The sequence below is a fragment of the Phyllopteryx taeniolatus genome, chromosome 14 (genome assembly GCF_024500385.1).
Source record: "Phyllopteryx taeniolatus isolate TA_2022b chromosome 14, UOR_Ptae_1.2, whole genome shotgun sequence".
In the NCBI taxonomy this organism is placed as follows: Eukaryota; Metazoa; Chordata; class Actinopteri; order Syngnathiformes; family Syngnathidae; genus Phyllopteryx; species Phyllopteryx taeniolatus.
In genome coordinates, this window is record NC_084515.1 from 20800115 (window position 1) to 21088472 (window position 288358).

General features: G+C 41.8%; 11 protein-coding genes across 32 annotated transcripts in view; 5 read left to right on the forward strand and 6 right to left on the reverse strand.

Moving 5' to 3' along the window:
• Positions 1-11809: 11809 nt before the first annotated feature.
• Positions 11810-24022, reverse strand: LOC133489402 (SUN domain-containing ossification factor-like). Of its 2 annotated transcripts, XM_061798430.1 has the most exons (24): positions 23765-24022; positions 20749-20863; positions 19768-19887; positions 19347-19570; positions 19120-19221; positions 18872-19004; positions 18681-18798; positions 18473-18597; positions 18317-18384; positions 18091-18198; positions 17820-17925; positions 17592-17612; positions 17201-17256; positions 16686-16768; positions 16431-16496; positions 16241-16306; positions 15704-15791; positions 14145-15434; positions 13977-14064; positions 13761-13865; positions 13526-13683; positions 13086-13171; positions 12930-12973; positions 11810-12560 (listed from the first exon to the last, which is right to left on the reverse strand). In XM_061798430.1, the coding sequence occupies exons 1-24, from the start codon at positions 23821-23823 to the stop codon at positions 12108-12110; spliced, it is 3882 nt and encodes a 1293-aa protein (XP_061654414.1). In that variant the 5' UTR covers positions 23824-24022; the 3' UTR covers positions 11810-12107. The 2 variants fall into 2 exon arrangements, with proteins under 2 accessions (XP_061654414.1, XP_061654415.1); XM_061798431.1 differs by lacking the exon at positions 17592-17612.
• Positions 24023-25585: 1563 nt separating this feature from the next.
• On the reverse strand, positions 25586-50150 carry LOC133489403 (dynamin-3-like). 4 transcript variants are annotated; one of them, XM_061798434.1, is made up of 22 exons: positions 50070-50150; positions 44686-44761; positions 42212-42615; positions 41046-41119; positions 40720-40869; positions 39997-40200; positions 38823-38921; positions 38523-38683; positions 38069-38211; positions 37820-37955; positions 37452-37519; positions 36870-37008; positions 36538-36624; positions 36060-36130; positions 35821-35875; positions 33202-33315; positions 29496-29605; positions 28997-29111; positions 28609-28776; positions 28283-28518; positions 28034-28207; positions 25586-27175 (listed from the first exon to the last, which is right to left on the reverse strand). In XM_061798434.1, the coding sequence occupies exons 2-22, from the start codon at positions 44740-44742 to the stop codon at positions 27133-27135; spliced, it is 2808 nt and encodes a 935-aa protein (XP_061654418.1). In that variant the 5' UTR covers positions 44743-44761; positions 50070-50150; the 3' UTR covers positions 25586-27132. The 4 variants fall into 4 exon arrangements, with proteins under 4 accessions (XP_061654418.1, XP_061654416.1, XP_061654417.1 ...); XM_061798432.1 differs by lacking the exons at positions 44686-44761; positions 50070-50150 and adding an exon at positions 42962-43165; XM_061798433.1 differs by lacking the exons at positions 44686-44761; positions 50070-50150 and having other exon boundaries at positions 42212-43165.
• Positions 48163-57476, reverse strand: fggy (FGGY carbohydrate kinase domain containing). 4 transcript variants are annotated; one of them, XM_061798439.1, is made up of 16 exons: positions 57367-57476; positions 57013-57229; positions 56839-56950; positions 56213-56364; positions 56019-56107; positions 55205-55320; positions 54993-55121; positions 54351-54454; positions 53444-53551; positions 52682-52743; positions 51718-51883; positions 50775-50849; positions 50553-50673; positions 50070-50164; positions 48695-48756; positions 48163-48470 (listed from the first exon to the last, which is right to left on the reverse strand). In XM_061798439.1, the coding sequence occupies exons 2-16, from the start codon at positions 57193-57195 to the stop codon at positions 48368-48370; spliced, it is 1677 nt and encodes a 558-aa protein (XP_061654423.1). In that variant the 5' UTR covers positions 57196-57229; positions 57367-57476; the 3' UTR covers positions 48163-48367. The 4 variants fall into 4 exon arrangements, with proteins under 4 accessions (XP_061654423.1, XP_061654422.1, XP_061654420.1 ...); XM_061798438.1 differs by having other exon boundaries at positions 57013-57233; positions 57367-57458; XM_061798436.1 differs by having other exon boundaries at positions 57013-57457.
• A 3186-nt stretch (positions 57477-60662) lies between these two features.
• On the forward strand, positions 60663-66003 carry LOC133489238 (cytochrome c oxidase assembly factor 1 homolog). 2 transcript variants are annotated; one of them, XM_061798116.1, is made up of 6 exons: positions 60663-61010; positions 61102-61195; positions 61326-61477; positions 62720-62796; positions 63602-63742; positions 64261-66003. In XM_061798116.1, exons 1-5 carry the CDS (start codon positions 61008-61010, stop codon positions 63714-63716), a joined length of 441 nt encoding a protein of 146 aa, XP_061654100.1. In that variant the 5' UTR covers positions 60663-61007; the 3' UTR covers positions 63717-63742; positions 64261-66003. The 2 variants fall into 2 exon arrangements, with proteins under 2 accessions (XP_061654100.1, XP_061654099.1); XM_061798115.1 differs by having other exon boundaries at positions 60664-61010; positions 61099-61195.
• LOC133489237 (C-C chemokine receptor type 3-like) lies at positions 65858-70281 on the forward strand. The gene is made up of 2 exons (XM_061798114.1): positions 65858-66104; positions 68658-70281. Exons 1-2 carry the CDS (start codon positions 65858-65860, stop codon positions 69749-69751), a joined length of 1341 nt encoding a protein of 446 aa, XP_061654098.1. The 3' UTR covers positions 69752-70281.
• An 8364-nt stretch (positions 70282-78645) lies between these two features.
• LOC133488453 (C-C chemokine receptor type 3-like) lies at positions 78646-81784 on the forward strand. The gene is made up of 2 exons (XM_061796298.1): positions 78646-78753; positions 80071-81784. Exon 2 carries the CDS (start codon positions 80085-80087, stop codon positions 81216-81218), a length of 1134 nt encoding a protein of 377 aa, XP_061652282.1. The 5' UTR covers positions 78646-78753; positions 80071-80084; the 3' UTR covers positions 81219-81784.
• Positions 81785-83142: 1358 nt separating this feature from the next.
• cntnap2b (contactin associated protein 2b) lies at positions 83143-112476 on the forward strand. 2 transcript variants are annotated; one of them, XM_061796297.1, is made up of 25 exons: positions 83143-83611; positions 88349-88459; positions 88734-88927; positions 89445-89592; positions 91740-91943; positions 92035-92219; positions 92446-92589; positions 95473-95731; positions 95820-95969; positions 96302-96464; positions 96565-96671; positions 96755-96874; positions 99017-99132; positions 99334-99418; positions 99730-99886; positions 99980-100107; positions 100219-100389; positions 100528-100746; positions 102953-103189; positions 103285-103518; positions 104711-104844; positions 106959-107052; positions 110146-110373; positions 110455-110529; positions 110948-112476. In XM_061796297.1, exons 1-25 carry the CDS (start codon positions 83521-83523, stop codon positions 111145-111147), a joined length of 3954 nt encoding a protein of 1317 aa, XP_061652281.1. In that variant the 5' UTR covers positions 83143-83520; the 3' UTR covers positions 111148-112476. The 2 variants fall into 2 exon arrangements, with proteins under 2 accessions (XP_061652281.1, XP_061652280.1); XM_061796296.1 differs by having other exon boundaries at positions 110146-110529.
• Positions 112477-114655: 2179 nt separating this feature from the next.
• Positions 114656-154740, reverse strand: xrn1 (5'-3' exoribonuclease 1). Of its 2 annotated transcripts, XM_061796294.1 has the most exons (40): positions 154511-154739; positions 150322-150554; positions 149245-149342; positions 148819-148928; positions 148609-148719; positions 148433-148518; positions 144990-145077; positions 144736-144904; positions 142418-142485; positions 141761-141898; positions 141491-141657; positions 140427-140516; positions 140083-140239; positions 137297-137416; positions 137031-137200; positions 135097-135214; positions 134859-134954; positions 134335-134438; positions 134057-134191; positions 133791-133953; positions 133206-133319; positions 133014-133112; positions 132820-132935; positions 132559-132705; positions 132377-132466; positions 130961-131096; positions 130795-130851; positions 128435-128567; positions 128252-128321; positions 127876-128071; positions 127688-127777; positions 127498-127581; positions 126443-126523; positions 126160-126303; positions 125826-125946; positions 123047-123210; positions 121275-121388; positions 120039-120144; positions 118725-118906; positions 114656-118317 (listed from the first exon to the last, which is right to left on the reverse strand). In XM_061796294.1, the coding sequence occupies exons 1-40, from the start codon at positions 154583-154585 to the stop codon at positions 118012-118014; spliced, it is 5046 nt and encodes a 1681-aa protein (XP_061652278.1). In that variant the 5' UTR covers positions 154586-154739; the 3' UTR covers positions 114656-118011. The 2 variants fall into 2 exon arrangements, with proteins under 2 accessions (XP_061652278.1, XP_061652279.1); XM_061796295.1 differs by lacking the exon at positions 121275-121388 and having other exon boundaries at positions 154511-154740.
• Positions 154741-157008: 2268 nt separating this feature from the next.
• cop1 (COP1 E3 ubiquitin ligase) lies at positions 157009-204386 on the reverse strand. Its single transcript, XM_061797144.1, has 20 exons — positions 203681-204386; positions 202401-202460; positions 189138-189235; positions 188304-188368; positions 188097-188216; positions 181848-181916; positions 177064-177123; positions 176319-176395; positions 174578-174641; positions 174365-174479; positions 171342-171477; positions 164457-164600; positions 164252-164360; positions 164072-164153; positions 163784-163900; positions 163103-163220; positions 162223-162347; positions 161921-162081; positions 161729-161773; positions 157009-157985 (listed from the first exon to the last, which is right to left on the reverse strand). The coding sequence occupies exons 1-20, from the start codon at positions 204043-204045 to the stop codon at positions 157968-157970; spliced, it is 2148 nt and encodes a 715-aa protein (XP_061653128.1). The 5' UTR covers positions 204046-204386; the 3' UTR covers positions 157009-157967.
• Positions 204387-208934: 4548 nt separating this feature from the next.
• Positions 208935-273765, forward strand: pappa2 (pappalysin 2). Of its 4 annotated transcripts, none has more exons than XM_061797827.1 (27): positions 208944-210081; positions 214627-214859; positions 215450-215671; positions 216013-216611; positions 220158-220306; positions 222607-222746; positions 222946-223099; positions 223238-223430; positions 225724-225857; positions 227459-227641; positions 228234-228537; positions 232032-232160; positions 232240-232325; positions 232777-232973; positions 234769-234882; positions 236606-236741; positions 236873-237047; positions 237222-237287; positions 237351-237447; positions 238789-238966; positions 248175-248388; positions 249778-249946; positions 252268-252400; positions 258072-258193; positions 261143-261214; positions 264736-264834; positions 272821-273765. In XM_061797827.1, the coding sequence occupies exons 1-27, from the start codon at positions 209454-209456 to the stop codon at positions 272932-272934; spliced, it is 5040 nt and encodes a 1679-aa protein (XP_061653811.1). In that variant the 5' UTR covers positions 208944-209453; the 3' UTR covers positions 272935-273765. The 4 variants fall into 4 exon arrangements, with proteins under 4 accessions (XP_061653814.1, XP_061653811.1, XP_061653813.1 ...); XM_061797829.1 differs by lacking the exon at positions 208944-210081 and adding an exon at positions 210119-211883; XM_061797828.1 differs by lacking the exon at positions 208944-210081 and adding an exon at positions 213766-213995 and having other exon boundaries at positions 214583-214859.
• Positions 273766-274476: 711 nt separating this feature from the next.
• Positions 274477-288358, reverse strand: part of astn1 (astrotactin 1) — a 271109-nt gene continuing 257227 nt past the window's right edge. For 7 of the 9 annotated variants that reach the window (XM_061796834.1, XM_061796828.1, XM_061796831.1 and 4 more), the window contains exons 23-24: positions 287937-288120; positions 274477-276145 (exon numbers count right to left, since the gene is read on the reverse strand). In XM_061796834.1, the coding sequence (XP_061652818.1) occupies positions 275908-276145; positions 287937-288120 (422 nt within the window). In that variant the 3' untranslated portion in view covers positions 274477-275907. Of the gene's footprint in view, positions 276146-281920; positions 282065-287936; positions 288121-288358 lie in introns of those variants that run through there. The other 2 variants (XM_061796832.1, XM_061796833.1) reach the window with 2 other exon arrangements.

Consider the following 288358-nt stretch of genomic DNA (forward strand, 5'->3'; position numbering starts at 1 on the left):
TCTATGGTTTTAATTTTTTAGAGGAAACATCCAAGGGTGCTTTTGATGCATTCATTCAAAATTAAGAAAAGTAAACATCATGCAAGCTAATGAAATTAGTTATATTCCTTTGAGAAAGTCATTGAAATAGTTACACTACATTTACAATACAGTGGAAGTACAAATACCTTGTAATTGTAACTAACTACATTTCCAGTCATTTTCCCAACACTGACTACAAAAAGGACTCAGCACCCCATCCCCCGAGAAGAAAAAAGCTCAATGCAAGCCACAGATTTATATACCGTTTCAGAGCTGTAGTCGAGCAGGGTTTTGACTTTATGAATACTAATAAGTAGCTAAAGGGGAGATTTAGTCAAAGTGCATTCACCTCGCTGCCTCTTCTGTGGGTGACATCGCTTTCCCCTCTCCTGCTTTTGCTCTCCTCTCCTCCACTGGGACAAGCGCTCATTGAACATTGGAGGGTTGTCCCCTCTGACTGGAAGTGTTACATGGTCGAGATGAGGAAACACAACGGTGAGGAGCGGAAAATTTGATGTTTGAATGCGAATAATTCCCCAGAGACGGAGGGACAGAGAGATAGAGCTGGAGAGATACAGTAGGCAAGAGAACCAAAGTACACGAATAGTCTAAGAGAAACGTGGACCAAGAGGAAAAGAGCACAACAGTGCTGAACCCCCCCCCCAAAAAAAGGAATGAATGAATGAAAGGGATCATTTCATTTTTTGTTGAAAAAAAACAAAGTTGCCCTGGTGGAGCAGGGGAGTTGGAAAACAGAGAACAGCCATTCCCAAATGTTGACAGGTGTCGTGTGGAGCTGCACAATGCGGGATGTCAGCTTTCTGACAGTGTATACACAGCCGTTAGTCAAAGAGAAAAAAGATTCTCCACAGTTGGGTTTCACTGGAGGATTCTGCGTTTGGATGGTAGGCAGCAGTGTAGTTGTCAAGGTGATATCAAGATAATAAAGATAAACAATATTTTTTTTTTTTTTCCAAGTAGGATGTACATCTTGCTCATATACTCATGTCACATGTACATTCTTCTCAGTTTGTATTCCTCTAAAAATGGAGGCACATGCCCTGTTACATTAAAAGAGAGGTTATCATTGCATCTTTGCTCTTCCCGATGACAGCATAACATCTGCAAACGTACGTAAATGTTGGATCGGTGAATGTTTGACAACACCGCACACAAGACGATTAACGATGTACGTACTGAGAGGATGCAAGCTATCCCCGCCTTCAGAAGAACATGATTAGCATGCGCACATGTGAATGATGGACAAAGCTTCATTAGCGATCTATTACGTCGTCAAGGGCTGTGTTACGTAACGTGTCGCTCTTTCAAAGTGCTAACTGCCCGTGTGACCAACAACAACACACAGATTGTCTCTCGCCTGCTCCTACTCATTTGATTTTTTCCCTTCCATCGCTTCAGTAACCCCGTTTGGACCACTGGGCTAATTAAAGGCCCCACAAACTCTAGTAAAAGGGAATCATATGCGCTCGCCAACAGAAAGTGCAAAGTCACACAACCTGGATTCATTGCATGTTCTGTCTTCGTTAGAGCAGAACTAAAATTTACTGACGCCTTCTGCTCACTTTTTTTTTTTTTTCAAATCATAAACCCCTTCATTACTGAATATTCTTCCACTAAATCAATTTCATGAAGTCACAATATAGTTTTATGAAGCATTGGGATAAGTGTGATAAGCGTTGCCCATAAAACAACTGCATTAGCAAATGTCACAATCTAAACATTGGGAAACTTGAGCATGTACAGTAGAAAAAACCAAAACAAATGTCAACTAACGCAATAAGACTAAACTATTATTGGAAACAAACGGCTCTATCGTCATGACCGGCGTAAAGACCGCTTTCCCGTAATTTCGCAGACACATGCCAGCCGGCGTATTTAAAATAGGGGCGGTCTGCGCCGCTGGTGGAGTGAACACAGCCAACTCGACTCGCCGCAAATCAAAGTGGCTCCTCTCATTCCCTTTAAATGTTGCGCAATGACAGTCTTGCATGGAGACGTCTCTGTGCGGAAGAGGACCGTGCGTCATCGCAGCGATTCGCGGGTGACTGGAGCATGTCACTGCTCCTGGGCGATGTGGCAACAGACAATATGAGCGGGTGCCCTTATTAAATATACAACAGGTTGCTGATAACCACTAGCAACTTAAATATGTCCACAGACGTCACGCATCTATACCCCACAATCATTCGCGTATACTCCCACATACAGTAGCTGCATGCCGGCCAGTGGGATTATTTAAAGAATATAATAATGATGATAATAATAAGAATGCATTCAATGAACTGATTTCTGAACTGAATACGTCTGACATCCACCAAACCCGTCCGCAGACCTCATAATCTGCCTGACTGTGCCCCGATCAAAGTAACCAAAATTGCTTTAGACAAGCCGTCTACCTACTGCGCCGGACTCGGACGTGGTCTCAGCAGGCTTAAGTTTAGACCGACATTCTGACACCAAATTAGCACATACGCCGGCACATGTCCAAGGACACACCCTCATTGCGCCGAAACGCCCAAATTGGCAAACACTTTTTCATTTTTTGGACTCTGTTGTCTACAAAAATAAATCCCAAACAGAGAATAAACAAATGGTTAAAAAAAAAGTCTGACTGACATTTTGAGGTCTTCAGGCTAAAAAGCCTACAGGGACGCTGCAGGAAAGGATACCGGCCATCTGAATCTCAAAGATGAGAAATTACATTTTATCAGATCATCGTAGGAAACGAACTGCCTCAAGAGCGAAGCAAAGATTGCACAAAGGTCTTTTTTCATCTTTGCAGTTTGTCATTTATTAAGATCTTGCTAGTCAGACACTAATAGTATCAATTATTTTTGCTAAGGTTTGTTTCTGTAGCAGGATGACTAGAAATTTCCTTAAAGCTTTCGCGAAGACTTCGCCGATCAAACAGCAAGTCCAACTTTATATCTCGGAAAGAAGCTCAGCTGATGTTAACCCATCAAGTCTTGCGCCACGATTTTGCCGCGGGGGTTTAATCCCGTTATAGCACTGCGAACTGCATGGTAATTATTCAACCTCAGTTGGTAATCGCACATAACCTCCAAACCTGCATACAAGCTATTTAAAACCCTGTCAGGATGGCGCATGACCCTGTCAGCTCAGCTAAGGTAGTCATTGTACAGTGCACTTCAGGCGAAAACAGAAAACAAGGACATGGACAAATAAAGAGGATATTCTCTCGTACGGAAGATTCATGTAATGAGGGTTGAAGTGGCCTCGGCAATTCAGCCGTACAGGCAGGACAAATAATTTCATTCTTTTCGGAGGGCTAGAATCGTTTTGTTTGAGAGGCACATTTCAAACTCCACAAATACTGGATCAAAAGATACACGATGTTCATATTTGGTGCAGTTCCCTTAGCATCCATACTAGCATTTTTTTTTTTTTTTTTATCATTAGGTCACAGATCGCACCAGAGTTTATTTTAAACTAACAAATGACACTCATCTTTTTAAACAGGGATGTCACACTTGTTTTCTGTCCGGGCCGCTTTGTAACATTATGGTTGCCCGCAGGAGGCCGGCTATAATGGTGAAACCACCAAAATCTTTAATTGTGAGCGTGTAATGGTATATAGAACCTATAGTGTCCATATGGCCTATATTTCACTAACAAGTCCTCGTTATGTATTTTTTGCTCAAGAAAATGAAACCGGCAGTCATTTCCAATAATATCAATACATTTTCGATCAACTGGTAAATAAGTAATTGCCTTTGGAACGTCGCTTACCTCATGCGCTGCATCCATCTGCAATTAAGCATTGCAACGTTGGAGCTTAACAAAACAAGCCTACTCAAATGCATCCAAACTCACTATTTTCACTCATTATTGTCTAAAAAAACAAAAACATCCAGACTTTCAATACAGGCAACAAATTATGTGCAGAAAACTTTCTACTTCAATGAGAAAATGTGCTTGTTTTCTGTTGCTAACGTTAGCAGGCTCACGCGGGTTTTCGACCTCAATGTAGATGGACCAAAATTTTGAGTCTATTTGGGTGGGATTTTTTTCTGCAGACATTCTTTGTAAATCCATCATTATTCTTCAACAGAGTCAGGTGGTCACGTTTGTACAAAGCAAGAGAGAGGCACGATAGCATCCTTACATGAAGCATCGATGACATGAACTATACAGCAGAATGTTTCAATAAGAGGTCAAATAATATTTGTACATTCAATATAGCCACTACAGTACCTTGAAAATATATGGTTTTGTCAAACTATTTTGTGCATAAGCTAAAACCAATTTAGAGCTTTAGATTGACCACACGTTGATCATCGCCGCCATTTTTGTCCGAAAATTTGAATAGCAGGCATCAATAGTCGTGCGTCGTCTAACGGGGCGCTTCGTGTGTTCCGCTAACACGTGTGTGTGTGTTCACTGTGATGGGTAAAATGCAGAGAACAAATTTTGTCTGCATGCATGCATGCATGCATGCATGTTCATGACAATAAAGGTGATTCTTCTTCTTCTTCTTCAAATATGACACCTTCTTTTCATGGAAAACAAAACATGTTCTCTTAATCTCGTTTTAAGAGCAATAGCCGTGTTGAGTGTACTTGTTGGCAGGTTAACATTTAATACCATTCACCCTTCCCCTGTGAATGCGGCAAATGATTCTTTTCTTTGTAGCCGACGTGTGTGATTTTATTTCCAGGCACAATCGTGTCATGATGGGATTATGCATTGTGTGTACAGCTGCAGTCACAGGATTAGGGATGACGCGAGTAAACACCGTTGTAACCAACTGCGCAACTCCAGGCCTTCACATCACAAACAGAGGCTCGGAGTGTAGTTCGGCAATTCAATGAGGAGTCGTATCCATGTAGACATGCAAATCTATCAAAGGGTATAAAATAGTCGCGGACCGAGAAACGTCAACAGCGTGGCTGTGATTAAGAACTATCGCAAATCCTTGAATAGCTTGTGCTTCATGCATTGTGTGGAAACAAAACAGCTCATCGCAACCTGTCAGCTTGCCTTCTCTTGCTCATATCGTCATTTGATTTTGGTGACCGCAGGTACGTGTAGGCGGGCAGGCAACAAGCAACGAGCGCCAGAAGTGGCACGTGCCGACACACCATTATCGCGACTTTCACACCTCAGGCGACGTGTCCAGAACAGCAAAAAGGAAAAAGCAAAACGCACACACGCAGAAAGAATCATTTGATGCTGGCTAAAATGTGGACGAGTGACGCCTTACATGATGGACTGGCGTCACACAGATTAAGCCAGTGGTGTCAAAGTCAAAGTGAACCCTTGGATTTAATGACTGGTTGGCAGCAATAACGTTTCCTGTAGTTGCAGATCAGACGTGCACAACCGTCAGGATGAATTTTCGATCGGTCCTCTTTACAAAACTGCTGCAGTTCAGCGAGAACTGCAGGAGGTCCAAGAGGTAAGGGAGTGTGGGAGTATTGTGAGTTGAAGCGAACAATCAAAATAAAATCGCATGAGGTCAACTCCCCACTGCATGCTGGATGACCTCATTCCCAGACAGATGAGAGAAAATAGCTGCCCTGAATGCAGAGCATGAGTGAAAACAACCTTGCTCAGGGGAACAAACGCACAGTGGCCCACCCGTCCCGTCGCGTGCATTTCTCACCTGGTAAGCGTCGCCCCGGGCGAGGTGACAGAGGTCGTGAGCGCCAGCTGACGGAGCCACGGGGAAAACGAGGACAACACACAACACCGTCGTCATCTTCATCTGCAGGTCCCCCATTTTGTGAAACGGCGCAGACGATTACGGGGCGGTCACTTGTCCGAAGGCTTTGCGCAGGGGTCTTCAAACTGCTGCAACAACAACAACAATTTCAAATGTGACACTTGTTGGTGCAGCAATCATTTAGCAGAGAATTGTTTTGCAGAGCCCACGTGATCGCAACAGCTTGCTAAGACGCTAAAATAGTAGCAAGGAGGAAGAGTGAATGTTGCATGCTTAAAGTCATTTATTGATGCTCCAGTTGAAAGTCACTCAAAAAAAATAAACACACAAAAGAATTACACCGAGGAATGTTCAAATACATCACAAAATTCGCGTTTTTGTTCAGAAAAATCGCTAGCTCAACGCTAACACACAATGAATGAAAGACACCGTTGACGAGCTCACGAAAATTAGCTGGTTGGTGATAACGGATGGGACGGGCCAAAATCGGTTCTGCCATATCGGTATCGGATCGGACGTGAAACAGCTGCAACGGGACATCCCAAAATACAAAATTGCATTAGAGTCACGCGGCAGAGATCTGGACGGGAAGAGACAGAAACGTCAATATGGATTGAGTACGTAAAACAAATTGTTTAAAAGAGGCAAAGAAGCAGAGATAATGATCATCAAAGTCTGAGTGCAATACATGCATAATGGAATATAAAAGCAAATCAACGTTCAATCAAGATTATTGGCTTCCGTGCAGTTTATTGATCGCCAATTTAAATACGATCCGACACTGAGAAGGGATGAGCAGCTTTTAGTATAATTGGAAACTTACGTTACCCCACATTAAATTCAAAACTTGACCCTGTACACAAAGAATTATATGATACCCGTGTTGGGAGGGGGGAACTAATTACATGTAAAGAGATTATGTAATTTCATTACAAAATTGTAATCCATTACACTACTGGGAGAAAATGGATTATTAAGATACAGTCGCCTTGGGAAATGTCCGTAATTACAATTTTAGTTACATTTGAAAAATAGCCGCAGACATAATGTACTTATTTATAATATCACTTCCTCCACCTAAAGTGGTTGCTTGTGATTGGCTCTCTCGGGTCATGTGCCATTCTGCTGTAGTCTCAAACATGACATATTTCCAAATATGAAGCGGCCGGCACGGTGGACGACCGGTTAGCACATCTGCCTCACAGTTCTGAGGACCGGGATTCAAATCCCGGCCCCGCCTGTGTGGAGTTGGCATGTTCTCCCTCGTGCCTGGGTGGCTTTTCTCCAGACACTCCGCTTTCCTCCCACATCCCAAAAACATGCGTGGTAGGTTGATTGAGGACTCTAAATTGCCCGTAGGTGTGAATGTGAGTGCGAACGGTTGTTTGTTTCTATGTGCCCTGCGATTGGCTGGCAACCAGTTTAGGGCGTACCCCACCTCCCACCCCGAAGAGAGCTGGGATCGGCTCCGGCACGCCCGCGACCCGCGTGAGGATAAGTGGTACAGAAAATGGATGGATGGATGGATGGATGGACGTGGACGCGCCACCTTGTGGTGCAATCTATTTGCTTATCTGAGATTTTGAAAAGGTTAGATTCATAGTTAGACTTTTGAACACAAAGAACATGACTTTTCAACACACATTCACGTATCTAGGTTGTCATATGAAGCAGTATTGTCACATTTGTCATTAGGTCAACATGGTATGGTATGGTCATTTTCCACATGCTGTACACATATATTATATTTCATAATGTTTTGTTGTCAATGTATTATTTGTGTAAATAATAAATATTTTGTTAATTCCTATATAAAGAGCTATGGGTTTTAATCCAGTTTTTTAGAGGAACCATCCAAGGGTCATGTAGATGCATTCATTCAAAATTAAGAAAATTCATCCAAATGTATTCTTGTAACAAACTAAATTTCCAAAGTCCTCTTCCCAACACTGAATATCAGAAACTAGTTTTTGCTTGCAATTTAAAATGAATGGCGAAGGTCGGAGTGGGGTCAGGCGCAGAGTGTGGCGGGTTTCCGTTGGCATTAGGGTGGTGAGTCACGAATTGGCAGAGGAAAGGTTAGGCTCCACGCTTGTGTGACAGCGTACATCACGCATGATCACTGACCACTGGGGGGCGAACGGTGCGCATCCTATTCAGTATTTCGTCAACATGCCACATCTCATCTGCATGTGTGCGTCACTCACGTGGGCCTCGCGTGAGAACGTGACTTCCACCCAGTAAATGTGGTCTCAATATTGCATGCCTGTGTGTGCACAAATGCAGTAAACATGAGCTGGAACGTGTGAGTGGATCCAGTTATATTTCACTCACACACACCTCATTTTATTTCTCTGTGTCACATCAGACAGCAGCAAATGACACGCAGGCACAACGGAATTAAGTCCATGAAACATTAAGGGGTAGCTTCCCTGGAGGAGGTTTTTATTCATATACATACATCTACTACCAAAAGATGATCAAATGCGGCACGTCTGCGGCAGATTTTTCAAATGGCTACTTCAGTTGCGCGCCCCGGGGCCTAATCGCAGACGCATGACAATAGGTGAGCAAAAGCATAGCCGATTTGATTTCAAGTGCTCACCAAAATACTTGAAGAATGCCTCAACAAATATTTGACCGTTTTTATGATGTCGTCTGATCTGACGCCGGAACAGCAGGATGTGGATTTAGTATAAGTGCTTCAAGTTTCACCAAAAAGAAGGAAATGAGCAAAGATTCTCATTAGGCAGGGCAAGGGACGAAGTCATCTTTCATGCTCCAGTCTCGCTCGAACGGTATTCGCGGAAACATCAAAGACCCCCTCCCAACTCGTCGAGGCACCAAAATCGAAGAAAGCAAAGCACTCAAAGGATTATTCTCCTCCAGTTGCATGTGGTCACACTCTCCCGTCGATGACACAAGGCTGCACGTGTGTGTGTGTGTGTGTGTGCGTTCGTTTACACTCAAATCCAGGGACAGTGCAGGAGGAAGGACAAGTCGAAGAGCAAAATATTATTATATATAAAATATAAAGATTTGATTTTTCAAAAATATATTTAAAAAGTAGCAATACGAGGAAACTGCTGGACTGTGAATGAATCCAGGTGGTGAATACTTGACAAGAAAAAAAAAAAAAAAAAAAATCCTTTTGTAAATATAGAAGTACTGATGCTACTCCAGTCACTGATGGTGCAGTGGTACAAAAGCACAAAAGTCCAAATTCTATACATAAAATGTTTGCCTCTTATTGACCTACATGACGCTCCTGCCTAGAAGGAAAACAAAACCAAACCTGGACATAGGTTAGCTGCAAGCTATGTTTCAATCGGGACTGAACTGACAAGTCCTGCATGAGCGAAACAAAACAGCGTAACAACAAAATCATCATCATTAGGCAGAGAACTGTAGAATGCTAGAAACTGGTGGTTTTTAGACTGGCATTAATTATTAATTATTGGAGCTGACAACATGAAACAATCCTCTTAAATAAGGCTGGATAGGGAATTCAATACAATACAATGGAAAGGCACTCTGGGACCGGGCCCGACCGCGAATAGCAAAGATCTGCGGACAACTGACGCCCATTATCATGGCATTGGAAATGTTTTGGGGGTTTTTAAACCCAAAAATTCTGGAAATACGTTTTCAGGGTTTGTTCTTTTGAAATAAAGCTCGAAAGCACCTTAAAATATATATATCTATGTATAGAATCAAAATTTAAAAAACAACAACAAAGACACAGACATAGTCATCCCTCAATATGTTGGTAAAATTCCAACCATATGCTCTCAGTGACATTTCACTACTTTGGGCACGCCGATTTCAGCATTTTGGGTAAATATGTATCGTCAAACAGTCACGTGGGCAACCCAAGAAGGTCGCGTTTACTCCTTTGCACGAAACTAAATTAGGCAACAACAAAAATGCAAGGCTCCATCAGGCAAAGAAGCTACATGTGTAAATAGCACTAAATAACATTTTAAAATATGCAAGATTATATATACATATATATGTTTTATATACAGAGAGAGAGAGACTGCATAATTCTACATGAAAGCTAATGTGTTTTACATAAAATATGTGCCTAATCAGAGGTTTGCAGTGCATTTTGGCCTTCAGTGCGGGTTTAAGTGTCCAAATCCACACCTTAATAGCAACACTATCACGTCAGAAAATAATGCACAAAAACGCAATGTAAATTATGCACGGTATTACAAAGAGAGACAGAAGCATTTAAGTGTATTTGTAGCATTGTTAGCAAAGCAAGAAACAATTAAAACCGAAGGATCGAAGGTCACGGGCATTCGATGTCGGTTTTCGGCCTCGCCGCTTGCATGCAGTGATTTCTCCAGATTCTCTGACCCTTTTGATGATATTATGGACCGTTGATGATGAAATCCCTAAATTCCTTACAATTGTACATTGAGGAAGATTGTCCTTAAACTGTTGGACTATTTTGTCACGCACTTGTTCACCAAGAGGTGAACCTCGCCCCATCTTAGCTTGTGAATGACTGAGCAATTCAGGGAAGCAATCATGGCACCCACCTGTTCCCAATGAGCCTGTTCACCTGTGGGATGTTCCAAACACGTGTTTGATGAGCATTCCTCAACTTTCTCCGTCTTTTTTGCCACCTGTCCCAGCTTTTTTGGGAACATGTTGCAGCCATAAAATTCAAAGTCCATGATTATTTGCGAAAAACAATCAAGTTGACGATGACACATCTTGTCTTTGTAGTGTATTCAATTAAATATAGGTTGAACACGATTTGCAAATCATTGTATTCTGTTTTTATTTATGTTTAACACAACGTCCCAACTTCATGGGAATTGGCGTTGTATGTTGCACCTTTCAGGAAACCCAAGGGGTCTTTTCAGATCAGACAGGACGAACTTTGTCGATTGAACTAGACCTCGAAAGAACCGTAAACAATAGCACACACCCGTCCACCTTCAATAAATAAATAAACCAAAATCATACACACACAGAAAATATTTATTTCATAACCTCGGATAAATCCAGGGTGCTGGGGGAAAGAGGATTTCAGTCCTTCATTTACAGATAATCTTTGGATGAGGCCGGCCAAGAGAAACCTAGGAATTCTGCTCACAAAATGAAGAGAGAAAAGAGCATCAGCCGTGTTTATCTCACACACACCCTGCAAGCAAACCCAGTCAGATGAAGAAACAGGTTTTAACCTCATTTTGCCTCAGACTTTGTGGATTGTGTGCGCGTGCATATACATACATACATATACATATATATATATATAGAGAGAGAGAGAGAGAGAGAGAGAGAGAGAGATTTTGTTTTACATAAAAAGCACAATTATTTCTCAACATGTTATAGTTAATTACAATATATTTAATAATAAACCTCACCTTGAGTAATATTCGCTAACGATTAATAAAAGAATGTCTCGAAGTGAATGAGAATCATGGGAGCCCCCGCCCCCCAAGTACTTTTAATGACTCATCATCACACTGCAAATTGTGGTTGGACTGAGCTGTGGGTGAATGTTCTATTTTACCCGACACTGCTCCCTAGCGGGAACATTTAAATGTATCCTTGGATTCTGCTGTTTGATATAATCACTTGCACTTAATAATCACTTATCAAAACGGACATCCTATGAATAACGAAACAGTACAAAATCTGATTTGCTTCTCAACGTCCAAATTCGCAGAGAAGGCTTTATTCAGCTGTGGAAAGAAAGTGAAATGCAAGAAAGATGTCGTTGTTATTAGTCGTCTGTCATTTACTGTATTTTTGATCATTTATGTACCTGTAATTTTTTTAGGTTACTATTTTAATACTGCCAAATTGTTTTTGATGTTTAATTGTGAACTGTACAGTACTTTGTAATGTTTTGAAAAGGGCTTTAGAAGTTATGTATTTTTTTTTATTTTTTTAAATGTGCAAATGAGATGGATACATTTCAAATCTACCACTTTTTTTGCTTTTGTTTTTAATCCACGAAGCTGCAGCATTAAAGAAATATAAATGAGATGTTTCTCGAAATGTCATCAGTAACAATATTAATTCATGAGTACGGTTGCGTATTTTCACACGTGGAAGTATGAATCATCACTGTATTATTTATTTTTACCCAAAAGATAGCATTCAATGTCCCACATTGCATGTTCTTCATGTTCGTCACTTTTTATCCAAAACAATTTGGAAAAGTTTGACTTGGAAGCTGGAAAGACAACAGATAAAAATGTCCTAACAATGACAACAACATCAAAAAAAACAAAAAACAGTAGAAGTGATGGCATTGTCACCTCTTGTTCCAACAGGAACTAACATCACCAGTCATGCTCTTTTACAAGTTTAGCCATGTGTACAAACTTGCAGTCTTTGTCCATGTTCCATGTCAGACCGGTCCCGAGAGAGGGATTTTTAGTCCAAAAGTCCCAGAGCTTGGCTTTGACTTCATGTTCATGATGTCTTGTGTAGCAGAGATGGACAACGTATTGCTTTTGTCTGTATGTGGGACCTGAAGGAAGTCCACTACGGCACAAGTGGGCTTGGGACGCCTGCATCTTAACGCCCTTTTCTCTGCTCGGGTCTTGGGCAGAGACAGATCGTCACATATCCGAGAGCAGGCGGTGGTGATTCCACAGAAGGACGGATCGTCCGAATGGGAAGATGTCTCCGAGCTTCCCTCTGATGGAGAGTCTCTAAAGTTGGGCAGGAGCAGCGTCTTCGTCAGGGAGGCGGGATTTGTGGTGACGGGCGCGCCGTTCCATACGGCGGCTCCGTTGCAGGCCAGTGGAGCGGCGTGAAAGGACGTCAGCGTCTCCACTTTCACCTTGTGGCGTCTTTTCTGAATGGGGACGGGTTGGGTTGAGATGACAAGAGGCAGAGGTTAGGTCCCGTTCACAAGTTGACTTCCTTCGTAGGACATCACAATGTGTTGCACTGACCGTTTAAAATGTGTCATTGTTAGTATTGGGCCATTTTAAGAATGAATTTCATTGGGCTCTCGATTGGCTATAAGGCTGTTGCTTTGGCCTGTACTTGTGATTCGCGTTGTTTTGTATGAAGCAATTTATAGTCTTTTGCATTCCATCGACAAACCGCATAGATGTCAAACTTAAAGGTCACAGACTCCTTTTGACATACGCATAAAACAGTGGAAAAATCTGGATTTTGATGAAAGGTGACCTTGAAGTTAACCATGTTGTCTATGCACCTTTCGGTTAGCTTGACTCTCCTCCGGATGAAGACTTTCGGGACCTGTGAGCCAAACAATGATGTTAATTTCTCCTGAAGAAAAAGGCTACAGATATACATTTTGTCATCAGACAATCAGAAATGAGAAATATATCCAATTCAAGCTCATCTGTACCTTTGCTGGGCACTAACTGGAATGAGCTGATTAGTGGGAAGGATGCACTCCTCCTCAAACTGCAGTCATCACCGGAGGTGAAATTTCTTAAGAAAATCGCCACAGATGAAAGAGCATATTTATTGTGACATGATTCACTGGAGATGGATTTTGCTGAGTATTATCATCAATAAATAGCAGGGCAACATGAATTGTTCTCCTAAAGGGGAAGCAAACCCTATTTATTTTTTTTATTTTTTTTTTTGCAAGACCACATTGTATGTTCCACCACTAGTTCTTTCGTTCTTATTCCACAAGCACAATATTAATCAGAATACCATATGTAGACTAGTGGTGGAACATTCATTGTATTTTCACCCAAAATATATTTCTTAAGCATTTTATATCTTTTTTTTTTTTTTTTTTTTTAAATAAATGACAAGATGCAGTTGTGCTCGTACCTCTCGGGACAGCAGTAGGTGTAGCTGTTCGCCGTGGGTGGCTGTGGCTCTGCGTTCGGAGGCGTGATGGAGATCCGGCAGCGGTTGGCAAACAGCGCCAGCCCGAAACACAGACTCAGCAGCAGGCACAGCAGCAGGTAGTTGTGCCGGTCGGACACCTGGGGAGACAACCACTCACCGTGATGGAAACGCTGCCTGAGCGTGGGTAGGTGTAGCTAACGCTGTTAATTGCTACCTCGTTCTGCAGCAGGCTGACTTGAACCGACAGGTTGAGCACCATTTGAGTCACATTCTCCAGCTGGCCTTGCAGCAACTGAATGGACTCCGTCTGACGCTGGTCCTGCGTGAGAAAGGTTGAATTTTTACAGAGAATGAAGCATCTGACCACGTGACGTAGCACGATCCAATCTCCAAAGTTCCCTGAGAACAATCAGTGAGAAATGTCGCTCACTTGCTCCTCTGCAATTCTGGAGGTATTCTGGAGTTTAATAATGGTTTTGTTGAAAGCCTTCTGCATCTCCTCCATCTGCTTACGATATCTTGCAATAAAAAAGGAAAAACAGGGTTTCACCTTACACGACACCAAAGCTAGCAACTGTGCGTTATTTCCTCCCCTCACCTCTGGCTGAGCTGCTCCAGATAGCGCCCACTGAGCGACATATTCATCTCAAGGGCCTTAATGCGGTTGTTGAGTCGCATGAACACCGACTCCTTCTGGCCGGAGCCGTGCATCAGGTTGCCATTCTGTTCTGTGCCGTTCGGAGGGTCTGCGTAGATGTCCGAGAGGGACGGTGAGGGGGATGTAGAAGGCAAAGGAGGGAGAGCAGGGGTAGAGACATCTTCTGTCAGGTCCTCTGTTTTGCCATCTTTGATGACTGCGGCGTTACTAGAGAGCTCAAGTTCGATGGGGGTGTGTGGAGCAGGCTGGGATGGCTCAGGGGGAAGAGCGAGACTGTCGAGTGCAGCTGCTGGGTCGGGGGACCGGTCTACCTGAGGAGAAGCAGTCCGGGACTCACCTGTCATATCAGGATTTGGGACGGAGTCATTGAACACTATGTTGGCCTTTACTTCTATCGGCGCCACTTTGCCGTCATCCGCTGCGGTTCCAATGATTGCGCTGCTGAGAGGCAGTAAAGCCTCCGTATGCTTCTCCACAGCCGGCATGTCTTGGCTCGCTTCTGAGCTTAGTGGCTTTGCTGGAGCCTCAGAAGAAAGCTGTGGCGTCTCAAACACAGTCGGGTTGGCAGAGGATGAATCAGTGGTGGCGGCTTTGGGGAGGCTCGATGTTTGACTGGGCTCCAGAAGAGGAGGTTCGGACATACAGTCATAATGAGATTCTACTGCAGTGTCCTCTGGAGGCTGAGGTGCTTCTGACAGGCGGGCTCCACTTTCTGGCTCCCCTCCAGGAGCTTGTTGTTTTTCATGGGGCTGATGTGGCTCACTGTGATCCTGCTTGGCTTCAGGACCGGCGGAGGAGGGTGAGGGTGGGAGCCATGTGGGAGTGCGGATAGACGGAGCCATTTGCTTTTTGTCCACGGATTGGCATTTCCGTCTTTTGAACAGCAGCAGCAAACATTGCTGCTGCAGATACTCCTGAAGGGAGGTTGCACACGAACAAGAGGAAAAGACAGGAAGACGTGTGCAGAAGTGGACGTTTTGTGGTTCATTGCGATCCATTTTCTCCCTCTCCCCTTCTAACTCATCCTCTTCATCCAAAAGTGTGATTGTCGAGCGGATCGATTCTTCTTCGTCTGGCTCTAAAGGAATGACAATTTGCTGTTTCAGTGGGGGGGGCTGCCGTTCACTACGCTCGACTGGAAGCAGGTCGGGGACAGCAGTTGTTGAAGATGGGGCACCAGTTTCAGTGATGTCTGTGTCTGGAGAGAATCTTGCCTCTTCCAACTCTGAACTAAAAGGAGCAAAAACAACGACCACGGACGAAACAGATAGAGTGTATGTAGTACACATCATATATTTTCATACCAAAAAAGTTGTAAATGTGTTTCAGGCCATGACAGTTACATTGGAATTATCTTTATCTCACATTTGAAAGTGAAAGGATGACAATTTGCTTATCTCAGTTGGTTGACTCCTGAACAATTTGACCTCTGACCAATTTGACTTCTGAAACGATGGCTAGTTACGACTGACGCAATGAGGCTTCTGACAGGTACTCACACGGGGGATGGGGCTGTGACGGGGCTTTGAGTCATCGTTTCATTAACAGCAGGCCCCTTCACGCTCACATCCTGGGATGAAAGGTTTCCTACAAAACACACATGGGAAATATTAACTTCAATCATTAGCACAAATAATGCCAACGTAAATTATAGCCTTTCAGTGTCCTATTAACTGGACAATGAACAGGCCACAACATAGTCAGACCCACACAATCTAATGTTATCCAATAGAACGACCGACACGGGGGAAGGTATTAACTTAACACGGTTCATAATGGTGTCGTTTTGTTTCTCTGATTGCGCATGTTTACTGTTGAGCACTTTTAGTTTTTCGAACACCTCAAACATTAGATCTCGTTCTCACACGCTGTGTAGGTGTACCTAATGTAGTGTCTGATAAGTAAAAATCGCAATGGCTGCCTCATTTCATGTCTAAAAGGATTCAATCTCCATAACGACAGAGGCTGAGGGTAGAATACGAAAGTATTGCTGCTATTAAGATTCTCAAAATGTATGGTTGATGACTGGGACATACCTTGCATTTCAGAGTTGCCACCAAGAACATTTACAGCGATATTATTGACCATGTTCAAAATGACATCTGAGGAGAAATTACAACACACCACAAGAATTAAAAGAAGAGTGTGAATGTATAGGCACTCTTTTTCAGCCATCTTTATGCATTAAAAAAAAACTCAAAAAAACAATGGCTGTTGTTTTCTAACCCTTAGCCGAGCCAATCAGATTCTTGGAATACTTGACTTCACCAGGTCCATAACCGGATGCATGATCTGAAGGAGGAAAACATTCCTGCTGACACAATATTTACAGCGCACAAAATCACATGAATAAAAACATTAGAGGAAATTATTCCTTCTGTCAGTTTCATTTACCTCAAATCGTAAACCTATCAATATATAGTTTGAATGCACAAAATGAACAGAACTCTACCTGCATAAAATACATATAAACGTATATACCCAAGTCATCATCCTGATCTTCGGGTCTTTCAGAAGGCTCAGCTATTTCTTCATACTCTTCCACCATGCTCGTCCCAAATATTCTGCAAAAAGAAAGCAATTCTCCTCGATGCATGCCTATAAAAGTTGTTTTTTTTTTGTTTTTTTTAGGTGTATATAATTGGGTCAACAACAGCCTTCATTTACAAATAAGTCAGAAGAATCCGAGTGGAAATTGCCCAGAGTCAACTCCACATGATGGTCAGATCATTTAAAACCAAAAACCATGGGAGAATTACAATCAATAACTATTACAACTACTGTTTTTTTTTTTTTTTTTTTTTTTTTTTTTTTTTTTTTTTACTTTAACAGATTAAGACTGTTTAACTGTCAGAAACTCTTCTTGACATGTGCAGCAAAACAATGGATTTACACGTTTAACCAATCACATAAGTGGACACTGAACACCCTTTCTCAAGCAAATCGAAATTGGAAGTGTATTGATCCGTGTGTCAAGTGGCCTGAATATTACGTACCTAATGAGACTGAGGGGGCAGAAATGTTCAGAGCCAAAGTGAGAGAGCAGCTCAACCTTTAAAAACAGAGGACAAATAATTCACATATTCTAACAATTAGACGTGATGATGATATTCATCAAAGGCATTTATCTTATCCGTGTTGTTATTTATGAACCGAGACTAGTGGCAGTGATTTAAGAATGAGTTTCGTAGTGGGATCATTTCACGTAACATAATTATTTGATTGACATCATGTGAGTTTCACAATGTAGGAAAATTGATTGTCATTTTGTTAGCAGCATGTTAGATTTGAAGCTGATCAGCAAAAATGTTAACAAAATATGTTCCCTTCCATGAGTCCTATTGAATTCAGTCAATTCTCAGACAGCTACACAAAACACAAGCTAACCTTTATGTACTTGGTGAACATCTGAAGCAAGAGAAAGAGGGGGGGAAGAGAGGAAAACATTATAAGCTTTATGGATGCACTGAAAACAGGTTCAAGGAGAGAATATCTCACATGCTGCTGCCATTGAAATTAGGTAATTAAATTGAATAATTATATTGTTTCATTATATACATTTTGAGCACCTTAATAACAAAGAAAAACAAATGGCGGGGAAAAAAATGGGAATACCTTCACATATTTAGCATAAAGCTGCTCGTCCAATGGGAAGCTCTGGACCGTGCGTTCGTCTCGGGCATGAAAGGTTCCCAACTTGAGCCATTTGTTGGTCGGGTATCTACACGAGTACATTCACAAACACCGCAAGAAAGTGGGCCTGTTGTTTGATAGCTCATTATTAAAAATAATAGCAACAATAATATTTGTTTTTAAAGTTGTATGAATAAAATGAGTGTCAAGTTTCGTAACGCGTGTTTGCTTCACAAAGTATGTTGGGGTCTACCTGTCACTGATAGAGACAAGAAAGTCTTTGGGTGTAGAAGAAAAAAGCTCAAAATTGGCAATATCCAACTGCTTCACCTGAACGGGCTCACAGAGCTCAATGATGAACCTTGAAGGTAATAACACAAACGCTGACATTCATTAACAGCTCACACGTTCACATTCCTCAACAACTATCCAGGTTGATTTCGTAAAGACAACTGGTGCTTGGTGCCAAAAACACATACCAGATTTTATTACTGCAGGGGTTTAGCATGTACAAGTCCATATTCTCCTTCAGTATGGCTGAAGTGCTCTGGAAGGAACAAAAAAATATAAAACGTATATAAATAGCGCCAGCTTGATTGGTCAATATGCGGCCGTGGTAATGTCGCAAAACGTACCTTAGCTTCTGGATTACCCCCAAGAATCTTTGCTCCACACTCCACGGAAGCATAATTGTTGAAGTTTTTTTGGACTTTCTTCACCACACTGGAACCCCCATTAGCAGAAGTATGTGTGGACAAAGCTAAAGACAAAGATTACATCATGACATTTCTTGTTTGAGCCAAGACTATTCTAGACAAGGAAAATCGAGATGTACAATCTTACTTTTTTCATTCTCCACCTCCATCATTTTGCGTTTCCACTCATCAAATGTTGGGATGTCCTCTGGGTCTTTGCTGTTCACACTGGGCTCTGTCTCCATGGTGACCGCAGCACTCACATCCTATGAGGGAGAAAACAAAAGTTGCTGGGATGCCGCCACGGGTGGTTGAGGGGGCGGTGGCCATGTTACTTACTTGCTCGCTGAGGGAGTGTGACATGTTCCCATCCAGATGCCGGCCCTCTTGGGCACTTGGAGGAGGGTCACTGTGAGTTTTGGTACCAGTGGTGTGAGCATTAGACATGTTTTCCAAAACGGCTGGAGGACGCCTGCAGGAGCGCAAAAATCATAGTTAACATACATTAGAGTTCAGAGCCCAACACCAAAAACAACAATTGATTCATTTTATCCGGAAATAAAAAGCTAGTAAATTTAGCTCACGACCTGTCGTGATCGTAGGGATTTGTCTCTTCTTCACATTCAGCAGGTGGCAAGTCAGAGTCAAGGGCCTCAGGATGAGTTTCATCCTCTGCATCGTCTGAAGCACTAAGATGACATGAGCAACTTAAGAGTTTTGCAGTCTATCAATTCAACAGAAAAAGACGGCACTTGATGGAATATCTTTATTTGGAAAAAATCTGAACTGAGATGTGATTAATGAAAAGACTTGCCTGACTGCAACGGTGTCTTGAAATTTAACAATACCAGGGCTGTGATTGTCCTCAACAGCGGATTCATAGACCGTATCGGAAGACATAATGAGGACAACTGATTCTTGGTCTTGAGCAGTGGGTGCATCGAGCTTTTCCGTTTCTAAGCGTCGCTCATCATCCGGCTCTGGCTGTGAAATGCCATTGTTGACCTCTAACGCTGTGGGCTTGTCCAATTCTGGGGCCTGAAAGAAAAATGCCAAACAAAACTCCTGAAATGTTTGACCCGTTGAGTCAAACCATGCATGCGTATTCTACCATTTGTCCTGGTCACTGCTAACTGAAGCCTATACCCGGTGACTTTGGGTGAGAGACGGGTTACACCCTGCCCTTCATTGGTGAGACTGAGAATAATAACTACTGTACTTGACATTGAATTCACCTTTGAATGCGTCTCTTTTTTGTCCATGGCCTGTGTAGACTGCTCCTCTTTTCGATACTCCTCTTGTGACTGCTCATTGTTGGACAAGGACTGGGGGAGCAAAGCCGAGCTCTCGTCATCCTGAAGACATCATGCACATTTTGACACATGGCCAAATGGTAATTAATATAAGACAATCCTAAACATCAATATTTAATACTTAGTTATACAGAGACCCAATTGCAATAAACTGAGGGCCAAAAAAATGGAGAATATTTTTAAAAAAACATCCCTTATATATATATATTTTTTGTTATTATTCTAACAGCATTCACAAACTTTCCACTTCTGTAGGAATATTACTAGGCGTGTTCCGAAAATTAACACAAGCTGTCTTAAAATGAAAACGCAAACTATTATTTATGTCCACTGGCCCTGCAGCCGAAACATGCGACTACGAGGACATTTGGGAAAGTTACAGTCAGTTGAGCAATAATGTTGATATCTTCAACAATTGATGAAAAAAAATGATACTTGGCGAATTGAAGATGAAGACAGAGAGGAAAAGCAACAGTTAAATAACTGTCTGACACTGTCAATCAAAACACAGTTAACGGAATAATATTTGTAAAGGCAGATTTTTTTGTTTACCTTTTGCATTGGACCTTGTAAGAGAGAGTTCAAATGGAAAAGCCTTCAAGCGCCATTTAAACAAAAAATAAAGCCACGCCTGCCGAACAGGGCGACGTTTGATGGTGCCTTTCCAAATTGTGGACTTGAATGTTTTTAAACGAAATTGTTTTCTTGCCGTTGTCTGATTTTGCGATGAACTGATATCAAAGACCTACTTAAAACAACTTTTTCAAAAATGCATTTGAACTCTTCAAGTGTATCTGCAGTTTCTGATGGAGAGTGCCTATATTACAAATACTACTTTATGAGGTTACATTATGTTTGCCTTTCAAGCTTGAGGAATTTTACTGTGACGCTAACTGTTGCGACCTCGTGCTGACGATGAGCGTCTCCTGACTCTTCCTCCAAAATGATGTCCTGCGAAGGCTGCGACCTTTGGGCCTCCTGGTCTGGCTCTGTGCAATCAACATGGCAGCTAGGAAACCTGCCGGATGAAGAAGCAACGTTCACTGACTGACTACAGTACACGTTGCTTAGAATAGAGTGCAACCGCCAAGGTTAAACGTGTCAAAAGACGCACATCACAAATGCGCATAAGGCAACTATCAGTAAATAGTGTGGGACACTTTGAGCCTCCTACCAATTCATTCACTTTACCTTATGTCCTATATAGGAAAAACGTTGGTAAGGGAGAACAACTTGGAAATCAACTAGTATCACCGAAAATACCGTGTTTACTGCATGTTTAATTCACTCATTCACTGCCATGGACAGCTGAATTCAAATATACACATTAACATGGAGGGCTGGCAGTGAATGTTAATCTAGTTATTTAAGAACAAAATTTATTAAGGTAGGAAGAGACAGATCATCATGGCTAAGCCAGGAACACTAAACATGTTGTGTGTGTGACAGACTGAGAAAGTCCAGGTGGCTTGTAACGCCATGTGGCTAAGTTATCTTATCTGTTTGGAAAGTCAGGGAGGGCAGGCTAATCCAAGAAAATATTCTGAGAGGAAAAATATTGGAACAGTTAGGCCAATTCTTTTATTTTTGCTGTAGATTTATGGGAGATCATCGAGCAGCAACACAACGACCCAAAACGCACCGCCAAAACAACAACAAAAACAAAAAAAAGATAAATATCCAGACTTAAACCCTATAGAGCATGCTTGCCTCAACTAAAGAGGAGACTACAATTAATAATCCCCCAAAACAAACAACCACTGAAAGAGGAGGCAGAAACCTGTACAGGTGTCAAAGTAATTAAGTGCTGTGCAATAATTGCAGAAAAATGGAATGTTCTTCTTTGAAATTTGTCCCATAGCCCTTCCTCTACTAGTTGAGTAGTTGAACTTTACAAGCAAACCAGGACATTATCTCGATTTGATTCAGGATTCTGGGTCAAATACTAAATTTGGCTACTGGGTTGCTATGCGTGAGCTATTGTAATAGATTACACTTGCTACAAAACAGTTTTCTATTAAAAATTACCAATTACAAGTGCCATTAAGGTTTGGGATTCTAAATATAATAAATAATTAATGGGGTACAGGAGAATGATTTAAAGCAGCACATGAATGATTGCGGATGCTACATCTTAACTAGTGCGTGATTAACAATTGTTTTTTTGTTTTTTTTAAACAAATAATCTTGTGTAGATGTGTAATAAATCTAAATAAGGTCTATAATGCTTATGCATACATTGTCTTTCAAATTATGATGCATGTCAACTTTAATGGGTCACATGTTAAAGATGACTAAGTGGGCAAGCTGATACGAAACCAGTGACAGATAGAGAAATATCCTCCCACAGGTGCAAAGATCAATATAACGTGTCCATTCGCATCGAACTTGACTTCAGATAATCAACACGAGTCAAATTAAGACAAAAGATTACTAAAAAAAAAAACCTGTTATTACACCGTGACCACTTTACATCTCAGCCTTTGACAAGTTAATGATTTTTACTTCAGCAAAGATTTCTTGCCTTTTTTCAATTCATGTAAAAATGAAAACGAACAGGTGCATATAACAAGCATGACAAGAGCTCAACGTTTCAGTTGGCTACTGTGCTAAAATTAAATGGAGTGATAATTTAAGATGCGAGCAGCGATGAATGGGGTCGCGCACCCCCCGTAACTTGTCGATCTGAGTTACTGGAGTTTTTCAGCAGCAAAACCTGCTGCCATCTTCAGACCACAAAGTATGACAAACACTATTTACAATTCATTAGACAGACAGATAAAACGGCTGGTCTGACATTGCATTTTACAGCCTGAGTTCTTGAGACTTTTTTTTTTTTTGTCATGCAAGATCTGTTGACCAAATTTCATGTTGTGAAGTAAAACAATCTTCCGGGACCGAAGTTCCAGGAGATGCTACCAAGCCAATTTTTCTAAACATTCTTCTCAGATGTCAATTTTCACCAGGATGAACACAGCTGAGTTTTTTAGTACAAGAAAGTGTTGGTTATTTGTCCTTACATAGTTTTGTTTTCAATATTTCAACAGGACAAATCTAAATAATCACGCTTTTGCTTTAAAACACTTTTATTGTTAAAAAAAAAAAAAACCTTGTCCTCAGTAGAGACTGTCAAATGAATAACGTAGGCCAGGTCAATATGACCAATACTTTCAATACTTTTTTTTTTTTTTTTTAAAATCAAAAATAATTGTAAAAGTATTAGGACGCTTCACACTTGGCTTTTTCAACAACTCAAAATGTGTTTCTCCATTAACTTTCTACAATATTTTGGAGTGGGTTTTTTTTGTTGTTTGTTTTACATTTCTTCATGAAAACCTGACTCACACTATCAAACAAAGGGCAAGACGGTCACTTTTGTTTATCGTGTTGCAACATCACGAGCAGGGCACATAATCACCGATGCACTGCAATCTCTGTGTGTTTGTGTGTGTGTGTGTGTGTGTGCGCGTGCGTGTGTGTGTGTGTGTGGTGTGTGTGTGTGTGTGCTCTGCTCCCTCACATTTGACAGCAGATGCATCCGGTTTCCAGTGCCACTGACGTCATGGGGTTTTAATCCCCACGAACCAAATCTGCGCTGCGTTGACGTCTGAAATCGTCAAATCGGGCGTTTGTCCGTGGGTAATGTAAGGATGATTTCGGCATTCAAAGAGAGACAATGTCGCGGCCGGTTTTATTCAAACAAGCTGCCGACAAGCTAGCGGGGCCAATGAAGAAGTAGCCAGGTGCCACATCACAACATAGCTGGCTAACTAGCACAAGCTAAACGCCGAGTACGTAGTTTAGCCGTAGCCGACTTCACGTCAACAACTAGCTCTCGGTTTGTCTGTTTGTTTGTTTGTGAGCGTTTTTCTCTGACTGCGAAATAGTAACCACCGGCAAGAAAAATGCTGTTACTTACCAAAATATTAGCGAAACATAAAGCCACAGTGTCACCACTCGCCATATTATCATCTTCATCCCAGTCCTGTCGGGAAAGACATTCTCGGCGTGCTTGTAGAATGCGTCAAATTGGTCCACGTGTGCGTCCCCTCTGCTGTCCGGCTGGCGAAAGTCAACTTAGCCAATTTCGCTGGGCGAGTTGCGGTCGCTCGCAGTTACAGCTGCTTGACAGCCAAACAAACCAACAACCTGCTGCCGCCCACTGCCATTACGTCATGGCTCGATCTGCCAATGGCAACGCAGCCAAACGACTGCGCACTCCGTACTGGGTAGATATTGGGAGCACTCGTTTTGTAGCTTCGCCTCGTCCGACGGGCGGAGCTCTTTACAAAGTGGACGGAGCACATGAATCGTGGCTGTCAGCTGAACAAAATGTAACGCACTTGACACCTACGCGGCCTAAGTCAATCGTAAATACAATCAACATACGCGAACAATTCAAATTCATTTAGGGTTGATAATTATTTTTTAAAAAACAATTATTATGATCAATAATAATAATTCTAATAATAGTAATTATAATAAATAATATCGTGTGTATTTAGACAACCAGCCATTATTGCAATCATTTATATTAATGTCAGGATGTCTTGACGAAGTTTCATTCATCGGCGTTCGCGTTTGTGATCAGACGGTTTTTAACGTGCGCTTAATCAATATTGCCACTAGATGGCGTAAGCAAGCGGAAGGGGCAGACTCAAGGTGACGTCACCCCAGTCAAGCGCCAGATGGATGGAGCTCAGGAACTGCCTTGTAGAAAAAGGACACAACTCAGTGCTTTTTCATATCTAACTCTGCATATGACAACTGAAAGTATTTTACCTCCACTCCTCGTTTTTAATTGACTTCATGATGATTTTTTTTCTTTGATGGAATTATTTTCTTTGCTTTCTTAATTTTATGGAGCTGTAAAGAACGTTGAATTGTCTTGTGTACGAATTGTACTCTACAATTAAATTTGTCTTGACAAATTTTAAACTGAAATGCTAACCTTAGTTTTCAGTTTGGGTTAGGAAACCTGAAACTGTTGTGAACTGATTTTGACTTTGGTAGTCCAAAAAACATTTTAATAATAGTTAATCACAAAAATAGTAAAGGCGACATTTTAATCGCTCGGCTGTGATTCCACAAGACGGAATCCATCATGCATTCAGGTTGGAGACATCCTTGGTTAAATTAAACGTATTAATTGATAAGTAATTGTTGATATGGAGCGTAAATTATGACCATTCTACAAACAACAACAGTAAAACGTTTACAAATATTGTCAAACTTATTATATGTACACTTATTGTATAACGCTGCTCTCGTGAGGCTTCGCTCTCTGCAAGTTCAGCTCGACTTTTCTTGCTTTGGGATGGCCGCTTTTCCGCGTCGAAATAGTTCTGAGGAACTGCGAAGGTTTTGCCACGATGAACGGCGAAAAGTGGAAAGTGACTGCTCCGAAGTATAGCTTTAGGCCACAATAAGGAGATTTATTGGTTGATTTCTTTTTCCCAAGGGGATACGAAGGGCAGCAAGAAAACAGACCGCTGCCGCCAAGTGGAGACTGTGGTGTGTAAAAGTGCAGTGTCCAAAGCAAGGGCACAGCAACAGGGTACTCTACTGTTAGAATGTGTGTGCATGTGTTTTTGTCATTTCTAATCTGACCCTGTATCTTCAAACGGTACCAGATGAGGAAATTACAAATCGGCTCGACCAAGCTTTAAGAACAACTATTTCAGTTTTCATGTCTCAGCAACAAACCTGCTGGAACTTTCAGCAAAACCAATAAACACGGTTGAGAAGTAAGACTTTTTATTCGTATTATTATTATTATTATTGAGGAACAATACAGAGACACAGAAAATAACAATAGATGCAATTTCCCATTTTGTTCTTTGACAAACATCTTACTACAAATGGAATCATTCGATTGTTGTTCTTCAGTTTTCTTGTCATACTCTGCAATTCTCTCGATATATTTCGCTTTGGCAATACAGAATTGTAATTCATGCCGGTAAGGCAGTCTAAATTAGATGTTGAGTGAGTAGACAGAGAACCATTAAAGCGCTAAGATGCATCGTGAGGTCTTAATAGTCCACAGGTACAGTATTTCCTTATTTGATACCTATATACAGGAGAACCAGAACACAGTTTAGGACCATAAACACACGAACAAAGTGACAGAGAAGCACTCGAACACTGACAATAGCTGCTTAAGATCCAACACAGATGCTGACTGACTGAAATGATGAGCGTGCGATGAAAAGAAAAACTACGCGAGTCGAATAAATAAAGTCTTTCATGTGCATTAAGTTGGTTGCGTGTTTTTAAACCTGAGATCAGGGCTAAAAGGAAAGATGTGAAATGGCCACAGGACCACATCGAAGAGTGTTCCGGCCGCAACAGCCGTCAGTCAGCATCTGAATCTGAGCTTAAGGCGTCAGGGGTCACAACTTTGACCATTGACACGGCACAGGTGGACCGATACGACGAGGTTAAATGTAGTATTGAGGCCGTTTCCAATAGAGAATACTGATGGTGCTCCTCGGCCTTGCTATGTGTGTATGGCTGCTACTACGACACATAAAACATCTCACCGAAGTCCAGTAGTAAATCCCCCCTCCCCCCGAGGGTTTAGGACTCGTCATTAACAGCTTTCGACGTGAAAACAAATACAACTGAAACGGCAGCAAACGTGCAGACAGACTGCGTATGCATACTGGACGTCTTCTCACACACTCGTACACGCCTACACGGTTTTACTTGCACACAAACGCATGTTTACACACTCACACACACTAAGATACAACTTGTGTTCCTATCAAGAACAATAGGCTGATAATGAACACTTACGAGAGGGTTGTACAACAAATGAATCCTAAAGGAATTGGAGTGTACGTATAGGCAAATGAGTCCCTCCCCCATTCACGCAAAACATCTTCGCACACATACACTCCCATGCATTAAAAGCAGCTTATCCGTCACGCTGCATTTTGGAATGAATACGGCAGCCCATCGGCTGGGCATATTTTCACGTCGAAGTAGCAAGTTCTGGCGGTGGCTGACTTGGCGAAGGGTTGAGGGAAAAACGGGATCGGTGACTGATACTAGGACGTGGTTCTGCCGAAGCTTATCTGGACCAAAGGCGAGCAACAAGCGCACGTACGCGTACACCACAAGACAAGTACAATACTGTACATAGATATATGGACATGGGCAACTGGCAGGAGATTGCGGGTCAAGGGGACACGATTTGCACTAAGGAGAGAAGAGGGCAGCGGAGCCATGGCTAAAGAGAGAAAGAAGAAGAAGAAGAAGAAGACGAGTGGCCCCTTTGGATGATTATGGCGGCACTTGTCTTGTCGGAGATGGTGGTGGTCGTCGGCTTGAATGCGCATCGGACGATGGCGTGAAAAAAAGGAGACAGGACAACACAGATGGGAGAGACAAGCAGAAAAAAGACATTCATCGCAGTGTTTGTACAAGTTAACAAAGAAGGCTACAAATAATCCACTCTCGATGTTTGGACATCCCAAAGGTCATACAGTTTGGGAAAAGAATGACTACACTTACATGAATGTAACACAATCAATCTGGAGGAGGACGGACCGTGGCCACGCATGCGATCAGAAATATGAGGACGAGCGTAGAAAATGCAAATTATTGGGACACTTTGAAATGTACAGCACAATGTGTCCTCGTCATTGAAACGGTTGTGGGGAAATGGCTCATTCTGATATAGACAATACCTGAAATGAATCTTGGAAGGCAAAGTATCTTGCATAGTTTATTATCTTTGAAAAGAGGTCAGGCAACCAAAGGTTAGTTTCACGCACCTATCTGTTCAGTATAACACCTAAACTGTCGCCAGTGGCAAGTCAACAATAAGTTGACAATAACAATAGAAGAAGAAGAACAGAATGCACACTTCAAAGTGAAGTGCAGGAGGTCCTTGAGCGAGATGTCCGCAAAGCATGTTATCATACCTGGACACATTTGAATTGTGGCAAATTTGATAGAATAATATCACTGTGTATTAGAAGGTACTCTGTTTTAGGTTTAATGCATATTAGACACATAAAAGCTTTATCGAGTCCAATCTTTCAAATCGCCATGTTTAATTCTCATCATGGAATCATTAGCATCGCCTTACTTCACCTGGCTCGACTGTGTGCCGAAGGACTGGACCGGTAAAGCGCTAAGCTAGGCATAAAGCAAACATCAGATGGATTCTCGTCCTCACCTGGGGATGCTCGGAGGGGCCCGGTTCGGGCGGCTCGGGGCCTGGGGACTCTCGGCGCTGTTATTGAAGGGCCCCAGGGGACCCGGACGGTTCGGTGGTGGCGGGGCTCCTCGAGGGGCTGGGCGCTGGCCTGCAGACATCCTCCTTGGGGCGGTGGGACTTGGAGGAGGAGACCTACAGGAACGCGGGCTTAGAATGTTTGGAAAAGAGCAAGAGAATGAAATGTTTCGCAAATACGCGGGAACGTACCTGCGACCGCCGCTTGATCCCCCGACCCAGGAGTTGTCGACGGGCGGTGGCAAAGGGACAGTGATGGTGGTGGTTGAGATATCCCCAATGATAGCCAAGGCCTCTTTTAGGGCCTGGTGGGTCCTCAGCACCTCGTCCCTCCTCTGAGCCTGCTCCTGGGACTCATCCATCAGGGCGTTCTGGTCGCCTGCCGAGTACAACTGGGCCAGCAGCTCTGCGTTGATAAACTCCTTGACCTAGTGGTAGCGAGAGGAAGTGCAGACTGAGCACCGACGAGCACAATTCACTTTCAATAGAGCCGAGTAGGAAGTGAGTCACTCGTTTACGTTATTGATCATGAGATGCATGATGGCCTTGGGCATGAGATCCCGGATGCACTTGTTGACGATAGCCATGTAGGAGTCGACCAGGTTACGGATAGTTTCCACTTTACGCTCCAGCTGGGGGTCCATGGAAAAGTTATCCGAGGTGGTGGTGGAGGACTCGCTCTCAACCTTTGAGGATTTCAGAAGAAAAGAACACTTTCAAGTTTAAAAGGACTAATGTTACCCGTAAACACGACAGAGGCTCGATGTGGAAATGACAAAAACACTTTCATTTGATGACCGTTGTCAGAAGTTAGCGAGAAGTACGGCAAAGAGCAACGCTGGGTGTAACATTTTTGGATCAGACAGAACATTTTCCATACATATCACAAAACAGACGCGCGCTAACCGTGGTGGTCTTCTCAGGGTAGACCCCGGCACGGAGCAGAGAAGACTTCCAGCTGTCCACATCATCCTGTGAGTCGCAAGCCAATTCCAGAGTGCGATTGTCCTTATACACATTCCTGGATCCCACAGCAGAACACGCACGAAAAGAAGTCAGTTGTGCAAAACGCACTGAATGAATGACTCATACCCAAAAACTACACCGATTTCTATCATAATCCCAAAATTGCAATCAAAGATTCAACTTGGAAGATTACTAACAGCTTTTGCTGTTGCGCAGAAAGTATCAAAAGAGATATGTTCTAACAGCTTCAAGTAGTGACGGTGAATTGAACGGACTTGTTTCCATGTGCGTGAGTTTATTGTTGGCTGAACTCATGCACACTACTTTAACCCAAAACATATTTCAACTGCTGCAAGCTAGGCCAACAACGCTTGATAAGCGCCACATGGTCAATATAACTGCAAATATCAATTCATTTTCTAGAGCACTGGTCGCTGACCTTGACTCTGTATTAAAAATGCAGAATATGTGCTTGCTGGACATGAAACTCTTCTCGACGTCGCGGACTTTCAGGTTGTCCAGAGGGAGCATGTACTTTTTCTCTTTCTCCTGTGAATGAGAGCAACACCATTTGTCATCGTCTCAATTGTCAATTGCGCAATGACATTTGTGCGGCAAGTGGGAGGTGAAATTTGGTTTTAGGGGAAGGCGAGAGAGGGGGGTGAGTAGAAAGAGAAGGGGCGAGAGGAGGGAGGAGGAATGGGGGAGAGCGGGAGGTAAAAGTGGGAGTGAGAGGGGGAAGAGAGAAACGGAGAGAAAAAGGCAGCACATGTGGAAGTCATTACAGAGCCGGGTCAGGACGCAGTCGTCGCTCACTCACGGTGAGTTATACAAAGGCGAGGTGGTAGCGAAGGGCCGCGGAGAGCGCCGGCCGAGCGAGAGCAACGGCAGATGCGTGAAAGCACCGGAGCTCAAATACAACGTTGATCTTTGAACGTGCACGGCTCGAAGAGACAAAAAGTCACCCAAGTTATGACACATCATTTTACACCTCTTGTCTTTGATTTGTTTGTTGGTCTTTTTGAACTTTCACCCCCCCCCCCCCCCCCCTTACTTCCCCACACTCTGTAGATTTTTTTTTTTTCTTTCCATTCCAGAGGGGCCCACTTCCTGCCTGATTTTTTTGGGGGGGGAAGAAGGCGGGAGAGAGAGTGAGATTAAATGACGGCCTGGCGTTAAAACTCAACATCTGGTAGCGCTTAGCGGCGCTCGGAGAACCAGAGGAGGAGGAGGAGTGTGTTTGAAGCTTCAGCGACGGCGAAGGCGAAGGAGATGGAGAACAAACTCCAGTTGGAGGTTTGCTGATGGTCGAAGACGTAAAGGTAAAATGTCGCATGTTTGAATTCAAGTGAAAGAAGAACGCGGGAGGATAAGCAAAGTCGGCAGAGCCATTCTGCGTTGTATTCCCAAAGGGGGTCACGACACTCCATATATGGTCACACAGGTCCCCTCCCTCTTGCTCTGGCTTCCTCTCCCTTTCGCACTCATTCACGCCCCCGTCTCCCTCGTTCCCTCTTTTTTGAAATATCCCCTCCCTGAACGTGCAGCCAGTCTGTCCCGGTCGTCTGGGCGAATGTGCCACGTCAGGACTGGATACTCTTCATGGCCGGCGTGACCAAAACGGACCGCGAGGGGACCCGAGGTGCAAAGCTCGACTGAAAAAGCAAGAGATGCGCACCTAAGCGCCGGGGAAGCGACAACGCTGACGGGCGAATTGCGCTTTTGAGAGCTTTCGTCAAATGGGATCCTCGGTGCCGACACGGAGTGGTTCCAAAGGGAGGGCGCAAACGACACAGAAGCGCCGGCATCTGGAATGGCAGAAAACAGCAAAAGGCCTGACAATTCATTCCGGCTCCGTCCACCCAGTGTTCAGACTACCTGTTCATTGTCATACTGGTGTACAGTAGTCTGCACATTGGTTAGACTGGGCATGGACCTTCTTCTGTCAGTCTGTCTTTCTCTGTGTGTCTCGGTCTGCAAGCTAGCCAACTTATTTGTTTGGGCGAATCTCTTTTCCTTCAATCTGCATTAATGTATACGTTGATCTGATTGATTTATCACTCTCACAGCTCCTTTTTTCATTTCGTTTGGGGAATAAACATTAATCAGTTGAACCTTTGATGAAATTAAAAAGGGTAGAGGTCAGAATATGTCAAATTTTGACATTTCTAACATTTTTAGCGGAGATGAATGAGTAAGTGTGCAGCGCTACTAGCCTAGCAGTGTGAGGACGATGTGCTTCACGGGAGAGGGAGGAGCCTAAGTGCCTGCAAAGCATCAAACACGAGCCAAAGGAGAGTGGGACGGTCAATCAAGTGGAGTTTGAAAATACAGCCAAATGATTTCAGTGGGTGGCCAAAACGGGCTTGGACTGTTGCGCAAAAAAGACGCATGGATTTCTCTGGTGTCAACTGCCATAGAAGCCAACCGAAGAGAATGTTGCACGAATGTACTCAGAATATAGAAGCACACTGACAGTTCAATGAGTTTTGGGGAGAAGTTTGTAGAAGGCTCAAAAGGTTTGCATAACTTCATATGATTACTTTTGTTCACGCACGCCTGGTTTTACTGAAGATTCATATTTATTTCAATCGGGGTGTTTCTCTCTACAGAACTGTTCCAGGCTGATGTCTGGAATAAATACTCGACATTTCCCGAGCAAGAATGCGAGCAGTTCCAAAGGGAACGGCAACCGCACCAAGAGGAGAGCGCGCAGTGAAAGCACATGCATGCGTACGCGACTGCAGAAAGTTCACAGAGTGTAAAACAGAAATATACAAAGCCAAGCTCGTGAAGTCTATAATTTCCTGCATCGCCACACTGAGGTATCAAATGACAACATGAACCCCCAACGCCGCGCAGCTTGTGTGCAGTCTGAGCGTGAGTGCTGGTCGTATATTTTGGGTGTCTGTGAGCCAACATGTGGTCGAGATTGGGAAGGATCCAAATCTGCGAAGATGAAACAAATGCCTGAATTGCCACGAGAAAGAATTGTACAGAGAAGAAAGACAGTAAAAGACAAATTCCTCCATTTGTCAATGATTTCAAATCATTGATACTTTCAGAAAGACGGTGGTGAATGGAATGTAGTGCCGATAAATGCTCCCAATGCAAAGAAACTCATGGGCGAATCTTAGGCTTTGCGGCAAACAAGCTGAAGAGGTTGCAGTGTGTCCGCCTATCTACACTTGCTGTGCAGAATGTCCTCAACCTGTACAGCAGGCACAGACAGGCAGATAGGCAACAGCCAGCCAAGCACCAAAGCGACCGACCGCATCTGCACAAGCATCTGGCTTCGCTCGGTGCAGCTATTTCTGTTAGAACCTCACATGGCAATAATTAAATGCATTTTTTTGGGGGGGTACCTCATATGTGAGTCGTTTTCATTCAAGCCTGATGCCATATTTTTCCCAATCAGCCTGCTCTACACTGTAGAATTTTTTTGCAAAGGGGAGGTCATTAATTTATGGAATGTTCGCGTTCAAATTCGGCGCTGTCGTGGCAGCATCATTGCGTCATTGTTGTGCGTCCACCTCGGAGTGTTCACAACAACATTTTGCTCTTATTTAGCCAAATAAATGTTGAAATGTTTTGAAATGTGTTTGTCCTCCATCTCCTTTGCGTTCGGCTCTGATGATAGCGACATCATTTCGTGGTGTATTTCTATTGGTTGGTTCACCGAAAGAAAATGTGGCATCAGCGGCGCAAGGAAGGCGCGTTTAGAAAGCATCCATTTTCTATACTGCATTTTTGAGCGCAACCACAGGGCACATAGACATTCACACCTATGCGCAATTTAGAGCCTTCAATTAACATTTTTAAGAATGCGGGTGAAGCCCATGCAGCTGAGATTCGAACTGCGGACCTCAGAACTGTGAGACAGAAGCACTTGTAACCACTAGTGCGCCGCACTACCGCACACCGAGATCGTCGAGCGGAATTTCAGAAACGTCTTTGGTCACAATGTTCCATTTTTCATCTTTGTTCCTTTCCAACTATGAAGCGTGCCACCATCTATTTTTAGCATCATACGACAGCTGATTTTTTTTTCTCGAGATAACTTATCGACGGCCAAAATCATTTGAATATGATTTTTTTTTTTTTTTTTTTTACTTTTGATAAAATATGTCCAAGGTAGAACTCACCTCATCATCCTTGAACCAGGAAAGGCTCTCAGCAGTGAGGACAAACCAGTACTCCTTGGCTCCTCCCTTCATGATGCTGATGTTGTTTATGGTCAGCCAGCCTTTGCGGATGACCTTGGGGGGTCGAGAAGGTGAGAAGGTCAAACGTTGTACAAATATATCGTGTAAACATTGAAAATGAAAAGCTGGAGCATAAGAAAAGGGATGAAGGACACAAGCTCTTCACTTAATTTGCTTCCAGTTGCAATGAAATGTGTGCAAGGGTTAGCCGTGTCGTGGTGCGTTCGTGACTGTACGTCAGTGCGCTGTCATTCCGAGAGGTGTGTCCACCACAAGAAAAAGCAGTGGTAGCTTATTATGAGTGGTAGTAGTATTATTATGAAGTGACTGTTGCGTTATGTGCTTCAGACAGACAAGAAGACAAGAAGTGTGTGTGTGTGTGTGTGTGTTAGTTGTAGTAACCCCACAAGATCTGCATAAACACGCCTCCAGGCATGGCGCCAAGTGGTTATCAGGTTAGATTAGTCTTCCGTCTTGCACCGCCTCACTAAGACACACTAAGGGGGTTACCCAAATCATTTCAAAGCCTTGCCGTCATCGGCACAAATGAAATGAAAGAGCTGCAGCAACAGAAGTCTTGAGACACCCTTGGAAATCAATTCAATAATCCCTCCCTTACTTCCCCTCGAGTCTTACAACTTCAGCTTACCCAGACGGAAAGGTTTTGACCCAGTGCACAAAAGAAAGGCCCCTACTGCAGATGACAGGTGTCAAACTCTTTTTTTTTTTTACAATAGTTGTATACTTAAATATTCAACGACCACAATATTCCATGACTTATGAGTTCAAATTTCATTTGTTGTCAATGATATTTATGGCCGCACGGGGGACGACTGGTTAGCACGTCTGCCCCACGGTTCTGAGGACCGGGATTTGAACTGCGTGGGTTTTCTCCGGGCACTCCGGTTTCCTCCCACATCCCAAAAACATGCATGCTAGGTGAATTGCAAACTCAAAATTGTCCGTCGGTGTGAATGGGAGTGCGAATGGTTGTTTGATTCTATGTGCCCTGCGATTGGCGGGCGACCAGTTCAGGGCGTACCCCGCCTCTCAGCCCCGAGATAGCTGGGATAGGCGCCAGTACAGCCGCGTTATAGAAAATGGATGGATGGATGGATGATATGTAAAACGCAAGGGCAATTGTGTGTGTAATATGACGAGCAATGTTCACCGTCATGACGGTCCCCTGAGGGAAACCAAGACTCTGTTGTGGGTCCATGACGGAAATGAGTTTAACGCTCATGCTGGAGACGCTTGTCTGGGTGAGTTTGGTGTAGAAGAATACGATTCGAACGACATAGCGTCTACACTTTTTGGAATAAGTAGACTCGAAGCAGGTCTTGTTATTGCTGCAAAATGATGATTGGATTTTCTTGCATTTTGAGTTCTTGCAGGTGTCCCAATACTTTTGTCCTTGTATGTGGCGTATGTGCGTGACAGAGTACTAAGACAAATTTCTAACACTATCAATATTGGATAAGATATTTTATTCAGCCAAATCTTTGGATACAGTATTTGTATTCGATTATTAGGCACCGCCTCGTAGTCTGCGGGCCTCGGTGGGTGAGGGTGTTAGACGGAAAACGGTCATTTGGCAATGTCTTACAATCAAGCCTGATGCAGGTGGAGAGGAGGCCTGCAACAAGGAGGAATGCGGGGCTTTTAGAATAGAATAGAATAGAATAGAAAAGGAAAGGAAAGAATAGAATGGGCCTTTATTAGTCCGCAAATGGGGAAATTCAACTCATCACAAACTCGAGTTACCTTACGGGGAGATTTAATCTGTCAGTATAGAAAAAAACATTTTGTGACAAAAGTGGCTCAAAAGGGGTCAGGCCAGGATCCTGTGAAGGCAACAGGGGGATTATTGCAGGCACAAGCGATATTGCAAAGCAGAACCCACGTGGAGCAATACTCACCGATAGACGCCCGTAAGAGGGCAGCTGACATTGTCACTAAGGGATGGGGATGAAATGCAAAGTGGCACCTTGATGACACAGGAGGAGTTCAAGCAAAGGGAAATGTCTCAATAATAACACTGACGATGATGATGGTGGTGGTGGCAAAAAAACAAAAAAAGTCAATCCAGTCTGATTGTTTTGAACTCCAATTATCAGGCCGAATGAAGCATCCGCAGCTGCTGCCCAGTTACAAACATAATGCAGTATCGTGCAAAAGGACAAACGCATCGAGAAAATATAATGTAAACGCACGGGTGTTGTGTGAAGTGCAAAGATGAACTGAAATGGGACAATAAATCAGCGGACAACCGCATTTTTATTTTCTCTTTTTTCTCTTTCATATTTTGGGGGGGAGGGGGGGGCCGGAACCAATCCCGATAACGCTGATTGGCGGTTTATCCCCGCCTATTCCAGAATTATGGTGGTTTTAACAACAATCTCTCTCTATTTTTGTCAATAGAGTTATAATGGGCATGAATTATCTGCGGATTTTGGCTACTCGCCGTCCCCATCCCCCGCGAATAGCGCGGCTCCACTGTTTCTGGGATGATATCTCTTCCATGTTTTGCTATCAATGCCGTGGCCATCTTGCACTCACCTGATTGGTTGCTGAGCTCTGACTCTTGTTCGTCTGACTGCTCCTCTGCTGGGCGCTGGGCGGCAGGAGGGGATGAAGGTGAGAAGAGAAAGCGAGGCTAAACTCAGATCTAAACTTCTTCTTTTCACTGTCTAACTCATAAATAATAAGAAGAAATGATTATTACTACTACTGCTAATAATAATAATTCAATAATTCTGTCTACTAGTGATATAAAGCTATGCGATGCGAATCTTTACTTTGCAAAGCCAATGAAGTCCTCGTGGTTAGTGTTGATGTAAGAGAGTTGAATGTCTATCACCAGCAGAACCTGAAACCAAAAAAAAACATCAATTAAAAAAGATAAGTTATACTCATTCTATGGTGATCGTTGGATGTACATACATTTTGGACAATCTGTGTTCTTATTGCGCTTAGTTAGGTTAGCAAGCTAAAGGCTAACAAATACCTTTTTATTTCAACTTTAGTGTGCATTTGAGAAAGATGAGGTTTTGGAACAAAACTAGCAGAAAGTGACTTGTTCTATGCTTGACTAAACCAAGTGTTGGGCTCACTTTTAATTCTCAAACATTTCCCAACATGCAAAAATGTTACTTCAAACATAGACGTATCCAAATGTATACATTACGCATTTATGCACACGCCATAGAAATAATATTGCACTAACTAATACGCTACTGTGAGTACGTTAGCATGGCACGCGAGTTCTTGCGTCACCTGTTCCTTCGCGCGACTCTCTCTGTCTCGGATGTGAGAAGTCACGATTCTCTCTGTTTCTTCACGGAGCGTTGGGAAACATTCCAGCTGCAAACACACCACACACGGCATATCGGTCCTTCCGCACTGCTGATAGAGAACTGGAAAGTCCACATCGGGAACCGTAACGAAAACTGAAAAGCACAGTTGTAATCTTATCGCTCCTCCCCCCGAAAACCTTTCAGGCCTGTTTGGGTTCAAATTTAAACTTCAGCCTTTTTCTTGCGGTTGAATTGTTCTCGATGCATTATTGCATGACATGCCTTCACAGCGCCTAAAAAGGTATAACTCACCTTGTTGGAACACTGGCGTACAGTGTTGATCAGTTCCTGGATGACCATGTCCACACACTTGACACAGGGCTCCTTTAACTTGATGATCTGTTTCTTCACAATGGCTTCAAACGCCATGTCCGGAGTGAACAGCCCTGTCCTGCCGCCCCAAAAAAGAAACTTCTTCTACTACTCAATGTTATTGCCTTTTACAAAATGGAGAGCGCTAACCCTGCATTGAGTGCACGTTTTACTACGTACATGCACACTGTCTGAAATAGTGGTAACTGTACATAAAAGCTTCGAGGCGCGATCGACAATAAAGTACCGCTTGGTGAATAATGAAACATCACGCTAACTACCAACAACCGTGTCGAAGAGAAGGAGAAAAAAAGGCTAATTATAAAGGCTCAAAATACACATTTGTAGCTATCTGGCTCGCCGTATCAAGTAGCTTTTTGAAAAATTCGCCCTTTGGGATGGATTTTAGTGTGAAGTTGACTGTTGCAGCTAGAGCAATTACCATAAAATATTGGACTTCCTGTATGAAATCCCATATTGTACTCGATTCGTGCAATATGCGATAAAAGGCAAACCTCCCACCTGATTCCGTGGATGTTCTTAATGGCATAACTGATCTCACGACGCATCTCCTTCTCATCGCACTCCATCTGCGAAGAGAGAAAATGAGGACATTTAGGGAAGCAGCGCTTGCAGTGTGTGACTGCCATTGGAGCGATTGAGCTGAGACGAAGGAGAAAGTGCAACTTTGTCTCCTATTCGGCCCGACGTTCGGCGGAGTCATCTTGCCGAGGAATTACACAAGCAACCTTGTGGGAGTTCCATTACATCATCGTTTTCAAAAAAGGACAAATCTTGTTATAATCCGTTAAAAACGCTCTCAATGCAAGGTGGCAGAAATAGGAACATGTGATATAATAGTGTGATATTAGATTAGGATTCGAGGTTACCTTGACCAGTTCAAATGGGAAACGCTCATGGAAGATGCGATTGATTTTGGCTCCACCTGACAGCTCCACCGTGTCCACCTGGTCTCCCGAACCCTCGATCCTCTTCTCAAAGTCCACAGAGAACTGCTGCACCATCCTGAAAAACACATATATGGAGGATAACCAGTAGCAGTGGTGCCAAATGTTTATGATGCATAAATATGATAGACGTTATTTTACTGGTGAAACTGGGGACTATATTATACTGACTGCAGCAGCTGCTTGGTTTTGCGGGACGGGTCATCCGGTCGGTATCCCCGGTATTCCTCGGCCTCCTTGTCCAGAGCCAACAGCTGGGACTGCAGCTTACTGCGGAAGGCTGGCAGAGTGTCTCGGATGTGGTTGGTCAGTTGCTATGGGAACACAATCAAACAAGACTCTTTTTCAAAGCACTTTGAACCGTCATTATTCTCATTTGTAAATGCAAGGTATTCAAAGCGATAGCGATCTTTCTAAAATTTGGGTTGCCCCGTTAAGATACAAGAGAGGAGCAACGTATTTGAAACAAATGCAGTGCAGTTCTACATGACAATCACAATACTGCACATCTTGAATGATTCCGTCATGCCCTGCAATGATGTGTCATTTAATGCAAGTAGGAAAAAAATCTAGGCCAGTATCTTATTAATTAGGCAAAGTGCACTGCGAGTAAATCTCTGGTCACCTGGTTGAGCGCTTTCTGCAGGTGCGGAGTGCCCATTTTGTCCCCCAGGTGCCTGTATGCCGGATGGGAGAAGAAGAACTTTCTCTCTGCCTCCAGAGCTGCCTTGATATCTTTCTTCCCATCGATGTCCTTCTGACTGCGGTTCACCACTCCGATGTAGCCTGAAAACAAAAAAGGCACGGACACAAATTGAGCCAAATAATGACTGATCCTGGGCCAGTGAGAGTGGTTTTAAAAAAAAGAAAGCAGCAACAAGCTTGAGTTGCGTGAAGGACGCTGCCGGCCGGTCCGCGAGCTCACCTCGTCTGAGCGGCAGGAGCTTGTTCTCCAGCACGTCACGAGCATCGGTGCCCTCATCCATCAAATCCAGTTTGGTGATCACTCCTATAGTCCTCAGACCTACACCGCACAGGGAACCACACGACCATCACATTGTCTCATTTGCGTGCGGGAAAAAACAATGTGCTCCGTGTCATCGACGACTATTTGTTGTTTATTATGTGCATTCGAGCCAAAGCATCTTCGGCCTCCACTAGCGTCACTGCTGTTATAACGATCATTTTGGCGTAGTAAAAACAAGGGCAAGACCTGGGACACTTGTGGCCACTAAAAATATAGAAACCCTTATTTATATGGTTTGATAATGGCAGTTTCCAGATTTGAACATATTGAACATTTGTGCTTGACCTTTTAGGTTTCACTAAAGTGCATGCACAGGATTGTTTGACAATAAATCTCATGACTGTACTGTAGTGGACCGCTTATTCTCGCAATTGTCAAAAGTGCAAGAATTTCTTTGTCTTTCTTTTTTCCTTCTGCACCCGCATTGAAATGTATTGCTGCCAGGGGCTAACGTGCTAAAACTATCGTGTGGTAGCAGAGTGCTTCAAGTCCCGCATGTGTACAACGGCGACATACAATAATATCGAATATACGATCTATTAGCACAGTCGGAGAAATTCCACTTTAGTGGTTTTCCATATCATATGTCGATGGCAGGACATTGTCAATTCAGAGCAAACTACTTTGCAGGCTGTGAGGGGGGGGCCCGTCGAGTTAGCATCTCGGCCTTGTCGCTCTTGTCCTCTCTCACCGCAATGATTCATTCGTCCCTCCCTCTCTCCCTCCCTCATGGCGTCATCCGTGTCCTCCTCCTCCTCTTCCTCTTTCCCTTCTAGTTCATTCTCCCGTCCGCTCGTCCCCTCCCGCGTCCCCCTCTGCAGTCTGGAGGTCAAATGACCTCCGTCATCCCATCTGCAGTCTTGCCTTTCCCTGCAAAACGTCTTCTGTCCTTTTATCTTCTCATCTGGCCTCCTTGCCCTCGAACGGTGAATTGAAACTGATAAATGTTGATCAAACGCAAATGGCTTTTTCCGACACCATCTTGCTTAGGATCGCCACACGCTTTGCTTGATTTCCTCTGATCTCTTTTTTGACATCCTTCCTGCGGTGCGAGGAGTCACCCTCGCCTCACCTTGGGGATCGACTTCCTTCGCCAGCTTAAGGGCGTCCGAGTTGGCGAGGTCGGTGTTGGCCGGCGTGACGGCCAGGATCAGGCAGCTCTCCCTGGTGATGAACTGCATGATCATGTCCCGGATTTGCTGCTCGATGTCAACGGGCTGGTCTCCGACCGGCACCTTGGTGATCCCCGGCAAGTCGATGAGCGTCAAGTTCAGCACTGTTCGGGAGCAACAACGCGTTAGGAGAACACGACAGGACGTTTGAAACACTTTTTTTTTCTTCGTTTTTTTTTTTTTGACAGACTTGAGCTATATAAAGAAATGTCGTCATTGGAACACACTTCTTCAGGAGTTCCGCAAAAGCAACCCGTGCATCCGTTGTCGAAACCATTTATCCCCATTCGGGTCGCAGGTGCGCTGCGGCCTATCAAGATACGTCTTTTTTTTCAAACAATGAGGTACACTCAGTGTACAATCGGTGAGATTCTGAATGGGCTGTGACCTCTACGCAGATTTGCAGCAGCAGCACGAGCTCATCTGCTTAAGCGCGCTTCACTGAAGACACCTTGATGCATTCTTTCTTTTCTCACCGTCCTTCCATTCTTGACTACAAATGGCCAATCAATATGGCAGCACGACAACCCGCTGCGTTGCTCGAGTTTCGTCAAGGTATCTTTAAGAAGAGCAAGAGGAGGGGTTCATTAAGTTTTCAAAAGGAAAGAGTTGGGGTTTCGCACCATTTGGGGAATACACGCGTAAGTTGATGGGGACAGGAGATATGCCTTTGTTGGCGCCGGTGACGCGGTCCGTCTCGGCTTCGATCTCCTGGCGAACCTCATCGAAATCTATGAACTTCTTCCCTTTGCAGTGGAGAAATTCGGCCCATTCTGCGGAGATGAAGAACACGCGAGAGAGTTTGCTGGCGATGTGTGAGACGGACAGAATGCCGGAGTGACAGCGTGGAATGAAAACAGCGCCATTTCAAATGAAGTGCGTGCATTTTTGCCATTTGTGAGTGCGCCAGCGGCTCGTGTGGGCGTGCGAACGACGTGTGCGAGCCCACCTGCGGTGGCGCTGATAAGCTGCAGAACCAGGGGCCTGCGAGTGACGATTCCAGACCCGCGGGGCAGAAAGTCCCTGTGGACAAACAACTCAGCACAGTTCAGCACTCAAGAAAACGTCAACACGAAACATCTTTCGACTCAACTCTTGCATTTCTCGCTATTTATCATTTCAGTTGATCAAACGCTGAATATGATGGCGGCCATTTTGTTAAGCCAGCATTTCCCGTAACAACTGAAATGAACAGGACAAACCAGACCTGAGAAACAAAGCATTGGCACTCACTTTCGAAAGAGACCCCACCGTTTCCTGGGCCGCGGGCATAATCATTGCACAAATATGAACGCTGTGAGGACTGTCGTTCTTTGAAAAATGTCTGCACCGGAAAATCTTATTTTTTTTGCCTTATTGCATAATCGCCTCAGTCATTTTTGTCCCGTTCAGTCATCCGGTCGCAGCGTACCAGAGGAAAGCTGGACTATCAGTTGCAAACAAAGCGGCTGACAAAAATCATCATTTGCACAATCCAATGAGATTGAACTATTCCTGTCGTATTTTTCTGCCAATCAAGAAACTAGCTGATTTGCATTTTTTTTTTTTTTTTAGGTAATGAAAATGAGTGAATGTGTGTGTGGATCACGTGCTCATGCACGCTGAATATAATGCCACAAAATTTTTGTCAACTTGAACGAGCGCAGATGCAGATTGGGCCGGCTCCGAACGTGATCGGCTGACTTCAAGCTGACCAGGCGCGTGCGCACAGAGACCGCCAGTGGTGCTTAAGCACCTGCCCTTGTTGCCCCGGATGAAAAAGTGCCCTCTTCGCTGAAGCTTATTTTTTCCCTTCATTCGTATATCTAAATAATAATAATAAGAATAATTGTTTTGATGTTTGAGGGGCATTTATTTGAGTGCTTGGAAGAATTGTACATGTGCTCCCATCTTAATTTGAATGTATTTTTTGGGTGGGTCGGTATGTGCTGGCCATCATTAGTTAAATAAAGAATTTTTTCTTAATAGTACGAGTATTTTTGGCGATGAGTGCCTTTTTTTCCCACTTGAGCACCTGCCGCCAAAAATGCCTATGCACGTGCCTGACGCTTCGAATCGTGGGTGTGCTCGATCTCGCTTGTTATGTGGCAAGGTTAAGGGATGATCCTATTTTACCTGCCCACAAAGTTCTCCAGCACGGAGCTTTTCCCTGCGCTCTGGCCGCCCACCACCGCGATTTGCGGCAGGTCCAGGTTGCAGGCCTGGCCGATGGAGCTGAACGCATCCTGCAGCTTGTTGACCAGCGGGATCAGCTCCTCCATGCCGCGGTTTCCCATGGTGCCTTTGGACGGAGGGCTCGGCGATTGGAGGGAGGAAGAGAGCGAGAGAGAGGCAGGGAGGGGGAGACAGAAAGACAGAAAGAAAGAAAGAGAGAGAGAAAGCGAGAGGAGGGGATGTGACGCTGCTATATTAGTCCAAGATGCCGCGGTGCTTGTTGATGTAGCCGAGTCATCTAGCCACGCATTGCCCCGAGACAAGAGACGGGACGACGGGCGACGAGAAGAAGAAGGGAGGGAGGACTGCAAGAGAGAGAGAGAGAGAGAGAGAGAGAGAGAGAGAGATGGGGGGGGTGTGAAAAGAAAGAAAGATATGAACAGACAGGGACAGACAATTGCGCAGTTGCTTACCACCAACACACACACGCGCGCGCGCGAGAGAGAGAGAGAGAGAGAGCGAGAGAGAAAGAGAGAGAGAGAGAGAGAGAGAGAGGCCTGTCTATTCAAGGGCATTTGCCGGATGAAGCTCTTCCATCTTTGCATGAATCAAACACGCCTGCATTCCGCCTCCGAAAGGCCGCACGAAGGAAGCGCCCTCGTCTGCGTCAAGCATCGGCGCGGTTGTCGGTGCGAAACGTCAGCAGCCCACCTGCCGATCGCTGTCCGGTGCTGAAAGGACGCGCGGCTCGGCCCGGATGGGCGCTCCCCGCGCATGAACGCCGCTCTGCGCGCTCCTTCGCGCTCGGGGCGGGGGGGGGGGGGGGGGGGGGGCGGCGGATGTCAGTCGGCCGAGCACAAAGTCACCGTCGACAGCGTTAATCGTCTTCTCCGTCCCTCGCCCTCGCGTCGCCTCGATGCGGAATAGCGACGCGGCGCCGAGCCAATGACGATCGTCGACGAGGGAGGGGAGGCGCGCGACGGCGGCCCCCGATTGGCTGCGCAGGGGCAGGTTAGGCCCACCTGAGCCCGCCCCCCGTTTACCAAAGCCAAAACTCGCGTTACGTTGTGTCACATTGATTCGTCCTGCATGAAGAAAATATAGATCTACATAACTAGACTCGGTAGAGTCAGCGCGGCGCCCTGCTTTGCAATGGCAACAAAAGCTGATCGATTCTTCCACCGCGGTCATCAAAAATAAAAAACAGGCACGTGCAGTGTGCCCGAAGAACACTAGGGGGCAGCGGCGACCTACATTTGCCGTCACGTGGTTTAGGGCGCAGGTCCAATTAGCAACCGGTTCGCTGGTGGGGTGTTGAGCAGAAGTGCGAGAATTCTCTGCAGTGCTTAAATAGGAATAAATTTAAAAAGTAAAAAGATTCAAGTCCTTTACTTAAGGGAACGTTTTGGCTTTTTTAGTACAGACTTTGAAATATATTTAAGTACCAAAACATTTTTGGGGGAAATACCCTCCATTACATCCATTTTAATCAGTTGAGGCAACTTGTTTTCCTCTGTTTTTAACTTTACTGCAAGCCAAATGTTGACACAAATCATTCTTGCGGCCGACGTCATTAAAACAATCGACTTATACAATTGACAACTTAAACGTTGGTTGAAGGCCCGAAAGGAAAACGTTCGCCACCGAGGGGGAGGGAGAAACAAAGAAGACTTGTGGATTGTGAATGAAAAGCTGTCAGCTTTGCTCGGAGGGAGGATTTCTGTCCTGTCACTCAATTGGAGGAGAAGCATTTTGATATGTTAGAGGCAGTCAATAAGCGTCACAGCAGTTCCAAAAAAAAAAAAAAAGAAAATCAGGAGAGGAAGACAAATGGAAAGCATGAGCCTCAATAATATTTGGAAAATGGAAATATGCGTAATTACAACCATATTTTTTCGTTCAGTATTCGAAGACAAAAGTGAAGGCCCAAAAAAAACTGCAGGCCTCGCAAAGCATCTTTGTAAAGACCAAATGATGTCGGTGCCCAAATACTTGTGGCGCCAACTCCTCGGGTGGCGTTTAATGCTCTTTGGCGGGTTTTCCACGGGCCACGTCTGCTACCGTCTCACGTCGTTTGAGCGAGGGATCTCACACTCCATGTATCGGATGGAGAAGACCAAATCGAAATGAGACAGTGAAGTACTTGCTAAATAGCGCTGCTGCTTTCTTGACTATTATAGACAACACAAAGGCTAGTCTAATCACATTTTGGTGGCAAACCGGTAAGCTCGAGCGCTCTTGAACTGTCAACAATGAGGGAATCCTGCGGCCCCGTTTTGGAACTCAACAGCTCTCGTGACACACAACACAGCAACATTTGCAGAAGGGGGAATTACAGTCTGTGCTGGAGAAAACCAAGAGCCCAGAGGCGCTGTAGCATGCGGAATCCCGTAAACGCGTACTGTGCTCTGTAAGAAAAAAAGAAAATGGCATACCTGGATTGCGGAGAATTCCGAGGACGCCTTGCAGGAATTCAAGCAGCTGGACGACATATTTTACATCCAATGGAGCCTGCAGATGGAAGATGCATCTTTTAAAATCATTTTTTGCCCTTCGAAATGAATGGACAAGCCATTTATCCCTCCAAAAAAGTAAAATAGCATTTTTATAAAAAGGTATAATAATAATATCATGACATAGAATAAATAGAATTGAACAGTGTGCGCCGTATGATACATTTGTTATGACTTTGGGGCTCCTGGTGTGCGCGCCTTGGCCACCGGGGGCAGTATAATACAGACCCATAGATATACATGGAGACGGTCACAACGCCCCAATGAGCTGCAGTAATATGAATCGGATACAAATGTTGGCGGCGCAGTGGTAGATGCTGCTGCTTTTCACTCAGACGGCGCGGGTCCGATTCCGATTCTGATTCCCGGTCGGTGCGCCAATACGCAGCCGGTTCATTGAAGACTCTAAATTGCCCGTAGGTGTGAATGTGTGCGCGAATGGTTGTTTGTGTCTATGTGCCCTGCGATTGGCTGGCGACCGGTTCAGGGTGTACCCCGCCTCTCCACCCAAGATAGGTGGGATAGGCTCCGGCACGCCCGCGGCCTGCCTGAGGAGAAGCGGAACGGAGGATGAATGAATGAATGAATGAATTTGTGTCCCTGGAAGTGGAAGACCATTCAATGTCAAATATTAACGAATAACTTTTAACACGGTCTTCAAGGAAGTAAAACTCCCTCCTACTGTTTTGAGTTTCATTTGTTTTTCTCGATTGAAATACGTGCATGCCTGTGCCATTATGAAAATCAATTCCACGGAATTGACAATTATTTGCTCCCAAGACTGAACAAGCCCCGATAGTTCCAAAACACGGTAATCCGGCATCACGTAGCCACAACGTGCCCGGACAGCTCCGCCGGCTTCACCGGGGGTCGTATGCCGCTCCAGGGTGACCCCTCGCAGGCGTCCCGAGCGACACACACACACACACACACACACACAGTTGACACTGGATCAGGCAGTGACAGATTTTGTGTAATTATATCTCAACTTCTTTAAACACGCACATTGACCCAGTGATGCCGCAGTTACCTTGAAAAAGTAACTGAGTTACTTTACTGATTACTTGATTTCAAAAGTAACTAAGTTAGCTGACAAGTAACCTTTTCAGCTGCTTTCAGCAGCTGCCAAGTGGCAGGAATCTCACTTAACCACAGCACAAAAAGAGCATTTGCTTTCAGTGTAATCTAAGTACCTTGCCGGGTACAGTAATGCGTTACATTCATCATCACTCAAAAAGGTTGCTGTTATATAACTGCTATATTGCGATTCATTTATTGCAAATTCGCAAATTTTAATTTTTATTTTTAAAAGGTCAACGGAGTGCAATCACTCGCCTGCACTTCTCTGATTCAGTTCACGTTATAGGTTAATTGATTTAAACATGGCAGCGTTGACTCAAAGGAGATCAATTGGGCTAATGTTCTTAACGGAATAAAGAAACCTTACTGAGTACTTTATCCATTTAAAACATAAGCCACGGTCATTTAAAAAAAAGAATAATAATTTGCAAAAACCAACCTTCGCCTGAGGCAGCGCTTATGCAGCGCAAACTCATTACAATATCGAGAGGAACAAATGCAATTAAGGCGCAAAATGGAGCCTGATTTTCTCCAACTACAGCACTGTCGTTAAAAACGTCACCGCGACGAATTCCGGGTACCCAAAATGCATTTTGCTGACTCCACTGGCAGACTGTCAGTGTGAGGAGTGGCGCAAATGTTGAGCCGAGGAAATGGCCCGCGTCCCAGCATTGGGCCGCTGCTGATGACGTCATTCAAGCAGGGCATGCCCGTTAAGCGCCCGTTGACAAATAAAATGAGGGCTCGATGCTAACTCGCACATTCTGGCTGACAACAGTGAGGAGCACGCTCGCTGCTTCCCGTCCTTTCCTGTCAGAGCAAATCGAAAACCAGAGCTGGCAGTGGCCCCGAGCAAGATGGCACTGATGAGCTGGCAAAGATGCCCCTCGCCCACTGTGACTGCGTGCGGCTGCTCTTCTTGCATAGCGTGCAACGGTGGGAAGTAACAAAACAGTACAAATACTTACTGTACTTAAATAGATTTTTCAGGTCTCTGTAATTCGAGTTGTTCACAAGCAAGGACGGGGCGAGGTTCACCGCTTTGTCAACAACTGCGTGAGGAAATAGTCCAGCACTTTAAGAATGTAAAATTGCATTTAGGGATATCATTATCTGCGGTCCATAATCTCATCAAAAGATTCTGAGAATCTGGAGAAATCTCTTCACGTAAGCGGCAAGGCCGAAAAGCAACATCGAACCCCCGTGACCTTCGATCCCTCGGGCCGCACGGCATTCAAAAGCGGCATCATTGTGTAAAGGATATTGCCTGCACGTGGGCTCGGGAGGACTTTAGAAAAACATTGTCACTTGACACAGTCGGTTGCTACAGCTACAAATGCATGTTAAAACTCTACCATGCAATGCAGAAACCATATATGAACAACATCCAGAAAGGCCGCCGGCCAGCTTTTCTGGGCTCGAACTCATCTGAGATGGATTGACACAAAGTGGAAAAGTTTTCTGATGAGTCCACATTTCGAATTGTTTTTGGAAATCACGGACATTCTCCGGCCCAAAGAGGAAAAGGGCCATCCGGATTGTTATCAGCGCAAACTTGAAAAGCAAACATTTGTGATGGTATGTGGGTGTGTTAGTGCCCATGGCAGGGGTAACTTGCACATCTGTGAAGGCAACATTCATGCTGAAAGGTACATCCAGGTTTTGGAGCAACATATGCTGCCATCCAAGCAAGGTCTTTTTCAGGGACGTCCCTGCCTGTTTCAGCAAGACAGTGCCAAGCCACATTATGCACATTTTACAATAGCGCAGTTTGGGAGGAAAATAGTCCGCGTTCTAGACTGGCCCGCCAGCAGTCCAGACCTGTCTCCCATTGAAAATGTCTTCAGGCGAGTTATGAAGCGCAAAATACCACAACGGAGACCCTGGACTGTTGAGCAACTCAAGTTGTACATCAAACGAGAATGGGACAGAATTCCACCTGCAAAGCTTCTACAATTACAGTGTCCTCACTTTCCAAATGCTTCTTGAGTGTTGTTAAAAGGAAAGTCCATATAACACAGTGGTAAACACGCCCCTCGGGGTCACACATTTTTTGGGGAATGTGCTGCAGGAATCAAATTCACAATGAGTCAATATTTGCAACAACACCAACAAACAGCTTTGTCAGTTTTAACATTAAATATCTCGTCTTCGTAGTGGATTCAATTGAATATACGGTAGGTTGAAAAGGATTCGCAAATCATTGTATTCTGTTTCATGTACATTTTACACAACGTCCCGACCTCATTGGAACTGGGGTTTGTACTAAATGGTTTAATGCCATGTGATGAGATGAGAAAGAGAATCCTGCCTCTCAAAGTTGTTTAACTGACCTTTATTGGCAAATCATAACAGTATGAAAAGCAGAGTATGAAAAGCATTGTCTCCAATGTGCAATATGACATCAGCAGTAGTCGGGGGGAGAGGAGGACCATTGGAAGGGACCCTAGAAAAGACTTGCAGAACTGCCATGGAGGAGCCCAATGTGGTCTTTGTTTGAGTAGATCCCTGGTGGTGTTCGTCGTTATAGTGAGTGACACTCTGTCCCAAAAGTGTTCATGAGGTCCTGGTACTCCCTCTGGTGGTCAACGAGGCGCCGGAACACTTTGTACTTCCTTTGGTAAAAGCTGCAAAAGAGGTTCTATTTATTCCATTTATCTTTGATCAATTCGGTTACATTACATTGCTGTTGAATCACTTATGGCACTTTGTACATATCATAGCAGTAATCATTTTAGTTTTGGAATGCATGCCTCATGAGGAGAACAACGATATGGTTTCCCATATGAATACATAATTGGGACTATCAATAAGAGGTGATAACGACGACGGCGTGAATGTTTCCGCTCACCTGTGCAGGCTGCAATCAGGCTCAATGACTTTTCCCACTTTAGCCATTTTCGCCATCGCCTCCTAATGGAAATGCAAAATAACCCTTACTAAATCATGTTGTGCACTTCCAGGCCGACCGTGACCCAGTTGGAGAAAGAATTGGGCTCCGGCGGTTTGGATGCGGCTCAGCTCATGACTTATGCAGTGCACGGCCTCTGCGCGCTTTAAAGCAATCCCACAATGCAGCGGCTCAGACACAACTACTGTCTTTGCGAGGCGGGCGTGACAGGTGCAGCCTCGTCCCAACAATAATGTCTTATTTTTAGTGTATCTGGCTTAAAGGCTCACCATTCTCTGCTCTTATGAGATCCGATGCTGAGAGATGATAACTTGACCGGGCAAAAGATTATTCAGCACACATACTGAATATTAAACGCACACACTGTGCACAAATAAGGCTCTATTCAGTGAAAATCAGTGAAATACTGGAGTGCGCCGGTAATAAAATCATGTTTTTTTTTGTTGTTGTTGTTTTTTTTTAAAGGCTCAACCAATAGATGGAAGTGGTGAGTCAATGACACTAACACACTAAATCATGAGGAACTGGACACACAAGCCAATGATACCCAGGAGCCATATTTATATTTTTAAAAAAAAAGCTTTTTAAAAGATGTCAAAAGTACATAATGATTGAAAGATAAGTGAATGATACAAAATGATGACTTATTGACTGTCACAGAGGTATTCATTCAAGAATATTAATTTTTATCACTGTTGGCCCGTCGATGATGAAATCCCTAAATTCCTTTGCAATTGTCCGTTGAGGAACATTGTCCTCAGACTGTTGGACTATTTTGTCACGCACTTGTTCACAAAGAGGTGAACCTCGGCCCATCTTTGCTCGTGAATGACTGAGCAATTCAGGGAAGCAATCATGGCACCCACCTGTTCCCAATGAGCCTGTTCACCTGTGGGATGTTCCAAATACGTGTTTGATGAGCATTCCTCAACTTTCTCCGTCTTTTTTTGCCACCTGTCCCAGCTTTTTTGGAACGCGTTGCAGCCATAAAATTCTCAGTTCATGATTATTCGCGAAAAACAATAACGTTTAGCAGGTTGAACATTAAATATCATGTCTTTGTAGTGTATTCAATTAAACATAGGTTGAACATGATTTGCAAATCATTGCATTCTGTTTTTATTTATGTTTAACACAATGTCCCAACTTCATTGGAATTGGGATTGTATATGGTTTTTATCATCACTTTTTAGTGCAATATGCATTCCACCAACTACTAAGTGTTCCTTGCAATAGAAAGCTGAACAAATACAATGAAATTTAGAAAAGTGTAAGGCAGTGTGTGCGCGCGAGTGTGTGTGTGTGCGTTTTCCACCTGTATAGTGCCATGGTCCTGGGACGCACACGCTCCAAGAACTGCTGCTCCCACTAAGACAGCCTCGGTCTGTTGTGGCAACACTACAGGCAAGCCTTAAAGATTTGTATTTTTTGTTTTAAAGGATATGAAAGAGAGAGAAAGGTTTGAGAATTTACGTGACAGGTACACTCCCCTCTGAAAGTATTGGATCATTGAGGCCAAGTCCTTCATATTTGCTAGAGACTGAAAACATTTCCTCAATCTGATACACAACGTAGAAAAGCAAATTGTGTTTTGCTGGCCTGTGTTTTACTCAAACAATGACTAGCACAGCTCGGGGTTCAGATTTGGGTTTTGCCTGTGAAGACTACAGCGAACTAAAAATCATTGGCATCACTGCTGCAATATTTCGGAGCGCTGTGTATGTTTATTTAGTGATACAAATACCGTAGTTTTCCCAAACACGAAACCATGCCATGGTCCCTCGTTTGGACCTTGTACCTGTTGCATTGGCGTGAGTCTGCACAAACAAGCTGTTCTTGCTCAATCCGCCACATAAGAAGATGGTTTTAATGTCATGCCCAGCTTCTTTCATGGCCTCCAGTATATGAAGTGTACCGAGCTGAAATCAGAGAAGGATACAGTCATGGACACGGAGAGGCAAATACAATCCTTCCTTCCTCACAGGAAGTCATTTCAAAGAAAAAAAAGCAGTGGACTGACCGCCAGGGCTTGCATGGTGGCCAAGTAGAGCAAAGCCAAGTCATCCAGAGTTTGAGAAAGTGACAGTCCCACCACCTGTAAAATTGTCATTGCATGTTTGCATATTAAAAAAAAAAAAAAAACATCAGAACCTCGAAGGTCAAACACAACCTGTTCCGGGTTACTCCATGATTTATGCGGTGTTTTTTTTTTTTCCATAGGAAATAGAAATAACCAATTCCAGGGTCAAAGGATCGGAATTGTAAAACGAATGCGTATGTTGGTGCTGGAAGTCAAACTGCTTTGATTGAAGTTTGTGGTGTACGGTTTATTTTTCTATTCCTTTCACACATTCTTCTTCTCTTCTCCGACATACTGTATGTAAAACTGACTTTTAATTACTCGAGTGCCCGCCCACCCATTAAGAGCAAATAAACACCTAAGACAATATTTTGGAAGCTGTCTATTCACAGGGAGCATTTATGAATTTTGCTGAACTATTATGTCACAATTCAGCATACATTCGGAATGTAACTCCGCCCATCACCTGGCAGCTAAGCTGAGTGAAGATCCACCACTTTCGAGCCACGACTTGACGGCGCTGTCGATGGCAAAGTCAAAACGTAAGCAGAGTTGCACGGAGTTCTGTTGGATCCGCGGATTAGCGTTAGCTAACAGCGCACACAGTTGTCCAAAGGGTGACTCTGCGCTGTATTTGTGTTCAGCGATGTGTCAGCTCGCTGCATGCGCCACACACACGGATCGGCACGCTACTTGACAAGTGTAATGGACGACGAGCTGCCTCCACGAGGGGAAAATACAATCCATGCTGTCTTTGTAACGTGCATTTCACAGTTTGCAGTCTCACCGTCAGGGGAGGTTTTAAGGTGTGACCTCACAATATTTGCAGCAACGCAGCGCTCTAATGTATGACCGCGGACATAAAAGCTCGGCTTGAACTCACCATGCCCTTCAAGGCGGGGTCAGCCAGCGGGGACCTGTTCCCGTGAAAGTCTGGCCACACGTGAAGACTGGAGGCCAGCAAGTCAACGGCTGAACACGACGAAGACATTCCGCTTAGGTGGTCGTTCAGGTAGCCGTAGATGCCGTCGTCTCCTGTGGCGGGACATCTGGGTGGGGGGGGAAAGAAGAGCGCATCCAAAAGAAGTCTTTTGCCACATGATGGTTGGTCGCAATTTGTGTACGAGACGCCTTCATTGTTTTTCAGACATTTGCCATGGGGTTTAAAGAAGGAACTCAAACAGTACTAGGTGACTCAAACATTTCACGGAGTGAGTCAACAGGGGAATATTGCGTCTTGTAACCACAAAGAACCGACATAAACTAGTTTAAGCAGGATAAAAGGCACCGTCAACGAATGAATACATTATTGTTTTTATTTATTTAACAATGACTTATTTAACAAAGGCAACTGAGAACAGATTCTCAATTCGCAATGCCGACCTGGCTGCAGACAGACGAGTCGAACAAAAGCAACTGCGAACGAAAATGTTCACAATCCCTTGTTCACAATCTACGTGTTGTGATGCAAGCAGTACGGTGGAGTCGTGGTTAGCACTCGTGCCTCACGGTTTCCAGGTTCTGATATTGAATCGCCCCATGCTTCCTTGGGTTTTCTGCAGGTACCCTTGGCTTCCTCCCCCATCCGAAAACTTGCTTCTATATTTAACTGAAGACAAGAAATTGACTGTTCATACAGAAAATGGATGGATGAATGCTGCCCTATTTGCGAACATCTCGTCAGTAACTGTGACTTCATGTCCACGCGTACGAGAAGCCTGTGAGTCAAACGCAACCAAAAAAATCTTAATCTTACTCAAGATGAACGTTCTTATGTGTCAGCTAGCAGAGGATGACAGCTGCGTTTGATGTTTTTGGACAGCCAAACCCTGAATGCATCAGCTAACCTCTGCCGCGCCTTTTCCTGGAGCTGCGCGAAAGCGGCATGGCCCTTCACCATGTGGTCAATCTGCAGGAGGAGACGCACTGTTACACGCAAAGGTCACGGAGAACGTCGCGTGCAAACGCCATTTTGGATTCGTCGTATAGCTCAGCATCGTTATCGGGCAACGACTTTTCAGTACACCTGCACAGTGCAAGCAAATTATACATTGGACTACAGTATTTTTTGGGACTACAGTATTGCACTACAGTTTTCATATATCTTTTCTACACTGACTGCCTGGAAATGTTTTTGAGGCTGGGTCATCACCTGACAATCTGGTCTCACGAGGTGACCTTTATTGAAAACAATAATACGTTACACTGATTAAAGGATACCCTTATTCTCCACACAAGCATGAAATTAAATGCTACCAAAAAAAAGCGATACCCCCCCCCCCCCCCCCCCCCTCAGATGTTTTCCATGGAAAATGGCATCAGTAGGGCCAACTTTTGAAAATCCCAAAACATTTGAAGTGATCTTCCTTAAAATGAGGAACCAAAATGAAGAACATTAGCAACATGAGCAGGTCCTTTGCGTCAAAGTACATTGTTACATTTGCGTCAATGAAGGCATCACTACCTTTTTTCATTTTTTGCATAAAAACACTCATCGTGTTGCTGAGCGAATGTCCACTTATGAGTGCTAGGCCTTCGATCTCATATGTTGCGTTCTCATACTAACGACAAAGATCCGGTCTTGTCTTCGGATCGTCGAATACACTGACCAGGCGTCCCGTGGCACTCTGGCCCCCCTCGTTAAGCCACACGTCCGGGACCATGGCAGACAGGCAGGGACCCCACACGCCTGGCACAAACAGCGGCTGCCCACTGATCTGGTCAAAGTTGAAGAAAACATTTGCGTTCACATATCACCGCTGACCGTGAACGGTGTCGATGCAAAGAAAAAAACAATGGCAGGAATGAAGCTTTTCGAGTGGAAGTATGCCCCGAAAAAAACTGAACGAATCAGCTGATGTGCAAAAGTATATATGCATCATTTTCATATCATTTGATCAATAATGGTAAAGACATGGCCCACTGAATTTCCTCTTGAAAATCAATTAATTATTGATATATTTGAATTATTGACAGTTGTTATCCATCGAAAGGTCATAATTGTTTTGAAGAAAGCAAATATTCTAAAGTCATGTTTTTCAAACTTTTAATGCCAAAATGTCTTTAATGTTAGGCGTCCGACATGAAGTTTCATGATTTGCAACTTTTTCTGAAGATACTAAGTCCATTTCTGAATTTCTGTTACTGCTGAGATAAGAATAAATATTTGGGAATTTGTGAAAGTGTCACAAATACTAAATGTCTTTACAGTTATGACGATTCAAATACCTGTTGCTTAAAGAGTCGTAACACTGCGACATTGATGCTATTTGTTAGCCCGTTGTGTGTGAGTGTCTGGGCGTGAGCTGTGGCCAGCAGCAGCTCCTGCGTGTGAGGGTGTCCGTGTGTTTTACTCTTCCGCCTGCATTCAATAAACGGCTGAAAACTGCATCTGTGACTGTGGCTCTCCTTTCTCACATGCGAGGGCATTACAGTAAATGTACAAAAAATAACTAAATAAAATCATTGCTTTAAAAAAAAATGCGCTACAGCGGGGGAACGCTGAAACGGACTCACGGCCATGTGACAGGATGATGTCCCACAGATCATGGCCATGCGTGATGTGATTGGCTGGCCCTCACACGGCAGCCGAAAGCCTTTTACATCGGCTCCTATCACAGCTGGACAAACAAAGCAAGAAAGAAGAAACAACTATTTGCATCATTTGATAGAAAATGGATCTGTTTTACATGCCGACTTGGGGACAAATAGCAATGATTGTGCATGCTTTGAAATCATTTGAACATTGGAATTCCCCAGTTCCACAAACTTCTTATTAAACCGCTTTGAAATAACGTGCACGTGCGTGTGCGCGTTTGTGCGCAAGGGCAAGCCGGGCGTATTTGACTGTGACATGTCCAGCGTTGTGTTCTTTCAAGTATTTTAACCTCTGACCGATACAACAATTTGAGATTAGCAAAGGTCGTAAGCGCAGGTCAGATGGAGAGTTCAGGAGAAGTTTAAAAGAGCAGACCAAATCCAGATGCTCAGGATGGCCCGACTGCCGAAGCAGAGAAGAAGCGGGAATTTCTCCCCTCTTCATTTTCTTAATCAATATTTCCAGGAGTGTCACAACGTTGCTCATGTTCTCGTCTACCGAAGGCGCAGATGTTGCGGAAAAATACCCAAAACAAACAAATGGGTTTTTGCTTGTGATACCAAGGCCTCCGGCGTGAGCGTCGATGAGCGAGGCCCCAACTGCAGTTCCGAAATCTAAACCCAACTCCGCTGCGGCCTCCTGAGTCAGGCCATCCCCAAGAGGACTCCCCGGAGAACATGTCACGTTGCCTGCAAGGCAAACCATCCGTAATTCAACATGTATTCCAACGACATCATTGTGTTGAATGGATTCACAACTTTTTAGAATGTACCTATTTTGGTAAAGTTGTTTTCAGTGAGATCATCCAGTCCTATTGCGGTCCAAAAAGTCACGTCCCATCCCACCGGGGGACAGTACGTCCATTTACAAACCAGAGTGCAAAGGGATCTGCGAAACGGGAAAGAAAAGGAGCCTCGGCGTGTTTTCAGGAACGTCATGAAACTTTCCTGCTGTGAAGGACACGACACAGAAATGACGGCCCCCTCTCTTTCAAATATAAAACATCGAGACATCGACAGCTTGTACACAACCACGTGCAAGTTCTTTCTTCATTGGAAGTCGTCCCTCCACGGCCGATAGTTAATATTGTTGGTTTCATTCACAACTCCACAGTGCTGCATTATTTAGTTTTTGTTCACATTCACGTCTGCGTGTATCAGTATGCATTGCACCGAATAGTATTTTCAATGTATGTATCATAAATAGTTAGTAGTGCTCGTGTTTTCAGAAATATATTTGATTCTCAATATTTACTGATACACGTCTAGCTGTTAGCTACATACAACACGGCTAAACATTTACATAGTATATATTTATTTGTGTATGTGCTATTCACATCTGTATGTGAAGTATTTATTAACAATGTACAGTCTCTAAATATGATGTTGTAAATATAGGTTCGTGGATATTTGGGGATTTTGGATTCTGTGACATTATTCCTGTGCGCGGCTACGGTCGACTTTGCTGCCATAAAAGCAGAATTTCCCCAGCGCGAGTCGAATAAAGGCTTATTTCTATTCTTCCATTTTTTTACCCTGACATCTATCTCTGTCGAGGACGCGAATCATTGCTGTGGCACGGCAAACCTGGTCAGCGAGCCGGTGGCCTTCCATGAGAGGAAGTCTGGAAGGTCAAAGAAGTGAGCAGCTTTGTTCCAGCAGCTTTCCCTGAGATTCTGCAGAAGCGCCAAGAGACCCACGGGAAGGAAGGGAGAGACACCACCAAGGAATGCTCAGATGTGCGACAAGCACGACATCAAACGCCAAGCCCGTCGTTGCACCTCTTTGAGCCAGAGGAGCTTGGGCGGTTGCATCTCCGGCGACATGACTCCTCCGACCCGACTCAGGACGCCGTGGCCTGTGCCCGTGATGCGAGCGGCCTGCTCCGCGGCGCGATGGTCCATCCACATCACCACGTTCCTCTGCTCGTTTCCTGGGGAGCGAACGTCACGTCAGGACGCCAGCGCAGCACGATCGGAAACGCCGGCCTACGTTCGGTGACAACTTCAATTCGCCAAATGGTATCGATTGATTCCCAACAGTCTATTGTCTTGACTTCACTGTGCTGTGTTTTACTGTAGATGTTGGATTGCCAATCTTATCCGCCGTAATGCCGCCCGATGTAACTTCGACTATATTAACAATGGGACTAGTTGGAGACTCTTTCACCAACTAGATTTCCAATTCACCTCACATTAACGTCAGCATCTTTCTATCCTCTGATCGGTTGGTCCGAGGCAAAACAAGACCGTTTCAAAACACGTCTGGAGCCACCCGCACACGAACTTAACACATTTCATAAGCTGCAGTTATACATGATGAAATTATATATGAATAATCACGCTGCTTTAAACTTCTTTTAACGCATTAATAACCGTCCAATTGCGTGACGTGCCAATGACTTTACCATCCTGATTGACTGCCAAAGGCTGGAAGCGTTGGTCCAAAACCACCAGGGAACAGGTAGCGTCAAAACCGATCCCTCGCACCTGGCTCTTGTTCACTCCCCTTGTCACTTCCTGACAAAAAAAAACACATTTCCCGTGGACAAAAGGCCCTTTCGTTCTATTCTGCATCCTACCTTGACAACGGCGCAGCATTTCTCCCAGATCTCGCGAGAGGACTGCACGTAATGGTCAGGGTGAGGCTCCCAGATGCTGACGGGCTCCTGAGCGGCCCTCTTCAAGTGACCCTCTCGGGTCACCAGGGCGGCCCTCACGCTGGCGGTGCCCACGTCCACGCCCACGTAGTAGACTGCGGCCATGAGGACGCCGCCGCAGCTCGGTCGCTCTGCGAGTCTGCCTTCAAAACACACATTCGCTCCAAATGTCCGCATACAAGAAAACATTCGGTGCGCCGGCGACAGAAAAAAAAAAAGGCTGCACGTAATAGTTAGCAACTTTAAGTTATATTTTAGCAGCATTTCTGGACTCACCCGGTGAATCAAGTGAAGGTTTTTCACTGCGGTCAAGCCAGCCTCCACTCGTAAAGTAGCAGTCAAGCCAGCCGCCCCTACTTTTGTTCATACTAGGCATTACGGTAATAGGTCGCCAACTCGCGGCGAAAGCCACCTTCAAAATAAAAGCTTCCCAATAATACGGACGTAAGTGCTCTTCGGTGAAGGAATGCAACCAGCAAAGTTAATTTGAATCTTGAGATACATTACATACATTAAAAAAATTACTTTATTTGATATCTTAGGAAAAATAAATGGTAATGTCCTCCACTTATATAGCGCTTTATCTACATCATCACAGTGCCCAAAGCGCTTTACAAAGCCTCACATTCACACACACATTCATAAACCAATGGGCGACTGCTGCCATGCGAGGCGCTGCCAGGCCCACTGGGAGCAAATTAGGGTTCAGTGTCTTGCCCAAGGAAACTTGGACATGGGGACAGTCGTAGCATGGATTCGAACCTGTTCTACCTACTGAGCCAAAGCCACCCCAACATAATCCCATTGGTATCGCAAGACAAGTCCAGATCTGTGTGACAGACCACCAAGGACTCCGCGAAAAGAGGTTTGATGAAGATCTGATATTGTATTTCAAAATACAAATCTCTGAAAACTGCATATGTTGCTTTCATTACCCCTGACTGAAAAAAATCTGTTAATTCTTTTTAATGAGATATCGCAACACCGGTCCAGTTCTGGGGGACACTACACCACCCCAGGTCTGCAACAAAAGAGATGCCATCAAAATCTGATGTGGCATTTCAAAATAAAAGACTGTTGAAATTGGTATATTTCACTGTCATGATCACGGATTTCAAAAATTCATAAAATAAATCATCCTAGTTATCACAACACCAGACCAGTTCTGAGGGACACTACAGCACCCCAGGTCTGCAACAATTTGCATATAGTGGCCACTCATGCCAGAGTAGCATCTGCTCCATTTGCACACTGATTGAGGAGTATCTGTAACATTTGCACAACCATTGTCCCAGATTATTGGGCTACTCGTCACTTTAAACCGCATGCACTCCTTGAAGTCTCAGCGCCCTTTGCAGAATGGTCATTGCACCGGACTATTGCAATATTAGTCATTCGAACTGCTCTAAGTGCTAGAGGACTCTGCATCTTTTGGCACAAATGTTTTTTGTCAATGTCTTTATGTCTCCAAAGTGTTCTGTAAATTGACTGTCTGTTGTACTAGAGCGGCTCCAACTACCGGAGACCATTTCCTTGTGTGTTTTGGGCATACTTGGCAAATAAAGATGATTCTGATTCTGATTCTGATTCTGATGGGAGTTTGCCCAAGCAGTCTACATGTGTTTTGTGGACTTGGAAAAGGCGTTCATCCGTGTACCTCGGGCAGTCCTTTGGGGGGGTGCTTCGGGAGTATGGGGTACCGAACGCCCTGATACGGGCTGTTCGGTCCTTGTACGACCGGTGTCAGAGTTTGTTCCGCATTGGCGGCAGTAAGTCAGACTCGTTTCCAGTGAGGGTTGGACTCCACTAAGGCTGCTCTTTGTCACCGATTCTGTTCATAACTTTCATGGACAATATTTCTAGGCGCAGCCGAGACGTAGAGGGGTCTGTTTTGGTGGCCTCAGTATTGCAGCTCTTCTTTTTGCAGAGCATGTGGTTCTGTTGGCTTCATCAAGCCGTGATCTCCAACTCTCACTGGAGCAGTTCGCAACCGAGTGTGAAGCTGTTGGGATGAGAATCAGCACCTCCAAATCTGAGAACATGGTCCTCAGTCGGAAAAAGGTGGCGTGCCCTCTCCAGGTCGGGGATGAGATCCTGCCCCAAGGGGAGGAGTTCAAGTACCTTGGGGTCTTGTTCAAGAGTGAGGGAAGAATGGAACGGGAAATCAACAGGCGGATCGGTGCAGCGTCTGCAGTGATGCGCACTTTGTATCGGTCCGTTGTGGTAAAGAAGGATCTAAGCCGAAAGGCGAAGCTCTCGATTTACCGGTCGATCTACGTTCCTACCCTCAACTATGGTCACGAGCTGTGGGTCGTGACCGAAAGAATGAGATCCTGGATGCAAGCGGCCGAAATGAGTTTCCTCCACAGGGTATTCTGGCTCTCCCTTAGAGATAGTGTGAGAAGCTCGGTCATCCGGGAAGAGCTCAAAGTAGAGCTGATGCTCCTCCGCATTGAGAGGAGCCAGATGAGGTGGCTGGGGCATCTGATTCGGATGGCTCCCGGCCGTCTCCCTGGTGAGGTGTTCCGGGAACGTCCCACCGGAAGGAGACCCCGGGGACGTCCCAGGACACGGTGGAGAGACTACGTCTCTCGGCTGGCCTGGGAACGCATCGGGATCCCCCCGGAAGAGCTGGATGAAGTTGCTGGGGAGAGGGAAGTCTGGGCGTCCCTGCTAAAGCTACTGCCCCCGCGACCCGACCTCGGATAAGCGGTAGAAAATGGATGGATGGATGGGCATCCGATTTGGGTGGGACCACTTTTGTTGGATACCTGGGGTGGTGTCGTGTCCCCCAGAACTGGACTGGGGTTGTGATAACTAAGAGATTTTTTTTAAAGAATTTTTGAAATCCGTGATCATGACAGTGAAATATACCAATTTCAAAAGTCTTTTATTTTGAAATGCCACATCAGATTTTGATGGAGACCTGGGGTGGTGTTGTGTCCCCCAGAACTGGACCGGCGTTGCGATATCTCATTAAAAAGAATTAACAAATGTTTTCAGTCAGGGGTAATGAAAGCAACATATGCAGTTTTCAGAGATTTGTATTTTGAAATACAATATCAGATCTTCATCAAACCTCTTTTCGCGGAGTCCTTGGTGGTCTGTCACACAGATCTGGACTTGTCTTGCGATACCAATGGGATTATGTTGGGGTGGCTTTGGTTTAGTAGGTTGAACAGGTTCGAATCCCTGCTACGACTGTCCGCATGTCGAAGTGTCCTTGGGCAAGACACTGAACCCTAATTTGCTCCCAGTGGGCCTGGCACCGCCTCGCATGGCAGCAGTCGCCCATTGGTTTATGAATGTGTGTGTGAATGTGAGGCTTTGTAAAGCGCTTTGGGCACTGTGATGATGTAGATAAAGCGCTATATAAGTGGAGGACATTACCATTTATTTTTCCTAAGATATCAAATAAAGTAATTTTTTAATGTATGTATGTAATGTATTTCAAGATTCAAATTAACTTTGCTGGTTGCATTCCTAAACCGAAGAGCACTGACGTCCGTATTATTAGGAAGCTTTTATTTTGAAGGTAGCTTCGCCGCGAGTTGGCGACCTATTACCGTAATGCCTAGTATGAACAAAATTAATGGCGGCTAGCTTGACTGCTACTTTTCGAGTGGAGGCTGGCTTGACCGCAGTGTTTCGAAGGGCAGTTGGACAGTTGCCGCATGTTGTATTTACGTGCGGGGTGGAATAAAGCAGCCTGCTTGGGTGCTTGGCCTGTTTTGCAGCCTCTCGGTGATTACACCTGATCGTGTAATTGCCCGATCTACACGAACTTATCGAATCGGATTGTGTGGAGCCGCTTGATTACCACAATTGCAAAAATCGACTTCTGCTTGCTCTTACTGGACACTACAACAATTCCTCGTAGTTGAATGGAAAGAGGACCCTTTATTTGAGAAAACCATATGGTAGACAGTGACTCAATACAACATTGTGCAAATGTTCACACAAGATTCCTGTGCATTTTCTTTCTTTCTTTCTTTCTGCATGCCACAGAAGATGAGGGTTTCCACCATCAAACTGCAGCAGCTCACCATATTCACCACCCTGCTGACTGGAGGGGGGATTGGCACCATGTACTACCTGATGCAGAGTGAGTCCAAAATTGGAGAAGTGGGTGTGGGGGTTAGGGCATTTACATATGGACTTCTGCAGACACGCACACGAAATGTTAACTGGTTTAACATAACAAACCTCCTCATTTCTGTTTCGTATCACACCAGAGAAATTTGCAGAGTCAGACTACCACCAAGTGGCCCTCCAGAAGTTGGAAGCATGTGCGGTCGCCATGGAGAGTTTGGGAGCTCCACCTTTAAAAATTCACAACATCCATCTGACTGACAGAGACAATCGAATAGATCAGCAAACAGCACAGGTACTGTGTTTAAAAAGCCGAATGGTGATATTTTTGCTTTCAGATTACAGCTTTTTATACTGCATGCTCAACATAAAGGAGTGCACCCTCACTGAGAAGTAGCCTTTTAACCGTTTTTCAGTGAACACAATAACAATTTTCAGCAATTTGTTGGTTGGACTCACCCATGATTGAATTATTGTGCATTAATGTATTCTAAAATGTAGCTTTGCTAGACTGTCATTGGTGTGTACTTCATTTTCCAACATTCAATAATTTTTTTGGGAGATAGAAATAGATATATGTAGACGGTGGGCCACATTTGAGATCAGAGTTGCTGCTGGACATGACCTATTTTCACTTATTTCGGCCAAAAAGTATTACTTTGTAATTACCAATCTATCTTTGTTCATCTATCTCTGGCAATGATGTGCAGAGTTGACAGGCAGAGCAATTGAACGTGCTTCCTTTAGATGGTAGGAAGTACATTGCCATTCATATAACAGTAGTCGTCGTAAAGTCAGTCATGGCTTCCTCCTCGTATAGCAGCTTGCCTTTGTGTTCAATTAACTGGGCCCAGATTTCACACTGACTTAAGTCAATTTGCAATTTGAGACGAGATCATCATTATTTCAGCGTTCATACTTTTTTTTGTTTGGCGTGTCACCAAACATTTCTGACTCTGTAAAAGTTGGGAAACACGACAGTAGAAAGAAAATGTCGACTGAACGGAAAGTGCAACAAAACAATTTGAGGGTTATTCATTTATGTGATGTTGGAAACTGAGAGGAACAAAAAAAAAAAAACAAGAACAAATCTAAAACAAAGATGTGTCTCCATAAGAGGAGTTAATTTTTGGAATGATAATGATAATGAATGGAAACCGTAGCTCCCTAACGCTGTTTAAAAAGATGTTTCCAACAACAGTGATAAATAAATATACAAATCAGGTATAAGGGGACAAAAGGATGTGCACATGCATGTGTGTGTTTGTATATACTGTATACATAGATATACATACTATGTTTGTGTTTCGGGCCAAATTACGTTCAAATAAACAAATAAATACTTGAAATTGTTTAAATTGTGGGCCCTGAATCTATAATCTATGAAAGTTTAACTTTTTGAATGGCATTGTGGGGGGAAAAAAACCTTTTCCATGATATTAAATTTTTTTTGGAACAGGCTCTGCGTGTGTGTTTGCGTGTGTCTGTGTATATATATATATATATATATATATATAGCATTTTAATGGTTTTGCAGATAAAGATTCCTGTGACTGGCTCAAGAACTGGTGGCTATTTGTATGCATCTTCCATCAGAGACCCAGACACCAACAGGTATTTACATTCCCTTCCCCTCAGAGTATTGTAAAATTAGATTTGTATGTCAATTATTATTATTATTTTTTTAAATGAGCCCTGTCATGTCTGTCTCCATTTTCGGTCTAAGGTTTTGTAGTTGAGTTATTGTCACTGGGCACTTCCTGGGTCGTAAGTCCTTCCGTTTTTATTTTGGTGGGTCACGTTCAGTTTGTATTAGTTCTAGTTTTGCTTCCTTTGCCACGTGTCACTTCCGGTATTTCTAATAGGGGTTGATTAGTAATGATATTTAAGCCCTGGGTTTCCACTCTTTTACAGTAGTTGCCAGAACGTTGCACCTCGTAAGTCTTCGTCTCCAGCATTTCCAGCATTCCTATCCGTGTTTTGACCTTGTGTATGACCGTTTTTTTTTGTTGTTGTATGATTGCGAATCATCTCCAAGTCCTTTCCGGCTACAAAAACGGACCGACCCACTGAATAGTTAGAAGTTGGAAAATTGCGTTAGGTATTTGGAGAGTTTTTATGACTTCGCCCCATACACAATAACACAATGGATTGAAAATAAAACAAAGATGTTTTAAGAGGTGTAACAAATGATTCAGGAATGACCTGAGAATGGATTCACGGGAGGATGCTTCCATTCAAGTGAAGCAGATGTAAGTCATGTCAATTGGCTTCGGTGTTAGACGAGCACCAATATACCAATTTTGAATTGATGTTATGGTTTGTTGTCTTTCACTTGTTGTGGCATAGGCAAAATCCTCAAAACCCAAAACTCTTCACAGGCACCACATCAGTCACAGAGTTGTGTTACTCCCTGTAGGTGGAGTGTGAAGCTGGCAGTTTTGAGGCTCAAAGACGGGCAGACCTTCAACTTAATGAACCCTCCATCAATTGCGACAGAATACACTGAATGCAGTGTGCAGGATACGGACTGACTGCATCTACTCAGCATAACTTCAAGGTAGAATTTACCCTGCATCAATTGGTGGAGAGTGTTTTGTGCTGGGCATTTTAGGAAACTCAACAAGGCCAACATTTTACGTGATGGGCAACAAGCTCTGGATGATTCTTTTGCTGATGTTTATATCTTTTCAAATCAATTTCCTTTCACAAGTCAATATTTTGACATCAAGACATTTAAATACTAATTTAAGAATTGACTTGAGGCACACAAAAATGTTCAAGTGGCTCATTTACCACAACTTCCTGCTTTTTCAATCATACACAGTGTGTATAGCAACCACATCTGTTACTTAAGGTTTGAACCCATGCCTTTAAAAATCTGTATTTTCCTATTTCATGATCTTTTTTTCACATGTATTTATTATAAGCATTCTCTCTTTTTGCTGCGACGGAGAAAATGATTGATTTAATCTGAATTTGTGTGTAAAATTGTGTATGAATGCAATTTGAAGTAAATGTGGAGTCAAATAAATGTTGCACAATATAAACATTTGATGTTTTCTACGTTGCTTTAAGGGGGCCCGGTGGACGACTGGTTAGCAGATCTGCCTCACAGTTCTGAGGAGCCGGGTTCAAATCCGGCCTCGCCTGTGTGGAGTTGTGTTGGAAAAAAAAAAAGAAGATACAGACGTGTGATGTCATCTGGAGAGGACCGTTCGGGCTGTCCGTTCTTCAAGGAAAGCTTGAGCTAATGTTCACATACTTTAAATACTGCTAGCAAGCAGACAACATGACATTTTGGAGCGAGCTAAATAGTTACCCAGTGCGAGCACTGACGTTTGTACGTAACCATTATGACGGTGTTCTGTTCTCATAAAGTTTTGATAAAGATATGCCTGAATAAATGCCGAATGAAGGAGACTAAAATATAAGTGGATCGAGGTTTCTCTTGCCCGGACGCAGGTCACCGGGGCCCCCCCCTCTGGAGCCAGGCTTGGAGGTGGGGCTCGAAGGCAAGCGCCTGGATGCCCGAAAGGTAATGTGGGTCCCGCTTCCCATGGAGCCACCACCAGTCCACTCTTACGTTTGAATCAATCCAAAATGTTTTGCTTATGCGAATGTATCAAATTATTAGCAGAAGTCATAATACACCAATGATGGGTGATTCTCAACCAGCGTGCACAATAGGGTGTCGTCGGCGCTCTTCAGGTGTGTCGTGGGAAATTCCAAAAATATATAAATATTATACATTATTACATAGATATGGCTCAAAACATATATTTCCAAGAAATAATGTATGTTTGTTCATCTTTGTGCCAGTGAAGCACAGCGACAGACAGAACAAATAAATGCTCCTCTATTAGATGGCAAGCAGTAATTAATATATCCACTTTTTGTGACATTTTTGTTTGTTGGTGTGCCGTGAGATTTTTCATTTTTTAAAATGTGTGCCTTGGGTCCATAAAGGTTGGAAATGACTGGTGTATATAAACGCAGACATCAATTTTGGCCAGTAAACAACTGAAAATGTTACCAAATGTACCTTTAAAGACGGAGCTACGTACAGTATGCAACATGCGTATTCTAACATTGCCGAGTGTTAAATCTTCAACTTCAAAAAGGTGTTCAGAACAAACACAAATGTATAGATTGGGAATCTGGCCAGAGTGAAATGAGCTCAGCTAATTTGTGAAAGACACAATGTTCGCTCTCCTCCCCTTGACAATGATGGTCGAGATCAAATGTAGCTTATTACCAAGAATCCTGTTACATAACGTCAAAAAAATCTACTCCATCTGTCAGAGAAGCTCACTGTTTGGAAAATGTAGCCTCCTACACAATCTTATCGCTGCTAAGCCAATGTGAAAGGTTCAAGGTTGTATACTTGTATGAGATATTTCACATGCATACTTTATGAAGTGAGAAGACGGATTTCCTGTAACTGTTGCACTTTTCTGAAATCTTTCATCTGACTGAACAGATCATTTGTACCCGTTTTCTTTCTAGCCTTTACATTTAAACCCTTAATCCAGGTTTCTGTTGCCTTGCATTCATTATTCATTTAGCTGATCAATTTTGAAATACAAACAGTAGTGGAGTGCGCTAAGGACCTCGGTGCATGTTATTTGAACAGATTTGACTGCTGCACTAACACTTTTTATATGTACAAAGCATGTATATATATACTGTAATTGTCTGTTGGGTGCAAATGTCATCAAGTTTGCATTTGTTTCCAATAAATGATGACTGTTCGGCATCATCCCGTGACGTTCTCATGCGCATAGCGGGCCCAAATAAACTTGCTCATTATCTCCTGTGGGTGCAGGACTTCCTACTTTCAAAGTCCCAGTCTGCAGTCATAGACTCAAGTGCTTTTTTGTGGTCTCCGTCCTGTAACCCTTCCATGGAAAGCAGCATTGGTAAGTAAATGAGAGAGTATGATTTTTTAAAAAATTATTATTATTATTTTTTTTTTAAGTAATCAGTTTTAAAATGGAATGGCATAAAATTTACTGCTGTCTTTATACCATACAGAATAATGATCATGAACCAAATGTTAGTAGCCTACTTAATACTTAAGGGCACATAATACAGTTTTAAGTTAAAACATTTTTTGTTGTTGTCTGTCTCTATAAATATTATCATAGGCCATAATTTTCTTCATACTGTGATGCGCATATAGAATAAGTAATACTGACATTGAGCAACACCATTAGAGGGAAATAGCAAAACAGCACTGTTTACAACTAAAAATGTTTCTTATTGGCTCATTGATATTTTCTGATGATACAGATCATCAGAGGAACATCATTTATGGAACACTTCCATTGGGAATGTAATAGTTACTATGTGTGACTACTAAAACATTTAATCGGAAGGAAAATAAATGCAATGGAAAGTTGAGCAAGGAAAGATGTTTTTTTTATGATCGTCTGACTCTTGTCACTAATTCAGTATGCCGTTGTCTATTCAGGAAAGACCATCCAAATGTATTGAGACGACATGAAATGAGCATGTACGCATATGATAATGATAGAATCTTCTACAAACATTGGACTCACTGATCACAAGAAGCTTATTTTCGAACATATTTCATATATTTAAAAAAAAAAAAGATTTAGCAGCAATGTCATGCGAAAATGTGTGTTCATGACTAATTATGACATCTCGATTACTATATATATATATTTATATAACAAAGTAATGAAAGATATTTAAAAATAAATTTTGTGAGTTTGTGCATGTGTGTGTGAACAGATTCTTAGGTACTCTATTGATTGGTTAAAGGTGAAATTTAAGGTGGGTGTGACAATAGCCCTGGTTTGCTGTAAATAAATTAAATGTAGTAATCCCTCCAGACAATTGATCATTAACATTGCTTTACTCCATTTGTTCAAACTTTGTCATTTTTGGGAACAGCTGTATTCCACACCAGATGGGAGAGTCAGAACATTTTACTGCAAATGTCAGCAGTTTCTGTTCTCTTTTTTGAGTAGTGTAATAGTATACACGTAACAGACTCTTCTCATAACATGCTGCATCGTTTCCAAATCACGACCAACACTGAAATATTCAGAATGATTCATACTTTAAGAAGTATATACTAGTAGTAGATAGTTTGTATCCTTGGTTTCAGTTAAAAATGTTCACGAGTAATTTGAAAAAGGGGTTGCCAGTGGTCTAATCCAGCGGTCGCCAACCTTTTTCCCGTCACAGACTGGTTCATGCAAGACAGGGGCGTGCAAAGACGGGGGCAGCCACCCGGAGGGGGGCATCAAACGTCTGTCCCCTTTAGGGAACATCAAAATCGGCTGGGCTTCGATCACACCTCCCTCATTTGGTTTCGGGGGCATATACTATAACACTGCGCCGTGGGCAGCAACCCAGCTTTGCACGCCAATGATGCAAGTACACTGGAACCTCGATAGAACGGACTAATAGCGGCAGGGGGTAGTCCGATATAGCCGATTGTCCGTTACATTGAAGCGCTTTTTGTTTAGGCCATATGGACCCATATTACTGTACGATGCAAAATTCTTGTTTTGTAGGTTTTTTTCCATGGCCTAAAACACCCAGTACATTACAAAGTTGTTATAAATATACAAAAAAAAAAAAAAGCTTGAAAATCTTTGAAAGTTTCAAATTTTATTCAAACTTACCACACCAGTGTGCTTGGTCATGGTGACATTGTCGACGTACAGTACTCGCTTTTATGAGCCGCGAGGAATTAGTGTGCCTCCTAGTTCCAAATCCGTTGGCAAAGGCGAACGGCTTGACAAAACAATGTTACAGGACCAAAAATAGTATGTTCCAGACTCCAGAGACTTGTGTTTTGTATTCCTCAGAGTTAACACTGCCACCATGCTGCTCTCTCTCTCCGCTGTGCTCTACGGCAAAATAGACAATAGGTACAACCATCATGATATGGCCGACACGTCATTGCCCCACATTCAAGATGGCTGCCACGTAGGCACATCTTTTGGAATTGGGTCTAGTCATATTGTATATCTGCGACCCGGAAATACGTCGGTCCCGTTCTCTGCCTGCATGGCACCAGTAAACAACATTGGCCAATTCTGGAACTAACAGACTTTGTCAATGGCAGTTTTAAGTGACAAATGAAAACTATTTTTGGAGACGTTGTTTAGTCCCGACAGTCCGTTTCATCCAAAATCCGTGATATTGGGGTCCATTTTATTGAGGTTCCAACGACGGAGGGTCCTGATCAGAAGCTAATCATCCACATTATGGGGTGGCAAAACATTTACCATTGTTTTAAAAAACATTTTCAAGCTATCTGTGCGGCCCAGTGGTTGGGGACCACTGGTCTAGCCATTTGATTTATGGCTTAGCATGTAATGTTGCTACAGTTCTACCAAGTAAATGGGTAAAGATATATTTTGTTAAGTGAAGAATTTCTTCAACAAGTGGACAATAAACTAATATCCTTTGCAAATATCTCTGTCCCTTAGGAGTCTCGGCAACCATGGAGACAGATGAAGACCAATATTCGCTCCTCTTAGAACTTCTCAATAAGAACGAGACATATGACCCAAGCTATGTGGTTAGTGAAAGTGTCAAACTCTGCAGGAAATCATCCGTCAACGATTTTGGCTCAAAATTCAACCCAGCTTTCTGCTATGTCAACTTCCTCCTGAGTTACCTTGGTAACGGGCTCGTCCTGTACATCATTTATAAGTATGAGAAGCTGAACACGGTGACAAACATTTTCCTGCTCAATCTGGTCCTCTCCAACATCCTTTTTGCCACCAGTCTCCCGTTCTGGGCAACATATCATCTGTCTGAGTGGATTTTTGGTAATGTTTTGTGTAAGTTGGTCAGCAGCGCCTATTTCATTGGTTTCTACAGCTCCATCCTTTTCCTCACACTCATGACATTCGATCGATACCTTGCAGTAGTGCACGCGGTGGCGGCTGCCAAGAGCCGAAAAAGGAGCTATGCCATCATTTCCTCCGCAGCGGTTTGGTGCATAAGTATTCTAGCCAGTGTGAAAGAGCTGGTTTTCCAGAATGTTTGGAAGAGTCTTTTCAACGGGCTGGTGTGCGAGGAATCGGGATACCACGACAGCACCATGGCATTTTGGCGTCTGGTCACTTACTATCAACAATTTCTGGTTTTCTTCCTCCTCCCACTGCTCATGGTGACGTACTGCTACATCAGAATCACCGTCCGCATCCTGTCCACCCGAATGAAGGAGAAATGTCGTGCCCTCAAGCTCATATTTGTCATCATCTTGACCTTCTTCGTCTGTTGGACCCCCTACAACGTCGTCATCCTCCTCCTAGCCATACAGAGTTCCAGTCCAGATGTCGAGTGCGCCGACTCGGACAAGCTGGACTATGCCTTGTTTGTGACCCGGAATATAGCCTACCTCTATTGTTGCATTAGTCCGATGTTTTACACATTTGTTGGTAAAAAGTTCCAGAGTCATTTTAAAAGGCTGCTTGCTAAGAAAATCCCATGTCTGAGGAGACACATAAGTCTCAGCAGCCACAGCACAAGAACCACATCCCAGAAGACGCCGCATTCTGATCACGAGTACTAGATAACCCCACAAATGGTGGACATGTCAATAGAAATTGGACCGGAACAAGGATAAGCAATGAACATTTTCGAAAAATAAAAAAAATAAAGTCAAATCTGCTGTTGTAGTTTCTCATGTAGTGTGCTTTAACTGATTTTTATTTTTTTTTAAATTGATTTGAAATGGTTTCTGTATGTCTTTTGTAACTTGTTAATCATTTTATTATATTGTACTGCAGTAAGCAATGACTGGAAGTAAAAGCACTGGAGTCATCGTTGTGCTTTCATTTGAAAGGATGCTGGCTTGAATATTAAAGCCCTCACCTGGACAATCATGTACACAAGGCATCATTGAAAGAAAATGAAGCATTTTTATTGTTTTTATTTTGTGTGTGTTTCTCGTATAAAGTTTTGAATACAGTACTCACTATCTTGGCCTCTGATGAAAAACAGTATACATGCATATTGCGCTGAAAAATGTATAACTTCTACATGTATAACAAAAATCTGCGTAAATTTCTTTTTTTTCATTAAAATTCTTGAGAAATCCGAGTTTGTTTCATGTGATTTAACTGTGTTTTCTTTCCTATAATATAAATTGACAGCATGACTGTCACTCTTCTCGCCGCCTCGCTCCAGTCAACAACTAATATGGGGGCCCTCCGTGATGAAGGCGCACACAGTCGGGTGCTAGCTGGTGCCGCAGCTCTCAGATAAACTGGGAAGACAAATGCAATGATAAATAATGACAGTTGGTAAATAATAACAGGTGCTCCTCGCAAGATTTCTGACTGAGGAGTGCAAAGAATAATCAGAAGAGTTGTCCAAGAGCCAAGGACCACCTGTGGAAGAGCTTCAAAAAGACCTGGAATTAGCAGGTACTGTTGCCACAAGGAAAACAGTGCGTAACGTACTCCGCCGCCATGGCCTGTATGCACGCTCACCACGCAAGATCCCAATGTTGGGGAAAAAAAAGCATGTCAAAGCTCGTTTAACGTTTGCTGAACAACATTTGAACAAGCCAGTTAAATATTGGGAGAATATAGTCTGGTCTAACGAGAGCAAAATTGAACTGTTTGGATGCCAAAATGCACACCACGTTTGGAGGAGAAATGGCACTGCTTCTCACCCTAAAAACACCGTACCAACAGTGACGTTCGGAGGTGGGAACATGATGGTGTGGGGCTGCTTTTCAGCAAATGGTACTGGTAAACTTGACATTGTTGAAGGAAGGATGAATGGGCAAATGTACAGAGACATTCTTGAAAAGAAAACGAAACAAGGGTGGACATTTCAGCAGGATAATGATCCAAAACATACTGCCAAGGAAGCTCTCAATTGGTTTCAAAGAAAAAAAATAAAAGCTGCTTGAAGAGCCCAGCCAATCACGAATCAAGATTTAAGATTTGAAGACTGCTTGTGTGGAGGAATGGGCCAAAAATCACAGAGCAATGCATGCAACTAGTTTCTCCATACTCTTGAAGCTGTCATTGCAAACAAAGGCTTTTGTACAAAGTATTAAATAAATACCAGTTGGTGTGTTCAATACTTTTTTTCCTCTGTTATTTCACATTATTGCACACAATTTAATTTCTGATCGTATTTGTTCTACTTTCTTTGTATGTATGGATTACATACATCTGGACAACATCTGGTGAAATTTTCATGTCAATAGCACCTTTGGAAATATATTCAGTGAGAAAAATGGTGATGTGTTAAATACTTATTTCGGCCGCTGAATAAACAAACAACCAGTCACACTCACGCCTATGGACCATTTAGAGTTGTCAATCAAGCTCCCATGCATGCTTTTGAAAAGCCACGCAGGCACGGGGAGAACATGCAAACTCCACACAGGCGGGGCCGGAAATTGAACCCGGGTGCTCAGAACTGAGAGGCTGACGCTCTAACCAGTCGCCCACCGTACCGCCAATATGTAACATGCGTTATCTAATTTTTAAAGTGTTAAAGCTTACCTTCAAGGAAGTTCAGAACAAACATGTCGGACTGGGTATCCGGCTGGAGTGAGATCAGCCGTGCTGATTTCCGAAAGCCGGAAATCTCTGTCTTTTCCTCCACAACTGTTCAGTCATTGAGACTTTGTATTGCTCCAGCCAAACACGACACATGAATTCACAATATTTTGATACGTAATATATCCAGTTTATGCTTCCACCCACCAACTAGCTGGCGATGGCAGCTGTTCCTTTTATTTTGATTACGTTGTTAACTCCTTGAAGGGAAATTATTCTTTGTCATTTTTTGTTCATTGAAAATGAAGGGCTTGGCTGAATGTTTGACAGCGCAGTCACCTTTTGTTGCCGACAGTTTTGCAGTAACGTTAACAACGTGTTGGTACGGTCGACGGCCGGTTGTCACATCCGCCTCACAGTTCTGAGGATCCGGGTTCGAATCCAAACTCGCCTGTGTGGTGAGACGTTCGCCTGCGTGGGTTTTCTCCGGGTACTCTGGTTTCCTCCCACATCCCAAAAACATGCATGATGGTACGTTAAGTGGAGAGTCTAAATTGTCCGTGAATGTGAGTGCGAATGCTTGTTTGTTTATATGTGCCCTGCGATTGGTTGGTGACCAGTCCAGGGTGTACCCCACCTCTGGCCCAGTCAGCTGGGATAGGCTCCAGCATTTATTTATTTATTTTATTGGGTCATTAATGCTATAAACATACTTCCTGTGTTTCTGTCCTCCAGTATTTATATATAAAAAAAAAAAAAAACAGACTGAAATAACACTACAAATGTAACGGTGACTTTGAACTTTACCCCAGTATTGTATTGTTTTCAAATCTGTCCAAAAACATAAAAAAGCCATTTCTCTCTATAAAACCTCATGACACCCCTGAAGCTATTCAAACATGCAAAAAGCAGCAGAACAAACCATCCATCCATCCATCCATCTTCTGAGCCGCTTCTCCTCACTAGGGTCGCGGGCGTGCTGGAGCCTATCCCAGCTGTCATCGGGCAGGAGGCGGGGTACACCCTGAACTGGTTACCAGCCAATCCCAGGGCACATAGGAACAAACAACCATTCGCACTCACAGTCATGCCTACGGGCAATTTAGAGTCTCCAATTCATGCATGTTTTGGGGATGTGCGAGGAAACCGGAGTGCCCGGAGAAAACCCACGCAGGCACGGGGAGAACATACAAACTCCACACAGGCGGGGGCCGGGGATTGAACCCGGGTCCTCAGAACTGTGAGGCTGACGCTCTAACCAGTCCTCCACCGTGCCGCCCAGAACAAACCAATGTGTTGAATATTGTGCTCTCCGCCAGGCCTGTGCGAAAGCTTGTGTGAGCTATTTCACATGTGTAGCCCTCATAGGCAGTACTCACAAAACCGTTGAACCCTCAGTTCACTGGGGGAAAAAAACCCAAACCGATTGTCGTAGGAACGAGCCCTCAAAACGCTTCAGTAGGCACAGCGACTCGATCCCGTAGCGTCGAAGCGGCAGCCCGGTGGCGTTGAGCAGGCGGGACCCGTGGCGTTCAGCAGACAGGACCCGTGGCTTTGAAATAGTAAATCCGTTCGCGTCCAAAAACAGTCCAAGCATCCGTTCGTCCATAAAACAGTCCAATCATCCGTTCGTGTCCAAAAACCAGGTGCCGACCCCCGCCCAAAAAAAACTCTCTCCCTCTGGTCCCGCATCTCCCGCTCTTCCTCTCCACGACTCACCTCCTTCCCCCAATCCCATTGGACCACCACCCCTTCAATCAATCATTAAAACAAAAAAAAACCTGAAATGTTCACAGACCCCTCGGGACGCAGGACACCCCAGTATCCATCCACACAAAGAACCAAACAAACTTTTAACTAGTTTTCACAACAGCAATTCAAACAAATACAGTTTAACACATTTTAGTCAGTACACTACACTCTCCCCCCACAAAAAAAAATTTGTCATGCCCTCATGACATGTATAACAACATAAACTTTTATGAACAGGATAAACACTCCCCTCTCAAACCAATCCACTTATAAAAAATGCTCTTGTACCTCAAAGGTGGTGGAGATAAGCCATATGTCTTATCATCAACCTTAGCTAGAGAGACAGTATGAGTACTAACTGCCACAGAGCTTGGACTCCCTAACAAGTCATAGGTTAGTCGGGTAGGAACCCTTTTCAGTCTTTGAGGCCGTCGTGCCTCGTCTGAACTCTCTGTAACACTGTCTTGTCTCGCAGTCGTTACATCGAATGTCTGTGCTTCAGTGTCCCTTCCAGTATCAACAGTACTTTCAAAAGTCTCATCTTGCACTACGGATCCATCGTCATCTGTTGCCGCAGATGCCTCAACTGTAACCTCATCCATCTCTTGGTTAATTGGAGGGACAACTTGATCCAAATCCATGCTGACAGGTTCTGATTGAACAGTTTCCTGAGCTTCCGGTTGTCTTGACTCACATATGGAGTGATAATCATACCACACACCCATTTCATCCTCTTCTGAGTCAGATGCAGACTCAATCTTTTCAACATGATCAAGCGCTGGTACACCAGAAAGATTACAGTTTTCAGCCCTCTTTGCTTTGAGTCTTTTGCTGGCTCTCCGTTTGCGTTGAAGTGTATCTTCGTTCTTTTCCACATTCAATTTCACTTCCTGTCCAATGGGCAGAATGTGATTTCGGTGCAATACTTTGTTAGAGCCTTGTCCGTTCTCTGGCTTCAACTTGAACACAGGCAAACCAGGGAGTTGACTCTCCACAACGTATGGTGTAGCTTTCCAACGATCAGCTAGCTTGTGTTTTCCTTGCAGTCCAAGATTTCTGATTAACACCCTGTCACCAGAGACTAATGGACAGAAACGAACTCTCTGATCGTAGCGTTGTTTGTTCCCTTCATTTTTTTTTCTAGCCATGCTCTCGGCGAGCTGGTAGGCAGTCTGTAATTCTCGTTTCATGTTTTTGACGTATTTCAGATAGGACTTGGTGGATGTACCATCACTTGAGACTCCAAATGCCACATCTACTGGCAGTCTAGCCTCTCGACCGAACATGAGAAGATATGGCGAGTGGCCTGTTGACTCATTTAGCGTGCAGTTGTATGCATGCACCAGCTGACTGATGTATTTACTCCATTTACTTTTGTCCTGCGCATCAAGAGTACCGAGCATGTTGAGAAGAGTTCTATTGAAACGCTCAGGTTGCGGGTCACCCTGCGGGTGGTAGGGTGTGGTTCTAGACTTCTTTATACCAAGCATACTCAACAGTTCATGAATGAGGCGGCTCTCGAAATCTCTGCCTTGATCCGAGTGTACTCGCTTCGGTAGACCATAGTGGACAAAATATTGTTCCCACAGGACCTTAGCAACTGTTGACGCCTTTTGATCCTTAGTCGCAAAAGCTTGAGCATAACGTGTGTAGTGATCTGTAATTACAAGAAATGAACGGAGAGCAGTGATGTTCTCTGGGCGTGGCCACGACTTCACAGCTTCGATCTTTGAAGGATCAGTAGCAATGCCATTGCTAGAAACGACATGCCCAAGATAGGTTACAGAGGGACAGCAGAACTGACATTTATCCAAAGATAATTTAAGTCCCTCTTCCTTTAATCTGTCAAGCACTTTAAGAAGGCGCTGCTCATGTTCCTCCATTGTTCTCCCGAAAACAATGACATCATCAAGGTACACTAACACTTCCAGCAGATTCATATCACCAACCGTCCTTTCCATGATACGCTGAAACGTGGCTGGTGCTCCGCAGATGCCTTGTGGCATTCTCTCAAATTGATAAAATCCTGCCGGACAGGTAAATGCCGTTTTTTCTTTGTCAGCATCACATAAAGGGATCTGATAGTAGCCACTTCGGAGATCAAGCACGCTGAACCATTTGCTACCACTCAGGCATGTCAGGGCATCCTCCACACGTGGGACTGTATACTGGTCAGGAATTGTTCTCCTGTTTAATGTCCTGTAATCCACGCACATACGTATGGTCCCATTTTTCTTTCGGACCACAACGATAGGTGACGCATAGGGGCTTCTAGACTCTGAAATTATTCCAGCTTCTTTCAAATCATTTAAATGTTTTCTCACATCCTCCAAATCCTTTGGAGGTAAGCGTCTAGAGCGTTCTCTGAATGGTTTGTCCTCCGTCACTCGAATGCTGTGTTGTGTGCTCTTTGCACAACCAACGTCAAACTCACTACAGGAGAAAACCTCTTTCCTTTCCATCATTCTTTGACACAGCCTCTCCTTCCACTCAGGAGGCACAGGAGAATCTGCGAAGTTGAAAGACGAGGGGGATAGTTGAGATGTGGACGGCTTAGAGGACTTCTTTTCAGGGACTGCATTTATTACATCCACCCTGTGCAAATGAGCAATTTGCATACCACGTTTCAATGTCACAGAATGATTTGATACATTTCTCAAAGTTACTGTGATACGACGACAATGAACAGCACTTGCTTTATCAACAACGGGCATCACTAACAGTTCTTCAGGGAAGTAACCCTCCTCTGGACGTTCTACAAGAACAGCCTGACCAGAAAACCCCCCCACAAATTTTGGCACGCCAACCACTTTTGCAACGCCCCCAGGAGACAGCACTAAGGGCTTCTCTCGAGTGAACCAGACTGTTCCTCTTTTTAGGTCAGCTGTGTCATCTGGGGTGCTCCGAAACTTCTCATAAGCCTCTTTTATTGAGGGGTGAACAGACATGTTATGTAAGAAATTATCTCCGTTTTGTGTCTTGCAGGAATGAAATAGGCTCCGAACTATGGAAGTGTTTGTGCCAACCACAATAGAAATCTCACCTTTCATGACTGGGTCTGGACACACAAGCACAAGTGTTTCTATGGTCTTAGCTACACCCACTACATCTCCAGCAAACTCAAGTTTCAAACACATATAACCATCATATGGATATCGGTCTACACTGAGGCCCCAAATCTCCAAGCACTCAATAGGGGTCAAGGGCAGGTGTTTCAGATACTTGTCATAAAAGGAGCGGTACAGCAGGGTAACTTGGGACCCACTATCAAGCAAAGCTTTGGCGTAAATGCCCTCAACTTGTACAGGAACAACAGAACTAGGTCCAATTAAACCCTCTGGCAAATCAGCCTTGCTTTCTTTTAGCGTATCACACTTTGTGGAACGTGTTCTCTCCAGAGCATCAGGCCGTTCCTTTACTGAGCTCCTGGGAAGTTTCCCATCAGCTGTTTTGCTTTCAGGAGACGCTTATTTACTTTTCGGAGATTCTCTGGGTTTTCACACTCCCGCTGAAAATGACCATCTTCACCACATTTGTAGCAAAAAACATCTGCACCATATTGAAATCTGGGAGTTCTCTCTTTCCCACTTGCATATTTTACAGCAGCTTTTTGAGTGTGGTTCTGGATTGCATGCTGTGGTGGACTTTCTGATGTAGCGACAGAGACAGATAGCAGACGTGCAATATCACTTTTAAGCCCCTGAATTTCCTTCTTCAGACTCTCTATGGCATGGTCGGTCTCCACTCCAACAGCTACTGATGGTGCAGACTCTGGTTGTTTTGACACCACTGACGCCGTAGCACAACCTGCACACTTAACCGCAGATGAAGAAACAACATTCTTCACTCTTTCTCTTTCAAGAACCATCCCCTCTTCTTCTCTTACCTCACGAAGGAGCTCTGTGAAGCTTGGAGCGGGCTTTAGCTTGTAAGTCATCCTTATACGAAGTGCAGCAAAATCATGAGTGAGTGCACCTCTAGCAATTTGCTCGATGCGTGTCCTGTTCATGTCAGTGACGTCGATCCCACCTTTCCGATGAACAGCGTGCAGCAGTTTGTCTAACCTGAGTAAGTATCCTGACAACTTCTCTGTTTCTTGCTGGAGTGTGTTACGGAACTTTACCATGAGATCAGCTGCACTATCTGTGGTCCCAAAAGCTGTTTCTAGGGCCTTAAGATACTCATAGGCAGTACTCACAAAACCGTTGAACCCTCAGTTCACTGGGGGAAAAAAACCCAAACCGATTGTCGTAGGAACGAGCCCTCAAAACGCTTCAGTAGGCACAGCGACTCGATCCCGTAGCGTCGAAGCGGCAGCCCGGTGGCGTTGAGCAGGCGGGACCCGTGGCGTTCAGCAGACAGGACCCGTGGCTTTGAAATAGTAAATCCGTTCGCGTCCAAAAACAGTCCAAGCATCCGTTCGTCCATAAAACAGTCCAATCATCCGTTCGTGTCCAAAAACCAGGTGCCGACCCCCGCCCAAAAAAAACTCTCTCCCTCTGGTCCCGCATCTCCCGCTCTTCCTCTCCACGACTCACCTCCTTCCCCCAATCCCATTGGACCACCACCCCTTCAATCAATCATTAAAACAAAAAAAAACCTGAAATGTTCACAGACCCCTCGGGACGCAGGACACCCCAGTATCCATCCACACAAAGAACCAAACAAACTTTTAACTAGTTTTCACAACAGCAATTCAAACAAATACAGTTTAACACATTTTAGTCAGTACACTACACATGCATACTTTATCAAGTGACAACACGGATTTCCTGTAACTGTCGCGTTTTTCTTCAATCTTTCCAATGACTGAGCAGGTCTTTGATTTCTCTCCATTCTTAACACACTTTATACACCGCCATCCAGGTTTCTGTCGACTCGCATGAATGATTCAGTTTAATCTCCAACCTCAAATACAAATAGTCGTCATAATAATTTCAAGTTGTGAATATGTGAGCTAAGAAGCTGCATTTATGTTATTGGCACACATTTGAAATGTTACACTCGCACTATTTGGTGGTACAGTATTTGTACAAAGCACGTATACTGTATGCTGTGTGTTGGGTGCAAATTCCAGAAAGTTTGCATTTGTTTCAAATAAGTACCGACCGGTCAGCATTACTACGTGACGTTCACACGCGCACGCCAGACACCAAAATCCACGCACATGACGTCTGTGCGCACGTCTCCTGTGGTTGCGGGGCTTCCTACTTTCAAAGTCTTGATCTGCAGTCGTAGACTCGAGAGCGTCTTAGCCGTCCGTCTCTGTCCTGTACGCCTTCCGTGGAAAGCAGCACTGGTAGGTCAACGAGTGTGGCTTTTCTGACTTCATGAATCGGTTTTCTTATTCAAATGGAAGTTGCTCTCTTAATATAGTATGCAATAATGATCATGAAACAATTGTTCGTGGTGTATTTAATACGTAGGGGGTTAGGAATTAATACTATTTTTTTTTTTTAAAGATAACAAATATTTATGTTGGCCGTCCATCCATCCATTTTCTGTACCGCTGGAGCCCATCCTAGCCATCTTCAGGCGAGAGGCGGGGTACACCCTGGACTGGTCGCCAGCCAATCGCAGATAAAAAAAAATATGATAGGCTATCATTTCCTTGATGCTTGTTTTGTGTATATCTCGATATCATAAGAAGTCATTCTGACTGAGCGACGCTATTCGAGACATTCTTACAGATTAAATGATTTTGTATTGACTGTGTGATATTTCCTCATAACACAGTTCATTTAAAAAAAAAAATAAAAATCCTACTTGCAGCTGTTTCATTTCTGGAACACAACAGTTACTCGATGGGACGTGAAACAGAAACGACCCTGTCACTCATTTAGTATGATGTTGTTTATGTAGGAAAGGCCGTCCAAATGCAAAAAGCAAATAAGCATATACACGTGATATAATTGACTACAAAAAACGTCAGCCTCACCCATCACAAGAACCGACCCGGCTCGTGTTCCAACACATTGATTGAATGTATAAAATCAAAGAATTTAGCAGCGATATAACGTGACAATGTGCACGAATGACTGATGATGACATTTAGATGACTCTCTCTCTCTCTTGAGAGAGATTTAAGGTTGATATGATAATAGCCCCGGTTTGCTGTAAATCAACGTAATAAAGTAATTCCTCCTGACAATTGATCGTGAACATTGCTTTTTACGACTGTTGTTAAACTGCTGAGGATGATTCATTTTGGGGAACAATTGTGTTGCACGCCAGATGGGAGCGTTCGAACATTTGACTGCAAACGTCAGCAGTTTCTCTTCTCTCTTTTGGGAAAGAGATGTGTGATAGTATACGGCTAACACACTCTTTTCATAACATGCGGCATCATTTCCAAATCATGACCGACACTGACATTTTGAGAATGATTCATAAATGTAAGCAGTATATGCGAGCAGTAGATAGTTTTTATATTTTTGGTTTCAGTTGCAAATTTGCATGAATACTTTTGAAATTGGGCTTGGCTGCGGTCTCACCGTTTGATGCAGTTTACGGCTTAGCGTGTAATGTTGCAAAGGGATGAAGATGCATTTTATGAAGTGAATGATTTCTTGTTGACAATAAACTAATATCCTTTGCAAATATCTGTGCCCCTCAGGACAATTGGCAACCATGGAGACAGTTGAAGACCAATATCTGGACCTCTCAGATGTTCTCAAAATGAATCTGACATACCACCCGAGCGATGTGGTTAATGAAAGTGTCAAACTCTGCATGAAATCATCCGTCAACGATTTTGGCTCAAAATTCAACCCAGCTTTCTGCTATGTCAACTTCCTCCTGAGTTACCTCGGTAACGGGCTCGTCCTGTACATCATTTATAAGTATGAGAAGCTGAACACGGTGACAAACATTTTCCTGCTCAATCTGGTCCTCTCCAACATCTTTTTTGCCACCAGTCTCCCGTTCTGGGCAACATATCATGAGTCTGAGTGGATTTTTGGTAATGTTTTATGTAAATTGGTCAGCAGCGCCTATTTCATTGGTTTCTACAGCTCCATCCTTTTCCTCACACTCATGACATTCGATCGATACCTTGCAGTAGTGCACGCGGTGCCGGCTGCCAAGAGCCGAAAAAGGAGCTATGCCATCATTTCCTCCGCAGCGGTGTGGTGCATAAGTATTCTAGCCAGTGTGAAAGAGCTGGTTTTCCAGAATGTTTGGAAGAGTCCTTTCAACGGGCTGGTGTGCGAGGAATCGGGATACCACGACAGCACCATGGCATTTTGGCGTCTGGTCACTTACTATCAACAATTTCTGGTTTTCTTCCTCCTCCCACTGCTCATGGTGACCTACTGCTACATCAGCATCACCGTCCGCATCCTGTCCACCCGAATGAAGGAGAAATGTCATGCCCTCAAGCTCATATTTGTCATCGTCTTGACCTTCTTCGTCTGTTGGACCCCCTACAACGTCGTCATCCTCCTCCTAGCCATACAGAGTTCCAGTCCAGATGTCGAGTGCGCCGACTCGGACAAGCCGGACTATGCCTTGTTTGTGACCCGGAATATAGCCTACCTCTATTGTTGCATTAGTCCGATGTTTTACACATTTGTTGGTAAAAAGTTCCAGAGTCATTTTAAAAGGCTGCTTGCTAAGAAAATCCCATGTCTGAGGAGACACATAAGTCTCAGCAGCCACAGCACAAGAACCACATCCCAGAAGATGCCGCATTCTGATCACGAGTACAAGATAACCCCACAAATGATGGACATGTCAATAGAAATTGGACCGGAACAAGGATAAGCAATGAACATTGAAGCAAAGTGATCATTGCGTATGTACTTTCTCAAGTAGGGTAACTTTAACTTTTTGAAATTGTTTCTGTATGCCCTTTGTGCATTGGTAGTTATTTTATTATATTGTAGTGTTTTAATTTGAATTCACCGGGACAATCACATCTAAGTATGTATGCACGTCATTATTTGAAGAAAATTACACTGATTGTTTTTGCGTGTGTGTGTGTCTTGTATAGAGGTTTTAATACTCCCTTGGCCTATGATGAAATATACAGTAAATGCATACTCTGCTACTTAATAATAATGCTTTAGATACTTTAGGCATCTATCACATGTTATCAGAACATTCAGTTACCCTATTGTGATAATGGATGCAGCCCTGAAAAGTCACAATTGAATTGCTTTTGTTTTTTTCCTGTTTCCCATCGACATACATCGGAAAGATTCGATGTACTGTACACGTAGCGGTGGTTGAAAAGCAGGATCGAGTTGTGTACAAGGGCCCTTCGACGTCATCGGCAAACCACATTAACAGTGCAATACAATTATTAAAGTGTTTCGATGAAAATGTTACATCCATTGGCAATGCTTTTGTCAGTCTTCATAATGATGTAGTCTAGTTTCTGGGCAGAGTAAAACTTTTGAGAAAGATTTTCAAGCTTTTTAACTTCTTTCTCAACAATTTTTGAGCAGTTTCCCGTCAGCTAAGCACAATCTTTTGGTGAATCAGCTAAGTGATGTGGACAAATAATATGAACTTGGAGTCGGAACGTCACGGTGATATGCTGAAACAGCGTAAGGAGTCATTGCAATTACCAAATGTGTCTTGATGGAAATTTGAAAAAGAAAAAAAGAAGAAAACAGTTCATGTCTGAAAATCAATCGTTGACCGGGTGTTGATCGTAAATTTTCAGGGGCACTTTTGCCGCTCTGAGGGCACTTTTTGCCACACGCATAGGGACATTTAGGGTAAAAGGTGTGTGTGTATGGGGGGGCCTGATCCCACCACATCTGAGTGGCGGGCTATGCATTCGGTACCTGGGCTTTCAGTTGTCCTCTTTATATCACTACGCAATTATATACTCTATAAAAATGCAATATAACAACACGCAACTGCGCCACGTACATCATGTGGAGCAGTTCAGAATCAATATTTATCTAATAGCATAATATATTTTGAATGATGCCGATTATGAACTGTATTACTTTGCGCAGATTGCTGCAGACGTTTTGCTGGTCCAATTTCGCTTGCTCTAACCGACCAATAAGAGGACGGAAAAATGCCGACGTTATTGTCAAACGGAACAACCTATATGAATATAGAGTAAACTAAGCGGGACGGGCATAACGTCCAATTAGACTACATTGGGGGGAGCCAACTTTTTATTACACGGAAAAGGATGACACGCTGCGGCCAGTGCAGCCAAGAGAAACACTATGAAAGAAAGAAGAGATGTAAAAATGATGTGTCTCAAACAAACAACAACAACAACAACCCGGGGTCTGGTAACAAAAATGTTTTTGTAATATCTCAGTGTTAATATTTTATTACATATGCCAATTTGAAATGTTGGTCCAGATTTGAAGAAGAATCACGGAAGTTGATACACGATTGGCTTTCGCGGGCCACGTAAAGTGATGCGGCGAGCCGGATGTGGCCCTCGGGCCTTGAATTTGACACCATCCCAGAATGAATACAATTTGATTCGAAACGCCTGCATCAGAATTTAGGTCGTAAATGTAGATCAGCGCTTCTGATGGTTTCGTCCAGCAGAGAAGACTTTGGCAGCTGCTGGTAAAGGGCGAGTCAAAACAAACCAAAACATGAAAGCAGAGCACATGTTGCATATTGCAGTGCTACTTTTCTGAATGCATGCGTGCTGTTCCCTCGGGGCCTGCGGTGGAGCCTTCTGTTGACCCCTCACCTCCTCCTTTGGATATTTTGGGGCGCTCTGAATTGCGCAGCTGTCTGGACCGTACCAAGTGTCTCGATGAGAGGGGGTACTTTGACGGCCGCATCGGTCGGGCGGGCTCTTTTCTGCGTGACCATGCACCTGCCGTTCGATGCCCCTGGACATCGTTTTTTTCCGAGGGCCTCGCTCGCGCCCCGCATAATCGGTCAATAACGACGCTGAAGCTACGTAGGTGGCTCACTTGTCTTGGTTCAGTGCGGAGCCATTCAGCGACGTCTTAGGCCGTCAACAGAGAGCGTCAAGAGGAGAGGAGAGGAGAGGAGGGGAAAGGAGGGACGCCGGCGGACGCACTCTATTGTCTCGGGTTGATTGGGATTTTCGGGTCCCCTCACGAAGATGTCTCAGGCGACCACGTCGTCGTTGCTGGCAGCACTGTGTAGCAGCGTCCTCCTCGTCGTCAGCGGCAGAGCGTCGTCCTCACTTCACCGTAAGTGGGCTCAAACACGCACGCGCGCGCGCGCGGACTATGCTAGCAACGCTAGCTCATTTGCTGCTTCCTTATGACTCGTCGGCGAAGTGATGCGAAATTGGGGAATTTCCATCGTGGCGAAAACCGCCTGAAAACGGGGAGCTGTTCGAAAAGGACGACCTGCTGCTTCCTTCTGTATGACGACATACATTCTTTGTTTTGTTTTGTTTTGTTTTTTTCAAAGGGCGCTACCATATCCCCCGTCCCCAGGTGTGTTCAATATTCGAAGATGCCATAGAAGACACGCGTCTAAATGCTGGATTTATAAAAAGAAATGTTTTTGAAATGGACATTTCTAGCGACTTTAACATAACAATACAATTAGATATTTTATTTTTATATTCCAGGTACGCAGAGGAAGGGGGCAGAGGAAGGGGGGCGCGCAGACACACACATTCACCCCCCTGCGCCCCTCTGTGAACGATGTAGCCCCCATTTGCTTCATCAATCATGCGCGAGCTGTCAAATCTGCTGTCCCAGCCCTTCCCCGTGCGACCGAGTGTCCCGGCCACAATGGCCTTTTTCAGGAGATGCGCAGTTTCATTTGCTCCGCTGCGGGATGTGTTTCTGCAGCTTTCACGCCATTAGGAAAATGGCAGCGTGGAAAGACAAACGTAGTAAAATGCGTCGTTGTCGTTATGTACAATGTAAGTAACGTCATTAGTGTGGGCGTTGTTTATTTGAGAAACAATTTTGCGTCTTGTGGTAAGTCGTGAACGGTTTCACGTCGTTTGACGATCACTACAGCTCGCACGGATGCAAGATGAGACCCTCTTCGGTGTTATGTAATCACAAAATCGGACTTGAAGTCGAACGGCTTCATCTTCATGTTAAGCGATGCTATTCATATGAGCTTAATTAGTTATTGTCACCTTAACTAGTGAACTATAGAATGGAACTGGACCGATTGCTTAGTGTCGGTTAAAAGTGACACCTGGGTGTTCAAAATAAACGAATGACCAATAAATGAAGGTATTACAATTCCAGATAAAAGAAACAATCTTTGGACTTCACCCTACGTTGGGGTCGCCGCAGCGACTATTCCTCTTCCATCCCTCCACGGCATCTTCTGCTGTTTAAGTCTTGTACCCGGCGGCTCCATTTGCGGCAACCTTCTACCTTTACATCCAAACATGTTCATAGCGCTTCACTATGTCCCCCCAAACCTTCCAGTCTGTACTTATTACTTACACTGTCCATTCTTGTCACTCCCAAAGAGAATCTTAGCATCTCTCATCCACAGTCCCCCGCAGTCAGTTAATCCCAAGTACGTACTTGAACTCCTGCACCAAATAAAGGAAACATTACAGGCATGAAATAAGTTATTGTCTGTGTTTGGTGAAATGCACTACTGGTGATAATGAAGTCGTGTGTGTATTGTTCCAAAGGATTTGGGAAACGCTAACAGATGGTATGTTTTCCAGCCTTGGCCGCATGCAGCTTTCTCACCCACCTTGAAACCTTCCACTGTTTCTTTTTGTCCCTTTCAAATACATAATACTGCAGGCGCATCCCCAAGAAATGTTAAAAATCATTCATGTGACAATGCTGATAATTCTGTGGACTTAAAGTTTGAACCCTCATGCAATGTGTAGTTTAGCTCTGTCAATAAGCTTCAGACAGTAAAGGAACACAACGTCGTGCAGAGATAACGGCCTGCTTACGAATCTTTGCCGTTATGGGACAGGAGAATCTTCCTCTGAAGGTTCCAAAGTTATAATGTTTTTTTTCCCCCCTACATCACGCCGACATATCATTTGACTTATGATGGTACTACCTCACGGCTATTCGTCTTGAGCAGTAGCGGAGATATTGCATTAGGGTCGCACGTAACCGGAGCCTATCCCAGCTGATTTAGGCCGAGAAGTCAGCTGCGATACCGATATCTTAGTCACAAGTACACTCCAGACTGGTCGCCGGTCAATCAGAGGGGACATATAGACACGCAAACAGTCAAATCAATGGGCAATGTAGAGTCTTACCGAAGAATCCTATTTTTTCGAGCGGAGACCAGAGTACAACCTTGCACGGGTAAAGCATGCAACTCCGCACAGAAACGTTCCAACAGTGCTGCAACGGACCCACTACATCCACATGTAGCCAAACTTCCATTAAAGAAAGGAAAAAAGCCACAGCGGTTACTGAAATAAAAGACTCAAATTGCCTAAGAATGTGTAATGTATTAACGGCGCCATAATCTTTGTTCAGACCAGTTTCATAATTTTCTATATATATATATATATATATATATATATATATATATATATAGATCATTGATATGAATATTCCTAAATACTGTTGATATATTAATACTGAACTAAAGATAAAGGGGTAGGATTAGATGAGTTTAGACCTCCTCCTACTCCTTTTCGAACATGGAAATGGTTAGTTATGTGAAAGCAGGCAACTTATTACTTACGTATGTTTGTGTTGATTATTTCATTTTTTTAAACTACATAAATTTGTTATTTTATTTGCCGATATGCTCCATTGTTGTTTTTTTACTGTACTGTATTATGCTTTGGAAGTATTGTACTTTTATACATGTTCGAAAAAAAAAGTAATAATAAAAAAATACTCAGCTTGCCCGGTATGGGGAAAAAAAACAAAATAACTAAATTTACAAAGGAATTTTCCAGGCTTTGTATATGGTTTGTAACATTTTAAAGGTCAAAATGGCTTATATTGTCCTTTTAAAAACTGACTTCACCATTTTATGAGCTCTTACGATAAACCCTCTTTGATTGTCATTTTTTCAGTTTATATTCTTGAATCAAATGTAACATCTTGAAATCAGCTCATAGCCTGTGATTAAGTTCTGGACATTGGTACCTACATTGCCAGAACATTTTGTACTATTGTAAGTTCAGTGTATTTTTTTCTTAGTATTGTACAACATACAACATAGTAATAATGAATTTAAGAGTTGGTAAGAGGGGTCCTGCGTAATCAATACTTTTGGCTGTTTATGTTGAGTACTGTACTATCCTCATCCCCTCCTTGCATGACTTGTGATGCTTGTTTTACATCCCAAAGTTTACTGAGATTATTTCAATTTCTTTCTATTTTTGTCCCGGCTGCATTTTCGCAGATAGCTTTTCTTTCAAGAAACTCAGCATTTCTTACTTGGAGACCAGCTGGTCAGTGCAGCCATACATTATTCTGATGAAGTATGCATTTTGCGGTTGACGTGTAGGGAAATTGTCACATTCAGACTACAACTATTAAGTTAAAATGTTCAATGTGTTCTCCTTTCTTAGAAACCCTGTAGTCACCACTATTAAAATGCAAATGAGCTTTAACATTAAAAAGAGGAACAGTTGTAACCCCCCCCCCCCCCCCCCCCCCCCCCCCCCGCATTAGAAATTTGGTTCCTCTTTTGGGATCCAGATGGCATCCTGACAAACATTTGGAAATTGAACAATTCCACAAGCAGATGGCATTACTTTTGATTACAACATTTTAAATCTTAAAGTGTCACTGTCACATTTCTACTTGTGTGACAAAATATAATGGCATGAAGAATAAAGATTCATAAAGAGTGGCCTGAAATAAGCAAACTGGCCTGCTGTGATCGTATTATTTGTAGCTGTGCTCACTTGCAACTAAGGCTCTTGAGGTTTTTCGGGATACCAGTTTGATACACATTTCTCAAATAACACATTTGCTCAAATTACCTTTAATTACGTAGAACAATGAGGAACTGAAGCGCTGCTGGTGTCCCTGTGTATCCCCTGGTGCTCTTGGAGGGGTTAAGTGGTCATTAACAAATTCGTTGGGAAAAAATTACATATCCAGGCACTCAGTAGGATAACAAATATAAAAAGCCGTTATCTTCCCCCCCCCCCCCCCCCCCCTATATTCATATTCATCTATGTGAACAAAAATGATCAACAATGATTTAACAAGGTAGGAGACAGATAAATCACATGTACAAGTAGGAAGTCACAATGTTGGATCACTGGTGAGCAATATCCCAGTATTTTTAGAAGCGGCCCGTGGGCTACTCATGTGGTCCTTGAGGACGACCTACCTCATGCATGTCGGTCAACCCTGGCCTTTAACAACTTTCTTTAAGATAACCATTGACATCATTGTTTCAAATGTTCTGGTGTGGTACACAATCAAGTGCTTTGTGGGGGTTTGATGACTTCAAATTCAAATACAGTTCAAATATAATGCTTCTCAATAAGAGGTCAAAATACATATAATATGAGTTGAGTGTTGAAGTGATTGTCCTATTTTAAATCAAGCAGGTACAGTAATATTTATGGTCCCCTTTAAAAGTGCTTAATACATGCCCAGCTTGGGTTTTTGTCATGCATATAGAGAAGCTCATTACAATGCAACACACACACAATCGTAAACCATATCATAATGTGTAAGTAATTCATTGAGAGAGAAAAAATAAACCCATACACCCAACGAATGCACAGACACGAAGAAAAAAACATTGACTAAAGAAGATGCTGATTTTCATTATTCGGTGGATCCATAACTCCCATTTTTCCAAATTCCTCTCGTAGTTTTGATTACAGACAGACTGACGAACTCCCGACTCAAGTGGAAGCGCAAATGTCTCTGTTGAATAAAAAGATGTAGACGCTTGATACACAAAGCCTGGATGCTTTCTAAATCATAGATTGCCATCCATTTGCACAAACTGGCATTCAAAATCTTTTTGTGTCCTTTTAGGAAGGTGTGAGGACAGTTTGGCCACGCCTCTTCCTTATAGCTCCTTCACCAGCTCATCAGTTTACGCTCGAGATTATGGGGCTGGCTATGCCAAGCTTAACCGGAAACAAGGTATGCAAATTGAGTAACAAGTGCTGTTTTGTGTCAACCTTAACCAACAATATTAAAATCTGCACTGGTTTAGTTCAGTATAATTCAATTGCCTATGACAGTTTGCTAGCATCCATTTATTATTGAATTTGTTCTTAAACTAAAAATTCTTCAGTGATGTTTCACTATTTGATATCATAACGAGAGATTAATTGCTGTTTCCTGCAATTAATTTCCCCTTATTGCTTGTGTTCCATCACCCACTTTGCCCATCCTTGCAACACTTACAAACCAGGCGCTGGAGGCTGGTCGCCTTCCGATTCAGACCGCTACCAGTGGTTACAGGTCGACTTGGGTGCCAGCAAGCAGCTCGTTGGCATAGCGACTCAGGGTCGCTACAGTAGCTCCGACTGGACCGGCAAATATCAGCTTCTTTATAGTGACACACAGACAAACTGGAGGCCTTATCGACAGGATGGAAGCATCTGGGTAGGGAACATTCTGTACAATTAAATATTTTTTCCGTACTTTTATGTCTCCAACTGTTATTGTTCAGCATGTTATTTGTCTGGCCATATACAGTCAATTTGCAGCGGGAGGCGAGCAGAAAGTCTTTCAAATTCAGTCCATTTCAGATGGCTGTTCGATCTTCAATGTGATTTCAAATGTACAGTATTTTTCCCAAATAATTAATATAGATGAATCCAATGAATCTGTTCTTTGGCTCTTTCTTTTTGAAGTTCCTTTTTAGTTCTTTCGTCATCATGAGAGTTTTATCGCGTTAATGTTATTTTTGATACCATTCTGACGGACGACACACACACACACACACACACACACACGCACACCTTGTTTGGTTTCTGTTCCTTTTGTACCCTCTTTACTTTTGAGTTGTAGTTTAAAATGCAAACTGTTTGACCACCAAATCCTTGAAGTTCCTAGGGTCCTCTGTACTACTAAACCCAAATCACTCTAACTACCTGTTTCTCTTTCTGTCTATAACCAGACATTTGACGGGAATGTGAACAGCGATGGTGTGGTTCGTTATGAGCTGCAGCACGCCTTCTTGGCCCGTTATATCCGCTTTGTTCCATTGGAAAAGAGCAAGGCGGGACGTGTCGGAATACGTCTGGAACTATATGGCTGCTCATACTGTGAGTGGTATTCATGCGGTTCAAGCGTGTTTTCTTTAAATGGGTTATTTGGCCTTGATTGCTGAGAAACCTCATCGAGATTCTGTACTACAGTATTTATTTTGCATATTTTTATCACACTAAATCGGATCATCAAGCACATTTTCATATCTCACTATGTAACTTTTCCATGATATTCAATTTTTTTGTAAAGGGTCAAAAGAGTGACGAATTACCCTCAGCGTTTGCATTGTTGCCATTAAACACACCGAATAGAATATGTAGGTTCATAAGGAAGGCCTTTTCAAACTTTGCAAGGAAACTGAGGAATGTACAAGAACTGCTACATCTTCGGCATTTGTCATTGGCAGTAGAAATGGAAGTCAGCTAAGATCAAATGAAAACGTAAACATTTCAAATTAACAAATTAACCAGATTTTTCATGCAATTTACAATATCTTGCATTCTTTTTGCTCAACTATAAAATGCTTACATGAAGACACAGATAAAATTGTTGGAACCCCTCCTTTATTGAAAGACAAATCCACTGGGGTCACAGAAATAACTTAAATCTGACAAAAGTAATGATAAATAAAAATGTAATGTAATGTTATGAAATGAAATGAAACATTGCTTTTGAATTATGGTTCAACAGAAGTATTTTAAAGAACAGGCTTATGAAACAGGCCTCGATAAAAATGATCATTGGCGTCTTCAAACCTGTAATTAGTCAGTCGGCCTATTTAACGGGTGGGAAGTAATCACTGTGCTGTTTGGTGACATGGTGTGTACCACACTAAACGTGGACCAAAGGAAGCGGAGAGTGTTGTCTCAGGAGATTTGAAAGAAAATTATAGACAAGCACATTAAATCTAAAGGCTATAAGACCATCTTCAAGCAGCATGATGATTCTGTGACTACAGTTGCACATATTATTCAGAAATTTAAGATGCATGGAACTGTAGCCAACGTCCCTGGACGTAGCCGCAGGAGGAAGACTGATGCAAAATCGAAGAGACGAATAATACGAAAGAGCCCAGAAAAGCATCCAAAGAAATTAAAGGTGAACTCCAAGGTGAAGGTACATCAGTGTCAGATCGCACCATCTGTCGTTGTTTGAGCCAAAGTGGATTTCATGGGAGCCGACCAAAGATGTCACCGCTTTTATTAAAAAAAAAAAAAAAAAAAAATCATAAATCAGCAAGACTGGAATCTGGCTCAAGACTGGCTCTGTTATGTTCTGGGGCTGCTTTATTGCAACTGGCGCAAGGTGTCTTGAATCTGTGCAGGGTACAATGAAATCTCAAGACGATCAAGTTATTTAAGAGAGAAATGTGCTCCCCACTGCCCAGTGTCAGAAAGTTGGGTCTCAGTCGCAGGGTCTAAAAACACCCACGAATGGCAAAGAGCAAATTATTGGACTATTCTGAAGTGCCCTTCTATGAGTTCTGCTCTATATCCTATTGAACATCTGTGGAAGGAGCTGAACTGCCATCTGCCAGCTGGAGAAAGCACCCTTCAAACCTGAGACAACCGGAGGAGTTTGCTCCAGTTTTCTCCAGAGTGGGCCAAAATACCTCCTGAAAGGTGCACAAGTCTCACTGAAAGTTACAAAAATTCATTGATTGCAGTGATTGCCTCAAAAGGTTGTGCAACAACACATTTTTGTCAAGGCCAGTTTCATGAGTTTGTTTTTTTAAAATGATTCTGTTGAACCACAATTCAAAATCAATGGCTCATTTTCATTTAATTTTCATTACATTTGTATTTATTATTACTTTTGTCAGACATAAGTTATTTGCGTTACCACTGTGGGTACCAACAATTTTATCCATGTGTGTACATATAATCTCTTCAGAGATTACAGAAGAGAATAGCTAAACAGGATGAATTTAAAATGATCGATGTCAAAAATGTTCTGTCTAATAGGAGAGGTTTGGTGTCTTGCTCATGGAAACCATAACAGTCCTCAGGAATAACTCCAACTATATATCCTTATTTCGTTGACCATTGTATCCAAAGTCAAGACCTAGCAGACTAAGCTACTGCCGCACTATTAATGAGCCCAAATTAGGTGTATTATTACACAGTACAACTAAATTCACTTGGGCTAGAAATCCAATACAACCGTAATATTTGTTTGTCAGTAATATGAATTGGTCTTCTAGGGGCTGATGTGATCGGTTTTGATGGCCATGGAATCCTCTCCTACCGCTTCAGGAGTAAAAAAATGAAGATTGTGAAGGATGTCATTGCTCTTAAGTTTAGAACCACAGCTGGGGATGGGGTGTTGCTTCACGGGGAGGGACAGCAAGGAGACTATGTTTCTCTGGAGCTCCGAAGGGCGAGACTTCAGCTAAGCATGAACCTTGGTAGGTTTCAGTAACAGCGCTGCCTGTGTCAAGCTATTCGCTTTGAGCTTCCAAAGATAGTACTTTTACCCAAATATTCTTGTGCTCTCAGGCAGCAACCAATATGGCTCCATCCAGGGTCACACCTCTGTGACCAGTGGGAGCTTACTTGATGATGACCATTGGCACTCCGTTGTCATAGAGCGTTACCGAAGGAATGTCAACTTTACCCTGGATCACCATGTTCATCACTTCAGGACCAATGGAGAGTTTGCGCACCTCGATCTTGACTATGAGGTAAAGCGCCACAGTCCTGACTCCACCCTCCATTTTCATGCTGAGAGAATCCCAAAGTAGCAGGAGACACTTTTCAATGACATCTTTGTGGAATACATGTCATAAATAGAAATGCATAGTTTGTCAAGTATAGCATTGTACTTTTTTTTTTTTTTTTTACACTTTCACAAGACGGCAAAGTCAATGTTTGTGCATCAGTGATTTCCGCTATGCTGTTTGCCTTCAGATTAGCTTTGGGGGCCTACCTCTATCAGCAAAATCAAGCTCGGGAGGTCGAGAGAACTTTGTGGGCTGTATGGAGGGGATCACCTACAATGGCGACAACATCACGCACTTGGTCCGCAGGGGGAAAGTGGATATCTCCAGCTTTGTAAGATAATTCTCTCTTCTTAGCTGTGTTTATCCCGGTACTAGAAAGCTGCCTTCTATGATAGTGTGTCCATTAAAATATTGGTTTTCTGTGTATACTACTACTAGTATCCTTACCTGCATGTGTTCTTTTTCTCTGTTTGGTGTGCAACAAAAATGCAACCTGACTCGCACATATTTACTGAACAGGTCATTATGTCCTAACAGTATATTTCCTTAATTTATCTCAAGATTTTTCATTCAATGGTTAAGAACTTGGAACAATATCAGTACAATAGAATATTTAAAGGGATCATGTTAATTCAACCTCTCTCATCTTTTCAAATTTGACCCGGCTGGTTAAAAATAGACTACTTAGGGTGTCACTGATATGGAGCTTCAGCAGCAAATCTAAATCAGTAAAGAGTACTTTTATTCCAACTGTTTAATGAACTTCAGTCAAATATTAAGTCTTGTGGGTGGTTCTGAACAAATGAACCGCTTCGCACCCCACACCCTGTACTGCTGGGCCAGTGTCAATTCCAGATTTTGTTACCATAACGACCGAAGGCGGAGTTAAGGCACCGCGACCACGTTACAGCTACTCCTACTAATCCAGAGTGTGGAAAAAAAAAAAAAAGCGAGTGCCTATTAGGTTTGGGCATTGACAATCGAGAACCAATTGGAACCGGGACTAACATTCTGGTTTTCTCGGAATCGTTCAAATTAAAAAATGTCGGTTCCCAGTTTCAATGCCTACATTCCGCCGACCCCTAAGAAGAAAGTGGCAAAAAAAACAACGAAGAACGCGCACAAAGACGTGATGTGCCCAAAGGCGGCATCGAACAAAAAAGTGTCTTAACTTTGGTCAAATAAATGGCCAGTCCCCTTCGTGCATAGGTGTCAAACTCAAGGCCGGGGCCCAGATGCGGCCCGACATATCATTTTATGTGGCCTGCGAAAGCAAATCATGCTCGTCAACTTCCGTGATTTTTTTGTCATAATAATAAACAATAATGTTGAGATATTGCATTTTTCTGTTACCAAACCCTTCTTCTACAGTAACTTAAACAATACTTGAACAATCTATTATCCTTGTCTTCTGATTTCAAAACTAGTTATCCCTCAGTTTGTTGTGTAATGGTAATATGATTTGGTGATTAATCATTTATCTGGTTTCACTGTTCTAATTGCCCTCTGAGCGAAGTCAACTACAATGCGGCCCGAGACAAAAATGAGTTTGACACAAATGCCTTAGTTGCAACACTTGGAATAAGATTATACTGTGTAAGGAGGCTTTCACGATGTGTAAAAGTCTGACGTGCTCCCTCCCACTCCGAGCCTCAGCCTACACCGCGCGGAACTTCAGTGAAGTCAAATTGCGTGAGTGAAACGGTTAAACGGTGGATTGCACATTTTCACTGATTTTTAGCGTTTATTTTTAGTCTTCAAACCAACGTAAGAGCTGATGACAGAAAAAAAAAAAAGCTTAATATTGAGCTAAAACTTCAAAGGTCAAAGGTCAGTGGGTAGGTAAAGGAATCAACCTTTATAGTCTTTGGTTGCATTTATTACTCTTTTTCTTGCCGTGTAGGTTTACTTTTGTTTTCAAAACTCACCGGTGTCGTGTGAAGTTACTTTTCGGGCCAAAATGCTGAGTTCCGGTGCGTACCCTTCAAAATAAAAGGCTACAAGCTTAAAACAGAAAGTCAAGTAAAAAGTTGCACATGCGAACCATTTGATGTGATAAAACAGTCGCAAATACCTATTTTAACAATGCTATATTTAACTTTTAGCGGAGTCATTAATTAATGAATATTAAGTAAATTGGTTTAGTTCCACACACATTGCCTTTTAGTTCATAGGTTTGATATTGATACTGGTTATAAAGAACCTGGAGTCAAATGTTCATTTTAGTCTATGCTGTGGGCTGCTTAGAAAATGGTTGTTCATAATTTGGACACCAATTATTTAAACCATGCAAACATTTTTGACCCAGCTCCCTGAAGGAATCGTAATCGAGAATCGTTTAGAGCCGGAATTGAAATGAGGAACCGGAATTGGGGCCGGAATCGCTCAAATTCAAACGATGCTCAACCCTAATGCCTATAAACGTGCAATTGTATTTTCAATCATGGAAGCGACATTTCATCACCAAGCCGCCGAATTACACTTCTCAATTAGTGGATTCATGATAATGTTCTTAACTACCTCCTTGATGTTTGTTTTGGATGCATGACAGAGGTCAGGGTTTGTTTTATTCAATTATTCATTTGAATTTGTCAAAATGGAAATTACATTTTATTTCTGTTTGGATTATTCTTGTTTTGAATAAAAAAAAAATACAATTTATTTTGAATATTACAGTATTGTAGCATCATGTGACCTGACCGACCTCGATAAATAAATGGAGCTTTAACTCATTGTAAAAGTGATTTGTGGGCCTTTTATGAATTGCAGTTGAGTACCCCTGTCTTACAGTCTTTGAGTTGTAGGTTGCACCTTCATGTAATACAATTGCCTTGGAGGCAACAAGGCTCCATCAGTAACAACTTGGCTCTGAGGACCAGTCTTTGGAACTGGAGGCTCGTAGCCTGAAGCCCATTTGGACCAAAGAAATGGAAATTAGACTGGCTGCAAGAGACATTACTTAAGGAGGGCCTGCCACGGTGCCGATACCAAATAACCAAAACTGTGCCAAAACAGATTTTCACACAGCATTTTCCAAACAGAATGTAAATTACAATACCGCCAACCACGCATACCTGCGCGCACATGACCCTGTTGATTTGCAGTGAGCCATTTCCATACATTAATACAAATCACTGATTGTTAAAGCTTTCAAAAGTACCCTTTTAATTCTTGTCTCTGTCTCCCACTTGTCCCTTTCTCTCTTCCACTGTAGCGCAACTTAACATTCTCATGTGCTGAGTCCAACACCTTCCCTGTCTTCTTCAACTCCACATCCTTCCTGCGCCTGCCTGGTCAGACTGACAGTGACACCCTGTCTGTCAGTCTGTCTTTCAGAACATGGAACCCAAATGGACTGCTAATGTTCACAGTGCTGGCTGATGGCTGGGTGGAGGTGGGACTGACAGATGGCAAGATAACTGTATATATGAACGTGACGCAAAAGAAGAACACACACATTGACATTTCATCAGGTGAGCTCCACTCACTCATCATTTAAGCACCTTGCTGCGAGTCGCTACAAATGAGTTAAAAAAACCGACGCATGTTTGTCGCGCTCAGGCTCCGGCCTGAATGATGGCCAGTGGCACAGTGTCCATCTGAATGCTTTGGAGAACTATGCGATGCTAACAGTGGATGGAGACGAGGCATCCACAGTCAGAACAGCCATCCCAGTTCAGATCATGACTGGAGGAACATACTACTTTGGAGGTGATGAGACAAAATGGCTTTGAATGTTGAAGTTGACACTTAAATGTAGTGGGAGAGACCAGCGTGGAAACTCTCAAAAGATACAATATCTGTATGGGATGGAATAACTGCTAACTAAAACTTCTGATTTTGTAGACTAAAGTAGGTATTTTTTCTTCCCCATAACTGGAAAAAGGCCAGAAATTAATATAATTACGTTTTTCTTGAGTACTTCAGCTATGTTATGAATGCGTTTGCTTCTTCAACACTTCACCTTGGCGAGAGCATGGCACCGTGCACCTGGAAATTGAAAGAAGTGAACTTTGACCCTCTTCTTTATTGTTTTACTTTAGGTTACTTTCCACATACAGCCACTCACACTCTTCAGCGCCCCTTCCAGGGCTGCATGCAGTTGATCCACATAGATGATCATCTAGCTGACCTCAAGGCTGTGGAACAAGGTCTCATTGGAACATTTGAAAATGTCAGCCTGGATATGTGCGCTATCATTGACAGGTAAACAACTGTCGACTCATAGAATCATTAAGAAGGAGACAACAAAGGCTAACAGCTGTTTGAATTGGTTGGGTGCTGCTGTGTACATATTTCTTTACAGGTGCGTTCCCAACCACTGTGAGCATGGTTCCCGTTGTTCTCAGACATGGGATGCATTCACCTGCAACTGTAGTGGCACCGGATACGCTGGAGCTACCTGCCATACCTGTAAGAACACGCCCACAATGTACCACATCAGATCAGGATTTTGACTGGCCAGTTGGGTGCTGTGCGTTGTGTCTCTCCTGCAGCCATGTTTCAGCAGTCCTGTGAGGACTATAAGCACCAGGGTAGAAGCTCTGGGAGTTACTGGATTGACCCAGATGGCAGTGGGAGTTTAGAACCTTTCAGAGTTATGTGTGACATGACAGGTGAGGAAAGTCAAAGTGGTTCGGTTCTGTATAAGACACCTCCAGTGCAGTGAAAATTTCTTTGTCCCCCACTGCTCAGATCTGATCATAAAACCAATGTTAATACTGTAGTTCACAAATGTAAATTTAATATGCACTTTCTACATGATGATTTTTTATTATTATTATTTTTTTTAAATGAGGTGAAAAATACAAACTTCTGAAAAACTAATTTCCCCCTGAACCTAATAAGTCGTTGTGCCATACTTGGCAAGAACAACTGAAATGAAGTGTTGCTCATAACTGGTGATGGTCTTTTGCAATGTTTTGGGTCTTTGTCCTGCTGCATAACCCAAGAGTACTTGAGCTTCAGGGCAGGTACTGGTGGCAGGACACTTTCTTCCGACCATGAACTACCCGTTTATACTACAACATCTTAATGGGATTTTAAGTCTGGACTTTGAGTTGGCCTTGGCAAAACCTTGATTATTATTTTTGGAGCCATTCAGACTTGCTGGTATGTTTTTGGTGTTTGTTCTGCTGCATAACTGTCGAGTTATTGACCATTATAGCACAAACTGATGGCCAAGCATTCATCTGCATGATTTTTCTGGTTGGCAGCAGAATTAATTGTTCCATTAATAGGGTTAGGCAAGTCGTCCAGGTCCTGAATGAAAGCAGCCATAGATCATGGCATGTCACTTTCACCCCCATGTTTGAATGCTGGCATGATGTTCTTTTGATCAAAATCTGTTTTATTTTTATGCAAGATGTAATGGGGCGCACACTTTCCCAAAAAAATAAACTTTTGTTTCGTCCTTTCAGAGAATATTTCCCCAAACGTCTTAAGGATCATGAGGCTGTTTCTTGGCAAATGTGTGATGAGCCTTTGTATTCTTTTGAGTGAGCAGTAGTGGATTGACCTTCAATCTCTCCCATGGAAACCATTTTTGTCCCGTGTCTTTCTGATCGTTGTGTCATGAACACTGACCTTAACAAAGGCCTCGCTGGCCTACATTTCTTTGGGTGTCATTCTAGGTTCTTTTGTGACTTCTTTTGCGTTATCCTTGTAATTTTGGTTGACTGACCACTCCTGGGAAGGTTCTCCGCTGTTCCTAGTTGTCTCCATGTTTGGCTAATAGCTCTGACTATGGGGTGCCGTTTGTAAAGAGAGATTTGCAAATAGGCGGCACGGTGGACGACTGGTTCTGAGGACCGGGGTTGAAATCCCGGCCCCGCCTGTGTGGAGTTTGCATGTTCTCCCCGTGCCTGCGTGGCTTTCATAATGCCAATAGAACGTCATGCCAATAATCAAACTCGGCGGTGGCAGTATGATAGTCTGGGGATGCTTTACTACTTTAGGGCATACTGTAGATGGCCTGCTATGATTAATAGAACAAGTAATTCTGCTGTCTCCCCGACAATTGCGCAAGCGAGTGTCAGGCCATCAGTCTTTTGCCCTTAAGCTCAAGTGATCTTGGCTTGTGCAGCAAGTATACAGCAGCAGCATACAAGCAAGTATTTTATAATGGCTCAAAAAAAAAAATATCTATTTTTTTGGGAGTGGCTCAGTCAAAGTCCAGACATAAGATCAGTTGAGTTGCTGTGGTATGACCTTAAATGGGCGGTTCATGCTAAAATAACCGTCTAGTCTCGTAAGACTGAGTTAAAACAATTATGCAAAGAAGAGTTATTCAAAAGGCGAAAGACTCCTTATCAGTTATCGCAAACACTTGATTTCACTTATTGCTGCCGAGGGTGGCGCAACCAGATATTCGGGCAATTATGTTTTCACGTGTGGCCAAATAGGTCTGGCCTTTTCCCCCGAATACATAAAAATCATCCTTTTGAAACTGCATTTAATATTTACTTTGGTAGTCTTTGTGAGATATTTAGAATTTGTTTAGATATCTGAAACATTTAAGTGTAATAAATATGCACTGTAGCGTAGTGTATCTCACAGGTTTTCCCAAAATTTTCAGAATGCTCCAGAATTTTGCCACCCTTCTGTTTCGAAACTGTAATGACTGCACCCTGACATCAGACTACAATCGTCTTTGTTCTTATGGCACATTTTTTTTACTAAAATTGGAACATGAAAAATTCTTTTTGTCTGCAATTGTATTCACTGAATAATGTGTGAACTTGTTGCGTTTTCTTTAGAAGACAAAGTTTGGACTACATTGAAAAACAACCTCGCACCTCAGACATCAGTCATGACTGCTGATCCAGATGAGAAGGCAGTGCTGCAGATCACTTACAATGTAACAGATGAGCAGGTACACGATAGTGACTGGCAGCGTTTGTTGTGGTCAGACTGGAGATCGTTGTGTCTAGTGAATAGGTGGGTCTGGAACCTAACTCCCACGATGAATGGGAACAAATCGTGAAAAGCATTCAAGATTGATATGAAAACAAACGCAAATGCATTGCTTTGCAGTTAATGAATAGTTTACTGAACTCGTTTGTGTGTCTTTCAGCTGTTTTCGGTCACCAGCAGTGCTGAAAAGTGTGAACAATATCTAGCCTACGCTTGCCGAATGTCTCGTCTGCTCAACACTCCAGGTAAAGTATCTTAATAAAAATCCATCCGTATAATCACTGCTTATTAAAAAATACACAGGTTTATCATGAAAGTGGTGTGTTGATTTGAAGGCCATTTACCAACGTATAATCATTTTAAAACTGTTGTTGCTTTTGCACAGAATACAGAAAAATCTATTTATTCCTACAGACCTCTGATCGCTTTTCAGCTGATTACAATCCAAACGATTTCATGTGTTGCCATAGAATCAAGTGAATTAAGTGAAAGCCTAGTCGGACATCACCAATGAATCTACTATTAAAAGTGCCATGGTTGTTGTTTTAACGCCCAGGCAGTGAACCGTTTACCTGGTGGCTAGGCCGAGCCAATGAGAGACATTTCTATTGGGGAGGTTCAGGCCCAGGGATACAGAAGTGTGCATGTGGAATAGAACACAACTGTACTAACCCCAAACACTATTGCAACTGTGATGCTGATCAGCGCTCCTGGTGAGTGGACTGTCTGACTTTGTGTCCTCATCAAATTAATAATTTGCTAGGTGCATGTGTATTATTTGTATATACATGTTTACATGTATGCAGGAGAGAGGATGCAGGCCTGTTGGTGTACAAGGACCATTTGCCAGTCCGGCAGGTTGCGGTCGGCGATACAGGCAGAGCTGGATCTGAAGCCAAGCTGACAGTGGGGCCGCTTAGATGTCAGGGGGACCGTGAGTCTCAAACTCAACAGAACACTCTCTTTAGAGATGATGAGAATTCTTTTGAAAGAATCAGGGAAAATATACCTATATATCTGTCTCCTGTTGTTGCTGCCTTTAAAGGAAAATTCTGGAATGCGGCGTCCTTCACCAGTCCAGCTTCCTCCCTCCACTTCTCTTCCTTCAGAGGAGAAACCAGCACTGACATCTCCTTCTACTTTAAGACCTCCTCCGGTCATGGAGTCTTTCTGGAGAACTTGGGAACATCTGACTTCCTTCACATTGAACTAAGAGGTGTGTCTTTGTACTGTATGTGCAGACTCTGTTGAATATATTAGTTGTAGTTGAGCTATTGGCACACACTGCGTGTAACTAAACGTTTCATCCCAAAGTTAAGAATTTGACTGCTTGACTGTCGTCCTGGTGTTTCAGGAGGCTCCCTGGTGACGTTCTCCTTTGACGTGGGCAGTGAGCGAATGGAGCTTGTTGTGCGATCTGCCGTGCCCCTAAATGATGACCAGTGGCATCGTGTGGAGGCTGAGAAGAACGTCAAAGAGGCGGTGCTGCAGCTTAACGGGCAGCACCGAGCGGTCAGACGCATACCTCCACAGGGGCACACAAAACTGGAGTTCTACAGTGACCTGTACCTTGGTAAGAAAGCCGAGGCGCGATCAGTCAATGGAATGTGTTCTATGCCACATTTTTCCATTTATTTATCTACAGTATCTATAGCTGCATAAACAATATACTGCAATAAAAGTAGAGGAGAAAGCGCACTGTAAGCGCTATGAGAGATTAAGAATATGTAACAAATAATTAATGACAACAAATAATGTAGATGGAGCAAAGGTATCATGAGAAAACTCGCGTATGCAAATAGCAACAAAGCCTGAGCCAGATGGAACTAAAGGCAAGTTTTATATCTGGAATTGTAGAACCACTGGGGCATTACCAGTGTTTTTCGAAAAGAACTCGTTCAAACTTCAGTTCACACATTTTAAAAGGAATGAGTTCAGTTCATAGTTTAAAATTCAAAATTTGAGCTAAGTTTACTGTTCCAAAAATGAGCAAGTTCATTTTTTTACCCTCAATATGTTGCTGATGGGCTATTGGCCTCAAAATACTGGCATTTAGCCTTTTTTGCCACTCAGTCAGTCCACACTCGTCTCAGAAACATGAGGAAGAACCGTTGCTTGAATCGTCTTTGTTTTACATGTGGAATTCAAACAAAAACAAGACTGTACTCCTTAATGTACAAACACAATCTGAGCGAGGAACCAGGCATCACTGCCACTATGTCCATCTAACTCAAAGTAATATATAAACATTCCAAGATAATGCAAAGTTTGCGTTATTTCACAATGCTTATTTCATCCATCCATCCGTCGATTTTCTGTACCGTTTATCCTCACTAGGGTCGCGGATGTGCTGGAGCCTCTCCCAGCTATATTTGGACAAGAGGCGGGGTACGCCCTGAACTGGTCGCCAGCCAATCGCAGGGCACATAGAAACAAACAACCTATATCTAGTCGTAATTTCTCGACCTCACACACCAGGTGGGGCTCCTTCGCTGCCGGACAGGTGACATTCCACGTCCCGAGAGCCGGCTTCTGTAGCCGGGGATCAGATCGCCAAGGTCCCCGCCTTGGTCCACCGCCCGGCTCACATTGCACCCCTATGGCCCCTCCCACAGGTGGTGAGTCCACAGGAAGGGGGAGCCACGTTACCCTTTCGGGCTGTGGCCCATGGGTGCAGGCCCGGCCGCCAGGCGCTCGCCTTCGAGCCCCACCTCCAGAGGGGGGGCCCCGATGACCCGCGTCCGGACAAGGGAAACCTCGATCCACTTATATTTTTCATCACAGGGGTCTTTTAGCCGTGCTTTGTCTGGTCCCTCACCTAGGACCTGTTTGTCATGGGTGACCATTGCCGTGGGCGTGAAGCCCCAGACAACTTAGCTCCTCGGATCATTGGGACACACCAAGCCCTCCGCCACGATAAGGTGACGGCTTCCGGGAGGGGAACATTTTCTCTGAAGATGCTCATCACATTTTGGATATATAGGATTTTTCTCCAATTGCTTCATGTCTTTCTGAAGAAAACTAACACAAATGCATTTCAGTGTATTCAGTTCCTTTAATTGTTTCTTTTGCAAACAGTCCTCTATCACTCAAGATGTTTTTACCTTTCATCCCACCGGAAAGAGAGCCTCATTATATGTTTGCAATACACCAGCAATACTTCTGTGAGCTGAAGTGCCAGCAGGAGGAAGCCATTTTGGATTCACACAATAGCACACAGCAAAATAAATGGTGTTATTTCTGAGATCTGAATGAATATGTATGAATTTGTGAAAGTTTCAGAATTATTGCATGTCTTTACCAGTGCTACGATTGTATAAAGATGAGTGTAATGAATATGAATAATATTGAATAAATGAATAGGATCTTTTATACACTTGTATCTACAGAGCTTGAAAGGCAACACATAAATTGTGCAACTCGCACAATTTTTATGAAGCTGATGTCTTTATCATTATGCGCTTTTGTCTTTACCGTTTTAAAAAGAAAATGTATTTCTATGAGTCATCATTTGCTCTGTCAGTTATGATTGCCTTGTCTGTGAAAGCCTAAAATTTTTAATTATCAATTACTTTTTGAAACCAGGACTTCAAGGTTGGCTGTTTCAGCATGGCAGACATTTACCCATGTCAAACCAAGGCAGCATAAAAAAATGGATTGATTGATTGTTTTTTGTTGTTGTTGTTTTTTTTTGTCTGTACCATTATTCATGAATTTATATGAAAATGAGCCTTCATTGTACTGTCAGAGTAATTCTGTGCTTGCTGTCTATTTCCCAGGTGCCTCAGGTGGTCAGAGGGGTTTTCTGGGCTGCATGCGAGCTCTGAAGATAAATGGACTTACCTTTGACCTGGAGGAGAAGGCTAAAGTGACTCCAGGGGTAAGTCCTGGCTGCCAGGGCCACTGCAGCAGCTATGGGATGCACTGCAAGAATGGAGGCAAATGTGTGGAGCAGTACAACAGATACTCCTGTGACTGCTCACCCACTGCGTTCGATGGCCCCTTCTGCACTGAGGGTATACCCGACACAACTGGAGTCCTTCAGGTGACATCACATGAAGCGGTAAAGCCTGACCCCTCTCTTTCTTCTGCTTTTGTGCATCTGCGGTAGATGTGGGTGCCTACTTTGAAACGGGGACTCTGGTGCGCTATGACTTTTCGCCGGAGGTAGCCCCCTCTGTGGTCCAGGAGGGGAAAAGCTTTTCAGCTATTGCCGTTCCCATTGAGGCCAACCTGACTCACGAGGAGCTGATTTTCAGCTTCAGCACTTCCAGCGCTCCAAGCATCCTGGTGTACATCAGCTCCAGGACTCAGGACTACCTGGCTGTGGTGCTCAGGCATAATGGTGAGGTCAATCTTCATTTACACAAGTCGGAATGCGCTGTTGTCTGTCACTAATTTACGCTAACACAGAAGTAAAATCATAGTTTCAGTATGTATATGTACAGAAAACACTTCTTGGCAACAATCAAGTAAAGAATAGGTGCGGCCCTGATGAGGTGCACAAAGAAAACTGAAGCACTTTTGGCTTGCAGAAGAAGAAGCTTCAATGAGTAAAAGCAACTAACATAGTTGCTAAGCCAACAGGTAACTTGACAATACAGCGAACGTGACCGGGAGGTCACTGTAGGACACACGACCCACAGTCAGGGTTTCATGAAAACAAAAGTGAAACATAATGTAACCCGACAGTTAAATAAGACACTCATTCAGCGAACTATTGGTAACATAAACAAACATGAACGATAAGGATTAACATCCTTATTATGGCAACAGTTGAATATTGCATGGCACAATGCATACTGGGAACTCTGCTGCTTCACAACAGTAACTGTAACCAGCGGTGGCTCGTGGAGCCAAATATTGTACTCAAGCAAGAGTGCTGTTTAAAAGAATATGACTTCATTAAAAAGTTGTGCTCCAAATAATTACCAGTACTTCAGTAAGAGTAAGAAAGTACTCAGTTAAAAAAAATACTCAAGTACTGAGTAACTGGTTACTTCGGATTTATTTTTTTAATTTAGAGCATGAACATCAAATAAAATAAAAATGGCTAAATAAAATGTGCAAATTCTGATATTGCCGAACAATGTCACTTAATCTGAAATATAATAAAATCATTTTGAAACAAATTATGAATAAAATCTTCATAAAATCCCAATTTAAGGCAAATTCAGCTCCAAGAAATGGTCTACTATTTTGTTTGCATTTGTTCAACAGCACAATAGGCTCACAAAGAACAAGGCTACAGTGGCTGTCGAGGCGACACGTACAGTAAAGATTGGACAAATAAATCATAATTATTGATCAATAAAAGTAGCGAGCAGCATGTAGCGCTTTCCTACCCACCTCCAAGTGTAACTATAAGTAACTGAGCGTGCCTTCTTTTGCCAAGTGACAATTTAAGCTGCTGCGCAAAATAGTTAATTGTGTGCATTGATTGTCGCAAACGTTGTATGTCGGGAGCGTTTTTAAACACTGCTGTTAGAATGTTATCATCGTTTGTTAAAATAAACTGTATGGTTGTGTATTTCTAGGAACGCTCCAGATCCGCTACAGATTGGGAGGGCTAACGGAACCTTTCACGATAGATATTGACCATCGCAACATGGCCAACGGGCAGCCTCACGCTGTCAACTTAACCCGACACTTTCGGGACATACGATTGCAGGTTAGCGTACCGCCCTATTTTACCTCCTACAATGTTTGTCTTGACTGTACAAAAACAAAACCTGGACTTAAAAGAGTGTGTCTTGACACTGCTATTGTACAGTAAATAAGGAGAATGTTTATTAACTCAAAAACTAACAAGAAGCTTAGTGACCAATCAGGACAAGGAAGTAACTAAACAATGGCCTTCCACCTGTGTGTCTGGTAAATTATTTTCATTATTATTAGAGGACTTTTGCAGTTTCAGGACATCTTTCAGCTCACCTCAGACTAACGCATGGGGCTCTATTTCCCTGACTAGCGCAAATCCGGCGCAGCGTGTCGCGTATCCCTGCGAGGTGGCGGGTTAGACTGGTTTGGGTCTCACAAATGCACTCGGCCAGTGTATTTAACAAAAGGGGCTGTCTGCCCCAGTGCGTGTAAACACAGGCGACTTTAATCGCCGCCAATCAAAGCATCTTCAATTCATGAATTCCCTTTACTTGAGGCGCAATGACAGTCTCGCATACATGGAGAGAGCGATCCGTGCATGGCTGCATGGAGCGTTGTCACTTGGCTGGTTTGGCAACATGGAATGTGATTAAAGTACGAGCATAACCGCAGATGACCTAAATATGTCCGTGGACTTCACGAATCTATCGCCACCCAATCACGAATGTTCGACGTCCGCTGTTCAAATATTGAATGAAATAGACGACGTCTGATCCAGCCCACGTCCGCGGAGCTCGTGTATCGTATGCTGTTAACCTGGCTATACAGAGACCGCTGGTTGTGCAGGTGTGGTGACTTCTGGCCAGAGTGAGACAGTAAGAGAAAGTTGATTTTTACTTTTCTTATTTCATTTATTTACCTGTATAGTTACATTGTTACAGTTCATGGCAAGGACAGCAAGTTTGGTTCCTAAACGTAATCTCCGCAGTGTAGTTTAGTTCTGAGTATATTTTTTTAAACAGTAGCTATTTTTTGTTTTTCCAGTGCATATTTTTGTATTTAATTTCAGGTTCACAGCACAGACCTCTGTAACCACCACATTTAATTTTTTTTACAATTATGTATAATTAAGTGTACTAAATAACTAGTTTTTTTGCTATCAACTTCTTCGAATCATGTATCGAACCGTGGGTCCGAAATTGTGACGTGTATCAAATCCTGACCTTGGTGTATCGTCCTTTGGCTCCGGGCGGACGTTTCACCTGTAAAACTGCTTTTTCTGTTAAGTAAACATGAAGACCAGAGAGAAAAGCAAACCATTTTGAAGCTGAGAGAAGAGGGAAAATCAATCAGAGCTTTTGCACAAACATTGGGCATAGCCAATACAACAATTTGGAATGTCCTGAAAAAGAAAGAAACGACTGGTGTACTGAGCAACAGACATCGAACAGGTCGGCCAAGGGCATCAACAGCAGTTGATGACAGAAACGGTGTGAGAGCTGTGAAGAAACACCCAAAGCCAACAGTCACTGCCAACCTCTACAGGGCAGGGTCGAAGGTATCACAATCCACCGTTCGGAGAAGACTTCGACAGAAGAACTATACAGGCCAGTTGCAAACCACTAATAAGCAAAAAGAATTGGATTTTGCAAAGAAGTACAGAGAGGAGCCACAAAAGTTTTGGAACAAAGTTTTATGGACTGATGAGACCAAGATTAACGTCTACCAAAGTGCGGAGAAAGAAAGGATCTGCTTATGATCCAAAACACACAATCTCGTCTGTGAAGCATGGTGGAGGTCATGTCATGGCTTGGGCTTGCATGGCTGCTTCTGGAACGGGCTCACTAGTCTTTATTGATGATGTAACTCATGATGGTAGCAGCTGAATCAATTCTGAAGTCTACAAAACCATTTTGTCTGGCAATGTACAGAAAAATTCATCCAAACGAATCGGGAGAAGCCAAAACAGACTGCCAACACAACAAAGGACTTCATAAGGGGGAAAAATTGGGAAAAATAAAATCATTTTTTTGGAAGGGAGCAAATACTTTTTCACGGCACTATCTATAATTTCTGACAGACATTTTGTTTAGTTTTTTGTTGGCCAACCACACATAATACCATTACATTACAATACGACCACATCTTCCCTGCTTTCAATGTTGACTTTTCCATATTTTCCAGCTGGACCACTACCCAGTGTCAACTTACACACTCCCCGAGGACTCCGACACAGAATTCAACTTGATCAAAAGTCTGTTTCTCGGAAAGGTTTTTGGTAAGTGCTTACATGAATCTGATTGGTGTGCTGATCCGGCGACATGAGATCGCCTGGTGATTTTTAATCTTAACCATGTAATCCTTCAAATTTAATAGGCGGAATGTATCACGGAAGTATTCCTAGCTCTTCGCTTTTCCACATTTTATGCCCCAAATTGATCAAATGAAGGTAGGGACACAGTACCCCAATCATTACAAACTAAACATTATAACATTATTTTATTTTTGCTGATTGTTTTATTTTATTAAAAACTAAAATGTCGAACCAGTCTTTTGACAGGATCATCACTGGCCTGACTCTAAAGCATGATGTGCAACTCTATTATTTATTTATTTATTTAATTTTTGTCCAATCAGTCGTTAGAGCCCATCCTTGTCGCCGAGTTTGTATTGGACTTTCTGAATTGGAGAAATAATTACTAAAGTCCGAGGGTATGGCTCACTTAACTGGAGTCAGTAATGTCTTTAGTTTTCTTTATTTTAGGAGCAAAGAGAAAAGCAAATCCAGCGACTTCTCGCCAACGTGTGAGCCAGTTCTGGTTCCCGGGCCACAATTTGTACAGTTTACACCCGTTATCTATGCAGCTTCGGCTATTTCAAAGCCATGTGCGACATTGAATCTACACGTTCATATTCAAGTTACGGGTACACATTATGTGAAGCACATTAAGGTTATGTGAGCCATAATTAAAGCTATATGTGCCCAAACTCGCGCATTGATTAAGTCATAACAATTGCGCTCAAGAGTACGTGTTGATATAACCGACGAGACACCTGGGGCCTCATGTACAAAGACTTGCGTGGATTTCCTACTGACACATGGCGTACGCTCAAATCCAGCAAATGTCACATGCGCAAAAATATCCAGATGGATGAATCCAAGCACGTTTCCTTCGTACGTCCTAATCAACGTAGAATTGAGCGCACATGCTGGAGTAGCCCACCCCACGCCCACATTGAAATATGCAAATCATATTTCAAGGAACCCTGCACCTGAGATCCCGATCTCTGCACGATCAGGAAAAAAAGGACAATGAGCAAGGTAATGAAGAAAAATCATTTTTCGGAATGTGAAGTTGCTCAATGAAGTGGAGGTGCACAAGAAAATCCTTTTTAGCACGTTAGCACGCTGTCCTCTGGCGTTAGCAAGACGCGAAAGAGGAGCGAATGGAACAGTGTGTGTGTGTGTGTGTGTGTGTGGCTGTCAATGCTGTGGAGTCACAACAGCGCGCACACGCTCAACTCGAAAAGAAGTGGTCAGACATGAAGGTGGATGTGAAGCGGAGGACAGCTGCCCGCCGCCGAAGTGGGGCCAAAACGGCCCCCAATTGCTCATCAGTGCTAATTGCTCATGTGTCTGATGTCCCGATTTATGAGAACAGTTTCCCACCATCACCTCCAAGTGTCGCCAAAGCGCCAACAGCTGAAGAAACGCGCGTACGCCAGCCACCAAGTTGGCGCGAGGCACCGCGCATCTGAACTTTGCCGTGGAAATGAACGTACGCCACGTTTTTGTGCGTACGCACCTTTTGCACGTGAGGCCCCTGAACACGTGGTCTTGTGAACCACAAGGTTGGAACAATACTAATATTACAATGAAATAAGTCACAATTCTACCCTCGGACGAGGAGTTAACACAAGACGACAGCGAAACCAGCGCTAAGCTATTGTTAAATGTCGCAAAGCGTACAACTGTATGACCATTTTCTTACACATTCAATACAAATACATGCATGCATGCATACATAGTAGACATTTACAACAATAGACATACTGTACATGTACTCACCTTAATGAGCGCATAGGTGATCACTTACGTGTGTAAACATGTACTGTATTTATTTATACACGCACACACTTTAGCCCCACATGATCACAACCATCATGTACATGAATAGATATTTTAAAGAAATAATATTATATCTTATTTTACTGACCGTTGTAACAAATACCAGCGACTCCAAAAAGACAGAAGTCCAAAGTCCCCTTGAAAGGACAAATGAGCGCCCGAAGCGGTAACTCAACCATCCGGACCCCCACTGGGTACAGCGGGGGGGGAAAAACAAGGTCTGGACTTACTTCATTAGTCGCATCTGCAAAGCCACAAACTGGTGGACCAAAGAGAATTGGTGCTTTTGGAAGGGTTTCGACAACAACAAACCCCTGTGGAGACCAAGACGGCTCCTCAGCGTTACTGAACGGTGGCGCAATAGCACCCCCATGAGGGCAATCTCGGGCCTGACACGCTGTTGATGTTTTTGATTGCAGATTTTATTATTCATGTCTGTTAAGCTGTGCTAATATACGGACGGATATTGGCAAAATTACACAATAAGTCTCATTAGATTCAAATGAACTACAATTCAGGACAAAGTTATTTTCCGTACCTCAAGACGAGGTCAAACAATTATGGGCCAATCGTGAACTACGAGGGAAAGTTTAGTCACCCCCAATCTTTTTTTTTTTTTTAAGAAAATTAACACACAAACAAACTTTTTGTTAAAGGACCACACCGAACATCTTGTAATATGTCATTCTGTAAATAAAATTGTCACTACATTATTGTATGGTTAGCAATTTAGTGCCAAAGCACAGTTTTGAGTAAATCAAAACTGGAATTAAAAGTTAAAAAAAGTAAGTTATAAGCAATATTTGTAACTCAAAACGAATCAAGGAAAGAAAATTTAAAAAAATGAAGAAAATATTGGGATTGTTCCGGGTTTTCCTGGTGGCGTGTGTTTGTTTTGACTGAGACACAAATGTTCCTGACAAACTGTCCCGAATGCTCCTGGGAGGTGACGTTTCTCAATCAAAGGCTTGATTTGAACATTTATATCGTGATTTACAGGAGAAATCAGAATATGAAGATGCATATCGTATACCGCGATATTGATTTTGGGCCATATCATGCAGCCCTAGGTACAAGGCTGGTATATTGTGAAAAAAGGTGAAGGGATATGAATACTTTCCGGACACAATGTTTTACATTGTTAACGTAACAGCTGGAACCCTTGTGGGGAAATGGAGGCTTTGATTTCTGGAAGATTACACATTGAAGTTTTGATGGGTCTGATTTGTGCTGCGCTTGCAGAAACAGGACAGATTGACCCCATCTTGATCGAGCGCTACAACACACCGGGCTTCGTGGGCTGCCTCTCGAGAGTTCAGCTGAACAGTGTGGCACCACTCAAAGCCGCCCTGCGCTCTGGCCAGGCGGCGCCCGTCGGCACCCACGGGATTCTGGTCCCGTCCAATTGTGGAGCCTCTCCTTTGACTCTCTCTTCCCTGGCAGCGAATGACCCCTGGCACGTAGAAACCGGTAGGGACGCAGGCCCGTACACGAAACACTCCCAAGGTACACGATCGACTTCCGACTTTTCCGTGTTCACTTCGCCCGCAGTTGGAGCCGCTTCTCCTTTCAGCGAGGAATCGTCCGGCAGCAATGCCGTCGATCGAAACTCTGCTGTCATTGGAGGTAAATCTTCAATCTTCCGAGCACACAAATCAAGTTCTGAAACGAGGAACAGAACTTTCGAAACAAGACAATCGTTAGCATAAAGATAGAGATACAATTCGACATAAAAAACAGGAATGACAAAGGAGTGTATTGGGGGACCAAAATAAAACCGGAAGTTCGGAACAACCCAGGAAGTGACAATAAGTTAACTACAAGAGCAGTGACCACCGTAGACCAAAAACGAAATTGACTCGTACATATTTGGGTGAGACCCAACTGCTGTCTGAATTTTTACTTTGCGCCACTCATGTACTGAGCCCGAATCACAGTATTTTTGTCTTCGTCATCGGGGGATACGGACGACCGACAATACGAGTTAGCGGTCCGTGAGCCGACTCTGCTTCGTCAACTTTCTTTCATTTGTTCTGCTTTCCAGGCATCATTGCCATGGTCGTCGTCACGGTGTCGTGCATCATGGTGTTTGTCGTCCGCCACACGTTCCGACACAAAGGCTCCTACCACACCAACGAGGCCAAGGGAGCCGAGTCGGCCGACTGCGCCGACGCAGCTATCATCGTCAACGACCCCGCCTTCACCGAAACCATTGACGAAAGCAAGAAGGAGTGGTTCATCTGAGCCGTCTTTCTCAACAACAACATGGACGCAAGACTGTAGGATGTATGTAGTTAGTAAATAGTGGAACCTGGAGAACTTGTTTAGGGGCGTTTGTATGGAAACTTTATGGACATCAGCGCATCCGTGTTGAGCACATGAGGCAAAGCCTGGGAGGCAGTTTATTTGAACCATTTTAAAACCAACTGCGGGGCAAAGAAAACGCCATGGACGGACGGACGGACGTGTGAATGCTACGGTCAATAGCTTCATTTATTTATTAATATTTATGTTCTATTTCGTAATATATTTTCTTTATTTGCATCCTTGCAATAAATACGGTGAGGGAAAGACAACAATCCTGTAAACTGCTACTTTGTGCCAACTAATAATACTGCACATTCATAACGATGTTATAATCATGCTTTGTTTTATGTGTAGCAGTGAAATCTTACCGTGCATGTCAAAGGAAATTCAATGCTTTTGATTTATTTTGGGCGGCACGGTGGCCGACTGGTTAGAGCGTCAGCCTCACGGTTCTGAGGACCCGGGTTCAATCCCCGGCCCCGCCTGTGTGGAGTTTGCATGTTCTCCCCGTGCCTGCGTGGGTTTTCTCCGGGCACTCCGGTTTCCTCCCACATCCCAAAAACATGCATGAATTGGAGACTCTAAATTGCCCGTTGGTATGACTGTGAGTGCGAATGGTTGTTTGTTCCTATGTGCCCTGCAATTGGCTGGCAACCAGTTCAGGGTGTACCCCGCCTCCTGCCCGATGACAGCTGGGATAGGCTCCAGCACGCCCGCGACCCTAGTGAGGAGAAGCGGCTCAGAAAATGGATGGATGGATGGATGGATGGATGATTTATTTTGTGCCTAAGTGTCTCTGAAATGACAAAACTGCACCGATTTTATTCTTCACTCTTGCTGCCAAAATCCGTTTCAGACACCACTGGAATCCCATCAGTCCGAAAGACTCCACTGGTTTTGCTCCGCCAGTATTCATTTAATGTGATTTAAAAAAAAAAATTGTAATTAAATTGTAGCACTCCAGCGCAGTGTTTAGTAAGTAAGATAGCTCGGCGATTCCACCTGCAATTACTATATCAACTGGATGACTGGGCTGCTTTTTTTTTTTGTTTGTTTTGTTTTTTTTAAAGGTACATTATCTTAAAACAACCTGTTTACGTTTCATGAAGGATGCCGTTCCTAGTTAAGAATGTTGCTTCCGTACAAACTATAGCTTACTCACATTGTGACATTTGATTGTATCCCATTTCTTTGCAGTGCGATGTAATGGCATGACATTTTCTTCATTGTTTTATGTAAAATGCTTTGTCTGATTCTTTTATAGCATATTGCTTTCTGTCTTTCTTTCAAAATGCATCAAGCCTGAGCTTATACAACCCTAAATATGCTACACATTTTAAGTAAATGGCATTTGGGGTGTAAAATGCTTTAGAGGACGTGTCCCGTAAGCATCCTCAAAGTTTGATGACATTTGGACTACTAGTCAATGAATTATGATCAATTGCTGAGCCCCCGCAAAGACATTTTACACCCATCCATCCATTTTCTGTACCGTTTATCCTCACGCAGATCGCGGCCGTGCTGTAGCCTATCCCAGCTATCTTGGGGCGAGAGGCGGAGTACACCCTGAACTGGTCATCAGCCAATTGCAGGACACATATGAACAAACAACCATTTGCACCTATGGGCAATTTAGAGTCTTCAATCAACCTACCACGCTTGTATTTGGGATGTGGGAGGAAACCGGAGTGCTCGGAGAAAACCCACGCAGGCACGGGGAGAACATGCAAACGCCACACAGACTAGGCCGGGATTTGAACCCCGGTCCTCAGCACTGTGAGGCGGATGTGCTAACCAGTCGTTCACCGCGTCGCCGAGAGAATAGCAAAAAAACAAAACAAAACTCAGTTTGACTCAGTTTGATCTTGCCATTTGAATACAGGTACATGATTTGAGAATCGTATTCAGTTTTTATTTACATGACATTTTTATTTACATTTGCCCCAACTTCACTGGAATTGTGCTTCGTACAATCAAACTTGACAATGAAGCTTGTAACTATGCAACAGTTTATTTAAACTTTTTTTCATGTACAGAACATTTTTCACTTTTGAAGTACAGTACATTTTTAAAGTACAATTCAGTTGAATTAACAAGTACAGTAAATGTTTTTTCAGACAAAAAACCTTAGCCTTTTTTTTTTTTTTTTTTGTTTAACTATTTTAATGTTGGCCGTGATGAGACTTGGAGAGCTACAGTAAATATTTTTGAGGTGGTAATTGGCTCAAAACGTTTTAGAACGACTACACTAAAGAAAGATATGCATTTATTTCTCTCACATGAAATTGGACTAAACTTCCTGTTTTTTTTGGTCAATTAGGATGAGCAATACATTTTCTATTTGCTAAATACCAGGATAATGAGAGGATGTTTTTAAGGCCATTTTTCATGACTTTCAGAAGCTTACATACATTTATTATTACAGTATTTAGTACCATGGCCTTAAAACTGTATGACTTGAGTCAAGAATTTTAGATATCCTTCCACAAGCTTCTGACAATACTTTTGGCCCATTCCTCCTGACATAATCGGTGTCACTGAGGCAAATTGTAGACCACCTTGCTCACACATGCCTTTTCCGGTCTGGGTATACATTTTCAAAAGGATAGATATCAAGGCTTTGCCATGGCCACTCCAGAACATTGAGTTCATCATCCTTAAGGCACATCCTTAAGAGTTCATCATCCTTAAGGCAGTATGCTTCGCGTCGTTGTCCATTTGGAAGACCCATTTGTGCCCAAGCTTTAACTTCCTGGCTGAGGTCGAGATGTTGCTTCAGTATTTCCACATAATGTTCTCTCTCATGATGTCATTTTGTGGCGTGCAGCAGTCCCTCCTGAAGAAAAACAACCCCACAGCATGATTCTCCCACCCCTGCATTTCTAATTTGCAAGCTTCCCTCCATACGCAACGATGCACATTATGTACAAAACATCCATTTTCCGTACCGCTTAGTGTATAATTGTTTGAACAGACGAACCTTCAGGCATCTGGAAATTGCACCCAAGGATGAACCAGACTCGTGCAAGTCCAAACTTCCTGATATCTTGGCTCATTTCTTTTGTTTTCTAATGACATTGTGTTTCAGGTGTGCCTAGTTCAAATACATCCACTGGTGTGTCTCATTAACTCGGAAGCTTCCAAAGAAAACACACCATAATCTGGGTTTTCCCAAATTATTTAAAGGCACAGTAATCTTACTGTATGCAAATTTCTAACTTTAAAGAAAGTAATGAAAGTTTTCCTAAAAAACTCATTATTCTGGAATTTGGTAAATGGAAATAATTTTAGTAAGCCCAAGTGATCTAAAACAGACAAGGTTTAGCAATTTCATGACAAATGGGGAAACATCTGGTTTCAACTGTATATATCGCAATATTTTATAAAATGTTGCAGTTTCTAAATAGAATACATTTTTGTTGATTACAGCTTGGGGATAACTGTATTGATTAAAGCAAAGCAAATTTATTTATATAGCACATCATACACAAGGTAACTCCATGCGCTTTACATGATTAAAAGCATTAAAAACAGAGAAACAAAACATCATAAACATTTAACACAAAGAAGGGGGGGACAAACAAAAGTACAATTAAAACAGCATACAGTGCAAGAAATATTTAAAAGTGCTCTAAAAAGCATGAGGGGGGAGGGAGGGGGAAAAAAAAGAAATGTTTTAACCTGGATTTAAAAACATGCACACTTGGGGCTGACATCACTTCTGTTGGCAATTTATTCCATTTGTGTGCAGCATAATAGCTAAATGCTGCTTCACCAGGTTTGCTTTGGACTCTGTGCTCCACTATTTGACCTGAGTCTGTGGAGCTCAGAGCCCAACTGGGTTTATATTCCACTAGCATTTCTTTCATGTATTCAGGACCTAAACCATTTAGTGATTTATAGACCAATAGCAGAACTTTTAACTTCTATTCTAAAGCTGACTGGAAACCAGTGTAAAGACTTTAGAATGGGAGTAATATGCTCTGACCTCTTTGTTCGGGTCAGAACCCGAGCTGCAGCACTCTGAATGAGCTGCAGCTGTTTAATGCTCCTTTCGGGGAGTCCAGTCAGAAGACCATTACAATAGTCAAGTCTACTTGTGATAAAAACATGGATGAGCTTCTCCTGGTCTGCTTGACACATGCAAGCCTTCACTCTGGATATGTTCTTCAGATGGTAGAAGGCAGTTTTAGTAATTGATTTGATATTACTGTTGAAAGTCAGGTCGGAATCTATCAGAACACCAAGGTTTTGGACTTGGTCTTTGGTTTTTAAAGAGAGTCACTCCAGGTATTTACTAACAGCAATCCTCTTTGCTTTATTGCCCAAAACAATTATGTCAGTTTTGTTGTGGTTTAATTGAAGAACATTTTGGGTCATCCAGATATTTATCCGTTTTAGACAGTGCCACACCTCAATTGAACTGTAGTCATCTGGAGACTGCTACATATAACTGTGTGTCATCTGCATAGCTATGATACTCAAAATTAAAGTTCTGAAGAATTTGACCCAAGGGTAGCATATACAGGAGGGGTCCAAGAACTGACCCTTGAGGGACCCCATAGGTCATTGCCATTCGATGAGATTGAACTCTTCCAATGGTTACAAAATAACTCCTTTCCTCCTGGTAGGACCTGAACCATTTAAGCACTGTTCCATTTAGTTTCCAACCTGCTCAGTAGTATATTATGATCTACTGTATCAAAAGGCGCACTGAGGTCCAACAAGACCAGAATTGACACCTTTCCTGCGTCAGTATTCAACCTTATATCATTTAGCGCTTTGATAAGCGCAGATTCCGGACTGTGATGAGTTCGGAAACCTGATTGAAATTTGTCAAAAAGTCCATTTAAGTTCAAGAAATTGCTGAGTTGATTAAAAATAACTCTCTCAACAATCTTGGCTATGAAAGGGAGATTTGAGACACGTCTATAGCTTGCTAACATGGAAGCGTCCAGCGTTCTATTTTGTAGAAGAGGCTTAATGGCAGCTACTTTAAGAGCTTTAGGAAACTCGCTTGACTGAAGTGAGCAATCGATTACTCCTCTACTGTGTTCTAGGTCACCTCAAGATTGTCTTAGTCTTAATAGGAGCCACAGCATTCATGACATTTGAGATTTTCCAGGTGAAACTATCCAAAAGTTCATCAACTGTCTCAGCATTCACAGTTTGTGGCACAGCTATGGTCTCCATAAACCCAGTGGCGGTACTCTCATTTATGTACCTTTTCTTAATAGACATAGATTAATGCAAAACTACCTAAATGTAGTATTTCTACACAACAAAAACTATTACATCAGCTGTTTTGACAACAAGGTGGCATTTTTAAGACCTTTGAACATTGGACTTTGGGATCAAGTTTAATTTCAAAGAAAATAATGCTTTTTAGTTTGGAAGGTAGACTCCCATATCACATCTCTACTTTTTAATTATCAGTGTCTTAATTTCATACCCTCTGAAGTACAAGAAATGGTAGTACAAGTATCGTCCCTGTGCCAAAAAGCAGCCGGTGTTGCAACACAAATGTCCTACAACACAGCAGTGTTAAATTTAAACTGCAAATGAACATTTTTGTAACCCTTCCAAACACGAGGTAGAAAAATGTAACATCACTGCAGCCTCAACACAAACAGCTTGTAACTGTTTGTTAAAGTTACATATATATATATATATATATATATATATTATTTTTTTTTTACTTTTTATAAAAGGCCATGCATAAAACCGAAAAAGGAAATTGATTAATTCAATTGTTAAATTTTCCCACACATTTCTATTATCAAACACAAAACCTTTACAAAGACTCAGACGAGGAGAATGTTTCTAAAAGCATCTTTCTGCAATGTGAATGTAACGTAAACACTTGGCTATACTATTTCTCTTTAATTGCAGGGGAAATAATCAACACATTAGCGATATTCAGGCTGGCTGCCAAAAGGAACCGCTTTCACCAGCATAGTACACAAATGCATTAGATTACATAAAGAAATCCATTAGTAGTCTTACATTTTCACTTCAATTATAGAACTTTATAAAAATCAAGACACCTAAAAAAATGTACTTATGAGGACGGGAGGGTTGAAAAATGTTTTGTTGCGTCTGTATTACATTAGCCCCATTGTGCTGAAAGTAAATCTCTGAAGATGGTTTGCTCGAAACACTTGGCCTCTTAAAAAAGTGTCCAATTGTAAAAAAGAGAAAAAAAAACAAAAAAAAAACATCACTTAACCATCGTAAGTGAGGTTGGAATCTTGTGGTGGTAAATATAATTACAATTATGCCAAACATGTTTAGTTTTAGGGTGGCAGCCAAATCAATAAAATTATTTAAAAAAAAAGCAGCCACGAAAGCAAATAGACTGAATAGGAAATTATCACCAAGCTGGAGTGGAGTTACGTTTCTTAATGCAGTGTGCTACGTATTCAAATCAGTCTTTAAATACTAAAACGCTAATTGTGAGCGGAAAATCTGATGAGGGCGGCCAAACAACCAAAGAGACAAGCTGCCATTGCTCCTCATGGGACAACGCAGGACAAACGTCTCCAGCCACTGCTCAGTTTTCTCGCTGTTGCTATTAATGCACATAGCGTGTACTCTATCTTCGTTGGACAGGCGCTGGTGCAAAGCGCATAGAGCTTCTTGTCCAAGGTCATCACACCCTCTCCATAAAGATTTGTCGGGAAAAATCCAAAGGAACTGTTTTGTTGCTAAAATCGGAGTCTTGATTTCACAAGGGTGCGATTGGTAGATCAATCGGTGAACAGAGGAACTGCAATATGCAGCAGAGGTCGGCGCACTCGCTCATTTGTCTGAGGGTTGAGCTGCTTCGAAGTTAACAGCCAACTTCCTGTGCTTCCTTTTCGAGGCGGAGCCAGGGGTGTGGCCCGTGGCCGGCCTATTTTGTCGAGGGGGCGTCGTCGTCAAGGGAACCGCGTCGGCCGCAGCTGCTGGATAGGGCTCTTTTCTGACGGTTTGACTCTGAGTTTGTGATTGGCAAGGTCTGTCCTGGGCTCTCTGGGCTTGATTCCTGGCCACAGTTCGGGTGGTGGAGTAAAATTCTTTGGTATTTTGGTGGTGCTTGTTGGCTGACACTCGCTTCTTAGTCACCTGTTGATGTTTAAGAGCAAAACATAATTTTCAGGAACAAAATCAAGATGAGAAAGGAGGAAAACAACTCCACACAGGAGCTACTTTTTGGACTTTGATCAGTGATACGACCACAGAAAGCAAGAGAGGGCTAAGAGCCAAAATATGATTTCGAACGCCGTTTTTTAAGTAAGCTGCGTCCCTCGTTTATTGTGGGGGTTATGTTTCAGTTTTACTGTAAATCAGTGAAGTAGGAATCAAGTATTTATGGAGTTTTAACCTTGGGGTGGCTAGTCTTATAATACAATGGTTAAGTTATTTGTACACTTAAATAATGTCAAAATGTTATTCTTTGAATTGCTATTATTTCCAATGAGAAAAAAGTATTTGACCAAACAGAATGAATTGTGTTGACTTGTATTGCTGACCTGTAATGGGATGAACTGGTTATGCGAGCCCATCGGCAAAGTTGTGACCGGTTGCGGCCGCGCAGCACCGGGGAACGTTCCTGCTGCGCCATAGAATGGCGGGTTCTGGTGGTAGTGGGGAGGCAGAGGCATTCCCCAGATAGGGGCAGGAGCACAACCCCGTGGAGGAATCAGCAAGCCGCCTACACAGAACAATGCAAAGTGTAAGGAGCAAAATAGATTGATAATGACAGTAATTCAAGAAGAATAGAATGGACAGCAAAGTGAGCAGTGGTTACAGCAGCGAACAGTGTTGCCACACTTACCTTGAAAAATGTACTGATGACTGAGTTACTTTACTGATTACTTGATTTCAAAAGTACTTAAGTTAGAAAATAGTAACTTTTTACATATCCACAGTACAAAAAAAGCATTAGCTTAACCATACCCATAACTTGATAATGTACGCCACACACGTTGCAGAATGATGTCATCAACATGAAAAAAAGAACTTAAATATGAGTGTAGTTGAAGCCACATTAAATGAGCAACTTAGTGCAGACCTGACATGCCAACATAGGACAGTAAGTATCTAAACGTAAAAAAAATTGGTACTTAGTGAGAAACACTGATGCAAAAGTAACTATTTTTGGTTTGAAGAAGTAACTCTAGTCTAATTTATTCAGTACACCAGTCGTTTCTTTTTCAGAACATTCCAAATGGTTCTATTGGCCATGCCCAATGTTAGTGCAATAGCTCTGATCGATTTTCCCTCAGCTTCAAAACGGTTTGCTTTTCTCCCATAGACAGCTCTCTGGTCTTCATGTTTGCGAAAGAGCAAATGCAGTTTTCACAGGTGAAACCCAAAGCTGTTATTGGCTTAAAAAAAACTAAAGGGGCTTAACTAATACAGTACAAAGACGCTAATAATGAAATAATCACTAAAACGTAATGTTTTTAACGTATATATAATGTTAATGTACGGGGCCAGTGCAGGTTCTTACAGGGCCACCACAGCTTGGCTCATATTGGGCAGCCACCTAAAATGGCTTAATATCGGAAACTGTAAATGTAGCATTAAACTGCATGATTGCGAAAGGATTCCCCAACCCCTCTCCAGACTTCTGCTAACGCTGCAGAATAGGGCAATCATTTATATTGATATTTCCATTATTTTTTCCCCAGTGTATAATATATAAAAATGCATGCCTCAAATATAAAATCCAGGCAACTGAAGAAGTGGGTTCTCATGAAGGTGTACAATTTTGCGGCTGTAGAACTTTGCAGTAACAACACAGTTGCCTATCTAGAATTAGATAGAAGTCAATTGATTACCTGACTGGTTGAAGACTGGAGGCATGGGTTTGATGGCCGGAGGCTGCATAGGTCCCATTCCATGGAACAGAGAGGGTTGAAGAGGGAAGCCTGACCCCAGTGAATTCTAAAGTGATAAAAGGTTTTACTGTAATACTTCTGATCTATTTACAAAATAATGCGTAAAGTTAAATAATACAAAACAAATAATTGTAATATGAGGTAGTGTTGTGTGGTATGATCTATAGCAGAGGTCACAAGTAGCTGTGGGCCTGTTCTGAAAATAGCTCACCAATGATGGGACATTGCGATTTCCTAGGAATATTGTAGAAGTGTAAAATGGAAACACTAGCAGAAATTTATAAAGTGCTGCATATTCACATCAAGCCATGATCTCCAACTCTCACTCGAGCGGTTCGCAGCCGAGTGTGAAGCGATTGTGATGAGAATGAGCACCTCCAAATCTGAGACCATGGTCCTCAGTCGGAAAAGGGTGGAGAGCCCTCTATGGGTCGGGGATGAGATCTTGCCCCAAGTGGAGGAGTTCAAGTATCTTGGAGTCTTGAGAATGGAACGGGAGATCGACAGGCGGATCGGTGCGGCGTCTGCAGTGATGCGGACTTTGTATCGGTCCGTTGTGGTAAAGAAGGAGCTAAACCGAAAGGTGAAGCTCTCCATTTACCGGTCGATCTACGTTCCTACCCTCATCTATGGTCACGAGCTGTGGGTTGTGACCGAAAGAACAAGATCCCGGATACAAGCGGTCAAAATGAGTTTCCTCTGCTGGGTGTCTCCTTTAGAGACAGGGTGAGAAGCTCGGTCATCCGGAGGGGCTCGGAGAAGAGCTGCTGCTCCTCCACATTTGAGAGGAGCCAGATGAGGTGGCTCAGGCATCTGATTCGGATGCCTCCTGGGCGCCTCAGGATCCCCCCCCGTGAGGGCTGGATGGGGTGGGTTGGGAGAGGGAAGTCTGGGCTTCCCTGCTGGAGCTACTGCCCCCGCGACCCGACCTCAGATAAGTGGAAGGAAATTGATGGATGGATGTATATTCACATTTCCTTCCTTGTTAAATCATTGTTGATTGTGAGATTATTGTCTTCACATCGATGACTCTAATTATCAATCGCATCAAAGTAATTTGAGTCAATTTGTTACTTCCGACGTGTGTATCAAACAGGTAGCCGTTCACATTATTTAACACCCAATAACCAGCTCTCAGTTTCTGATCAACCACACAACAACAATAGTTTGCCGTACCAGTCTTTGTAAGGCAAAGAAGGCAGCTTTCTCCTTTGCGTCGTTTTCTGACTGACACTGAGGCCCATGAACAGTCAAACCATTGGACAGCTTAACCTGACATAACGCAACACCCTGTGGACACGAACAATGATATGCAATACGTTTAAAGAGGAGCTCTACCCCAGTTGACCACAACAAATGTCCGGCTGTACAAAACAGCAATGCACCCAGCTGCTGAATATCCTCCAATGGTTTCAATTAGTGATGCACCGAAATGAAACTTGACCAAAATACAAAATTGAGGAAACCAATGCCAAAAACCGAAAGACGAAAAACAAAGAAATTATTAATCAATCAATCAAACTTTCTTTGTAAGCGATTTCAGGAAAAAAAAAAAAAAACACGAAGCGCTTTACATGAATGAAAATATAAAAATATCAAACCCGCCAATTATTAATTATGAAACTATGCCAATTATTACTAAAATTGCATTTATGGCTAGGACTGCAGAGCTGCGAACCTACAGCAATTCACTTCCAGAACAATTAGTCTGAATGTCCATATTTTCAAAACTATGTCAAGAACATTACCGTGGGGCAATTATTACAGTATATTATCGAATATATTCTAGAATCGTTAATAAATGATGGCTTCAATTTTGGTTATTTTAATGTATGTACTGCATCAACCTTGTCATGCCAGGCGCATGTGCAGCCAAATGTCTTCTCTTGCATGCTCTTTTTCTATTTCCTGTATCTACTACTGCTGCTGAAATGATGCAAATTTCCCCATTAAGGGACTAATAAAGGTTATAAATAATCATAATATTAAATGTACTTTTAAATTTCTAGGCCCATTTTTGCATTTGACGTAGCAGCAGTGCCATGAATTCATTTCCGGTTTCCGGTCCCTGTGTGGCTCTCCATTCTCGTGTATTCCAGCGCTAATCTGCCTGCTATTTTGCTCTTCAAAGGTCGCTACAATGCGGTTTCCAGCCAGACCTATGTGACAAGTGTACTGTAATCACCTATTTTGGTGTTTAGTGACTTCATGGGATAGCTTAGCAAATACTAGCGTCCCTGTGTGTCCATGTCTTGTTTCTCAGCCCATCCTTTGTGATGACTTGTCTAAAAGTGTAGTTTATTCACTGTCATTGAGACGATGATTAGCGACTTAACAGACACAAGGCGAATCGCCTCCACGGCTTGGCATCGAATTTAGCCGTAGTTCGGCTCCAGTTTGGGCTAGTAGCTGCTAGCATGATGACAGAAAAGCCACACATTTCCCATAATTCATTGCGACAAGAAAATTTGAATTATTACAGTAAAAAAAGACCATCTTTGTTGTTAATGTAAGCTTATGTTACCAGTAGTTGTAAATGTATCAACATTTATGCTTAGTTCACAGTTATGGTTGATTAACGTCACAATTATGTCATTATCAAACCGTGACTGTAGGTCGTGTCTCATATTGTGACCTCCTAGTCAATTCAACTGCATACTCAGCAAAGCTCTCTGGGGCATAGCTTGTTAACAGTAAATGATTCTTTATTCTGAGGTGTACACGCAAGCACACAGCGGCTGTCAACGTTTAATGTGACAGGGTATGCAAGTGACGTTATTTCGGTGATAACTTTTTCTGCCTGAAACCATTCGGTGGCCGAAATGTCGCTGGATCACTAGTTTCAATGATTTTATATGAAGAGCAGGTACAACCACAGACCACTTGAGACTTTAGTGCCTTTGAAGTTTCAGATACAGGACATTGGATGCGAGACAATGTAGTTTTACCTGTCTGTTGTGAATACAGCTGAACTCTGGTGGTGCCATGCCTAAAGTGACACATACGCATGCCAGCTCTGACACTTTACTGGCCATTAAAGTGTTGGACTGGTGAACAGGCACAGGAGATGATGATTCTACTGCATCTCCATGGGGAACATTCATGAGTGCCGCTGGTTGGAGGAGGAAAAAACAAAACAAAACAGGTAATTAAAAAAAAACATTGTTCAACAGTAAGAAGTACAATTGACTGTTGTGTGCAACTGTTCTTTTGACACTTCTTTTGCACCGACAGGCCCTTTTACACTGCCTGCAAAAGATACAAATGTTTGGCCCTTTTTTGTGGGTTGCTTTCATGCATAAAGGGCACTGACAGAATGGGGAGCAGGCGTTGTCCTGTAAATAGTGCACCAGTTTGGCACCTGTGTGTAAGGCGAATGCTGTGATTGGTGCATGAAGTTTCATACTTCTGCTGTTCTGTTGTGTTTCAAGCAGTTATTTATTTCCATGTCACATGAGCTGAATTGAAAAGCTTTGTCACAATAATCATGGACTCAACATCAACAATTAAAGAACAGGATGCACTTTCACATACAGTGGGTACGGAAACTATTCAGACCCCCTTACATTTTTCACCAGTTATATTGCAGCCATTTCCTAAAATGGTTACCGTGGTTACTGTATTGTCACGACCATAAGGCACACTTAAAAGTCTTACATTTTCTCCAAAATGCACGGGGCGCCGTATAATGCGGCGCGCCTTGTGTGTGACTTTGATGAGCTCTCCGCTGGACTGACTGGGAACATGTCCTGCCAACGCGCTGCTTATATAGAGGAAAGGTGGACGTGACTGAGGACAGCATGCGGATGTAAAGGGGGAACGGTGCGCGTGAAAGAGGACGCTAAAGGCACGCTCCCCAGTAGGTATATAGCACCGGTATGTGCATTGTGCAAAACAACATCGATTTGGCTAAGGACCCCCGAAAATGGCACCTACGAAGAGACACGCTTACGAAGCACAGTTTAAACTGCAAGCTGTCAGTTACGCGGAGGAACATGGGAATCGAGCAGCCGCGAGAGAATTCAAGATCAACGAATCCACGGTTTGCAAGTGGAGGAAGCAGGAAAACGAGCTTCGCCAAGTCAAGAAGACGAAACCGAGTTTCCGCGGAAACAAGGCGAGGTGGCCCGTGTTGGAAGACCAACTCGAGCAATGGATTAATGAGCAAAGAACAGCCGGGAGAAGCGTCTCTACAGTCACCATTCTACTGAGGGCAATAACGCTTGCAGAAGAAATGAAAATCGAACATTTTCAAGGAGGTCCGTCTTGGTGCTTTCGTTTTATGAAACGGCGCCATTTATCCATCCGGGCAACCGTGGCGCAGCAACATCCGGCGGATTACAAGGAAAAGCTGGCCATCTCCCGCTCCTACTGCAGTAAAAAGATTGCCGACAAACACATCCAGGCCAACCACATCACCAACATGGACGAGGTGCCGCTCACTGACTTTCGACATCCCGGTGAACCACACTGTAGAGAAGAAGGGGACCACCACGGTAGCGATACGCACAACGGGGCACGAGTAATCGGCGTTTACTGTTGTGCTAATGGACAGAAACTGCCACCTATGGTGATTTTTAAGAGGAAGACGCTGCCTAAAGAGGGGTTTCCAGCCGAAGTCATCGTTAAGACCAATCAAAAGGGCTGCATGGACGAGGAGAAAATGAGAGAGTGGTTGAGTGAGGTGTATGTAAAGAGACCGGATGGTTTTTTTCCATGAGTCACTGTTGATCTGTGACTTCATGCGCGCCCATCTCACAGCCGCTGTGAAAAACAAGTGCAACTAAGACTGGGAGTCAACGCCAGGCGAGTTACGCCACCATATGTGAGTGGATTGTGGATGCTTGGGCTCAGGTATCTGTTTTGACTGTTGTCCGAGCTTTTGCGAAAGCCGGCATCATTGCTGAACCGGCAATGAGACTGACTCTGACAATGACGAGAGGGATTGTTTGTTGGAGAACTTGCCCAGCTGTTCATTTCGGATACAGAAGATGAGGACTTTGATGGATTTGTGGATGAGGATTGATAAAAAAATAACATGGGTACATTGTTAAATACTTCAATAAAGTACAACCGAACTCAGTTTTGCTCCCGCTGCCTTTTTTAAAACATTGTTTTAGCGTGGATGCATGCTACCGTATGTTTTAAGCTAGCGTACGTCTTACCATGCCTGCGCCCAATAATATGGCGCACCTTATGTATGTGTTAAATACAGAAATAGACCCCATAACTGAGACTGCACCTTTTAATACGGTGCGCCCTATGGTCGTGAAAATACGGTAATTTTTTCCCCTCAATGTACACACAGCCCCCCATATTTTAATTGTTGCTGCTGAGGGTGACCCAACCCAGTTATTAGGTTTAGGGGGCAATTAGTTTTTCCACATAGGTCCAGCTAGCTTTGAATAATTTTTTGTTGTTGTCAATAAAATCATCATATAAAATATTTTTCCATACGTTTATGTTCACTTCTGTTTTCTTTGTCTTTGATATCTACATTTGTGTGGTGATCTTAAAAGTGGTGAAACTATGGGGGGGGGGGGGGGGGGGGGATAAATAAAATAAAAAGAATTTGAGAAGCGGGCAATACTTTTTCACAGAACTGCAGATCAAAAGGCAATAGAAGTCTAATTTTGTTGGTTATATTACTTTGCTAACTTTACTAAGGTAAGGACCATGCTGATATGGTGACATAATATTACCGTTCACATGGTAAAAAAAAGTTACCTAATTTTTTAGATTTTCTCTTCTTGTTTAGCTTTTGGTCGTTGGCAGTTTCCTGAGGGGAAGAGTTTCCTGTTCCAGTGCCTTCAATCTTCAGCATCTCCTTCAACACCATGGTGCCCTTCTACAACCACAGACAGTTGCAACAGAATATTAGTACCATGGTGCTTATCGCGATTGTGGAGTTTAAGGAACAAGAACAGACCCACTCTAATTTTAGAGATGGTCTTTAATGAAAGAAAAACAACCACAACCCAACTCATATTTCTAGAATAAAATAAATTAAATTGTTTTATATATTGTTTTTATATCAGTTTGCTCTCATTGCAAGACTCACCATGGCAAAGGACTGTGGTGACAAAGGCACATCTGATTGGGTGGTGGGCGTTTGTGAAGAGGGTGGAGGAAGATTTGCAGGAGTCTGTTGGCTGTCCTTGGAGATCTTAAGGCTGGCTATCAGGTCCTCAAACTCAGTTGATGTCTGAGTGAATAAATACAGCATATTTAGAAACAGCACAATAAAAAATAGGATGAGTCAGCAGACAGTTTAAGACTCAAGCGAAGCTTGAGTCCGACCATCACTGACTTGAGAATTATGTACCCTCCGTGTGTGTGGATACCTTGTTGACTGTGTTCTGTTGAGGTATAAGGGAAAGGGCATCTTCATTTTTCTTCAACAACCTAATGACACCAACAGAGGCCTGAAAAGTACACACAAACAAAAGATCTACATTTTTTACACTTGGAAACATGCCTGTGCACTAAATTGTATCATGATTTAAATAAATCTTACGACCTGTGTTAAGAGATTGTGTGCAGGTTCTTCTCCACAATGCTTTTCAAATTCAGATCAATTTTAATATCTCAAGACAATAGAAATCCATCACAAATGAGTTTCTAAAAAAATATTTTATTGTACATATTAAGGGAAAACATACCCAACCATTCTAGCCCTACATGAAGAAGTAATTGCCCCCTGAACCTAATAAACTAGTTGTGCCATCAATGGCAGTAAAAACTGAAATCAAACATTTACAATAACAGGTATGAGTTTTTCTCATCGCTGTGGAGCAATTTTGGACCACTCTTCTTCACAAAATTGTTTTATTGGAGTTTTGTTTTTTTTAAGCATGAACTGCCTGTTTAAGCATGGATTTCAGTCCCGACTTTGACTTGGCCACTCCAAAACCATTTTTCTGGAGTCATTTAGAAATGGACTTGCTGTTATGTATTGGGTCATTGCCATGCAGCAGAACCCAAGAACACTGGAGGGCGCAAACCGATGGCCGGACGTTTGCCAGCAAGATTTTCTGATAGACAGCAAAATTCATTGTTCCATTAATCACAGCAAGTGGTCCAGGTCCTGAAGGAGCTAAGCAGCCCCAGATAATCATACTGCCACCACCATGTTTGCCTGTTGGCATGATGTTCTTTTTATTAAACGTGGGTAATTACTTTTTCACACCGAGTCAGATTGTTTTGGATTTGTCCCCCTTTAATAAATTCAATCATCATTTAGAAACTACAGTTTGTTTTTACTTGGGTTGTCTTTATGTGATATTAAAATTTAATTATTGATTATTATTAAAATTGTGATATGAAAAATAAATCAGGAGGGCAGCAAATGCTTTTTCACGCCACTGTACACAGACACACACAAACACAAAAAGCATACATTATTTTGCCAGTGAGCAGGAGGTTTATGGGGAGGGGCAGAGTCTTGCAGAGACTGCCACACATTCGCATAGGCCTCTTTACTCTGCAACGACAAGTGGAGAAAATGTAAAGTCGAGGAATACATTGTTTTTGTTTGCATCTGTCACTAAATGTAGTCTTGACTGTATATTCCAGGCATATAAACTCACCTTGGCCTGTTGTTTCTGGATGTGAGCCTTAGACGCAGAGTTTTTGCTGCCTTGGTAGGCTGGCTTTACCCCACTGTGTTTGTTGTTATGCTATAAGGTTAAAGGAAAAGTGTATGTGACAAAGACAAATTGCAGGAATCATCAGAAATTCTTAGAATAATAATGACAATATAAAAATAATCTCTTACTTGTGTGGATATAAAGGGAGAACGTGGTGAGTGGTTGAGGCTGGCCAGATGACGGTGTGAGTTGAAGTGAGTGGCAGCAGCAGGCTGAGGTTTGACAATGGCAGTGAGTTTGTGGAATGCGGGATCCATTCGGGCACCATGCGATAGGTTAATTAGAGCACATGGCGGCAGGCGGTAACAACGAGTTGATGTGTACCTGAGGATGTCAGAAAGTTCTGTCTTGAATCCGACCCGCATTATATTGAACTTTCTGACAGAATTGAATATTTTCTGACATTTACATAGTCATGAAAGAACTACGAGATTCCAAATTGGTGCATCTGTAAGAATCATGTAGCGAAGCACTGTAACGCCCATCATATTGAGCTCTGACTACCTGATGTTAAGACCTCCAGCAAATTCTTCATCAAACAGCACCTCATAGAGAACCTCATCCTCACGCTCAGCTGAAATGCCAAACATATACAATATCAATTAGATCATCATTACTTACTTTGTGCACACATGCATTTCTCTTCCCCAAAATCTAATTGAGGAATTTGAAACTGTATGTCATTACCTCCTTTAATGCCAATAATAGTGCCTCTGAGACCCAATGGGACAGTGAAGCTCTCTCTGACATTGATGATGCGGTCAAACAGACGATACTCTGCATCGGGGTCTGGGACCACACCCTGTTGTTGCTCCAAGGGCTACAAGGAAATAAAGAACATAAAAACAGATGCTTAATATTTTCCTGGAGGATGCATTTGGGATTAGCCTTTGAAGTTGGTAATAGTGAAACAGACAATGGTTTTAGTCAATTCTTTTCCAGAATGAGAGTGCTCAGAGGAGGATGCTATTCATGTGGCACCGCTTTAAGCAGGCACCAGGTGCAGGTGGAGATGGGCCTGGCTCAAGTTGGAGGCCAGAAAAAATAAATAAATAAATAAAAAATAAAATCAATGAGCCAAATTTTATTTTAATCTTAAATTTGTACATCAACATGTACTGAAGGGGTGTAAATAATTTTTTTTTTTTTTTTGTTGCCTTATTGTACTCTTCAGAGTCTTCCAGATTGCTTAATTTATGTTAAAATCCCCCAAAAGTTATCTGCGGGGGGCCTGGGGGATCCCCCCAGAACCCCCTACAATTTTTCTTTGTCACCAAGGTGCTACCGATCACTGCAAACTAGAACTAGTAGACATTCCAAAAGCTTCTTCCCTCTTGCGATCAACTTCTTAAACACCTGACCTACAATTCCATCACAACATGCTGGCAATTTTTTGACTTGAGTTCGTTGACACATTTCTGTGGGGCCAATTATGTATTACTCGTGCACTCACTGTAGTTGTCTCGCCATGCTGCACTATTTGCATATACTGGCCACTCATGCCAGAGTAGCATTTGCTCCATTTGCACACTGATTGAGGAGTATCTGTAACATTTGCACAACCAACATTGTCCCAGATTATCGCACTACTCGTCACTTTAAACCGCATACACTCCTTGAAGTCTCAGCGCCCTTTGCACATTGGTCATTGCACCGGACTATTGCAATATTAGTCATTCGAACTGCTCGACTCTGCATCTTTTTGCACAATTGTCAAAAAAAAAAAAAAAAAAAAAAAAAATGTACCGGCATTACCAGATAACTAGCAACGCTTTACTGCTCAGTGACTGTTAGTTTTTTTTGTCAATGTCTTTCTGTCTCCAAAGTGTTCTGTAAATTGACTGTCTGTTGTCGTACTAGAGCGGCTCCAACTACCGGAGACAAATTCCTTGTGTGTTTTTTGGACATACTTGGCAAATAAAGATGATAAAGATGATTCTGATTTTTCCTGCCTTTCGTGTTGGCATGTCTGATGGGTGCATTTTGCCTCCCCCAAAAAAATAATTAAAATAAATAAAATAAAAAGTGTTTCAATGTAAATGGCTATATTGGACGACCCCATGCCATTTCTGACCAGTCTCGTCCTTGTTGCTGTGTCATAACTGAGGCAAAGGAGGCCTGCAGTTCTTTAGAAGGTGTCCTGAGTTCCTTTGTGGGCTCCTGGATGAGTCATTGCTGTTCACTTGAGGTAATCTTTGTAGGTCAGCCACTCCTGGGAAGGTTCACCAGTGTTCAATATTTTCTCCGTGTGAGGATAATGGCTCTCACTATCGTTCACTGGAATTCTAAACCTTTAGAAATGACCTTTGTAACCCTTTCCAGACTGATGTCAATTAATTTATTTCACGACTATTTTGTTGCAGCTTTTTTATATTTTTTGTCTGACTTGATTTTGTCGAGACAGATTCTGTTTCAGTGATTTCTTGATTGAACAGGTCTGGAGGTAATCAGGCTTGGGTCTGATCAGTGAAAATTTATCAAAATGTGATTAGGCACAATTAATTCATGATTTAACAAAGGGTTCATTACTTTTTTCACACAGGGCCTGGTAACTGAATAGTTTGTTTTGCTTAATAAATGAAATCATTTAAAAAACAGCATTTTAAGTTCATTTGGGTCATATTTGTCTGCTATTTACATTAGTTCAATGATCTTGTACATTCAAGTGAGGAAACTATGCAAAAAAATATAATTTGACAAGGGGGCCAATACGTTTTCACTGCAGTGTGTGTGTGTGTATATATATATATTCTCATTTCACTTCAAAACAATTTTGTGCAGAACAATCAAATAATTCAAAAAATTACAACAACAACAACAAAAAAAAGCCAAGGGGGTGACTACTTTTCCAAGGCAACATATGTAAGGCAGGTACCTAAGACTCTGTCCTCCTGTACATTGCTTAAATGTATCACTCAAAGGACAAAGATCTGAAAACTATGGGAGGATTTCTATAAAACAACAGAAAATACTGTAACTTAGGGGACTTTAATGCAAATAAAGTATATACAGTATAAACTCAGACATGACAGACAGACATCACGAACCCTAAACAGGAGATGTGGCTTGACGGTGACACGAACTTTCTTCGTACTCTTCTTCACCTGAGGTAGATCATAGGCATAGAAAAGAACAAATATGAAAATGTGGTAAAAGAGCTGAATAATATTGTGAACACTGTACATATGAGAAAAGGCTCTGTGTGTATCACACCTTGGCTTTCTCCACAGCCTCCTCAATTTTCTCCACGATTGCAACGTCCAGCACTTGCAAGTCACATGATGCTCTGCTGATGGAGCTGACGGGGTGACTTTTCAACCATGCAATGATTTCAGCCACCTTTTCTGCCCTGTGGACCATTAGGAAATTACAAAACAAAAAAAATAATAATTCAATTCCTACAAAGCAGACAGGGTCACAGAAAATCACTTGTGGTGCATATAATGGGGTCTAAATAAAAATTATGAAAAAGCAAACTTTTCAATTCAAGGTAAGGATTTTACATTAGAATAGCCCGAACCATAGCTTACAAAATACCTGAAAAGACAAGAAAGAAGGTGCCCTGTCAATGTCCTCACGTAGACCCAACTGAAAAAAATGTGCTAGAACCTTTAGGGCCCGACCCGATTGTCACTGCCAAAACCTCCTCCCCACCAACAACTTGATAAACTGTATTCCTCCCTGCGGCCCTGATGTGCGAGACGGCCACTAAAGGACGCCTGCTGGATCTTAAACTAATTAGCAGTTTCCCCATCAAATCTGGATTCCAGTCTTCAAAGACTCGTTTCCATCTTTTGAAGACAGCAACCAAAAGGTTGGGATATCCTATCTCCAATAAAACCAAGCTGAGACAGATGGACAACGATAGATTTGGATATGCCACAGATCGAACTATTACTCCCGGACGTTGAGTCATGTTTAATCACCGCCTTTTTCAGGGACGCAAATACAGCAATGAACTATTTGTTTAATATTAAAACATGCACGCATGGCACCGCCAAATGCCCAATGGGAACAATTATTGGGACACAGTCGACACCCGCTGGCCTTTGAGAGTTACTGCAATGCGGACTTTCATTCTGTGTTTCATTAACTGAAGATAAAATGTCTGTTTTGATATTTCACGAACTCTGCAGACATATTCCAAATGTATGCCTTAATGTCTGTGTCATTGTGTCAACTTTACAGTTCCAGCTGCGAGATTTTGAGAACTGTGTCTTGATTTGAAGCCAAACAGTATGAAGTGTTGCATTGCACCATAACCAATTTTCCACACAGGGCCATCAAGGTTTGGATTTTTTTTTTCTCCCTTAATAATAAAAAAGATTTAAAAAGTGCATTTTGCATTACTTCTGTGTCTTTGACTAATCATTTAATTTGTTTGATGATGGGAAACATTTAAGTGTGACAAACGTGCAAAAAATAAATCAGGAAGGGGGAAACACTTTTTCCCACCACTGTACTCTGCTATACAAGTAGTTACTGTATACTACGTGCCATGTTTTGTTGTTCATCTGAGGTTTACCAAATGTAAAATACCTATAAAGACTAGATTATTATTTTCTCGTACGTAAAACCTGCGTAATTTGTTTTTAAATGGCAATAAGTACAAGACAAGTATGCATTTACCCATTGTGGTCTTCTCCAGGCCAGATGTCATCCTCATAGAACACATCATCATGACCGTTTCTGGAGACCATGTCAAATACCTCAGAAAATCTATTTGAGCATAAGAGATCATAATGAAACAATTTAATGTAATTTGAATAAATTATTCAAAATCACACTTAAATGACAATATTCTGCTTTACTTTTCTAAGTATTCAGCTAAAAGCTCCTCCACAGCAGCGGAGTAAAGCCATTCCTTCTCAGTCCTCTTTGTGTATCCAGGAACCTCCTCATTCTTCTTGTTGAACTTCAGGTTCAGGCCAACATTAGCTTTTTGCTCCCCACAGGGACTAAGAATGCATTTGCAGAGAGATATCAAGCACATATGGTTCATTCATGGAAGAGTGGTCGCAAAAATGTGTTTCTGAAATGCATCCGTTTCTAAAGAGTGAATCAATCCTCACTTCTTTTTAGATCCTCTACCAATGAAAATACTTCCAGAGAAGCGGGACACAAGGTAGCCGCTGATACCTAGACGAGATGCCACAATGTACCCGGGGCTGTACTTCACACTGTACTTCTATAAAATACAAAAGACAAATACACTCAGAAGAAAAAACAGTTTGAGACACTTTTCATGTATACGTATGCGTCTTACATGCTGGTTCTGGATTAGGACTTCTAGTTGGGGCTCATGTGGCACATTGAAAACCACACGTACACGCCCATCGTTGATAACATCACTCGAATCTTGCACCTGTTAAAAAATGTAACAAGCGCTGGAAATGCAGTTGCTGTAGTTGGAATGAGATCCAAAGTCTTAGAACTGTCGAAATTGTAGTTAACCAACCTCGCCCATGGCAGCATAGTAAGGGTGTCCCACCATGAAAACGGTGGTTAGTGGAGGATAGAGGTCTTCTAGGCTCTTAAAGCAGGTCAAAGATGAATAAAAGGCGTCAATGTCCTAGGAAAGGTGAGGACAGAGTTTATAAGTAGATGATACTGTATAATGTGCCATCAACGGTGACATCCGCACAAAATTAACCATCAATTGTACCTTTAATTTGATAAAGAACAATTAATAACATGGATGAATGTCTTCACAAAGCTTGACAAAAATGAGCGTTTTAGAATGGAATAGAATAATCGATGTTTGCTGGGAATGGCATAATAAGCAATTAGCCTTGGAGCAAACGAGCTTGGCTGCAACCAACACTTTGCATTAAGTTATGTAAATGCAGACCTCGACTATTCAGAATTAGCTCGCTCACTACAACATTTGTGTCGAAACATGAGTTCAGGCACATTCCATTGGTGATCCCCCCCATTACCCATATCTAATCTTTGCTGTTAACTAACTTAATGTTGATTCTTCAAGTGTGTGTTTTTATGTTGTTCTGTGAGAGTTAATGTATTGGGGCTTGTTGGCATCTACCTTGACCACAGTCTGGTAGGCGAAAGGAAGGACCTGCTTAGCCCACTGTTTCTCCAACTCAACCACACCGTTCGATTTGGGGATATATTTTCTTCCTGTCAGCAGCTGTCCATATAGAACCACAGTTGTTTCAGTCACAATGATGCCTTTCCTCTTCAGGTAGCTATAAAATATATAATAATCGATTATGGATTATTATTATGCATTGAAATAACGCAGGTGTTTTTCATTCATTTAAAAAGCTTTTGCTTGCGTTTGAGCCTTACTGTTCTGTTATTCCTTGGATGTCTTTCACCCAGTCCCTCTGCTCCTTGTCTGAGAGGATAGTGACTTCGGTGGGGGGTGGGCTGGAAGGCCTGTGGTAGGCTCTTTGGACCCCTGGTGGTTCTTCTACAGCAAACCTGTAAAACATGAAACAGTTTATTGTACTTTTTTTGTTTTGTTTTTTTTGCTAGTTAACGAGTGAGAGCTTTTGCATTCAAATACCCTAAAGAAACCTCTGCAATATAAAATAAAAAAATTGAAAAAAACGTTAACTTCTCACTTGGTGTCTCCATCTGACACAGCAATGATGCGCGCTTCCTCTAGATGTGGCCAGTTGACAAACAGCGACTTCCCCAGTACTTGTTGAGCAACATCATCACAAAGCTATTAATTAGAAGACAGGGCACAGGGTGGAGGGAGATGAGTGGGCCGGCCACAACAGTTTATTTCTGTGGGGTAGAACTGCATTGCATCATACAGCGAGAGTAGGGATTTCTAATATTTTGGTTCCATTCATGTTCCACTCATGAAGCTATTCAAGTTAACCAAGTGTGAAAAACATCTCAGTATTAAACAAACTGTGTACAGTAGTTCTACACCTACTATATATTGGAAGGAACATGTTGACAATACTTCTCTGGTGGTGTCAATCAAAACAATTATTTTCCCAAATGCAGACATTTTGATACAGAATTAGATTACATTTGGCTGAAGCACCTAGTATCTTGTCATCTCTCGTTTTATAATTTTATAATGAGCAATACATTAGGCACCGTGTTAACAGGAAGACTAACCAGAGCTTACCAGTTGTTTTTCCTGGCTGGGAAGGATCTCCAATATCATATTCTCACCTCTGCTACTCTGCTGGAATACCATCACCCCACTCTTCTTCATAGTAAACTAAGAATGGGTGAAACCAAGAATAAGACAAAGAACAGGCACAAGAAGATAGCACTGGCACTGGGCCGAAACCTACACTATGTTCAAATTTGATCATTTAAATGTGAGCAGTGATAAAACAAAAAGGATATGCATAATATACCTTGTGTTTTATGTGATGCAGTGTGGGAAACCCACAAAAATACAGAGCTGAGTGATCCACACTCCTGCCAATGTGGTTTAGTGGAACTTGCCAGGCATCCATGGGAATGTCTTCTTTCCTGAAAAACACAAGCACATTACAAATTAACTCGCATTGGACATATCGAAGAAGAAATGTTGGATGGATGCAATAATTCAAACACCAAACAATTCAAACAATAATTCAAACACCTCGACACATCCATCTCGCCATCCAACTACCATGATGAGAGGCAGGCTGTGCTATCTATTTTCAAGTCTAAATATATTACTCTCTATAGGTGGGGGTAGCAGCAGCATCTTGCTTTCTTCAACTGTAGTTTAAATGAACTTCATTCAGGTAATGTGGTGATGTCAAACAAAGTAAAAAAATAGACAAAGCAGAGAATGAACAACGAGAATAGATTTTAACAATATGGTGCCTTGCAATTACAACCCCAATTCCAATGAAGTTGGGACATTGTGTTAAACAAATAAAAACAGAATACAATGATTTGCAAATCATGTTCAACCTATATTTAATTGAATACACTACAAATACAAGATATTTAATGTTCAAACTGACTTAATTGTTTTCAGCAAATAATAATTAACTTAGAATTTTATAGCTGCAACACATTCCAAAAAAGTTGGGGCAGGTGGCAAAAAAGACTGAGAAAGTTGAGGAATGGTCATCAAACACGTGTTTGGAACATCCCACAGGTGAACAGGCTAATTGGGAACGGGTGGGTGCCATGATTGGGTAGAAAAGGAGCTTCCCTGAATTGTTCATTCATTCACAAGCAAAGATGGGGCGAGGTTCACCTCTTTGTGAACAAGTGGAGGGAGAAAATCGTCCAACAGTTTAAGGACAATGTTCCTCAACTTACAATTGCAAGGAATTTAGGGATTTCATCATCTACAGTCCATAATATCATCAAAAGGTTCAGAGAATCTGGAGAAATGTAAAATGTAAGCGGCTAGGCCGAAAACCAACATTGAATGCCCGTGACCTTCGATCCCTCAGGCGGCACTGCATCAAAAAACGACATCAATGTGTAATGGATATCAGCACATGGGCTCAGGAACACTTCAGAAAACCAATGTCAGTCAATACAGTTCGGCGCTACATCCGTAAGTGCAACTTGAAACTCTACTATGCAAAGCAAAAGCCATTTATCAACAACACCCAGAAACGCCGCCGGCTTCTCTGGTCCCGAGCTCATCTAAGATGGACTGATGCAAAGTGGAAAAGTGGTCTTTGGTCCGACGAGTCCACATTTCAAATTGATTTGGGAAATTGTGGACGTCGTGTCCTCCGGGCCAAAGAGGAAAATAACCATCCGGACTGTTATGGACGCAAAGTTCAAAAGCCAGCATCTGTGACGGTATGGGACTGTGTTTGTGCCAATGGCATGGGTAACTTACACATCTGTGAAGGTACCATTAATGCTGAAAGGTACATACAGGTTTTGGTCCCGGACTGTTGAACAGCTGAAGCTGTACATCAAGCAAGAATGGGAAAGAATTCCACCTACAAAGCTTCAACAATTAGTGTCCTCAGTTCCCAAACGTTTATTGAATGTTGTTAGAAGAAAAGGTGATGTAACACAGTGGTAAACATGACCCTGTCCCACCTTTTTTGGAACGATTACATGCTAAAAACAATCAAGTTTATCAGTTTGAACATTAAATATCTTCTCTTTGTAGTGTATTCAATTAAATATAGGTTGAAGATGATTTGCAAATCATTGTATTCTGTTTTTATTTGTTTAACACAACGCCCCAACTTCATTGGAATTGGGGTTGTACTATGAGTCTACCTAATTAATGTATGACAGGATTCAGCAAGATAATACTTTAGAAATCTGACTGAGCTCAGTCCACCAGTGTAAGAGTCAAGGGGGAACAGTCTACCTGACGTGGCAGTGGATGATATTTGGGAAGAGCTGAGGAACAGTTGAGAGGTATGTGAAGTCGATTTCATCCTCATATGTATATAGAGCACACTCGCTGTGATGATTCCTGGCTTTTTCTTCTTTTGTCAACTTATAATTGCAGCTCTCCATGGCTGCTAACAAACACCTCTGTTGAAAAAACCAAAAAAAAAGACAGAAAATGTCCATGTTTGGGTGACAAATTATGAACTGGCGTGTCCACTGTACTGTAAGCGTGTGCTTTACCTCATCAATGAAGGGAATGAGCACTATGGCCTCCCATTCTTGCTGTTTTCCATTGAGGTCTGTTTTGAAGTCTGTAGGATAATAATCAATAATGGGCGACATTTCACTGGTCATCAGGTGCTGGGAAATAAAAAAACAGTATATTAATTATTGCAATTGTGACCAAGGCTTGCATTGAGCTGTGTTTTGAAATGTTTAAGCTTAACTTTGTTCTCCTCCTTGCTAGCCACATTCCACAGTTTACCGTTTGGATATATTGAATATAATTATTACTATTTACAAGTAGTCTACCTTTACAAAGCTCACAACCCTTACAACAGAAGGGTACACTTCAGCTGAAGAACAAGAAGTATGTTTCTAATCTATTTCTACAGCTACACAAATAGAAAAACATTCATTGCATAACACTGAAAAGGTAAATCTAGGGTTTTAGCAGTAAAAAAATGGAAATAGTTAAACCTGAATTAGAATAAAAATATAAACAACCTTAATGTTCCATGTGATCTAAAATGTTGACTTCACATTGTTTATGATGTAAAAACAATTATATACACATAGTTGGTCAAATGATTGAATTGGAAGTTAAAAATGGCAAGTGATGGAACGTCAACGTTCAAGCTTCAAGTTGATCGTCTAACTGTGAAGGGTATCATACCAAGTAACGAAACTGAAATTGAAAAATTCACTACTCCTATTAAATTCTGATAGCCACTGAATTCATTGGATATTCAGTCCTATTCTCTGCCTGCATTGCACCACAGCATCAGTAAACAATTTTGCAACAGACAGACTTTGTCAAAGGCATTTAAGTGACAAATGGAATCTTATTTTTTGACACATTGTTCAGTCTGTTTTATCCGATGCGTTCTATCGGGGTCTGTTTTATCGAGGTTCCACTGTATATCATTTATTAATACTAATATGATCATGACAAACATTACTGAAGCCTACACACAGTCTATTATCATCTTTGGTGGCTCTGTGGAGACGTACTGTGTTAAAAAAAAAAAAGGAGACATTGTAGATGTTTAAAGTTCCTACGGGTGCTTTAACTTAACATTGTCCAATTCCTCAGAATTTCAGCCTCTCAACAATAAATATTAATTATATTGTAATCATAAAGCGGTAAATAATAATTATATTTATTATAATAATAAAGCGCTGGCACGGTGACCGACTGGTTAGTACATCTGTCTCACAGTTCTGGGGACTTGGGTTCAAATCCCGGCCCCGCCTGTGTTGAGTTTGCATGTTCTCTCCGTGCCTCATCCCAAAAACATGCGCGGTAGGTTGATTGGAGAATGTGAGTGCGAATGGTTGTTTGTTTCTATGTGCCATGCGATTGGCTGGCGAACGGTTCAGGGTGTACACTGCCTCCCGCCCGAAGATAGCTGGGATAGGCTCCAGCAGCCCGCGACCCTAGTGAGGAGAAGCGGTGAAAAAAGAAGATAAATGGATAATAATAAAGCAGACTAATTATCAGTGTTTCATCAAAATAAGACCTTTGCCAACATCTTTTACTTTGGAAAATTACCAACATTTTTGCCCATTTCCTGACATGTTAAGGGCCAAACCAGTAACTATATCATAATCAATGTGTATTTTTTTTCACTGTCAATATGAAATTATGTCCTGTTTTGTAACAAATGGATGGAAATCTTAAAAAGCTTTTTAGAATCCGATTCATGGATTAATCGAGAAAAAAAAATTCGATTATTAAAATAATTGTGCGTTGCAGCCCTAATGGTAAGATTATTCTGGATCAAATGAACCATATAAACGTAGAATTATTCTGATGAATGTGGAATCACAGCTGTGAGAAGGAGGAGACAGTTGTCCAACCATGCGATGAAACTACCTAAAGGGAGTCAGTCAACCTACAGTTCAACAAATGTGACGAAATTAGTGGTCTTGAGAAACACTGCCTTGCCCCATTAAAAAAAATACCAGTTTTCAGTTTTCTATTCTCAAGAATTGCCTGATGTGCGCCATCTCTCGCACAAAAGATCTCTTATATGATTATTAATTGTTGACTTACATGGTGCTGTAAAGGGTCACAAAATTGTACAGGTATCTAAAAAGCCTTGATATTCATCAGTTTATAGTAAAACAGATCGTCTATGACTTGAAAAAGCTAATCACAGTTACAGTGCTGGGAAATTTTATTTGTCTGATATTTACATTTGTTTGATGATCTTAAAGATTAAAACTAAGCAAAAATATAAGAATTTGAGAAGGTGGCCAATACTTTTTCACTGCACTGTATTACTCTCTCTTGCAGTGGCCATCCTGGAAAGATGACTGCAAGAGCACAGCACAGAATCCTGGAGTGGCTCAGTCAGAGTCCTGACCTCAACCTGATTGAGAGGCTGTAGCAGGACCGTAAGGCATCGATTCGCAAGAGACATCCCAAGAAAACTGCTGAACTGAAACTGTTTTGTACAGGAATTGTCCAAAATTCCTCCTGACTGTTGTGCAGGTCTGATCTGCAACTAAAGAAAAGTTTTGGTTGAGGTTATTGCTGCCAAAGGATGCTCTATTACTTATTAAATCCAAAGGTTTATATACTTTATCCAGCCTGCACTGTGAACATTTTCATGTTGTGTTAAAAAAAAGCAGGCTAACATAATTGTTTGTGTGTTATGAATTTAAGTAAATTGTCGATTGGTGATTTAGAAAATCAGTTATAGGACCGATTTATGCAGAAATCCAAGTAAATACAATATATTAATAAAAGTACTTCTTTCTTGCTGGATGTGTGTTAGAGTACACAAGAAGTGTGTTACCCTGTAACATTCAGGCAACAGCTCCATGCTGGCAGCGGGTAGGACTGCCAAGAGTTGCTGGAATGGCATGAAGGGTTTCCCAAGATCAAAAGTCAACTTCAATTCTGAAATATTTCTGATGTCTGACAGGAACGGTGCATAGTGGTAGGGGTAAAACCTAGAGAAACAAAAACATATATGTTATTAATAAGCTTAAACTGATGGGTGTTTTACGAAGTCTAAAATAACATCCCTAGCAATTTCTCTGGGGAGTAATAAAGTAAGTAAAAAAAAAATTATAATAATAATTCAGCAAGAAATGACGTATCAGGTTGCTGAAAAATTAAATGGGAATAAATTCTCACCAGCTCCAGGATTTAACCCCATGGTAATAGTAGTGGAGAATCCACTGGATGCCTTCAACATAACATTTGGCCTGCTTTGATAGAAAATCACTGCAAAAGAAAACAAACATCTTTTCAGGTCACTTAAAATACTACAAATTGATGTATTGTCCCATCTCTTATTTCTAATCCTTTAAATTATAAACTGTAAATGCTTATAATTATAACATCGATAAGACAGAGTCAGAATATAAAATAATTACAGCCCTTCGATTGACTAACGACGAGTCTAAAGTGCCTAAAGTTTGTAAAGAAAATGGATGGATGGAAAATTAAAAAATAAATAAATAAATAAATAAAAAACTTCTGTTGTGACGTTTCTACTTTAAGGGGAAATCATTGTTTTCTGTAAAATACTTTGTAAGAAAGGCCAAATGAGGATGTCCGCTCCAGAGGTGGGTAGAGTAGCCAAATATTGTACTCAAGTAACAGTACTGTTACTTGACAAGTAACAGTACTGTTGCTTGTTACTTATTGTACTCAAGTAACAGTACTGTTACTTGACAATGTGACTCAAGTAAAACGTCAAAAGTAGTCCTCCAAAAAATTACTTGAGTAAAAAGTACACAGTGACGTAATTACTCAAGTACTGAGTAAATAGTGAGTAACTTTTTTTTTAACCACAGCAAGAACATCAATAATAATTTTTTTTTAAATTACAAAATAAAATGTGAATGTGCAAATTGGATGTGTTGAATGAAAACTTGCAGATAGCTGGAGTAAGAGCAGAAGATGCAGATGACAGAGATATGGAAGAGGACAATTTGATAATGACAACCCTTGAATAGGGTTAAGCTGAACGGGATGAAAGTCGTCTTTTGAAAAAGCAGCTGTCATTTCATAAGGTTGCGTGAACAAAGGAGAAGCCAAAGGTATTATCAAGTTGATGACGGGACGAAGAATATTTGTCAATTGTTCATTACAAGAAAAAACAAAACAATCAGCTTCAACTGCATCCATTGTAGTAATGCATTAACCGGCTTTTTCATACAAATTGTGTGTGGGGTGTGTGGCAATAAACTCACTCAGACACTACGTCCACCCCCATCTTGGTCATATAGTATGTGCGTTTGTACTGTCTGAACTCCGTTTCAAATAAATCATCTTCATCATCATCCTCGACAGCAGGTCCTTTTCCACTATCTAACACTTTATCAGGTGAGGTCAACGCTGCCAGAGGGAGAGAGGAATCCTGTAGACACACAGGCATGTGCCGTAAGTAGCACAAGTAAGTTTAAGTATGGAGGAAAACACAACAGTGAATACTGGACAAGGTTTGATCATTGCAGTCCTACCTCTTCCTTGTCGGTGCGTTTACTGGCAGCTTCAGTCTCTGCTGCTCGGCCGGCCGCCTCATTCAGGTACTTGTTCCCAACTTTACTCTCAAACCACTTCAAGTCCACAAATACTTCATTGAAATGTTCATGGTCAAACTGGACAAATGTAGGGAAACAATACAAACATAATACATAGAAATCTATTATGTTGAGCACTTTTGCTAATACTCAAAATGACTATACATGGTGCCCTCTAAGATCTCAACTAAAAATTGACATTTGCTGCCAGCCCGATCAGTATGTGTTTATTGCATGCACAAACAGAATACCAAGATAAAATCAACTAAGATCTGATGAGATTTCACAGAGATAAGCATATAAAACACAGAGTGTATGTTAAATTTAATTGCTGCAATGCACAAAATGTATTACATCTGGATTAAATTAGTTTTTGGATTACAGACCCGGATCCAACCATTTAAAACTTAACCACCTCTCTCAAACAGCCACGAAATTTTCTTACCCATTTCGTTAATCGGTAATGGGATATCAATGTGTGGATCAGCAAAACATAATGGGAAACTTATTGAAAGAATTTCTAGCACTTTTTTTCCAAGACAAAAACAATGCCCAGTTACGATTTAAAAAGGGAGAATTTGTTTCTGAAAGCCGCACCTCAGAGAGTTTCTCCAAGTATTTCTCAAAGTTTCCAAGGTTAAGGTGGCCATTCTCGTTCAGATAACCTGAGTACAAAAGACATCAATTTGATACATGTCAAAGGTTTAATAACAAGTAAACTTAACACAAAAAGTAAGGGCATTTGTGTTTGGTACATTATATCCTTGCAACAATGCTCTTGCAATAAACCTTATGCCACTGGAAAGATTTTATTTCCATTTTTAAATGGTGCCATATCTGTAAGGAACATGCATGTGTGGATGAGCTGCAGAGCTAAGTATGCGGCTTTGCTCCAATGGAAAAATTGCCAAATTATCTCTGCAAATGCCATACAGCTTGATCTTGCTTTTGCCAATAAGGTACCAACCTGGTAGCATGGGCCCTGCTACAGTGATCAGTAGGTGTCTCCTCTAAGAATGAACATGCCACATTTGACTGATCTGGACAGCGCCTATGAGTTACCAAAACTTCAAGGTGGTGTTCCATAAAACCAAGTTGCAGCATTGTATGGAGTGACCCCCAGTACCTTGAAACTTAAAGCCAAGTTTCACATAATAATAATAATGATAATAATAATAGATGGGATGGAAATGGTACAGGCTGGCTCTGAATGAGGATCACTTCAAAACTTTCAATGAAGTTGAATTTAGCTGAAATTGTTCTGAAGAGGGCGGCACGGTGGGCGACTGGTTAGAGCGTCAGCCTCACAGTTCTGAGGTGCGGGGTTCAATCCCCGTCCCCGCCTGTGTGGAGTTTGCATGTTCTCCCCGTGCCTGCGTGGGTTTTCTCCGGGCACTCCGGTTTCCTCCCACATCCCAAAAACATGCATTAATTGGAGACTCTAAATTGCCAGTAGGCATGACTGTGAGTGCGAATGGTTGTTAGTTTCTATGTGCCCTGCGATTGGCTGGCAACCAGTTCAGGGTGTACCCCGCCTCCTGCCCGATGACAGCTGGGATAGGCTCCAGCACGCCCGCGACCCTAGTGAGGAGAAGCGGCTCAGAAAATGGATTGATGGATGGATGTTCTAAAGAGATTGATAAGGATACTCAGAAGCCCAACTTTCCAGGCTGAATCAGTCACTGTAGCGTTTGATCAATATGACTCCAAGGCATCAATCAAGACAGATGAACATCAGCGGAGAGGGTGTTATTCCTCAAAATATACCAACTCATCACACCATTGGAAATTGAACAGTGCAGCCCTATAGGCTGTTTCTGAAAGCCGATGGAAACATTTGTTAGGGAATACGTCATAGAAAATGCAAAAGACAGTTCCTTAGAATACCTCTATAGTTGACTGGAGGATTTCAAGATGGATAAATTGTGATCAAAGTGAATGGCACTGGCCAAGAAACAATAAATGAGCTTTTTAGCACCCAGGAAGAGGAGGACACCAGAATGGTGCTCCATGCTGTTAGCTTGTCATCACGGTTTGTAAGGACCGATGATGTTCTGGTTCTTTTGGTGCAATACACCAATCAAGATCAGCTCAGCAAGGTGGTTTTCAGCTCTCATTGTATTTTCTTCTGGTGTTTTGGCTTTCGGACATAGGTTCCCAGTTTCAGGTTTTCGGTTTCGGTCAAGAATTTTCATTTCGGTGCATTACCAGAAGCAATCTCATGTTCATCGAGGAGTCCAGATTCTGCCTACGGCATCTGGATCGGAGGGTCAAAGTGTGTAGAAGACAAAGAGAACTCTATGCTGATTGCTGCATTGACAGAGTAACATTTCGGTGTAGGCAGTGTGATGGTGTGGGGCGGAGCCTCTCTCACAGGAAAAATGAGGTTTGTCATCATTGGAGTCAATCTCAATGCAGAGATATCAAGAAGAGATTCTGTAACCAGAGGCCAACCCATAGCTCCACAGTCAGGAACCAAATTCTATCCTTCAAGATGACAACTACTGAGACTTACGACTGTTAAATGAATAGTAAGTTAAATTGTGAATGCGTGTCCCCCCCCAAACTTCAATCATGTACTCCACCAAACTAAACTCAATGGCAACAGCAAAATGAACTGTTAGGCATCGGCAGACAAGATTTTACATTTTTCATGGGCACAACCCAAATACTCAGCTCTGCTGCTTGTCCCACAAATTCATCTGCCTTAAAATTGGCACCATTTAAAATGCTATCTAACAGACTTTCCATTGGCATATGATTGATTGCCAAGTGTTGTTACAACAAAGAAATAATCTACCAAGCACAAAGCGCTTTACTTTAGGTGCTAAATTTGTTACCGTTAATACAGAATTAAAACACAAAAGACTCAACATACTCTGAAGTTAGAAAACTTTTTTGTTCATGTCGCTCACCATCAAGGCTGGGAAGCACATGGATGTAAGTCTTATACAACAACGGCAGAGCATCATGATTAATGTGAAGATGAGGAAGGTGAGGGATGAAGTCGTTCCCCACTAGGAAGCTCATAAGAATCCAGTCATCTATTATCTTCTCCAAGTCATAATCAGAGCCCATCTCCTTCTACAAAAAAAAAACAAAATTGAGATCAATCAGAATTAGCGCAGGTTTTATGTCTGTGTATGCCATGATGTGAGTGTGAATCTACCTTAACCACTGAGAACTCATAGTTAATGTATTCCCTCATAAGAGACAAGTGAAGCAAATGGAATGTTGTCTCCTCTGGAGCAGTTATCCTGGAAGTGATGAGACAGACAGGACTCATTCAGCAGGAGAGGTGGGTAGGAACGTGTTACATTTACACCATTCCATTTACATTTTGGACAAATTACAATCTACATGCCGCTCGCAACTTTCATTTATCAATAATTGTGTGCGCAATCTATTTTTAGAGTTTCATTTTCGACTTTCGCATCGGGCACCGTTTCACCAATCCACTGTGATTACCACAGTGATTATTGACTTAATTGAACGACACAGGAAAGTCCCATGTCCGCGCGCAGTCTTCTATTGGGCTTTACAGGCCAATCAAAGTGAGTCATGACAGCCGCACACGACTCGTGTTGACATTACAGACCACGAAAAACAACAGCTTTAACACGCAGCGTACTTTTGTCACTGTCGAAACTTGGACATTACAGCCCACTTGTAACTGGAGAAAACACCTTGCGGTTAAGTGTTATTTTGGATGTGGATATGGCAACTTTAGCACTATTTTATGGTCACAAGTACCTGTAAAACATGCTCTCTCACACACTATCAAGTCTTCAGTGATTTCAGTGGATGAAGCAAATGTTTCTGTAACGCCCTATGCATGTTTTTTTTAGCCACTTAAAAATTGAAATGGGGGCAGTTGAGTGTGGACTCCCATTGAACGAGTTTAAACGTGATATGTTACTTCTGAACACAGACACATGCCTTTTTTAAGAGGGAGTGCATCCTTGTGCAACCAGATTTATTTTTATTTAATTTGATTTAACCCGGTAAAAGACCACTTAAAACAGAACATCTCTTTTGCATTGTTGACCTAGCCAAGAAGGCAGCAAGTTAAACGTCAAGTCCAAGTCAGTCATATTCAAGTTTATTTCAGTTGTTTATTTTCACCTCCCCTCTCAAAAAGATACAAAAATAAATCTGTTAAGTTGCACAAATTCTAGGTCACATAAATGGTGGAAAAAGTTTTTAAATGATTTATCTTGGTCAAAATTATTTTACAACACAAAAACCTGGCATTTGAACAGGGGTCTGTCTACATTTTATATCCAATGCAGCCTTGTTCCTGTTTTCGACCTGGTGAGCCACCAGCAGCAATATAAGACCATTTCTTGTAGGTGAATTTGCCTTAATTTGTTACTTTAAGATTTTATTTTATAAATATTTTATCTATCATGTTTTAGATTAAGTAATATTGTTCAGTAATATCTCAATTTGCATAATTCTATTCAGTTATTTTTATTTTATTTGACGTTCATGCTCTGATTTTAAAATATTTGAAGTTACTCACGAGTTACTCGGTACTTGAGTAGTTTTTTCACTCAAGTAATTATTTGGACTACCGTATTTTTATGACCATAGGGCGCACCGTATTAAAAGTCGCAGTCTCAGTTACGGGGTCTATTTCTGTATTTAACACATACATAAGGCGCATTATTATTGGGCGCAGGCATGGTAAAACATATGCTAGCTTAAAACATACAGTAGCATGCATGCACGCTAAAACAATGTTTTTAAAAAGGCAACGGGAGCAAAACTGGGTTCGGTTGTACTTTATTGAAGTATTTAACAATTTACCCACGTAAATTTTTGATCAATCCTCATCCACAAATCCATCAAAGTCCTCATGTTCTGTATCCGAAATGAACAGTTGGGCAAGTTCTCCAACAAACATGCCGGGTTCCCTCTCGTCATTGTCAGAGTCAGTCTCGTTGCCGGGGGGCTGTTCAGCAATGATGCCGGCTTTTGCGAAAGTTCAGACAACAGTCAAAGCAGATACCTTAGCCCAAGCATCCATAATCCATTCACATATGGTGGCGTAACTCGCTCGGCGTTGCCTCCCAGTCTTAGTTCCACTTGGTTTTTCACAGCGGCTGTGAGATGGGCGCGCATGGAGTCACAGATCAACAGGGACGGTGACGCGTGGAAAAAAACATCCGGTCTCTTTACATACACCTCACTCAGCCACTCTCTCATTTTCTCCTCGTCCATGGAGCCCTTTTGATTGCCGGATGTTGCTCCGCCACGGTAGTCCTTGCCCGGATGGATAAATGGCGCCGTTTCATAAAACGAAAGCACCAAGGCGGACCTCCTTGAAAAAATTTAATTTTCATTTCTTCTGCAAGCGTCAGTCGAATGGTGACTGTAGAGACGCTTCTCCCGGCTGTTCTTTGCTCATTAATCCATTGCTCGAGTTGGTCTTCCAACTCAGGCCACCTCGCCTTGTTTCCGCGGAAACTCAGCTTCATCTTCTTGACTTGGCGAGGCTCGTTTTCCTGCTTCCTCCACTTGCGAACCATGGATTTGTTGATCTTGAATTCTCTCGCGGCTGCTCGATTCCCATGTTCCCTTTGTTCAGCAGGCAATTTTCAAGCACCTTAAAGGTGGAAAGGTCCATCTAAATGACAACAGTGAACCCTTGACTATGTGCGAAATGACTTTTTTTTCTGTGGAAAAAAGGCTTCCTCTACATATTGATCCACGGACGTCACAATCTTGCTGCAGCGCAGGCCCAGACCACACAGAGTGGCACATTACTCGTTCTTCATTTATAATGTTTTATGATCGTGAGAAGCCAAAATCGCTATCAAAATTCGACATCCTACCCTACCCTGCACTGCGAATGTTTACATGATGGGCCCGATAACAGCAAAACATTGGTAACAGAGTCATGAACAATTTATGCAGAAAGCCACGTACTTCTAAACGGTTCAACATATTTTTCTTGCAACTGTAATGTAATGTAATGTTGTAAAATGAGTTTGAAATGATACCAGTTATTTAAGATAGTTAATGATATAGTTATGGTTTAAAGTATTAATACAGGAAACTATAAGAATTTGGGTTGAGGGGCGGGGGCATCAATTACTCAGCTTTTCGCTATTCGCAGCAGGACTCGGTCCCTATGGTGTTTCGCAGGGGGGTTAACTATATACATCTTGAAAAATTATCTTTAAAGAAATGGTATGATCTAAAAAAGCAAAAGATTGTTTGCTATGGCCAAGACAAAATTGCTATGTACAGCTAAGCAATTTGTTTGTTTGTTTAAACTCGTTTTAAAACTCATTTTTATTCTTCGGAGTATTAGTGTTTTGTTTCTAATGTTGTTTTTAATCTATTGTTTCAATTTGTCCTATGTTTAACTTTTTTCATGTTTTATTTTCATATAATGTAAGGTAGTTTGTGTGCAGCTCTGGTCGTTTTTAAGTGCTCTAGAAATAAAGTTGAGCTGAGTTTATTGCGCAATCAAACAAGTCAGATAGCTAATTGCTCTTTGGAGGGGTTAAAATTAGTATTTCCATTTCTAGAATTAAAGAAAATCGCAGAACTTGAAAATTTTAAATTAACAAAATAAACATGAACAATAACAATGCAAACCTTTTCTGGGATTTCTTTCCTCCAAAGCGGACCTCTTCTCTGAGCAGGGAGAAATTTGGCTCATGGCTGGTCAAACCCAACATGATCTATTCATGGGCCAAAACACCATAAAAATCCTGAGAGACCTGACATATTGATACACAGACACATCAAGTTAACATGTACACAAATCCTACCAGGTCAGCATCCAGGCCATATAAGCAGTGGCGCGTGTTGGGGTCATGATCTAGCCTCGCAGTCTCTGAACGTATGAATTCCATGATCTTATGCTCTCCCTCACCAGGGGTCTACAAAATAGATGGAAAGCCTCCAAATTGGTCAGTATATCAACGTAGAAAAATGATTCTTAAACTCAAAAATGTTAACATGCACAAATATACACACACCTCATGACCTGATAAATAGACTTTGACATTCTGCCAAGATTTGTCAGTGGAGAGCTTGTTGTGGACAAAATACTTCAGCTGCTCTTGGAGTCTCACCATGAACTCAGTGCCTGGAGGGAGACGAGCAAGTACATTAAATTTGCTAATGCTTAAAAAAAAAAAAAAATAAAATAAAAAAACATTTGGGGGGAAAATTATTGCATTTTTTCAAAATCAATCAAAATCATGAACTGTGCGCAACAAGACACGTGGCAAGGCTAAAAATAAACTAGCTTTTGGATTCATACGCGACGAAGACGCAGAGTTAAATGTCTTGTGCTGTGAATGAAGATGATGGGGAAAAGCAAAAATGCTGATTGCTATACAGATAGGTCAGAGGTATTTGAAGAAGCAAAAAGAAAAAAAGACAAGAAAAAGGGGGCATACCTGGCGTGATGCAGTTTGAGTCGAAGCGAGCTTCTGTAGGCAACACCTCTCCTTTATCCAGAGCTTTTTTTATTTTATCCTCTGCTTCTTTGGCAGACCTTCATTTAAAAACACATGCACATATAAACATCATGTTGTCTCTAAAACTAACTTATGTTAATTAATCTGGTGCAAGCATCCCTTCAAGTCTTTGAATATTGATTAATATATGTGCACATTGTCCATAAACTTAAAAAAAAAAGGGGGGTTAATTTAGTCATACTGTATATCAGACTCGCCCTAACGCCAAAACGCATTCAAAAATATGGAAATCAAGAAAGGGTGTAAGAGAGGAGCTGGTGTACTTTCTGAGCTCTTTGTGCCTCCCCAGTTTTGACTTGGCTAGTGTTTTTACTTCTCTTTGGTCTTTTTGGCTAGACTACTTTCAAAGTACCACCAACCTCAGCAAGTAGTGTAAAGTAGGACTATGGGAGAACAAGTATACGGAGTCAAATGAAGTAGACTCGAATTTAAAGCAGTAATTTTGTATCACCAACACCATTAGAGGTAGAACTCCAGATGTGTTCATGTGTTCTTTAGCAGTGGAGGACACGTAACAGGTTTGGCAAAACATCTGTAGTCATCTAGAGTGTACTATTTAAATAAAAATGTTTTTCTAATAAAATAATTTTCCCCTATGTATGGAAACCTATGGGACGCCCTGTGTATCCAAATACTGTAACACAGAAAATTTTAATGATGCATCATAATATCAAATAGTGGACATTATAATTGTAATCGAATCGTGAAACCAGTGAAAGTTCAGACTTCTCGAGCTGACTTCCACTCAACATGAGTTTGAATGTGATTGGTTAATTCTGAACACAGCCACATGCCCATTTACAGTATCAGAACGTGTACACACTTAACAAGCATATCCTCAGTTTATTTTGACTTTTTCTCACAAAAAGATTTTTTCCCATGAGTTGTACAGGTTAGAGGTGGAAAAAAAGTTGAAATACTTTCGATTGAGCTTTTTGAATCACAAAAACGTGACAACTGAAAAATGTTTATATCCACTGAAAATCCTGCATTTACCGGAATCTCCGTCCTCTCTGCTGGTTCAACTTTGCCCTTGGTGCCACACCATCTACTGCCATGAAAAAGACCTTGCGTGGCTTGATGATCCTGAAAAGCACCTCCAGGTAATGGAAAATGTCTGCAAAAATCTTCTCCTCAGAGATGCGGAAATGAACGTCCTCATCATTTGGGTGAGAACACTGATGGATGATCCCATTCATGTCCAGATAGAGATTGTCAAACTCTGGAATCTGAAAAAGAACATTATGATTTTGTAAGATTAGAAGTGAAATTAAAAAAGCTTACCAAACATTAAATGATGATTTTACATTCATCTACAGAACATTTTCAACACCAATTGAAAATATCTCTTGAATCATGATTACATTTTCACGTGAGTAATGGATTGCATTGATTATAACTTGACTTCTATTTCACACTATTCAAATTGCATATTTTTTTTCCCCTAGCCATAATGCGTTTTTTTTTTTTGAAAAGGAGAACTAAACTAAAACAACATTTTGGACAAGAATATGTATGTGCTGTGCCCGCACTAGTCGAAACATGGTATTCTAATTAATATTGCATTTGTGGAATAACAATTAAACAGATTAATTTATCAATTTTCATCCATCTCAGGGGGCCGCCATGTGGGGTGCTATCGCCGACTGCTGTTGACTGAAATTAACATCACAAAACTGGTAGCAGACTCACCATGTAGGTTGTGATAACGAGCATAACTATGGGTAGATGACATGGTTTGAACTCAAACTTAAACTTTCGTTGAGGAAACAGATGCTCAAGCTCCGCAATACATTGATTGTACCATTCCACCCCAACATCCATCCATCCATTTTCTGAGCCGCTTCTCCTCACTAGGGTCGCAGGCATGCTGGAACCTATCCCAGCTAACATCGGGTAGGAGGCGGGGTACACCTTGAACTGGTTGCCAGCCAATCGCAGGGCACATACAAATAAACAACCATCCGCACACACATTCACACCTACGGGCAATTTAGAGTTTTCAATTAAACTACCATGCATGTTTTTGGGATGTGGGAGGAAAGCAGAGTGCCCGGAGAAAACCCACGCAGGCACGGGGAGAACATGCCAACTCCACACAGGCGGGGCCGGGTATCGATCCCACTATGTTGCTGACCAATTTTACAAAAAATAAATTCCATATTATCACAGTGTGATCATACAGTGTTTTTACTGAAGCATTCTGATACAAATAACTTTCTTAGTCACCCATTTTTACAATTATGTACTGCACTGACCAAAAAACGTTTATTTCCATAATTCCATTCAAAAGGTTAAACTTTCTAAGATTATAGATTAAGGGCCCACAATTTAAACAATTTCAAGTGCTTGTTTGTTTATTTTTACAAAACTTGGGCTTCCAGCTCATAAACCCACAAAATCAGGAATTCCAAAAAAATCTGAATACTATGAAGAAATCCCTATTTACTTCAGTTTTTGTAGGGAAAAAAAGAAAGAAATTAGGGTCACATTAAATCAATCAAAATATGGTACTTTCAAAACGATATGTTAATCTTCAATACTTGGTTGGGAATCCCTTTCCTTTTCAATTGAGGTGTTGTGTCACTGTCTAAAACAAATAACTGGATGAGCCAACATTTTCTTCAATTAAACCACAACAGGCGGCACGGTGGCCGACTGGTTAGAGCGTCAGCCTCACAGTTCTGAGGTGCGGGGTTCAATCCCCGTCCCCGCCTGTGTGGAGTTTGCATGTTCTCCCCGTGCCTGCGTGGGTTTTCTCCGGGCACTCCGGTTTCCTCCCACATCCCAAAAACATGCATTAATTGGAGACTCTAAATTGCCTGTAGGCATGACTGTGAGTGTGAATGGTTGTTTGTTTCTATGTGGCCTGCGATTGGCTGGCAACCAGTTCAGGGTGTACCCCACCTCCTGCCCGATGACAGCTGGGATAGGCTCCAGCACGCCCGCGACCCTAGTGAGGAGAAGCGGCTCAGAAAATGGATGGATGGATAAACCACAACAAAAATTAGACAATTGTTTTTAACAAAAAAGAAAAGTAATATTCACAATTACATGTGTGTGTGGATGGTGGATGTGTGGACTGGAGACCAAGTCCGAAACCTTGGTGTATTAAGATTCCGACCTGACTTTCAACAGTCATATCAAATCAATTACTAAAACTGCATTCTACCATCTGAACAACATATCCAGAGTGAAGGCTTGCATGTGTCGAGCAGACACAAAAAAAAAAACACAAAAATGGTTTAGGTCCTGAATACATAAAAGAAAAGCTAATGGAATGCAAACCCAGACGGGCTCAGAGATCTACAGACTCGGGTCAAATTGTGGAGCAGAGTCCAAACCAAACATGGTGAAGCAGCATTTAGCTATTATGCTGCACACAAATGGAATAAATAGCCAACTGAAGTGACATCAGTGTGAATGTTTTTAAATCCTGATTAAAAACACTTTTTTTCATGCTTTTTAGAGCATTTCCACTTTTAAATTATATTTCTTACACTGTATTCTGTTTTAATTGTACTTCTTCTCTTTGTTTTAAACGTTAAGATTGTTTTCTCTATTTTTAAATGCTTTAAAAGACACACCGTCCCAACTTCATTGGAATTGGGGTTGTACTTGTAAATAAATTATTTTTGTCAAAAGTACTTTTTCAGTATTTTCACTCAAGAAAAATATTAGTGTTAAAGTCATTGTTCTACTTGATCTGTTTCTTGCGCGGCGCATTATAAGGCACCCCGTCCATTTTGGAGAAAATTTAAGACTTTTAACTACGCCTTATGGTCGTAAAAATACGGTACAATATTTTTCTGTTATTATTGGCCATTTCTGAATTTTAACTTAGCTCATTCTGTGTTGTGACAAAATCCCTAACATCGGTCCGTCGCTTAATACATTTAACATCCGTAAACTAATTAGATTATAGCCGCGTTTACTAATTAATACAAAATATACTAGCGGATCACTGCTTGTCATCGATGTTACGTGTGCTTCGCAGTTCCGCTACGACCACAACCAGGGCCACAACCCGCAGCACAACGTGAAAATACAAACGAGCAGTGCAACAAATAAGACACTGGCTGATCTGATGAGCAAAAATGTTGCTTAAATGTAAGCGTAGCAATAGAGGATGTCCGCTCCAGAGGTGGGTAAAGTAGCCAAACATTGTACTCAAGTAAGACTACTGTTACTTGACAATAATGGGACTCAAGTGAAAGTAGTCCTCCAAAAAGTACACAGTGAAATAATTACTCAAGTACTGAGTAAATAGTGAGACACTTCTGATTTTTTTAACCAGAGCATGAACATCAATTAAAAAAAATTACAAAATAAAATGTGAATGTGCAAATTCAAATTCACAATTACATGTGTGTGTGGATTGTGGATGTGTGGACTGGATCCAGCTGCCAGCGTTCAAGTAGTATGAAACAGCCTAGGACGTCAGCGATGGCGACCCCACCCCCCCAGGAAAAACTGATCGGCTCTATACGATTCACATAAATTGGCCTATTTTGAGTTCAAAACGGAAAATTTCACCTAAAGGCGACGGATTTGCATGTATGATAAATGGAGGACAAAGTTTTATTTGTTTTTTTTTTGTTGTTGTTGTTGTTTGGTCTGTCACACCCTACAGGCCTGTCCATGCCCGTAGCAACAGACAATCATTTAGAGCATTGTATATTATTTCATACCTGATATTCTGTACATACATGTACTTAAAGATGCTTACTTCCTCATCCAGTGAGCCAATTTTCATGTTATTTCTAATGTATGGCAAAAAAAAGGGGGGGGGGGGGGGGGCTCACACTTCCATTCGCAATGGCTCGAAGGGTCTCGCACAGGGCGCCATTCAAGCGAGCACCGCCACTGATCACATCACTTGAACAAAAGGACGCAGTGAAGAATTACAAAACGTATTTTATCTCCATCGTCTACGCTCAATCACATAATAATAGGCAGTTGACGTACACGAGAAATTTTCGCCGCCCAAGATTCTATTGGGTCTCAATTATTGCACATTAACTCGGTAAGATATATCGTTCCGTCATTGATTAAAAACCGTTCAAGTGAGTCAAGCACATTCGAACTTCAACAGCCCGTTCGGAGCAAGCCGACAGCCAACTGCTATCCAAGCTAACGCTGCCAGGCTCGCTAAATCGGGAACCACAGTCCACAGCTATCTTACCTGATGTTCCTTGACAACTTCACTGAGACAAGGGTAACGCTCTGATATCCAGCGATAAAACTTCGGAACCCCCATATTCGCCGTTACACTAAATACTTTTGCCTGACAGACAAAACCGAGAGAGTACGTTTGACTTAATTGTGCAAATGGAAATCAGTTTCGTTTCCAGTGGCCTCTACCTAGCTAGTTGTCCGTGGTACGTCTACTAAATCAACCCGCCGTGTTGTCTGCTTTAGTTCCGAGCTCGTCAACGTTACGTAAACAGCTCATCAAAATACGGACACTCACACAAATAAAACTCCACATAGGTTACTTATATGACCTTATAGACGCGTCTAAATTGGGAAATTAATTCAGTATTCACGAATAAACACATTTCATCCATCCACCAGAGAATCATCATTTAAGATTTCAAACTGGTGGCCCGTGGGCCAGATGCGGCCCGCCACATAATTTTGGCGAAAGCAAATCAATTTTTTTTTATTGTGTTCTGGTGTAATAACATTGAGATATTTGCAAGCATTTTTTTGTTACCAATCCCCCTTTGAAAATAAATTTAGTAGTTGAAAAACATGTTCTTATAGGCTTCTGATTTCAAAACTGGTTATTCATCAATGTGTTGTGAATACTGTATGTAATTATATGAGGTAATCTTTCGTGCGATAGCAATCTGAAATTCCATCCATCCATTTTATGAGCCGCTTCTCCTCACAAGGGTCGCGGGAGTGCTGGAGCCTATCCCACCTATCTTCGGGCAGGAGGCGGGGTACACCCTGAACTGGTTGCCAGCCAATCGCAGGGCACATACAAACAAACAACCATTCGCACTCACAGTCACACCTACGGGCAATTTAGAGTCTCCAATTCATGCATGTTTTTTGGGATGTGGGAGGAAACCGGAGTGCCCGGAGAAAACCCAGGCAGGCACGGGGAGAACATGCAAACTCCATACAGGCGGGGCCGGGGATTGAACCCCGGTCCTCAGAACTGTAAAGCTGACGCTCTAACCAGTCGTCCACCGTGCCGCCTTCATGTGGCCAGTGAAAGCAAATCTGTGTCTCTACCTCATGTTCTTCTTTACCAAAATTTAAACGAGTGAGGATAAGCTGTATGGAAACTGGATGGATGAATATATAAAAAGCATTTTTTTGGTTACAAAACCCATTTTAAAAAATATTGACTTTTGATTTCAAAACCGGTGGGTGACTGGTTAGCACATCTGCCTCACAGTTCTGAGGACCCAGGTTCAAATCTGGCCCCCCCTGTGTGGAGTTTGCATGTTCTCCCTGTACCTGCGGGAGTTTTCCCCAGGCACTCCGGTTTCCTCGCACATTCCAGAAACATGAATGGTAAGTTAATGGAAGAGTCTAAATTGCCCGTAGGTGCGAATGGGTGTTTGTCTATGTGTGCCCTGCCATTGGCTGGCGACCAGCGCAGAGTGTACCTGCCTCTAGCCCAGTCAGCTGGGAGAGGCTCCACCACAGGCACGACTCGAGTGAGGATAAGCGGTATGGAAAATGGATAATGATAATAATATTGTTCATCAATTTATGTCAAGACTCTGCACCAAAGCACTGAATAATATGAATACAGTGCCACCAGAAAGTATTTACACCCCTTCACTATGTGCTGTTCAAGACTGCTGATTTGAGTAGTTTTCTATAAAAAATCCCATAATGACAAAGTAAAAACATTTTCAGAGTACCCCACCTCTCGCCCAGAGTCAGCGGGGATAGGTTCCAGCACTCCCGCTACCCTAGTGAGGATCAGCGGGACAGAACATTATGGGATATTTTATGTATATGTATATGTATGTGTATATATATGTATATTTATATGTGTATATATGTCTCCCCCCCCCCCCCCCCAAGAAAACTATACTGGAATAATTCTGTAAAATAGCAAAATGTGGAAAATTGAAGGGGTGTGAGTACTTTCTGGTGGCACTGTATATGCATTTCCTAATTGGTGGTAACATTCTTGTTAAGCCAGTTGAATTAAATCAAAAGGTATACACAAATATTGCTGGCCTAATTTAATATTCATTGTGGTGGTCTAAGAGGAAAAACCTGCCCCACCCTTGAACATAGAATTTGTCAATATTTCCACAGAATAAATTACGTCAACAATATTTTGCACATGAATAACAATCAAAATTGAATTATGGATTTCTCTAAGAATTGGAACATTGTAGCGATATGCAATCTTTCATGAATGCTCTGAGGGTAAAACGATTCACTGTGGATTCTTGTGGGGAAAATACACATTGGATAAACATGAACATTTAGAGGCTTTTGGTGTTCAAACCCACACAGAGGAATCTGATCTGTGGCAAAAGTGAATTTTGAACATTACCATTTCAAATCAGCTGAAAAAGCCTCATATGGAACCCATTACCAAGGCTAGCCGTAAACGCATAACTCATTCAAACAAGCTCAGTTAAGAGAATACTGGGAAATACTGAAGATGGTTTTTTTTAATGACCTGGTACAACAAAATAGTTTTGAAATAATTTATTCAGATATACAAATAGAAAACACCTCTTCTTCCATTTGTCATAAAATAGGTAGATCTTCGTGGGGTTTATGAAACCCTCTTGATCCGGTCCATGTTCACATGGACTATGCCATACACGCTACCGCAACGATTAGACAGTGCGTCTGACTTACAATTGGGCTCAGTTGTTTTCATCTAGAGAAGTATATTTCTAGTGCTTTCAATGTGACATGTTTGATCCATGCCTTTGGTTACATACAAAAAGTGGCTGATTTCATATAAATGAAGGGATTTCTCAACCTTTCCGTGACCCATTAATCTTCCTTGTGTCAAACAAACTCACATTCTGCAGTCTGACAACTGACAATATATTTGACAGAATTAAATTCAACTTTTATTTATTACAATTGGTTTCTTCCATCTTGGAAAACAAACTACACAGAACGAGTCAGACAAACCATTCACGGCTGGGTTAAGAGTTCAAGTTGAATGTGAAGACTAAGAATAACTTGCATGTCAATTAGTCCTGTGCTTTAGGCTTTAAGGGGGGAAATGACACTACAGGTAGCATTTGGCTGGATGTGTACCATCAGGAGCAACGGCTTAAAATAACCCCAAAAAAATGCATAAAATTACAGATCTGACTGAAAACCATGGAGATGCATTACTGTAGCAGCTATAACAGTAACAGAAATCAAACAAAAGTATTTTGTACCCATCCTTAATTTTTTTCCTCTATAAAATGGCAGCGTTTCATACTTGGTCAGATGCCCTAGTATCAAATCTCTTGCTGTCCAAAATCTATAGCTCATTAAAATAGTCATTTCTATCAGTTCTCCTAGGGCATCGGGCGTTCTGAGTTCAGTAGGCAGCTTGGCCTCTCCCTTCCATCAAACTGATCGTCAACCATGCAGCTCAGGGTGTGATGTCGGTCTTTATCACATAAGGATCAGGTGGGTCTTCAGACAAGCTCAAGTACCTGTGCAAAGAGAAAAGATACTGTACGTCAACACTACCAGCTGGTAGTTCAAAGCAGAAATTACACCGTTGGAAGATCCACTACACTGTGGTCTCAATGTAAGAACAAATAACTTTAGTTGGATAACATGGTCTTTAATGTTGTCCTTTAATGAGACATGAACTTTCAGGCAGTCGTAGTTATTGCATGAGCTGATAATTAGTGTTGGTGGAATTGTTCACCTTTGAGCTGGGAACTGTTTAAATATTTTTTCAAGATTTCTCTTTGTGCTTGTTTGAAATTTTCCTTGACCAATAAACTTTGGAAATACAAAATTAAGATGAAACACAGTATACTCAATTAAATGAGTAGCTAAACATAGTATTGTTGGTATTATTTTGTACCTTATAAGTTACGGAGAGTAACGGACTATCTGACAATTATTTTTTTCATCTTTACGAGGTCACTGAGGGTATTTTGGTACATTTGCCTGACTTTGGTGACGGCTGCATGGGTACAGTTCCCCCTCAGTGAGGGTGTGAATGTGGGTTAGAATGGATGTCTGTCACTCTACATGTGCCCTGTGACTGACTTGCAAGCAGCCCAAGGGAGAGTCCGCTTTTTGCCTGAAGTCCGCTTTCTGCGACCCTTAACAGGATAAGTAGTATAGAAAATGGATGGATGGATCTTTATGAGGTATTGCAACAAAAGTCGTACACAGGGGAATCCACATTCAATCTTTTACTTTACAATGCCCCAAATGTTTAGGATTGTGCTGCTTCATTATATACAACGGCTGAAATAAGTATTTAAAATGTCACCATTTTTCTCACTACATATATTTCCAAAGGTGCTATTGACATGATAATTTCACCAGCTGTTGGGAACAACCCAAGTAACCCATACATAAAAAGAAAGTAGAACAAATAAGCTCAGAAAATAAGTTGTGTAAGTATAGAACACGCCAACTGGTATTTATTTTATACTTGTTTTAATGTTTGCAATGACAGCTTCAAGACACCTCCTGTATAGAGAAACCAGTCGCATGCATTCCTCTGTTGTGATTTTGGCCCATTCCTTCACACAAGCAGTCATCAAATCTTGAAGGTTCTGTGGGCTTCTTTTATGGACCTTGCGTTTCAGCAGTTCTTTCCATAGATTTTCAATTGGATTCAAGTCAGGTGATTGGCTGGGCCATTCTAAGCAGCTTCATTTTTTTTTCTTTGAAACCAATTGAGAGTTTCCTTGGCAGTATGTTTTGGATCATTATCCTGATGAAATGTCCAACCTAGTTTCATTTTCATCATCCGCGTAGGTGTCTCTGTACATTTGCCCATTTGTCCTTCCTTCAATAGTGTGAAGGTTACCAGTACCATTTGCTGAAAAGCAGCCCCACACCATCATGTTCCCACCTCTAACACCGTATCTCTAAACACCATACTAACTTCACTGTTGGTATGGTGTTTTTAGGGTGATGGGCAGTGCCATTTCTCCTCCAAACGTGGTGTGCAGTATGGCATCCAAACAGTTCAATTTTGCTCTAATCAGACCAGATGATATTTTCCCAGCATTTAACTGGCTTGTCCAAATGTTCAGCAAACTTAAACGAGCTTTGACATGCTTTTTTTTCCAGCAATGGGGTCTTGCGTGGTGAGCATGCATACAGGCCATGGCATTACTCACTGTTTTCCTTATGACGACAATACCTGCTAATTCCAGGTCTTTTTGAAGCTCTCAACCTGTGGTCATTGGGTCTTGGACAACTCTTCTGATTATTCTTTGCACTCCTCTGTCAGAAATCTTGTGAGGAGCACCTGATTGAGGCAAATTTATGCTGGTATTATTGGCTTTCCACTTACATATTATGGCCCCAACCATGCTCATTGGAACATTCAAAAGCTTAGATATGCGCCTGTAACCAAAGGCATTGTTATGTTTTGCAACAATTACTTTGCGCTGGTCTTGAGACAGCTCTCTGCTCTTATCCATCATGAGATGCATCTTGACTCACACCTTGGCAATGAGACCTTTTTGTAGGCCATCAATGAGGACTGAACCAGCTGATATTCATATGCACTGACAAGGGGCTGGATTGCTGTTTGATTATTGATAGATTTTAGGTTTTGTCTTGGCTTTGCATGCCTTTTTGCACTTCCCTTTCTTGATGTGTTCAATACTTTTCCCCTGTGTCCTTTCACATTACACACAAATTAATTTCTTATCTTATTTGTTCTACTTTCTTTGTATGTATGGATTACTTGGGTTGTTCCAAACATCTGGTTAAAATTTCATGTCAATAGCACCTTTGGAAATATATTTTGTGAGAAAAATGGTGACGTGTTAAATACTTATTTCTGCTGCTGTATGTATTGTCACATTCTACACATCAATTGTATCCTTTCAGTATAAGTAATAATAATTAAGAGAATAAAGTTCAAATTCGAATTATATAAGGAGAAAATGCCATAATTTTACAAGAATAATTTTACAAGTATATACGTTAACTATGACTATGAGGACTGAGTCCTACTCCATAAGGCAGGTCTCTTCCTTAGAGTTTTTTTGTCTTTGCCCCCGACTAGTGGGCAGTGCTTGATCATGTGGGGTTCTGTTGTTTTTCTTTCAAGTGTGGCGCTAGACCTGCTGCATGTGTGAAGTTCCTTGAGATAACATCTGTTGTGAATTGTTGCTATATAAATAAAACTGGCTTGACAGCGGTCACCCCAAATGCGAAGATTTGTGGCTTCTATGTTTCTGCTTCACATTGTACATTGAATATCTTTGGGTTTCGGGCTGATTATCAGACATGAGTACATGTGAGGACATACTGGTACTGATTTCTCTTCTCCCCAGTATTGAACATCATTAATATATTAACTTATTTTTAAGTGCGAACAATGTGTTAAATGATGCACAATCACAAGGATGTTATGGTACATTATTACCATTAAAATAAAGCTGCGGTGAGAAGTGTAGTGTTTACTTCCGAGTTCTCTGGGTCAGTGAGCCTCCCTGCAGAGAATCTAAAAGAGCCGGGGCCTCTAATACTTTAATTGTTAAATTATTATAGCTATTATTTTTGTTGCAGTTGTTGCGTCCACTGAGGCATACATAATTGTTTAAAGATAATACTGTATGTCCATCCATCCATTTTCTGAGCCGCTTCTCCTCACTAGGGTCGCGGGCGTTCCGGAGCCTATCCCTGCTATCATCGGGCAGGAGGCGGGGTACACCCTGAACTGGTTGCCAGGCAATCGCAGATTACTGTATGTGTAAAAAAATTTTTTTTTTAGCTCCATTTGCCTTTAAAATGTTGCTGAAGTTGGTTTAGCTGGTTTAAAACAAGTTGTTTTTCTTTTCTCAAGCTGCTGCACCGCACCTGCATTTGAAGCCTAACACACTTGTGAACGGTTCGTGTACCAGCTACAAAGAAATAGCTAATTCAAAGACAAATAGGGCGTATTTATACTAAATCTGAGCAATCATGTATTTTCATTAAATTTAAAAATGGTAACATTTCAAGTTTTTACACATCCTGAAATGTTGTCTGCCCTGGTTGGCTTATGCAGCATTCTTGACCACAAATGACATCCGAATAAATAATGGTTTGGACCCACATGGTTCTCATACTATGAAATACGAGCGTGCATATAAAATTTGATTGGTACTGAACACAAGCATTTGAAAGCACAATTAACAACAAGCATCAAGTGGAAAGCTGTGTAGTGATATAACTTTGCATACTACAAGATAGGTGATTGAACCTTAATTGTTCCTTGACTGTTCGCAGCAATCAACACATTTGACTCCTGAAAGAGAAAAATATTTTAAAAAGAGAACTACAAAATAACCCCAAAAGGACAATAGGTGATATATAAAAGCAAGCCCAGTAGCATAACATTCCTAATCTAACATCAAAGCAAGTGATGATTGTAAAAAGTGTGACAAGAACTCACTCCATCAGGCAACGCCCTCCAACAGACAGCACTGACAAACTCATTGGTGTCGTCTTCCTTTTTATCTTTATCAAGCACACTCTTTACTGTGTCAAACTTGAATGTTAAAAGAGTCTTAGAAAGTCCTTTGTAGTACAGGTACAAGGAATTGTTCTCACTGCCTGCAGACACAAACACAGAAATAGTTTTGTATTGCAGCACTGTCCCTGCTTGGCTGTGCTAGTCAAGGAAATGCAGTACAATAATCTAATTATGCATGGTCAATTTCTTCACGTATCACAGCAAAGAACCAAAACATTTACCACAGGCAATATAGTCTCCATTAGAGGCCAGGCCAACAAAGTTCTTCTCATTGATGTGACCCTTGAAGGAGCGCAGGCAATGAGGTTTGTTGACATTCCACAGCTTCAGCTGACTGTCTGTCGACCTGACGTGATTCACAGAATGAGCACGTTTTTCTGAGGACATTTTTATGTTAGAATTGCATTTTCGACAGATAGCAGGATTAGACTAAAAACAATTTCCAGAGAACTTCGTAGAACGTTGGCATTTCCCTTTTGGCCTCAACAAACTCCTTTCAATGGGGCCCAGTAGTGCAGTGACCCACCAGACCGAGCTTGTGCCGCTGCAGTGAAATATCTGTCTGAGTATAGCTGGTGGCACCCTTGTACAGGACTGAAGTAGAACAGTATTAACAAGCTCTTCATTATTTCAACCGCGCGAGTCATATGCACATGATGAGGACTCTTCGTTCCTTGGCAGAGCCCTGCATTCTACCAAACGCAGTTCTTAATCCGCCTGGCTCTTGCACAACTCAGTTAATATTTTTCAGTTACAAAAATCTTCAGAGTTGTCAGTAAAGGAAAATTGAATGAAAATGACTAAAAATGAATTGATTGCCAAAAGAGGCAGTCGTCAGAAGGTTTGGTACATACAGTATTTCGTTGTTTAAAAGCTTTACCATTAATAATCCCTGAATTGAAACTTTTCATAAGGGCAAAATTTTGTCCCCATAAGCAGATTTCAACTTTCATTCTACCTAGCAGAAAATAATGAATTGAACATTCAAACAAATGGACTGTATTCAGCTTCTGTGGGTTCACTTCACTTGAGCATAATTTGACAAAAATTTAAAACACGAACATAAAAAAACCTAGCTATACACAGACGAAGTAGACTTACGCAGAAACGATCTCCTCTCCATTAACAAACTTAGCATAGGAAACAGCTTTCCGATGGCCTTTGAACACCATGATTGGTTGCTTAGTGTTGCGGAGGTCATAGTAATGGACACAGTGATCTGCAGGAAAACAGAAAAATAGTATTCAAATAGTTGTCAGGGTTCTCGCTGCCCGTTTGCCACCTTGCCCACGTTCGCCACGCTGGCAAATCAAAATTGCCTGTGTCAAAAATCAAAAGCCCTTGATTGCCAGTGCTAGCTGACTGGTTAGCACTAGACTTTGATCGGCTGATCAGTATCGGCCAATATTTAGCATTTTATGCTGATCTGCAACAAGCAGTATCAGACAAAACAGGTCAATTAAATAAAAAAAAAAAAACAAACAGGCTTGTGAAGTGTAAAATGCATTTAACTTCTCAGACGCCAACATGAAAATTAAGAGAATAAAAGTGATTAATTTTTAATTAATTAATCACTTAATTAATCACTTAATTTTTTTTTTACCTCCAAATTTGCCAAAACAGACAAATTTACAAACTTTCAAATAAATATGAATTTAAAAAAAATACATAATTATACAAAGTACTTCATTGCTTCCAGTAAAGCTAATCATGATAGTGGACCATACTAAACAGCTGTGCAGAGGAGAAAACCTATAATAATAACTATAATGACAATATTACCTGCACAGCCAAAGGCGAGATGATACCGGGAGGTTGGACTGAACTTAACACAGCAGACATTAGCCTTAGCTTCAATGCTGGCCACAGAGTTGTCCAGATTGGTTGACCACAACTTCACTGACAATCAAAAGTACACAAGACAGCATTCAATCATGTGTAAAAGTTAGGTGTAGCACAAGTATTTTTTTAAAGTGAGAATATAGGCAGTCAAATTATGATTCAGATGCTGGAAAATGATAACATTGATTTTATCTGGTGCTGAATAAAAATTTTTTATTCTTCAGTTACCTTTAGCGTCATCAGAGCCAGATGCTAACAACTTCGGGTCCATCAGATTAAAGTCAACACTCCAGCACCGTTTCTCATGCTCCTGTAAATAAAACAACAGGACTGTTTAGTGATGTAATGATAATTACAAGAGCAAAGTCTGAGGTCAGCAATACATTTCTAACACCTGAATATAAGTACCTGGTACACTTTGGACCTATGACCGGTAAATCCATCCCATAATATGACTGTACCCTCATAGTCGCTGCTGGCCAGGAGGTTCTTGTGATAGCTACTCCAGCTGATACAGCTGCAATCAACAAGATTGGGATTACATTTGTTGTAATATTGACATTAGTATGAACCAGATCCATTAAATGACTTCACTGTAGGGGGGAATTTTCACCTGATTTTAGAATTGCAAGTCATTTCATTGACAGGATAGTGAATGTCCACTGCATCTTGGATCACAGTGCCGTACTCAAACACCTTGATCTTCTTGGTCACACCAGCGATGGCGAAGTAGTCACAATCACGGTCAAACTCAATGCTGAAACAAACACACGTCAATTAAGGGGACAATGCTATCGACATACCTCTACAGCTTAAAGCAACTGGAGTTTGTAACACAAAAACTGCCCCATCTTGTTTTTAAACCAATGCTAAACACCGCAATATGACAAGAAACACAATCGAACTGTGAGGAAAACAAACAAATAAAGCAATTTAATAAAAAGTAATGATGGAATCCTGGGGTTTAGAATAACAGACATTCACTACTTTTCCTTGTTTAAAACCAAAAAGTTCCCACTATTGTATAAAACAATATTAATTTCATTTCCCCCCCCCCGTCTGCAACAGACCAAAAAAATCCCCAACTACATGGCTTCCTACTAGCATAAATAAAAAGTAATGATGGAATCCTGGGGTTTAGAATAACAGACATTCACTACTTTTCCTTGTTTAAAACCAAAAAGTTCCCACTATTGTATAAAACAATATTAATTTCATTTTCCCCCCCCCGTCTGCAACAGACCAAAAAAATCCCCAACTACATGGCTTCCTACTAGCATAAATAAAAATGCCACTAAAACCCAAATGAGAAGCAGAAGCTATTTAGAATTTATTATTCATTTTAGATTTGTCAGGGGCTACTTTACAACCACTAATTGTAACGTTGCCCAGCTGTTGTGGCTCTTCCATTTTGTTTGCGGAGTGTACTGTGCAAGACAAGTGCCCACGAGTGGCGGCTGGTCAATAAAGGGCGCTAGAACGCTGCCCTACCTACCACATACCGTGCTCACATTACTTTCATTGAAGACAAACAAATTCAAAATATATATATATTTTTCAAGTCAAACTATATGTAGATATGAGCAGGATAAATACGTATATAGTAATAATGAGTAAAAGTTGTTTCGCTCATGTGTTGTCTGATGAGTAACATTTCCAGTCTGGGGCGCACAAATCTTTGACACGCGCAGTAACTCCTCTTCAATGCAATAGAGAAGACCTAGGAAGGTATGACATTCTAGCGCTCGGAGATGCATCGTCACATCACGGCTCAGGCTCTATGCACACAGCATTTCATCAATGTTCAAAACAAACAAAATGTCAACTTCTGGTCGACTTAAAATCGTCAAAGTTCACTTGGTGTTTGATGAAATCACCGTTTATTTCAAGTTTTTCGGATAATTATACCCCTGCAATTCTGAAGGTAAGTTTGGCTCACATTAGTTGCTAGCTTAGTATCATGTAAATGTAAGGCCTCTTTATACTTCCGCACTCCATCACGTGACTGACGCATTGGGTCGCGCAGCCCCTATGCGACGCGATGACGCGCACATGGTACAAATTGTCACCGGGGACAGAATGCCATGGAGATCATCTCTCGTGATTGGTCTGTTTTAGTCACATTCTGTGATGACGTTCTCAGGTACTCAGCCGCACATATCATCTACGCCGCCGCCTTCTTGATCAACATGGATATTTGACTTCTAAAGCCGTCAATGGCAGTCAATGCGTTTTAAAAACATCATCTGGTGATCGAGGTCCATTTGTTCGAGCAGACACTGTTCCACAGTCGCCATTGTGTTGCTTTGTTCCTTCTTCCGGAAAGTAAATACGGCTACTGGAATTGGCTATAAAATGCAGAGGAAACTCCACCCTGTGACAAGTGAAGACCAGATTGTGTAAGAGTGTGAGCGTGTGTTTTGATCCTTCTTCCATAACTACTGGTCTCGTTTTAGGTAATTATAAAATATTGTAAATATAACTAAAATGTTTGCAATGTCTTTCTCTGTCTGACTCTAGTGTGAAAAAGATAACAGATCCCGGCGGATGTGACATAGTACGTTACGTACGCCTTAGGTGTTGCCCACTAGTCAGGGGCAAAGACAAAAAAACTCAAAGGCAGAGACCTGCCTTATGGAGTAGGACTCAGTCCTCATAGTCGAGCTAGTTAACGTATATACTTGTAAAATTAAAACTTTATTCTTGTAAAATTATGGTATTTTCTCCTTATACAATTAGAATTTGAACTTTAGTCTCTTAATTATTATTACTCATACTGAAATACTAACATTGATGTGTAGAATGTGACAATATATACAGCAGCTGAAATAAGCATTTAACACGTCACCATTTTTCTCAAATATATTTTCAAAGGTGTTATTGACATGAAAATTTCACCTGACGTTGGGAACAACCAAAGTAATTTATACATACAAAGAAAGCAGAACAAATAAGCTCAGAAATGAAGTTGTGTGCAATAATGTGAAATGACATGGGGAAAAGGAATTGAACACGCCAACTGGTATTTATTTAATACTTTGTACAAAAGCCTTTGTTTACAATGTGAGCTTCAAGACGCCTGCTGTATGAAGAAACTATCGCATGCATTGCTCTCGTGTGATTTTGGACCATTCCTCCACACAAGCAGTCATCAAATCTTGAAGGTTTCGTAGACTTCTTTTATGGCCCTTGAGTTTCAGTTCTTTCCACAGATTTTCTATTGGATTCAAGTCAGGTGATTGGCTGGACCATTGTAGCAGCTTTATTTTTTTCTTTGAAGCAAATTCCTTGGTGGTATGTTTTGGATCATTATCCTGCTGCAATGTCCACCCTTGTTTCATTTTCATCATCCTCGTAGATGGCAGCAGATTTTTGTCAAGAATGTCCAGGTACATTTGCCCATTCATCCATTTGCTGAGAAGCAGCCCCACACCATCATGTTCCCACCTCCGAACTTCACTGTTGGTATGGTGTTTTTAGGGTGATGTGCAGTGCCATTTCTTCTCCGAACGTGATGTATATTATGGCATGCAAATAGTTCAATTTTGCTCTCATCAGACCAGACTATATTCTTCCAGTATTTAACTGGCTTGTCCAAATGTTCAGCAAACTTTAAATGAGCTTTGGCATGCTTTTTTTTTTTTTTTCCCAGCAATGGGGTCTTGCGTGGTGAGCGTGCATACAGGCCATGGTGGCCATTACTCACTGTTTTTCAAGCTCTTCACAGGCGGTCCTTGGCTCTTGGACAACTCTTCTGATTATTCTTTGCACTCCTCTGTCAGAAATCTTGCTAGGAGCACCTGATCGAGGCAAATTTATGGTGGTATGATTGGCTATTCACTTACGTATTATGGCCCCAACCGCGCTCACTGGAACGTTCAGAAGCTTAGATATGCGCCTGTAACCAATGACATTGTTATGTTTTGCAACAATTAGTTTGCAATGGTCTTGAGACAGCTCTCTGCTCTTAGCCATCATGAGATGTGTCTTAACTCACACCTCGGCAATGAGACCTTTTTGTAGGCCATCAATGAGGCCTGAACCAGCTGATACTAATCTGCACTGACAAGGGGCTGGGTTGTTGTTTGATTATTGATAGATTTTAGGTATTGTCTTGGCTTTCCACGCCTTTTTGCACCTCCCTTCATGTGTTCAATACTTTTCCCCTGTGTCATTTCACATTTTTACACACAACTTAATTTCTGAGCTTGTTTGTTCTATTTTCTTTGTATGTATGGATTTTATGGGTTGTTCCCAACATCTGGTAAAATGTTCAGGTCAATAGCACCTTTGGAATTATATTTAGTGAGAAAAATGGTGACGTGTTAAATATTTATATACATACCGCTTTATGTAAGAAGGCCAGGCTTTCGAGTCCAGGTATGGCTGGGCCAGGCAGAACACCACTCTTACATACTGTAGATTAGGGCTGCAATGAGTACTTGAATGTTTTGAGGAGAAAAAATGTTCGAGGGTGTTTTGTTTTGTTTTGCCTCTGGGATCAGTTTATTTAACTCATTCACTGCCAGACCTCCCAGTTCGACACCATTGGTATATAGAGTAGCTGCCAGTTAACGGCAAGAAAGAGTTAAATTGTGAAGCAGACGGACTAGCGCAACATAATAATGTCATTAACGCGAGAGAAGGTGGCGAAAGCGGTGAGTACATGTTTTGATTCAAGGAGCGCAAAATAAATAGTGACTACGCCGTAGTTTGCAAGCTGCCGTGACACACAACAAAGGGAGAAGATGGCGATCATGTCAGAGGAGACATGCGAGAAAAGACAACAATTCTGAAAGTGTGGGATCATTTCAGACTTTGCAGAAAGGTGAACACGGGTGACGTCTCTCAAATAAGACACACACAATGCGGTGGGGTGGAAAAGCCAAGATGAACATCGCGGAAATCAGTGCGTTAACGTAAATGCAACTTACTAGCATAATGTTAGCCCTGCGGAGGGCTAAGGTTTCTAATAATTACCGTTGAATTCCTGTCCAGTTTATTACGATGGTGATAAGTAGAGTATGTGTACGACTACAACGTGACATTCATTGAGGGTGCTTGCTTGTCAAGGAAGTTTTGCTCAGTGATTTAAGCACTGTGAGAGACATGGCCAGTGAACAAGCATCATATCTGTAAGTGCAAGACATTTTGAGACAAGTACTGTAGGTGATAAAAATGATTCTGACGGTCAAAGTTTGTCAAAAAACGTACTAATATTTGTCTTTCCTGTCGACGTGTCCTCATTTTCATTTTAGTTTTGTTAATCTGGTCTAAGCTCTTAAACGCACAGGCACGAACCTACTGTATTGTCACATCCTAAAACGCTAGCGTTGCACACCAGGCTCCTGATGCCTATTAACCCTTTTTTTAATGAATAACATGTTTTTATACTTATAATGATAAGAAAAAATGCTAAGTTTAAACAGAAATTTGTTTTATTTGTATTTGAAATTGCCGCACCGAAAATATTTGAGACAATAACGTTTGATACTCAGTGAATTTAAGAAATAAAAAAGGCATCTCCAAAAAGAAAAACAATTATTCATTCATTTTTAAGTGAAATTGCATATTTTTTCTTGTGTATTCATAAGCAAAAGGAGAAATTATCCGAATACCCGATTATTCAAAAGATTTTGGTAGGGTACCTGAATACTAAAATATTGGATAGCTGCAGCCCTACTGTAGATACATTTTCATAAGTTGTTAACTCGGTTTACTGTGCCATGAAAAGTATGGCCAAATACTCAAATTCTTATATTTTTACATAGTTTCCCTACTTTAGTGTTTAAGGTCATCAAACAAATGTAAATATCAGACATATAACCCAAGTGAACTTAAAATGCTGTTTTTCAATGGTGATTTCATTTTTTAAGGCAAAAACTATTGAATGTTACCTGGTCCTGTGTGAAAAAGTCATGGCCCTCTGAACTCAAGCATTTTCTATAACTGGCAATGAGTCTTTCACATCTCTGTGAAGATATTTTGGCCCACTCTACCTTGCAGAATTGTTTGAATTCATCGAAAATTTAGGGTTTTCGGGCATTAATGGCCTTTTTAAGGTCATGCCACTGCATTTCAATCGGATTCAAGTCTGGAATTTGACTAGGCCACTCCAAAACTTTCATTTAGCTTTTTAAGCCATTCAGAAGTTGAGTTGGTGGTGTGTTTTGGATCGTTAGCCTGCTGCAGAACACAAGTGCGCTTCAGCTTGAGGTCACAAACTGATGGCTGAACATTCTCCTTTGGGATTTTCTGTGAAAGAGCAGAATTCATGGTTCCATCAATCACAGCAAGTTGTCCAGGTCCTGAAGGAGTAAACAGCCCAAGACTACAACCACCATGTTTGACTCTTAGTATGACGTTCCTTTTCTAAAATGCTGTACTACATTTACGCCATATGTAATGAGACACACACCTTTCAAAAAGCTCAACTTTCATCTCGTCAGTCCATATAATATTCTCCCAAAAGTTGTGGGAATCAGTCAGATGTTTTTTTGCAAAAGGAAGACGAGCCTTTCTGTTCTTTTTGGTCAACAGTGGTTTTTGACTTGGAAGTCGACCATGAATGCCATTTCGGTCCAGTCTCTTCCTTATTGTTGCATGTGTGTCATGAACACTGACCTTAACTGAGGCAAGGTAGGCCTGCAGTTCTTTTCAAGTTGTCCTGAGTTCCTATGTGGCCTCCTGGATGAGTCATTGCTGTTCTTTTGGGGTCATTTTTGTAGGCCGGCCACGCCTGGAAAGGTTCACCACTGTTCCAAGCTTTCTCCATGTGAGGATAATGGCTCGCCCTATGGTTCGCTAGAATCCTAAAGCTTGCAACCCTTTCCAGACTGATAGATTTACTTCATTTCTCGACTGTTCTGGAATTTCTTTGGATCGTGTCATTTTGTTGTAGCTCTTTTCGATCTTTTGTCCGACTTGATTTTGTCAGGACAGATTCTGTTTAAGTGATTTCTTGATTGAACAGGTCTGGAGGTAATCAGGCTTGGGTGTGATCAGTGAAGATTAACAAAAAAAATAAATTGTGATTAGCCACAATTATTTTATTATTTAACATGAGGTGTAATTACTTTTTCACACAGGGCCAGGTAACTTAGAATAGTTTTTTTTCCCTTAAAGTAATATTTAAAAACAGCATTTTAAGTGCACTTGGGTTATATTTGTCTGATATTTACATTTGTTTGATCTGAAAGTGGGGAAACTGCAAAAACATCAGAATTTGATAAGGTGGCCATTACCTTTTCACGGCACTTTATATGGAGTTATGGATGGATAGATGGATGGCTCGAAAGAAAATGCCAATGAACTCCAGCACAGTCTGATTAGGGATTTATTTGCAATAGCAACCTATTTGAACACCTGATTAAAAATTAAATAGAAGTTAAAGTTTTTTGTGGGTTAAACTGCTACAAGTAATATGTTTGCATTCACATTCATTAACGCTTACGTAAACAAGTAGACGATTTATGAGAAAAAAAATCCCTCATCATACCTGGAGACAATACTAGACCCATTATAGAGGTCGCTGGCATAGGAGAGAGTGGCCAGGGGTCGCACAGAATTGTAGCGAGTGAACTTGGAGAGACACTCCATAAAGTCATCCAGTTGATTCAAGTTCCTGCCTTCGTCTGAAAAAGAGAAGCAAAAAACACATACATACTTCAGATACCATTAGAGATGAGCAATAGGAGTACAGCAAAATGTACAGCAGGTATAGTGTTAAAACTAGTGCCAAGCGTTGGATTTTGATTTCCATTAACCATACACCAACAAACATCGATTGAGTCGAACAAACACTCAGCATTATGTTGTCACTCATCATCTTTTCCTGCAGCAAAACTAAGTTGCACATATTGCAACAGAAAGAGAAAGCAACAAAGTCTTGGTTTTCAATGCTTTGGTCAACTTTTTAAGTCAATGAGTTCAAGTCTAATTAAGTCCTGAGTCATTGCTGTTCAAGTCCAAGTCGAGTTGCCAATCTTTTAACATATTGTTAAGTCGAGTCTTAAGTCATAAAATTTGAGTCCACACCTCTGCCTATTACTAAGGTCTGTAGGCCGTATTTTGTCAAATGCATTTGGCCACGAAGAAAATAACGTTTTGATGGTTCTACACTGTTTTTGCATTCAACACTGTCTACATATTTACAAGTCACTCTAAATATGCGCTGCAAAGAACACTAAAAATTTGGTTCTGCATCTGCAAAGTTGTGAAGAGCAACAGTTTCAATTTTTAAGTGCCCAAAACCAACACATGGATTGGGCCCTACAGAAATTTTATTTGTTTTATTCACTTAAATGACTGCATGAAGAAGCTGTTTGCTGACCAGACTTATTGTTAGCGTCTGTGTGACCACGTACGCGCGTGCGAGAGAGAGAGAGAGAGATGATATAGCATGACACGTACCCCAAAAGATGCATGTTTTCCAGTTACTTATGACCATAAAATAGGGCTAATGTTCCCAGATGCACTGCCAAAATATCTGTACCTTACCACTAGATGTTTTCTCATGTTAGAAGTGGGCTGAAATACCCACGTTTGGGCAGAGATAAGACTACATCCTCAATCATCATCTGCATCATAAAACTGTTGTCTTTTGCAGTCTGTAACGTAAACACTCGCGTAGCTGTTATTTATTCCCAAAATAAGTCACTTTGATCGACCTGCGAAGGCTTTGCCTTGTGCCGTCGGATTGGTGAATTGGAGTCGAACGACACTAGTGATCACGTCGGATTGGCGCCGCATGCAGAAGTCGAAGATGAAGTCTAAAAATAGATTGCGCACGCAATAATGGCACGAGCGGCATGTCGATCATCGTAACGGAGTAAAAGTATTGCTTCTTCGAAAGATAAATACTCAAGTAAAACGTATGGTACATTGAAAGTACTCTGACGAGTACAATTTATCCAAAATGTTACTTGAGTAAATGTAACGGAGTAAATGTAGTGCGTTACTACATAGCGCTTAATACCTACCGCTGATCACGAACAACAGAATCAAAGAGTATATAATTCAAGTACATCCTTTTTAAGAACTAACCTTATTCTAAATGTTGAACATTGGCATGGAAATGTAGAACACTAAATATCCTAGATTAAAAAAAAATAAAACTCAAACAGACTCAGGCTTTGTTCACAAAAATTGCACTAAAACAAATATTAAACATTTTGGCACAGAGGGATAGAGAGTCTAGGGTTGGGCATCGAGAATAGAGAACCGATTGGAACCGGGACTAACGTTTCGGTTCTCCCAGAATCGTTCAAATAAAAAAAATGTCGGTTCCCAGTTTCGATGCCTAGTCCTCTCGCCCTGAATAAGAAGTGATGAAAACCAACGAAGAAGAAGAATGCGCACAAAGACGTGCTAGTGCCCAACGGCGGCGGCAAACAAAGTTAATGACCAGTCGCCTCAGTCCCTTCTGATATTGATACTGTAAATATCCATTTCCATCCATTTTCAACACCGCTTATCCTGGTTAAGATCGCGGGACGCTGGAGCCTATCCCAGCTGACTTTGGGCGAAAGGCGGACTACACCCTGAACTGGTCGCCAGTCAGTCGCAGGGCACAGAGACGGACAACCATTCGCACTCACATTCACACCGTCACTGAGTGGGAACTGAACCCACGCTGCCTGCAACAAAGTCAGGCGAGTGTACCACTACACCATCAGTGAATGATACTGTAAATACAATCCCTCAAATGACTGAAGTGTCAAAAGCAAAAACATTTAATTCTGAAAATCAATCTTCTGGTATCAGCAACATCGAGATTTCGGATAGTATCGATCCTTCCCCACGCCAGTGACGCTGCTCCACACGGCGTATAATGGCGTCTCGTCACAGCACACTCGGTGCTGTTTTTGTTTCTCTGTATATCGCCACTCCATGACTGCTTTCACATCTGCCTTTCGTGGCGGGAAACAGTGGCATGATGAGACTCTTGGCAGTTTTCCACAAAAGATGAATAACCGACGTGCATGATCTGTGAAAGCGCTAGCTAGTCAGTAGCCATCTTAGCCATTTCCGTCAACAACACGTAGCAACAAAAACAGCTTGGACATAAAAGTTGGCTTCGCGGCAAAACTTACGCATGGTCTGGCGAGCAGTCAATACGACGGCGCTGCCCGATGACGTCACTTCTAGGCGACACACAGTAATTGAACTACAATTCTCAAAGGACCTTCCTTCCTTATCTGTTCTGAATCGATGGATTTATCACAACTATTTAAAATCAACACCGAAAGCTCATGTATGAAATCAAGTGACAAAGACGAAAACGAAAGACATTTTTGCTGTAATCATTGTTTTAGTTACTTTTGCAAACGTAAAATGTCGTTTTAGTTATAATTTTTCTGAGAAACTGTTTTTTCTTTTATTTTATTTACAAAAAATGTTTTTTAAATTTTAGTTCTTTATTATTTCGTTCGTTTTCCTCTTAACGGACGTTGGGTGTGTCAGACAATACGGCTCTAAGTTATTACTGTTATAATGGACAAGAGTGAGAGTGATTTTTACCTGAGATGCGTGACATTTTGTTGGAGAAGTAACACTGCTCAAGATCTTCAAAATGAGCAGTCAACCTTTTCCTCCTTGATGCTAGCGTGCTATTATACCAGGTTTGCCTTTTCCCCTGCATTTAAGAAATAAGTTTTGTCAGATCACAAAACATGGAAAATAACAGACACGGTGTTACAAGACTAAGTGAATAAAATCATCTATCTTGCTTACCTGGGCTGTTCCTCCAAATTCCGGCGGCTGGTTATAGTTTGCTGGCTCAATTATACTACTACAGCTATAAACAAGAGGAGAAACACACAGCTATTTAAAAAAATATGCAGAAATAGAATGTGGAGTGTAGCTTGGTAATTCATAAAGACTTAAGATTAAAGTTAAATCATAAATTAAGGGAGTGAAACATTTAGATTTAACCCCCCCCACCCCCCCAAAAAAAAAGTTACCCAGCAACAAAAATATATGGAAAAAACAGAAAGATCGGTTACACAGAGATTACAACAACACGGTACAATATTTCGGAATGCATCCAACATTTTGGAAAAAAAGTATGCCGCGATAGCTAAAACTAAAAATTTGGAGATTGAACCACAAGGCGTCACATGAGATCGAGCAAAATCTTGTAAGTTCAGCAAGCAAGGATACATTCTGGGGTTCTGTTTTGCTTTTTCTTTGCCTTTTTTTGTTTCTCAGGATTGACTACCTTCAATAGACCACATCATGTGGGTCTTTAGTTATTATTTAAGGCTGTGCATTTTTGGTGACCGTTGTCATTTGTTGTTAAACTCAAGGGTTTCATTGTTATGTCTGAATAACTTGAAAAAAATAAAAATTACACCCGGATGATTATAAAAATTGTTGCTTGAAAAATTGACTGTACAACTAATCAAGGTTTTACAGTGTAACATTTTGAACCAGGAATGGATTATTTATATTTCCATTATTCCATAGGAGAATGTTTTGAATTCTGAAACAAAATCAGAGGTTGACTGGACCGGTTTGACGTTCAAGGTTCGAGTGGACATTTGTTTAGCTTGGGCTACAAAGCCCAATTCCAATGAAGTTGGGACGTTGTGTAAAACATAAATGAAAACAGAATACAATGATTTGCAAATCCTTTTCAACAATTCCAGATAGTTGTTTAAAAAGAAAAACTGTAAAAGTGTACTGTGGTCTGACGAGTTCACATTTCAAATTGTTTTTGGAAATCATGGCTGTTGTGTCCTCCACTGCAAAGAGCAAAAGGAACAGCCGGATCATTATTAGCTCAAAGTTAAAAAGCCAGCAGGTGCGATGGTATGGGGGTGTGATAGTGCCCATGGCATAAGTAACTTGAACATCTGCGAAGGCACGATAAATGCTGAAAGGTACATACACATTCTGCACGTGTTACAACAGTGTGACTTCATAGTAAAAGAGTGCGAGTACTAGACTGGCCTGCCAGCAGTCCAGCAGTCCAGACCCATCTCCCATTGAAAATGTGTGGCAGATTGGAAAATGCAGACAACGGAGACCCCGGACTGTTGAGCAACTTAAATTGTACATCAAGCAAGAATGGGAAATAATTCCACCTACAAAGAGTCAACAATTAGTGCCCTCAGTTCCCAAATGCTTATTGAGTGTTGTTAAAAGGAATGGTGATATAACACATGCCCTCCAAGTTTTTGTGGAACACATTGCTGCATGTATCAAATTTAAAATGAGTGACTATTTGGGGAAAAAATTAAAGTTTTTCTGTTTGAACATCAAATATCTCGTCTGTGTCGTGTTTTAAGTGGAATACAGAATGAAAAGGATTTGCAAAAATATTGTATTCTGTTGTTATTTACGTTTTACACAACATCCCAACTTCATTGGAATTGGGGTTTGTACAACAGCCATAGATTTGTGTTGTGATTAATGTTGTATTTTACTTAAAAAAGCTGAGAGAAGACAATTTGATGGGGTCCAGCCGTACCTGGGAGATGGCGAGTGGGCTTCAACATTGGGAACTGTACACTCTGGCTCCATTGGAGAGTACAGCCCGCTCATTTCCTGGAAAGAAACATAAAACCTTTGGCTGACTTGAGGACAATCGTTTCCAGTTAGTCATCATCGATTCAGAATAATGAGCACTGCTCCTGCCATTATTAGGGCCAGAGCAGGTGAACTGCAAGGTCCCGATTGTATTTGTAGAAATTATTCTTATCATCATCAACATTTGCATGGGTCATACTTTTACACTTCATCTGCAGCAGTGGTGTCCAAACTACTGCCACTTGCAGCCCTCACTTCATCATGCCAATAACCCAACCTGCCAGGACCTCAACCTACGGCCTGGGGGCCATTTGCGGGCCATCCCCCATTTTTGTGCGGCCAGCATTTTCTCAATATAACCTTTGACATGGTTTTGCACTTCTCTGACAGCAGTGGTGTCCAACCTACACCCCAGGGGCCATTTGCAGCCCGTCCTCCCATTTTGTGCGACCGGATCTTTTTCCAACATTTGCATGGGTTATACTTTTGCACTTGTCTTACATCGTGGTGTCCAAACTACAGCCCGGGGGCCATTTGCGACCCTTACTTCATTGTGCCAATACTGCCAACATGCCAGAACCTTAAACTGCTAGTACCCCAACGGGGCCCGGGTGCGAAGGCCAGATTATAGCCGCTCGCAGCTTGTTTTTCTCGTTCTTTTTGTTTAGTTTTATACATCATCTTACCTCAACACGCTTAATGTCCTCTTCAAGGAAGTTAAGCTCCTTCTGTAGTTGCTCCAGTTGCTGTCAAAAACAACCACATAGGGATAAAAATGGCTGGTTCTTGAAAATAATTTATGGCAACATTTTAGTAGACTATTTTTGCAAAACTGTGTGCTACCTATAGCTACATACAGTGCTGTGAAAAATTATTTACCACATTCTCAAATTCTGTTTTTGCATTTTCCCCACGTTAATGTTTAAGAGCATCAAACAAATATAGCGGACAAAGATAACACAAGTAAACATAAAATGTGTTCTTAAAAAAAAAAAATATATATATATTTTTTTTTAATAAATGGTGATTTTATTTATTAAGGGGAAAAAAACTATTTAAAACTACCTGGCCCTGTGTGGAAAAAGTAATTGCCCCCAAAACCTAATAACTGGTTGGGGAACCCTCAGCAGCAACAACCGAAATCAAGCGTTTTCTATAACTGGCAATGAGTCTTTCACATCTATGTGGAGATATTTTGTCCCACTTTTCCTTGCAAAATTGTTTGAATTTAGCAACACTGGAGGGTTTTCGACCATGAACAGCCGTTTTAAGGTCATACCACAGCTTTTCAATCAGATCCAAGTCCCACTTTTGAATAGGCCACTCCAAAACCTTCATTTTGTCTTTTTGAAGCCACCGGACTTGCTGGTGTGTCTTGGATCGTTGTCCTGCTGCAGAACCAAAGTGCGCTTCAGCTTGAGGTCATGAACTGATGTCTAAACATTCAACTTCAGTTTACTGGTAAAGAGCAGAATTCATGGTTCCATCCGTAACAGCAAGTCGTCCAGGTCCTGAAGCAGTGGGACAGTTCCTGACCATCACTGTACCACCACACGTTTGACTGTTGGAATGAAGTTATTTTTCTGAAATGCTGTGTTACATTTATGCCAGATGTAACAAGACACACACCTTCCAAAAAGTTCAACTTTCGTCTTGTCAGTCCATAGAATATTCTCCCAAAAATCATTTAGATGTTTTTATTTTAAGCAAGACGAGCCTTATTGTTTTTTGTTTTTTTTTGGGTCAGAAGAGGTTTTCGTCTTGGAACTCTGCCAAGGATGACATTTACACCAACCTCATTCTTATTGTTGAGTCATGGGTATGGAGGTTATCAGGCTTTGTTGTAGTCAGTGAAAATTAACTCAGCTTTCCCAAAAATGTGATTAGCCACAGTAAATTCCCGATTTAGCAAGGGGGGCAATTACTTTTTCCACACAGGGCCAGGTAGCTTAGAATATATTTTTTTACCCTTAACGGTCCCATATTTTGGTTATTTACAGTGTCATGAAAAAGTATTGGCCCCCTTCTCAAATGATTATATTTTTGCATAGTTTCCCAACATTAAGATCATCAAACACGTAAATATCAGAGAAATATAAATATAAATATCATTTAAAAACATAAAATGCTGTGTTTAAATGATGATTTCATTTATTAAGGGAACAAAAAAAACTATTCAGTTACCTGGCCCAGTGTGAAAAAGTAATTACACCCCTTGTTAAATCATTAATTAATTGTGGCTAATCACTCAATCACATAAATCTTTTGAGTTGATTTTCACACATGTCCAAACCTGTTCAATGAAGAAATCACTGAAACAGAATATGACTCAACAAAATCAAGTGGGACAAAAGATCTGAAAAAGCTGCAACAAAATGACATGATCCAAAGAAATTCCAGAACAGCGAGAAATAAAGTAACACATCTATTAGTCTGGAAACATAACAAAAGCCATTTCTAAAGCTTACGGATTCCAGCGAACCACAGGAAGAGCCATTATCCGCACATGGAGAAAACATGAAACAGTGGTGAACCTTCCCAGGAGTGGCCGGCCTACAAAGATTACCCCAAGAGAACAGCAATGACTCATCCAGGAGGCCACAAAGGAACACAGGACAACTTCGAAAGAACTGCAGGCCTCCCGTTGCCTCAGTTAAGGTCAGTGTCCATGGCACAACAATAAGGAAGAGACTGGGCAAAAATGGCATCCGTGGCAGAGTTCCAAGGTGAAAACCACTGCTGACCAAAAATAACATAAAGGCTCGTCTTACTTTTGCAAAAAAGCATCTGAGTGATTCCCAAGACTTTTGGAAGAATATTATATGGACTGATGAGATGAAAGTTGAGCTTTTTGGAAGGTGCGTGTCTCATTACATCTGGCGTAAATGTAGCACAGCATTTCAGAAAAAGAACTTCACACCAACAGTCAAACATGGTGGTGTTAGTGTGATGTTCTTGGGGTGCTTGCTGCTGGACCTGGACAACTTGCTGTGATTGATGTAACCATGAATTCTGTTCTTTAATAGAAAATCCTGAAGTACAATGTTCAGCCATCAGTTTGTGACCTCAAGCAGAAGCACACTTGGGTTCTGCAGCAGGATAACGATCCAAAACACACCAGCAAGTCAACTTCTGAATGGCTTAAAAAACAACTATTTAAGGTTTCGGAGTGGCCGAGTCAAAGTCCAGACTTAAATCCGATTGATACAGTGGCATTACCTTAAAAAGGCCGTTCATGTAACTTTGAATAGTTTTTTTCATCTTAATAAATCAAATCACCATTTAAAAACAGCATTTTTATATCTGTCTGATATTTACAAGTTGATGATCTTAAACATTAAAGTGGGGAAACTATGCAAAAATGTAAGGATTTTAGAAGGGGGCCTACAGTTTTTCACGGCACTATAGACCATAGAGTGACTCTCTCACATGGACTGAGAATAAAAGCCCATTTCATTAAAAACAAAAAAAACACCTCGTTTTCCCCCCCCCCCCCCACATAGGTGTGTGCAGAAAATGCCCCTCTGAAAACTACTTCTGTTCGACCCAGTTTTGTATCCGCTTTGTCCATATTTGGTTAAGACCGCCCCCTTTACTCTGATTGGTTGCCTCCATGTAGAAGACCCACTTGTGAGAGCACGTGTTATGTTGACAGCGCTGGCTTGGGAACAGAGAGATAGGCAGAGATCTTCGGAAGTGACGTATATAAGCTTGAGGATTTAAATTGACGTGATTTCAGGCCTCTCGGCAGAACGTGTAACTCAGGAATACGTGGACGATTTTACTTCATATTTCACATGTTTACTGGGGCACCATAGAGTAGACTTTACACCAATCTATTCGGCCTGATCGGTATCGGCCAATAATTAGCATCTTATGCTGATCGGTTGATTGGCTTTAATGTCATAATTCGCCGATCTGATCAATGCAAAAAACATTTACTCCACGTCGCCATTGTGTACAGTATATTTGAATCCAAAAAGCTAGTTTATTTTTCGCCTTGTAGCGTGTCTTTTGACGTAGTACTGTAAATATCTGACAACCAATAAAGTTATAAAAAAAAAAAACATGTTGGCGGTGTGGGACAGACAACACATTTGAGACAGACAACATGTAATGCGTGGATCAGACTACAAGACAAATTTGGTCTTTCACGATTGCACTATGTTAGACTACTACAATAAAATCTTGTATTCCAATACCACCGCATCCCGTCTTTACGCTCACTGGGCTTTATCTTGTCAACTCAAACGGGACCGGATACACTCGTTACCATGGCGACGACATGGCGCAGTGTGTTTATACGAACAAAATGAGGAAAAACGTGTGCTGATGGTCACCGGTGCCCGGGAGAGGACGTTCGTTTAAGGCTTCCTCGAGGTATGTTCACATACTTTTAATATGATACCGCTCGCAAGCAGGCAGCAAAACATTATGTAGCCTAGCAAGCTAGTGCTAGCACTAATGGTTGAAAGCGAACATGCAGGCGTCCTGCCGAAGCATGCTCTGAAGTTTTGGTGTGTGTGTGTGTGTGTGTGTGTGTGTGTGTGTGTGAAGTAATTTAATTATAGTAAGTTAGCACCCATAATTTCTGTCATGTAATGTTGGTTTGACCTGACTGATTAGAATAGATGACCTGACTAGAGCAGTGATTTCCAACCTTTATGGAGCCAAGGCACATATTTTACAATTGAAAAATCTCACGGCACACCAACAAACAAAAATGTCACAAAAAGCGGATACATTAATTACTGTATGTACTTCCTGCCGTCTAATAGAAGACCATTCATTTGTGCTGTCTGTGACTATGCCTCACTGGCATAAATAGATGAACAAAGATACATTACTTATTGTAAATATATTTTTTTGAGCAATTAAGTACACAAGTATATACAGTAAATGAACAAGTCATTTAAATAGACACATTCCTCCATCTTGTGCTCGGATCTTGTGATCGGTTATCGTTTTTTTTAAACTCGCTGATCGGCCCCAAAAATCCCAATCGTGTAAAGCCTACCATCGTGAGTGACAATGTTACATCCCAAATACTTGAAAAAGTTGGTTGGGCAAAATACAGGAGCTTTAATAAAAAAAAAATATATTTTTAAAAACTGCATTTTACATTTACTTGGGTTATCTTTGATATTTACATTTGTATGATGATCTTAACATGGGGAAACTAAGCAAAAATATAAGAATTTGAGAAGGGCACATACAGTGGGTACGGAAAGTTTTCTGACCCCCTTGAATTTTTCACTCTGTTTTCTATTGCAGCCATTTGCTAAAGTAATTTAAGTGAAAGTACAGTGGGTACGGAAAGTATTCAGACCCCCTTAAATTTTTCACTCTGTTTTATATTGCAGCTATTTGCTAAAGTCATTTAAGTGAAAAATTTAAGGGGGTCTGAATACTTTCCGTACCCACTGTACTTTTTCACGGCACTCTATGCTTACAAGCAATAGTAGGTTACCTCTCTCTTGTTTCTCCTTGCTTCATTAAGAAACTCCATGAGGATCTGTCTCTGAGCTGCTTGGGATTCCTAGTTCACAGAAACAAATTGTGGATTATCTCATTCTGTTTCTGCGGTAATATATCACCGGAAAAAAGCACTTTCAACATTATCTCTAAAAAACTAAATCAGAGGAACAACATATTGAAATCATGACAAGAATACAACACAAACAAACAAACAACATACACTGGCTGAAATACGTATTTAACACGTCAACATTTTTCTCACTACATATATTTCCAAAGGTGCTATTGACATGAAATTTTGACCAGATGTTGGGAATATCCCAAGTAAATCCATATATACAAAAAGTAGAACAAATAAGATCAGAAATTAAGATGTCTGTAATAATGTGAAAGGACACAGGGGAAAAGTATTGAACACATCAAGAAAGGGAAGTGCAAAAAGGCATGCAAAGCCAAGACAAAACCTAAAATCTATCAATAATCAATTAGCAATCCAGCCCCTTGTCAGTGCAAATGAATATTAGCTGGTTCAGGCCCTAATTGAAAGCCTACAAAAAGGTCTCCTTGCCAAGGTGTGAGTAAAGACACATCTCAGATGAGTAAGCGCCAAGAGCTGTCTTTAGACCATCCCAAAGTAATTGTTGCAAAACATAACGATGGTTGGGGCCATATTACGAAGTAAAGAGCCAATCATACCGCCATAAATTTGCCTCGATCAGGTGCTCCTAGCAAGATTTCTGCCAGAAGAGTGCAAAGAATAATCAGAAGAGATGTCCAAGAGCCAAGGACCACCTGTGAAGAGGTTCAAAAAGACCTGGAAGCATGTACTGTTGTCACAAGGAAAACGGTGAGTAATGTACTCCGCCACCATGGCCTGTATGCACACTAACCATGCAAGACCCCATTGCTGAGAGAAAAAAAAAAACAATGTCAAAGCTCCTTTAAAGTTTGCTGAACAACATTTGGAAAAGCCAGTTAAATACTGGGAGAATAAAGTCTGGTCGGATGAGACCACAATTGAACTGTTTGGATGCCATAATGGACATCACATTTGGAGGAGAAATGGCACTGCACATCACCCTAAAAACACCATACCAACAGTGAAGTTTGGAGGTGGGAACACGATGGTCTGGGAAGGCTTTTCAGCAAATGGTACTGGTAAACTTGACATTGTTGAAGGAAGGATGAATGGGCAAATGTACAGAGACATTCTTGACAAAAATCTGCTGCCATCTACGAGGATGATGAAAATGAAACGAGGGTGGACATTTCAGCAGGATAATGATCCAAAACATACTGCCAAGGAAACTCTCAATTGGTTTCAAAGAAAAAAAATAAAGCTGCTACAATGGTCCAGCCAATCACCTGACTTGAATCCAACAGAAAATCTGTGGAAAGAACTGAAACTCACTGTCCATAAAAGAAGCCTACGAAACCTTCAAGATTTGATGACTGCTTCTGTGGAGGAATGTGCCAAAATAACACGAGAGCAATGAAGCGATAGTTTCTTCATACAGCAGGCGTCTTGAAGCTTGCATTGTAAACAAAGGCTTTTGTACAAAGTATTAAATAAATACCAGTTGGTGTGCTTGATGGGCCCATCCAATCGAAAAGCTATGGAATGAACTGAAACTCAAGGTCCATAAAAGCTCACAGAAGATTCAAGATTTGAAGACTAAAATCACAGAGCAATGCATGCAACTAGAGTCTCCATACTCTTGAAACTGTCATTGCAAACAGAGGCTTTTGTACAAAGTATTAAATAAATACCAGTTGGCATGTTCAATACTTGTTCCCTTTGTCATTTCACATTATTAATTTAATTTCTGATCTTATTTGTTGTACTTTCTTTGTATGTATGGATTATTTGAGTTGTTCCCAACATCTGGTGAAATTTTCATGTCAATGGCACCTTTGTAAATATATTTAGTGAGAAAAATGGTGACATGTTAAATACTTAATTCAGCCGCTGTAAATTTGTGTTGAAGACAAACCACATCAGTACATATGATCATGTAATGCAACGTCCTCCCTCACTAATCAATAAAATTAAGAAAAAAAGACAATTCAGTCCTACAAAATGAGTTTTTATTTGGCAGATATAATACAGTTGATGGCGGCACGGTGGACGACTGGTTCGCAGGCTTCGCCTGTGTGTGTTTCTCCAGGTACTCCGGTTTCCTCTCACATGCCCAAAACTTGCATGGTAGGTTATGAAGTGACTATGGCCCGGTTGTCATGGCAACACCAAGAACTGATAAACTGTTGCATTCCTGCCTCCTGAACCTCAACGAGCCAGATTGCTTCCACAAGATTGATTGGCGGAGGAAGTGATTGATGACTGTTGAACAACGGAGCACGATCAACCCGCACTGATGTGGACGTTGAAATCCCACATTTGTAACAAACAAACCTCCAGGAATATTCTAAATGTATGCCTTGATGTCTGTGTCAACATGTCAGTTAACATGTTCGGCAACGAGACTGAGGACTGTCGTCTTGATTTGAAGAGTACGAAATTATGTTGTATTGAACAATTAGCTGATTTTCCAAGACTAAAGTTTAGACAATCATTCTATATGCTCGATCTGTGAGTAAGAGTACAAAGTTGGGAGTATTTTAATATTAATATTTGATTTTTAAACCTATTTTCTTTATGGGTCAAATTGGAGACTAAATTTGAGTTTATGGGCATGGTCGTCTCCACTTCCCCTGTACCTTAGACACGCCCCCTGGGTATTTAACCCTCGACTTCTCGCTCTCTTGGCTTCTTGGCTCTCTGCGCTTCCTGGCTAACTTCCTTCAGCTACGGGGCGCCTTCGGCCACCCCCCCCCCCTTTTTCCGTTGTCCTCTGTTGCCACCACGTGCGTGAGCGACGCCGGACCACGACGACGCCACCCGATTAAAGAACCTGACAAGGCGGCTTCGATCGTTTTTTCCCCAGCCTTGATCTGTTGGCGGAGCTCCAGAAAACAACTACCGGCAGCCGTACAGGTTATGCCTGTAGTTGAGAGCAAGAGCGGGGCCCACAAAATGTTCAAACGGCAGGAAAAGTTACAAGGCCACCCCAACGGGACAACAACTTTCTTTTTGCATCTTTTTTTGTTTTTACTTTTTGTGCATCTTCTTCAACTAAACCTGCTTCCTTTCCCCCTGAGATGCTTGGAGAAAGACCATACCTAGGGCCAACTGATCTATGGTTGTGAGTAGAGCATGGCAATGCCAGAATGTACAAAATTAGTGCCTACTAATTTTGAGGTGAAAATACTAGCTTCACACAAGTTCCAACTTTGTACTAGCGCAACACGCTGTCATCTATTCACGTCCAATTAGTCCAGCAACACACCTATTTTCCTTTACATATGGCTATTTTCTATTACCATTATTGTTTTCTTTTTGTGGAAGTCCCTCTGTATGCTACCCTGTAGTTTCCCCTTTTAATTAAATTTTCTATAAAATTACCCTTCCTGTTGTGCTTTGTGTGTGTTTTGAGTTTAACAGTGAAACCGCTGTAATCGAGAACTCATATTTTATAAATGCCAGCCTTCTAGATAACAGAGATTGATCGAGGTTTTTCGTCACTTTTCCTAAACTTTACACATTTAAAAAGAGATGTGGTGCCCCTTTACGAGACATTGATAGTTTGTTTATAACTTTAAACGTAAGTCGAACTAAACCAGAAGTAAACGCAGGCGCTCACTTCCGGCGTATTCTTTTCCAAAGTTAATTACGTATTTTTACCCAAAACAAATATATGCTACAGTTAATTGAAGACTTGAAATTGTCCGCAGGTGTGAATGTGAGGGCAAATGGTTGTTTGTTTATATGTGACCTGCAATTGTCTGGCGACCAGTTCTCGGTGTAACCCGCCTCTCGCCCGGAGTCAGCTGGGATAGGCTCCAGCACGCCGGGACCAGAGTGAGGAGAAGCGGTACGGGAGATGAATGAATGACTACAGTTGATACCCTAAGTGAGTCCATCTCAGTCATGTTGCATGTCAAAGTGTTATGGGATGTTGACAACTTCGGCCAGAGGCTTTGTACACTTCAAACACTTTCCCTTCCGAAAATCGAGATCGATTTGTATATGTGAACTACTATGTTACAAAATAGCAACAACAGTAAGCTAAAATACAACCACTTTATACACTATCACCTGCATTGACTCAAAACTTGTTGTATATACAACCCCAATTCCAATGAAGTTGGGACATTGTGTTAAACAAAAAAAAAAACAGAATACAATTATTTGCAAATCATGTTCAACCTATATTTAATTGAATACACTACAAAGACAAGATCTTTAATGTTCAAACTGATAAACGTTATTGTTTTTAGAAAATAATAATTAACTTAGAATTTTATGGCTGCAACGCGTTCCAAAAAAGCTGGGACAGGGTCATGTTTACCACTGTGTTACATTACCTTTTCTTTTAACAATATTCAATAAACGTTTGGGAACTGAGGAGATTAATTGTTGAAGCTTTGTAGGTGGAATTCTTTACCATTCTTGCTTGATGTAAAGCTTCAGCTGTTCAACAGTCCGGGGTCAGCCAGCATCTGTGATGGTATGGGGTTGTGTTAGTGCCAATGGCATAGGTAACTTACACATCTGTGAAGGCACCATTAATGCTAAAAGGTACATACAGATTTTGGAGAAACATATGCTGCCATCCAAGCAAAGACTTTTTCATGGACACCCCTGCTTATTTCAGCAAGACAATGCCAAACCACATTCTGCACGTGTTACAACAGCATGGATTTGTGGTAAAAGACTGGCCTACCTGCAGTCAAGACATGTCTCCCATTGAAAATCTGTGCCGCATTATGAAGCGTAAAATATGACAACGGAGACCCTGGACTGTTGAACAGCTGAAGCTGTACATCAAGAAAGAATGGGAAAGAATTCCACCTACAAAGCTTCAACAATTAGTGTCCTCGGTTCCCAAACTTGTATTGAATGTTAAAAGAAAAGGCGATGTAACACAGTGGTAAACATGACCCTGTCCCAGCTTTTTTGGAACGTGTTGCAGCCATAAAATTCCAAGTTAATGATTATTTGCTAAAAACAATAAAGTTGATCAGTTTGAACATTAAATATCTTGTCTTTGTAGTGTATTCAATTAAATGTAGGTTGAGCATGATTTGCAAATCATTCTATTATGTTTTTATTTGTTTAACACAATGTCCCAACTTCATTGGAATTGTAATATATAGTTTCAGCCTATAACCTATATAACTCAAAATAAAAAAAGAAATATTTTCAAGTTGGGAAGTAATGATAAACAGAAATACTGTGGTTGTGAACACCCTCTTATAAGATGTGGCTTGTTTATAATTAACCTATCACATTCAAACTCATTTAAATGGAACGCACCACAAGCTATTCTGGTAAGCCTTTCCTGACATTTTTGCTGTCTAGCAGAAACCTGAAGGGTTTGTGCTAACACTTGACTGGTATTTGGAACATTTCATAATTCCCTCCACCTCAGTTCCAGCTGAAGAAAAACAGCACAAAGCAAGATGCTGCTATAAATTTCAAACCCAAACCACAAGTTTTCCCCTTCAAAGTGGGCCAGATGATAAACCAGCTTGTCTACAAAGAGACCCTGCTGCGTTTGGTTTGTCGAGTACATGAGAAGATAGAGTCGTGGCAGGACAACTCGTGACTGCTTCACCATGACAACACGCCTTCTCACAATACCCTGAGCATCAGACAGTTTCTGACCAAGAAGAACATCGGCGTGCTGAAGCAACCTCCCTACTTAGCCGACCTGGCCCTATGTGAGTCCCCCCCTCTTTCCATAGCTCAAGGGAAAGGCACCAGTTTTGAAGACGTGGACAACATCAAGATGGCTGTGACAACGGAGCTGCTGAGAGTCCCGGAATAATCCTGCCAGGAGAGTGTGAATGAATGGCAGAGAAGGTTGGGAAAGTGCGTTAGACTTAAGGCGGACGACTTTGACGGGGAAAACGTAATTTCTATTTAATATGTTTTGTGACACCAGTCCTCAAACTTTTTTGACACTCTTTGTAGGTCACATTATTTGAAAAGGTTTTGAAATGATTCATCTTGGTCTTGTTTTATTAAATCAACAAAAACCTGGCATTTGAACAAGAATGTGTAGACTTTAATCCACTATATATATGCACAGAATAAAGACAATTGAATACTTCCAACCACTGTAAGGGCTGAGGCGATAAAGACTTGATTTCTTCTATGTAGCCCACCCTGGCTTACCGCCTCCAGCTGCTTCTTCTTCTGAACCAGTAGCTCCAACATTAGATTTACATTTGCCAGGTCCAAGTTCTCTTGGTCAGGACTTAACACATCCTGTAAAACATGCCATCTGGATCCATTCTAGGGGTCAAAGAGACTGATCAGTAAAATGTAGTTGTCTTTTTTCCCCTTATAATACTGGGACAGTTCTGAATGCATTTTACTCACAGGATGATCTAATTTGAGTCTCTTCTCCTCTGATCTTTGCTTCTGTTTAAGGATCAGTTCATTGACTGGTGTTGGTGAAAGAGAGAGAAAAGCACTGAGTAAATGACAGACAACCAAAAAACGGAAGCAGCCTAAGCCAGTGGAATAGCTTCTCAAACTACTGTCACATTTACCCCTTATGATCATGGTGGAACTGATTTGAGAATAAAGCACATTGTACATTCAGTGTATCTTCTTCCTTAGTGGCTCAACTTACACACCTTTTCCAGGTGAATTTAACATTAAGGAAAACTTACAACCGGCAACGAGGCTGTGTTTTAATAGAAAAAAATACAGTGGAACCTCAAAAGCTAGATTCTCTTGAGTTTACACAAATCAGAATTTAAAAAGAAAATAGGGTCTCTCAAGGTCATAATGCCATGCCAGGCCTCAGATAAACTTATTCGAAAAGACCAGCATCATGATACAAAGAGGTGTTGAGAACAACATACAGAAATTACTGTCACAGACTCATTCAAAGCAGCAAGACTCATGCATAACCATACTCTTTATCACTTAGAAACGTTTTACTATTAACATTGGTTAACTTTACACTTGTATAACAATTAAGAATGCTAAAACGTTACTTTGAAATTGCCTTTACAGTTAACAAAAGTTTTATGGTACCGATAGATGTACGCTTGAACATCTTATTTCTAGTTCCACCAATTTCAAAATATGAACAATTCTACTAGTGAACTGGATTTTTTATTTATTTTTTGTAAACATAGGTTCTATTATACAATGAGCATAAAGCATTTACTCAATGCAAATCACACTTTAGTCACCACCTACCAAGGAAGTTTGGGTAAAGTTGATCCACATTGTCAACAATGTAGTTGCACTTGGGACACCTGTTGCTATCCTCCAGACTCTGACGGATGCATTTGAAGCTGCAAGCAGTAAAGGAGTGAAGTTATGAATTAATTTTTACAGAGAAAATATATGAATAACCTCAGAAACAATCAAGCCAGGTGTGCACTTAGAGCTATATTCCACAAATTGTTTTGTAAAAAATACAAATAAAAGTAATTTTCACCCAAGCCAAGTCGCTACTCGAGGAGATGACACAATGCTGATTAAGCCATTCAGCTCCTCTAACATCTTGCTGTATTTGTCAGTATCTTATTATATATATTTAGGGAATGCCCTATTCATTTCCCATGCTGGCCCGGTTGGTGGCGGACTGAAAATGACGGCACGGAAATGACGCATGTCCTTCAAAACACAGTAAAAATAATGTAGAATCACAGATAAGGGGCATAACATGCATTACCTATGTCATATTGAAGCGACGGCTCTTTTCTTTTGTTGCAATGTAGAATTCGAGCTTGGGGGGGGGGGGGGGGGGGGGGGGCCGCCAAAAGTTACTTACTTTACATAAGTAAAATAAGTGAAATGTAAGTCTTCAGTTTCGATAAAAGTATCAAGAAACAATTATGGATTCAGTCATTTTTTATATTTCACTTATTACAATGATTCCTGACTATCCCCCTAAAAGAGGAATTTTTATTTGCATTGTATAGTTTTGTTGCACAACACATACATGGAGGAAATACAAGGAGACCTCAGAGTGATGTTTTTGTGTTCCCTTCGTGAACGGGGCGGGAAGATAATAGTTTGCCTTTCACGGACGAGATAGAAAGTGTTCACGGGGTTTATGTTAGTATTAGCAGCTACTAGCTAGCATAAATCGAGCTTGCATAAATCCTCAAAAAGACTCATGGCTGTATTAGCTCAAAAGGGTGCTTCCACTAAATACTGAGCAAAGGGTCTGAATACTTATGGCTGTGTGATATTTCAGTTTTTCTTTTTTAATAATTCTGCAAAAATTTCAACAACTCCGTTTTTTTCCTGTCAATATGGCGTGCTGTGTGTACATTAATGAGGGTAAAAATGAATTTGATGATTTTAGCAAATAGCTGCAATATAAAAAAACACTGAAATATTTAAAGGGAGTCAGAATACTTTCCGTACCCACTGTATACTGACATGGCTGCCACGTCAATGCCCCACATTCAACATGGCCACGTCTTTTGGAATTGGATCTATTTTTTTGGGGGGGGGGGGATATTCGTGACTCGTAAATATGTCAGTCTCATTCTCTTTTAGTTAGCCACAACATCCCGTGTGTTTATGTGGCTAAACCTTTAGCCACACTTAACCAGTCCTCGTCACTGGGGGGCCGATAAGCTTTTAACGATGTGGGCCCAATTAAAATGATCTAGTCATCAATCAGGACGAGCTGAACGATTTGGGAAAATATGCCAATTGTGAGGCTTTTTTCTTTTCAATTTTTTTTAAACAAATATTGCGAATGCGATTTCTCATGCGAAGTATGTCCCAATTCTAATCAAGTTGGGACGTTGTGTTAAACATAAATAAAAACAGAATACAATGATTTGCAAATCATGTTCAGCCTATATTTAATTGAATACACTACAAAGACAAGATATGTAATGTTCAAACTGATAAACTTTATTGTTTTTAGCAAATAATCATTAACTTACAATTTTATGGCTGCAACACGTTCCAAAAAAAGCTGGGACAGGGTCATGTTTACCACTGTGTTACATCACCTTTTCTCTGAACAACATTCAATACAAGTTTTGGAACTGAGGACACTAATTGTTGAAGCTTTGGAGGTGGAATTATTTCCTATTCTTGCTTGATGTACAGCTCCAGCTGTTCAACAGTCCGAGGTCTCCGTTGTCATATTTTACGCTTCATAATGCGCCACACGTTTTCAATGGGAGACAGGTCTGGACTGCAGGCAGGGCAGCCTAGTACCCGCACTCTTTTACTCCGAAGCCACGCTGTTGTAACACGTGCAGGATCTGGTTTGGCATTGTCTTGCTGAAATAAGCAGGGGTGTCCATGAAAAAGACGTTCCTTGGATGGCAGCATATGTTTCTCCAAAACCTGGATGTACCTTTCAGCATTAATGGTGCCTTCACAGATGTGTAAGTTACCCATGCCATTGGAACTAACACAGCCACATACCATCACAGATGCTGGCTTTTGAAATTTGCGTCCATAACAGTCCAGATGGTTCTTTTCCTTTGTGGCTCGGGGGACACGACGCACACAATTTCCAAAAACAAGTCGAAATGTGGACTTGTCAGACCACAGAACACTTTTCCACTTTGCGTCAGTCCATCTTAGATGACCTCGGGCCCAGAGAAGCCGGCGGCGTTTCTGGGTGTTGGTGATAAATGGCTTTTGCTTTCCATAGTAGAGTTTCAAGTTGCACTTACGGATGTAGCGCCGAACTGTATTTACTGACATTGGTTTTCTGAAGTGTTCCTGAGCCCATGTGGTGATATCCTGTACAAATTGATGTCGGTTTTTGATGCAGTGCCGCCTGAGGGATCAAAGGTCACGGGCATTCAATGTTGGTTTTCGGCCTTGCCGCTTACATGCAGTGATTTCTCCAGATTCTCTGAACCTTTTGATGAAATGATGGACCGTAGATGATGAAATCCTTAAATTCCTTGCAATTGTACATCGAGGAACATTGTCCTTAAACTGTTTGACTATTTTCTCACGCAAAGAGGTGAACCTCGCCCCATCTTTGCTTGTGAATGTCCTTTTATACCCAATCATGGCACCCACCTGTTCCCAATTAGCCTGTTCACCTGTGGGATGTTCCAAACAGGTGTTTGATGAGCATTCCTCAACTTTCTCTGTCTTTTTTGCCACCTGTCCCAGCTTTTTTGGAACATGTTGCAGCCATAAAATTCTAAGTTCATTATTATTTGCTAAAAACAATCAAGTTGACCAGTTTGAACATTAAATGTCTTGGCTTTGCAGTGTATACAATTAAATATAGTTTGAAAATGATTTGCAAATCAATATATTCTGTTTTTATTTAACACAACATCCCAACTTCATTGGAATTGGGGTTGTACAATACCTCAGTTAATGATTCTTACGGCTTGACTATGTTTGCCTTGGGCCCCCTAATGACTAGCTACGGCTCCGGCAACCGCGGCTCGGCATGACCGACAAAGTGGGATTAGCGGCTAATGCATTGATGAAGGCAGCGAGCTAACTAGCTATTATGAATTGCAGATCACACTGGCCATCAACACGTCACAGTCATTTGGTGCCAAGCAGCATTTTGTAATTTTGTACACGTAGTACTTCTCACAGAAAAAACCCACTGCCGCGTCACATACTAATTTTTACCTTTTATTTCACTTGGAAAGGGAAAGTTGACCAACTTTTCCATTAACTGCAATGGTAATTTTTTACTCATTTCTTGGCCAGAATCAATATTTTCAATTTGTGTAACCAGCTCTAATTCAGTGAGTTAACAACTATAGAAAATGAAATCTGATGTTTTGGGTCATTTTGGATTCCCTTGTAAATCCGGAACACAGAAATGGACAAAAGACACTCCAACCACTGAACTGAACTGGTTGCCAGCCAATCGCAGGGCACATAGAAACAAACAACCATTCGCACTCACAGTCATGCCTACGGGCAATTTAGAGTCTCCAATTAATGCATGTTTTTGGGATGTGGGAGGAAACCGGAGTGCCCGGAGAAAACCCACGCAGGTACGGGGAGAACATGCGAACTCCACACAGGCGAGGCCGGGGATTGAACCCGGGTCCTCAGAACTGTGAGGCTGACGCTCTAACCAGTCGGCCACCGTGCCGCCAAATTACAACCTAAATAATTCAATTCAAAACGAATCGTGAGATTCTTAACAGTCGGGATGTAGCGATCACATTTTTCGGAGCTGAAATAAGTATTTAACAATTTTTCTCACTAAATATACTTCCAATGGTGCCATTACCCATTTTGAGATCGACTCACACCTTGGCAAGGAGACCTTCTTGTAGGCTATCAATTAGGACTGAACCACTTGATATTAATTTGCACTGACAAGGGGCTGGATTAGTTAGAGCTCCCAATGCCTTGAGGCACATTAAACCGCAATTGTAGATTCTGTAATTTTTTACGGAAGCAGGTGATTGGCCGGCTGCCCAACCCCAGCACCTGGTATTCCTAGGCGGTCACCCATCGAATCACTAACCAGGACCGACCCTGCTTAGCTTCCGAGATCGGACGAGATTTGGCAGCATGTGGGAATTGGGCCGAGGGGCTGGATTGCTGTTTTGATTACTGATAGATTTTAGGTGTTGTCTTGGCATTCCATCCATTTCACCTCCCATTCTTCATGTGTTCAATACTTTTTCCCTGTGTCATTTCACATTTTTACACACAACTTAATTCATGAGATTATTTGTTCTACTTTATTTACAAGTATGGATTACTTTGGTTGTTCCCAACATCTGGTGAAATTTTCATGTCAATAGCACCTTTGGAAATATATGTAGTGAGAAAAATGGTGACATGTTAAATACGTATTTCAGCCGGTGTATGTTGTTTGTTTGTGTTGTATTCTTGTCATGATTTCAATATGTTGTTCCTCTGATTTAGTTTTTGAGAGATAATGTTGAAAGTGCTTTTTTCCGCTGATATATTACCGCAGAAACAGAATGAGATAATCCGCAATTTGTTTCTGTGAACTAGGAATCCCAAGCAGCTCAGAGACAGATCCTCATTGAGTTTCTTAATGAAGCAAGGAGAAACAAGAGAGAGGTAACCTACTATTGCTTGTAAGCATAGAGTGCCGTGAAAAAGTACAGTGGGTACAGAAAGTATTCAGACCCCCTTAAATTTTTCACTCAGTTTTATATTGCAGCCATTTGCTAAAATCATTTAAGTTCTTTTTTACCCTCATTAATGTACACACAGCACCCCATAGTTACATTAAAAAATATATATATTTTAATTTGTGCTGATTTATTAAGAGAGAAAAACTGAAATATCACACAGCCATAAGTATTCAGATCCTTTGCTCAGTATTTAGTAGAAATACCGTTTTGAGCACGTAAATAGCATCTTTGGAAATATATTTAATGGGAAAAATGGTGACGTGTTAAATACTTATTTCAGCCGCTGCATGTATATATAGACGCACACACACACACACGCACACACACAATTATACATATTTTACAAGTTCTGCCCAGGTAATCAAACATATGAGCACAACTGTGAAATGTTGTCTCATTGACTAATTAAAATAAGAGTAAGAGCAAGTAAATAAAAAATGTTTTACGTGTTCAAATAAAGTATGTAACTTTAAGAGTTTGAATTTCCCCTTTTCTGTTTGGCATCTTGACACAACAGTATAGTCTCATACAATTTTACATATTTTAATTTAACAAATATTAATGCCAGTGCAAACTGTACACCGGTCCCAAGCCCGGATAAATGCGCAGGGTTCTGTCTGGAAGGGCATCTGGGCTTAAAACTATGCCAAACAAATATGAGTGCATCTTCCAAAGAATCCCAAACCGGATCGATCTAGGCTCAGGTTAACATCGTCCGCCACCAGTGCCGTTAACCTACGGGCTGCCGGTGAAAAGGATGGAAATGGCTGTAGTGAACACTTTATTCCAGAAGAGGCAGGAACATAGGGTGGCCTACAAGAGCGGAGGTACAAGCACGCTGGTAGATTACATTTTGTGCAGACAATGTAATCTGAAGGAGGGTACTGACTGCAAAGTAGTGGTAGGGGAGAGTGTGGCGAGACAGCATAGGATGGTAGTATGCAAGATGACTCTGGTGGTGGGGAGGAAGATTAAGAAGACAAAGGCAGAGCAGAGAATCATGTGGTGGAAGCTGAGAAAGGAAGAGTGTTGTGCGGCTAGGTTGGGCATCAAGAATTGAGAAACGATTGGAACTGGGACTAACGTTCCGGTTCTCCCGGCATCATTCAAATTTTAAAATTTCTAACAAAGAAGCGTCGAAAACCAACGAAGAAGAACGCACACGAAGATGTGCTTGTGCCCAACGGTGGCGGCGGCAAACAAAAGTGCATCTTAACTTCGTTAAAATTAATGACCAGTCGCTTCAGTGCAACACTTGGAATAAGATTATATTGTGCAAAGGAGGCTTTCACAATGTGTAGCATCTGACGCGCTCCGAGCCTCAGCCTCCACCGTGCGGAGCTTCAGTGAAGTCAACTCTCAGTCAATTGGGTGAGTGAAACAATAAAATAACGATGCCAGCATTGAGACAGCTAACAAGGTAAACGGTTGGTTGCACTTTTGCCCTGATGGTTTTTAGCTTTTATTTTAGTCTTCAAACCAACGTAAGCACCGATAACAGAAAAAAAGCTTAACATTGAGCTAAAACGTCACCGTAGCAACTTTATATCACAATAAATTGGGACAATATTCACATCAACGTAGAGGTGGCAAAGGCCAAACAAGAGGCATATGACGACATGTATGCCAGGTTGGACACTAAAGAAGGAGAAAAAGATTGATACAGGGTGGCCAGACAGAGGGATAGAAATGGGAAGGATGTGCAGCAGGTTAGGGTGATGAAGGATAGGGGTGGAAATGTGTTGACTGGTGCCAGTCGTGTGCTAGATGAAAAGAATACTTTAAGAAGTTGATGAATGAGGAAAATGGGAGAGAAGGAAGAGTAGAAGAGGCAAGTGTGGTGGACCAAGAAGTAGCAATGATTAGTAAGGTGGAAGTTAGTAAGGCACTAAAGAGGATGAAAAATGGAAAGGAGTTGGTCCTGATGACATACCTGTGGAGGTATGGAAGCATCTAGGAGAGGGGGCTGTGGAGTTTTTGGCCAGCTTGTTCAACAGAATTCTAGCGGGTGAGAAGATGCCTGAGGAATGGAGGAAAGGTCTGCTGGTGCCCACTTTTAAGAACAAGGGTAATGTGCAAAACTGTGGGAACAATAGAGGAATAAAGTTGATGAGCCACACAATGAAGCTATGGGAAAGAGTAGTGGAGGCTAGACACTGGAGAGAAGTGAGTATTTGCGAGCAACAGTATGGTTTCATGCCTAGAAAGAGGACCACAGATACATTATTTGCCTTGAGGGTGTTGATGGAGAAGTACAGAGAAGGTCAGAAGGAGCTACATTGTGCTTTTGTAGATCTAGAGAAAGCCTGATAGCGTACTTGAGAAGAACTGTGGTACTGCATGCGGAGGTCTAGAGTCTCAGAAGTATGTTAGAATAGTACAGGACTGAGGACAGAACAGCGGTGAGGTGTGCTGAAGGTGTGACATGAGTTTAAGGTGGAGGTGGGACTGGATCAGGGATCAGCCCTGAGCCCCTTCCTGTTTGCAGTGGTGATGGCTAGGCTGACAGATGACGTTAGACTGGAATCCCCATGGACCGTGATGTTCGCAGATGACATTGTGATGTGCAGTGGAAGTAGAGAGCAGGTGGAGGAACAGTTAGAAAGGTGGGCGCATGCACTGGAAAGGAGAGGAATGAAGATTAGCTGAAGTTAGACAATTTATGTGCATAAATGAGGAGTGGAGGGGGAAGAGTGAGGCTACAGGAAGAAGGGATAGCGAGCGTGGAGCACTTTAAATACTTGGGGTCAACAGTTCTGAGTAATGGTGAGAGTGATAAGGAAGGGAAGAAACGGGTCCAAGCAGGTTGGAACGGATGGAGGAATGTGTCGGGTGTGTTATGTGACAGAAGAGTCTCTGCTAGGATGAAGGGCAAAGTTTATAAGACAGCCATGATGTACACATTAGAGACAGTGGCACTGAAGAGACAACAGGAAGCAGAGCTGGACGTAAGGGAAATTATGTTGAAGTTCTCTCTAGGAGTGACCAGTGTAACGGATATCGAATCTCAACACAAGGACCACCAAAAACAGGGCCCACAAGATGTCTGTGTTGAATTAAATGGACACTTTACCAGATAAAGCTTGTTTCCCCCCCCTTTAAATTTAAAAAATAAAAACAAAATTAAAAAAAGACTGCTGTGGCGATGACAGAGAGCGCCCCAGAAGGTCCGGGGTGTCTCATGAACCACAGCGCGGCTGGGGGAGGAAAATAATTCATGACAGTTGAACAGAACACAATCCCTCTCATCAGCCCTCAAAAAGCTCTCAGCAGAGTGATAGACACCATACTCCCAACTCTCAGGTCAAGTGGGCACCACTCATCGATGGAACACGACCACCCTCCAGTAGAGACTGAAAACACTGCAAGATGGACCCCTTGTCACCATATAGTGTGTGTCCAGAATGAACAATGAAATTAAGGAAATCCCACGTCTATGAACATGTACAAGCCTGCATGAGTACCCTGAATCTTCGCCTTGATTTCTGTTTCATCAATGTGTTGATTTTGCAGGTTTGGCGATGAGTCTGTTCATGAGGACTGTACAACAGTGTTTTAAGCCAAAAGTATGAAATAACGTGTTGAACAACATTATTTGATATGCCAGAACTAAGTTGGAAGCAAGCTCGTTTCATACACTTAATCTCTGCAAGAGACAGTTTCAAAGTAGGGAATCGTTTTTGAAAATGTGCGGAGTCCACCCGTGATTAGGGTGTGACCCGTGGACTTAAGAAACCTAGAACAGAAATCTGAGTCGGGGACATGACCTCTTTCTCCCCAAAGCAGGTCCTTCCTTTCTCTCCTCGCTCTCTTGTTCCTGGCTCTGCTTCTGCCCTTGTCCACCGGATCCTCCCGGCTCCGGCCAGCCCCCCCCTCCCTTTATCCTTTGTTAGTCTCCACGTGGGTGCTCCAGATCCCGAGAAAGGCTTGGTGCAGTGCTAATCCTGCAATGCGACTGTGTTTTCCTAGCCTTCTAATTTTCTACTGTGGCTGCTACGGAGGGAAATCTCTGGTATTCCCACAAGTTACACTATCGACCAAGCGTAAAAAGCGTGGCCGCCTGCAAGTCCAATGGTAGGAAGAGTGACAAGCGCAACTTCCCGCACTCGCGTAACCATCAATTTTCATTTCTGCAGTCCTCTTCCATTTTTCTACCTTTTGTCCATCTTCCGCGGTTTCAACTGCCTTATTTCTGTCTGAGATGACCGAAAAAAAGAGCCTCTGACTCTGTGACCTTGTGAACCACAAATAGTGAGTAAACATTTGAGCAACTACCTGAATAGGTACAAACTGGTGTATAGTAGCTTGAGGTTAGTTTCACGATCTTATGAGTCCCAACTTTATTCTTTCTCAATACTAACTCTACATTCTCCTGTTATCTATTCTTGTCTTTTATTACGTAGTTAACTCCCTTTGCATTTGTCCCCAATTTGCATGTAGTTTCACATTAAATGTTCCACATATCACGCATCCGATTGTGTACAGAGTGTGTTTGAGTCAAAGAGATTGACCTCTGCAATCTCTCCTCATCTCTGTCGAGGCTGCATGCAGTCAGTTATTACCGCCTGATATACTGATTTGAATGGGTAAACTCGCATGTGTTTGGTCGGTACGGTTTATCACTACTGTAAAGCCTGTAATAGAAAAGCCCCGTATGTCGTGAATCATAACCTCTCTTTTTGGGTTATGGTGTGGGTCCGTAAGGGACTGCTTCTGGGTCCAGACCAGGAGCCTTATAGCCTACACAGCCAACATTGTTAGCTACAATGACTGCCCATAGCGCGCAGTGTTGCAGAGGGCAGACTGTGTGTGTGTCTCTGTGTTAGTAATGCTATACCGGTACTAAAACAAACCGAAAAGTTACATTGTGTTATATAATACAAAGCTATTACTGTTCCAGTAAGCTATTACTGGCAAGATCTTTGGACTATTTTATCACTTTGTAACATTTAAAACTTCAGAAAAATTGATGAAAGTGATCATTTTCAGTCATGTTTACCACATGAGCAAAGCGTCTGAAGACTTATGGCTGTGTGATATTTCAGTTTTTCTTTTTTAATAAAGCTGCAAAAATTACAATTGTTTTTTTCTGTCAATATGGGTTCCTGTGTGTACATTAATGAGGAGAAAAAAGGAACGTAAATAATTTTAGCAAATGGCTGCAATATAACAAAGAGTGAAAAATTTAAGGGGGTCTGAATACTTTCCATACCCACACTGTATAATATGATATCCACTTTAGGACAACGGATGAAATTTAGCCATTGTGCTTACGACATTCTTACATGAATGCTTTTTGCTAATGTGTTGATTAATGTGCATTCTCCTAATCAGATAAAAATAAAATTGGATTAGAAAGACTCATCAGATCTGAGACATTTGCTTCTACTATGCAGGAAAACGCTACCCTCGGCAGTTCTACAGTTACACTGTGAGCCTGTTCGTAGTAATTTATAGATTGCAAAGCAGATAACCTGTACACTCCCCACGCCTGTCTGTTTTCATTTGACACTAACAGACTTCTTCTTTCTTCTTTTCCTTTCAGCTTGTCCCGTTAGGGGTCGCCACAGGGTGTCATCCTTTTCCACGTAAGCCTATCTCCTGCATCTTCTTTTCTAACACCAACTGCGCTCATGTCTTCCTTCACTACATCTATCAACCTTCTTTTTGGTCGTCCTGTAGCTCTCTTGCCTGGCAGCTCCATCCTCATCATCCTTCTACCAATATACTCACTATTTCTCCTCTGGACGTCTCCAAACCATCGAAGTCTGCTCTCTCTAACTTTGTCTCCAAAACATCTAACCTTGGCTGTCCGTCTGATGAGCTCATTTCTAATTTTATCCAACCTTGTCACTCCGAGAGCGAACCTCAACATCTTCATTTCCGCCACCTCCAGCTCTGCTTCCTGTTGTCTCTTCAGTGCCACTGTCTCTAATCCGTACATCATGGCTGGACTCACCGGTGTCTTATAAACTTTGCCCATCATCCGAGCAAAGACTCTTCTGTCACATAACACACCTGACACCTTCCTCCACCCGTTCCAACTTCCACCCGTTCCAACCTCCTTGGACACGTTTCTTCACGTACCACACTCACCATTGCTCTGGACGGTTGACCCCAAGTATTTAAAGTCCTCCACCCTTGCTATCTCTTCTCCATGTAGCCTCACTCTTCCCCCTGCACCCCTCTCATTCATGCACATATATTCTGTCTTACTTCGGCAAATCTTCATTCCTCTCCTTTCCAGTGCATGCCTCCATCTTTCTAACTGTTACTCCACCTGCTCCCTGCAGATCACCATGTCATCTGCAAACATCATGGTCCACGGGGATTCCAGTCTAACCTCATCTGTCACCCTATTCATCACCACTCCAAACAGGCTCAGGGCTGATCCCTGATGGAGTCCCACCTCCACCCTAAACTTCTCTGTCACACCTCACCACTGTTCTGCTGCCCTCGTACATGTCCTGTATTATTCTAACATACTTCTTTGCCACTCCAGACTTCTGAATGCAATACCACAGTTCCTCTCTGGGTACTTTGTCATAGGCTTTCTCTAGATCCACAAAGACACAATGCAGCTCCTTCTGACCTTCTCTGTACTTTTCCATCAACATCCTCAAGGCAAATAATCCATCTGTGGTACTCTCTCTAGGCATGAAAACATACTGTTGCTCGAAAATACTCCCTTCCTGAGTCTAGCCTCCACTACTCTTTCATATAACATCATTGTGTGGCTCATCAACTTTATTCCTCTATAGCTCCCACAGCTCCGCACATCACCCTGGTTCTTAAAAACTGGCACCAGCACACTTATCCTCCATTCCTCAGGCATCTTCTCACCCGCTAGAATTCTGTTAAATAAGCTGGTCAAAAACTCCACAGCCCTCTCTCCTTGATACTTCCATACCTCCACAGGTATGTCGCTCTCATTTTCCTCATTCATCAACTCCTCAAAGTATTCTTTCCATCTGTCCAGCACACTACTGGCACCAGTCAACACATTTCCATCTCCATCCTTAATCACCCTAACCTGCTGCACATCCTTCCCATCTCTATCCCTCTGTCTGGCCAACCTGTATAGATACCTTTCTCCTTCTTTAGTCTCCAACCTGGCATACATGTCTTCATATGCCTCATTTGGCCTTTGCCACCTCGACCTTAACCCTACGTAGCATCTCCATGTATTCCTTTCCCCTCTCCTCAGTCCTCTCAAGTGCCCCACTTCTTCTTAGCTAACCTCTTGTATGATTTCCTGTACTGTGAGGTTCCACCACCAAGTCTCCTTCTCTCCTTTTCTGCCAGCAGATACACCAAGTACTCTCCTGCCTGTCTCTCTAATCACCATGGCTGTAGTGGTCCAGTCTTCTGGAAGCTCCTCCCCACCACCAGAGTCATCTTACACACTACCATCCTATGCTGTCTAGCCACACTCTCCCCTACCACTACCTTACAGTCAGCAACCTCCTTCAGATAACATCGTATGCACAAGATGTAATCCACCTGCGTGCTTCTACCTCTGGTCTTGTAGGTCACCCTATGTTCCTGCCTCTTCCGGAAGAAAGTGTTCACTACAGCCATTTCCATCCTTTTTGCAAAGTCTACCACCATCTGTCCCTCCAAGTTCCTTTCCTGGATGCCGTACTTACCCATCACTTCTTCATCACACCTGTTTCCTTCACCAACATGTCCATTACAATCTGCACCAATCAGGACTCTCTCTCTGTCTGGGATGCTCAGAACTACTTCATCTAGCTCCTTCCAGAATTTCTCTTTCACCTCACGGTTACATCCTACCAGTGGGCCATAGCTGCTAATCACATTATACATAACACCCTCAATTCCAAGCTTCAGCCTCATCACTTAATCTGAAACTCTTTTCACTTCCAAGACATTCTTAGCTAACTTCTTTTAAAATAACCCTACTCATCTACACCATGGTAGAATAATTTAAGACCTGCCCCAAAACTTCTAGCCTTACTGCCTTTCCACCTGGTCTCCTGTCATAGTCCCAACATTCAAAGTCCCCACATTCAATTCTAGGCTCTGTGCTTTCCTCATGTCTTTCTGCCTAATAACCCGCTTTCCACATCTCCTTCGTTTTCGACCCATTTCCACCGGCGCCCTGCAGGTTAACGCTGCCGGGGGCGGACGTTGTTAATGCACCCAAACAGGGGAGGGTTTTGGTGAAGTCAGATAAAGGAAACATTTGTTTTCTCTTGAGATTTCTTCATTTTAGCTAAATACATAGAAAACGCTCAGTCATTCTGCCCTAAAGTCCCATATACAAACGAGTGCGGCCAATCAACATCAGTCACCTGACACAACTCCCCCCCCATCTTAGAAATGGATCAAATTCACTTACCAAAAACTGTGCCCACACTTGGTCATGTGTGCCTCTTCTATCATTTCGAAGCAAATGGGGCTAGAAGTAAGCACAAAAGTGTTATGTGCATGCTGAATCTATACAAATAGGTTGCCTTCACAGAACATTTCATGAGGCACAACTGTAAGATGTAATGCGCTGTATGAAAGCTCCTGTGCAAAGATAATGCCTAATTATGAACAGATGTATTGGTATGACAGTAGCCAAAATATTTAAAAAGCCTGACCTTATGATGCAATGCAGTAGTTTTACACACCTGCTGACTTCAACCAAAATGGTATACTATAACGCATACATTTTTTGTGGAGTATAACATAAAACAGATTATTTACATTGACAGAGTTTACATGCAGACCATATTATATTGCACCTGGTGTGCTGTACAGACATCACCTTTACGGTACATTCCGTTAGTCACACCTGCAGAATGTAATGAGATCCAATAGAGGAACTAAGCAGAAAACTTAGAGAGAGACTAAAATGCTTAAGATAAAAAAAGCTTAACGTCCAAAAACTGCAGTCAGTCAACACCAAAACTTGTGTGCACATCTCGACTGATGGACACATCATCCTCTGAAAATCCATTCATCCATCCATCCATTTTCTATACCACGTATCCTCAGTAGGGTCGTGGGTATGCTGGAGCCTATCGCAGCTAACTGCGGGCAGGAGGCGGGGTACACCCTGAACTGGTTGCCAGCCAATCGCAGCGCACATATAAGCAACCATTTGCATTCACATTCATACCTACGGACAATTTAGAGTCTTCAACGTACCTACCGTGCATGTTTTGGGGATCTGGGAGGAAATTAGAGTACCCAGAGAAAATTTCAAAATAAAAACTCCAGTATTACAGATGCATTTAGGTTTTTACTTTCTATATGTTAAGCTTTTTCTCTATAGTGAGCACCGATAGGAAAAGGCTTAAAGGACAGCAATTGTAATACTCGGGTTATCGTTTTTATATTTTTTCAGAAGTGGAAGTGAGCATGAGTAGAGATGTCCAGATAAATTTGAGTGATGATTGATCAGTTTTCAGACATTTAAGCTTTTTTACGTTAAGCGTTTTAGACTGTCTCTCGCCCGATGTTGAATTAACAGAAAGACATTAGTACAGTAGTTGTTCTGTAACCAAAATAGAACAAAACCATTACATTATGATACAATGCAGATAATATAAATTGGCAGGATTTTGATGCAGATTTCATTATATTGTGTCACGCACGCTAACTCAATGAGTCCAATTGACAGACACTAACCAGACAAAATCGTTGCTTTTATCTTCATACGAGTTCAACAGGCCATTGTAAAGAGGTGCTTGGTGGAGGGACCTCTTCCTGCTGCCGAAGGATGCGGCCGGTCTACTCAGAGAGGCGAACCCACCTCGGGACGACGACACGGCCACCAAATTTGGCACCGACAAGCCGCTGTCACCTGCGACTGCCAGTGTCCGGGAGGGGACAACAGTTCCAGAGTTGTTGCCATTGCTCGTGACGCCGTTGCTTCCACCGCTGGGGTTGACCGCTGCGCCTCCTGTAGCACTGCTGCTACTAGTACTGCTACTTGTGCTGGGCACAGAACTCGCACCGCCAGCGATTTGCGGGGACCGCTTGTTTGACATCATGCAAATCCCCACGACCGACTCCCCAAAATTAGCCCGTGGTGCTGTTCAAATCATCCGGACGCTACGGCGGGGCTACTTGGTTGGTTTATATGCTAACATCCCGGCAAGGCGAGTACGTCGTCGAGCGGATTCAAACTGACTTGGTGGCGTTTGCTTCGCTTGGCTCGTCAATAGAGACCGAGTCGAAAACTATTATAATAGCAAAGCAAATACCTGAGCATTGATACAGAAAAAAACAACAACAACCTTCTGCGCTGTGCGGGCGATTAGCCGGCTAGCCACTTTTAGCTACAGGAGGGCTATGTAAAGTTTCCTTGATTGCTTAGGTACGCAGTGTCCGCCTTGCTTTATACACAGCACCCTCCAGTGGTTAGGAGTAGTACGTTCTCCATAACTTTAGTGCTGTACTATTTACTTCGATCTTGCCGCTTGTTATAATATGCTACTCGGCTTTAATAATACTAATGGTATTTACATTAAAACACTCATCCTCCAATTATTAGTAGTTGTAATAATACATACTTTTCGTGTTTTCTATCATATAATCTTGGCAGGGGAGTTAAATTGAAACTGAAAATATTATATATATTACAAGATATAAATTACAACATAAAGCTATTATTGGTTTACAGTTACCTGTACTTCTCAGTGGAGCAGTGAGCTGTGAAGTGCATTTATTCGATTTTTTATTTTTTGCATTCTCTACTTTTAGGTCACTGTCACAACTAACCTACTTTTTCTGATAAATGTCTAATTTTAGAGAGTAGAGTATATCTATACGAGTATTGTTTTTTCAGGGTTGATAACCGGATGTAAGTAGTCAACGAGTCCGATAACCGTTATTTGGAGCTGATATTAATTTGCAGTAAAAGGGAAAATATTGGCATCAAACTTTTTCCAATGCCTAACTTCATTTAAAAGCCTTTAAGCATATATTTACTTAACATCTTTTCAGATTTGAAATTTTATTTTATTTGAAATTTTTTTCCATTGTAGACAATAGACATATTTGATTTAAAATTCTAACAAATTGCAGGGAGTGCCCAGGCTCAGCAGCATGTCTTAGAAATTTAAATGAAAACTTGAACAAATAAATAACTCCCTAAAGTTTTTACAGTGAATAAAGTTTTCCAAATTTTCAATATAACTGAAATATTAATATTGCATTTATCTTTGTTTTGAGTTCAAGCAAAAACAAACATTTTAGGGAGTTCCTAATGTCAGCAGCATCTCCTATGAAGTTATAAATAAATAGTTTCCTCAAGTTTAGCCAGTTTTAAATTGATATCTTATCGGCCATTGGATTAAAAAAAAAAAAAAAAAGTGTCTGATGCCGATATGCGTCAAAATGCCAAATATCGGAACCAATAAGGTAATCGATAATCAGTCTATCCATAGAATAGAGCAACTACACTCCTCAAAATGTCAGGTTAGGGAAATATTATATAAATAAATAACATATTTCCCAGAGTTTGGTTGTATTGTACGTACTGTATATGTTAATATTTAATCCCACTGAAACAGCAGAATACATGGATCAAAACGTGTTGCACTATTTGTCGAGAACAGTGTTCCCCAACCTCTATTGAGCCAAGGCACATATTTTACATTAGAAAAATATCATCAGCACACCACCAAACAAAAACAGGAGAAAAAGTGGACACACAGGTAAATGATGTGCCTTCTGCTATCAAGTGAAGAGCATTTCATTGTTCCACAAGTCACTATATGTCGCTGGCATAGATAGATAAACAAAGATTCATTATTTGGAGCAAATACATCCGTTTTTAGACCAATTAAGTGAAACTGGATAATTTCCCATGGCACACTAATATGCCAAAGCACACGGGTTGGGAATCACTGGTCTGGAAAAAACCAAATCAAAAAATGGAAAGCTAAAGTCCTTTGAATCCACCACAGGAACAACATTTCCTCTTGTATCTTACCAGTCCCCCTCCCCAAATTATTTTTCCTTAATATAACAAGCAAGCCAGTCGGTCACATCCACAAAGTGCGGGCTGTGACCGAGCCAAGAAAAACCCTGTCTTGTCAATCAAACATCAGCCTGCGTGCAGCTTGGCAAATAAAACGCAAGCAGCATTATTGTATTCATACTCACAGTTTATCCACCCTGCTCCTTTTCCCTTTTTACCTCCGTGTAACTGGTGTCCGGGATGCGCAACATAGATTTTCCCATGTTTTTGTTTGTGGAAGAAATTCACGTGTACCATTATAGGGCACGATTAGAATGTAAAATAAAGTTTGGAGCAAAGAGGAAAATTACTGGATACACCAAGGAGCGAATCCCATGAGAGGGACTTCGAAGTTTCTGAGAGATCGCTCAACCGACATGTTTACTGTGTGACTCAAAAGTATGGAAAGTCTGCGTGCTGACATGAATATTTGTTTTTACTCCCTCAGATTTTGGTCAATTGTAGACTTTCTGTATAACCATGTAACTGATTCAACAGAAAATAGAGAATATATTAAAAACAAAAACTATATATAATCAAGTTTGTAACATGGATACCATATGAGTTTTTCCTCATCATGAGCTTGGAAGAATTCCGTGTATAAATTGTGTTGCATTGGTTCCCTTCTCTCCTCTTTCTACAACTTGCCTTCTTTATTTCTCTCCTTTTCTTCCTCCTACCACACCTCATTTGTCCCGCATGCAAGCCTAGTTTTTCTCTTTTCGGGCCCCACCTCCTTTTAATAAGGAGCTAGGTCGCATGTGTGTTCAGGGGAAATATGCGAGGTTGAGATTGTCGCTTGTTTAAGCACGAGAGTCAGCTGTACCCGTACGTCGGAAAGAAAATAAGTGTGCGCTTCCAAAAAATGTATTCAATTGCCTCCCAAAAGGAGCGAGAAGAAGACAAGTTTGGGCCCTGGGGTCATTGGGGTCAGGATGGACAAGCTCAGTTGAAGGCTAATCTTTGGAGGTCCTCTTCCAGTGGGGGGTGAGGCCCCGGTGAAGCACGCCCATTCAGACCCTCTTACACATACTGTGCGCCCTTTTATCGCTCTCTTCCTCTTCTGTATCTTCCCCATCATCCTCTTTTTCCCCCTAATGTTTTTGTTTCTTTCTCTAAATCCTTCCCCTTCTTTTCTTCCCCCCCCCCCCCCCCCCAACATAGTTGCAGCTGGATTTCAAAGAACGTCTACCGTAGAAAAAGAGTGACTGTTGAGCTGGCAGATCCCTCAGACAGGCAAACTGGGATTGTGGAATTCCTACCTCCCACTCTGTTTTTTGCCCCTTTGGGGGCCTCCGCCATAGCTTTCAGCACCCCCAGCCCCCATCTCCCCCTCTTCCATTTCCATCTCTGGCTAAATTGAGCCTGACAAAAGTTGTTGGGTGTGAGGGTAAATAGGGGCAACATTTCAGAAGGTGTGTAAGAGCTACATCTGTTCTATAATGGTCAGGTTGTGCAGTGTAAACAACTGGAGACAGAAACTGAGATTTATATTTCATATTCGACTGTCTGTTGTCGTACTCGAGCGGCTCCAACTCGCCGAGACAAATTCCTCGTGTGTTGTTTTTTTTGGACATACTTGGCAAAATAAAGATGATTCTGATTCTCATCTAATGTGTGGAAGGTAATTATTTGAAAAAGAGTTTGAGAGCCATTTACACCATGCTCGACAGTCGCCTCCGGAGTGGATTGTCAACATTGCGGCATGTGGCAAGTGCACAACAACACATAAGAGGGAATATTAGGGGACATTTCTCCTCCTCACCTGACACTCCTCTGTGTTTTTCAGTCCCAAGAGCACAGAAGTTTGGTAGCATATTTGTTTTATAAAAACTTTCTTCATGTGCTGGACAGATGTCTCGCCTGTCTGTTTTACGCCAGCGAGGAGAGCCAGAGAATGAACGAGAAGGCGAGATAGATAAAGGGAGGGGGAGCGAAGGGCAGGAAAAAAGGACGAGGAAGGGGCAGTTGGGGAGGAAAAGGGGGAAAGAAAGGTTACCTGAACCTCACGAGCGCTAACAAAGAAAAATCAATCACAATTCTGTTTCCAAAAGGAAGACGCACGTGCGCGGCCTGCGCCATTCCGATATATTGCACATTTTGAATTCACCGAAGCCCCCGCCCGATCTCAGCACCGATACCATTTGTCAAATATATTTGGACACGTATTCTCCCGCAGTGCTGAGATTTAAGTCAGGTATGCATATCCACAATATGTTGTAGACTGAGCCACATAATCCTGAAGTGCAAGATCAACCCCAAACATTCCTTGAGTAAGAGTCCAATGTCGCTTCAACAGCGGACTGAAATATACAATTAATTATGAAGTGCAGAACATTCGGACAAATAGCTATCACGGTTAAGTTGTAACTGAGGCAAACGAGTTGTAAAGGCCCAACGGCGAGCTAAGATACAAACACACCGCATGGACATAATCGAGGGGGAAGTGCCAAAAGGTCATGAAACTACATCAAATAAACCTAAAACCTAAAAAAAAAGTGGAGGGTGATGTGTTGTTGTATTGGTGAGGTGGGACGTGGATAATAAATATAGAAAGTTTATTGCCAGTTTCCTCTTCCCTCAGGCATCAGGGGGATGCACGGGACCGGGGGAGGGGGAGGGGGAGGATTTCCCTTGTAAAACAAAATGATGAGGCAAAGGTAGGACGGCCGCACTTTCCCCTCTAGTGATGTAAGGGCATGTAACGGTGGAGAGAGAGAGAGAGAGAGAGAGAGAATCCTAAATTGACTGCGCGGATTGAAGCAGGCGCTCGCAGAACGACAAACACCGCAAGCGAGAGGAGCGGACGCGTGGAGCGGGATGAGGCTTGATTGGACGCATGCTGGCGTCACCTCTCGTCGATGATCGTTGAGGTCTGCTCTGACACTTTGCATCACTTTGCGTTTGGGGCGGGGGGCGGGGGGGGTGGGGGGGTTTGTGAGACAAAGTTGTATTGCTCCCATCCACCTTACAGCGGCCACATCGTTTTGGACCTCGGACGCACTGCGCCGCAATGGTCAGGTAAAACAACACGACAAAAGCCCCAAATTCGTCAATTTGGAAACCACAAAATGAAATTCATCTTAATTCAAGTTGGAATTGATCCTTGTAGTCTACTGACACGTGGAAATAGGTAAGGAATCTTTCCGAAAACTAATGAAAGATTAAGAAAAGAATTGGTAACCATGAATGGGTGGGGGGCAAAGTGAAGTACCAAAATTTGAAGGAATATTTTGGATACATATTTGGAAGCGGCGAAGCTCTTCAGAAGACCAAAATATACCCTAACGTAAAGCTCGAGAGGGTTCAAGCACATTAGAATGATAGTTTTCCCAACAAGTGAAATCTCGGTATTTTGCGCCAACGAAGTCGTTCTAATCGCAAAGCGGTAGATTAGCGTCGCCTCTTAATTCCTATGCAAATATCCCATCGGACATGTTGCCAGTCAGCGTGCTCGCGATCGCCCTCGTCCTCGCCATCGGCGCGCGGCCGCCGAGCGGCTCCAAGCGCGCATTGGCCCGGCGCGCAGACGGCGAACTGTCCCGCCTCGCCGGTGAACCGTGCGCGGTCTCCGGCCACCGGAGCCCCCCGCAGCAGTCCCAACACCGCCATTCAGTGGCCGGTCCGAGGAGCGACCGGGGCGACCGTGGAGGACTCCGCGCCGCCTCGAGCGCGAGGGCTCCGAAGCCGGGAAAGGAGGGACCTTTCCACGCGCAGCCTTGGCCCTTGTCGCTAAAAGAAGACGGGCAAAGTGGGCCACCGCGCGGCTCCAGGCTTGAGCGCAGCGCCCGCGACGAGGGGAACTCCAGCGCAGCTCCGAGTGGGCACCGTGTGAGTCCGCAGATTCGACGGGACGAGGACGTCCTCGGAGATGCGGATTCTCCGTGGGGGGGACCCGTGCCAAAGGTGCCCCCTTCTTGGATGACCAGCCTGTATCTGAGCGGGCGCCGGGAGCGGCTGCGCCCGAAGCCGTCCGCGGGCCTGGAGCTGCCCAGGGACAAGTTCAGCCTGGAATTATGGGTGAATCCGGAGGGCGGGCAGAGCAGCCCTGCAGTCCTCGCAGGTGGGTCGCGCATCATCGATCATCGCGTCGCATCGCCTTGCCCGCTTACTTGCTCCGGTGGTCGCACGCCCAATGCATTTGGAATTGGAGCAAAACCAACTGTCATGTCCTTTCAACTCATCCTTTCTGCACTTTCCCTTATCTTATTGGTGTGTTGCGGTTTAAGGACCTGCGGCTAACAGATGGGCATTCAGACTCGCAAACGATGCACATTAGCGACAAGTAGCGACAAAAAAAAAAGAAATAGAAGACCGTAGACTATTAGCTTGGCAGACTCGTCTTCCTTTTTATTGTGCCGAATGCCTCGGGGGACACATTGCACGCGTATGCAAACACCTTTTGCTGCTCTGTCCCTGGCTTGGCGCAACTCGGTGCTGGCCTTGACTGCACAAATACGGATGAGCAATAGAAATACGGCAAAAAATACATCAGCTTTAATATTTACTATTGTCGTTGTCTGACCGGATAGGGGAGGAAAGGATCATTGCTTGACAACAAGCTCTGACAAATGGGCCTTTGCTGACTTTGAGTGGAAAAGGGGATACTTTCGTCCACTTCCAGGATTTTTTCAAACCCTACAGTAAACAAATATTCGGAGCTCAGACCAAAAATAATGTTCCTGTGGGAACCAATCACACATTGACCGCAGACATCCAATGAAAATATGCAAGGAAAACATGGCACGTGATGTGGTTTGCTGAAATGCTGTGAACAAATAAAAAAAAAAAAAAAAAAAAAGAAGAAAAAAAGAAGAAGAAAAGTTCTTGGAGAAGCAACAACCTGTTGCGGTCACAGCAGGTGGCTTCACGATGGTCGTGCGTGTAGATCTGAGCACAAATATTTGTGTTTTCCAAAGTTAGAGGCCAGAATTTACAGAACTACAAACTACTGGAAACAACACATTACACAACATCATGACCTCATGTTTTCCTTAAACTGTTGACTTCTATCACCCAAATCGTATTACTTACGCTCCAAAGCCCCTTTTTCATTTGTTTTTGTGTTAACAATTCCGAGGCGGACTGGCTGGTATGTTTCAGGTCATCGTCCTGCCGCGTAATCTCAGAGCGCTCGATCTTGAGGGCCCAAACGGAGAGCAGACGCACGGACCGGGACGGGGCTCGGTCAGACGCGTACTTGTGTCCCCTCTCGCTGATGATCGGTGAGGTCTGCTCTGGCACTTTGCGTCAGCTTGCAATTGGAATAGCCGGATAGCCGGACGTGCACCTGCGGGATTTTCTGGTCCACAGAAGTAATCCAGGTCCTGAAATACCTAAGCACCCCAAACCATCACAGTGCCAGCGGTCTGACTGTTGGCATGATGTTCTTTTTTTTTTTTTAATCAAATGCTATTATTTTTACGGCAGCACGGTGGCCGACTAGTTAGCGCATCGGCCTCAGAGTTCCGGAAATCTGGCCTCGCGTTTGTGGAGTCGGCATGTTCTCCGCGTACTCCGCTTTCCTCCCACATCCCCAAAACATGCATGGTAGCTTAATTGAAGACTCTAAATTGCCCATAGGTCTGAATGTGAGTGTGAATGGTTGTTTGTCTCTATGTGTGCCCTGCGATTGGCCGGCCGGCGACCAGTTCAGGGTGCACCCTGGCTTTCTGGGTTCTTTGGTGAGCTTCTTAATAAGTCATCATTGCACTCTTGGAGTCAATTTAGTTGGCTGAGCACTCCCGGGAAGGTTGACCATTCACCACGGTTTCCCGTTCTCTCCATTTATGGATCATGGCTGGAGACCGTGGCTCGCTGGAGTCCCAAAGCCTTGGAAATGGCTTTGTCACCTTTTCGCGACTGGTAGGCTTGAATCACTTTGTTTCTCATTTCTTCTTGATTTTTCTTTGTATAGTGGCATGACGTGCTTCTCCTTTAGAACTTGTTGCCTGCTTCACTCTGTCGGACAGCTTCTTTTTATGTGATTTTGCGATCAAACAAATGTGGTAGCAATCAGACATGGGTGTGGCCAGTAAAATTGAGCTCAGCTTTCCGAAATCTGTAGATAATCAGTTAACTCATGATTTAAAAAGGGGAGGCAATTATATTTTATATCGGGCCAGATAGGTTTGGATCCGGCCCCATCAATAAAATCGCTTAAGAAGTGCATTTTGTATTAATTAGGTTGTGTTTTCGAGATTCAAATTGGCTTGATGATCCGAAAGATTTAAGTGTGATAAATATGCAGTGATTTATTGAATGATGAATGCCACTGCCAGCTGGTTATTTGAAAGAGTAACACGTACAGCACACAAATTAAGGGTAATAAAAGCACTTTGGTGTAATGCCTTAGCTGTCCTGATAGCGAGGGAGACCTCAAACTGTTCCGTCTCCTCACATTTACTCTGATCAAAGATCCAACACCATTACTGAACTTTTTCTCCTTCATTGCCTCTCTTTTTGTGGCTCGAAGGAATCTGCTAATACATGATGAAAACACAGAAAAATACAGTTTCTATTGGATATCAGCTGTTATGTTCTACATGTTGATGTTTGTCACAGAGAACATCACAATACAGCTTACAGCGCAATGTGTATTGTTATTTTTCATTAGATGTGGGTACTTTATGAAAGATGCCGTTAATAATGTCTTTCAGTTTGGATTTGGTGTTCTGTTTGTCTGATCCTCTTTCATCAACTTTCGATGCGAAATGCCAGCAGATAAAAAAAACAAAAACCCAACAACTGTGCCCCCTGGTATTCTAGTTGCAGCGGCAGGGACAAAACACGAGATTCTGCCGAAGGATTTTGCATTTTTGAGTCACAGTATTGGGGATGGGGAGAGTGCTGTGGTGATTGCAGCTCGAGAAAGACGGTGGTGGTGATGCATCTCCATCACTGGATGAAACAAGGCCATCGATATGCAGAGAAATGTGGGTGTAGAAAGAGTTGCCTGCCAGCAGTCCTAAAGTCAAGCCAACGGTGAGGTGCTCCGTTGGGTTCGGTTTGGTGATAGCGTGCCCGTCACATCCACGTGACTTGCGTGTGCACGAGGGGCAGGTGCCAGGCTGTTGTGGCCGCGTATGCTTCTTCCGCACACTTCTGAGATCCGGGACCGTTGGTTGAATTTATAGAATGTAAAATGAGCATTAGGGCTTGTTTATTCCTTGTTATTGATAAGAATTCAGCCATCCATTCCGAGAACATTACACGACAAACCACTTTGTAAATATCCAAGTTGAATATATGCATATTAATCCCTTATTTAGCAATTCGTATGGAGTGATAATGGAGTATTTTAGGTTTGGATTTTTCGTCACGTAACAGAAATGACAACATACGACCTTCTAACCATCCGCTAAGGCTTAATTAAATTAATCAATCATTGAAGTGTTAAGAGTTAAGTATGTTCATGGATGATTTTCTTCCCAGTTATCACCTTTACACACACCCACAGACAGGGTTATGGAGAGAGAAGGGGTTCCCTGACCTTTTGTTGTCCCACAGTTTGACATCTGTGAAGCAGATGTCGTTCTGTGTGTCTGTCTGTTGCAAGAGCAGATGGAAACATCCAGGCAGGCCTTGCTTTTGACTGTCTGAAATGTCTCTGTTCCCTTGACGTTTCTGTCCTGTCTCTGTGGCTCTGTCTATTCTCTCTGGCCTTTCTGCCAAGGTACTCTACGTGGCTCAATAACCTAAAATACGCACTTGGAAAATGTGTAATTTTATTGCATTTCTTTCAGGCCCACAGCACTTAGAGCAACGCGGCCCAATGTGACCGCACAGTCGGGCAGCGTGTGGAATTCCGCAGCGGGTTTTTATGAGTGGCCGACCGTCAACCGCTAGTTTTTCCTGCGATTCGGAATTTGAATTGCAGGTGAACAGCGTCACAGTGTCGCAGACGTAAACAACAATGAAAACGCCACGCCATACGAATCTCGTGAGCTTGCAAAACATACTGTTTGACATTTCCAGGTACGAAGCAAGAGCCAAAAGGCTGCTGCCAAATCCTTACGACTACACTAGCCAGTATATATTATGTTTTGCCATTATATTTGACCATATTTATAATTCCATGTTTCCCTGTGGCTAAAAAGTGAAGCGTATAGAGCCTCTGTAACCGAAATCCATGCGTGCAGTCAATGAATGCCAATGGCCTCTCAAACATCCAAACTTTCTCCCTTATTTCTCTCCATTTTCCTCTCTTTACACTATTATAATATAGCTTCGTCGGCCAGAGCAATTGGCTTCTTCCTTGACAATTGCACAATGTTGTTTGTGGTAAAAAACAAATACAGTGGTATATGTACCTTGTTGAAAGTTTGCTTCTTGACAACAATGGCAGGGGTTGTAGTTGATCTGTTGCAGCAAGTTGGTTATGCGCTCGAGGGTCAATCACCTGCCGTGCTGTGGAAAGCCGCCGGCTGTATTTTTTTTCGAGATTGTCAGTACAGTCGCATTCCGCCGCGTCGCTCATTGTGCGGCGGACCAAAGGAAAAGACATTTGGAAAATTGCTTTCACCTGATCTTGCAATATATTGTTCTACTCTTTTCTGCGACAGAAACGTGTTCCACAATATGGTGCTTTTTTGCCTCCGTGTCGTAGGCGTGTACGACAACTGTTCCCATTCACTGAGTGAGAAGGGCTGGTCAGTCGGCATTCGCACAATGGACTCTGCAGGCACCAAGGACGCACGGTTCTACTTCACGCTTCGCACAGACCGAGCCTTGAAATCGACCACTATCCTTAACCACCAGCGGTACAGAGCCAATACCTGGACTCACCTGATTGTGACTTACAATAGCCACAACATGACCCTGTATGTTGATGGTGCCAAGGTGTGTGGTTTTAAGACGTTTTACATGCATTTTATTGCAACATTTTCATTTTTGCCTGTACCATCGCTTTTCTGTAATTATGTAAGAAAAAAGGAATAACCTGTCCAAGGGTCAGACCATTGCCATAATAAAACCGTTATTAACATTCGTAACGCACTTCAAAAAAGTAACTCTTCCTTTGACAACAAGTGATGGTGCGTTCAGTGACGCTGTCGTCTTTAAATAACACGTAAATTCGTCTCTCTTAAACACTGCCCTTTGTTGAGGTTGTTCCCTCTTTAAGATTAAGTAGCGCCAAAAAGAAACAAAAAGGCCAAAAAAAACAAAGAAAAACCATTCAAAATCACATAACGGATGGCATGACTACGTTTCAAAATGAATTATTATTCAAATATTGGTCACATACAGTGGTTCCATTCAAATATTTTACAGATGAAAAAAATATGTAATTTGGTGAACGAGTAAGTACCACGGCACACACCTTCACTTAGGTATATATTTTTGTCAAATCACAACATTTATTTTGGAATTGATGAATTCAAAATTCAATTGTTTCTTTCCTGTCTCGTCGGCTCCAATTTCCCTCTCAGGTGGGAGAAAGCAATCTCCAGTCGGGAAATCTCTACAGCCCCTTCATGAAGACCTGTAGAACTTTCATCCTGGGCAGTAACCAAAAAGCGCAGGGACAGGGCTTTCGAGGCCATATAGGAGGTGTCATCTTGTGGGACCACGCCCTCTCTCATGAGGACCTGCAGATGCGAGCGCTACAGAAGACGGAGCCCCTTCTGGCTATGTGGGCTGACTTTAAAAATGTAGCTAACTTGGATTTTGTCTCTTTAATCAACTCAACTCTCAGGCCATGTCAACACGTACACGGAAGGCTTCAACGTACAACATGTGCACGTTGCACAAATCTGGCAACAAAATCGAGAGCATTTCGGCCTATCGGAAGCCCGATAAAGCAGCATCAATTGCGACTTCTGACAGCTCTGTTGCTTGATGTAGCTTGTTTAGCAGCAGTGCTTGTCTTTGTGAGTTTTCCAAATATCTGCGTACGTGTCGACGTTGCCTGCGTCTCATTTGATGACCGCGCTATACTCGCTCGTCTGCTGCACTTGCAATATCAATTCAAATGTTTACTTCCTGTTTTAAGGTGGAACAGATATGGACTCCTTACAAAATGGGATTTCATCCAGCTGTCATCTCCACTCCTGTCCCTGATTTAGAACTGGTCTCCTCCTTCTTGCCAACACCCTGTGGTCTTACACCCTGTGACAACACTGACGTAATTTCTGGCTACAACAATTACTGGCCGCTCCGTGCACCCAAACGAGTCCGCTACAGGATTGTCAACCTTTCCAATGACGATAGCGGAAACCCCACTGTGTCTCAAGCCCAGATTCTCCACCAACACCAGGCTCTGAGTGATGCCTTTCGCCCTTACAATATCACCCTAGAGTTGACCGTATACACGGTCAGAAACACGAGCCTCCGGCAGCGTTTTATTCTTAGCAACTGTCGAATTGGGAAAATTGGGAATCGCCATTGTGATCCCGAGTGTGACCACCCAAAGACAGGCCATGATGGAGGGGACTGCCTCAGGCTTGGGCCCTGCTACACCTGGAAGAGACAGGATGGAGTTTGTAACATGGAATGTAACAGCATACACTACGACTATGATGATGGAGACTGCTGTGACCCAGAAGTGACAGATGTTCTCAAGACGTGTTTTGATCCCGAGTCACCTGACAGGTGAGTTTAAAATCTCATATATATAGTTTATTGTTTGTCATGTAAATAAAGACTTCAATTCAGAAAATAAGGCAACTTGGCAGTCGCTCGCACGGTTTGTTTGGTATGTGTGTGTTTTATGCCTGATGCCCTTCCTGATGCAACGCACTCATTTTTTTTTTAAGTGCACTGGCCAGGAATCAAACCTGCGCTGTCTGTATGAAAGGCAGCCAAATGTGCAGTGCAATGTATGCAGTGCAGTACATACAGTATTTATGAATTCAGTATAAAGCACATATTGGAAAGAAAGCTAAGCGGCGCTGACTAAGCGATCAGGTGGAGCACTGTCTCTCCCAAGTAGTCGATTTGCCACTACTTCACAAGGAAGAAGTCTACAGATGAATCAGGAATAAGAATGTGTCCAGCGTAAATGCTGGTGCCGGTGCCGCCTGAGGGATCGTAGGTGTTTGATGAGCATTCCTCAACTTTCTCAGTCGTTTTTGCCACGTCCCAGCTTTTTTGGAATGTGTTGCAGACAAAAAATTCCAAGTTAATGATTTTTTGGGCGGCTCGGTGGGCAACTGGTTAGAGAATCGGCCTCACAGTTCTGAGGACCGGGGTTCAATCCCCGGCCCCGCCTGTGGGGAGTTTGCATGTTCTCCCCGTGCCTGCGTGGCTTTTCTCCGAGTACTCCGGTTTCCTCCCACATCCCAAAAACATGCATGCTTGGTTAATTGAAGACTCTAAATTGCCCGTAGGTGTGAATGTGAGTGCGGATGGTTGTTTGTTTGTATGTGCCCTGCGATTGGCTGGCAACCAGTTCAGGGTGTACCCCGCCTCCTGCCCGATAATAGCTGGGATAGGCTCCAGCACGCCCGCAACCCGCGTGAGGAGAAGCGGCTCAGAAAATGGATGGATGGAGGATTATTTGCGAAAAACAATCAAGTTTATCAGTTTGAACATGAAATATCTTGTCTTTCTAGCGTATTCAATTAAATATAGGTTGAACATGATTTGCAAATCATTGTCTTTTTTATATTTATTTTTAACACCACATCCCAACTTCATTGGAATTGGGGTTGTAGAAGAGTTGTTAGAGAGTCAATATTTCTGTTTAGAAAATCCTTCCCTTCCACCAAAAACATGAACAGTTCAATACGCTGGAGACTATAAAAAAATCAGTCATGAAAACTTTCCCCAATGGACTATCAGTACTGAATGTCTTTAGAAAGACTAAGCTCCTCACTTGTCTAACCTTCGTGCAAACATATTTGGTGCAGTTCCTGCTCAGGTGTAATTGTGAATAGTTGTCTCTAATGACCAATGAAGGCCACCTTTCGCCCGCAGTCAGCTGGAATAGACGACCCTGAACAGCAAAGCGGCAGATGGATAGATGTACATATCTGTACATTAGCTAGTGTGTCACGACCAGTCAGGATCTTTGTTATTGGGTACGATGGGATACCATCAAGGCATACCTGACATCCATAAACTGTCACAATCGCAGGCTGTGCTCTCGCAACATTGGTTGTCCATAACATGCTGAAGTGGTTTGAAAACATTGGAATTTTTCTCAGACTTTTGCTTATTTTTATGGCCTTATGGCCTTTATGGACCCTTCAAATATTTAGGCTCCACCAACCCCATATATCATGGGTGTCAAACTCAAGGCCCAGGGGCCAAATCTTACCCACCGCAATCATTTTATGCGGTCCACTAAAGCAAATACAGCGTCTACTTCTCGTTTCTTGATGAATTGATTGGTCCTTTTCATTTTTGTAGATAATCTGTACGGAAATTGCATTTTTTTTCTTCACTTCTACTAGTTTTACAAGCATCACTTCTTTAAACATAATTTGGACAGTAGTTGAATAGTAAAATATTTTCTTGCCACTACTTTCCATGACTGTTGATGTCAAATGAATTTGTTGTTAGCACAGTAAAATAGTAATAACAACAATTAAATACAGGTGAATTTGTTTATTTAATGATATGATGAGGTGATGATACATTTGCAATAAGTGGTTTTCACAGTCATCAGGGAAACCATAACTACGAGATAGCATCCTACAAAAATGAATATGACACTCCTGCTAATATGGAAAATAAATATCCATCCATCCATTTTCTGAGCCGCTTCTCCTCTATAGGGTCGCGGGCGTGCTGGAGCCTATCCCAGCTGTCATCGGGCAAGGGGCGGGGTACACCCTGAACTGGTTGCCAGCCAATCGCAGGACACATAGAAACAAACAACCATTCACACTCACAGTCATGCCTACGGGCAATTTAGAGTCTCCAATTAATGCATGTTTTTGGGATGTGGGAGGAAACCGGAGTGCCCGGAGAAAACCAACGCAGGCACGGGGAGAACATGCAAACTCCACACAGGCGGGGACGGGGATTGAACCCCGCACCTCAGAACTGTGAGGCTGACGCTCTAACCAGTCGGCCACCGTGCCGCCAGGAAAATAAATAAATAAATACATAAATACATAAATAAATTACAACACTGGGCCCATTCGACCAAGTCTAACTGGTTTTAATATCCATCGGTCCATTTTCCGTACTGCTTATCCTCACTAGGGTCACGGGCGTGCTTGGAGCTAATCCCAGCTATCTTTGGGCGAGAGTTACGGAACACCCTGAACTGGCCGCCAGCCAACATAGAAACAAACAACCATTTCCGTGAATCGTACAGATCCGATGAGTTTTTCCTGGGGGGGTCGCCGTCACGGTCACTAAGGTCATAGGCGGTTTCGTACTCCTCGAACACTGGTAGGAAGATCGATTCCAAAAATCTATCATCCCCACACAGATGCCATTGTGAATATTACTCCGCGGCGGACTAATATGCGCGCGCATTGAGGCTTCATCCTGTGCGCTGGGGACCTGCTTACTAAGTCACAGGAGTTGACGAGACCAGAAAAAACACTTCCGCCGCATCTGCTGTTAAGAAGTAACGGTGCTTTTACTCCATTACAATGATCGAAATGTCGCTCGCTACTTTTATTGATCAATTATTGCTTATTTGTCATTATTTCGTGCGCGAGACTACGACTTCGACCTCCGAATTGGGCGCTGTTTGCGCCAATCCAATTTCACCACTAATGACAAAAAAGTCACATGTCCTCACGCGACGTCTTCTATTGGGCACGGGGAGAACATGCAAACTCCACACAGGGGAGGGGATTTGAGCCCAGGTCCTCAGAACTGTGAGGCAGACGCACTAACCGGTTCCCCACCGTGCCACCTGGTTTTAATACATTCAGTAAATCCTCTTTGAGTGTGAATCATTCCCTTTCTCAGCCGTGACTGACTGGAGATCAGTCCAGGGTACCTCACCTTTCGCTGAACGTGAGCTGGAAAAGGCTCAAGCCCCCCCAGCGCCCCTTGATCTAGAACAATATAGGTGGTATAGAAAATAGAGGATGGATGTTCAGGGAGTCTCTTTGATTGATCTCAGAATTGTCAGTTGATACATTTTGCATTTCTCTGCTTCTCTTCTCATTTGTGTGATTGATTCCAATGGGAGAATAATTTTTTCCTTGACCTATTCCACTTCTACAGGGCATATATGAGTGTTAAAGAACTTAAAGAGGAGCTTCACCTGAGTGGCAAAGATACCCTTAATGTTTTCTTTGCCAGCAATTCTGTACGAGAAGCGCTGGCAGGAGCTGCGACCTGGCCATGGGCAAAGGAAGCGCTTACTCATCAAGGTAATTCATAACGAAGAAAAGAACTAACTAACTATACCATACAAACATAGAAATACTTCCAAAGCCATTCATTCCCTGGTGGCTGAAATGATCTCACCTCGCTGGTTGATTTAAGAAGAAACATTTTGATTTACAGAAAAGAGTTTGGGAAGGTATACATTCTTTGATAAGGTTGAAATGGTGATATTGTAAAATGTGTATGGTTCTTGCTCTTATTTATCCCTTCAGTTTCTGCATTTGGCATCTTCTATATCCTTTGTTATTGTCCAAATGAGATGGAGAGAACAAGATGGCAGAGATTTCCTGGCATATTGCCACTTTCCTCTCCCAATCATTAGACCACTTTCCACTGGAAAAGGCAAAGTAACCCAACAACAAAACATAGAAAACGTCAGTGTGGGCTTGGTACAGTTGCAACAGATTCCCACTATACAGCTGTTCTGAATTTATTTATTACCTTTCCTCTTTTCTTTTTTTGTGCCACAACGTTGCATCAACATAAAAAACTTTGTAGACTCTTTGCCATGGAACAATGAATTGCCCGCCCCCTTGAAAGGTAATAAATATATGACAAACTTTCGTAAGTGAAGTGGGAATGAATTGTTCATGATCCACCGCCATCCATTTTACAGAATTATCGAATTTCTCTGACACAGATTGACAATGAAGGATGGAAAATAGATAGTCTGCGATTGTTGAGTGGCTGAATTACGACTGCTGTGTAGAAACAGTGAGCACAATGACTGTCTTGAACATTTTATTCCACAACTGTCACGCATGATTTAATTGAAATGACGAATTCACATCTATTCTTTGAGGCAGAAGCAGACATCTGCTGGACCAAATTATTTAGAAGAACTCAACTTCTCCTCCAGGGTTTCCTTGGAGCTGCACAGCTTGATTTAATGGACTAATGTATGGATTAGCAAGAACTTCCTAATTACAATGTTGGCATGACATTTTCATACAAAAGGCTGAGCTGACACTACATATTTTTCAGTCGTCAGATCAGACATGGGCAAGTCATTTAAATGAGTTTTTTTTTTTCTTTTTAAACTTTAGGCAATGGGCCTGAATATGGACATAACTTGACACACACATACAGTAAATCTATAGTATATATTACATATTGCTGTTTATTTTTAACCTACACTATATTGGGGCAATGAAGTCAATTATTTCATTTTTTTTGCTGTAGACATTTGGGTTTAACATCAAACATGAATAAGAGACAAGAGAGAAACATTTTCACCTTCAATTCCAGATGTTTCCATCTGGACCAAATAGACAATTCAGAAGATAGCATCTTTTGTTTGAATTCAACCCTTTTTCACGTGAGCAAATGTGTTTTGTCGACAACGCGTGTCCTACTACGGTGGTCATTCAAACAGTAAGTAGCGCTAAACGTGTACTCTCATTTCAGATTTGGGTTTTACCTTTATATTGGTTAGTGAAACGTTAAAACCAGAGGGCTGTTAATTAGTAAAAAAAAAACAAAAAAAACAAGCAATTGTGAAGCTGAGAGAAGATGGAAACTCAATCAGAGCCATGGCAGAAGGATTGGCCATAGCCATGAGTACCAACATTGGGGATGTCCTGAAGAAGAAAGAAACCGCTAATGTATGAAGAAGGTAGTAGGGGTCCAATGGGTGGAAAACAAAGGAAAACAGCAGGGGCTGACTCGAGCTGTAAAGTAAGACCCCAAAGCAAATCTTCGTGACGGCAATTATAATCCCCAAAGGGCAGTCGTGAAGGTATCACAATCAGCTGTTTCCAGAAGACTTCATGAATGAAAGTACTGAAGCTGCTCCAGCAGATCCAAACCTCTCATTAGCAAGAAAAATACAAAGGACTTCCTGCAATGTGCTGAAAAGTCAGTGACAAGACCATGCTGGAATGTTGGTCTCTTATTTTGTAGTCAGACAATATTTTGATGTCAAACCCAAATGTATTCAGTCTACAGCAAAAATGAAATCATTTTGTTCCAATACTGTGGGGGGTAAAGTCGTAAATCTGAAACATATTGTATTGAATTATGATGACCTAATAGCTATTATTATGAGTTCCTCTTCATTACTAATGTGATGACATGTGATGGAGCGTCTCAGACCTTTGCCAATTGAAGCCAATTCTTCAGTTTAGTCCGAATGAAAGAGATATGCTGTTTATCCCCGTGATAGAGATAAGGGGACTTTAGAATATAGTCAAACAGACACTGATTTGTCTACCGTCAGTGTATTACTAGCTCGTAAAACTGTAATACTGAAAGATTACTGAGAATATTTAGCTCTGTTGCTCAGGTGGAATGGTGCTAAACCCATCCTACTTCGGCACAAGCGGACACCACAATACGATGATCCATGAAATGGGCCACATATTTGGACTGTACCATGTCTTCAAGGGGGTGAGCGAACGAGACTCCTGCGATGACCCGTGTCAGGTAAAACTGCTGTCCGCTTTTAATGAGACGTGATGTACAGTACATTAAATAGTTCTGTGTTTTCTTTTGATATAGTTACTTCATATGGAAACTTTGCTCAATAAAAAATGAAATGAAAGAAAGTGGCTCGTCATCTGTGCAACGTAGACGTACCCAGACATTTACTTGTGTTTGTTGGTTCTGTCCTGTGTGTATGCAGGAAACCACCCCATCCATGGAAACAGGAGATCTGTGTGCCGACACCGCACCAACGCCCAAATCCAAAGCCTGCCGTGATCCTGGAGCTGTTAATGATACATGTGGCGTCACCATGTATCAGGACACCCCTTATAACAATTACATGAGTTACACAGGTGAGTGAATTTGTAAAAATAAAAGGGATAAACAAAAATGAACCTGATCTCACTTACCACCATACCGGCTATAGGATGAAGTTGATGAATCCACAATTATCCCTTGATCAATTGTCCTAATTGTTTTCCCTTTCATAGATGACAACTGCACCAATCATTTTACTCCCAACCAAGTAGCCAGGATGCACTGTTATCTTGACTTGGTCTATCAGAACTGGTTGATGGAACGTTTACCTGGTGCCATCCCTGTGCCAGCAATGGTGACTGACCAGAGTCCAGATTCTGTCTCTATTTATTGGCTAGCGCCATTAACGGGGCCACTCTATCAAAGGTACCAATAACTGTCTCCTGTACAATTTTTGTTTGTTTTGTTTGTGTTAAAATGTCCATTTAACCTAATCCATGATTCAACCTGCAATTTGTTATGGCAACTTGAACTCAAACATATTATTGATGCGGGTATATCATCACACTGACATTATGGGCTGACAAAGTGCTAAGATAATAAACCAGTCAATGGTGACAAATGGCTAATGAATATGTTTTTTTTTTTTTTATTCCAAAATGGCATGGCAACATTTCCATAAATCATCATTTAATTTGAATTACTCCACCAAACTATTATTATCATACAAACCCCAATTCCAATGAAGTTGGAATGTTGTATAAAATGTAAATAAAACAGAATGCAAAATAAGGTTAGTACCTTTACAAGCAATAAGAAGTTAACTAATGTAATATTAAAAATGGTAAAACAACAACACTCACATACTACAGTATATTATGCCAACTATATACTGTAAATGCTACAATACCATACTACTATATACAGGTGAAAGACAAAGTATGTGAACCCTTTAGAATTACCTGGATTTCTGCATAAACTTGTCATGAAATGTGATCTGATCTTCATCTAAGTCATAACAAGAGACAAACACAGTTTGCTTAAATTAATACAATGTAAACAATGATATGTTTTCATAATTTTATTGGACACACGAAGATTGGAGATGTCATTTAAAGCTGCCGTGCCCTATAAAAACACACGTGCCAGTTTGAAGTTTTCAGTTCTCAAAAAGCATTTTTTTGACGTGATCCGTCCCTTGCACAAAAAAGCTCTGCCAACAATCAAGAATTGTTAACTTGCAGGAATGAAGCTGAAAAGATTCACAAACAAATTTATAAAATCCTTGTTGTTTATTAGTGCATGGTGAGAAAGAACGTTTTAAATAGAGAAAGTTCCTGACTTTTGCTGCTATCCCTAGGAGTGGCTGTCCTGTATAGATGATTGCATGAGCACAGTGCAAAATGCTCATTGAGGTGAAGAAAAATCCTAGTGCATCGGCTTAAGACTTTACAGAAATCTCTGATACATGCTAACAACATGCTAGCAACTCTGTAAAAATATCAACAAGAATGGATGTCATTGGAGAACAACATGGAGGAACCCCCTGCTGTCCAAAAAAAACATTGTTTCGTGTTTGAAGTTTCCAAAAGACCACCTTTATCTTTTAAAGCACGACTGGCAAACTACTGTATTGTGTGGAGTGATTAAGTGTGGAAGGAACACACTTTTTTTTTTTTTCTTTAACTCAGGGCCTGGACGCATTGCTAACATTGACAGATAAATGAATGTCCAAGTCTATGAAGACATTTTGCAGGGGAATTCAAGACTATCTGTCTGCCAGTTGAAGTTCAACAGAAGATGGGCGGTGCGACAAGACGACCCAATGGACACCTGAAAGGCCTCAACAGAAGAAAATGTGCCCTCTGGAATCGCTCAGTCAGTCCTAACATCAGCCCGACTGAGATGCTGTGGCATGACCTCAAGAGAGTGATTAACACCAAACATTTCAAGAGAATTGCTGAACTGAAACAGTTTTCGAAAAAGGAACGGTCCAAAATTCCTCTTGAACATTGTGCAGGTCTGATCTGCAATGACAGGAAATGCTTGGTTAAGGTTACTGCCGCCAAAAGAGGGTCAACCAGTTATTAAAGCCAAGATTTTTTTTGACATTTACATGTTGTGTTCAGTAAAAACATGAAAACATACTGTATGATTGCTTGTGTGGTATTAGTTTAAAAAAACAACAACTGTGTATATCTATTGTTGTGACTGATCAGATCAGGTTTCTATCCGATTAGTGCAGAAATCCAGGCAGTTCCGAAGGATTCACATACTTTTGTAGCTGTATGTGAGTGTATGTTATTTAAAAAAAATTTAAAATCAATAAAAGCGGCTACCTTTAGTAACAAGTGAAAACCCAAAAAGCAGCGAGCCAGTTAGTGCATCACACTAGCGGTGACAGCTAGCAGCTATCCCACTACCGGGATGATACCATCTCTGCACCCTCCCCCTCTCACTCTCTACTCCTTGTTGTTACTCAACTCTTGGCTCGCTGAGGTCTTGCAAGGTTTGTTTGCGAATTAAACCTCAAATGACATCATGCGTGCCAACAATTTGACCTCAAAGCTTGGCCAAACCTTTCTTGAAATCTATGCCAAGTTCCAATTTTCTGTTTGAATTCTGTGATACCACTGTATGGATCAACATAGCAAGCATTGCTGTTGTATTAAAAGTGGCAAAGCAACACAAGCCTTCATATGTTTTTCTCTTCTTCTAGCTCCTCCTCCCACTTGTCTGCTGTCAACTGTGGGGAATGTGAGAAAGATGGTGTTTTCCACCAGTATGCCTATGAGGCGGCCTCATCTCGCATCTGTGACACGTCTGGCTACTGGGCACCTGACGAGGCGATTGGTCAGTCAAACCATTGATATATTGCTTTATTTTATTTACAGTACTGTGCTTTGCTTTTATTATGCATCTTTTTCATAACATGCAACCGGTGAAGTAGGACAGATACATTTAGCATGATTACGCAAGATACAGATACACAAATATATACACACACACACACACACATCCATCCATCCTTTTTCTCTACCGCTTCTCCTCACGCGGTTCACGGGCGTGCTGGAGCCCATCCCAGCTATCTTCAGGCAGGGGGGGGGGGGGGGGGGGGGGGGGGGGGTACACCCTGAACTGGTTGCCAGCCAATCGCAGGGCACATAGAAACAAACAAACATTCGCACTCACATTCACACCTACGGGCAATTTAGTCTTCAAACAACCAACCATGCATGTTTTTGGGACAGGGTAGGAAACCGCAGTACCCAGAGAAAACCATGCAGGCACGGGGAGAACATGCAAACTGCACACAGGCGGGGCCGGGATTTGAACCCCGGTCCTCAGAACTGTGAGGCAGATGTGCTGTAAGGTCTTATATAGACAGGTGTGTGGATTTCCTAATCAAGTCCAATGAAGGTGTAGAACCATCTCAAGGATGAGCAGAAGAAATGGACAGCAAGTTAAATATATGAGTGTCACAACAAAGGGTCTGACTACTCTGTGATATTTCAGTTTTTCTTTTTTAATAAATCAGCAAAAATTTCAATAATTACTTTTGTTTCTTTCAATATGGGGTGCTGTGTGGACATTAATGAGGAAAAAAATGAACTTAAATGATTTTAACAAATGGCTGCAAAATAACAAAGAGTGAAAAATTTAAGGGGGTCCGAATACTTTTCGTACCCACTGTATGTATAATGCATTTTTACAATGCATGATTTTGCTTCTACCCATATGATCAAAACATGAAGCATTAGCTGTATTTTGTTAGTTTTTTCAAAGGATTATTCTGAAGTTAAGCACTTAATTTGAACACATAATACTTTGTTTTTATTTACTTGCTCTTATTTTGAAATTAACAGCCCTACTTTTATTTGGTAAACGGGAAAGCACACAGTTGTGCTCATATGTTTGATTACCAAGGCAGAATTTGTAAGATGGGCACAATTCTTTAAAGAAAACATGAAGAATCAGGCGAAACACATTTAATTTTATTTTAATGGGCTTCAAATTAAACTCTCAAGCATTTCAGAAAAGCATTATCATTAAGCAAAACACAACCATAAATAAATTAATGATGGTTGTTGTTCAGTCATCAGTCTTATTTAAAAAAACGACTGCACAAATTCTGCCTGGGTATGTAAACTTATGAGCACAAGTGTACATATATGCAGTCATACGTACCCCTGTCATATTAGAATGAAAGTGTACACCTTTTTATAACCTCTAGGTGGCGGTGGCATATTGGAATGAAACTGTACAGCTTTTTCATAACCTCTAGATGGCGGCATACATTTATAAAATGTGAAAGTTTTTTTCATTTCCCCCTATACCTATGTATGTATAATGCACACTTTTGACTTTTGACATTTTTGGGGGAAACCAAATGCCCATTATACATGAGAAATGATGGTAATAGTCCTATTCTGTGTTGTGTTTTCAAACTCCAGGCCCACCTGATGTTGAGCAGCCATGTGAGCCTAGTCTCCAAGCGTGGAGTCCTGACCTCAACCTTTATGATACTAATGTGACATCACCTTGTCCTGAGACGGAGGGCTGTACCCTCACACTGAAATTTCTCCACCCCATTGTCCCACACACTCTTACCCTCTGGATAACATACATTTCAACTAGTAAGTCTCATGTTCAAATTTTTATAGTACAGTGGCACACTATATAAATAATAGTCTTTGGACACACAAAAGATTTTTAAAATTCTACGCGTTGAAACCCTTGGGAAGTTTGGAGAAGGCTTTCTTTTTCGAGAATAACTACCCCAGTGCAAGTCCATAAAGGCATGCTTCGATGACTTTTGTATGGGAGAATAGTAGGGTATTTTTTTAACTACCCTTTTCTCTAAATGTATTATCATAACATTTAAAAATGATAGTCAAAATACATCTGCTATTAAGTCCAGAAAAATCTGAACCTTGCCGGCATTTGAATGATTTTGCCTTCATCACGTATCACCACGATGCATATGTTGTGGTATGCGTGATATGGCTAGAAAAAGGGCTCATTCATTGTACACTTCAACCACATCCAATCTGGTGTCTGTAAAAATGAAATCATAAAGCACTGTTATTTTCCAAATGCTTTAGGACCTACATGTGTATCCATTATGTATGGGGTTCAAAGAGTCAAAACATTATTTTAGGTTTCATTATTCGTTTTTAAAAGAAACAAATGTGTATTTATCGACTTCATTCATTTGCCTCTTCTCAGATAATCCTGCCATTGCTGACATAGAGCTGATAATAGACACAGGTAAAACCTTGAACCTTGGACCACAGCACGTCTTCTGTGACATGCCCTTCACCCTGCGCCTCGATACCAACAATGTTGCCATCAGTGCCATAAAGCTCTGCACCTTTGATGAGAAGATGGAGATTGATGCTGCAATGTTGTCTTCTGGCCCCGGTAGTCCTCTCTGCTCTGACTGTCGCCCTTTGCTGTATCGGATTCACCGGCGGCCACCTTTCACCACCAAATTGCCATCACCTCAGACCCAGCAGACGTTCACGGACAGGTGACTATTAAGTGATTATTGATGCATGATGCAATATTTCGAAGCTGACCAAAACAAGGTCAAGATGGAGTTCAGCAAAATTAAAGCTATCATTTAGCACTGACCTCTGTCAAGGCCAATTGCACACTGTTTTATTCAATGTCAATGAATCATTCTCCTTGTAAGAAAATTATGGATGTCAGGAGCATTTTTTTTTAATTGAAGGAATAGCTCTGCTGAGAATATTATGCTTTTGTGCTGGAATTTTTTATCGAGTCTACCGAAAATCAACATATGCAATCATTGTAAATGTGACGCATTTTCCGTTAATAGACTAACAAAAAAAAGTTCCGTCAAACAAAGTCAAAAGGAGGTGGAACAAAAACTATTGGTACAAAAACCACCACCACCACCCAGTGTTCATTCATTCATTCCTTTTCTCATAACGCTTATCCTCACACGGGTCGCGGGGGTGCTGGAGCCTATCCCAGATATCTTCGGGCGAGAGGCGGGGTACAATCGCAGGGCACATAGAAACAAACAACCATTCGCACTCACATTCATACCGCTGGACAATTTCGAGTTTCCAATGAACCTACCATGCATGTTTTTGGGATGTGGGAGAAAACCGGAGTGCCCGGAGAAAACCCACGCAGGCGGGGCCGGGGATTGAACCCCGGTCCTCAGAACTGTGAGGCAGATTTGCTAACCCGTCTATCACGTGCCGCCCACCCAGTTTTATTTGTGGAAATACAATAGCATTGCAGCAATTACTAAAAATGCTGTGATGTTGTAATCTATTATTGACGGTTGCCCTGTTAAAACAGTTTGATGAGGAGTGATAATAGTTGTAATATCGGCTGATAGTCCTTGCTAGTTTTTAGGCAGATTTCATGTCGCACAATCATTTGTGAGCAAAAAGCCAAAGGAAGAAAGACCCTCTGGGCTCTTCAAAGGAAAATTGAGGGTTGAACCACTGTGAAAAAAATTAAACCAAAACATCATTATAAATATCATAAAGATTAATTCCACAGGGTAAGCCATGAGGTTAGGTTGCCTTTTGTAGATGGGTACAACAGGGTGTAGCACTTGATTCTGTATCAGATATGAAAAGTTCGAGACACGACGAATGAGAATGCTGAAATGCCAAGGCTTAAATACAGCAATGAATCTTTAAACAAGTTTGTGATCCATAAAAGACATCATAAACAGATGCCGCCCAATAAGCAAGCTAATGGTACTTTGGTCTTTGCCTTATAAAGAGCAACCAATCAAAGGAAATCAAGCACGAGGTTAAAAAGGTTAAAAGGTTTTTCCATCCATCCATTCGCTGAACCACTTATTCCCATTTGGGTCGCGGGCGTACTGGCGCCTATCCCAGCTGATTTTGGGTAATAGGCTGGGTACACCCTGAACTGGTCGATTTGGGGTGAGAGTTCTGAGGATGATACAGCAGAGGTAAAGCAACGGAAGTGCCAACATATTTTGAAAAGTAACCTATTGTGGAATCAGAGGCCATGAACACCAGCGACTGCTTGGATTTGCTCGAGCAATTTACTACTACTAAGTCCTCGTCCTTAAAAAAATATTTTTATTTTCCTTGTGACGCATGCATATTCTAGAAATTTGCCCTCTTCAGTTTGTGGCATGCACTGAAGCCGTGAGTGACTTAGGACCCGGAGAGAAGCTCCCGGTATTGGTGTCTTGCTCAGGGACACAATAGGTGCAGAGGGGGATGTTGGTGTTGGAACGTCCATTGCTGCATGCTGTCTCGCTCTCTTTGTCCACATTCAACGAAGCTGACATTTTTTATGCCCTAAAATGTGCTTAAGCTAGCCGGGAGTCAAACCTAGAATCTTCGGATCCGTTGTCAGTCACTTTACTCATTGCGCCGCTAGCACGCAAAGATGAGGTACTGGTGCAAATAAGTGACTTTCCTATATTTACTCTTACTAGGTTTAGAAAAAACCTTCAGTTGTACTTTGGATTTTGGTATAATTTCAGGTTAAAAGTTTAAATCAAAGTGTTGGATAAGATTCTTGCGTAACATTCCATGCTCAACTCTCACCCTCACGTTTCGGATGGTAATTATTTGGAATTTCAATTCTATGTCCCCTGTCAAGGACGTTATGTATTATGTATCTTCATTGTGTTTATAAAGGGTTACAAGAGGTAGATTGTAATAAATTTGAAAATGTATTTGCACAGGTACTTTGAGTTTAGTTGTGTCACAGTGGTGCTTGCGAAATGTTTGTATCGTTTTGGATTTCATCACGGTTAAATCCATGGTTTTGAACGGTTTCCCCTCATTCCATTTTATTACCTTTCTCTTAGGTCAATAAATCTACGTCTACACAGGCAGTAAAAATCCAGGCTGTTGAGTGTATGCCAAAGCAACAGATGGAGCTATTACGCCAGAATGTAGGGCCGTTTTAGTCATAGGAGGCATTTGTAGGCATTAATACATACAACAAAAGAGAGCAAGGGGAATCATACTGTATGTGTGGACTGCTAGCCAAGTCCTGTATCGATGAATATCGGTCCATTTTCTATTCTGCTTATCCTGTTCAGGGTTGCGGGGAGCTGGAGTCTGACTGTCTGACTGTGAGGCAGACTTACTAACCACGTCTCACCGGGCTGTCAGACTTCAACATCACACTTGAATATATATATATATATATATATATATATATATATATATATATATATATATGGTGGTTATATATAAATATATATATATATATATATATATATATTTATATATAACCACCATAGTTTGTCTTCAATAAGCCCATGCCATGCTATTTTGGGGTGCAATTAGGCAATTGGGGGTGGCACGGTGGCCGACTGGTTAGCACATTAGGGTCGCGGGCACGCCGGACCCTATCCTAGCCCAGCTATCTTCAGGCGAGAGTCGGGGTACACCCTGAACTGGTCGCCAGCCAATCGCAGGGCACATAGAAACAGCCAACCATTTGCACTCACATCCACACCTGCGGGCAATTTAGAGTCTTCAATTAACCTACAATGCAAGGTTTTGGAATGTGGGAGGAAACCAGAGTGCCCAGAGAAAAGCCACGCAGGCACGGGGAGAACATGCAAACTCCACACAGGCGGGGCCGGGGATTGAACCCCAGTCCTCAGAACTGTGAGACAGATGTGCTAAACCAGTCGTCCACCGTTGTTGAATGCACCCTGAAAGCAGCGGAGGGAGCATATTAACAGTGAAAAGTTTAATATCCCACCTTTTTTTCTTCTTCTTCTTTTTCTTACTTCTTGGTTTGGTGACGTCCATGGAAATTGCAAGTTGACATTTTGAGGGCAATGCACTGCAATGTTTTCTGGAAGAGTTTCATTCCATTCATTGCAACGCATTCTATTCATTCCAGCACATATAAAGTAAACCTAACATGAATATCAATGCTTTATAGAAATGTACATGTGTGTAAAGCTGTAAAGTGTAATTTCCTGAAGCCACACATCTAAGTAAAGGAAGTAAATGTTCTTCTTTCCAGGACTGTAAAAACGGGAGAAAGCTATGAGTACATGATCCAGGTGGAGATTGGTGGTCTTCTCAGCAATATCTCCCCATCCCTTTTTTACACTCACGGGCAGCCCTACTGCGGAGACGGTGTCATTCGTGGGTAGGCACACTTTAATGACTACTATGCAAATAGGCAATTGATAAAGACTAAACCGATAGTGTCTGTACTGACTCTGTAGGACAGAAGAATGTGACAATGGCAATTTGTTGGATGGTGATGGCTGCTCCAAGAAATGTCACAAGGAGAAGGGCTTCAACTGCATTGGTGAGTCTCGAAAAGCATTTCTGTGGAAACTGTGAACACGCTGTTTAGTAGAAGCATATTCAGCAGTCCATCTTTGTTGGGGTTCTTGAAGCGTTTGGAGGCTAATTCAGGTGTATTTGAAGTAATAAAAGTTAAGGAGCGGCATGGTGGGAGACTGGTTAGCACATCTGCCTCACAGTTCTGGTGACCGGGGTTTGCATGTTCTCCCCGTGCCTGCGTGGCTTTTCTCCGGGTGTGAATGTGAGTGCGAATGGTTGTTTGCGAATGGTTGTTTGTTTATATAATATATATATTATATAGAAACCGGAGTGCCCGGAGAAACTCCACACAGGCGGGGCCGGGATTTGAACCCCGGTCCTCAGAACTGTGAGGCAGACGCTCTAACCGGTCGCTCAAATGTGGATATTTATTCTTTCATAAATCCTTCTTTCCTGTGCTCTTTTTCCAATAGGTGAACCCAGCCAATGTTATGTTTTTGATGGGGACGGCGTGTGCGAAGATTTTGAACGGGTTTCCAGTGTTCAGGACTGTGGTTATTTTACACCTTTGGGTTACACAGACCAGTGGGCATCTACTGCTACAGCTTCGCATCAGGACCCTGACCACTGTCCCGCCCATGCTGCCACTGGTGAACCATCATTTCAAAAAGTATGACATGTAAACCAGAAGGCTTAGGAAAAAATTCTAGATGATAGTATAGTACAGTAGAGTTATAGATAGTTATAGATAATATAGTATAGATAATTCAATTTTTTGGAAAGGGTCTGTGTGTGTGTATATATATATATATATATATACATATATATATATATATATATATTTGCAGTTACAGTAAACTTTAACTAATGTGTTACACTGCACAATAAGTGTAACCAGCCACAACAATAAAACATTACTATTACATAACATTACATTACAACTACTACCAATTTCTACTGCTCCTACTATACAGTAATTATTATAATAATAATCATCATCATCCCAGTCACTGATGGTGTAGTGTAGTGTAGAGAAAAATATATTTGGGTGATATATTTAAACAACATGAACAAAAAACACAGATCATGACAAGTCATAGCCTCGTCGAATAAAAAAAGAGCGATTTGCCACCGCCTTGCGGCATCTATAAGAAATTCCAATTCTTTTTGGGTGGGCGCAAATTTTTCACGCTTTTGGCAGCAGGACTTGGTGCTGAATAGCAGGAGCAAGCTCTATTACATACTTGAGCTGACGTGATTGTAGAATAGGTTTTGCGTAAACTTTAATTCGGCTCTTTATCTTTTCTTTGTTATTGGTAAATATTTTTCTTGTTGACTTTTGGAGAGATGGGCAAGCCAAAGTCTACATACACCCTTCCAAAAATATTTTGCGAAAATGTTGACCAATTCCTTAATTTTTGCCATCGACTGAAATGTTTGGGTTTGACACCATAAAAATCAATATGAGAGATCAACAGCTTGTATTTCCAGGTATTTAGGGATTTCTATCTGGATCTGGTACACAACTTAAAAGATATCAGATGAGAGACAAAACGTCATCAAAGACAAGCAGAACAGTCCAGTTGTGATTGCGATTGCTTCAATGCCCTTATTTTGGATATTTACAGCTCCATAGAGTGACTCTCTAACATGGACTTAGTGTACTTGTGTCAATTTCATTAAAAAAAAACAAAAAAAAAACACCTTGGTTTTGTAATGCGAGTGTCCAGAAAAGGCACCCCCAAACAACAAATTCAGTGGCGGTCATGTCTGGTTCTGGCTTTTATAGCTTTTTACGGATGAGCTCACAGATGGCAGCAGTAAAATGAACTCTGAAGTCTATAAAAATATTTTGTCTATTAATTGAAAGTATGATGCAACCAAACTATTAGGAGATCCTTCAACAAAGGAGTTCATTAGGGGTGTGAAGGGGAGGTTTAGAATGGCCAACTGAATATCCAGACTTGAAAATGATAGAGCATGTATTTTACTGGCTAAAGAGGAGACTGAAACAAGTAAGCCCTCAAAATAAACAATTCAAAGAAGCTGTGGTGAAAGATTGGAAAAACATCTCAAAAGAAGAATGCAAATATGTGGAGATGTCGATTGGAAACAGACTCAGTAGGCAAAGGATTTGCATCTAAATAGTTATTCACTTTGACCTTCTTTATTTATTTCTTCTTTATCTTTTCCAATACATTTGCCCACCTATTTTTTTTGGGGGGGGGGGGGGTCACAAATAATGTCTAAGTTGTGATATCTTGTGATCTTCTCAGTTGGTTATCCGATCTTAGATGTACAGTAACACAAGGAATCTAACCTGAAATGTTGATCTCTTGTCTCATAATCATCTTTGGCTTTCAAAGCCAAATATCTTCAGTCAAAAAGAAACAAATTGGTCTTACTGTTCCAGTAATTTTGGAAGGGAGTGTATAAAACCTGCTGTGTGTATTTACTTTGTAAAGCTTTGTAGGTACCAGTACATGGATGTGAGTGAAAAACTGCCCACTGATGCATGGTTCCCTTGCACAGCTCATTCTGACAAAAGTAATGATGTAGAACATCCTTTTTGGCTAAAGGTAAGTGATTGCAACTGTTCTTCCTCTTCAGTATGCATGTGGGTTGCTATACTTTGTCTTTCACAATTTCAATCACTTTATGTCAAGTCAAACAAATCATTTTCCAGACCGTTTGGTCGGCTATTATTGAGCCTTTGCTTATTCATATTTTGTAGTTTTGTTTCATAGTTTTATTGATCCATATCAGGATATTCTGTTTTCACTTTCTTTATATTTTAAAATTGCAAAAGTCTGAACTTGGGGTGAACATGCATGTCACATTGACTACTAAGAAGATTAGCATCTGCTTGTATATTTTCCATTGTATTTTCACCCCATGAAATAACTTTTTTTTTAACGGGCTTCCTTGATGGGCAGCAACACATGTTTCTCTAAAATCATTGGTCCCGGGTCATGTGTTAATCTCATACCTCAATCCTTCAGACCGGAACAATATGCAGCAAAAAATCTGGTGACTTTAGGCTGGATGAATAATAGTGGGATGGCAAGGGAGATAATTGGTTGTTGGTCATTTCTTAACTTAAAAAAGTAATGTCCTTCATCGTAACCGAGTGTGCCACATATTTAGTTGGCTTTTTAATGATCTATGCAGGGCTGAAGTAATTTTCGGCTTGAATGACTCATCTTTCACTGGCGTCGAACAACTCTGCAAGTTGTTGAGAAGGCGGCCTTTGCCCACTTTGACATTCTGAAAAGCCATCGTTATAGCACCCATGTCTGCCATGTCTCCTTGAAACGACTCATTCAGCTGAAATATTCTTTCTGTCGCCGAAAAGCCACCCGCACTATCAAGGGTGTCCGAGCCTCGGCTTGGGGGCCATTTGTGGCCATTCGTTCGTTTTTATATTAAAATGAACAATTATCACCGCCCGTGTCGTTTGCCTGCATTCTATTTACGTTCCCTCACTTTCTTGTTGTCCACCAATGACAAATCATTAGGTAAGGCATGTCTCGGCATCGGGATGGTCAAGGTCAGTTTAGTACAGATTGGTCTTGTTTTGCTTCTGAAAATCAAGGTATGATTCTCTGCTGCTCAGTATAGGCGTGGATCTATTACAGTGGGATACAGGGCTGCTGGCCACCCCAACATTTTGAAAAATCCATCTCTACCAATTCTTGCAAAGCCTTTACTCAACAGGTGACATCAGATGTTTTGAGGCCATTCATCTTTTTGGGGTGAAATTTTCATTGTTGGGGGGCAGGTATGTATGAAATGTATTCATCTTGTCACTGAATATTTACTGTGGTCATTGGGGAACCACAGCAGTACAGGTACAACATTACAAGCATACTGTTCTTGTAGTGATAGTAGTGATATATTCAAGCCTGACTTTGGAGAGTCAGCCATACAAAAAAGAAATCATAAGTGGAACTTATGATTTCTTTTTTGTAACTTGAAATAGAAAGTTTTAGCTCGAGGGCCCAATATTTCCCATCACCCATTTTACCTGGAATGTATTAGATTATCAAATACTATTGTTGCTGCAATACCAGATACAAATGTACATCACAGCATACTCTTACATTGAGATATATTGAAATCATAGGAATTTTAAAGTTCAGCAGTATTTTATTTCCTCTTTAGTCATCCATGTTCTACTGATAGAACCAAATACAAGAACATTTACGGCTTTACCAATATCCTTTCCTTTATAATAAACTGTGGATGTGAAAATATCTTTATCAGAGAAATATATTTGAAATGTTTTGACTACTATTATAGGTAGGATTTGTCCATTCCGGCGTGGCAGCCTCTGTCTTGGTGTATCTGGCTTCAGATGGGTCATGGAGCGGGGACCACTGTCAGAGGACTGCTACTATCCTGCTTTGTGATACTATTGGAAAGAATCATTCATTAGGTACCTTGGCTTTTAAGAATCGTGTTAAAAAAACGGAATTCTTATTGCAAAGTGCATACGTCACAGTCAATACAAGGTTGTCATTTGAGTGTGTATTGTATGTGCAACTCAATGAAATATCTCCATTTAAGGCACCCATAACCTCTCATGCCATCGGAACCCGTTGGTGGTTAACGTGACCCATGACCTCTCTCGGCCTTTCTTCCTCACCTCATCTGTTATCCTCCTCTTCTCCTCCTCATCTGTGGCAATCGGGGGCATAGCCCTGAGGACATCCTGCCACTTCAGCACCTTCGCCGTGACCGGGTGCGCATCAGAGGGTGGGCTCTCCCACAGCTACCTACGTACAACACACTACATGACAATATGAATTATAATATAATAATAATATAGGTTTCAATATCAAGGCTAGAGAAGTTTAGATTCTAATTTTCTCTCTCTTTTTTGTGCCTCTGCTCCCATGCTGTGTCCCTGCATTAGCTGTTTGAGGCAAACATGTCAGATGGACAGCTGCAGCCTCCCCCAGATTGAGCACGCCTCTGTCAGGTAATAGAATTAGATTATATTTGTAAACTGCAAACTGATCAAAATAGAAATGCATCCTTGCAGGTGTGTAGGAGGTGGGCAGTCGTCTCACTGCTCTGTTCAGTGTCACTCTGGTTTCAGTCTCACTCCACTTAACGGAAGGGAAATCCCACCACACCAGGTACAATAAATAATGCCCAATTTTTTACACTTTTAAGTGCTTGTTTTATAATCCATGTACGAATTATAGATGTAAGTATAAAATTCCAGAGAAATTCAGTTTTACGCTATCATTGCTGTCAGCGTTTGTGGTGTGTAAAACTATCGTGCAGAGGCTATTGTGCGCAGTGCATCAAACCGGACTTCAAGATATCATGCTTACGTGAGGGGCAATTCAAAAACCGCATTTTCTAGGAATGTCGGGTTCATTTGAGCACCTGTTATGGGTTGGGATCACAATACCAAGATTGGAAAGACGCCTTGGTCAATAGCGGGCGTGCTTTTTATTTCCAGTGTTCAGTCCATCGCTTATTTTATTTCCTCATTTTGTGGAAGCTTAAAAACACGTCACCGAGCTGTTCTGTAAATTGAGGCATCCGGCGAAGACGCATTTTCGGGGTGCAGCTATTGTTAGCTTGCTGACTGCACGCTGGAGTGGTGAACGAGCCTTATTATGAAAGCTAGGTACGGCTAACTCACAAGTGAGCAGCATAGCGTCACTTTGTACTTATGTAGTGGGGGAGGGAACTCGCGCTAGAAAGTATACGCCCCAGCCCCGTGATATGGGGCTGTGTTTTAGCCCCGCCCACAAAATCAGGAAAATTCAAACAGTGAAAAAGATGCTTATGCTATACCTCAACAATTCAGGACTATATTATGTCTTTGGATATGTTTTAAGCACTTATCTTCAAACATATTTAATGTATTTAGAAACAAAACGGCGATTTGCTTAGAGCGTCTTTAATATGACTTCCCTACTTTTCACAATTGCATAGGTCAAGTATGAATCGATGTTAATCGAGCTAGAAATGAATAGGTTTGGGTTTTAAACCTCTTGTGGAAAAAAAAAAAACAACCCGAAAAACAAAAGGGTCATTTAGTTTTATTCTATTAAAAAACAGATCAGGAAGGTGCACTCCTGCTGTATTTTGCAGGCCTGCCTTTTTACTTGTTAATGTTATACATTTTATATGAATCTTGATAGATTGAAGTTAGTTATTGCGGTGGTATCTATCCATTAAAAAAGAAAAAAAACATGTTTATAGTTATGTATAGAAACGCTGAAGGAAAATGTTAAGATTGTGAAAACGGATTATAGAACCTTGGATGAGTTACTTTGTGACGGAACAAACCCTGAGAGACAAATACATAATAAGAGAAGAAATGTGTTTAACAATAAAACGTTATGTGAGTGCTCTACAGGTGTAAGTGTCTAAAGGGGTTTGTTATGGAATGAAATGATGTGTAGAATATTATTAGGATGATACTGTCCCTCTGACTTTTGTGCCCCTACCTCTTCCAGAGGCAGACGGAGATCGAGTGTTTTCATGGCTTATGGAATCGTGCAGTTACTTGTCAGCCTGTAGACTGTGGCCTGCCAGATCAGTCTCATGTCTACCATGCCATATTCAGTTGTCCCTTGGGAACAACCTATGGAAAACAATGCTCCTTTACTTGTGGATCACCGGCCATTCTTCAAGGTAAACCACCACTTTTTCAAGTATGGTCTGATGTGTTGTTAGTTGAACAGTTTGTCTAATAAATAATAAACATCTGAATAACCATCAAATACTGTACATATGAAGTTTAAAGATAGGCCTAAGTACTTTAAGGAGACTCAAGGTGGAAAGGTGCTAAGTTTTGCCCATTGCTGTACACTAGGGGTTGAAACGATAACTCGGTGCCTCACATTTGCGATTAAAGCTTCAAATTGATTCATCTTCAATCATGTGTTTATGCATCTGTAACACGGACACCTTGTAGAAAGCAATAGGTGGGAGCTCCACGCAGCTTTCTACCGGCAGTGCCTCAAACTAATGCATGGTGCCGCGGATAAGTCTCACAGAGACAAAGAAGGCTCTTCATGCCTACAGTTAAGTAAGCTTTGTCTTACACAGCTGATGAGATGGCAGGCTACACTTAGGCTAGCTTTGCTTGACATAGAGCGGAACTGACCGGGAGGTCTTTCTATCGCACACGTCACGGTCAGGGTTCCAAGAAAAAAAAGCAACATAAATGTATTGTGTGTGGTGGACATTTAAATAGGACACACATTCAGTGAACTACAGGTAAGATAATCCTTATCGTGTTTAACGTCCTTATTATCGCAACAATTTGGCATGCATTGCATGGCTCAATGCATGCTGGGAACCGCACGGTATGGCCTCAGCCGTCAACCAAACCCACTCCGTGAAGATAGACAATATACTGTCGCATCTGCTTCCACAATGAAACGAAGACAAGGTTTGGTCAATCAATAACCTCTTTATTGTAAAAATGAACTGTTAATGTCACCAAAGTAAAACATCCAACGTCTCTCTCTGGCTTTCTAGCAGACAGATGGACGCCGCGCACCCATCCCCTGACTCACTCCCTCGCCAATCCCAATCATAGATACTGTATCTTCACGGTCTCAAAGACAATCAGATCTTATAAAACTCATGCGCCAATCCACAAAACCCAAGCCACATAACACGACAACATGTTCCCCTCACATTAACATAACTTACATTGCTGAAAACCCCGGAAAGCATAAGGGACATTTCCACTAACCAGCCCAGGAACTTTGAGTTACGCACCCCCAAAGTTGACCTTAAAATTCTGAAAAACCCTTCTACCTATGTATAATACATTTTTACAATGCATGATTTTGCTTCCACCCATATGATCAAAACATGAACTGTATTATCTGTATTTTTTATTTTTTTTTTCAAATAATTATTTTGAAGTTAAGCACTTTATTTGAACACGTAATCCTTTTTTTTTTTAGTGTACTTGCTCTTATTTTGAAATTAACAGCCCTACTTTTATTTAGTAAATTAGAAAACACACAGTTGTGCTCATGTTTGATTATCCAGGCAGAATTTGTAAAATTGGTACAATTCTTGAAAGAAAACATGAAGGACCAGGCGAAACACATTTCATTTTATTTTCATGGGATTCAAATTAAATGGTCAAGCATTTCAGAAAAGCATTATCACTAAAGAAAACATAACCATAAAGAAATTAATGATGGTTGTTGTTCAGTCAGTCCTATTTAAAAAAACAATATTTCACAAATTCTGCCAGGGTATGTAAACTTATGAGCACAGCTGTACATATATGCAGTCATATGTACCCCTGTCATATTGGAATGAAAGTTTTTTTTTATGAAAGTGTACAGCTTTTTCATAACCACTAGATGGCGACATACATTTATAAAATGTGAACGTTTTTTACCTATGTATAATGCGCACTATTGACTTCTGACAATTTTAAAAAGCATGAAATGAGTTGTCTCCCGTTTCTTGTTTGAAAGTTGGGAATTGAAAAAAAAGAAAAACTTTTATCTGATTTTCTATTAGATGTTTTTCTAACACAAATCGGGAAATAAAATACAACTGTAATTCTCGAGGTTGTTTTGCGGGGCTTTAAAGCTTCATAGGCTGTACGGAGTGGCAGCAGCAGCAGCAGCAGCTGTAGAAGGAGAAGAATGGCTTTTGGGTCATGGCAAAGCTGCACAATACAAGCTTGTGGAAAAGAATTACGGTCGTATTTTATTTCCCAATTGATGTTAAATAAACACAGAAATAGAATAGAATAGAAAAGCAGATAAAGGCTCATTTTCCGCTTTTCAATTTAATTTCCTGTTTTTTGTTTACATACTCTATGTACATCAAAACAAAAAACAAAAATAGGGTCGTTTTCCATCTTTTGTTTACATCAAAACAAAAAAACTATAACATGGTCGTTCACGTTTTTTTATTTACATTCATAAAAACCAAACAAAACAGGGTCATTTCCCGTTTTTTTGTTTTCTTACATCATCGAAAAAAAACGAATGACCGCAAAGGTCAAGGACCGTTTCTACTGGCTTTGGTGCCAGTCATCTTACTTAGACAGGGCTTTGGTGCCACCTTGTGGCATTTTGGTGTCAAGGACCTATGTTATGAAATTTCGACAGACTAGCTTTGTGTATGTTGAGCAGAGTTAAGTTTAGCCTAGGAGGCGGAAGAGGTTAGAGGTTAGTCGAAGCCGCACGTGCATGCACATTTTGGGTGCATAATTTCAAAATGAAATCAATTGGAAGCTGTTTTCGTAAGAGTAATGTTATAAGATGAGTTTGAAATTTTCATAGTTTGTGGTATAGCTATGGTTTAATTATTAATATAGGCAATTATGAACCTTTTTTGTATGTGTGTGTGTGTGTGTGGGGGGGGGTAGTTTTGGGGGGATTACTTGTGGTTTTTCGCTATTAATGGCAGAGCTGTCCCTACTCCTCGCAAATAGGTGGGGTGGGGTGGGGGGACGGTTTATTGTAAATCCCCAGAAATTAAATCAGAAATGTTGGTCTGTTGTCTCATATTCATCTTTTGATGTTGAACCAAAAATGTTTTCAGTCTACAGAATGAAATAAACAAATTGGCCTCACTGTTCCAGTGTTCTTTTGGAGGGGAATTTCTTTACTGTAAACTCTTACAATTTGTAATTTTCAGCTAATTTTCCTCCATGCTAATCAGTGATTGATTCCCTAGGACCACACAGTTTTATGTAAAATACTATTACACATGATTTTCCTCAGATATGCCCAATTTTCTGCTTTGTACATTCTTGAAGTGATCAGAATGTACAAATATGATGCACGCTAACTTGTCTGTGGTTGACAAGCCACAGTGAAGGCTCAAATGTCATTGTGGAGTCAGCAGTACGACCCCACTTTTTGTGATCTGAAAACAGATTGTGCAGAAATAATTTAATTTGTGGCTTTTGGTTACATATTTTTGGCGGCATTTCCATATCAACCAAAGACCGGTGCGCTTGTAAGTCACAAGAATATATCTAGTACCAAGTACAACTAATAGATTTGGATTATACCTGTGCCAGCATGTCTAAACATGTTATTTTTAAGTATTAGACCCAATACCTTTATGATCACTTTTGAATGTTCGTAGTCTCCACTCATACCCAACATTCATGTCCTACGTGAAGAATGAAAAAAAACAAAACAATAATTTGGGGGCATTGCAAAACCTTAAGGTTCACTCCCTGTATTATCACAGGACTGAGCCTTGTTGGAAAACAAGAATGTTATCTGAGACAAATCAGTCCACGATGTGACCTAGTTGTTCCTCTGTACACTATTTTGTCTTGAAGTTCAATTTTGCAGAATTTGTGGTTCATGTCTTGGGTTTTAGAAGAATCCACATTACAAGGCTTACAATTCTGACCAGTTTCAATGATGGATTTGAGAATGACAGTAGCCAGAAACAGTGACATGTAGGAGTCTCAAGGGCAGGCAAGGACAATAAACATGAAAAAAACAAAAGAAATCAGAGGAATATTTTTAACCAATTCAAAAGCCCGACACTGAAGTGAGCTCAGTGCAGTGTTCAAATGCTTAGCACTGTTGTCTTTACTGCCATACTGCTTGTGGCAGTTTACTATATATTCCTACAAACACTTGCAATAAAAGGAGTGAAGTGCAAAATGAGCGCTCCCATCATATTAGTGAACAGCTGACGGCCCACCCAGATGCTTTCCTCATCCAAGTTGGGGACTTCAACAATGCTGACCCCCAAGGATGTGTTTCCTAAACTCTACTCAAACATTGACTTTCCAACACAGGGAAATCACACTTTTTACCCTGTTCAGCTCAGCATTCAATAACAGCATCCCAAAACAACTGACCTACAAACTGGACCAGCTGGGCCTCCACACTTCGATGTGCAACTGTCTGCTGGACTTTCTGACAGGGAGACCGCAGGCAGTACGTGTCAGCAGCAACAGACCAAGCAACATCACTCTGAACACGGGGGCTCCTCAAGGTTTTGTGTTGAGCCCCCTCCTCTTCACCCTGCTGGCCGATGACTGCACACCGACATACAGCTCCAACCTCTTCATCAAGTTTGCAGATGACACAACTGTGGTGGGTCTCATCAGCAATGGGGACGAGACAGACTACAGGAGTGAGGTGAGCCGCCTTGCTGGGTGGTGCATGGACAGCAATCTCTCCCTGAAGGTGGAAAAAAAAAACAAGGCGATTGTTGTGGACTTCAGGAGGGGGCACTCCCAGCATGCTCCCCTGAACATCAACAGTGCTGCGGTGAAGAGGGTCTGCAGCACCAAGTACCTGGGAGTGCACATCACCAAGGACCTCTCCTGGACCAGCAACACCTCATCACTGGCCAAGAAAGCTCAACAGCGTTTCTACTTCCTTACCAAGCTGAGAAGAGCCAGAGCCCCGACCCCCATCATGTGCTCGTTCTACAGAGGGACCGTAGAGATCATCTTGACCAACTGCATCACTGTGTGGTACAGAGCCTGCACTGCATCTTGCCATAAGACTCTCCATCGCATAGTGAGGGCAGCTGAGAAGATCATCTGAACCTCTCTTCCCTCCCTGCAGGACATTTACAGCACCCGATGTAGGTAGGAGCAGGATGGAGAAACTTTGTACTCGCTGAACACCAGCGTGAGCCTTCCGGTGGCAGGTCATTGCCGAACGGTTGGTGTGGACAGGGATGGAAAATAAACCTTACCAAGCAGGAGCTCCTCCAGCTTGTGGAAAATTGGTTGCCATAGTGCTGTGTTTGTTTTGTGTGATTGCACGTGCACAAATAAACATTAAAATTGAACAATACGTTCTTTTTATTTATTTATTTATTCTCCCAAAAACTGGTCATGGAAAACTCATTTAGAGATACGAAATATGTCACACCGCTGTATTTAAAAATTCAATTAGAGCTGTCCATGAAGTCAGGTATTTATTTTCTTAATTTATTGAACCTTTGTAAAGAAATTAAATTGGGTGATTTTAGCGGTTTTGTTGTTGTTTTGTTGCTGTTTACCTCTGTTTCTTAGTAAAAGATGATCCAAAGGTTATTGTTTTAATAATATATACAATAATAAGATACAATGGAGAATTTATGGAAGAATTTTGAGAACTGCTGTCAGTTATCTGTACTGACTCCAACTATTTTGTCAGAACGGGAGACTTACACATTCATGTTGACAATAGCATGGGAAAAAATTCTAAATAACTTTCTGCTATACTGGGCACATTTGACCTCCCTCAACATATAAAGAGTCCAACTCACACTCAATGTCACATCTAGACCTAGTAATCGCTAAGGATGTTGAGATTTTATCAGTTGACATTAAGGACTTGCCTATTTCTGGTCATTTTTTTGTGTTCTTTGAGTTACTGATTCTCCCAAAAGTTCAGGTAACCTCTGTGTCTATTAAGAAAAGGCACATAAATGAGAGTACCAGCGCTAAGTTTATGGAGACCATTGCTATTTCATCAACTGTGAATGCAGAGACCGTTGATGAATTTTTGGATAAGTTCACCTGGAAAATCTCAAATATCATGGATACTGTTCCTCCCGTTAAAACTAACACAACCTTGAACCTAAAACACACGGAGAAGCACTATGATCATAAAGTCCTCGAAATCAAAATGTAAGACAACAGAACATAAGTGGAGAAAAGTGAAACGGCAAATATATTACGACCTCTACAGACAAAGTCTTTGTAATTTTAGCTAAGAGTTAGTCAGGGCTATACAATCCTTTTCTGAAATCATGAGTAAGAACCTCAACAATACTCTACTACTATACTACTATACTATGTTTGCTGTGGTTGACATGCTGACTAACCCTGTTAATCAGACTCCACACAACTGATAAATGCAATGAGTTTGCTATTTTAGTGAAAAACTACAATCCATCAGGTCAAGTATCAGCACAAATCAGCAAAATGATTAATTGATACACCTAAAACCAACCAGGAAAATACTCAATACAAAATTTGATTCGACCAAAAAAAAAAAAAAAAAAAAAACAAGAAAACGGTTTAGCAGCTGAAACCATCAACGAGCTGTCTTGACTCAATAACATCTGACTTTTTCAAAACTATTGCAGAATATATGCTAGCTGACCTGCAGCAAATAATTGCTCACTTCAGACAGGCAAGTTTCCCAAACCTCTTAAAGTGGTTTCCAATAAGCCACTTCTAAAAAAGAGAATGCTGGATGTTAGCAAACTATCGGCCCATCTAAAACCTCCATTTCATAGCCAAGATTGTCGAGAAAGTGTTTTTTAATCAACTCAGGCACTTCTTGAACTTAAATGGACTTAATGGACTTGGACTTAAATGGGCAAATTTCAATCAGGGTTCTGAACTCATCACAGTAAAGAATCATCTTTTATCAAAGTGCTAAATTAAATAAAGTTGAACACTGACTTGGGGAAGGTGTCAATTCTTGTTTTACTGGATCTCAGTGTGGGCTTTGATACAGCAGATCATAACAAACTGCTGAACAGGTTGCAAATGTGGGTCGGACTAAATGGAGCAGTCCTTAAATGGTTCAGGTCCTACCTGGGGGAAAGGACTTTTTCGTGTTTCGTAACCATTGAAAGTGTCCAATCTCATCGAATGGCAATAACCTATGGGGTCTCTCAAGGGTCAGTTCTTGGACCCCTCCAGTTCAGCCTGTATACCAGGTGAAACTCATCCATGCTTTTGTCTCAAGTAGATGTGACTATTGTAGGTCTTCTGACTGGACTCCCCCAAAAGACTTAAACATCTGCAGCTCATGTTCTGACCAGAACAAAGAGATCAGAACATATTACTCCAATTCCAAAGTCTCTACACTAGTTCCCAGTCAGCTAGAATATACTTTAAAGGTCTAAATATCACTAAATGGTTTAGGTCCTGAATATACTAAAATATTAATGGAATATAAACCCAGTCTGGTTCTGAGATCTACAGACACAGGTCAGATAGCGGAGCACAGAGTCCAAAGCAAACATGGGGAAGCAGCATTTAGCTTCTATATTGCACACAAATGGAATAAGTTCCCAACAGAAGTGAAGTCAGCCCCAAGTGTGAATGTTTTTAAGGCCAGATTAAAAACTTTTTCCTCATGCTTGTCATTGAATATTTGAGAACATTTCCACTTTTAAATGATCTTTCTTGCACTGTATGTTTTTGTTCTATCTTTGTTTTTAAATGTTTGAAGCTATCTTTTATTTTTCTCTTTATTTTTAGCACATCGTTACCTTGTATATGAAATGCACTATATAGATGACAGGAACAAGCGCTTTGCGGATGTACTTTAAGAAATCTCACTCCCCAATCCTTAAAGGTGGTGGTGTGGGCTTTTAGCTCAGTGGTCAGCCTTCTCTTCTCCCCCTACAAGACACAGTGGCGGCATGGGATCGATCCCCGGGGTGGGGGGGTTTCACCGGTTACATAGATTTGCTTTGCTTTGCGTTATTTGTCCGGTCAAGGCGCCGACCTGGCTGCAGACACCACCAACCAGTCCAGGAACTTTGATTTCCTGGTAGCAAAATGTTCTTGTGGCCCATGTGGTTTGCATTTCCACCGCACCTATTAGTTGAGGGTAGCGTAAAAAATGTCACTGACTACATAGGTTTTTTATCCAGGTAAAGCAATTGAGAAGTGATTCTCATTTGCAATGCCAACCTGACTGCAGATAGTTTAAGATATACTGTATATATACATTTTTATTCAAAAAGATGAGTTTTTTTTAACAATCTCTTGGCATTCAGCCGATTAATTTAAAAAAAAAAATGCAAGTTCTTGAGCTTTAGAGAACACCGGCTCACATGCCTTTATGGACATTAGAATACAATACTATACTATACTGTAACTGAGTTTCCTGAACTTCTGTTGATCTTTCAGAGGTTTGTTTCTTCAGCAAGAAAAGGACTCTATCATCCACTTACATTCTCTTTTGTGGTCTTTCACGTCATTTGATGATTTGATTAAGCAACTCCAGACTTTTTAAACACTGAGAAATGTAATAATTTTAAAGACCTAGTCAATTGCCTAATTCGTTCATTCATTCATTTTCCATACCACTTATCCTCACTTGGGTCGTGGGCGTGCTGGAGCCTATCCCAAGCTACCTTGGGCGAGTGGCGGGGTACACCCGGATTGCCAGCCCATCGCAGGGCACATATAAACAAACAACCATTCGCACTCACATTCACACCTACGGGTATTTTAGAGTCTTCAATTAATTTACCATGCATGTTTTTGGGATGCGGGAGGAAACCGTAGCATCCAGAGAAAACCCATGGGGGCATGGGGAGAACATGCAAACTCCACATAGGCGGGGCCGGATTTGAACGCGGGTCCTCAGAACTGTGAGGCAGATGTGCTAACCAGTTGTTCACCGTTCCACCCCCAATTGCCTAATTGCATCCCAAAATGGCACGACATGGGCTTACTGCAGAGAAACTATTGTGGTTAAGACCCCTATCTCACTGGCCTGGAGACTAGTTGGTGACTAGTTGGTGACCTGATGACGATTCAAGTCTCTGCTGGTTGAGGAGACGTCTCTGTGATGTCTCCTAGTCTCCCGGAGACTAGCCGTGTCCACAAGTTGACAATGAAACCGAACATGTTCATTGGAGACCTTTTGGCGATTCGTCGATATGCTCATATTAGAGAAAAGCCTTAAAGTAACTTAATGTCACTAAACTGTGAGCAACCATCACCAAAATGTATATGGACATCTCTACCCACAGTATCAACCTCCTTCCAGGTAATAAAGGAAAAGCCACAATTGTGCATTCATGTGGCCAAGGGAAGAGTTTGTGTGTAACAATTCTATTACCATGAACTGTCCTTTCTTCCTCTCATATCGTCTCCTGTCTTTCTTCTCCTCTCTATTCTTAGGTGACAGTGACAGGTTGGTATGTTTGGAGGATGGTCTGTGGTCTTTTCCAGAGGCCTACTGTAAGATCGAGTGCCTGGAGGTTCCAAACATACCCAACGCTAAGCTGCTAACGACAGAGTGCCTGTCCTCAAGCCATGATGTTGGCTCCACCTGCCGTTTCAAATGCAACCCAGGCTTCTTTGTATTGGGGAGTCTGAAAAAGAAGACACCGAGGTGAGTGTTTTGGTACTTTTGGTGTGAATACGGTAGTGCTTTGACATGTCTAAAAAATGCATCCAATATGCATGACTGAAATTAAAATATTGTGAGTATAAAAGCATTTCTCTATATTCTTTCATTTGGTTTCATAATTATTTTGGGAGACTAAAATACTGGTAATCATATCAAAGCATCTATATGCATTATTTTAATGGATAATCATGAAATAATATAAACATAATAATCCAATAATCCATTTGATTTCCCTCAATATGATAAAATCGAAAGCTTTGATTGATCTTGTGAACATCCACAATACAATATACTCACACCCAAATCCATAAGACTAATAATTAATACCACAGTATTACCCATTTGCACAGATTTAAAGAGGCTTTTTTTTTTTTTTGTCTATTGTAAGCAAAACTATCAAGTTACAGAACTGTATATCCAACAGGCTCACGTTACGGTCCAGTAAAATGTCTATCACTTCTTATATTACATTGGCAGTACTCAGTGGTTACTACTTATTGCTGAACCACCATTAGAAGGAAACATAGGCTTTATGCCAGGTTTGTGCCCTGCTTCAGATGAACTACGCCATCCCTCTTTACATAGTTCAGTCTGTGTTGGGAATTCTCATGCTCATGGAGTTCATGTTTAAAACATGCTTAGCTTCTCTCTGTCCTGCCTTTAATGGCAGCTCATTAAATATTAACAAGGGTTTAATATGATATGAAACCAGAAAACTATAGATTCAATGTTTTTTTAATATATACATTTTCCATTTAGGAAGGTGAAAACAACCTAATGTTAAGATCTGTTTGCAGCTTGGCATTTTTACGAGTTTCACTTTCTCAAACTATTTTGTAAACATTTTAATAACCCCTGATGCTTTATTAGTTCAATGTGTGAAAGTGAACAGCAGCAGCTGTGAAAGAGCTTTAAACAGGCTTTCATGCCGTTGACGCATGTACCCATATAACTTTATGCTATAGCACATTCTGTTGCACTGTTGGTGTATAACATAAATGTGTTTTACTGGAGAGTGGGCAGTCCTCTGTGGCTTGGTATGTATTTGTTATTGAAACAGTAAAAGTATGATGGGAAAAGTTGAGTGGGGGCTTCGAGTTCATCTACATAATGTACCATGTGTGCATGTGTGTGTGTGTGTGCACACTTCTAAATAAAGCATGTTAAAGCAAAAAGGAGCAGAGGTCAGGTCATCCCAACTTAATGTGACAGAGCATCAATTGATGTCCCCAAGGTCAAAGTGCAAATCAGCTCAGCGCAGTTCAATTTCCACCTTTCTTATCTTGGTATTGGATTTTTTGATCTTTTTTTTTTTTTTTTTTACTGTAATAATCTGGCACAGAGTTGTTCTTATATTTCTGTTGTTTTTAGGAAATACTTCAAATCTGAGTGCCTACAGGCAGGGCAGTGGGAGGATGCCTCATGTGAGCCCGTAGCTTGCCCAGCCTTACCTGATGTTTTCCAGGGCATGTATAGTTGCACCAATGGCCTTTACTATGAGACGCTCTGTACCCTGCAGTGTCCAGATGCAAAAGAAAATGTAAGTTATTAACAAAACATTCACTTATATATGCAAATAGGAAAACCTCTAAAAAAGAGAGCTTTGCTGCATTACTACTGCATGGACAAAAAACTCCTGACTAAGAGGACGATAACAGTCAAAGGCCTCAACTGTCACGATTTGTACCAAACGGTATTGGACGAGACCCAAAACCAGACTGAGACAGAGGAAGCAGTTGAAAGGGGTTTATTTGGGTGAAGGACGAGGTCAGGAATTCCAAGGCGTGATGGTGGTCAGTAGGAGCAAGGAGTGTGCGCGAGACTGGAGCGTGAGCAAATGAGTGAACTTGGCAATGCAGCTGGACCGAGCATCGTGGCAGGAGACGCAGGAGGGCACTGGAGGAGGAACAACAGGGAGTAAGTTCAAGCACGAGTATCAGACAATCTATTCTTACTACCCAGAGCAATGCGTCGGTCGGTGTACCGCGTTGGAGGGAGAATACTCTGGCGCTGGAACACAGGAGCAGGCAGGCTTAAGTGCAGGCAGTGATGAGTGCTGACTGGAACCAGGTACGCAGGCGAGGAGGTGATTAGTGCTGGAGGGAGAGAGGAAAAAAAGAGGCACAAGGCGCCACCCACGCCTCACACAGGAACTGCAGGGCACAGATCACGACATCAATAGCAGTATCAGTTGATCGCTAGATCAATATCCAGATGACTCTCAAAGCACATTCAAGATCATAAATGACGATAGTTCCACTCCATTCCTACAGAAGCAGTAAATGTATATTACAAATTGTTTGCCATATGCATGTTAGTGTTTTGATAATGCTAAATATGGTAAGCAGACATCGTATTTTCCTTGGACCCCAGGGCCTGATTTACTAAGTTTCCAAATAGGTGGGGGTAAATTGCATGTTCACTCTAGCAGATTGCACATGCTGATGGTGGGTGTGTTGTGCATGATCTACTACAGTGAAATTGCACCCTTTTACTAAGTTCCCAAATCGTGGGTGCTAAATTGCATGTTCACTCACTTTCGCTTTTGGCAAGGGGTGTAAAAGTGATGGAGGCTGCCAAAACCATGTTACCAGGGTTTTCACAAAACCCTGGTAACATGGATATTTCCTGAGACTTGTAGATGTCATTTAAATCCGTGAAAAAGAAGGAGACCCTGTTTTTCTTTCCAATTCTAGATGAAAAAAATCCAATAAAAGTAATTTAATCAGAATGCTGTGCTTATGACTGAATGCATGTTTGGAGGTCTATCAATAAAGAAGGGGTGTGCCTCCTGTGCCAAATTAGCGGTCCCCAACCTTTTCACGGACTGGTTCACATATCACGACAGACAGGCATAGAAACAAATAATTATAATAATATAATAATTATAATCAGAATTACAATCAGCTTTATTGGCCAACTATGTTAAAACACACAAGGGATTTGTCCCCGGGAGCCACTCTAGTACGACACCAAACAGCCCCTATGACAAAATATACATTTAGGACATAAAAGCACAATTACGGAGAGTGATTGAGCTATAAAAAGGTATCAGTAATGTAGAAATTGTGCAAATGATGCAGAATCCTCAGGCAATTTAAAGTGACTAACAGTGTGATAATCTGGTACAGTGACAATTGTGCAAATGGTGCAGAGTTCTTAAGCACATAAGTGGCCAGTAGTAGTCAACAATAACTTATGCAAATAATGCAGCATGACGAAGCTACAGCAGTGAGGACAGTAATGTAGTAGTGTCCCAACAGAGATGTGAGAAATTGGCAAAATTGGTAGTATATCACAATGGAATTGTAAATCAACTATTTAAGAAGTTAATGGAAAGAAGGAAGATGCTGTTAGAATATCTGCTGGTTTTAGTGTGCATTGTTCGATAGCGCCTACCTGAGGGAAGGAGCTAGAAAAGGTGGTGACCAGGATGTAGAGGGTCCAAGAGACTATCTTATACTGAGGCGATGAAACATTTATTAACGGCCCTCTAAGGAAAACCGTGCCAACGATGTGGCCCGCAACAAAAATGAGTCTGACACCCTTGCTCTACTCGATTCCATAAAGTGCCGCTCCTCACAAACATACTGTACAGTATATATGGGGCGCAATGATTTGTTTGGGTTGTTTGGTAAAACAAAGCACCCTTGTAATGTTTTTAAAGCGCTCCAATCTGTTTACGTTTCCTATGACAGTTTGTGTCCTCTGTTAATTGCTGACAGAGCGCTACTAACAGCACATTTCCATTTGATATAAAGATAATAGACATGAAAGTCTTAGACCTACTCTTAAAACGAGTGCTATTTTATTTTGTTTGAAGAAGCGGTGAATTATGTGATTTACTCTGCTGGCTCCCAGAGTGTGATTCGCTGCACAAAGGATGGTGAATGGACAGCACAGTTTACCATGTGCTCCAAGCTCCAAGGATCCTGCTCTTCTCCCACTGATCAGAACTCTGTAGTGTATAGCTGTGTCGAGGGCATGGATATTGGTGAGTGACATTAACACTGCGCATGTACATTACATTTCATTATGTATTTTATCTATCTATCTATCTATCTATCTATCTATCTATCTATCTATCTATCTATCTATCTATCTATCTATCTATCTATCTATCTATCTATCTATCTATCTATCTATCTATCTATATATATATATTAGTGTTTCTGGTGATACCAAGCCACGGTCAGGTAGAGCAAAGATTTCAGCCACAACTGACATGAAGATGGTTGTTCAAGATGCACAATAAGGAGGTACTTGAACAAAAATGAGCTCAACAGTCGAGTTGACAGTAAAAAAAAAAAAAGCTGTTCCCAACACCGCAAAACAGAATGTTTACAATATGGCAAACAGCAAGTTAGGAGGAGTGATTAGACCAAAACTTAACTTTATGGTCACAACCATAAATGCTCTGTTTGGAGAGGAGTTAACAAAGCTTATGGTGAAAAGTACACCAGCCCGACTGTGTAACATGGAGGTGGATCGCGAATGTTTTGGGTGTGTGTGAACTACAATTGCACATGGAAAATCGTCAGAATTGTTGACAAGGTAAATGCAAGTTAAGTGGAGGACAATTAGCTTATAGTTTGATTTGAATGCCGTTAAAGATAAAATAAATGCAATTTGCCTGATCACTCTCAGATCTGCCAAAAGTTATCGATCATCTGTATTTTGTTACAGATGTCACTGAATGCTAAGTCCTTATGCCCGTAACACTGATTGTTCCATATATTTAAAAAAATCCAGCGTCCGACATGAATAGTGGCCCTGAACCAGTACGGCATTGTGTCGGGCCATCAATATGCTTCAGACGCTGGCCAGTACAAAATTCATGAATGAATTAGATGAAATAAATATTATAATAATATTGTTAAAAACAAGAAGAAGAAGAAGAAAAAAAGGACACATCCACACTGAACAGTCGCCCAATCCCCCTGCTTTCCGCATTTGGGGAATGCTTGGGGTAAGCTATTTTGCGCCGCCCCAGCTAGCTACGAACTATGGCTGGCTAGCTTGCCAGAAAGTTCCACTTTTGTCTCGTCTTGAAGCTTTGTGGCTTGTCAAAGCTTCGAGACGAGACATGTCCTCTGGACAGATGTGGCAAAATTGGAACATTTTTATGGGGAGAGATATGTCTTAAAATTATTTGCACGTGTGTTTTTCAAATCCACAAATTATTTGCATGTGTTTTTAAAATCCACAAACATATTCGCGATTCACACGCGTTTTTTTATATCCACAAGTATATCTGTGATTTACATGTGTGTTTTTCAATTTAATTTTGCTTGTGAATTGTTGAAAGTGCATTTGTGGATCAGTGGGCACGTGCATTTATTTTTGAGACAAACGCAGTTTCAAGTTGAAAAAAAATCACACGTGTGGGAAGGTATATATATATATATATATATATATATATATATATATATATATATATATATATATATATATATATATATATATATATATATATATATATATATACACACACACACACACGCACGCATGCACACACACGCACACACACACACACACAGCGGCTGTAATTAGAATATAACACCATTTTTCTCACAAAATATATTGACCTGAAAATTTCACCAGATGTTGGAACAACCCAAGTGATCCATACAAACAAATAAAGTAGAACAAATAAGATCAGATGTGAAATGACAAAAAGTATTGAACACATGAAGAAAGGGAAAATCTAGGAATAATCAAACCACAATCCAGCTCCTTGTCAGTGCAAATGAATATCAGCTGGTTCAGTCCTAATTGATGGCCTGCAAAAAGGTCTCATTGCCAAGGTTTGACCCAAGACACATCTCATGATGGGTAAGAGCAAAGAGCTGTCTCAAGACCATCGTAAAGTATCGCATTGGTTATAGGCGCATAGCTAACCTTCTGAGTGTTCCAGTGAGCACGGGTGGGGCCATAATACGTAATTGGAAAACCAATCATCCAGTATAAATGTGCCTCGATCGCAAGATTTCTGACAGAGGAGTGCAAAGAATAATCAGAGGAGTTCACCAAGACCCAAGACTTCAATAAGACCTGGAATTAGCAGGTACTGTTGTCACAAGAAAAAAGTGAGTAATGCACTCCGCTGCCATGGCCTGTATCCACGTTCACCACACAAGACCCCATTGCTGAAAAAAAACCATGTCAAAGCTCGTATAAAGTTTGCTGTACAATATTTGGACAAGCCAGTTAAATACTGGAAGAATATAGTCTGGTCTGATGAGAGCAAAATTGAACTCTTTGGATGACATAATGCACACCACATTTGGAGGAGAAATGGCACTGCTTCTCACCCTAAAAACACCATACCAACAGTGAAGTTCGGAGGCGGGAACATGATGGTGTGGGGCTGCTTTTCAGCAAATGGTACTGGTAAACTTCACATTACTGAAGGAAGGATGAATGGGCAAATGTACCGAGACATTCTTGACAAAAATCTGCTGCCATGTACAACCCCAATTCCAATGAAGTTGGAACTTTGTGTTAAACATAAATAATATATAATATATATATATATATATATCACCAGTCGTCCACCGTGCCGCATATATATATATATTTTTTTTTTTTTGAGAGAGAGCGAGAGAGATGTCGAGAGCAAGTGACTGTTATTATTTAAACACTAATAATAAGCTGTTTGTATCTTGCTGGCAGATGAGGAAGGTGATTTCAAATGACGGGGCTGCTGCCTTGTTCAGCCATGGTCAATTTATTGGGGATTTCAGCAGGCTCGGACCTTAGACTGTTGGATTCCTATAAAAATGACTTGCAGTGAAGTCATCAACGGAGACAGCAACACTGCCGCCTAGCGGATGGAGGGAGGGCCTTCCTACACGTGTGAATCTTAAAACCGCGTTATGTTTGTCTCAAAAACAAATGAACGTGTCCGCTCATCCACAAATGCACTTTTAACAATTCACAAGCAAAATTTAATATTTACAAATGATAAGTCATGGTAAATGCACACACAACATAAAAAAAAAAAACTTTTAAATTGCGGCTATATTTGTGCATTTGAAAAACACGTGCAAATAATTTGTGGATTTGAAAAACGTCTAAATCACGGCTATATTTGTGGGTTTGAATAGCACGTGCAAATAATTTTGAGCCATATTTCTCCCCATACATTTTGGCAAGGCACATCAGCTCTATGTTCACTGATGCAAAAATGAAGCATATCAAGCGAAGAACACTCCCTACTGTGAAACATTGGACTGCTTTGCTGCATCTGGCACAGTGTGTCTTGAATCTGTGCAGGGTGCAATAAATTCTCAAAATTATCAAGGTATTCTTGAGATAAATGTGCTGCCCAGTGTCAGAAATCTTGGTCTCAGTGACCCAAAACACACAGCTAAGAACACCTACAGTAAGGATGGCTAAGAGCAAAACATTGGACTAATCTCAAGTGGGCTTCTACGAGTCCTGATCTAAATCCGACTGAACATCTGTGGAAGGAGCTTAAACGGGCCATCTGGACAAAGCGCCTTTCAAACTTGAGAGATCTGGAGCAGTTGAAAGTTGAAAGTTATGAAAATCGATTGATTGCAGTGATTGCCTCAAAAGGTTTTGCAGCAAAATATGAAGTTAACGGTACCATCATTTTTGTCTAGGCTTGTTTCATGGGTTTGTTTTTTTCCAAATAGTTCTGTTGAACCATAATTCAAAAGAAATGTATTACTGTTATTGGTTCATTTTCATATATTTTTCAAAATGTATTCTTACTTTTCTTGGATTGAAGTTGTTCGTAATCCAATCCAATCTATCAGCAGTGTTAATAGAATGCTGAATTTGTATTTTGAGGTGTGATTATTCTGATTTAATAGACTTGTTGGCTTTACTATGGTTGAAAACGGAATATGTAAAGGCTAATTCATCCATGAACACAGATATTTTGGAAAATGGCACATTCAAATCTGACATACTGTACTTTGATTCAGGCTGCAACTGTCTCCGCCATTACAAAGTTGATACAATAAATACATTAAAAAATAAATACTGAAGCCATAATTTGTTAATGATTACGATTATAGAGTAATGCTTATGTTGTGCTATTGAACAGTATGCAGAAGGATTTTTATCCTATTACATAATATACTACAATAACTTTCACGGTAATGTTGTTGACATAATTTTAAAAATATGGAAATTCAAAGAAATTGTTCTCGAAGTGAATTGCTCTAGGATGGCAGCTCTGCACTCATGGTTTTTATTTGTTTGTTTGTTTTTGAAATGGTACACATATTACACATTCTACCAAGGTATGTAGACTTATGAGCATAACTGTATATACATTGAAATATCATCAGTATGAGCACCGGTATCAGTATTATTTTAAGGACATACCACACAGCCCAAATTACAGCCGTAGCATTCATTTCACGGTGTTTAACAATCAAAATAGGGCAATTCTTTTTTTGTGAGAAGGAGGTGCTCGTTCCACAACACAGCAGTCAGCCAAGTTTCCCCATGGTAATAATAATAATAATGGTAATAAACTTAGCGGAAAAACAGAAGAAACATCGCAGGAGGCACGTCAGAGTTGTTATCAGCAAGCAAGCAAAAGAACACCGTAATGGCTGATGTGGCGTGACAACACGATCCTTAGCCCTGTTGACAATCCGTCATCTGTGCATCCATTTATGATTATTATTATTTGATTAAATATCCATCCATCCATTTTCTGAGCCGCCTCTCCTCACTAGGGTCGCGGGCGTGCTGGAGCCTATCCCAGCTATCTTCGGGCGGGAGGCGGGGTACAGCCTGAACCGGTCGCCAACCAATCGCAGGGCACATACAAACAAACAACCATTCGCACTCACAGTCACACCTACGGGCAATTTAGAATCTTCAATCAACCTAGCATGCATGTTTTTGGGATGTGGGAGGAAACCGGAGTGCCCGGAGAAATGTCACACAGGCACGGGAGAACATGCAAACTCCACACAGGCGAGGCCGTATTTGAACCCGGGTCCTCAGAACTGTGCTAACCAGTGTCGCCTCATTAAATATCAAAACTAGTGAAACTTAGTTTGACTCATGAGGTCAAAGGACTAACCTGAATGCAGCAAAGGTTAAAGAACAGGCAAGTTATGTAACTTCTGGATGTTGGTGCAGAATAATAAATGCAATGGACGTGACTGTCGGGAGGGGGCGCAATTTTCTCCGGACAGAAAGGGCTAACTACCGCCTCTGTCGTGTGGTGAGCTTTAAAAATAAATCACTTCTGATATTCAAAATCACTGTCATATTCCCCTCTCTGATTGGATGCCCCCAACACACACACACACACACACACACATTTGGATGCCCCGGGCCAGCCCCCCTCCCCCTTTGCATGCCGAGTATCAACACACATCTCGACCTACCTTGAGAGTCTCATACATAGAACTAGCTGTTTCTATTAGTAGTAAATACTTTCTGATTGCTTGTATAACAATATTTGGGTCTGTGGAGTTTCTGCGGACACAACAAAAGCGAAATTACACCACCAAGTTTTTTTGTGAACTGCCTGTTTCTTGCAACCATATCAAATTCAGATGCCCTCATGCAGTATTGCTTTAATAGTGACAGTTGATTCGACTGTGTTCACTTTTTCAACTTTAAATTGAAACATGGTAATTTACTTTTATATCTCTTCCGAACAGGTGCTGTTTGTTACCCTACATGTGTCTTGACTCCAGACATGGATCTTCATGACCCAGTGGTTCTGGCCAATGGCTCCACAGTTGGCTCTTTAAAACACTGGATGCTTCCCATCAAAGTTCAGGTGAGATTCACATGAATAATGCTCACGATTTAAATTACTGTTATGACTATCACATCATTATTCATTCACCAATATGTTAAAATATATATATTTTAAGTCTGCTAATACAAATGTTAATCAAAACAAGCCTGCAATATATATTATAATAATATTCTCATCTGTGGACATATTTACATACCCTTAAGCTAGGCGTAATCAGTCACATAGTCACTCTATAAGTCTAATTATTGTACATAATCAATAGTTCATGTTCCAGCTCACGATTGTTGAGGTTTTTAGTGTGGAAGTTTCTTGACTCGGTCTTGACTCCTAAAAGTCTTGTCTTGGTATCGGTGAGTTCTGGTCTTGAGCACAACACTAACTTTTGCCCAACAATCAGAGTCGCGATGTGTAACAGCAGAAAGGGCCTATTGAAACGTACTGAAATAATTGAATACTGCAGACCGCTACGACCATATCGCGAGAGATCATATTGCAAATGCTATGCAAATGCCAGTCTGAGAGGGAAATAAATGCAACAGCTCGGCATCGTGAGGCCTCCTAGGATTATTGGCCTATATTCTAGCAAGCGTCACATTTTAATGTGATTAGTAGCTGACATAAGCTGAATGTTGAATCTTAAATCAAAGGTCAAAGTAGTGCATGTTCTTTTTTTGTGGTTGAACGGTCATAATTTCACTTTATCGGTTATGTGATGCTGTTCAGGTCAGCTTGTGAAACTTGAAAACCATTGGCAGGTTCTGTAAAAAGTGTTTGTTTTGTTTTGTTTTCCTGTTGCCACGTAACCATTCTGGATTGTCAGGAAAGCTGAGCCACTGAAAAACAGCGAAGAAATAAATCCATCAGAATGAATAATGCAGTGAAACAGCTGGTGGTCTGAACAACACCATGCAGTAAAATGAGTTTCTTGCCATTGACCCATCTTTATAGATTGACTAATATTCAGTCTAATTCCGTGTATATCTCTTTCGCCTACACTCCTGTCTTGGCTTGCCTGCTTCCCTGAGCTTGGGTCCACCTGCCACTCCAACACTGATCCTTGACACTTTTAATATACAGTATTAATGTGTTTTTGTTTTTCACATTCCAAAACAGTGGAAACCTTCAAATGTCCTCGACCACAGGTTTTGAACAATTTGCACCCAACTATGCTCTTCTATGTGCTTGCAGAGAGATTGTGACTCAATGTATCTTAAGCATTCGTGTTATTGGATGAAGGCACTGACAAAGATAAAAGAAATGCGCTTTTTGTTCTGTTATTCATCGAAACTAATATGTTCTAGTTCTTCTACGTCTTTTGTAGCGACGGTACACTTCAGTTATGAAAAGCATTAAAATTACAGTAAATACAAATGGTTGGATTTTTTTTCTAGACATTCTCAGCCTCGCTGAATAAGATTACAAAATGCAGTTGACATTTCTGAATATGTCCTAACTTTTATCAGATCTTCGACTAATTAATTGGCAATAGTTTCTAGGAAAACATTTTTTATTTCTCAAATATTACAGCCTATCACACTCCCAATTTGTATTTGGAAGTGTGTCCAAATGTTTCTGCAATACTGGAAATGAGTGCATTCTGCAAGAGGAAAGGTTGCAGTTCACCTCAAAATTTCAGGAAACACATACACACTCACAAAATGAAAAAACTGGTTGGACTGCCAGATTTTACTTGAAAGTTGAGTCATGTTACACAGCATCATATCTCATGAAGAGATTCTGCTTTTGCCTTGCTTTTGGGTGGTCGGTCAGCCTGCCAGACAGCCGGTGAATCTGACCTTACCAAGGTCAAATAGTTGGATAGAGGTGGTTGCTTACAACATACTCCCGAAACTGTCTTGCGAGTTTCAAGGCAGTGTGTTATCTCAAATACATGTATCTGGGCTCCCTGACAAGCTCAGACTCCTCAGTCACGACGGAGGATTGACCTTCTGCCTCCTGCCTGCTAAACATCTTGTCTTATGGTCAATAAACAGTTGTGATTTGAGTCCAGTAATTGTGTTTCCTATCTTCCAAGATGTTTTATATGTAACTGAAGAAAACTGAAAATTAATTATGTCATTTGACTCATCGGGACAACAGCCATTTGTTCAACTAGGAGCATACAACAAAGGTGGGAGTCATCCTTTTCCCACTTGCAAGGTCCTTTGTCCTCGATAATCTCTTTGTGTGTTCCTCTCACCAGAGATTCCGATTCACTGCAAATAAAATGTGTCTCTGTATGTATCGACTCAGATGACGAAGGTCCTCACCTATCTCATCCTGACAGGGAAACTCATTTCATTCGCTTGTACCTTATTCTTTTAGTCACTACCCTTTGTATGTGTCTGTAGATGAGGGTAGGAATTGAGAGTTAAGCCTGATCGATCAGAGACTGGAGTAAGAACTTCACTCTCCTACCAGAGGGCTCAAGTCGCCCTTTTTCGACAGATTCTGATGTGCTGTTTCACATGCCGACAGCTGCGACTCTGCGACACATCAGCAAATGCTGAAGGTTACAGGTTGAGGAGTCCATCCAGGAAACATAATTGTAAAAACATAAACATAATAGTTCAGATACTACTGTATTCCCAGGCCTCTCTGCGCCTTGGCTGGTCAGAATTCCGACAGTTTGGTAGTGGTTGTAGGGGCCAATGACTAGAAAATAATTAAAATTTGCAGCATTGACGTGGAGGGCCCCAAAGTGAGTTTTTTTCATGGGAAAACAAATGCCTTGTAGCATCACTGACGAGGGATGAAGCCTTTTTTCTTCATAATCTAGCAATCTTGCATATATTATAGTACTGCATTTTTGGGGCTTTGTATCAGACATTAAAGGGCTCCTGTTTAAATAGAGTTTAGGGGTGTGGGAAATGATTGGTTTTATGGTTCACTTGGTAAACCCTTTGACCATTACATTTCTTGATGTAGGATTGCTTAACTTTCCTTATTTTGTGCTTTCATTTCCAGATGGTTGTCTGCACAGGGATGATAAAGTGGTACCCGGCCCCTGAAAACATTCATTGCATTCAGGCTTGTGAGGTAAGCATCAAGAGAGCTATCAGTACTTGGTTGTGTGTGCAAATATATTTTCCCCCTGGCATTCGTACCTGTTCATTAAATCACACATTTTGTGTAGGCCAACACCACAGGCATCTGTGTCACTCAGGTTTTTGAGACCATTAAACGGGTGAATGTCTTTTTCAATCTTGACTGACATTGTGTCTTGCCAAGAAATACTAAAATATTTATGGCTTCACAGAGATAATATTTTACAGATCTGATGTTTGTGGTCCACTTAGAAATTTAAGCATTCTCGAAGGTGAGCGGCCGGTGGCCGAGCCTGCACCCATGGGGCCCAGCCAGGCACAGCCTGAAGAGGCAACGTGGGTCCCCCTTACCATGAGCTCCCCACCTGCGGGACGGGCCAAGCGGGTCGGGTACATAGTGAGCTGTGTGGGGGCCAAAGGCAGAGACCATGGCGGTCCGATCCCCGGCTACTAGTGACGTAGAATGTCACCTCTCTGGCAGGGAAGGAGCCTGAGCTGGTGTGTGAGGTTGAGAAGTTCCGACGAGATATAGTCGGACTCACCTCCACACACGGCTTGGACTCCCTCGTTCTGCTGGGGGACTTCAATGCTCACGTGGGCAATGAGCCCTGGAGGGGCGTGATTGGGAGGAAGGGCCCCCCTGACCAGAACCCGAGTGGTGTTCTGCTATTGGACTTCTGTGCTCGTCATGGATTGTCCATATCAAACAGCATGCTCAGACCTAAGGGTGTCCACATGTGCATTTGGGGACATTGAGTCCGAGTGGACCATGTTCCGTGCCTCCATTGTTGAAGTGGCTGAAAGGAGCTGTGGCTGTAAGGTTGTCGGTGCCTGTCGTGGCGGCAATCCCCAAACCCGTTGGTGGACACTAGTGGCTTCACCTGAAGAAGAAGTCCTATCAGGCCTTTTTGGCCTGTGGGACTCTGAAGGCAGCTGATGGGTACCGGCTGGCCAAGCTGAACCCAGCTTTGGAGGTCGCTGAGGCAAAAACCCGGGTGTGGGAGGAGTTTGTTGAGGCCATGGAGAACGACTTCTGGATGGCTTTGAGGAAATTCTGCTCTGCCATCTGCCATCTCAGGAGGGGGAAGCAGTGCACAATCAACAATGGGGTTGACTCAGGATACGCTGGAGAGACTATGTCTCTCGGCTTGCCTGGGAACACCTCGGGATCCCCTCGGAAGAGCTGGAGGAAGTGGCTGTGGAGAGGGAAGTCTGGGCTTCCCTGCTAAAGCTACTGCCCCCGCAACCTGACCTCGGATCAGCGGAAGAAAATGGATGGATTTACAACCCCAATTCCAATGAAGTTGGGACATTGTGTTAAACATAAATAAAAACAGATTACAATGATTTGCAAATCACGTTCAACCTATATTTAATTGAATGGACGACAAAGACAAAATATTTAATGTTCAAACTGATAAACTTTATTGTTTTTAGCAAGTAATCATTAACTTAGAATTTTATGGCTGCAACACGTTCCAAAAAAGCTACAGTGGGCATGGAAAGTATTCAGACCCTCTTAAAATTTTCACTCTTTGTTATATTGCAGCTATTTGATCAAATCTAAAATCCATGTTCCAAATTGTTCAACTTCGGGTTCCACCAAACTAAGGTGAAGAGGAAATATAACTTGCTCAGCCTATCAAACGTAACATTTATTAAATTAAGATTATATTTCAAAAATCAAAAACATACATATACATTTGCTTTTTTTAATTGACTATTTTGTGTCCAGCATTAAAATTTGTGGTGATCACACGAGAGTAAAACACCATTCCGTTGTCTTTTCATCTATTTTACAATATATGCCCTCTAAAATACCAAAACCGGATATTGTTTGGCTATCATTTGTTTGGTTCAGAAAATCCTGGAACTCCAGTTGGAACACAAACTGCTGATTAAACGTACTCTCCTGAACTGCCAACAAACATTTTCCTCTTCCATTTTGCAGTCAATGTTGTGAGGCAAAACAATTCTCTAAAACCTGGTCTTCCATAGCAACACATATTATGACGGATCACATATGTTACTCATTTATTTTGCTTTTCTCTTTAAGAAACTTTTGATAATTGACAATTAGCGTAAATGTCATCCAAGTCATGAGCCACTGTGTAATAAACAGCTAGCTACTAACAGCCTTTATAAATAGCGAACTTTCTGTCACTATGTTTGTCTGACTTGATGACTTCCCTAAAAAGACCACAAATACACGAAAATGGTTTTAAATATAATTTTGCACAGGTGCTACACATTTTTGTACACTGAGGCTGTTTCGGTTGAAATGTGACCCTTATCGGTTGAGTTGCATTTTAGATCTATAAGTGTGGGTCAAATTAAAAAAAACAAAAAAAATTGGTTTTAGGGAACCTTGAAACTGTGAAATTGAACAGGCCTTGCATTTTTTTTTATGGGACCGTAAGGAAAAAAATTGAATGTTTACGTGTCAATCTCGAAAGAGTCAAATAGTCAAACAGTATAGGACAGCGCAGGACATACAGTATGGTGCACAAAGGAACAAAGGTCTTCCAAAGGTCAAAGGGTGCCTTGAAGAGCTGCACCTTACAACATCATTTCCAGTTGGGATGTTGAAGGCGGACCCTTGATCTGGTCTTCCAGATCTTCCAAGATGAGATTGATAGTGATTTGGAGGACAAATGAATACCGTATGTTGATCATTGTGCTATCTTACGATATAGCAGCGAGTCAAGTCTTTAATGGTTGCAATGGTCAAATATTATGACTTACAACAGTTTGAGAATGTTTCAATCAGTGAAGATACTGAAACGCGATTGAGTTGAAAATAACGAATATTTATGTATTGAATAGTTCATGACTTTGTCTTTATGTCTTCTTAATGGGAGATGTTACGCTGTAATAGTAATAATCTCTCTTCTGGGTTAATGACGAAGGCCATGAACTCATTCCAAGAGATTCCAATAGATTTGTAGTGTGAAATTTGGTATAGACACTTACTGGTTCTAAAATGACCCAAGCTATCCTGTGAAGCCACAAAATGCAAATATATAAAAATACAAAAACACACATGGCATATGACGGGGGTTAAGGCTATGTGGCCAAAGACTAGTTAAGCGGCCATTCTAATCTCTTTCCACTGTCAAGCAGCCTAAATAAAGAGCTTGTGTACGTCGGAATCAGACCAGCGTGTTTTCAGAGGGCTGAGTTTGCTGATTCACATTTTCTTTTACGTCATGTGAATAGCTCTGCGTGTGTGCGTCACTATGAGAGCATACCAGCATACTGGACATTATTGGAAGATTGGAGCTAGTGGAGATGCGTGATCGGTGTGGACATTGCTGTCCGTGAAGCACAAACCATGGTTGGAGATGCCGCTTCAGTTGCTTTTCCTAATTGGTGTGCTTGCTTACCAATGAAAAGCTTGGAAGCATTACATTTTATCGCCCTAAAAAACAGTGTGTGGGATCAAAATGTACGTTCATGAAATGAATTCAACAATCCTAACAAATGGTACTCTTTTTCCTAACTTGTGAATAGCCTTTCGGTGGGGATGGCTGGTGTGACACCGTCAACAATCGAGCCTATTGCCAGTATGACGGAGGAGATTGCTGCCCTTCTACACTATCGTCAAGAAAGGTAAAACACTTTTCCTGTGCTGTCCATCCCATCTGCCATATCAATTCCAAATTGAATTCATGCCTTCTCTGGATTTGGTATTAATAATACAAATATACACTATTTTCCAAGGATGTACTTGTAAAATGAACAGTGGTGAATGGTGGCATGAATCTTGTAACCGAGATGGCGCTTAGAGGTTGCAGCTGGATTGAAAGCCAGATTTTTCCTGTTTATAGTTATAGTTGTTTATAGAAATTTGTCTCTGGCATTACTGCTGTGCTGGTGGGCAGGAGACTTTCAGAAAGCAAATAAAGAGATCTCGACTACTTTCCCCTCTCTGCTGTTAAAGACTGCACCTATTTACTCTCTCTACTTAGAAGAGAGTGGACCTGTGCCCTACACGTTTGAAGCTAAAACAGTAAATAAGCAGGTTTTTCGCCACCTTACACTTTCTCACCTCTGCTACATGCTGCTGCAGAAATATCACGTTATAGCTCAATGCATTAGAATAGCATTGACTCAACCATGATACAACAATAGCTTGGTTTTTTTTTGTGTGTGCAAATATGTGTGAAAATACACCCAATTTAAAAAATATGACTTTTATCTACCTCATAGGCCATCAGTATTATTTTGATCACAATAAGTATTGTTGTTTGGTTTGTTTGTTAGATAATACGATTACACAAAAATGACACAACCTATTTATCAACTTTGTAAAAGGAGGAACGCTCACACCAGGAAATTTGTGCCATGCTTGGTTTGTTGAACGAGTGTTCGTGCCACATCCCATTCTCAAGTATGGCAAACCTCCTCGACTCAAGTCTGCTCAAATTTAGGATCCTTTGAAACAACCATTCCATTCATTTTCTATGCACCCAGGGTTGGTCGCCAGGCAATCGCAGGATAGGGGAAAAAAAATGAAATATTGTTTTACAGCTGAAAAGAAAACTGAACCGTCACTATATCATGGCTCATCTTTTGCAGCCCCGCTGTTTCACAGAGATTGTTTTTTTTTATGGCTTTTACACGGCAATTCCAAATTTACAGCTGTGGGCCTTCACTTCAGTAACACATTGTGCAGGATTTAAAAGAGATTTTCTACGTGGCCCCTAATATCGAAATATTTGTCCCATTGCCATCGCATTCGAAAGACAAAACCACATCTAATTGAGGTGCGCAAACCTTTTGTGCTTAAGAACCACATTGGATTTTTTTAAATGGACAGATCGGCCAGATGACATTTGTAGATGAGGTAAAAAGAAATAGCTAATGTGTATCAAAAATAATTGATTCTCATAATAAAATAAAAAATAGTTGTTTAATATTGTTCTATTTGAATTACAATGAACCAATTAACCATACATACCTCCATTTTCCACACCGCTTCTCCTCACCAGGGTCACGTGAAAAATAAATTCAATTATCCTTTTATTTTTAAATCAGATAAATTAATTTAACGAATATTTGTGACTGTTGATAATGTCAATGCTTGGCGGGCCAGATTAAATAACAGAACTGTACTTTGAAAGCCGCTGAATTGGACTGGTCCCAGTATGTGGCTGCAACGTAATGCTCATAATTTAATAAAACATAAAATATGAGTCCAGATAAATGATTTCACATCAATCACTTGCAATCCTGTGGAATTATTTTTCTCACACTATAACAGTTAGCAGGTGTTCAAAACTGCGAGAGTGACGAGCTCACTTTTGCCACTCGCGGGCACATCGTTGCTTATGTTCTGCATCAACACACAAAAAAATGTGCAATGCACAAGATTTGCACCAGTGTCAACGCAAGTCCTGTGAGATTAGACATTGGCCGGAGAATGAAGGTACAGTATGGCTGAGTTTGATGACAAGAAATACTGTCCGATCAGAAATTAGTCTGAGGATGCTGGCTCATCATTTAAAGTGCCCCAAAATGGAAATCCTTCTTTTGTTTCTAGATACAGGAATATGTTTGAAGATAAGCGCTGAAAACATCTGCAAAGACTGAGAACAATATAGTACTGAATTGTTGAGATATGGCTTAAAACTCTTTTTCACCCTCTAAAGTTTCCTGATTTTGTGGGCGGGGCTAAAAACTATCCTCGTGACGTCAAGAGGTTTGGCCGTATACTTTTTGTCCCCCACGATATAAAGACTAGGCACCCTTATTCCATGCAGTGGCCATCCGGCAGTATTGTCACTTCCTCATTCATAATGGACCCAGTTCGAACAGTGTAGCGTGCAGTTAGCCCTTAAAGTATGCCCATAACTCGCAAAAATCCATATTCCCTGATGTGCATTGTGTTTGGTGTTATCTGGGCTAACATGTCTCTGCCGTCTGGCCCCACGCGCGCTGCCTTGCGAGGCGGCGGTGAACCGGTCGCACGGGATCCGCCACTCCGCGGCCCCGTGCCAGCCTGACGGCGGTTAGAGTGCATGGCGAAGGTGCCACGCAATGGCGACAGACTTTCAGCCACTCGCGTCGTGGGCGAGGAAGAGGAGCGGGGAAGGAACACATGGCTGTGGCCGCCAAAGGCTGCAACTTGCAACGCGTGCGCCAAGGAATCCCCGCATCCTCCCCCCACCCTCACCTTCCCCCTCCTCGCAACACTGTCGCGGCCGGTAGAAATTCAGGATTTAGCATCCAAAACCTGCAAACAAGCAGGTTAGTCTTTTACCATGGTGACAGAGTCAGAATTTGTCTTTAAAGTCAGATACTGTAGTTCAGACTTATCTCAAGGTCAACCTCCTCTGAGTTTTCACATAGCCTGCTAGGTGGAGCACCCCTCAGAGCACCCGCATACCCGCTGGAAAACAAAGGATCATTTGCTTTGAGCATCATGTAAACCCGCAAAATAATGCCCCTTTCGTTCTTCTGTCGTATCATAACATCTGGACAGCCTAGTGGAGCCACACATTTGAATGACTTTTTAACTTGGCTTGCGGCTAAATAAATAACATACTACAGCAGCTTATGGATTGTTTACGGTATGTCTGCGGTGTGGCGTTAGCAACGCAGAAATGAATATGCTCCCCCCCTAGCGGTTGTGGCCCGAAACAACTGCATGAACTGTTTATGCCACAGGACGGCCCTGACATTTTGTGCCGCAACATGCAGCACTGAGCATTATTGGAGTGTAATTAGGAGCAGGAAAAAGAGGACACAAAAACTAAGCTGTGGTAATAGTCTTGTTCCCACAGAGCAGAGAGAATGGAGCTCGTGAGTGCTGTTGTATGCACTGTTTGTACTCTACTCAGGGTCTGTAAAAGTAGTAGTTGAAAGGTTTATAATCACCCTAACGTAAGCAAATTTCCCTTAGCCCGTGTATGGCATTTCGCAGACTTTCATTAGACTAAATAATATGTTTTGGTACACAGCACGATGCTCTGAAATGCTCCATTGTTTTATGTGTCAGTTTTACTGTAAACAGCTTGAAGCAAGCACACTTTTGCCCCTAGAGCGTCTGCTTCTTCTGGTTCCCTCATTACATTATACGTAAGTAAAGTGTGTTTTCATACGTTTGAATGCATTTTGATGCGTTTCAATTTTTTAAAAGCATATTGAGGGGTAAAGCTGCAGTATGTAAATCCATTTGTTTTATATGGTCTCTATCGCATATATTTCCATCTAGCGCATCTGGTCTGGAGCAATAAACCAGGGTTAACTGTGCCCAGTTGAGGAATGTTTAATGTCTTTCTTTTGTGTATCCACCACATCTGTATTCATTGTCTGATGATAGCGTGTCCAATCTCATTACAAGATTCAACTGTGTATTACATGGTATGTAGGAATTCATTCCTTTATCTACTGCGGCACATATAGCGTACATTTTTGGGGGCTTTCTTAAAAGCTTACCTCTGGTGAACTACAGTGTAGATTTGCACACACTTGGTTACCTGGTCTCACTACACTGTGTTCCAAATTGTTAAGCATGCGCTGTTTTTGGTCATTTTCCTAAATTGTCAAGGCAATTTAAAGTAAATATTTTTGGATCATCAACAATTACATTACTTTCTGTTGTAGTCACGATTTCGTTGAACAAAATCACCACAATGGCAAAATCATTTTTGCTGGTACATTACCATCCTCTTCCTTTTAAGGATGCTCCGCAGGATTTCAATAGGGTTGAGGTCAGGGAATCACGGTGGCCACACCGTAGGTTTTGCGCCCTTTATATCCATAGCAGCTAAAGCTTTAATGTAGTTTTTGCAGCCTGGGATGGTGCTGTCTTGGATCAGAAAGACGTTATAGCGGATGCACGGTTCTTCTTTTCATAACATGACAGGAAATGGTCAGATAGAAGCTCCACGTATTTTACAGAGGTCCTTTTAACACCTTCAGGCACCATAAAAGGGCATATGTCCACTCTCCATTCTTCCAGCCCAAAACATCTCTTCGCTACCTCCTACCTGACATCACAGCCTTGTTGGGACATGATGGCCCTCCACCAACCATCCACAACACCATCCATCTGGACCATCCAAAGAAAAACAACATTAATCAGTGAATACGTCGATTTCAAAATGAGTCTTCAGTATTCCTGAGCCCACTGCAAATGAGGAGGGTTGGGATTGACCGAAATACAGCTTAAAGCATGACTGCAAGGCTTTGGGATCCTGATGCAAGATGTTATTGGGACTCCAAAGACACCAGCAGTTTCAAATACCTGCTTGCTGCTGACCAGTGGCTTTGTATCAGCTGCTATTTACTCACATAAACCTTTCTTAACATGCTTTTATGTGAACAACCCCTTTTCTCTTTGAATCGCACACATTTTAACAGTATGATGGGTGTCTTGAACAGTCCACTGTTTTCGTTCCTTTTGCAAGTCAATTGACTATTCACCCTTTTCATCAGCAAAGAGATTGATTGATCTTTTTTCCCATTGTGCATACAAACTGAAACTTGTTTAATAATGTGGAACAACCTCTTTAAAAATACCATTTTATTTCATCTGGGAAACTAATGATCAAACCTGCACGTCTAAAATTTACATCTGTGATTTATGAGACATGACATAAGAAACAACCAAAGTACTTGTGTAGCTGCGTATTCATCCCACCTATTCGGGCGCCCCGTTACCTTGTTGGTCCTACATTATGGCTCACGGGAATTGCATTCTCAATGGAGAAGGATTGGGTGTCTATAACTAACTAACTATAACTGACTGTGGAAAAAGGTGAGGAGAAAAGGCCGCAGGCAGGGAGCATTGAAGTGTTGAAAGGTCGGTGGTTTATTTGGCCACCGACCAAATTTGGCTCAGCAAGTTGGAGTCATGCTCAGGGAGGGAACTAAACCATCCCGACTATCATGATGGTTCCGACCACAATGATGGTTGGCAACTTTCTCCCATCCATTCTGCCGCGGTCGCTGTTTGCCATGAACATCCGTGCAGCTCCTCGGGGACGGCTATCGAACAACTCCTTGTGGCGGGCTGGGGCTATTTGCATCCGCGATCCATCATCAACTGCAAGAATGAAGCAGGCTACTGTACAACTCCGCATGTGCGCGATCAGTCAAAATGGCATCGGCCATAAACAAAGGCTTAACACGGTGAAATACTTTGTATGTTTTGAAGTAAATGTGGCGTTGCAGCAACTGCAGCTCTTGTCAGAATAAAGTACTTGTAATATGATATTCTAAGATTTATTCTGACTCATGTTAAAAAATGATCGCTTTTCCACGCCCACTCAAATTCCAATTCGAGTCACTACCCATTCGTGAACAGCCCTAGTAAATAGCAATCATTAGAACAGGACCACTGATTGTTCCTGCCTATAAATGTTACTCATTACACGCTGCAGCAAGGATTACCTTCGAAGCCAGCTGCTATGTTTACGGCTGCAAATGCGCTGCTGAGCTACCACACCATCAATTGTGCCATGAGGGGAAAAAAAAAAAAGTCCCAAAGCAGTAAAAGCAAAAGACAACAAATGGAAAAAGCCTGTCTTTACATTCGTTCATTTTAAACGAGACTGCTTGAGTTGCCTCAATGAAGCTATTACTCTGCCATCAAACTAGTGTGAATCCAAAAACCGGTAGCAATCGGCAGTGAAGGCGTACAAGCGTACCTCCCACTCCTCTTCTTGCCTCACTTGCTGTCATTTCTTTCATTACCTTCCACTCTCCGTTCTCCCTCTTCTCCTCTCACAGTCTTCCACTGGCTCCCTCTCTCCAAGAGCAAATGTTTACATCTTACTTCAGACTTCTTCGTGGGGCACCGGAGTTTGTTTTACAACCTGTGGTGGTGGCTTGCTTCCTACGCAGAGCTGGCAGCTCTTGTTGTTGACTCTTAACATGTGTTAATCGGTTCACCTCCACCCACGGCGATGTGTTCCTCCCTCCTGCTCCCTGAAGACCCAAAGGTTTCTTGCTGTTCAAAGGCCAGGTTCAAGCATTTGACACCAAGTGCTTTATTTGCCTCCTCACTTCTTTTTAAACCTGAAAGGAAATACAAAAATCCAAAGTCCCACTCATGTTCCTAAGTGCTACTTTTTGGCAATAGCTGCTAAGCACATTTTGACATTTGTGTCTTTCACATATATGATTTGACCATTTATGAAGATTTGCTACACTTAAAATACTTAACAGTTTTTTGAAATGTGAATTATGCTTGTCATCCATATATAAGTGTGTTGTCCAGCCATACATTTACAGTCTATACTGTAGGGCTTGTTCCAGTTCAGGTTGTGGATGAGCCGGAGCCTATCCTAGCAGACTTTAGGCAAGTAGCGAAGTGCCCCCTGGGCTGGTCGACAGTCAATCGCAAGGCATATATAGAAAAACAAAGATTCACACTGTCATTGCCTATGGGCAATTTAGAGTCTTCATTTCAGCTAAACTTGCATGTTTTGAAATATGAGAGGAAATCCGAGTGGCGGGGGTCCACCGTACTGTTTATGTCATCGAGTCTTCGCGGGGCTTTTACATGCTGCAACAACGAGGCACTTTGAAGCGGCCAAACCAGCGCTAAGAATTCTATTGTTTCATTACACTGACGTACCGCTGGGTTTGAGATGACATTGACACGCTGACTGTCAAGTCAGACGTTTTTTTTTTATTTCTCCTCCTTTTCCCTTCTCGAGCTTCCACCTTTCTCACTGTGGTGTGCGCACGCTCACAGCCGACAACGAGGCACTCGGAAGCAGCCATGCCAGCAGACTATTCGAAGGGGAAGATGCATTTTCGGGATGTAGGCATAGCTACTGTAGCTAGGTAAATGCATGGCACAATGAGCAAAGGCACTATTATATAGTGGGCTAGGGGCTACTCATGCTGGACGCTCAAGTGCGTCATTGGACACTGTTGTAGCCACACCCCCAAAAAATCAGGAAAACTGAAACGGTGAAAAACAGCTTAACGCTACATATTCACAAAGGAGTACGGCATAGTTCTCATTCTTTCCACGTACTGAGCAATTATCTTCAAACATGTACCGGTATATGTATCTAGAATCAAATCTCACAATTCTTTTTACAGGACTAAAAAAGACCCCTCCAATACAAAACAGTTTTTTTTTTTTTTTTTACTAATTAGCATACCAAGTTGATAACTCAGAAGCAAGTTATCAACTTAACAGTACACAGTACTATGCAGTGCAACTGATTTTATTTTCTTTATCTTATTTGGTATGGTATTATTTTGTATTATCACTTGTATTAATATTAATTGTGCATTGCATTACATTGTGAATCTAAGTTATCTGTTTTTAAAATAAGTAAACTGTACTGAAGTTGCGCTCTTTTTGAACAATTTTGTGGCGCCCCCCAGAGGCCACAGCAACCTTAGCATTTGCCAGTAGGAGGGTTGGGTCCGCAGTTGGAAAACTGGCCGCAAAGGTGCCCGTGTGTGTCTAAATAACAATAATGTGTGCATATTGTGTCTTTTAGAGCTCTTAGGTCTTAGTACAGTTGTACATCGGATGCATTCTTTAATTCCCCAAAATGTAAACTATTGGACGTGGTTATTTTCGGAAGCTGAGTTGTGACAATGATGCTTGTTTTCTGACAGGTCATTCAGTTTGGGGCAGACTGCAATCAGGATGAGTGCTCTTGCCGCGATCCGGATGCCAAGGAGAATAAGAGCAAAGCCGAGGCCCCGCAGGGGGGAGGAGGAATCCCTTAAGATAGAGGAGTGAAAGAAAGTGGTGTAACATAAGTTCAACTGTAGATACTATACACAATAGATAAACATATTACCTTATCATGCGGACAAAGGTTTGGAAGGCAAATACATTGTTTTGAACAAGGTTATAGTGGTAATTCAAACTGCCATTGCCAAATAGCGCATTGGGAAATAAAAAAATATATGAATCAAATAGAGCATTTCAATGTGTAATGAGTTTAATGGGTACGAGGAATTGGTGGTGAAGTTATCCGCATGATATATGTATGAGGTTTGCTGCTGCTATTATGTGTCATCTAATTATCAGAAATGATCACAATGGTTTTAGCTCAACCCAGGACATATTTCCATTACATTTAGACATCTCAATGGCTCTGTTAAGACTAATGTGCATTGACTAAAACAGTACATGTCTCAACTACATATCTACGAGCTGACATGTTCACATTTAAAAGAAACAATGGGCGTATATAATCGTAGTAATATAATACATATTTTACATTTCCATGGAACTAATGCTTCTGTTATTGTGCAGACGTGACTGTAAAGTCCAGCCTCAAACAAACGCTGACTACAGTGTAAACACAACCGTGTAAAAATAACTGCTCTGAAATATTGCGGATTTCCTTCGTGACAGTTGAAGCTGAAAAATGAAACCTACATATCAATTGGAGCAAAACACCCGCGCACCGTTATACAAAGGCAAGAAAGCTTTAAGGAAAAAGGAAATAACGTCTCCAAATATTGTATTCAAACTAGAGGAAGTGTAACTGTGTTCATTATTTGACAGTACTTTATAATCTGTGTTGAATAAATAGAAACGACATCTTTTTCAGTGGTTTGACTTTTCTCTTATAAAAACACAAACTTGCATATCGCTTTTGAGACATTGTCTCTAGGGCGGCACGGTGGTCGACGGGTTAGCACATCTGCCTCACAGTTCTGAGGACCCGGGTTCAAATCCGGCCTCGTCTGTGTGGAGTTTGCATGTTCTCCCCCTGCCTGCGTGGCTTTTCTCCGGGCACCCCGGTTTCCTCCCACATCCCCAAAACATGCGCGGTAGGTTCATTGAAATGTCTAAATTGCCCGTACGTGTGAGTGCGAATGGTGGTCTGTTTCTATGCGCCCTGGCGACCAGTTCAGGGTGTACCACGCCTCTCGCCCAGTGTCAGCTGAGATTGGCTCCAGCACGCCCACGACCCAAGTGAGGAGAAGCGCTATGGAAAATGGATGGATGGATGGATGTCTGGTCAATCCGATAAATTTCAACGCCAACTGCAACAGGAGGAAGATATATTAGACTCTCCTGTTGTACAGCAAATCTATTCTGGCACTAAAAGTCCCACAGATCTCCGTTTAAAAATAAATAGCAAAAGAGTTCCACATTAATGAAGCTCTAAATTTGCAATACATTTGCAAAGTACTACTAAGAGTCAATGTAGAAATGTAATCTTAGGACGCATGCTTCATGAGTTGTAATTCATCTCTGAAATGGGTGGTTACACAAAAAAATAATTCTAAAATGGAAAGAAATCAAATTCCTACGGGCACATTTCATGTCTTTATTCTTGAAGTCATAAAGTGAAAATGTTGACGTGATGACAGCCACGTTTAAAGACAGGATCATGCACGTTGTAATTGGTCAAATTTCTCCATCTTTTCTATCTCTCAATCCCATGTCATATTCCTTTTTGAGCAACACAATGTTGTATAGTCCTTTAATCAACCAATTATTGAGCATTTCAATCAGTACTTGATCATGTTCAGATACAACAAACGAAACCGGTCTTTTCACATTAGAACTGCAAAGATTGAGCGACACGGCAAAAGACAATACATGTTAGCAGCCATCTTGTGAAGCGCACACTATTTTTGTAGTTGAATATACAGAAGGAAACACTGTACATTGCTGTATGTGTAAAACACGGCTGCCTCCACAAAAATCGAGCTTTCATGTTAGTATTAAGAAAGAAACGTCTTAGCAATGAACAACAGATCTGACCTTCACACTGCAGAGCGGCTCTGCAGTCCACCCAAAAATACGAACACGAATAAAACACTCGGACAGTCTACTCGAAACACAATTATTCAAAGGTCACACGAGAACAATCAAAGTTCAATAACAGATAAAGTTCATTAAAACTAGTTAGTGAATTACAACATTTACCGTCATGAGTGGGAATTTTAATCACAGAAACATAAACAAAAAAGATATTTTCATATAATGATTTGAAGTATAATAGTAGACATATCCCAGTGAGTGAATCTCTTTTACAACTTCATTCAAAATGACCAACCATAAATTCTACATTCAGCAGCTTGGATCTAAAATTCGACATTGAGTGCAATGTACTGTACATTGTTGAAGCGCATAACACAGCAAGCAGATCATTTTTTTTTCTTAGCATTCCATACCGTCTGTATGCCTGCATTTACGCACACACGCCAACTCACGTTTCCTTCAAAAGCAACCCATCTACTCAAATACAGATGGGATTTCTGGTGCTAACTAATGATTTCTTCGATATCCTGTGCGCAACGAGGTTTAGTGTCAAAATGCAAAGTTAATGTCAATGTAGAGATACAGTACATGCAGGATTCAAATGAAATGGGGAGTGATTTTGTTGTATAGTAATGCGCTATAATATACAGAATATATCTTGAAACTCATTAAGCTGATGACATTAATTAAAGAAGTGCGGCAGCACATCTACAACGTTCTTTAAAAAAAGACAGTGATGACCAATAGTTACAAGGCTCCAGTCGGTGACATGACATAAGAACAGAGATATTCACCTGCTTGGACCCTACACTTTGACTTTGGATTTGTTTCTGATGAAGAGCCACTGAAGAGTTGCAAACATACTAAAAAAAATAAGCTTGCTGTCATTTTTTAAATGCACACACTTAAATGTAATACCACTTTTTGTTCGATCTGGCAAACCCTAATAGTCTAGGTTAGGTTATATACATTTAGATCTCCTTGGGCTCACCGTAGTCATTATACATGACAGTTAGCATCTGCTCATCACATGCCTTGTGTACGTCCTGGCCCATATCTGCCCAGTTCATCCCAAAGGCCTTGGTGTCAGTGTAGCGGCAGGAAAGGAACTTGAGTGACATCCTGCGAAGCCCAATCTTGGGCTCCTGAAGAAGGCCTTTACACCATGGGGACAGTTCATTTAACTGCGAGAGGATAAGGCCAGCTTTCCTGTGGGAACCAACAACACAGATGATAACTGTAAAATTTGTTTTCACCACCTTTCAATGTGCTGTTCATCACTTGTTGTTCACATTCATTCAGAAGAGGGAGCAACCGTCAACATACAGTAGTTATAACATTTCTAAACTGAAATTAAGATGCAGTGCTAGCAAATTATTCAGAGTAGTCATCAATATAAAACACTGTTATACATTATTCCGACAGTCCTGTGATAATGAGTAACCATGAGCAAGATAATACTGAATGCCAGTTGCTCCTGGTGGTCTGTGGCGTGCAAAGTTGGGGCCGAGGGGGCGGTGGCCCCATGCATCCAACTCAGGTGGGGCAGAGGGGTTTGAATGGGCATTAAAAAAAAAAAAGAACAGTTTTTAACCTGGACTTAAAAACATTCACACTAGAGGCTGGTGTTACTTCTGTTGGCAACTTATTCCATTTGTGTGCATAACAGCCAAATGCTGCTTCGCCATATTTGCGTTGGACTCTGTGCTCCACTATTTGACCTGAGTCTGCAGATCTCAGAGCACTACTGGGTTTATACTGCATTAGAATTTCTTTCATGTATACAGGACCGAAACAATTTAGTGATTTATAGACCAGTAGCAGAACTTTAAAATCTGTTCTAAAGCTGACTGGGAGCTAGTGTGTAGACTTTAGAATTGGAGTAATATGCGCTGACCTCTTTGTTCTGGTCAGAACCCGCACTGCAGCATTCTAAATGAGCTGCAGCTGTTTAATGCTCTTTAAGGGGGAGTCCAGTCAGAAGACCATTACAATAGTCAAGTCTACTTGAGATAAAAGCATGGAGGAGCTTCTCCTGGTATGCTTGGCAGATGCAAGCCTTCACTCTGGATATGTTCTTCAGATGGTAGAAGACTGTAATGTAAGTAATTGATTTGATATGACTGTTGGTCAGGTTGGAATCTATAAGTACATCAAGATTTCAGACTTGGCCTTTGGTATTTAAAGAGAGTGACTCCAGGTATTTACTGACAGCAATCCGCTTTTCTTTCCTGCCAAAAACAATTATGTCAGTTTTATTGCGGTTTAGGCGGCACGGTGGTCGACTGGTTAGAGCGACAGCCTCACAGTTCTGAGGTGCGGGGTTCAATCCCCGTCCCCGCCTGTGTGGAGTTTGCATGTTCTCCCCGTGCCTGCGTGGGTTTTCTCCGGGCACTCCGGTTTCCTCCCACATCCCAAAAACATGCATTAATTGGAGACTCTAAATTGCCCGTAGGCATGACTGTGAGTGCGAATGGTTGTTTGTTTCTATGTGCCCTGCGATTGGCTGGCAACCAGTTCAGGGTGTACCCCGCCTCCTGCCCGATGACAGCTGGGATAGGCTCCAGCACGCCCGCGACCCTAGTGAGGAGAAGCGGCTCAGAAAATGGATGGATGGATGGATTATTGCGGTTTAATTGAAGAATGTTTTGGCTCACCCAGTTAGTTATCTGTTGTAGACAGCGACACATCATCTCAATTGAACTGTAGTCATCTGGAGACACTGCTCGATATAACTGTGTCATCTGCTATGATAGTCAAAATTAAGGTTCTGAAGAAATTGGCCCAAGGGTAGCATATACAGGCTGAACAGGAGGGGTCCAAGAACTGACCCCTGAGGGACCCTACAGGTCATTGCCAATCGATGAGATTGAACACTTCCAGTGGTTACGAAACAACTCCTTTCTTCCAGGTAGGATCTGAACCATTTTCCATTTAGTATAACCCACATTTCCAACCTGTTCAGCAGGTACTAAATACACTGTTTAAAAAAAATTAATAAACAGCACACATAATCACAATGTAACTCCAAGTCAGTCTCACTTTTGAGTATGATTCTGAAACATTTTGTCACTGGGTTAACAATTTAGATTTTCATTGATCCTTGTCACATTATTTTGTTGTCACTTCTGTAATCAATAAATGTTTTCATTCACCAAGATCTGGGATCTATGATTTAAGTGTTCCATTTATTTTTTTCAGGCGTAATAGGCCAATTTACTTTTTCAGCTTTTACCATATTGACACATTTGTGTGGATACAAAGACGAAAAAAAAAAAAAAAAAAATACACTGTGCAGTGTTCTCGATCATATACTGCACATAGCCTCGGATAACGTTTTCATCTCATATCGGTTGCTGTGTAAGAAAACATTTACAAAGATAAGATGCGTTTAAGGTCTCAAAACTATTTCATCTCTTGTTAAAAGCACATTTTAATGACGTCACTGTATTGTTCTGCTTATTTAAAGATGAAAATATAAAAGGGAAAATATGCTCTATGCGGCTGGATTATGAAGTATGTCACTGCATATTTTATTTGCATGTATGTTTAAAAAACATTGATGTACAGTACATAAACATACTGTTTATAGACACGCATGTCTGTGCATGTAAAGTACAGTATATGTCGACAGCCACTTCAACAAACCCGGCTATGTTTTGTGGTGAGATGCAGACACAAATGTCTGTTTTATGTTGTTAATCTTCTTAAACCACGTCTGCAAACAAGAATTCTTGTGTTGGTACTGGAAGTATTCTGCTGTTGTGTCATTCATATCATTTTTCTGAAATGTCTTTATGTTCTGAATATTTTTTTTTCTCTACAGATTTAAGTGGTGTAAGGAAAACAGGGTTTTTATTTCCTTAAAAAAAAAAAGGAAATGTAGTTTGTTATGCTTTCGTTCCTCAGGAAGGAGTAGGGGGCTCTTAGAGCAGCGTCAGTTTTTACCATACATTCTTGTGAATTGGAATAGAAAACTGTCCTCGAGTTGTTAGTCTCAAGTGTTCGTGTGTTTATTTGGAAACATCTATCTGCACATTGTACTGATAGACGGCTACATGGATGCACTGCGAAACACCTTACATAAGTTGACCCCCTCCCTCACTATCAAGACCACAGGCCTGGCTTAGGGGGACCAAAACAAATTTGTTTTGAAATTTGAAAATGAAATGAACAATACACTTGTATATACAGTATAAAGTTCGAACTGCTCTCATGAATGACATCACACAGAACTACGGCATATTTTGTGAAACCTCAGTAAATCAGTAAATAAAAGACTTCAGTGAGCATTGTGTATTGCGTTTTCCTTTTGGGATGCAAACACAGAAAAGTTAAGGGTGATTATCCATTATAGGGTTAACCTTTTAACATGAACAGTGGTGAACTTCTTTTTACTCTTGTGTGAAAGCTAAAAACAGGAGATGAATCCATCCATTTTCCGTACGGCTTATCGTCACTTGGGTCGCGGGCGTGCTGGAGCCTATCCCAGCTGACTCTGGGCGTGCAAACTCCACACAGGCGGGGCCGGGGATTGAACCCGGGTCCTCAGAACTGTGAGGCAGACGTGCTAACCTGCGCCCACCGTGCCGCCTGCATCGTCTTTATTTGAGGTAAATTGTGTCCCAAGCAGTAATCTACCACCACTTCCCCATATGTGTCACTCTTATAGATTACGCAATTCATTTTCCATTGTTTCCTATAAGTGGAATTAATTCTAAAAATCAGAGGTTCTTCAGTGTTCTGGAACTGATGTATTCTACCTCAGAGTATATAAAAGACTGAGTGTTTGTGTGCAGGTAACCTGCGTCATAGTATGACTCTTAAAAAAGGGACAAATATTGGCATTTCTAACAAAGTGTTCTGTTGGCATCACTACCAACCGAATCTGGAGCGGATGCCACAGTTAGTGCTCTGAGCTTAATAAATAGAAAATGGGTCCAATGTTCGGGAGAATCTGTTTAGACCCAGTATGGCGTACCAAATGGATGGAAGTCATGTAGCTCTCTATAGTACAAAAAAAATGACAAATACAACACTGAGGAGGTGGAAAAAAACAGCTTTCACACTGCGTAGGGAACACATTTATGACATCCCAAAGGCCGGTAAAACTCACATTTTAATTAATCTGGGAGCATGTTTATGTACGTGCTCCCATTTTGTTTAGTGACATAGCTCACAACGTTTTACTGTCCATGTGTAAACAATAGCAACTATGATCTGAGGTAATTAGAGTTATTACCCATTTTTTTCCTGGGCCGTTAAAACGGAGACAGCTCTCAGGTGAGAGGTACTTATTTTGAGTATTTGAGGAAATTTCGGCTGTATAGAAAGTAGGTTACTGCGTTTAAAAGGGACCTAAACTCAAACTAAAACTTTTTTCTTTTCTTTTTTGCAAGAATACGTATGTATGTTCCCCCCACTAGTCTAAATATAGTATTCTGATTAATACTGCGTTCATGTAATAAGAATTAAACAGATTAATGAATCAATTTTCATCCATCTCAGGGGCCACGTTTGGCAATCTTCCCCTCCGCTGTCGACCAAAATTAATGTCACAACTGCTCTCCCGCTTGCGTTGCGAACGTCACCCACAAAGCCGTAAAACAGGAAGCGGACTCCCCGCGTATTCTGTGATAACTTGCATAATTTACAGTTTGATGACATGATAGTTCAAACCCAAACCATCATGTCTCCAACGCATAGATATTCTAGTTATTGCGCTATAAACTTGGAAATTGGGGGTTTAGTTCGATTTCAACTGCATTGCAATCTTTGCAGGCACTACTCGGATTAGACTCTGTCATCAAAAACAAAAAAGAAAATGTGCGGGGAAAAGAGGTCCAACCAAGACATAGACAGAAACAGTTTTCAGTTTTGTCAAAGTATCTTGAATTTCTGAATAAACAGACAAGCGGTGTGCCTTGAATAAAGGGTACTTTCATAGCGGTGACAAGGTCTGGCCCTCAGGAGAAGAAATGTCAAGACTTGGATCGACAGACTTTTGGTGAGTTTATGGTTTTAGTTAAAACATCAGGCATCAAAAGCAACAAAAATGTCCCTAAATGAAAGCCAAACCGTCTCGTCAGTGAGAGTTGATATGTTTCTAAAAATGGCATGTCCAAATATCTGCTGTCAGAGGAAAGATAAAGCCGTATTCGATCATTCATTTATTTCCCTGTATTGCATACTTGGCTCGCACGAGTTGATCGAGAGTCAAAGCCCCACAGGGGTTTTTATTATCAGTGGTTTGACAACGTAATGAAAATCAACTTTAGTTAGTCCTTATTGTTTGTGACATTGAAGCTAGGAAATTCTTTTTTTAACCGTTTTGAAAGAGGGAGCTGTTTGTGCCTCTATGCATGAGTAGTCACATATTCAAAATTTCATACTGCGTTCCAGCTGCTCCATTATTTCTTGTGTAGTGGTGTTCAAATACACTTTTTTTTGGGGGGGGGGGATGAAATACTTTTCTTCTCAAGATACCACATGTGTGAGGTAGGAATAAGCTACAAACAAAACATTTTCAGACCGTTATGGAAAGCGTGGGGTTTCCAGTGCTTTTAATTCTATTGTATACTTCCATCCATCAAGTCTTATGTGGACTATCAATGCCCCCCCCCCCCCCCAACACAAACACACACGCCTCCCACCATACATAATTTTGTTTGATCTGTAAAAATTTTGACATTTCAAGCAGGGGGAAAGATAATTTCAGAACTGATATGAAATGAATTTGTTGATGCCCACCAAGACCCTCAACTTCTTATTCTATAAATTATTGCAAATTGTGCCGAATAGCCACTGCATGGAATGAAGGTGCTTGGTACTTAGATGGTGGGGGAGGGTTGACACATGCCTGAGGCCTTGTTGCGTTATCTGCTCCAAAGATCCAGACAACTGAGAAGGTGAAGGAGTTCAATGCCATAGCTCAGTAATTCAATACTAAATTGTTCTCAGTCTTTACACGTTTTCAGCAATTACCTTCAAACATCTTTAATGTATTCATTCATTCATTCATCTTCCGTTCTGCTTCTCACACGGGTCGCGGGCGTGCAGGATCCTATCCCAGATATCTTCGGGCGAGAGGCGGCGTACACCCTGGACTGGTCGCCAACCAATTGCAGTCTTTAATGTATTTAGAAAAAAAAAAAAAAATTGGAAATGACTTCACTGGGTCTTAAACAACCAAGTAAATTTTGCTGCCCATTTCTGAAAATGTTTCTTTAAGTGAGCCTTCTGCACTTCCACCCCACTATTATGAAACACTGGATCTTACTAAAAATGACTACTATAAACAGAGCTATCATATGAATCTCCACCATTGATCAATTTTCTTCTGAACTCAGATACACACCTTAAGTTTTGTTATTTTGTCTTGTTATACTTGAAGTGGCTTGGGAGAGGGAAGTCTGGGCGTCCCTGCTAAAGCTACTGCCCCCGCGATCCGACCTCGGATAAGCGGTAGAAAATGGATGGATGGATGTTCGGTAGCGCCTGCCTGAGAAAAGGAGCTGGAGGGGGGGGTGACCCGGATGAGGATGGTCCAAGAGGATTTTGCATGCTCTTGTCTTAGTTCTGGCAGCGTGCAAGTCCTCAAGGGTGGGTAGGGGGGGTACCGACAATCTTTTCAGCAGTTTTGATCGTCCATTGACAGACTTTGTCCTTTTTTGGAGCAGCACCAAACCAGAATGTGATGGATGAACACAGGATTGATTCGATGACCGCTGTGTAGAACTGCCTCAACAGCTCCCGTGGCAGGCCGTGTTTCCTCAGAAGCGGCAGGAAGTATATCCTGTGCTGGGCCTTTTTGAGGATGGAGTTGATGTTGACCTCCCACTTCAGGTCCTGAGAGACTGTAATTCCCAGGAACTTGAAGGTCTTGACGGTTGACACAGGGCAGTTGGACAGCGTGATGGGCAGCCGTGGCGAAGGATGCCTCCTGAAGTGCACGATCATCTCTCCAGCTGCTCCGCTTCCTGTCGATACGCAGACTCGTCACCATGTTTGATGAGGCCGATGACTGCTGTGTCGTCTGCAAACTTCAGGTGTTTGACAGCCGGGTGCGTTGAGGTGCAGTCGTTCGTGTAGAGAGAGAAGAGCAGCGGCGAGAGGACACAAACTTGGGGCGCCCCGGTGCTGGTGGTGCGTGTAGATGAGGTGGCCTCCCCCAGCCTCACCTGCTGTGTCCTGCCCGTCAGGAAGCTGGAAATCCACTGGCAGATGGTAGGTGAGACGCTGAGCAGGAGAAGCTTGGAGCAGAGGAGTTCGGGGATGATGGTGTTGAACGCAGAGCTGAAGTCCACGAACAGGATACTCGCATAGGTCCCCGCGCTGTCAAGGTGTTCTAGGATGAAGTCCAGTCCCATGTTGACTGCGTCATCCGCAGACCTGTTTGCTAGTTACAGATGCAAACCCAAAACTACATCCAGTTTGTCCGTCTTTCCCCACCGTATCCTGGTGAGCCTAAGTTGTTCTTCTTGTTTTTTTTTACTTGCCAATGTATACTCATTATAATCCCTCACGGGGAAATGTGTTTGTGTTTGACACCATCCAGAGAACCAGATCACACAAATGCAGGCATGCAATAGCCAGCAAGCAAACTAACTTTCCTCCAACAACTAGTTGCCATTTTAACATTTTGGTCTGCAGGGGGACTTGAAACCGAGCCGTCTGGCTCCAAAGCGCAAGTCCTTACAGATGAGCTACTTCTTCAGAGTACTCGCTAAAAATAGACCGACGGCAGAGTTGTCCGACCATTCAGACATCCAGTAATGGAGCAGTAAGGCTGTCAACCTTTCTTAGTGTCACAGCTCTGCCTAAGCTTTTCTTATAGGGTCTCTTTACTTAAAATGAACCACAATCATACAGTAATAAAGCCTAATCTTGCATACAAGACTTTGTTTTGAAAAACAATCGTACTTCATGCGATTATCTCACCTTGCATGCACTTCTGTACTTGTTTCCTTACTCTGAGCTGTCCTTGTTATTGCTAATCACCCCTCTCTTTAGCTGAATTGGAAGGGCTGTTAATTTAGGTGCTCTTTAATGGAACACGGCAAGAAGCAACTCCCTCAATTACACAACTCTTTCCATCATGGAGCCCATTAAAAACAACCTTTCGTTTACTGTGGGGAGAATCCATAGACAGACAAACGAAGAATTAAAGGAGCCTTGACTAATCAGTTTTACCTGCCAAACTAGTGTGTACCACAAACTGCCATTTATATTTTATATCGGACACATGGCTCTGTTTATAAAACACTAATGTACAATTTTACATGCTGGGCTCACAACTATGGTTTGGACAGAAAGTTGGGGCCCTCCCTGCAGAAGCTTTACGAAATGACCTGAATGATGTCACAGCGGTTAAGAAAAGAAATTCATTCATTCATCTTCCGTGCCGCTTATGCCCACTAGGGTCGCGGGCGTGCTGGAGCCTATCTCAGCATCTTTCTTTACTTACTTTACTTACTTAGTTTTCGTATGAAATTTCAGGGTGAACCTAAAATGAATAATAACCTTTGCAGGTGAACTTAATTCGACCTTCTCTAAAGTTCTGAATTCACAATTCCAACTGTTCAAGTGCTTTATTATCTATAATTACACAAATAAAATGTATTATTATTCACATGTATTTAAATATATGTATTTAATAGAAGAAGATAAGCAACAGGATTGGAAGCAAGGTCATTGACATGCCTCTAATATGAGGAAAAGAAGCATGACACAAATGTAAACAATCTGAATTTACTGTACGTAGCAATGACACAAAATGTCCTCCCATGACATTCTACTGTATGAGAGACACTGACTATCTGTACTTTGCTTGCCAGAACTCTTTGCATCATTTATGTGTTAATCTTTACATACAGTGCAATTGTTTTTAATTGTCTACTTCTGCACTGCCAATAGTTTATATTTTTGGTATATTAGATGAGATCAATTTGAAATAACGGAAGGGGGGAGTGTTGTCATCCGATGTGGGCCTCCGGTTCATACCCTTTTTATTCTATGCAAATCAGGTCCTAGTTTCATTATTAAAAACACAAATTGAATTAGTACATTGTAGATGCATATCGCAGCACTCAAGCGCCTTAAATGTGTGTGGTTCAGATATATTCAACATAACATCACTGTGACAATGAGTCAATGACCTAGTAACAACAATCTCCTACTTGTATCCAGGGGAACACTTGTGCAAAACAAGTTGAAATTCCTGAAACATTAGGGAGAACAAGCCTTTTCCACTCTGTCATGATTTCTCAATGAAGTTTACACACGGGACATTCACTTTAATATATGCTTATCATTTCATCTTATTAAAGATTTATTTGAAACTATTTCATGGTTGGTGAGTGAATTTGAGAGAGATGGCCAAAGTAAGTTTTGTTCAGTCACAGTAAGACTGACCTTGGACCACTAAAATCAAATAGATTTATTTGATTCCAAGTGAAACTTTGAGCCAAACTTGAAGGAATTCCCTGCAGGAATGAATGAGGAATTGCATTCATAAATCTGGGAGAATACCACACAAGAAAATTAAAAGGATCATGGGTTCCAAAGGTAGTGCACAACTTTAATTGTTAGTTTATCCTGATACAATGTCAGTCATATTATACCTTTTAAAATCATACAAACAGTAAGTATTTCAAAACCTTAATGTTACTACCTCAGTCAGCATGTGTTCTTCCTCTGTGCTGCGACTGGCATTTCTTTTTTCCTCCTGCCTGCCTTCCTTTTGTTTGACTGTTCATCCAATTGAATAATTATAAGCAGTACTTATTGGTTCTTACATCTGGAAGAGTAACAAACTTGGTAATGGTAAGCAGGCCTATCAATTACTGTGAAATACGCTCTACAGAGCACATCGCACCTACTAAATGAAAAAAGGTACTTTCTTCACACATACAATTAGGAGTGTGCTGCCCCTGTCTGGGCTCCCTAAGCCTGATGGTGGCAGCAGTGTGTCACAGCTAGAGATTATTGATGCCGTCAAGAAGCAGACCGTCAGTAAACTTAAAAGCCCCATCAGTTCTCATTGTTTCCTTCAGTCGCAGGAGTGAGTCACAGTTTTTCCATCGGAACCCATCTTCTGTGGAGTGACTCATCCTTTTCCATCTAAACCCATCTTCTGCCTCCTTCCCTTTCAACTGCCCTCAGTACATCTATCAACCTTCTCTTAGGTCTTCCTCTGACATTCTTGCCTGGCCTGGCCTCTTCTGAACCTGTCCACGCCATTTAAGTCTGGTCTCCTCCTAATGCTCCGCCACCTGCTTCCTGCTCTCACTGAAGATCAAAATGACATCATGGTCAATGTGGATTTTTGGTCTTACCTCATCTGTCGTCCATCACTATTCAAACAGGAATGGGCTCGTAGCTGATCCCTGATGCAGTCCCACCTCCACCTTAAATTCCTCTGTCTCACCCACAGCACACCTCACCCCTGTCCTACAGCTCTTAGTGATGTCTTGTATTATTCTAACATACAAACCCCAATTCCAATGAAGTTGGGATGTTGTGTAAAACCTCAATAAAAACAGAATACAATCATTTGCTAATTATTTTCAATCTATATTCAACTGAATACATACAAAGACAAGATAATGCTCAAACTGATGAACAATATTGTTCTTTTGTACATAATCTCTCATTTTGAATTCAATGCCTGCAGCACTTTCCAAAAAAGCCAGGACAGGGGCAAAAAAAAGACTGGGAAAGTTGAGGAGACACCTGTTTGGAACATTACACAGGGGAACAGGTTCACTGGAAACAGGTGAGTGTGATGATTGGGTATAAAAGGAGCATCCCCGAATGGCTCAGCTGTTCACAAGAGAGGATGGGGCGAGGTTCACCACTTTGTGAACAACTGCGTGAGCAAATAGTCCAACAGTTTAAGAACAACATTTCCCAACATACAATTCCAAGTAATTTAGGGATTTCACCATCGATGGTCCACAATATCATCAAAAGACTCAGAGAGTCTGGAGAAATCTCAGCACCTGAGAAGCAAGTCTTAATAATCCCTCAGGCGGCACTGCATTAAAAACAGGAATCATTGTGTAAAGGATATTGCCACGTAGGCTCAGGAACACTTCTGAAAACCATTGTCACTTAACACAGTTCGTTGGACATCTACAAATGCAAGTTAAAACTCTACCATGCAAAGTGTAAGCTAGATATCAACAACACCCAAAAATGACGCTGGTCTTGCTGGGCCCAAGATCATCTGAGATGGACTGAGGCAAAGTGGAAAAGTCCACATTTCAAATTGTTTTTGAAAATCATGAACGTCATAACCTCTGGGCCAAAGAGGAAAAAGACGATCTAGATTGTTATCGGCGCAAAGTTCAAAAGCCAGCATCTGTGACGGTATGGGGGTGTGTTTATGCCCATAGCATGGGTATCTTGCACATCTGAGAAGGCGCCATTAATGCCGAAAGGTACATACAGGTTTTGGAGCAACATATGCTGCCATCCAATGAACGTCTTTACAGGGAGGTCCCTGCTTATTTCAGCAAGACAACGCCAAGCTACAGTACATTCTGCATGTCTTACAACAGTCTGACCTTGTAGTAAAAGAGTGCAAGTACTAGACCTGTCTCCCATTGAAAATGTGTGGTGTATTATGAAGCGCAAAATACAACAATGGAGACCCTGGACTGTTGCACAACTGAAGGTGGACAATCAAGCAAGAATGGGAAAGAATTCCACCAATACTCTCATGAAACTGGTTCAAACAAAAAGTGCTATTTTCTTGTGTGTGTCACTTTCAGATATAATACCCGGAAATAAAAGCAGAAATGTTCATCTCTTGTCTTTTGATGTCAAACCCAAATGATTTCACTCGCTAGCAAAAATTGGCCTTGGACTTGGCGTCAGTGTTCCAATATTTTTGGAAGTACTCTAACGGAAAGAGCAATCGTAGAGGTTGTGTCTCTGTGAAAAGCCAAACTAAACATCAGTGCCTGCAGAACATATAGTAAGCCGCTGACTTTACCTGGGTCCAAGCTCATCCTCACACCTCCAGGTAAACTCTCCAAAGCTCTCATAGCGCTGGTTGTAGTGATACAGAACTCGGTGGAGCGCTGGGGCACCCAGGTCCATCAGAGTGTTATATGCTGTCTGCTGCTCCTTCCCACTGGTGTAGCCATTAAACAGGTTGTAGATTTTATCAGCTATGTCTGGATGGACACACACAATCAGAGACAATCTGTTGCAGGCAACACAATGATGAAAATGACAAACGTCAGGCAAATAATAGAACTTTTGGAGACATTTGAAGATTTGCAGGGAAAACTGTTTTTCCACCTCTTGGGTATCCACATTGGACACAATCGCCACAATCGAGATATATCCACATGCTTTGGATGCCAATAGCCTGTTCAAGAAAAATACAAATGCAGTCCAATTTCGGATTTG

Coding starts and splice junctions, on each gene's coding strand:
- LOC133489402 (XM_061798430.1), bottom strand. CDS start 23,823: ATGAAGATGATAATATGGCGAGTGGTGACACTGTGGCTTTATGTTTCG. Junction 19,888..20,748: donor ACGCTCATCGTCAGCACGAG/GTCGCAACAGTT, acceptor TGATGTCTTCAG/GATGACGAGAGCTCGGCTTT. Junction 15,435..15,703: donor GTCACAGCCCCATCCCCCGT/GTGAGTACCTGT, acceptor TGCTCCTTTTAG/TTCAGAGTTGGAAGAGGCAA.
- LOC133489403 (XM_061798433.1), bottom strand. CDS start 42,855: ATGCAAAGATGGAAGAGCTTCATCCGGCAAATGCCCTTGAATAGACAG. Junction 36,131..36,537: donor AGAGTCGCGCGAAGGAACAG/GTGACGCAAGAA, acceptor TTTTGGTTTCAG/GTTCTGCTGGTGATAGACAT. Junction 29,606..33,201: donor CCTGGTTCAAGGATGATGAG/GTGAGTTCTACC, acceptor TCTCATTCACAG/GAGAAAGAGAAAAAGTACAT.
- fggy (XM_061798436.1), bottom strand. CDS start 57,354: ATGCTGCTAAAATATAACTTAAAGTTGCTAACTATTACGTGCAGCCTT. Junction 55,122..55,204: donor AAACAACTTTACCAAAATAG/GTACATTCTAAA, acceptor TTTGCCTTGCAG/GCAACGTGACATGTTCTCCG. Junction 53,552..54,350: donor CATCATCCTGTCACATGGCC/GTGAGTCCGTTT, acceptor AACTTTGACCAG/ATCAGTGGGCAGCCGCTGTT.
- LOC133489238 (XM_061798115.1), top strand. Junction 61,478..62,719: donor TAGATCAGCAAACAGCACAG/GTACTGTGTTTA, acceptor ATGGTTTTGCAG/ATAAAGATTCCTGTGACTGG. Junction 62,797..63,601: donor AGAGACCCAGACACCAACAG/GTATTTACATTC, acceptor TACTCCCTGTAG/GTGGAGTGTGAAGCTGGCAG.
- LOC133489237 (XM_061798114.1), top strand. CDS start 65,858: ATGTATATATATACTGTAATTGTCTGTTGGGTGCAAATGTCATCAAGT. Junction 66,105..68,657: donor TTCCATGGAAAGCAGCATTG/GTAAGTAAATGA, acceptor TCTGTCCCTTAG/GAGTCTCGGCAACCATGGAG.
- LOC133488453 (XM_061796298.1), top strand. CDS start 80,085: ATGGAGACAGTTGAAGACCAATATCTGGACCTCTCAGATGTTCTCAAA.
- cntnap2b (XM_061796296.1), top strand. CDS start 83,521: ATGTCTCAGGCGACCACGTCGTCGTTGCTGGCAGCACTGTGTAGCAGC. Junction 96,465..96,564: donor ATGTGCGCTATCATTGACAG/GTAAACAACTGT, acceptor ATTTCTTTACAG/GTGCGTTCCCAACCACTGTG. Junction 103,519..104,710: donor TGTGGTGCTCAGGCATAATG/GTGAGGTCAATC, acceptor GTGTATTTCTAG/GAACGCTCCAGATCCGCTAC.
- xrn1 (XM_061796294.1), bottom strand. CDS start 154,585: ATGGGGGTTCCGAAGTTTTATCGCTGGATATCAGAGCGTTACCCTTGT. Junction 148,929..149,244: donor CTCAAACTGCATCACGCCAG/GTATGCCCCCTT, acceptor GTCTCCCTCCAG/GCACTGAGTTCATGGTGAGA. Junction 145,078..148,432: donor GGAAAGAAATCCCAGAAAAG/GTTTGCATTGTT, acceptor CATCACTTCCAG/GATAACTGCTCCAGAGGAGA.
- cop1 (XM_061797144.1), bottom strand. CDS start 204,045: ATGATGTCAAACAAGCGGTCCCCGCAAATCGCTGGCGGTGCGAGTTCT. Junction 188,217..188,303: donor GACTCAAATTAGATCATCCT/GTGAGTAAAATG, acceptor TTTGACCCCTAG/AATGGATCCAGATGGCATGT. Junction 176,396..177,063: donor AGGACATTAAGCGTGTTGAG/GTAAGATGATGT, acceptor GTTTCTTTCCAG/GAAATGAGCGGGCTGTACTC.
- pappa2 (XM_061797827.1), top strand. CDS start 209,454: ATGTTGCCAGTCAGCGTGCTCGCGATCGCCCTCGTCCTCGCCATCGGC. Junction 248,389..249,777: donor CTGAAAAAGAAGACACCGAG/GTGAGTGTTTTG, acceptor TGTTGTTTTTAG/GAAATACTTCAAATCTGAGT. Junction 252,401..258,071: donor TGTCGAGGGCATGGATATTG/GTGAGTGACATT, acceptor TCTTCCGAACAG/GTGCTGTTTGTTACCCTACA.